Below are 251,349 nucleotides of genomic sequence, written 5' to 3'. Positions count from 1 at the left end.
GTGGCTCAAGTGGTAGAGCACCTGCCTAGCAAGTGTGAGGCCCTGAGTTCAAACCCCAGTGCCACCAAAAAATAAATAAATAAAAATAAAGATGCTCAACCTGTATAATGCAATGTTTTCTAGACCTATAGGCATTCATAGAAAGCCAGTGCCAGGAGCTCCTGCCTGTAATCCTAGATTCAAGGTCAACCTAAGCAAATAATTCAAGAGACCCCATCTCCAAAATAACCAGAGCAAAATGGTGTGGCTCAAGCTAGAGCACCTGCTTTGCAAACACAGAGCTCTGAGTTCAAACCCCAGTCCAACCAAAAATAAATAAATAAATAAATAAATAAAGGATTCAAAGGAGAAGGAAAGGGGAGTGTTCTGGGATATTTAGCTTAAAAAAGAGAAACCTTAGGGCACCCTACAGGTATCTCATGTGAAGCCTGAGGGAGCAGAGCAGGGCCCTGGATGGAACTGTCCAGCAGGCAGGTGCAGCTTTATAGGAAGAAGTGTCAACAGCAGAATTCCATCCTTTTCAACAAAGAATTGTGGAGCATGTCTAGGCAAGGTGCTGCATGTAGATGAATGAGACGTAGTGTCCACCCTCAGGAACTTACTGGCTAATAACAGGCTGGTGTGAAAATATAATGTGACACATTCTACATAACCATCTACCCCTACAGCTGCACCGTCCCCCATGGTCCCCACTGCAGAACCCTTGCTCTGAGTATAAAATGAATGCCAGGTGTTGAATACTTATATGAAAACGGAAAGTAACCTATCTTCATGACTTTCACATTGATTACATATATTGGGTTAAGTGAATTAATTTATTAAAATTAATTTAACCAACCTTTTTTTCATGGTGCTGAGGTGGAACTCAGGGCCATGTGCATGGTAGACAAGTCCTCTGCTACTGAGCTACAGCCCCAATTCTTTTTAAATCTAGGATGGGGTTCCACAGTGTTACCCAGGCTAATCTAGATCTCCTAAGCTAAAGTGATCCTACTGCCTCAGCCTCCGGAGTAGCTGGGACTACAGGCATTGCCACCTGACTGTTGACTTATTTTTCAATAGGTATTTTCAATGGTTCAAAAGTCAAAAATAACAGGAGATATACAGTGAAAAGTCTTCCTCATTCTGATCTCCTGTCATCCAGGTCTATTTTCTACACATAGATGATATTAATCTCTTTTCTATGTATTCTTTTAAAGACACTATTGTGCTTTAAAAAGCAAATATAAGGGGCGGGGAAGGGGGTAAGGGAGAGGGTGGGGGGAGGGAGAAGAAATGACCCAAACATTGTATGCACATATGAATAAAAAAATTAAGAATGCAAACATTAAAAAAGTAAATAAAAAGCAAATATAAGGCCAGTTGTGGTAGTTCACACCTGTAATACTGGCTACTCAGGAAGTCATAGATAGGAGGATTACAGTTCCAGGCCAGCCCAAGCTGGTTAGTTAGTGAGATCCCCATCTTAACAATATAAACCAGGGGTACTGATGGGCTTAATAATACCAGCTATGTGGGAGGCTGTAGGTAGGAGCATGGAGGTCCAAGACTGGCCCCGGGCAAAAAGCTCCAAACCCTACCTAAAAAATAACTAAAGCAAAAAAAGGGCTGGGGGCATGGTTCAAATGGCAGAGTGCTTATGTAATCAAAGTTGTGTATAACCTCCTGGGGGCCAGTGGCCCACACCTATAATCCTAAGCACTCAGGAGGATTATGGTTCAAATCCAGCCCAGGCAAATAGTTTGTAAAACCCTATCTTGAAAAATATGCAACACACACACACACACACAAAAAAAAAAAAAAGAAGGAAAAATACAGGGCTGGCAGAGTGGCTCAAGTGTGAGAGCACCTGCCTAGAAGGCCCTGATTTCAAAATCAGTACCACCAAAATTGAGCATAACTGTATGTGGCAGCACTGGCAGTTAAAGACGGACAAGCCCAAGCCTATAGCTCAGCAATTCCACTTCTAAGTATGTGAGCCAAAAAGACTCCCATGGAATCCACAGTAGAGTGCTTACCTAGCTTGTGTGAGGCCCTGGGTTTGATCCACAGCTCTGCCAACAATAAAATACACCCACATTTGTGCACAAGGAAGTATGTAGAAAAATGTTATAGCGGCATTGTTTGCAGTGCCAAAAAAAAAAAGGTAGCTCCCTGAGTGTCCATCCAAAGGGAATACCTAGATAGAGAGTGGAAACAGCTGCTGTCCTCTCTAATGCCAGACTTCCTTAAGCATCAACTGAACCCTCTATATCATAGCTCCTACAAAGCCAACTGCCACAGATCAGCAGGCAGGAAAGCATTAGACCTCATAAGACACTGGCTAGCTACCAAAGCCGCTGGCAAGAGTGTGCCCTCTACTGGAGGGGTGAAAAAAATCTCATCATTGCAAGCTCCATGCTGTGGCACCTGAAATTAGGATATCTGAAGTCCATCAAACTGGACTGGTGGAGTGGTGCAAGTGGTGGAGCACCTGCCTAGCAAGCACGAGGCCTTGAGTTCAAACTCCAGTGCTATCAAACAAAACCAGAAAAAAGATGCTTTTTTATGCTACATCCCCTAAAGCTGCTGCCCACTTCTTAGGTTCCCTCATAGCCATGCTGGAAAGAGCTATTTACTCTTGAGTCTACACAGCCTCCCCTCCCATTTCCTCCCACCCACTCTGCTTCTGTGCCCACCTTTCCTTTAAACCTACAGTTGCCACCTCTCTAGAAACCTCTGTCCTGGGCAGCAGGAAGCAGAGCACAGCATTCCTCCTTGAAACCTTCACTCTCCACACCCCTCTGTTTTCCTCCTACCTTATATACCCCATCTTTTCTATCTCTGCTGGGGTCGATACTGGGGCCTCTTTTCCTTTTTTTTTTTTTTTTTTTTTTTGTGGTACTGGGGCTTGAGCTCAGGGCCTACACATTGAGCCACTCCACCAGCCCTTTTTGTGTTAGGTATATTCGAGATAGGGTCTTGCAAACTTTGTCCAGGCCAGCTTCGAACCATGATCCTCCTGATCTCTGCCTCCTGAGTAGCTAGGATTACAGGTGTGAACCACCAGTGCTGGCTTCCTTTCTTTTTTTAGTGATACTGTTATTTGAACTCAGGACCTCATGCTTGCTAGTCAGGCACTCTACAACTTAAGCCATTCCACCAGCTCTGTCTTGTGTTGGGTATTTCAAGATAGGGTCTGGCTTCAAACTGCAATCTTCCTGATCTCTGCCTCCCTAGCAGCTAGGATTCAAGTGTGAGCCACCAGTGCCTGCCCATTTTCCTTTCTATTAACATTATCTTCCCTTAATCGACTGCCTCTAGGCAGATCCATGATTTTGTCTGTGTGTGTGCTGGGAATCAAAGCCAGGGCCTTGGCTGGTGGAGTGGCTCAAGTAGTAGAGCAACTGCCTAGCAAGTATGAGAAGTATGAGGCCTGCAGTTTAAAACCTAGTGCCTGAAAAGAAAAAAAGCCTGGTCTTTGCATGTGCTAAGCCTGGACTTTACCTAGCCTCTACTTCCTTGACTTTACATGCAAATCTATGCTCCCAAGTACACACTTCTATCCTTGACCAACTGTCCAATCACCTACCTGACAGTAAAGATGGGTAAACTCAAATTCACAACTCAACAGCACCACTCTTACCATATCCACATGGTTACCCATGGATGAACTTAGAACTTACTGTCCAGACAGACACTTCTAACAAAGCACAAAGAGATGCTACTAATTAGCTGAAGTTTCCCAGGCAAAATGGGACATGTGATTGGCCTGCATCCGTGTGGCATTTCCATCATAACATGTTCAAAGCGAAAACCTTCCATCTGCCTTGTAATCTGTCCCTCACTCAGCCAACCAGTCTCCTTTCTCCCTCCATTTGTCTCCAGTCTGTTCTCTTCCCAGCAGCTAGGTGAGCCTTCCAGAGCCTAACTCAGATCATGACATCCCACAATTAAAAGGCTTCCGCAGTGAAGGAATCATTGCCATCCACAATACAGACAAATTTCATAAACATGAGGTTGAGTGAAAGAAGCCAGACAGAGATTGGGCTGTAATATAACTCAGTCAGAGCATTTCCCTAGCCTGCACAGGACCTGGGTTCGATCCTCAGCACCAGAAAAAAAATTAGAGAGAAAAAGGGAGGGAGGAAGTGGGAACTGCTGATTTTTTTTATATAGAGAATTAAAAACCAGGAAAAACTCATTAATGTCACCAGAAGGCAGGAGAGTAAGATTTGTTTCTTGTTCTGGGGCTGGTTGCGCAGAAGCATTTGGTTCATGAAAACATTCTTAAGTTTGTGTATAACTATGATTGTATACTTTGCATATTATATTTTAACTAAAAAATTTAAAGCAAAACACCCTTCTGCAGCTTCCCTTTAGACTTGGAATAAAATCCAAACCCCAGCTCTAGCCTGCAAAGTCCTGTGTGATCTGGCCCAGTCCACCTGTCTAGTTTCATTTTTCTTTCATCTCTAGTCACTTCTAGTCAAGCTAGCCTTTCTGTTTCTGGAAAGATCCAAGCCTTTTTCTGCCTCAGGGCCTTTGCTCTGGCTTTTATCTCTTCCTAAACATTCTCACATTCTTTATAAATAGTCAGGTCCTTATATCATCCATCTCTCAGTTCAAATATCACAGCAGCAAATACATCCCATGGGCTGAGGGTGTGGCTCAGTGGTAGAGCACTTGCCTAGCATGCTTGAGGCCCTAAGTTCTATCTCCAAAACCACAAGAAATAAGTAAATAAATAAAAGACTCCCCACAGTTACATAGTATCACAAAAGCCTGAGAATTCCCTTTGTAACATTTGAGATCATTCTGTTTACTGTGTCTTGTTTCATTTTGGGTTTCTTTCTTAAGAGGAAGGAAGACAAGGAATGGTTCTGATTCAGGTGCTGTTCCTAATGCAGGACTGCATCACAGAACTATGTCTTGTGTTTTCATTTGTTGTCTACACCACTGCACCACCACACTGGGGCTTCAGGGTGACAGGAGTCTTGTCTGCTTGGTTGTTGCTGCATCCCCAGAGACTGGTGTGCCGCTGGGCACTTGGAAGTTGCTTAGTAAGGACCTGCAGGGTAAAGGATGCAGTTAAGGAGCCAGCCCAGCAGCTGGGAGAGACCAGAAGCAATGGCAGTGACTCAACAGAGTGATGACCAGGTCCAGACCTTGGCTCTGTGTGAGGAAATGAAGAGGCGAGCTCAAGAAATATTCAGGGGGTTGACTGGGTGAGAACCTTCCAGTGAATTCTTACTTCCCCCGAGTTGTCCCTAAAGCCCTTCATGATCTGTCCCCAGCAACTGCCTCCCTCCTCCTCTTCTCTACCCTGTCCAGCCCCACCCTCTCCCACTCATCTTGAACTTCCATGCCTGGTCCCAGCATTAGCCAGTCCTCTGCCAGGCCACTCTCCCCTACCAGGGTGCTCTCCCCAGAGACTTCCAAGGTACTACTTCCCACCTCCTTCATGCTCCTTCTTGAGTGTCACCTCCCTCCCAGGGAAGAGGTCCTGGGAGAGGACCTTCCCTCCCAGCCCTGTCCCCTCCCCTGCTTCACTTCTTAAGGATAGTTGCCCTCCAACAGACAACGCAGGTGTCACCCACCTCTCCACACTGCCCATTTATAAGCAGCATGGTTCCATGCTAATGCTCTCTAATCCCAAAGTACATTAGGGCTCCAGGTGACTGCAGTCATATGGACACCCTGAACTCACAGACAAGGGCACAGCAGAGAGGCACACTCACTCCAGATGGCCATGGCACTCCCACCCACGTAGATCTGTCCTGCCCCCAGCTCACTGGGCTCTTCAGAGGAAGCTGTCAGCCCTGGGCCAAGGCACCCCCCCAGCTGCATCCCCCAAATCCTCAGCTGTTAGCCTGCCCCCCGGCTGGCGGGCGCCAGCTCCTGGCAGAAGGGCTGGTGTGTAATTAGAAACTCCACAAGCTCCCTAATTGCCGGTTTTCGAACACTGGAGACTGGCGCTATTCTGAGCTGCCCTGTTGACGCCTGCCTGAGGCACCTAGAGAGGGACAGGCTGACAGCAGAGTCAGGCTGGGGTGGAGGTGGCCCTAGAGAGGGTTGGCATGTGGCCAGAGACCAAACGTGGCACACCAGTGCAGTCTGCTGCCTCCCTGCCTTCCCCTTTCTCCCATCCATTCCAAAAACAGTGACATCAGCCAGCCAGGCCCATTCATTCTTTATTCAGGTGGCATAAAAATCACTACAAAAACTTTACAAAAGAGCCTTAAGGAGCTAATAGGGCCCTCCCCGCCTCAGCCCCCTGAGCTACCAAGCAGAAAGAGGAAGTCAGGAGAGAGGAAGGAAGGGGATCCTGGCAGTGTTGGCATCTCCAAGGACCCAGCAGGGAAACTGGGGTGTAAGGGTGTCAGGGGTGGGCTAGAGGCTGAGGCCTTCAGCAAGTTGCATCCGAGTCAGGTTGTCAACCCACCCAGGGGAAATGACCCAGGCCCCATGAGGGGCAAAGGCTGCTCCCTAGTGTCTGATTCCAGGACAACACTGCCTCCAAAGCCATCACCAGGCTCCTCAGCCAGGGTGTTGAGAAAGGCAGTCTCTCCCTCCTGTGCCTACAAATGTGGAGTTGCCTGGGCTAATTAGGGCCTCACCTAGCCTACATCCTACCAAAACTGGACCCACAGCTGTTCTACCACTCCTGTCCCAAAAAGGAAACCATCTGAGCCCTTTTGGAAGAAATGAAGAGGGATCCCGCCCACGGTTCCCACACCTTCCCTCCTCCTGGCCCCACCCACCCCAGATTCCCCAGGAGGAGCTGAAAGAGAATAGCTCCTTTCTTCTCCAGACTGCCCCCCTGGGTCCCGCCCCACTCCCACAAAGCTGGATGGAAAGAGTCACATTAATCGAAAGGCTGGTCCAGGCGGGGACTCAGGATGCTGGTGGCCTGGGTCCTCACTTGGGGCTGCTAAACTGGGGGTAATCCTCGTCCAAGGGCGGAGCGAGTTTTAAGTCGGGGTCAAAGGCCTTGTCTCCATAGAGGAAGGCTTTCAGATTCTGGAGGAAGTCCTTGTCAGGAGAATCTTGCTGCTCCTGGAGCTGAGGTTGTGCGTTAGGGTTGGGGTTCCTCACGGTGCCCACAAAGAGGGGCAGGCCTGTGGTACCCTCCAGGATGAAGAAGAGGAAAGGGCGGTTCACACTGAAGGAGGAGAGCGACATGCGGGACATGGCTGTGCTGGTGGCTGCAGCTGCCTCCACGCCGGCCTCACTCAGCTCCAGGGTAGACTGGTGCTGTACACTGGACACCACCAGCCTCTCGTCAGAGATTCCACGCAGGTCTGGGCCCTGGAACAGCTCCTGCAGGCCTGCCCAGAGCAGCAGATGGCTTTTCAGAGCTGCCCTCTGCTCCCAGCTATCTAAATCTGTCTGGCCAGGGAATACCTTGAACCCACAGATTGCTGTTTAACAGCCATCTAACCTTCAAGCTCAAACATCACTTCCTCTAGGAAGTCTTCCCTGACACCAGCCCCAAAGTCTGGGATCAGACTTTGAACATGTACCACTTCAGTATTTTGAAGACACCCTCTGTCCTATCACTTACACTGGATTGTAAGTAATTCCCCATGTGCCCACCCCGTTAGACAGCATTTTGTATACAGTGGGCTGCCAGTGCCTAGTATAGTGCCTGGAATATAGAAGTTGCTTCATAGGGCTGATGAGTAAATTCATTTCTTTTTTTTCTTTCTTTTTTTTTTTTGGCAGCACTAGGGTTTGAACTCAGGGCCTTGTACTTGCTAGGCAAGTGCTCTACCACTTGAGCCATGCTGCCAGTCCTTTTGGCTTTAGTTTGTTTTTCAGAAAGGGTCTTGTGCTTTTGCCTGGGCTAATCTCAGACCACCATTCTCCTATTTATGCCTCCTGTGTATCTGGGATTATAGACATATACCACTACACCTGGTAAATGTATCTCTTTAACAGTGTGACACTCCAGCTTCTCCTCCCTCACCTTATAGGATAACCAGCAAGGCTCACATGCCACCCTGGGCTCTCTTCCCAGAATTTTTTGTAGTACTCAGTCTTGGGCAGCAGAGTAGGTCCCTATGCCCTGGGTTGCCCTGCTCACCCCAGGACAGAAGATCCAGAGGATCATATCATACCCTCTCCTCCAGGACTCAGACCTACTGCCAGCTGGAAGCCTTTCCTCATCCACCTGCCCAGCCCCACCTAGGGCTCTCCCATGCCCAACCTCCTTACCCAGCTGGCTGAGGGTGGCCACCAGGTCCAGCTGGTGTTTCAGATGCAGCTTTGGCAGCCGCACCTTGGTGGGCTTCTCCCGCAGCGAGGGCTGGTGCAGGGTGTCCCAGCTCAGGTTGGCCAGTACCTGGGACACGTTCCATTCAAAGTGTGTGGGCACCATGACCACAAAGCTCATGTTGTTCTTAAAGGGGAAATGAGCCACCTACAGATAAGGGAACGAGAGAACATGATGAAAGCACCCAAACCTAGCTGGGTCTGGACCAGCGTGTACCTCTGTATTTCTCAGACAGATGATCACCTGCTCCAAGGCAGCTTGACAAGTGTGCAAATGAGATAATGCTTTGAAATCTTCTAGCAGTGTTTGAACTCATAAACTGCGCTCAGTAAATGGTGGGTCTCTCTCTGTCTCTCTCCCTTTCTCTCTCTCTCTCTCTCTCTTCATCTGCTCCTGGGTAGCTGTGCAAATAGGCTAAGGAACCTTTGCCTCTCAGTTCTCCTTGTGTACAATGGGCAGGGTCTCTGGTTTTCAAACTGTGCTTGCGTTCTGTGGAGGAGTCACTGCAAAGGACAACGGTGGTACCCTCTCCACTCCCTTTCACCTTCACCTAATGACTTTGCCAGCTGTGCACAAATGCTAAAATTTGGAATTAAGATTTTTTTTTTTGAAACAAGGTCTTGCGATGTATCCCTGGTTGACCTGGAACTGGAGGTCCTCCTGCCTCAGCCTCCTAAGTGCTGGAATATGTCATGCTTGCTCTGCAAAACAAACCAACACTGCCATGTCAGCTGCAGCTCACTGGTCCACAGCTCAGTATCCCAGTCAAAGGGACCACATTAGGCTAGAAGCAAGGAAAGTCATACCTGAGGCAGCTTGGCACAGAACTCCGTCCAATCAGAATGTTCTGTGCAAGATGCTGAGAAATCCAACCCAATAGGATCCTCCCTTCTAAGAAGCACTGGGTGAGAACTCAGGTCAAATCTTCCAGGCTTTGGAATGCTGAGACCCTGAGTGGATTCTAAGGTGGTCCCTGTGCTGGCTCACAACACACAGGTTCTTGTAATAAACCCTCATTGCCAAAGGTTACCTGGGTCTCAGCTCAATGCCCAGTCTTCAAAGAATTCTCCCTGACCCAGTCATTAACAGATCACCTTTTTCTTTCTCTTTCATAGCACTTACTATCTGAAATGATCATGATACTGGATTCTTCCCCTCTTAAGAGCGGGGCACTGTCTCCCTTGTGCTCCACTAGAACCCCAGTGCCTAGAACAGTATCTGGCCCATAGCAAATGACTAATATATTTTCCTTGAATGAATGAGCCTCAAAAAGCCTGGGATCTCAGTCCCCCTGTGCAGGGGAACAGTGGAACCTTTCAGAACTGCCTGACCTGGGTCAGGACTGCAAGGAAGGTGGGACACCCCCTTCACTCCACAGCCTTCCCTCCCTTCCCACCTCCCAGCACCTAGGTCTGCTGGGCAGCCCAGGGTGACCTGTATCTCAGGCTGCTCCAGCAGGAACCAGCGCAGAGGGTACGAGTGTGCTTGCATCATGTCCACTGGCACTGTGAACTGCTCATCTAGGTGGAAGAAGTCTCTTTGGGTGAGGCTCGGGTCAAACTTGCTCTTCCAGAAACCTGTGGCCAGGCAGAGGCAGGGGCCATGAAGACTGGACCCACCTCTTGCCCATTCCACCCAGAACCCATTCAAGGAAGAAGTAGAGGTCAAGACCCTAGGCAGTACTGTACTACCTGGCACCCAGTTGGTCTGAAGTCTTTTCCTTATAGTATTTTTGAAATCTGGGGTCATAGTTTCACCACTCTCTGCAATGCTCCCAGGAAACTTCCCTGGGTCTTTGCAGCTCTAGTGTTCTCCCAAGGCACTCTGCTTTCAACAATCCAGTTCCTGGGCCCCCTCCCACCACACCAGGACAGCCCCCTGCCTAACAGCCTGGTCTGAGGAGGAAGAAGCACCCTCAGAAGGAAGCCTACCCAGCTCCTCTCAGCCGTCAGGGTAGGGTTGGCATGCTAAGGTGGGGGGCTTGAGAAGGAGAGCGCACCCTGAAAGTGGATGGCATTGAGGAGAAGTAACACCGTGTTATCAGGCAGCTCTGAAAGGAAATCTTCAATCTTCCCTTCCGTGGCCTCCTTCACCCATTGGTTGATGTTTGCCAGGTCTTCCTCCTGCCTTCCCATCAATTTCACAGGCTTCGCACCAAAGAGCTCTTCTGATTGTTCCAGGAAATCCTCTTTGATGGGAAATCCTGCACACAAAGGGCCACAAGCTGATCCCAGGGCTCCAGGCTCCACAGCCACCAATGCTCCCAATGGCTACCTGAGGTTAAGTCTGAGCCCTCCCCCTTGTCTACTGCAGGGCACTGCCTAGCTCCCTCCTTCGGCAGCTACCTTTCTGTAGGTACATTCTGGCAGCCAGTCGGAATGTCCCAGGGCTCAGGTTCTGGCAGAGGTGGCTCAGCAGATGGGGGAGACAGGGCCCGGAGTCTGCATGCAGCACCTGTTGCAAGCTCCGCAATGTTTGGTTCTGAGCACCTGGACAGGACCATGTGGTCTGAGGCCTAGGCCCAGGGTTCATTCCCACCCCCACTGCCCACTCCAACCTTCTCACATGTCCGTGGTGAGTATGCTCATGAAACCACATGTTCTCCTCCTACAGCCACTGAGTGACAGGACTCCTAATTCCACTTCCATCACTGTGGCTGACAGGCTGGGCAACCTCATCTCACTCAAGTTGCCTTCCCTCTCTGGACCTCAGTTTCCCACAATGGGATCAACTCTCATATTACTGTCGATATCAAACTCTTGCACAAAAACCACTAGGGAGATTAGTGAATAAGCACATTCTCAGGCCCAGGCCCTGGGAATCTGGTTCTTAGTGGCTGGTAAGGGCCCAGGAACCTGCATTTTTACCAAATGTCCATGTGACATTGAAGGAGGAGCCACCCACTAAAAACCTTTGCAGCAATAAGTTCCTACTGGCCTCCCAGTTCTGCTGGACAGGTGCTGCCACAGTACCTAGTGCCAGGTGAGACAGTGCCAGGGCCACACTCAGGGGTGACAGGATGAGATTGGGGCTGGTGGACGTTTGAGCCACCACAGAGAACAAGTCAGCAGTGAAAGCCATCATGGCCTGGGCCAGCCTGCGGGTCTCCTCCGGGGTTGGGGCACCCTTGCAGTCTCCCGGGGACCTTTTCAGGGCAGTCTGGCCATCAGGCTCCTACAGGGACAGATCAGGGGTCAGTGAGGTCAAGGTGTCAGCTCCAGGTTCTCTGTTGAGAAGGCAGCAGGGCCTTGTCCCAGACCCGAGAAAAGGGGAGAGTCACATGGGGGTCATTCCCACCCCTACCCTTCTGGACTCCAAACTGTCAGCCCCACAGCCATGCCACCAGTTTCCTGGCCCTGCCCACTCTTCCTTAGCCCCACCTGGTTATACCTGGTTGCCCAACTTGAGGAGGGACAGCAGGGGCAGCTTCTCCTGAGTCTGACTGCTATTTGGCTGTAGAAAGGAGAAAGCAGATGGAGAGTAACCCTTCCCATAGCTCCCCCACCCTGCCCAAGCCACAGGTGAGGAAAGATCCTTCAGTCCCTCCCTCCCACAGATACCCCTCACTCTCCAGTACCTGCTGGTCAAAGGACTCCATGGCATTCACAGGCGAGAACTGTTGAGAAAATGAGAATAGGAGGTAGAGGCACTTCAGAGCCAAGCCCTCCCTGGATTCCAGCACCTTCTTCCCCCTCAGCCCCTCTGACTTTCCTCCACCCCCCATCCCCAGCATCTTCTTCGACTTGACTGACCCTACCCCACCAAGTCCTCAGCCCAGCCTCACCACCAAGCAGGGGCCTTGCAGGCAGGACAAGCTGAACACCAAGAGCCCCTGGAGCAGCACCATGTTCCTGTGTCCTATATCAGGGACCAGAAGGCTCAGTTCCCACTTCACACTCCCACACCAGGCGGTGGAATCCTACCCACGTTCACTGACAGATCTGCAGAACCAGGGTACACATCCAGAACACATTTAGCAGGGTTTCTCAATCTGAAGGGTAGGACGTCCCCCTGACGTTTCCCCCCTTTGTAGTTTAGTTTCTGGTTTTTCACTTCTCATGCGCCAAGGATATCTTGGTCAATGGGGGTTGTTAGAGCCCTCATTCTTCCCAATGGGGGTTTGAATCTAGTCTGCGTCTCTTGCCAGAGGACCTTGGGTGCATCCCTTAACCCCTTTGAGCTTTGCCTCCTTATCTTATAAAACGGTCCTTATCTCCTCCCATGCAGATTGTGAGGACCAAAATAAAGATGGTCTTTGTAAATGCTGAGCACATGCCTGACACCTGGCACTCAGTGGATGGCAGTTGTCAGCCTAGCTCTGGGCATGCTCTTGTGGAAAGGGCTCCCAACCCAAAGCTCCCATCCAACCTGCTGTCCATCTGCCAACCTTTCTCACGCTGGTCAAGTCTTGCCCACGAGAGTGAACAGGCCTGTGAGGCCCTGAGGTCACAGCAAGAATAGTGGGACGTCCAACAGGCTACTGTGTTGACCAAGCAGCAGAGCCCAATGAATGACTCTGGTCAAGACACCTTTGGACTTACGGGAATCACAGGCCTCATCCCCGACTCTGCCCCTCACTCTGTCCCAGGCCTGTTCAGAGAAGCCAGACTGGTAGGTGGGGATGGGCAGATCCTGGTCTGGGGGAGGATAAATTAGCCTTGACCTTGACCTCAGAGAAGGCCTCACACTCTCCACCTGTACCTCACCCGTCTCAGTGCCACCCCTTCCAGAAGGCTGGAAGATCCTTCTATCACCCTCCTCCCCACCCCAACCCCCCCATAACTCACAAGGGCCCTTGGCCAGGCCTGACCTCCAACCTGGGCATTTGAATATTCCTGGCAAGAAAAGGCCTCCAGTTTTTTAAGTCCCAGAGGGACTTTTCTTGGAACCCCCACTTTGGCTCTTTACCACACCAGGAGGCTTAGAAACTACAGTCGTGAATAAATTCAGCCCAGACCCCTCAGTCAAGTGGGCACCTCCCCACCTCCTCTGCTGTGCAAGGAGCAGGCTGAACCACCCTCCATCCTACCTCTGCAGGCTCCTTGCCACCGCACAAGATGTTCCTCTGTTCCTCTTGCCCCACTTACGTGCTCCCCACGCTCTGCCCAGCTCCAGCCAGCCCAGCCTAGCCCTCCCCTCCCACCTGGACCTTTGCTCTTAACCAACCCCTGTTCAGCTTGCTTTCTCTACTGGTAAATATTGACCTGCACATCCGGTTAAACATTGATATGGGGGCCAGAAGCCCCTTTCCCACCAGGATGTGTAATCCTGAAACAGCTGTCCAAAGACCCCCTGGATTTGGGTCCTACCTGAGGCTGGAAAAGGGAGGTTCAGGACACAGTTGGGGAGGCTGTGTCTGGTCAGCCAGGAGGGCGGATCCAGGACACACAGGGACCTGACACTGTGTCAGTCCTAATATCCCCACAGGTGGGGATTATCCTTGGTCTGTCAGGCTCAGAGAGGCTACATGACCTGCCTGAGGACACAAAGCTGGCCCAGTCACATTCAGATTTCCACTTCCAATGTCTTTCTCCCCTCACAGCTGTTCAAGGGGAGGAGAGGGAAAGGCTTCTGGAGCCTATGCAGAGATCCCACCCCCAACCTTCCAAGCCCAAGATTCTGGTTGGTTGCCTTTGGCCTCCAAGGGCAGGGGGTGGAGAAAAGAGAGGTGCAGAGGGATAAACTTCTCCCTGCATCCTACCTTTTCAGGAGCAATGCTTGCTTACTGTCCCAAAAACTGGCCTGGGACTGCACAAACCAGCTCTGCTCCCTAGGGCCACCCAAAGAACAATGATCGGGCTGCTTGCCCACCCTCCTGCCCTGCTTCTCGCCTCCTCCTCACTGCCCTGGAAACTGCTGAGTCTCAACTTCCTCCATCATCAACCCAGGCATGATGGCACACACCTCAGCTGCTTGGGAGGCTGAGGCGGGAGAATTCCTTGAGTCCAGCCTGAGCTACATAGAGAGATCTTAGCTCAAAAAAAATAAATAAAATAAATAAGACAAACCTCACTCTGCTGCATGGCTCCTTCAAAGGATTTATTGATTATATTTACATCTATTGCAAATAGTGAGGAGACAGCAGGGACCAAACATCAGACCTCAGCTCTGCTCCAGGTGAGGACTCAAGAGATGCCTGAGTCTTCCTGTCCCTTGGGAGAGACCTGAGATTCAGAGCTTTTCTTCTGTCCCTTCTCTCAGGACCTTGGACTGCACACCCCCAGAGGTTTTGGGCTCAGGGGCTGCCTCCTCAGCTCAAGGCACAAACACTGTGGTTAGGGGCGGGCGGGCAAGGCATGGAGTACCTCCTGGCAGGCACCAGTTGGCCCAGTCCACCTTCTCTCCCCTGGTCCTTCCGTCTTTCTTCTCCTTTTGGTTCCATACTGGGCAGGGCCTGGCTGGGTAGGTGCTTAAAGACCAAGGTCTTTACGTCCTGGGTCATGACCAGCCTTCCTTAGCCCTTCTGTAGTCCAAGCACCATCAGTGCCCTGGACTGGGACAGCTTCCTGTCCTTGGGGGACAGGGCAGGGAGAGCCCAGCAGGGGTTGGAGAGGTTGGCTAGAGACTGGCTGGGCAAGGCCAGTCTGCCTTCCCCTCCTGAAGCTTCCTTGTCCCTGTGTGGATCCAGAGGGCAGAAGCGGGGAGAAATGGGGCTCGCAATGATTCCCCTGCTCTCCTTGCTTCCTACTGGCTAGTAGCTGCAGCTCCTCAAGGCATGAGTGAGAACCCCTCTGGCAGCCCTCATGGCTTTGGAGAGTCAGGGACTGGGACCCCCGTTGGAGGCCCTAGCTGGCAGGCCATGTGGGTACACAGGGACTAGGACCTGATACCTGCCTGGAGGGAGCTGCTAGGAAATCAAGGCAAGGAGCTTTACTCTCAGCTTTACTGTCAGCTTGCCCCCGTCCAGTCAGTTTCCACCTCAGCCTATGCTAGGAGGCGGATGACACCATTGTCTGAACCTAGCAGGAGGTGGCGTTTAGTGGGTAGTAAGGCCAGGCTGGTGAGTGTGCCACGAAAGTTCTCAGAACTGAGCTTCGTGGTGGCCTGGGAGGGGGGCTCCAGCAGGGAGCAGACACCAATCTTGTTGGCTACAGTGCCAGTGACCACCTCACTGCCGTACAGGTCGAAGGTATGGATGGGGTCAGATGCTGATTTGTAATGGTGTGTGGGCTTCTGCTCCAGCTCCTTCCAGACGGTCAGGGAGTGGTCAGAGGAGGAGCTGACCAGGATGCTGCCCTCTACTGCCTGCCGGTAGGGAGGGGGCAGGGAGAGAAGAGAGCCTTAGTGGAGACCAGGAACATCCTGTACATCCACAGAGCCCCAAAGTCTTCCCATTTTTGCACAGGGAAGACAGGCCATCCTAAGGGATGATAGGCTGCCACCCTGCCACATCATATTAACTATGATTACTATTAATATATGGTCACTAACCTAGTCATTGCTCTCATGAGAACTTATTCTGCGTAGGTATCCCCCTATGGGGTAGCTGCCACTACCATCCCTGTTTTACATAGGAAAAAACTGAGATTCAGAGATGCTAACTAATCATACCAAGGTCACGGACAGCCAGGATTAATACCCAAGCTGATCCCAGAGCCCTCCTGACACTTTCTTAGAATGTCAGAGTTTAGAGACACTTGGGACCCAGGGTCCCCTGGGGCCCTGGAGGAAGCCAGGGGCATTAGCAATGAATGTCCCCTGGCCTCCACCCAAGCTTGGGAAGAGAATCCCAGGTGCCTGGAGAAATCCTCCCACAAGTAGCCCATTCCTCCTCTCCTGGATCTGGCCGGGCGGCTCCCTGAGGCCTGTGGCTGAGAATGAGGTGTGGGGGGAGTGGGAACAGAATCCCCATGCCCAGGCAGGCTACTCCTGCTCCTGCCCCCATCAGGGCAGCCCAGCAGGAGGCATGGACTCTGCTCAGTGGTCTGGAGGCAGTAAACAGCCTCTCAGCTGAGCTTTATTTAACCTGAACTGGGTCACGGACAGGGCCCGACCCTGATCCTCCATGCAAGACAAATATGGACAAGGGTTACTCATTAGAACATCCCCACAGAACAGCAGTGCCAGCTCTGCCCCTGGTTCTCACCCCCCACCTGCCTCCTGCCAAGGCCCCTACGGTGCAGTTGGCTCCTGAGTTGGCCCAGGAAGGCTGCTCTCTCTGCCCATCAGTCCCTGGATAGGTGTTAGGGACACTAGTCCAAGCCTGTCATGTGTTCATCTCCTCTTCCCTCCCGCCTCCTTCCCCAGAGTCCTTAAGCAGATGTGAGGGGCTGGAGCTGGGCGGTGGGGTGGGAAAGGGGACTATCACCTTGATCTGCAGAATGTCCCCCTCATGGGCTGGCCAGCCTCGCAGAACTAGGCCCGTGCGAGTGTCCAGGAGCACCATGAAGCCCGAGGAGAAGCCAGCCACGACACTACGGCCACTAGGGCTGACTGCCAGGGAGCGAACAAGCCCAGGGTTCAGCCCACCACCCAGTCGGAACTCATGCTGCAAACAGAAGGAGACGGTCCTGAGGGGCCACCACCTATCCCATCCACCCTTCCTGAGGCCCTGCTCACCACCCAAACCCTCTTGGGCAGAAGGTCTGAGCCTCTAGCCCCATTCAGGGAAAGGAAAAGCCCAGAACCCCACCCTCTCACAGGCCATAGAGTTCTACACCCCCGAGTTGCTGCTATGGGTAGACCCATCACCAGAGAGACATTAACAAGTGCCCCAGGCTAGCGTCCTAGCTTTCTCTGTGTGAGTCACCTCCCTCCCAGGTCCCCAGAGACCCAGGCCAAGGATGGCAGGACTAGACACCCCCTGACCTGCAGGCCAGGCTTCCTACAGTCCACAAAGCGTAGGGTAGAGTCAGAGCTGGCCATGGTGATGCTGGTGTGGGGGGCAGGCATGACGGCCACTGCAGTCAGAGGCACTCGGCTGTCTGATGGCTCCACTGTGCGAAGGATCTTCCCTGGGAAAGAACGGCACAGTGCTTCTGGGGTCCCAGCAGCTGATGGAAGAGCCCTGGCCCCTTTGAGCTCCCTGACTTAGCCCAGACTTGCCTCCCATTCTCCAGGGATCCTCAGTAAAAACACCAAAGATGTTCTGGCCTACTTTTGTGGCAACACCAGACTCCCATCCCCAAAGCAATTTTCTGTCTTCACATGGCAACCCTGATACCACCTCCGTCTATCCAAAACTACTCCAATTCCCTTCTCTTCTCTAACAATGATGCTAAAAAGAGATTAGGCAATCATTTGCCAAATATATGCTGCATACTAACCATTAAATCAAACCCCCTAGGTACATTATTTTCTAAACCAGTTTTTCTTTCAAATTTTAAGCCCTAACTGTTCTTCCGTGTGGCCTCATTGGCTCTCCTGGCAAAGCACACCATTATACAATCATACACTGAGGCCCATTCCCAGCAGTCTGGCAGAGCATAAGTATAATAGAAACAGAAGTGGCCTCACCTGGGCCTGCTCACCTGTGAAGGGGTCCCAGATGTGCACAGCCCCGTCACAGCTCACCACATACTGAGGGGCCTCAAGCTGGCCCACATAGAAGACACTTTTCCGGTGCTGGGCATAGATGAGGCGGGGGACTGTCTCGTTGGTACCATCCCCATAGTTGTACAGTGGCCAAAGGCGCACAGTACGGTCCTTGCTACCACTCAGGAAGAAGTCTTCGCTGCTCAGGGGTGCCACACACTTGACAGCCCCTGAGTGGCCTGGGAAGCTCTGCAGGCGGATCTGATGGAAGTGGAAGTGAGCATCCTGCTGGCTCACACCAATCTCATACTGCCAGTACGCCAGCCAGTTCCCGCTCAGCCCGTGGGCACTCCGAGGAAGCTCCCGCTTCAGGGCATTGTCCTCACTCCTGCTGCCAAGGCCCCCACCACCCACCCCAGAGATGGGGCCCAGCGGCCCAGGGTTCTCAGACTGAGAGTCGCTGGGGATCTGGATGCGATTTCCAACCAGGACACTCCCAAAAGTCCCTGAGTGACCATCATCCTGGAGACAGCCCCCACCCTGGGGGTCCCACTCAGGGCCGGCACTGGGCATAGTGGGTTCCAGGCTAGCAGGATTGCGAGAGCTCAGGCTGATGCTTTCCAGATATAGCCCTGCCAGCTCCCCAACCAGTTCATGGTTGGGGATGATTTTCCGGATGATGTCACCTGGAAGGGAGTGGGAGAGGTCCGAAGATCAGGAAAGATGGCAGGTGGTTGCTACCACTCTGTGACTTAGGAACCATAGAAGACAGAGGAAGTACTGACTGGGCAACTCTGGGCAAGTAAGTCCTTGTCTCTGAGCCTCAGAGCCCAATAAAATTCCTTCAGCCAGTATATCCCCATGAGTGTTGTCTATGTGCTAACTCCATCCTAGGCATCAGAAATAAAATGGTGAACGAGATAGGCATCCCTGCCCTCCCAGAACTTGGAATCCAGTGGCGGGGAGAATAACAACACATCTAACCACAGGGCTGTCCATCCTATTCTGGGAGATAACCTGTAGAAATGCCCAGCATAGCTCCTGCCCTGTGGTAGGGGACAGGATGTGAAAATGGCAAGTTATTCATTCCTTTGCAGACATCTGGAGATCATCAGCAATCAACCTGACTCCCTTCTCTTCCCCAGAGACACTACGGGCTAGCTCCTGAGCCTCTTGCTGGCTAATGCTCAGTCACTGTTTACATGTCACTTTGGGACTTGGGGTCTGAAGCCTTTGATCTGACCCAAAAAAAACTGTACTTAAAACCCACCATAAGCCAGGCATGGTGATGCACCCCAGTACTCAGGAGGCTGAGGCAAGAGGACTGTGAGTTTGAAGACAGCTTAGGCTACATAGCAAGACCCTGTCTCAGCAAAGAAAAAGAAAAAAAGAAGAACTACTGCTAACACTGGGGTAGAGCATGGGGCCCACCCCAGGGAAGAGATGAAGCCACCAAGGCTATTCAAGGGATCATAACAGGGCAATACCCAGCAGGCAGGAGAAGGGTACGTAGATTGTGTATGCCATCTCCAGAGTGAACACCTTCTGCAGCTCTTCCAGCAGGGTAGGATCAACCGGCCGCCGCTGCCCATCAGAGAAAGTCGCTTCTGGCAATTGGCCCTCACCACAGCCCTCAGGATCCAGCTGCAGATCCTGAGGCACAAAGCCCAGAGAGTCAGTGAGTTCACAGTCCCAGCTCTGGCCACCCCAGCCCAGAAGCTCAGCCCACCTGCTGCCGCAGCTCATGCAGCTGAGAGAAAACTAGAAAGAAGGTAGCCACGGGCTCACTCAGATGCTGCTGGACCATCTCCTGCCCAATGCGCAGACAGATGAGGGCGATGAGGCTGATGGTCTTCACACACAGGACAGTCCGGGCCTGGGCCCCACTTGGGAACCTAGAAACAAAGCTTGTAGTGCCAGGCCCTACTCTGCAGGATCCCACCATGCTATTAAGAGCTTTAAATGAAAGGAACTCTAAGATCAGTTGCTCCAAACCAGATGAAGAACCTGAGGCCCAGGAAAATGGTGTGGGCACTTAGAATTAGAACTAGGATCAGAACCAGGACCTCCCCCCCATTTTTTTTTTTTTGTAGTGCTGTAGATCAAACTTGGTGCCTCATGCATGCTAGGTTAGTGCTCTGGCACCTTGCCGCAGAACCAGAACACCTAGCCCAATGTTATCTCCTTGCCCCTGAGCTGCCCAGCCCCTCCTTCCGGGGTGCCCTCAGCCAGGCAGCTTCCTCACAGGGACTGACAGGAGCCTACCCTGTGACGAGGGAAGTAAGGAAGCTGAGCACAGGTAGCAGGACCTCATGGCTGATCCGGGGCAGGATGTCCATGAGGGTGGTGTCTGAGAGGTACACAATGATCTTCTGAGTCAGTGTCACTGCGGCGAGCAGTCCTGCCTCCTTGCGGCTGTTCAGTCGGCTAGGACTTGAGTTGCTACCTGGGGCCACCTGGGACCAGAGAGTAGATGAGGGCCAAGCTGACCCACTGAATCACCTAATTCCCCAGAGATCTTAGGCCGCCTTTGGGTCCTCAGCCTCCCCACCCCGGGCCTGCCAAACCTGCGACTGACCAGGTAGCTGATGTAGGGCAGGTACTGGTAGGTGAGAACAGGCTCCCCATACAGGTGAGCAATGTGGAGGAGGCAGCTGAGAACAGGCCCCGACACTATGTCGCCCAGTACAGGCCTCTTCTGATAGATGTTACCAGCATTCAACGGGGGGCTCTCACCACTGCTGACCGTGAACTGCTGCCGAGTGGGCCCTGCCAAAGAAGGGCCAGCATCCTTAGGTAGTTAGCAGAGAGCAGGAGGGAGGTGAGCCTTCCAGGACTGTGGGAATCACTCATGCTCATTCTAGCCTGGGATCTGCCCCGGGCCCTACCTAAAGAAGGACAGAGTTTACAGCCTGTCCTACCCAGGAAGTGGTCTGAGGAGGGGGTAGAAGGATCCCATAGAGAGAGCTGAAGATGGGTGGAGGTCTGGGAGGCGACCCGGTCTCCAGCACTGACCACAGGCCTTACCAACATAACAAGACGTCAGCAGGCGCAGCAGGTTCCGGGCCACGTGGCGAGAGGCCACGGTGGGGCCAAGCTTGGCAGACAGCCAGCGGACCATCTTGCAGACTGTGTCTGTGGGGCAGGAGCAGGCCCTGAGCTCATCAGATAACAGTATTCCTCACCCTCCCACTCTACCACAGCACCACACCCCACTTAGCCAACTCTGGCTGCAGCTCTGCAAGTAAGCCTGGCCTAAGCCTGGTGGTTCCACACCAGTCCCCCTCCATTTAGCAGTGGGAGAGGTACGAGGCCAAGGCCCATGGAACTGGCTGCTTCAGGCTCCTCTCCTCATGCACAAGCTACAGGAAGGCCACTCTGTCAGTGAATCTATCCAAGCTTCTGAAAGAGGCCTGGTCTGACCCCTGGCTATCTCTAGCTTCTCTGCCCTCTGCTGTCTCAACCAAACCATGCTGGCCTTTTACTGCTTCTCTGATGGAACCATAAGCACTACAGAGCCTTGCACATGCTGTTCCTTCCACCTGAAATGCTCTTCCCACTTTATGCACCATCATTTTTGCCTACTTTGCACTCCTACTTGACCTCAACTGTTCTTATCTTCTTTAGATTTATGTTTTTTTGTGTCGCTGGGCCTTGTGCAAATGCTCTACCACTGAGCTACATCCCAAACCCTAAGTATCCCTACTCTCAAGGAAGCTTTCTCTGACCCCTGAAACTAAGCTCCATTTTCCATTCACTCGTAGTACTAACATATTATACTGCATCAGACTATCGACCACCACCTTTGCTGAATGTGGACTCCATGAAAGTAGCCTATGTCTGTGCTGCATGGATTTGGCTGGACCCACTGCTTGGCAACAGAGCATGAGTGCAGCAAATGCAGAGGGAAAAGTGGGGGAGTGACAGATTCACACTTATCAGACCTGAGAACTCACCAAGGAGGATCTTCTGTTCTTTGCCTTCAGACTGCTCCATCAGGGGCTCCTCCTCCTCCTCCTCTCTGTCTCCCCTGCCACCACTGGTCACAACTGTCTCCATGGACAGCACTGTGTCAGACAGAGTGAGCTCAGAGGCTCCAGTAACCTCGTCCTGCTCCCCCTCCTCCTCCTCCAACACCACACAGCCTTCCTCCTCCTCTTCTTCCTCCTCAGAGCCCTCACTTTGCTTCAAGTCTTGGCTGCTGTCACCTGACCTGAGGCTACTCTTATCCACAGGGGCAGCCCCGTCATCTGCAGCCCGCTCCTCGCCCAAGGAGGTCTCGCTGGTGCTGCTCTTGTCACTCAGCCGGCCCAGGCTCACAGCCTCAGCCTCCTGGGGTTGTGGAGACTCAGCCACATAGAGGCCGGCTTGGAAGTCCTCTGTCTCAGGGAGGTCAGCCTGGTCATGGAAACTGACGCCTGATTTGTAGTCTGGGAGCCCCAGGCCTGAGGAGGTGGCAGGCTCCCCATCCATCTGAATCTCTTCCCCAAAGGCACAGGAGCCAGGACCAGGCCCTGGGAGCTCGATTTCCTCATCTTCAGTGGCCTCAACCAGGCCCTTGCTCTCCTCCTGGGAGGCCTCCACACCAGCTAGCACCTGCAGGACATGGGGAAGTAGGTGGACCAGAAAGGCCTGCAAGCCAAGCCGCACCATCAGCTGAGCCACAAAGCAATCCGAGTACAGGTAGAAGCGGCCGTGCAACTGACAAGGGCTCTCATAGGCACCAATGAGAGGCTTCAGGAGGTACTTATTGGTATTTTTGGGGCCCAGTGCCTTGGCAACAGGTTCAAATAGGTACCAGGCTGTGTACACGGCTGTGTGCTCTTCAGACATGAGTGACAGCACGAAGGGCAATAGGATCTCCAGGCCCTCGGGAGTGATATCACTTAGTACTGAGCCCAGTTGCTGCCACAGAGAAAACACCAGCTCCCGTCCTTGGGCCTCATCCTCCACACGCCTTGCCTGGTACAGGAGGATGAACTTGTGCAGTGCCGGGAAGTACGGAGGGAAGGGAACCACAGAGTTGAAGGGGCTGAGGAGCTGGGCTGGGCAGGGCGGGGGTAACCCATGGGAGACAGGTCTGTACTCAAACAGTGGGTTCAGCTTGCCCCGCTTTGCAACCATGGGGCCTTTGGGTCCACTCAGCTGCAGAAGTGTGTCCAGTACAGGTTGCAAAGACACAGGGACCTCTTTGGCATGGCGTGTACAGAGCTCCTGAACAGCCTCAAAGCGTACCCACAAAGGTGCATCAGGTTGTAGCGTCCGAACCCTGGTGGCAAACACCATCTCAGCCAAAAGCACACCCAGTGCCTGCATGTCCCGATGGAAGAGGTCCTGCAGCTGCACATGTGGCTGGATCTGAGACTGCTCAGGCACCTCCAATGGGCCCCCTAGACCTTTGGCCAAGAAGTTGCCTGTTTTTTCCAGCTCCTCCAGGGCCTGCAAAGGACTGAAGCCCTCAGGAAGAAGGATCTTCCCCTCCTCACCCTCCCCAGGGTCTGCCCCAGTGGCTTTGTTCCTGCGGCTTGGTCGAGAGGCTGAGGCCACTGAAAAAGACAGGAGGCCTGCAGGAGCTTGACTGGAAGAAGAACCCAGCAGGTCACTTGCTTTCCCAGGAAGGGAGATGGAATCCAGAGCTTCTGTGGCCTGCTCTAAGTCTTCTTCCCCTGCCAAGGACCTGTCTCTAGTCCAGCCAGCCTCACATGGAGTAGCCTCTAAAACCAGCCTGCCCACCCCATTTGTAAGCTGTCCTGGGAAGTCCTCCCGGCCAGTGGTCTCCTGGATGGTCTGGACCAACAGCCGGGGGATGAGTGGAGGCTCAGGGGCAAGGGCAGAAGCCCCAGCGAGGCGTTGAGGGTGTGGCTGATCGAAGAGCTGCACTACACCATAGCTGGTCAGGTGGGTGTGAGCATCCACCAGGTGCAGACACACATTCTTCTCCTTCACAGCCTCCTTGCCCTGGAGTTTGTAGCCGAAGGTGAGGTCAATCCAGTGGTGCAGGTCCTGGGACACCTCTGGGCTCTCCAGCAGTGCTCGGTGGGCAGCCACAAACTCCTCGCTGGAGCTGCACCAGGCTGGCACATCCAGGTCAGGCATGTCAGGGTGGATAGAGCAAAAGATGGAGGGATCAGTGTAGAACTCAGGGATGCACTCATCAGGTGTCCAGGCCTGCATCCGCTCCATGCTGGCGGGATACTCATGGGGCTCCCACTGTGCTCGGACATGTCCACAGAGTACTGACCGGGGTGTGCGCCGAGCCTTGTATACATAGTATGTGATATCAGACAGCACATCTGAGATGTGATGAGGAACATGAGGTGGCTCCCCGCCACCTGCACCGCCTGCTACAAATGCCTGTCGCGTCATCTCATAAGTGAAATCCAGTTGCTTATCCCCCTTGTTGAGACGGAACTTGGATTTGCGCAGGTCTCGGAAGCGCCCATGGGGCGTGGTAAAGTCCACCACCCAGGGCAGCACTGGGTGATAGTTGGGATCCCCCTGCCGCCGACCTGCCAACCGATTCAGCTGCATGAGGTAGTGAAAGTTGCTGATGCGGCCATGGACCCAGTCTAGCACAAGGCCCCTAAGCTCTTCTTGGCAAGTGAGGCACCCAGGTCTCCCTGTCCCCTCCTTTTCAAACTTAATGACTGTCCCATCCCTAACTACAGGGGCCTCTTTGTTCTCATCTTCTGTGGGCAACTCATAAGCACTCAGGTCCAGCCGGAGCTCGCTGCAAAGCTTCTCATCCACAGCAATGTGGTGTAAAGACAGAGCCCCGCAGGCCAGCCCCTGACGGTGACAGGCATCCATGGCCCTCAGCACACGGAAGAGAATGAAAAGCACCTTGGCTTGGCTGTTGGTCAGCTTGGCAGGACTGAAGGTGACTACATCATGGAGGGAGAACTGCACATATGGGTGTACCACATACAGCATCTCCAATGACTCTAGCAAGGCCTCAGCCTGTAAGAGGCTGGGACAGGCAGGGCTGCCCCGAGGGGGACAGGGGCCATCTCTGGCATAAGATGGGCATTGGGTGGCTTGGCCCACTGGCAGGAAGGTGCAGCCATAGACCCTTTGCAGAGCCTGTCTTACTGAGTCCAGGGCAGGGGCAGCGCAGGGGGCAGGGCTATGACTATAGAGCTGCCCATAAGTATGATATGCATGGCGCCACAGGTTGCGATAATTCTGAGCAGCCACCTCCTGCATGAATCGAGTGAGAGTCTCAGGACTGCAGTACCCCTCCTCAAAGGGCAGGGCTCCGCCCAGCGGGTAGGACAATCTCCTCTTCCGCAGCCCGTGCACCTCCACACGTGTCCAGCCCGGGGGCAGCCTCTGTACAGAGCGTTGCAGGAGAGTCCTGACTTCCGCTTCCCCCAAGCCTTCTACCCGAGGGCAGGGTCCCAGCCGACGCTCGCGAAGACTGGCCAGCCAGCGCGCGGGCACTAAGGCCACCACGTGGGTGCCCCTCGGGGCAGGAGCCAGCTGCCGGGCATCGATGCTCAGGTCCCTCTCCACGCTCCGGAGCAGCTCCTCCATGTCGGCGCTTGGGGGTGAAGGCCAGCCCTCCGCCCGTCTGTCAAGAACGACTTCCCTCACTCTGCTCCCTTGGGCCATCTCCTCCTGGCCGCCTGGGGGCAGCGTGAGGCTGAGCGTGGCCACGGCCCTCTTCGCGATGGCTTCCGGGGTGCCAGGCCGGGCGGGATGGGATGGGCGAGGGTTAGGGACTGGGGTGCAGGTGGTTGGTGTGAGCCGGCGACAGAGGAGGGGAAGACCGGTGGCGCTCTTACCCCTCCGCAGACTCCTGTGCTCCCGGTGCGGCGGGGCGGGGGCTGCTGGGCGCCAGCGCTGTGCTCCACCGTGACGGGTCAGCTGATGCCAGTCATGTGATCACCCCGACACGGAAACAACAGCACGTGGCTCGACAGGACCGGGCGAGACCCCGCCTCCTGCCGGCGCCAGCGCCACCGCCACCGCCACCGTCACCGCCCTAGGGCCTTTGCTCCCTCCTTCCCGCGGCTCCGCCCCAGCCTGGTCCCTGCTTCGCTTGGTCTTGGGGTTGCAAGAGAAGGCAGCCGCCCGCCAACACGGCGATCCTGATGGGCCCAGAACCTTCCTCCCTTCCCTGCTTTCTCCTGAACGCGCTAGGACGTGGATCTGGAGAGGCTCTTCTCAGAGATGCCAGCCTTCACGTCAAGTGTCAGCACACACAGCGGCAGAGCTGGGCCTTTGAACATCAAATCCCTACCCTCCCGGCCTCCCCCACCCCCGCCCCATGCTCTCTTCAAACCAAGAAGCTTTTTGATTTTTCAAAGCATTTGCCCTCATAAAACTTTGGGAGATAGGGAGGACAGTTATTACAGTTATTATCCTCTATATTTTCCAGCCAAAGAAGCTTGAAGGGTAGAATGGGAACTCAGAAGCTGGTGCCCAGACTTCTTTCTGCCCTCGAGCCCTCCCTCCTAACAGCCTGCTTACAGCCGTGTTTTCTTTTTCTGTTTTAACACTGGGAGATCTGGGGAGATCTCCAGCCCTCTTAGAAGGAAACATTCTCCCAAAACTTCCTGTTTAAGATCTGCTTCTGTGTGCCACAGAGCCAGCCAGCATGTTCAGAGCTTTGCAGATGCCACTGTGGTGGGAGGTAGGGTGCAGCATGGGATAGGGAACAGAAACCAGAGACTTGGTGCTGAAGCCACAGCACTCCTTCAAGGAGTCTTAGTTCTGGCTCATGTGGACGACAGACAGGAAGTTGTCTGTAACAAAACCATTTTGTTTTTAGTCTCCTAAGAGTTTGGTGCAGTGGTGGGGGTTAATGCACCTCAGAAGAACAAAAAGCTTAATAAGAAAAGAGGAATAGAGGAATTGGAGATTTAGCTCAGTGGAAGAGCATTTGCCTGGCAAGTGCAAGGCCCTGAGTTCGGTCCCTAGCACTGAAAAAGAAGAAGAAGAAGAAGAAGAAGTAAAGAAAAGAGGAAGACTGTTGTCCTGGCCAGGCACAGGTGACTCACATCTGTAATCCCAGCTACTCAGGAGGCAGAGATCAGGAGGATAACAGTTCGAGGCCAGCCCAGGCAAAGGCAAATAGTTTGTGAGACCCTAACTCGAAAAAAACCTTCACAAAAAGGGCTGGCAGAGTGGCTCAAGGTGAAGGCCCTGAGTTCAAGCCCCAGTACCACACACACAAAAAAAGAAGACTCTTGTCCTTAGTTAGGCTTTTTAGGGGACTTGAGATTAGAGGAGAGCCCTGTGTCTGATTGCTGTACTTGGAAAATGAAATTGATCATGTTTTCCATTAGACCCTTTTTTTGTTGGTGGGACAGAGGCTTGAACTCAGAGCTTCGTGCTTGCAAAGCTGGTGCTCTACCACTTGAGCCATGTCTCCAATCCATTTTGCTCTGGTTATTTTGGAGATAGGGTCTTGAGAACTAGTTGCATGGGCTGGCCTTGAATCACTATGCTCCTGATCTAGCCTCAAAAATAGCTAGAATTACAGCTATTACACCAGCACCTGGGTTTGTTTGGTTTTTTGTACTAGGTTTGACCTCAAGGCCTACACCTTGAGCCATTTCACCACCCTTTTTTTTTTTGTGAAGGGTTTTTTCAAGATAGGGGTTCAAGAACTATTTTCCCCGGGCTGGCTTAAAACCGTGATCCTCCTGATCTCTGCCTCCTGAGTAGCTAGGATTTACAGGTGTGAGCAACGAGTGCCTGGCCCTGCTATTTTTTTTAATTTATTTTTAATTTTTTGTTTCTAAGGTACCAGGGATCAAACCCAGAAAATTACCCATTTTTTTGTTTTGTTTTCATTTTTGTTTTTTGAGTCATAGTGTCACTATGACTCAAAGTTTTGGCTGGCCAAAAACTTAAGATCCTTCTGCCTCTGCCTCCCCCAAGTGTTGACATTACAGGCATGCACCACCACACCTGGTTGAGAGAACCCATTTTGATGGTCAAGAGGTAGTACCAATAAAACTGGCCTAGACTGAGCAGGAACTTTTTCTTTCTGCAAGTCTGTGTATGCCATGCCCTCTTGTGGTGTTGACTTTATACTACAGTAGTGACCTTGAGTGTACAAAGTTTATGACTTTCTCTGCCTGGAATTGAAATGTCCTTGCAATGCTGGGACTTGGTGCACTGGGATTTCTGGGACATCACACCTTCCTTGATCTGAACCCTAGAGAAGTTTGTTTTGTTTTTGTGTAATGCTGGGAATCGAACCCAGGCCTGGTGTGTGCTACCTAGGCAAGTGCTCTATATTGCACTACATCCCTATCCCTGCACCTCCCAAAAGATTTTCAAACTTTAGGATGTACTTCTGATTCAGTAGGCTCATGGAATGAGACCAAGAATTTTTACCAAGCATCCTAGATAATTCTGTTGCAGTAATCTTCAGGGCATATCTTGAAAAACAGTTCTGGGGCAGAAGGTATAGCTCAGTGATAGAGGGTTGGCTTAGCATGGACAAGGCCCTGAGTTTCATCCCCTGTCATACTACCACTACTACTAATTCTCTGTAACAGTTTTACTCCCAAATTTCCCTCTTGCCGGGCACCAGTGCCTTACCCCTTATTTACTCAGGAGGCAGAGATCAGGAGGATCTTGGTTCCCAGCCAGCCCAGGCAAATAGTTCACAAGACCCTATCTCAAAAAACCAATCACAAAAGAAATAGGGTTGGTGGAGTGGCTTAAGTTGTAGACACTGAGTTTAAACCCCAGTACCACAAAAAAAAACAAACAAATCCCTCTCCCTCACCCCTGAGGTCTCCTACTGAATCTCAGCTGAAGCAACTTTAGGCTTCAGGAATCTGGGACCAAATCAGTCACTTCCTTTTGACAACCTCAATGTTGGGTTTCCAGTTCATATCTTGGGTAGTCAGGGAGGGAGGCTGCAGCTGCACTGGGAGCAGCCAGTCCATGCTGAGTGAGGTCAGTTCTTACAGATCTGAAGGAAGAAAAGTGAAGAAGCTAACTGTGAGTTAGTGTGCCAAGTACTGTGCTAAATATTTTCAAACAGTACTTTTAAATCCCACAGGAAACCATGAATTTATTATTCATCCTATTTTATAGATGAGGAAAGTCTCTTCCATAAGCTCACAGCTTATAAGAGCTGAAATTTGAATCTAAATTGAATATGTCTAACTCAGTGACTCTGAACTGGAATAGAATTTGGGCCCCCATAAAACAATTGTGGACACCTTTGGTTGTCATAACTGGGGGGGGTTGCTACTAGTATGTAAAGCAGAGAACAGGATGTTACTACAGTTTGTACTATGCACAGAGGAACCTCTCACACAAGAAATTATCTGGCTCAATATGTCAACAGTGCTGAGGTTGAGAAATTCCAGGCTCAAAACCTGTGCTTTTGACCTGGAGAGGGTAGAAGAAGGTTGGGGAACATTATAAAATAGAGAAGGGCCACTTCAAGGGCCTTGAGTGAGAAGGGAATGGGATTTCTTTGCTAAGGATAATGGGGTAGCTGGTTGAGACTTCTTTTTCTTCCAGGCTTGGCCAGAGCCCTGCTCAATTTCTCCCAACCTTGCCAAGTCAGTCCTGGGACTTCACACTAAGCTTGTCCTGGAGTGACCCTGACTCCCAGCTCAGGGTTGAGGCAACATATTTACCTGGGTTTTCCAGCAGAACTTTCCTGCAAAGCCCCTGGCTTCTGGGACCAGTGTGTTGTACCTGCAGTCCCTGGCAGAAAAACATTAGCACCCTTGGTGAGGGGGAGGGCGTACTGCTAAAAGTAAAAGATGGGGGAGCAAAGGGGACCAGGTAGCACTTGAGAACAGTTAGAATTGGAAGGGATGGGCAAAGCCAGGAGGATTCCCTCAGCAGGTTCCTGTCTGGAGAGAAATAGAGCAACTTGAGCAGGGAGTAGGGACAGCTGGCCTAGAAAACAGGGTTCTGACCCCACGGTTTGCTTTCCACACCTTTTCCTCTTCCCTAGACTTGGGCCTAAGTTTCCCTGTTCCATCCCCAATTCCCTCCGGGGGCACCCACACTGTTGGCAATAATGGTGCCAATACACACACCCAGCTGGTCACCATTCCAGACCTCCCCAATAAATGGCCTCCCCACTAAAGTAAAGAGGGCGGATCTGGTCTGACTGTGCTGACAGGAAATACTTCTGGTTCCATGCTCAGAACCTCTGAAGAACTAACAAGCAGATGGAGGAGAACCACAATTTTGGAGTGATGGGGAAAGATCACAAATTATGTTCCCCATATTTGGGGTTCCATTTCCTTCCTTCTCTTACCACCCATGGGGGGGGGAAGGATAAGGAGATGGAGGAGGGCAGACAAGGAGAAGGATGTGGTAACAGCTGATTTGTCCCCTGAGGTCACACTTTCCAACAATCAGCTGTTACTGGGGTGGAAGGCAGGAAGTCTCCTTAAAGGCACAGTGTTCTGAACACAGACTCAGAACTCTAGAGCTCCAAGCAACAGAAACAATCATCTCTTAGAGCCTGTAGGTAACACAGAAGGAACTATCTCACGCTCCAGATTCATCTCTCTGACACAGTTACCCTTACTCTCAATTTGGAGCTTATGGAACATTCATAAATCCCTGTCCCTAGTTCCTCTTTGGTGGTAGTGGTGGAGTGTACAAGGTGGAGTGGGTCTCAGGCTTGCCCCTTTAAATTAGGAATTCAGCAGCTTTTGCCAAGTCATTGGGTTCATTTCAGTTTTTACCCATCCCCCGCCCTCCAGACTTTGATTGGCCCCTGGGGATGAATCAGCCTCCTCATTGGTTTGCACCTTTGAAATCTCTTTCCTAAGTAGGCCTAAGTCTGTGAAGAGCTTTGAGGGCGGTACAGGATGGGAGTTTATCAAAGGATGGGATTTCTGGCCAGTTGACGGCCCATCCCCTAATTTCTGACCAGAAACCCTCCCTCTACTCTAACCTAAGGACTGTTTCTATGAACCTTGTTAGGAAGTTGCCCCTTGAGAGGCTCTGGGACTCTTACGCAACTGGGACAAGGCATTTACAAGACTTCTCTGGTTAGAAAAAGACTCCGGGGTAGATTAGGTCTCTCCAGTGAAAGCTGGGGCTGTGCGAGATGAGTAATTCTCCCTCCTCCAAAAGCCCTCCGGGGTTCGTTGCAATGAAACAGTCTCTGCTGCCCCCAGGGGCTGATTTCCATCTTCAGTTCTGCTTCGCCTGCTCCACCTTTTCTTAGAGAGCTACCGTCTCCTGCAAAGGCCAGCAAACCAGTTTTGAGGTCTGAAAGAAGCAGCCTCACGGCTCCAAAAAAGAGGGTCTGTAGCCCTTTAAGGACTTCCCCGGGATGGATTCAGAGATCAGTTTAAAAATGCCAACTCACAGAGCGTGCAGCATTCTGGGAACGAGAGTTGTCAGGCCGAGAACTACATTAACCAGTATGCGCAGCAAACACACACGCCTTTATTTCCTTCTGCTCTTTAGACTAGGGTTTGACGTAGCGCTCTTCTAAGCAAATCTCTTAGGTGGAGGGCTGGACCACACCTTATCATTTATTGGCTATTTTGTGAGTTAGTGGGCGTGACTTAGCGCAACTCCGCCAGGCAAAGGGGTCGTCTCCCTGTCAATCACAGCCAACATGTCCTGAGGGGCGGGATCAGGGAGAAGTGCTGGAGCCCCCGAGTGGGTGTGGTCACGTCGCCCAGCAGTGGGCGGTGATTGGCTCTGAGGGGTGCAATCGTAGCTTGTGCGTCACGACGCCGCCAGCTGATCGGAGACTGGAGCCGGTGTGTGCTGGGCGCTGGGAAGAGACAGCGCCGCCGGCCGTGGGGAGCGGACGCAGTGATTTGCTCCCCTATCTTCAGCAACCCCCACACCCAGCACCAGGTGGGTGTAATCTGGGGACCCGATCATACAGGGCGGGATTGTAGTAATGGAGTGATGGGGGAAAATAGGGTCCTGGAGGCCACACCCTGCCCTTCTGGGGGAGGGGAGAGGGGGCGGCGGGGGCAGGGGCGCTGGGGGAGAGGGGGGCCTGGACCGGTTGAAGTAGTGTGTCAGGAGATTTAAAGAAAGAGTCCGAAACAGGAGTCGTGATGGAAGGTCTGGCGGAGTAGGTGGGAGAAGATGAGGGGCCAGAGGGCCGGGGGCGGCTAACCCTGACGCCCTCTGGTCTGAGGATACGGGAGCCGACCCTTTAGCCTGGGGAGGATCTGTACTAGCGAATAGTGGGGAGATGCTTTGCCTCTACCGGCGCCTACTGGGTCGGGGCCAGTTCAGTTCCCTGGCAGGGAAGGGGTCGCTGGGCGGGCCGGCCCCTCCTCTAGTTGCCTCCCGGGGATGTTATGTAAGGGGGGAGGGGAAAGGAGTAGGGGGCGGCGGTGCGGGGGCCTTATGCAACCCAAAGGTTAGGGTTTCACCGCGGTTGGGCGGGGAGGTGGGGAGAAGCAGGCAGGAGGAGGGCCTGGAAACTCTAGTAGCCCCCCCCCCCGCCCCCAGCTTACTGGCCGTCTTGGACCGTGAGAAGGTCACCTTTGCACCTCCCCCCAGCCTGTCCGGTGGTGAGGCCCCTAACCCGCGCCTGGCCCTAAACCGCCTGGGAAGCCGGCTGGCTGGGTGGGGCGCCTGGGTTAGTCATCGCTGGGCTCCCTCTCTCCCCACCTCCCGGCCAACTCCTGGCCCCTCCCCATGGCCTCCGGCTGGGCTATCGCCCCCACCTCCCTCTGGCCCTAGTTCCAGCCTCCAACTCATTTGGCCTGTCATCCTGACTGTCAGACTAGGCTAGAAACTGTCATGGTGCCAGAGGGTTGATGGAGCAGCTGGTCAGAGGGTCAGTGCCCTGGGCCCACCCCGCCCTGCAGCCAAGGGCACCTGCTTGGCACAAACTCTCAGCAGCCTCTGAATCCTGTGGGCTGAACAGAGCCATGTCAGGCAGAGAGGGGTTGGACAGAGTTGGGACTGGTCACCTAGGAGAAGGAAGATACTACAAAGTTCATGCCTCCCAAGAGGCTTTCGGAATTTGAAAAAACTCACCCCCACCCTAATCTTTCTAACTTGAGTATAGAAATCTCAAGGCAAAATCGCCTTGGCCCCTCAATCTGGTATGGCCATGCCGTTGGACTGAGTGTCAGTGCTGACCCTTCCTCCCCTGCTCACAGCCCTCAAGCCTGCCACGCCCCCAGCCCCCTCCCTGGGCCATGCTGCAGGGCCCGGCTTTTCCTGCTGATTCATGCGTTGGAACTGTGGGGGCGGGGCTTGGAACTTGGAACAAAGTTCAGACATGGAGGGGCCGGCAGACAGCCTGGAATTCATACCAGATGTACCCGGAATGTGCAAGCGGAATGCCTGGCATCTGAGAGTCCTGAGGAAGCTGCCCAGCCACCCTGCCCATACCTCCCTCCCCTCCAGCATTCATTCGACTGTCCTCTCCCTCTCAGTCCCAGGAGCCTCTGCTGACCTTCTTCCAAACTCTATATCTCCTCCCTTCCGCACTCTTCCCCAGTCTAGCCCCCCCCACACACACCAAGCCCTCCTTCCAGCTGAATTCCCTGGGAACAAGTCAGCTGGATTGATCATTTAATTTACATTTCTGGACCTGAAGTAGTTTCTCACCTGGGACCTGGGTGACTGGTGGGGTATATTCAGGGTCCTAGGCCCTGTCCTCTGAATGCTAAAGGGGCTGAAGCCCTTGTCGGTTATTAGGGTTTTCTGTTGCCTCCTTGTCTGTAAAGAGCAAGGGAAGTACATTTAGAACTTCCTCTTGCTTCTCACTGAAGTTAAGAGTTCCTGCAGGCCAAGATAGAGCCAAGAACCCCTCAGTAAAACATTGAGAGTGTAATGGAACTGGGCATCCATGACCAGTGTGACACGGCCCAGCTCAGATCTTTCCTGTTTTTTTTTTTTTCCTCTTCTCTTTAGGAGCCTGTGCCTCCCACATCCTCACCTGGCTGAGCCGCAGTAGTTCTTCAGTGGCAAGCTTTATGTCCTGACCCAGCTAAAGCTGCCAGTTGAAGAACTGTTGCCCTCTGCCCCTGGCTTCGAGGATAAAGAGGAAGAAGAGAAAGAGGAGAAGGAGCTGCTTTCCCTATCATCTGGAAGGTGACAGCTGGGGCTAGAAAGGTCTGAACAACTGGGGTGACAATAGATTTTGGGAAGGGGAACCTTACTCATTTGAAGAACCCTTCACCCAGATTGACCTAGCAAGAGAGTACTTTTAGATTAGAGACACCGGCTGAACTGGGGAATAGGTGGCTCAAACTACCAAGATTAGTTGGTCTTTGTGTAGCAAAGGAAAGATATGGAGAGAAGGAAATTCTGTCTGCCCCTTTACCTATATTTCCTTCTTGACCTTCCTTCTTTATCTCCCATTCTCCCCTACTTTCCTTTCCAGGTGAGGTCCAAAGGTGAGTGTATTCTTCAAGAGAAAGGTGACACTGAAGCTGATCTGAGTAGTCATCCCTATGCCCTTTCCTTTCCCTCTATTTTTTAGACTTGTCTGGATTCTAGGTTTAGGGATCCTTAACTGCACAGGACCCTTATACCTGTTTCTCTACCTGTGAAATGAGAATCTCACAGGTGAATATGCAGGAGGGAATCCCAAGTCTACCTGTACTGACTCAGAGCCTGGCCTCTCTTTCCTTGTGATTAGGAACAAAACAGCTTTTCACATAAGTTGTCCCTCCCCGTCCCCAACTACAACCCCAGTGGCTGAGGTGTGGCAGTGGAGGGGGAGACTAGAATTAGACCAATGCAAAGGGCCAAAAGGAGCTCAATTCTACATTGGCTCAAGGCTTCCCCTGCCACCCAAAGTAGGACAGTAGCCCCTGGTGGGGTCCTAGCCGCCACTGTTATTTCTTCTCTCACTTTGTGTCCAGGATAGTGAGTGAGCCTCAGCTCAGGCCTGTGCAGGCAGAATATTGTTCCCCAGCAACCAGGGGAAAGGGGTTGTGGGATGTGACCCCTTTTTGGACACCAGGAAATATAAACCTTCCACCTCCAGCTCCTCATCCATTCTCATTCGGCTTGGGCTCAGATTCTGACATGGTTCAACTGTGGCCATCTCCCTAACAGAAGGTGGCCAAGTCCAGGGCCTGTTTGTTCTGTCTGATGGGAGATGTGTAGGGAGCTCTATCCTATTCTCCACTTATGAGAAAGTGAAAGACAGGGGAGAGTAGACCACTGAACCCAGGCCCTCTACAGCCTAAGCCAGGGATAGGACATGTGTGAGACTGTGGTAGAGTGGGGGTGAGTAGACTGAGTCTACTCAGAGGCTGTGACAAAGATCGCTCTATCCCCGGACACTGCCTCCATCCTTTCTTCCCCTCCTTGCTTCACTGGCCACAGTGTGTCTCCACAGTGCTGGGTATGTGGCTCTGCCATCTTCACCAACATGGGGCAGAGGTGAGGAAGGGCAGCCTGCAACACAGAGGCAGGCAGAAGACTATTGAAGTACCAGCCCTGGAGAGCACAGGACTCTATCTAGGGATCCAGAAGAGGAACCCATAAAGGCCTGGAACACCCCAGGAGGAAGGAGAACAGCCAGCCACCATCAAAGACAAGCTTCCAGCCATCTCCTCAGCATTTCTCTCCAGTTCTGCCTCCCTTGGAGATGTGGGAGTGAAGTGTCCTGCAGCCTCACTCTCCTCCCCCCTCCCCTACCCTGTAATTTTTATGTAAGCAGCCTCAGGAGGGTGAACCAGCTGTAAAAAGACATACACAGGAAGTTCATAAAAGAAATTCAAATGTATACAGCCATGAAAAATGTATTCCTCATTAGTAATTAAAGGAAGGCAAATATCAGTGGAAGCATTTTTCTGTTAGCATGCTATGACAGAAATAAATAATACCTAATATTGGTGAAAGTACACTCTCAGACATTTGCATGTGGGAATATAAATTAGCATAGCCTTCCTGGATGGAAATTTAGTAATATGTATCAAATACCCAAAAAGGTTCCATGTCCTTTGATCTAGTAATTCTATGTTTGGGAATTTATATTACGGTAATTATTAAGGATTTAGCTATAAAATGTTCATCTCAGGGTTGCAGTAGAGAAAAATGGAAAGCAACTGTTTGGGAATTCATTCTTTTCTGCTGTAATGAAGATTTGCAATAGGGAATTGCTTAAGTAAATTATTGTATCTCTGTCAAGTGGAGTACTGTACAACCATTAAAATCATGTAGAAGAATGTTTTACTGGAAAGAAAAATACTTTTGGAGTATTAAAGGGTTACAAAAAATAGTATGTATTTTGTGATTTTTTTTTAAACGGTCTCACGTAGCCTAGGATGGCCCTAAACTCACTATTTTCCTGCATCTGCCTCCCAACTGCTGGGATTACAGGCATTCACCAACATGCTGGGCTGTATTTTATGATCTTAATTTTGTTTTTAAACAAAATTTTTTTGGTGGTACAGGGGTTTGAACCTAGGGTCTCACACTTGCTACTCAGGTGCTCTACCACTTGAGCCATTACCTCAGCCCCACAAAACTTGTTTTTAAAGTTTGAGTGTATATGCCAGGTGCTGGTGGCTCACACTTGTTGTAATCCTAGCTACCAGGAGGATTAAGGATGTATCTTTGGATGGCAGAATAAAACAATTATAATTTTCCTCTTCGGTTTTTCTGTAATTTCCAAGTTTTGTACATTAATTGTGTACTGTTTTCATATATTAATGTAAAAGATCAATGCAATTATTTTAAACTTTGGAGAAGTGGGTGTAGAAGATGGAAGGAATGAACCAGCCCCTTGCTGAGAATGTTTTGTTGGAGCACCTATTGGTATATGAGCTTCCTCTCCCCCCTAACCCCCAGGTCCTGGGGATCAAACCCAATCCTCCTGCAAGCTAGGAGAACCTGAGCCACACTTTTAGCCTTGTGACTTTATTCTTTAGAAGTAGCTGGAATTAATCCTCTCTACATACAGAAAGCAGTGCTCTGATTTGCTGGCTGTCAGCCAGCTAAAGAGGTGTGGAGTAAGAAGGAAGGAAAACAGTAAAAATCTGTCACTATTCAGGGGAAGAGAGGTTAGGAAGATTTTCCTCCCAAGGCTGAAGGGATCTACAATATTAATAGTCCTGTAGCTGAAAACACCATGGTCTTTATCTCTTCTGAGTCTGCCCCAATTTTGGGGTGACCCTGTCTGACCTCTGCTTGCCCTCTGCAGGCACCAAGCCCTTAAGGGGGAATGCTTTCAAGATTTTAGTAGAGACTTCCCTTCCAAATAAGGATACTCTGAGGGAAAAAAAATAAATGAAAGGAGGGAGGGGTGGTGTCCCCAGTGGATTGCTTCTCGAAAATGGGGGCATTGTTTGGGAGGTATTCTGTTAGGGGCAGGACTCCTGGAATTACAGGTTTGCTAGGACATGCGGGTGGCTCCAAGGAAGTGAGGCATCGCCTCACCTACAACTGACACTGCTAAGTGAGGCAGTATGGTGACAATGTTTAGGCTGGTGGGGGTTGGTTGCGTTGGATTGTGAGGGTGACTGGGGAGGTGTGTGGGGAGGGGATGGCCAGTAGGTGAGAGATGAGGAAAGAGGTGAAAGTTGGTGGGGCGGGGTCGCCGGGGATGTCAGGTAAGATTAGGCTAGCGATCCATTTCTGGAACTTTGAGAGGTTCGGGATACGTGGAATTGGAGAAGACCCCTGTTGACATCCCGGAAGTGCCCCTGAGCTCGGTGGTACCGCTGGATGCCCAAGAGCCCCTAAACTGCTGTCCGCCGTTGGGCGGGACGCGATCGGTTGCCATGGCTCCATGGGCGGTGGCCCCGCGGCTGCTCCAATCACTGCCCAGCGGAGCCATGGGGGCGTGGACAAGCCGGGAAAGTTGTGGCGGAGTCCTTCCAAGCCCTGCGGGGAAGTCAGATCACTGACGCCGCGACCTTACAGGGTGCTCGGGGGCCATAGCGGCCCATCAGGACCTAGCTGGTCGGCCGGGCTCCTCATCCCCGGAGCCTCCTTAGCCACGTTTCTAAGGCTGTGGTTGCTACCCACTCAGGATCTACAGTTCAGCATCGCTGGAAGTGGTGAGCCATCTGTGTCTCGCTCTCGCTTTCACCGCTCTGGTGTAGGGTCTGGGGGGTTCAAAAGGCAATGGAGTTAACATGAGAGGGTGGAAGGCTGAGGTTAGAAGAAGACTCCACCAGCACCTTTGGAATTGATAGGAGACCTTCAAAGTCTGAGACTGGGGTGGGGATGTGGATGGGTGGGAGGGTGTACCCAGTGGGAGAATGGGTCGGAGTCTAGGAGAGACTGACCATAACTCCTTCCTCTCCCCCAGCTGTCGCTGTATCCTCAGATAGTGACCGATTCCTGGACGCTGTTCCTGGTGGCAGTGTCTGTGGGTGTCTGCAGGAAAGGTTGGACCACCGAAGGCAACCTTGGAATTGGAATTCCAGGACTTCTTTCCTCTTCTCTGCAGGGATCAAATGTTTTGGAGAGTTACTGCTGTAAAAAGTAAAGAACTGGGGAAAGGGAGGCTTAACATTCCTCTTTAGGCTGTGCTCTAGCTCAGAGGAAGGCTAACACCCCTCCCTCCTGCCCACAACTTACTTCCTACCCCATGCAGCCGACTTGCTGTGGAACCAGACCTTGGGCCAAGCATGGGACCTTCTCAGTCACCATTTGGTGGTGAGACTCCAAAGGACAAGGCCAGATAGGAAGGGAGGCAAGCCCAACATGGAGGTCCCAACCTCTCTTCAGCCTCTACCCTCTGACTTCCCACAATTTCTGTGACTGCAGCTGGTGGGACTGAGGTTTGAACTCAGGGCTTCACACTTGCAAAGCAGTTGCTTTACCACTTGAGCCTCACCTCCAGTCCATTTTAGTCTGTTATTTTGGAGATGGGGTCTTGAAAACTATTTCCCCAGGCTGGCCTTGAACCATGATCCTCCCGATCTCAGCTTCCCAAGTAGGGAATTACAGGTGTGAGCCACCAGCACCTGGCCCTATCCTCCCAATCTTGGGCTGAATTGTGGGGAGGGCTTCATTGCTGACCACAGCTGGGAGTCTGGACACTTCCCAAGGAGTTTGTATCCCTTACAAGTGTCCAGCTGATCATAGAAACATCGAATATGGTCCTTTCTGAAGAGGAGCATGGTATAGTATGTGGGATGAGGCTCAACACCCCAGGAATGGAAGTTGGGGGGTACTGTTCAGATGCTGTCACCCCAGGGTAAGATGGTCCCTGGGCAAAAGCTGCTCAGGCCCCAAAGATAAAGGTAAGAATAAAGATCAGGGTTTTTTTGTTTTGTTTTTGGTGGCACTGGGGTTTGAACTCAGGGCCTCATGCTTGCTATACAGGTACTTTTACTGCTTGAATCACTTTGCCAGCCTAAGTTTTTTGGGGTTTTTGGGGAAGAAGGTCACAAAATGCTTTAGGAGTTCCTTGTATAAGGAATAAGATACTGGAACATAATGGGTGCAGTTCATGGAAGGTCCTCTGACCTTGACCCTTTCTCCTAGGTAGTGAGCTACCTCAGCACTGCTGTTTTGTCTGGCTACTACTTGGGCTTCTCTATGGTGTTGGCTCCTGGGACTAAACTCTGCCTGCTTGCATGGGTGGAAGCTGCTGTTGCTTGCTCACCAAGCCCCCTCTCTGGCCTTTAGTGTAACTAATTGGGGCACCCTGGCCCTCTTCTGTTTGGTTCCTTTGTGATGGATGAATCTCTGGTTGCTCAGGCAGCACCACCAGGAGCCTCTTGCCCTGGTTGTCCTTGGTGGAATGGGGCTGGTCACTGTGGGTGCCATGAGCATCAAACTGGGTGTCCACATTCTAGCCAGTGATATCTTGCAGTCTCAGCCCCACCCACCCATCCTTGGGCACAATGAGACCAGGGGAACCAGGACATGTTGTGTTGATGAACTTGTCACCAGGGACAGTCCCATTCTTAACCTGAAAGACCACAAAGAAGAATTCCCTTCTGCCAGCCCTGGGGGCAATGAAGCTGGGACAAGCTGACAGTGGTCTTTGCTGCATGGTCCCCCAAGGGAGTAAGAGTTGAACTGTATTATTAGTATTTCAGGTCTTCTTCCAGCTAACTGTCCTCCCTTCCCCCTTTAAGATCCAAGAAGAAAGATTGATGTTGGTGACCAGTGGGGAAACTGGGTTATGTTCACTGAATTCCATCATCAGATAACCATCCTTTCCAGAATGGAGGGGGGGGACTTCAAAGAAGTATAGCTAGTGCTAACAGTAAAGGTGGTTGGAGGCATGAAGCTGGGAGAAACTTGCCAGTGGAAACAGAAACCATTTGCTTTAGCACAGGGACAGATGAGAGAAGATGAGGTCCTACTAGGATCAGAGCCATCTGGCATGGATGGGGTAGGGCCAGAGGGAAGAGAGACTTCACTTATGACCAAATTTTGGCAGTGGGAAGAGAGGGCACAAGAGACATTATCTGCTGCCAGTAGGGATGGGCATGACAGTTACCAAGTGACAGAAGAATCAAGGCCCTGGCAATTGCTGCTGATACATCTGGTTCTCAAAGCTGAACTATAGGTATTGAGTTTAGACTTAACAGTAGTCTACTGTGTCCAGCCTTTTAATTTTTTTTGTACTTTCTGAAATAATTCTTTTTTTTTTTACAGTACTGGGGCTTGAACTCAGGGCCTTCACCTTGAGCCAGCAACCCCACCAGCCCTATCTTTGTGAAGGGTTTTTTTTGAGATAGGGTCTCATGAACTACTTGCCGGGGCTGGCTTTAAACCGTGATCCTCCTGATCTCTGCCTCCTGAATAGCTAGGATTATAAGCATGAGCCATCAGCACCCGGCTTTCAAAGAAAATAATTCTTAAAGGAATGAGCATGAGGCTAGGCCTGTCCTCTTAGGACAGCATAGAAACCCAGAGTCATAGAAGGGACTCAAGCACTCAACATGGGTGCCCAGGATAGGGCTTTCCCGGGCCCAAGGTTTCTTTGAGGAATAGGGCAAGGTAGAGCAGGTAGAGGAGCTCCCACTTGGCTGAAGAGGGATGAAGGAAAAGAATTTTTTTTTTAGCGGTACTGGGGTTTGAATTCAGGGCTTTGTGCTTGCTTGAGCCACATCTCCAGCCCTGGGATGAAGGACAAGTTGACCTCTTCTGGGACTCATTCAAAAGTTCTCCTTTCTCCCTGCTGTTTCTGCTGCATTTTTCCTCCTGCACAAGACTCCTTCCTTCTTAGTAAGAACATTCAGGATATTTGGGGAAGTGTAGAGCAGATTAAGGTTGCTATTCTACTAATCAATGGACAGACAGAGATAACCTTTAATCATCTACAGAAAAGACACAGGAGCAGAGGTAAGAGACAGGAATATTAAGAAAAATACTGCTAAAAAGCTGAGGGAGAGAAAGTCGAAGATACACATAGATGGAAGGAGAATAGCAGGAAAGAGAGGATTAATTACATAGCAAAGGCAGAGACAAAGAGAGACTGAGGGCAAGGGAGAAAGCCTTTCCTTGGCAGATATATTGAGAAAGATTTACAGAGGCTGAAAGGAACCAAATCAGAATTGATAAAATGGTCATAAACAAGACAAGAGAAATGGGAATAAAAACAGTCAGAAATGGACCCCAACAGTAGAAGGCACAGCTAGCTAGTCTAGACAGGTGAACAGTAAGAGTGAGTGATAAGGAGGAACAGGCAGACCCAGGAGAGACAGAGGTGTCATGGCAGATGGAGAGATTAGCAGAGAGGAGAGAGGTAGAAACAGATGAGGGGGATTAGACAGGGGCGCTGAGAAGCAAAGGGGCAGAGGCAGAGGAGGGAGTCTATGGAAATATTCACTGACAGAGAAAAGAAGCATTAAATAAGTTGAATTAGAGACAGGCAGAAAGACAAAGAACAAACAGCTGCAGTGCAAAATACAAAGACAGAGGCTGACAGTAACTGATAGGCAGAGACTGGGGGGATGAGGACAAGTCAGAATCAGAAATGTTCATTGAGATAGAAGAATAAGCAAGGAGGGACTGACGAGGACAGTCACAGGGAGAAAAAAGGGGAAAGGGCAGAACAATCAAATATCTAAAGGAAGGAACAAAGAAAAGGAAAAATTCAAGATTAAGAGAGAGAAAAAAAGAATAAGAAAAATGAAATTGAGAGAGGGGGATTCTATGTGATTGCCATCACAGAGTGATAAAAATAGAGGCATATTCCTGGGTGCCAGTGGCTCAAGCCTATAATTGTAACTACTTGGGAGGCTAGGATCAGGAAGATCTTGATTAGAGGCCACCTGGGGCAAATAGTTCTTGAGACCACATGTCCAATATAACCAGAGTAAAATGATCTGAAGGTGCAACTCAAGTGATAGAGCACCTGCTTTGCAAGCGTGAAGCCCTAAGTTCAAATCCCAGTCCCATCAAAAACAAAAAACAAAAAAAGCAGTAGCACAAGGGGATGTGAAGACTAACAAGAAAATGTGATAGTTGGAAGAGGATGAACACAAGAAAATGAGAGCAGATGGTTTAAATATAGTAAGATGAAAAGTTGAGAGTCACACATATAGAAGTTAAAATAGTGAAAAAAAAATTTTGAGACAGGGTCTCCTTGTGTTCTCCAAGCTGACCTCAAATTCCTGTGCTCAAGCAATTCTCCAGCCACCCAAGTAGCTGGGACCACAGGTGGGCCCCATCACATCCAACCAAAGTAGAAAATTTGTCTGAGAGTTTGTCCTTAATAGAAGTATCTTCAGAGCTCAAGTTGCTATGATGACTGAATGCCTTGATTAACAAAAACACTGTCTTAAGGTTTCAAAGAAAAAGAAATATGAGAAATACATGTAAGGAATCTATTCCCTAAGAATGTGTTCAGGTTATTAATAATTTATCCCAATTCATATATTTCTTTTTGCTATTGTCATAAATTTATTGTTCAAGTGAATATTCTTTTTAGTAGTACTTACTACTATGTATGAGGGGTGCCCAAGAACTTGACCAAGAAAGAAATATGGCTGTTTTTATGGGGTACTTATACAAGAAGGGTGAGATAAGCCACCAGTGGGGGCAGGATTCAAGTGGACACCTGCAGAGTTTGGGGTCAATACACACATTTCTATCATTATGACCCAGTGAGACTTTGAGAAGTCAGGACTAGATTGTGATTACAACAAAGTAGGAGTAGAATCCACTAGCGTGTGGACCAGATAAAGATGGCGTGAATCAAAGAAGAATTGCTAGTTAGGACCTAAAGAATGGAACCCCAAAAATGCAGAGGTTAGGCAGGAGTATAGCACAGTGATGGAACAGGTGCTAGGCATGTGTGAGGCCCTGGGTTTGATCCACAGTACCAACAAAATTAAAAAAAAAATGCAGAGGTTGACAGATGCTACTTTGGTAGGAGTCTGGTCACTAGGGCAGTCCTTGTCAGACCTTTCATGGCTCAGACTGATTCTAGGCCTGCCAAGCTTCTTGCTGATGAATACACTTCCAGCAGAGGGGAGGAGCTTTCCTGGATAGGGAACATTGAGATTTTATGGTCTTGGAACACTATCCTTATTTTAAATTGATATTCAAATAATTGCACCAGTCTTTCGTGAGTATGATTGTTTTGAATCACTTTTCCTGACTTCAGTAGTATCCTGATTTGTAATATAATGCTAGATTGTAGAAGGTTCCTCTCAGCACTTATAAATTTTTTTTTTGGTGGTACTGTGGTTTGAACTCAGGGTCTCATGCTTGCTAGGCATGCTCTCTACTGCTTGAGTCATGCCCATAGTCCAGCACTCACTTTTTTTGACTTACAAAACCCCAAAGTGTCCTAAGATCCTCTACTATCAAAAAGCAAACCCAGTATATTCAGTAGCATGAACTTTGAGCAAGAAAGGAGATTCTGGCAGTTTAGAATGATTTTCATGGGGGTGGGGGTGTAGCTCAGAGGTGAAGTACATTAGCCTGTGCCAAGCCCTGGGTTCAATTCCCAGCACCCCTCTTAACAATTCTTTTTCAGTGCTAAGGTAGGAACCATAAGAATCTCTAAACCCAGTTAATCCTGATTTAACGATTTTTTTTTTTTTTGCAGTACTGGGATTTGAACTGAGAGTCTACACCTCAATCCACTTCACCAGCTCTTTTTTTTGTGATGAGGTTTGTTTTGAGATAGGGTCTTGCAAACTATTTGTCTGGGATGGCTTCGAACCTTGATCCTCCTGATCTCTGTCTCCTGAGTAGCTAGGATTATAGGTGTGAGCTACTGGCACCCAGCTAACAAAATTGTTTTAAAAAATCTCCATAACTGAATTGTCAAAATCTTTTTTTTCCTGTTTTTTTTTCTAGATAACATTTTTTAAATTGTTTATTCATTTATTCATATGTGTATACATTGTTTGGGCCATCTCTCCCCCTGCTCCCCTGTCAAAATCTTATCATATATAAAATCTGGATTTGTAAGGCTAAAAATTAGGAGTCCTCATTTTGTAAGAGACTCCCAAAAGGAAGTTACTTTTTAAAAATAAGCACCTAAAATAAATAAAATGGAACACCTATGTTGAGATCAAATGTACCTTTAGGATTAGGTAGTAGTTCTACCATTTGAGCAGCTCCACCAGTCCTTCCTTTAGTATTATTAACTAAGGTCATGGATTCCTGAATCTTTGTTGTGTTCTTACACATGGCGCTTTCTTATACATTATCCCATTTAATCCCACACAATAGAGATTCATCCATCAGTTTTATGTGAAAAAGAAAAAAGAGATTCAGAGAGGTTGAGTGATTCACATATTTTTTTCATTGTACCATTTGTGGCCAATCTCTCTGTCTCTGTCTCTGTCTCTCTCATATCACATGAGCCCTCTGGCTTTTTAAATTTATTTTATTTCTTCCTCCTCCTCCTCCTCTCCTCTCCTCTCCTCTTTGCAGTGCTGGGGATTGAACACAGGGCCTCCCACATGCTATGCACAGTGCTCTTATCACTGAGCTGCACTCCCAGTCCCAACATCCCTGTTTTGTCTGCCAGACACTGCATGGATTTTCCTTTGAAAACAACCTCTCTCTCACCACTCTTCACAATGAGCCTGTGACCCAGGCCTACTCAATCAGAAGACCATATCCTTTTTTGCTGAATTGAATTCATGATATATGGAGGGACTATGACTTTTGGCTAGGACTGTGGCTGTATGTGTACTGAACTTACTAAGCCAGTATGCAAGAGAGCTTGCTTTTCTGAGCATAAAGCCAATCCAGAAAAAGATGACTCAAAATATGGAGAGAGATTTCTGGCATCATTTAAGTATCTAGAGCAAGCTTAATTTTGATAAAATTGAGTAAGTAGGAGTAAATTCAGCTAGAGTGTGAATCAAAGAAGAAGGGTGCCGGGTGGAGGGTGGTTCATGCCTAATCCCAGCACATGGGAGGTGGACGAAGGAGGATCACAAATTTAAGGCTAACCTGGGCTACATAATGAGACCCTGTCTTGCTGGGTGCCGGTGACTCATGCCTATAATCCTAGCTACTCAGGAAGCAGAGATCAGGAGGATGGTGATTTGAAGCCAAACCAGGGAAATAGTTCATGAGACCCTATCTTGAAGAAACCCATCATAAAAAAGGGCTGGTGGAGTGGCTCAAGGTGTAAGCTTTGAGTTCAAACCCCAGCACCAGAGAGAGAAAAAGAAAGAGACCCTGTCTTGAAAAAGAAGATGAAGAAGGGCCAATTGGGACTCTGGAAAAGGAAACCTCAGTTCAGGGAAAACCCCTCAGATTTACTTAAGTGAGTATAAATGGAGTTTTCATTTGTAACAGTGAGTCCTGATTAATACGTCACCTTCAAGGTTATCCGGTTTCATCATTGCATTTTGTAGGTTATTGAAGCCTAGAGAAGTTAAGTGGCCTATTCTAGCACACCCAGGTAGTTTGTAACATGACCAGAATGAGAATCCAGGTCTTTGATTTGGTTTAGGTCTCCTTCTTATCTACTTCTTTGCCTCTTTGTTTATACAAAGGTTGAAGAGTAGAGAAACTTCAAGGTGGAAAGAGCCTACAGACAAGTAAAGATCAATTGGGTCAGATAAATTGCTTCTAAAGTGGTATTTATAAGCCAGGATGTTTCAATCTGAAAGTCAGACTTCTATTCGCCAGATATTGATTTAATCACTTTCAAGAATGAGGTAACTGTGCAGGGCAGATGTGAACATTGCTTAAGATGGCACTACAGAGCAGCACCTACCTACGATCTTGTGGAAGCCAAGATTTCACTAGCCACACTTTCTGCAGGATCTGGACACAGAAGTGACTCTCAGACTGAGGAAGCTCTTTCTGCAGAGGTAAGGGTGCAAGTCATGGGGGCATTAGGAGTAGAAGAATGGGAGGTCATTTGTGTAGTACAATGTGAGGGTCCCTGGAAAGGACTCTCTGCCTTCCACCACCAAAAGTGCAGACACTGGGATACTTCTGACCTTCCAGGGATAGTAAATAATTTCTTAGGGTTAAGTTTTGCCCTCTCACTCTGACTTGCTTGCCCATGCCCTTGAAAGAATGCCTTCATCTACTTGACCTTCACTGGTTAACATTGCTAATCTTGGGGGCTGAGAGACTTGTATGGTGGTTCTCCCTGCCCCAGATCCCAAATCAGGGCATTGGAAGAGGAGGACAGAGAAGCCCGCAGACCTGGAATGCCACAAATGCCCTGCCACCCAGCTATTTACCTGTTCCCCTTAGCACCTTGTCCAAACATCAGTTTTCCCAAGCTCCTGTTGTTCCTTCCCCAACCACAACTCTGCAGAATCCAAATGCTCCATCATAGCAATCAGGAGTGGGTTTTGGGGCTCTGGGGAGGTGGAGGAGAGAAACAGGGATACAGTCTAAGACAGCTGCAGCAGCATTTCCTTGATATATATTGAACCTTAAAAATTTATGTGAACTTTGCATTCTGTTTCAAAATCTACCTCTATCTGTTTTAGTATAAAATAGCATTTGAGCCGGATGCTGGTGGCTCACACCTGTAATCCTAGCTACTCAGGAGAATCAGGAGAATCACATTTTGAAGACAGCCCAGTCAAATAGTTCTTTGGGACCCTATCTTGAAAAACCCATCACAAAAATAGGGCTGGTGGAGTGCCTCAAGGTATAGGCCCTGAGTTCAAACCTCAGTACCACACACACACACACACACACACACAAAATAGCATTTGAAATAATTTAAAAGTTGCAATGTTGCTTGGCACCGGTAGCTCACGCATATAATCCTAGCTACTTAGAAGGCAGAGATCAGGAAGATTGCATTTCAAAGCCAGCCTGGGCAAATAGTTCTGCGAGACCCAAAAACCCTTTACAAAAAAGGACTGGCCAAGTGGCTGAAGGTGCAGGCCCTGAGTTCAAGCTCCAGTAATGTAAAAAAAAAAAAAAAAGTTGCAATGCTTGATTATATATATATATATATATATATATATTTTTTTTGCAAAATGTCAAGTGAAACTGTCAATGTCTAAGGAAGATAAGTCATTTTACTCTGTTGTCCTAAGTACCATAGGCACGGTTCACTTTTCCTTATTCTTTCTTCTTTCAACAAGTATTTAATGACCAATCCAATTCTTCTTCTTCTTCTTTTGTTTACTGTGCTGAGATTCAAACCCAGGGCCTTGCACATGCTAGGCAAGCACTCTACCACTGAGCTATATCCCAAGCCTCAACAAATATTTATAAAGGACATACTACGTCCTAAGCACATAGGATGAAGTGTAATAGTGAGTAAATAAGCCTTAAACCCTGGCCCCAGGGAGCCTACAATCAGGATTTCATTAAACTGGGAGACTGGGAAAGTGTGAGTCATCCAGGAGAGGGAGACCAGAGGTGATGGATGTAGAAACAGGTGATCCAAGGACTGGAAGCCTGAAAATGAACAGATGGGTGGTTGCATTCTAACATCCAACATACTGTCAGAACCTGACTCAGAATCTTTTTTTCCCAAACCTGTACTACTTTACAGCTTTCCCAGGATGGTTGTAGCACTGCCGTTGACTCATTGCCTAAGCCAGGAATATAGGAATCATTTTCCAGCTACCCACCTTCTACCCTATACACACGTGCAATTAATTAACAACCAAATTCAGAATAGCTTTTGCATCTGTCCATTCCTTCCCATCTCTGCTGTCCCATCCCGGTCTGAGTCACTATGAGCTCTAGCCTAGGTGACATAAAAATTGCCTCACAACTATTCTCTCCATGACAGCTAGTCTGTGGTTGTTAAAATGCAAATCTGATCACATCACTTCTTGTTTTATACCATCCAGTGGTTCCTTTTTCTTAAAACAAAGGTCTGAGTCATTTATGGCCTGTAGGGTTCCAGTGACCTCTCCTTGTCCACTCTTCAGACTCATGGTACTTTAAACTTCACCCTTTGTCTGACTTTCTTCAGTTTATTAAATATGCTATTCTTCTTTCAGGACCTCACATAGGCAGTGCTCAGTGCCTGGTAGGCCTTCATTCTCCTCCACTCCCATCTTTCTGGCTCCCTTCCTCCTACTCCTCTCTTTTTGTCTTACACATTTTTATTCTTCAGTGCTCATTTCTATCATCTCTTCCTCCAAAGAAACTTCCATAACTTTCTTCCCACAATTAGGCCAAATCACTCTGTACTTCTCACTGAAGCATGTATTACAAAATTAATTGAGCATTCATATGAGAATCTGAGGAAAGCCCTTAGTAAGAACTATGGAGAATGCTGGGTGTGGCAGTGCAAGCCTGAAATTTCAGTATTTGGGAGGCTGAGGCAAGCGGATTGAAAGTTCAAGTCCAGCTTGGGCTACATAGTGAGACTGTATAAGTTTATATATATATGTATATATACATAAATTTTGGGAGAGAAAGTTAATCTTTTTGGGGAGGAGGGTGGGTGGTGCTTGGGGTGGAACCCAGGGCCTCGCACAAGTGAGGCATGTCCCCAGCTCTTTTGTTTTGTTGGTGGGACTGGGGTTTGAATTCAGGGCTTCCTGCTTGCAAAGCAGGGACTCACAAAGCAGGCACCCTGCTTGAGCCACACCTCCAGTCCGTTTTGCTCTGGTTATTTTAAAGATGGAGGTCTCCTGAACTATTTGCCAGGGCTGGCCTCAATCCAATATTCCCCTGATCTCAGTCTCTCAAGTAGCTAGGATTACAGGCTCAAGCCACCCATGCCTGGCTGTGTTTCATTTTCTTGAAGCTCTTCCTTCCTTCCTTAGGCATCTATCAACCTCTTCAGCTGTTCCTTCTCTGGCTTTTCCCTTGCCACTTTCTGCCCCTGACTATGGGGAACTCAAGTCTTCCTCATCTCCTTTTCTCTTATTCTGTATTTTTGAACTGACTCTTTCTCATGGCTTTAGTGTCACTGCTAAATTCTGCCAGGCCTCTAAGTAAGAATTAATACCAATGCTCCACAAGTGATTCCACAAAATAGCAAGGGAAAGAACACTTCCAAACTATTCTATAAAGCCAGTATTACCCTGATACCAAAACCAGATAAGGACACAACAAAAGAGGAAAACTATAGACCAATTTTCCTAATGAACATAGACAAAAGCCCTCAGTAAAATACTTGCAAACTGAATCCAATAACACATTAAAAAGATTGTAAGTCATGACCAACTTGGTTTCATTCCAGAGAAGCAGGAGTTCAAAATAGGCAGTATTATTTTGGGGCTGATTCAGCCTCTTGCCTGAACCTCTGCACTGCCACTTCTGTTTTTGTTGCTGGAGAACACCTTTGCTGAATGATGCATGGTCACTTCCAAGTCCTGCTTTAAACATCTCAAGCAACGAGGAGACTGGTGAGACTGCCATGAATGGTCTATAACAATGGCAGCTAATATTTTCTGTTCAGATCTCTTCCTGGTTTGTTACTTTCTTACTCAACTGAGCTTCATCAGACTACTCAGAAACACTGAGCTTGAAGCAGTTAAGAAAATTAAACTGGACGCCAGTGGCTCACACCTATAATCCTAGCTGCTAGGATTACAGTAGTAAAGTACTTTCCTTGTAAGCACAAGGCCCAGAGTTAAACAAACAAACAAAAATAAATCCATACACGGTACCACCAAAAAAGAAAAGAAGGAAGGAAGAAAGGAAGGAAGGAAGGGAGGAAGGAAGGAGAGAGAGAGAAAGAAAGGAGGCAGAGATTAGGAGGATCGCGGTTTGAAGCCAGCCCAGGCAAGTAGTTTGTGAGGCCCTATCTCAAAAAAAAAAAAAAAAAATCACTAAAAAAGGCTGGTGGAGGGGGTCAAGATGTAGGCCCTAAGTTCAAACCCCAGTGCTGCAAAAAAAAAAAAAAAAGAAAACTTAAGATCCCAATTCTTCTTTCTTTTCTTTTCTTTGTTTCTTTCCTCTCTTTCTTTCTCTCTCCTTCCTTCCTTCTTTCTTTCTTTTTTCATGGTACCGTGTGTGAATTTATTTTTGATTGTTTATTTAACTCTGGGCCTTGTGCTTACAAGGAAAGTACTTTACCACTTGAGCCATGTCTCCAACCCTTTTTATTTCGGGTTATTTGTCACATAGGGTCTCATGCTTTTGCCAAGGCTGGCCTTGGGTTGAGATCCTCCTATCTATGCTTTCCATATAGCTGGGATGACATAAATGTACCACCATACCCAGCTTTTTTCTTGAGATGGGGCCTCCCTTTTAGCCCAGGTTGGCCTCAAACCTCAAACCTCCCCATCTCTGCTTCCTGGGAAGCTGTGATTACAGAAGCACTCAGCCTAGTATTTCTCAATACTTTTTTTTTTCCGGACCAGGGTTTTGAATTTGTGCTTGCTAGGCAGGCACTTTATCACTTGAGCCACCCATATTTTCAGTCCTTTTTCTTTTTGTTTTTGTTTTTTGGCAGTACTGAAGTTTGACATTTGCTAGGCAGGCGCTCTACTGCTTGAGCCACTCTACCAGCCCTGTTTTTGTTTTGGGTATTTTTGAGATAGAGTCTCATGAACTGTTTGCCTGGACTGGCCTCAAACTGCTATCCTCCTGATCTCTGCCTCCTGAGTAATTAGGATTACAACTGTTAGCCACTGGCGCTCAACTTCTTTTGGGTATTTCTTGAATAGTGTCTTGCATTTATATCAGGCTGGCCTGGACCACTAGCGTTCTATTTTTTTTTTTACCCCTCCCCCACTAGCGTTCTATTGATGCTTATTGAGGAGTCACTGGGATGACAGGAACGCACCTATGCCCAGCTGTTATTGGCTGCAGTGGGGTCTCTCCAACTTTTTGCCAGGGCTGGCCTCAAACTGTGATCCTCCAGATCTTTTTCTCCTGAGTATGTAGGACTACAGGCGTGAGCCACCAAACCCACCCACTTCTCAACTCTTTTTTGTTTTGTTTTGTTTGCTTTTTTAAAAAAGTATTATATTATTGTTGTTCTGGGGGTACATTGTGACATTTACAAAAGTTCATACTTAGTTAAGTTTGCCCCCTCTGTCATTCTCCTTTATAACCCTCCCCTGCAGTTCTCAATTCTTTAAGCCTTGGTGTCTTCACTTGTAAATCATTTCACTTACACAAATATTTTCCAGCTTCAAAAGAAAAAGGTTGAGCTGGGGTCAAGTGGATCACGCCTGTAATCCTAGATACTTGGGTGGCTGAGATCAGGAGGACTACTGTTCCATGCCAGCCCAGGCAAATAGATTGAGAGACCCCATCTCCAAAAATAACCAGAGCAAAATAGACTGGAGGTGTGGCTCAAGTGGTACAGAACCTGTTTTGCAAGTATGAAGCCCTGAGTTCAAACCCCACTCCAACCAAAAATCAAAAACCAAACCAAAACAAAACAAAAAAACCCTCCCAACTTTACTTGGAATTCAAGACCAGCTATAATTTGCCCCTAAATTTTCCATCCTATATCATTTATGCCTCTTACTATGAATGTAGATGATACAGCATCATGAACTCCAAAGACTTCCAGGATAAAATGTGAATTAGAAGCTTTCTCCATGTGACTCCGTGAATGGAAGGAGTCAGAGAAACAAAAGACAGACTATATTCCGAAGACAAAAAGACAGGAAAAGCATCGGGAGTCATGAAAGACGTGACAGGACAGCTGAAAAGCTTGGAGGAACAGACCAGCTATGCAGAGAAAAGTTGGAAACAATCCGAAGCTCCATCCTGGCTGTGGGGGGAGAGTGTGTGTGTGGGGGTAGGAGGTAGGGAGCCAATGCCACACAAGGTAAGTTGGTGAAACAGACTGGAAGCTTTAGTCATAGCATAAGCCCACAGTTCTTGCAGGCCTTAAATCCCATGTTGGGATTCTGCATGACAGTGACTTCTCTAGTGTGTCAGGCCAGCATTGGAGAAGAAATCCATTTTGTCACTACCTATATCTCAGAGGGTTAAAAACTGGTGCCATCTTAGGAGGGGCCCTATTGTGTGAGACTGAGCTACTCTGGTGACCGGAAAACAAGGAACAATTGCAAGTCAAGGATTCTGTGAACATCCTCCCACAGTGTCTGGGTGGGAGCTAGCCAAGAGAAGCAGTCATGGAGAGAGGGAGGGTTAGACATGAACCTACTGAGAAGGTTAGGCAGAGGGGAGCTAGGGCTATGAAGGGCATGGTAGTCAGTGGCACTGCCGTCTGTGGCGAGGAGCAAGCCCATCCCCTGTAATCACAGCAGACTAAGAGTTTCCAGTCTGTGGTTCAGCCTGTGTCCAGCTGATAATGTGGCCTCTGGCATTGTCTCCTTGCTGCCGGATGGGAATGAGAGCTCCAAGCCCAAGTCCAGCAGATTGCTCAGTTTTCCCACTTCCTTCCTCCTGCAGGGTGGCTTACGACCGGACAGGATCAGAAAGCTCTGAGATTGGCAGGCAGAGTGCTGGGTTCCCTTGGCTCTCATCTCATTCCACCAGTGAAAATCTCATACTCTGTTTGCGTCCTCCACTCACCAATACACTCAGGAGACACCCTAAGCTTGGATGTTTGCAGCCCCCAGGCACAAACTGGGGAGGCCTATGGAGCGAGTGGGAACCTTCCCAGCTCACAGACTGCAAAGCTCATTGGAGACAGCAGCAGTTCTGGACACACAAAAAAGGGAAGTTTAGGCACCAGTGGTTCATGTATGTAATCCTAGCTACTTGGGAGACAGAAATCAGGAGGACTGAGGTCTCAGACCAGCTGAGGCAAAAAGTTTGTAACACCATATCTCAACCAATACCTAAGTGCAGTGGTGTGCACCTGTTATCCCAAGCTATGCAGGAGGCTGTGATCAGGAGGATTGTGGTTCCAGGCTAGCCTGGGGCAAAAAAGTTTTCAACATCCTGTCTCAACAGAAAAAAGCTGGCTGTGAGTAGCATGCACCTGTCATCGCAGCAATGGCTGGAATCTTTGTTTTTATTGGTGGGATTGGGGTTTGAACTCAGGGCTTCACGCTTGAAAAGCAAGTGCTTTACAGCTTGACCCACATTTCCTGGTTGTTTTTGGAGATGGGGTCTCACAAACTATTTGCCCAGGCTGGCCTGAAATCAAGATCCTCCTGATCTCAGCCTCCCAAGAGCTAGGATTACATGTGTGAGCTACCAGTGCCTGGCTGACCCAGGAATCTTAAAACAGGAGAATCGAAGTCTAACCACTCCCCCTACCCCCGAGGAAAAAGCAAGACCCTATCACCAAAGTAAACAGAGCAAAAAGGATTGGAGACTTGACTGAAGCAGTAGAGTGCCTGCCTAGCAAGTGTGAAGCTCTGAGTTCAAATCTTAGTACCACCAAAATAAATAAATAAATAAAAGTACAAAAAAACCTCAGAACATGAACTCTGGTCCAGGATGGAAGTGCATACCTATAATGTCAACAGGGGCTGAGATAGCAGGATTCATGAGTTCCAGAGCTAAAAGCAGCATCCAGTCTCAAAAAACAAACAAAAACACACTCCCAAATTATTATTATTTTTTAATAATAATTAAAAAAAACCACTATGAACTCAGGAGAAGGTTGCTTAGACGGAGATTATTTTTGTGTTGGGGCCCTGAACCACAGAAGTGTCTTCTGTGAGCTTCAGTTCTTCATCTATATAATAATAATAGTGCATACCTCACTTAATTATTGTGCTAGTTAAATAAACTAAATAATTTAGTATTACAGAGAAGTTGGCAAAAAAGAAAGAAGAAGGAAAAAAAAAGAAAAAATTAGGAGAAGCTTGTCACATAGTTCATGTAATTATCCATGTGATCCAAGGCACTCAACCTTTTTGATCCTGGGTTTCTCAGCAGTAACATAATGATAACAACAATAGTATCTACCTTATAAGGTTATTTTGGGGTTTAAATGAGCACTGAGATTACAGGTCTGTACTATCATGCCTGGCTTGATTTCTTTATTAATTAACTTTTCAAAAGTTTAAACGCACTTTATTTTCAGACAATTTGCATGAAATATTCTTTTTTTTGTGGTACTGGGATTTGAACTCAGGGCCTCATGCTTGCTAGGCAGGCGATCTTACCACTTGAGCCACCAGCTCTTTTTGTGTGTGTGAGATAGGCTTTTTTGAGATAGGTTTCATAAACTATTTGCTGGGGCTGACTTCAAAACACGATCCTCCTGATTTCTGCCTCTTCGTAGCTAAGATTACAGGAGTGAGCCACTGAAGCCCTGCTGAAATGTGTTTTTTTTTTTCCTTAAAAAACAATGCCTCTACTTCAAATCAATCATAGTCGAAAGAACTGAAGACATGGACATCAGTGTCTCATGCCTGTAATCCTAGCTACTTGGGAGGCTGAAATCTGGAGGATTAAGGCTTGAGGCCAGCCTGGGCAAATAGTTCAGAGACCCTATCTCCAAACTAACCAGAGAAAAATGGACGAGAGGTGTGGTTCAAGCAGTAGAGAGACTGCTTTGCAAGTACAAAGCTCTGAGTTCAAACCCCAGTCACCACTGCCCCCCAACAAAAAAAGAAAAGAAAGAAATGAAAGGCTCAATATGACATCAGTCTCATTTGTCTTAAGTCCTGGTGTTGTGTGGATGACAAGCAGCAGCCAGTTATGGTGACAGGTGATAGAGCCAAAGTAATTGACAAATTTGTTAACATTTTTCCATTTCTAAACATTCCTTAAAGAAAATCATATGCGGGTTACACCATCCTCACAATAGTCCAGGAAGACATCTGGATTTATGTTTTCACTAATAAAAAACTGGTAGTTATTGAAATTCGCAAGGGTGTCCTTGCTTTGTTCTGCAGCCCCTATCCTAGAAGGTTTTACTCTTTCTGGTCTCTGTTCTTCAAGTCTGCCTTTGAGTAATTTCATGTAGTCCTTGATGTACTTTTTGTGAAACTGGTTTCCGGTAAGTAATGGTTCATGACAATATCAACACCAGTGATTACTGTGCTTTTTGTACCTTTGCCCTCCAGGCCTTCGGTGGAGACATTTTCACCAATGAACAAGTGAGTCATCAATGTTACCCTCTAGTCCTACTGACCATCTTGCCCTCACCTCCAGGCACAGCCTGTTCAGATCTCCAGGATCCTGTAAATGTGGGAGAACAGCTCATCCTGGCTGATGAGGTCCAGGGAGCTGGAGGGAGATGACTGTACTGCTCACTACCTTAGCAGGAGCCAGAAGATCCGGCAAGTGTGGTGCAGTAGGAGTGGCCGGATAAAAAGCTATTAATTTACTTTTTATGTTAAAATAATTTTTGCTCATGTGTGCAAATACAGCACAGAGAACATAAAGACAAGTATGTAGACCAATGGAATACAATTGAGAGTCTCAAAATACACATCTGGTCAGTTGATTTTTGATGAAACTACTGAGACAACCCAATAGGGAAAGAAGAGTCTTTTCAACAAATGGTGCTGAAGGCATGGAAATTTACATGAAAAGAATATTTGGATCCGTACCTCACATTATTCATAAAAATTAACTTAATGTGAATCTTACACATATAAGTAAGAGGTAGAACTATGAAAATCTTAAAATAAATCAGGAGTATGGCTGGGCATGTAGCTCAGACCGACAGTACTTGCCTAACACGTGCAAGGCTCTGGATTTGACCCCTAGCATCACCAAAACAAACAAAAAGAACAAGAAAACATACGAATATGTTTGTGACTTGAATAAGGCAATGATTTATAAAATTTGACACCAAAATCGTTGTGATAAAAAAGATCAACAAGCTTGGTGCTGGGCTCTTGCTTGTAATCCTAGCTACTCAGGAGGCAGAGATCAGGAGGATTGCGGTTCAAAGCCAGCCCGGGCAAAGAGTTCTTGAGACCCTATCTCGAAAAAACCCTTCACAAAAAAGGGCTGATGGAATGGCTCAAGGTGTAGGCCTTGAGTTCAAACCTAGTAACCCCCCCCCAAAAAAAATAAAGATCAACAAGTTGGACTTCATCTAAATTAAAAACTTTTGTGCTTTTTGGGCATGATGGTATACATCTGTAATCCCAGCACTTGGGAAGAGTATGAGGCAAGTCTGAACTACATAGTGAGACAATGTCCCCAACAAAACAAAACAAAACAAAACTACCTGCTCCCAAACATTCATGCTTTAAAGGACACCATCAAGAAAATGAAAGGAGCTGGTTGCAAGTGGTTCAAGCGGAAAGAGCGCCTGCCTAGCAAGAGAGAGGCCTTGAGTTCAAACCCCATGCTGCCAGAAAAAAAAAAATTAAAGTATATATAGAATGGGAAAACATTTCACAAATCATAACTAGTTGATACCTTGTATAGAATATGTGAAGAACTCCTACTATAGTAAGGGATAATCCAATTTTTAAAAATGAGATTCATGCTACAACAAGCATGAATCTCAAAATATTATACTAACTAAAAGAAGCCATTACAAAAGACCACTCAGTATTGTATGACAGCATATATATGCAATAATAAAAAGAAGAGAAACTTCAGAGACAAAAACTAGACAAGTAGTTCCCTAGGACAGAGGAAGAAAGAGACTGCTAATGGATACAAGGTTTCTTTTGGGATGATTAGAATGTTCTGGAACTAAGTAGTGGTAATAATGCAACTCAGTAAATATATTAAAATCCATAGATTTGTACCCTTTAAACAAGTGATCTTCATGGAATGTAAATTGTCTCAATTTACATTAATGCTGTTTAGAAAATCAGGCAGACATAATGTATACATGTATTCAGCCTTTACACGAATGTATCCAATTAATATGTGATATTTTTATACTTCTATCAATCAGTTTAAGAATGAATAACTTTAAAAAAAGTACCGGGAATACCTGTATACCCTTCACATACTTGAAAATTTCTTCCATAACCATAGTACAATCAAACCAGGAAACTGAAATTTAAACAATACTATTTTTTTGGGGGGGGCATCATCTGGGTTTGAATTCAGGGTCTCATGCTTGCTAGGCAAACACTCTACCACTTGAGACATTCATTAGGATTCCACTAGCGCTCAGAGCCATGCCTGGCACATAGTGAATCCTGTATAGGTGGTAAGGGCATCAGTCTTACTTCTCTTTCTCTCTTTTATTACCCCCTTTGCAGGTCTGAGGATTGAATCCAGACCTCCTCATGCTAGGTAAGTCCTCTACCACTTGTAGACCTCTTACTTGTAGGTCTACAGTTTTTTTTTAATACAGTGTGAAGTAGTGTAATAATTGCTAGCCGGACAGAGGAAAAGAAGAATGGAGGAGGAGAATGAATGACGTCCCCTCAAGGTATCTTTTCTTTTTTTAAGCTAACGGATTAACTCCTTCTTGTCTTCCAAGGCAGGTTTTTATTTTTAAATATATTTATTTAGCAGTGCTGGGGATCAAACCTAAGGCCTAACACATGCTAAGAAAACGTTCTACCACTGAGCTTAACTCTCAACCAGGTAGCCAAAGTTAATAGACCTGGTTGTGAACGCCCATCAAGCTGCATTACCAGAGCTTGCGTTTTTGTCTCCTTTCCTACTACCTTGTGAGTTCCATAGGTTGTCTTTTTTCCTGCTATACTCTCAATCCTTGGAATATAGTGGGCGCTCAACTGATAATTGAGTGAATCAATGTATGAACAAAGGACTAGTTAGAGCTAGTATTGCATACCAAATCTGCATTTATGAGACTAGACAAGACGATGTGCAATTCTGACATCTTATTAAAATTCTGATGGCTTTGTCTCTCCACGGGCAACTAGACAACCTTGCCTACTGGAGGCCTCCGAGGGAGCCTCGGAAACCCGGGAGGCGGGTCTTGAAGCTAGTCCGACCACAGCCCCTTGCGTTCAAATCCTTTCCGCTCACGGCTCCGCCTCTTCCTGCGCGGCGTGCAATTCTAATTGGTACTCTTGTTCATCCATTTAAGCACACAGGCGCCTATTGGACCAAATCCTGAACCCGGATTGCGCACTTCCTTGTGTAGGGAACGCGGAGCGGACGTAGGTTTGCCGCCATTGTACTGCAGGGAAAGCGGCTGTCTTGGAGGGGCTGTAGAGTGGGTAGAGGGCTTTCGAGGCCGGGTGCGGGAGGCACTGTGGGGCGGGGCTCAGCGTTCGGAGGGTTTGTGCCAGGTCGGGCTGGATGCACTCTTAGCGAGGTGGAACTGCAGGCCGGAGGTCTGCCTTTTGTGGGCCCGGGCCTTGCGGGTTAATTTTCCTCTGTCGCCGCTCCCTAGGTTCTCCGGGCATGGCCGGAGTGTTTCCTTACCGAGGGCCGGGAAACCCGGTGCCCGGCCCTCTAGCCCCGCTGCCGGACTACATGTCGGAGGAGAAACTGCAGGAGAAAGGTGAGAAAAGAGTGGGAGCGGCGCGTGAGGGCCCGGAGACTGCGCGGGTGTGCGCATGCGCGCAGGCGGGCCTCTCCCTTTTCCATTTTGGCCGGTCTTTAGGTGACAGCTCACTTGTTAGCCTCATTTCACCTTCCGTTTAGTCAAGTCATTTTAAGCCCCTGTTTGCATGCGCTGATTCAGTGAGGGGTATAATAGTGTTGGAGACAACTCCTTAAATTTCAGTGAAGGGGTTAGACGATAAAAACCGTAAACATCTAACGAAAATATCAGGTAGTGGTAAAGGCAATGAGGAAAAAAAAATAAAGATAATTGTCAAAGAGTGTTCCACTCTCGAGCTGCGTGACAGGAGCTTACCCTAGGACAAGAGGTGAGGATAATTAGGCTTTAAATTGGGGTGTCTCTGTAGCCCGAAAATGGCAGCAGTTGCAGGCCAAGCGCTATGCAGAAAAGCGGAAGTTTGGATTTGTGGATGCTCAGAAGGAAGACATGCCCCCAGAACATGTCAGGAAGATCATTCGAGACCATGGAGACATGACCAATAGGAAGTTTCGTCATGACAAAAGGGTCTATTTGGGGTAAGTAACATCCTGGAATAATTTCACTTGTTTTGCCTCTTTCCTTTCTTTCTGGCCCACTAGTTTCAGGAGTGTATAGATCCTTTATCATTTTGGACAGCCTATCTTGGTGATTATAAAAAGCAAGGAGAGAACCACTGGAGTTCTGTGATACTTTTCAGATATTCTGGTTATGCAGTTTATTGCTTTGGTTTGTCCTGTTGATGCTGTTAATGAGCATCTCTATTTTTTTTGAAGCCAAACTGGGGTATATGCACTCTGGTTGCATTTAACTTCTCGGTGATCAGAATTCTGAGGTTTAGAATACTTAACTTTTGAGGTCTCAGGCTGTGTGTGGGTGCCCTAAGATGCATGAGTAGAAGAACAAATTTCTTGGCAAATCTGTGTTCCATGTGATCACAAAAATAGTAGTCAATTAACCAACTGGTTTAAGGCAGCCATGGGAGTTTTGTTTTATTTCGAAATATACATGTGTATGTTACGGAGTGTTAATGGTGCATACCTATAATGCCAGCACCAAGTAGATTGCTAGTTTTGTTTTTGTTTTGGCAGGGGTTTGAACTCAGGGCCTCATGCTTGAGCCGGTCTACCACTTGAGCCACTCCACCAGCCCTTTTTGTGTTTTTTTTGTTGTTGTTGCAGTGTTAGGTATTGAACTCAGGGCCTTCACCTTGAGCCCCTCAACCAGCCTTATTTTTGTGAAGGATTTTTCAAGATAGGGTCTCGAGAACTATTTGCCCAGGCTGGCTTTGAACCATTGCCTCCTGATCTCTGCCTCCTGGATAGCTAGGATTATAGGTGTGAGCTACTGGTACCTGGCTGTGTTGGGTATTTTTGAGGTATGGTCTCTCAAACTGTTTGCCCAGGCTGACCTTGAACCACAAGGTGTCTTGCCCCTCCCCAAGTAGCTAGAATTATAGGCATGAGCCACTGGGGCCTGGCTAGGATTGCCAGTTTGAGGCCAGCCTGGGCTACATAGTGAGATCTTGTTTGAAAACAAAAAACAACCCAAAAACTGTTAGATACTAGGAGTATTGCAATGAACTGTCAGTAATGATACACGCTTTTCTGGAACATTCAGTCTAGTGGCATGATAAGACCTGAGACAAATGGTACAGAAAAGTATGTGAATATTTTACCATTATTTACAGGAAGGTGCAGAGGAAATAGAATGTTCGACAGCCTAAAAGCTGTCTTTGGAGGGACAGTGGTTGATTTAGTCCCACTTTTGTGGGATTTGAAGTTTCAGAGAAAAACTGGCACCAGGTGAAGGAGGAGATGGGACAGCAGGGCTTCTGGTTACAGAGGGCCAAGGTGGGAGTTTAGACTATAAGGCATGATTTTCTGTGGAATATAGTTCTGTAATAACATGTTTATTGGCATGGGACAAGTAGCAAAACACCCTGTCATTTCTAATAATCTTCTCTTCCTAATGTGGCAGTGCCCTAAAGTACATGCCACATGCTGTCCTTAAGCTCCTGGAGAATATGCCTATGCCTTGGGAGCAGATTCGGGATGTGCCTGTGCTGTACCACATCACTGGAGCCATTTCCTTCGTCAATGAGATTCCCTGGGTCATTGAACCAGTCTACATCTCCCAGTGGGGGTAAGAAGGGTTGCAATATGGTGTCTGATGGAGGTGGTGATAGTTGAGGGTCGATAGTTAGAAACTGTTATGTGATGTTCTTGCCTTCTAGGTCAATGTGGATTATGATGCGTCGAGAGAAAAGAGACAGGAGGCATTTCAAGAGGATGCGCTTCCCGCCTTTCGATGATGAGGAACCGCCCCTGGATTATGCTGATAACATCCTAGATGTTGAGCCACTGGAAGCCATTCAGCTAGAGCTGGACCCTGAGGAAGATGCTCCTGTATTGGACTGGTTCTATGACCACCAGCCATTGAGAGACAGCAGGAAGTGAGTATGGGTGGACTTTTGATAGTGCTGGAAATGAAGGAGTCCTGTATGGTTTGGCTGTCTGCCTACTTGATGTGGGACCTTCTTTTTTTTCCCTAGGTATGTTAATGGCTCCACTTACCAGCGCTGGCAGTTCACACTGCCTATGATGTCCACTCTCTACCGCCTGGCCAATCAGCTTCTGACAGACTTGGTGGATGACAACTACTTCTATCTGTTTGATCTGAAGGCCTTCTTTACCTCTAAGGCGCTCAATATGGCCATTCCTGGAGGACCCAAATTTGAACCTCTGGTTCGAGATATCAACCTACAGTAAGTTGGAGAGAGTGGAAATTTGGGTACCATGGATGGAGTAAAAACTAATATTAATTCTTTAAGATTCTAATGTATTTTCCAAAGTAGTCTGCTCATCCTTGATTTTATATTCTAGAGATGAAGACTGGAATGAATTCAATGATATTAATAAGATCATCATTCGACAGCCTATTCGCACTGAATACAAGATTGCTTTTCCTTACCTGTACAACAACCTTCCACACCACGTCCACCTCACCTGGTGAGACAGCTGGAACACAGCAGATGGAAAGGAAAAAGTGGGATTTCAGTTGGGCCAGGGCAGGAGAGCATCAGCTGACTTTTCCTTGCATTTTAGGTACCACACTCCTAATGTTGTGTTCATCAAAACTGAGGATCCTGATTTGCCAGCTTTCTACTTTGATCCTTTGATCAATCCAATCTCCCATAGGCACTCTGTCAAGGTAAGAGGAGATAAATGATGCTTTTTTTTTTTTTTTGTAGTTTTAAGAATCAAATCCAGGGCTTTGTGCATGGTTGGCAAGTGTTGTACCACTGAGCTACATCCCCAGCCACAGAGATGGAGGGACCCTTAACCTCAGCTCTTTCCAGAAAAATTTACTTTTTCTTCTTAATGTTATGCTCAGTGTATATGTTATATGTTGTATCTGTTATAACATATGCATGTTGTAATAATGCAGAGACATATGTTACTATTTTACACAGTTTCTATGGTCAGGAAGTGCTTAGCTGGGTAGTTCTGATTAAGCATCTCTCATGAGGTATCAGTAAGTATTTCAGTGGGTGCTGCAGTCATCTCAAGGGTTGACATGGCTGGAAGCATGGTTCAAGTGTTAAGAGCACCTGGCTTGCAATCGTGAAGCCCTAAGTTCAAATCCCAGTATTACCAAAACAAACAAACAGGTGCTGAAGATGTGCTTTCAGGTGGCTTAGTCTTGTGCCTGGCAAGTTAATGCTGGTTCTTGGCAGGTGGACTTGGTCTTTTGACGTGTGGACTCTTCCTATCGCACTCTTGTGCCTTCAAGCTGCTCAAGTGTTTTCATGTTATAGCAGTTGGCTTTTCCATCCAGTTGTTTATTTCTGGTTCACAAAAATTTGATATATTTGGTAGGGGATTTTCTCTGTTCGTTTACTCAGGAATTCAGCCTTCACTCTAACATGCATTTGAGTCAATCATTATAAACCACACTGGTAGCAGCATACCAACTCTGATTTGCCTTCATCTTACTTTGTTTGGTCATTTTGTATTACTATAATGATATTCCTGAGGCTGAGTAACTTTATAAAGAAAAGAGGTTTGCAGAGCTTGCTTTTGTGGAGGTGCAAAGGCAGACATGTGTTGCTGGCCTTCATGTTGACAGAGTTCAAGTTGGTGCAGAGCATCACATGGCAAGAGATAGTGTATATATGTGTGTCTTCCTAGAGAAATTCTCATTTTTTTGGGTAGTATTGGGGTTTGAACTCAGGGCCGCATGCTTGCTGGCCACGTGCTCTATCACTTGAGCCATTTCACTATCCTCCAATCCTTTTTAGTGTTGGGTATTTTCGAGATAGGGTCTTGCTAACTGTTTCCCCGGGCTGCCTTTGGAACTCAATCTTCCTGATCTCTGCCTCCCGGGTAGCTAGGATTCTAGGCATGAACCATTCAACGCGTGGCTTTATTCTGGTGTTTTGTGGGGTTTTTTGGCAATATTGGGGTTTGAACTCTGGCCTCACACCTGTGTTCTATCACTTGAGCCACTCTGTCTTTTTTGACAGTACTAGGATTGAACTCAGGGCCTCTTATTTGCTAGGAAAGCAATCTACCACTTGAGCCATGCCTCCACAGTTTATCAGATAGGGCTCATACTTTTGCCCAGACTGTCCTGAACTGTGATCCTCCTACCTACAGACTCCTTGGATGCTGAAATTACGGGCATGTACCACAACACTTGCCCACCCCCCCTTTAAGTCTTTATTGAGATATAATTAACATGCAATACAAGTCACTCAAAGTATATAATTCAGTGCTCTTTAGTTTATTTTCAGAGTTGTGCAACTGTCACCTAGCAATTTTAAGGCTTTCATCACACCAAAAAAGAAACCTTTAGTAGTTGCTCTCCATTTCCACTCAACTTCCTTTACTCTAGGCAATTACTAACCTACCTTTTGTCTTTATTGATTTGGTTATTCTGGACATTTTATATAAATATAGCCATACACTATATGGTATTTTATGACTTTCTTAAACTTAGCATAATGTTTTCAGTGTTTTTCTATATCCTGTTGTGTGTGTTTGTTTTTTTGTGATGCTGGAAGGGCTTATTCATGCTAGACAAGTGCTTTACCACTTAGTTACATCCCTATCCCTAATTGTGTTTTTATTTTTGCTTTGAGACAGTGTATCACTATATAGCCCAGGTTGGCCTTGAACTCACTGTGTAGCCCAGGCTGGCCATGAAGTCTCAATCCTCTTGCCTCAGCCTCCTGAGTGCTGGGATTACAGGTGTGATCCACCATACCTCACTTATCCATTATGTTCTTAATATAAGCGGATCTCCTTGCCCAAGCACAGTCTTTGGGGCTTAGGCAGGAACTGATTGCAGAGTTTACCTCCTATTTGGGGCTCCATTAGGAGGCTTTTGGTGGTGATCCAGTTAGGGCATGAGGAGAGATGCTTGCTTTCCTGGGTGGCCCTGGCTTGTTGTCTGCTCCCTTGGCCTCCTTTGCCCTGGCCCTTTAGGACTTCTCTTGTCAGGCAGCCCAGTTTCCATGGCAGATGTAACCACTGTGCTTGGCCCCAGAGAGTTTCCCTCTCATCTCAAGTCTGCGTTTAGTTCAGCGGGAGCTTAACTCTTCAGGGGATTCCTTTTTCAGAGCCAGGAACCATTGCCAGATGATGATGAGGAATTTGAGCTCCCAGAGTTCGTGGAGCCCTTCTTGAAGGACACACCCCTCTACACAGACAATACAGCCAATGGTATTGCCCTACTTTGGGCCCCACGGCCCTTCAACCTACGCTCTGGTCGTACCCGCCGGGCCCTGGACATACCCCTTGTTAAGAACTGGTAAGATTTTTACCTGGGGGGGGTGGCAGTGGATGTATAGGAGAAAAAGACTCCTCTAGGTTGGCATGCAGCCTTTTTCAGAGTATCTGGAGGGAGAGTCCCACAAAGCTCTGATGGGCATGTTTTCCCAGGTATCGGGAGCATTGTCCTGCTGGGCAGCCTGTGAAAGTGCGAGTCTCCTACCAGAAGTTGCTCAAGTACTATGTGTTGAATGCCCTGAAACATCGGCCTCCTAAAGCCCAAAAGAAGAGGTAAAGTTGCCAGAGGGGCCCCTGCTTCAACTTCCGTTCCAAAGATAATCAGAATGCTAACTTTCAATCTCTAACTTATTTCTACCCAGGTATCTGTTCCGCTCCTTCAAAGCTACCAAATTCTTTCAGTCTACAAAGCTGGACTGGGTGGAGGTGGGGCTGCAGGTTTGCCGCCAGGGCTACAACATGCTCAACCTTCTCATTCACCGTAAAAACCTCAACTACCTACACCTGGACTATAACTTCAACCTCAAGCCTGTCAAGACACTTACCACCAAGGTGCCTACATTGGATCTCAGGGTTCTCCTGGACCTAAGGATAGATGCTGTGGCATCCATCACATCCAGTTGTGACCATGGCTCATTAATGTTCTTTCTGTTTTTGGCATCTTCAGGAAAGAAAGAAATCTCGTTTTGGGAATGCTTTCCATCTGTGTCGGGAAGTACTGCGTTTAACTAAGTTGGTTGTGGACAGTCATGTGCAATACCGCTTGGGCAACGTGGATGCCTTCCAGGTGAGGCCAAGTGTCCCTGACCCCAACCCAGGATGGGGAGGCTGGGTGAAGCCTGCACTGACTGTGGAGCTGGCTCAGGCTCAGTGTCTAATGTGCAGTTGTGTTGCAGCTGGCAGATGGATTGCAGTATATATTTGCCCATGTGGGCCAGCTGACAGGCATGTATCGGTACAAATACAAGCTGATGCGGCAGATCCGTATGTGCAAGGACCTGAAGCATCTCATCTACTACCGCTTCAATACGGTGAGACTCAGTTTCTACCTTCTCAGATCCTTTTTCATTTTTTCAAGGACCTGTTTGGAAAGAGACTAACAGTATGTCATCATCGCTTTCACTTTGTGAATTTTAGCACTTGCCCCAAAAACCTACCGTTCAGTCTAAGTAGGGTTGAACCCAGGGCTTTGGGCATGCTAGGCAAGCTTTATCACTGACTTACATCCCTAGCCCTCTACCCAGTTTTCTGTTGTTCTGTAAATGAATTGCTAACTCGTGTTTTTGATTTCTGCTTGGGATTATAGGGCCCTGTAGGGAAGGGACCTGGCTGTGGCTTCTGGGCTGCTGGCTGGCGGGTCTGGCTGTTTTTTATGCGTGGCATTACTCCTTTGCTGGAGCGATGGCTGGGCAACCTCCTGGCCCGGCAGTTTGAAGGTGAGTGTGGTTTTCTTTTCCACCTTCTATCATTTTTGCTCTAATTAAGGTAGATAATGTGTGTTTCTTATCTGTCCACTGCCTTTGTTTGGTGTGTTCCCTGCCCTTGTATGGAAGGAACCCCTTTCCACTGAATTGCTTCTGATTTTTTTTTTTTTTGTGGTACTGGGACTTGAACTCAGGACCTTCACCTTGAGCCACTCCACCAGCCCTATTTTTGTGAAGGGTTTTTCAAGATAGGGTCACATGAACTATTTGCCTGGCTGGTTTCGAACCATGATCCTTCTGATCTCTGCCTCCTGAGTAGCTAGGATTATAGGTGTGAGCCACTGGCACCCGGCTGAATTTTTCAGTTGAGTCTAGTGTCTAGTATTCTGTTTCTTGAGCTTCTTTCCAGAATTTTGAGATTACCATCTATTTGCAGGGGTGAAGAATTCTCAGAGTGTAGTTGTCAATAATTGAGGTAGTTTGTCTTTTTGCCTGTTGTGGGCTATGGATATATTGATTTCATCATCTTGGGACATCCCTTCACTTCTAGGCCGACACTCAAAGGGGGTGGCAAAGACAGTAACAAAGCAACGAGTGGAGTCCCATTTTGACCTTGAACTTCGGGCAGCTGTGATGCATGATATTCTGGACATGATGCCTGAGGGCATCAAACAGAATAAGGCCCGGACAATTCTACAGCACCTCAGTGAAGCCTGGCGCTGCTGGAAGGCCAACATTCCCTGGAAGGTAGGCTTTTCCCCAACTCCTAGAAGGCATGTATCTTCCTGAGGTTAGGATTACCACACACCCATATCCTCAGAGGCTGTCTGGCTTCCATCACCTCTTATTGTGTGTTTTGTACTTTCAGGTCCCAGGACTTCCAACACCCATAGAGAACATGATACTTAGGTATGTGAAGGCCAAAGCTGATTGGTGGACTAACACTGCCCACTACAACCGAGAACGGATCCGCCGTGGAGCTACTGTAGACAAGACTGTTTGCAAAAAGAACCTGGGCCGCCTCACTCGGCTCTACCTGAAGGCAGAACAGGAGCGACAGCACAATTACCTGAAGGTTGGGAGGTGTAGGCTGGGCTGGGTTAGGGATTGGGTGAGAGGGTGGACTGCAAAGTTGGGACCGTGCCTTGTCCTGGCTTTGGAAATTAGTGGGAAACTAATTTCATATCCACCTTGCAGGATGGTCCTTACATCACAGCAGAGGAGGCAGTGGCAGTATATACCACCACTGTGCACTGGTTGGAAAGCCGTAGGTTCTCTCCTATCCCATTCCCCCCACTTTCCTACAAGCATGACACCAAGTTGCTCATCTTGGCCTTGGAGCGACTCAAGGAAGCTTATAGGTGAGGAGTGGGCTAGATGGGTTGCCTCTGGTGATTGGGTAGCAGGAAAGAAATGATGTCATTATTAGAGTCCAAAGAAAGGTTTATCTTCAGTCTGTTCTGGGTTTGGCATTCTCTTGGTTTTCTCATTCACCTTTTCCTCTTGCTTTGTCAGTGTGAAGTCTCGGTTAAACCAGTCTCAGAGGGAGGAGCTAGGTTTGATCGAGCAAGCCTATGACAACCCCCATGAGGCATTGTCTCGCATCAAGCGTCATCTCCTCACACAGAGAGCCTTTAAGGAAGTGAGTGAGATGCCCCCTAAGTTTTTTTCTTTTGGGCTATGCTATTCATTCTTGGCAACCAGGTGGCAAATTGCCTCAGGTGATTAGTGGATTGGTATGAGACAGCTTCCTTATCCCACAGGTGGGCATTGAATTTATGGACCTCTACAGCCACCTTGTACCAGTCTATGATGTGGAACCATTGGAGAAGATAACTGATGCCTATCTGGACCAGTACCTGTGGTATGAAGCTGACAAGCGTCGCCTTTTCCCGCCCTGGATCAAGCCTGCTGACACAGAACCGCCTCCACTACTTGTTTACAAGTGGTGCCAAGGTAAAACTTTTCTGGAATCACCCCCTAAAGATGGGAGTGTGAATTGAGTTCTACATCAAAATTCTCACCCAGTCCGCATGACTGGTTTATTCTTGTGTTGCATGCAACAGGGGAATAGTATTGATGTTAAATTGAGCAATGCTGACACTTGTAGCAATTCAGATGAATGAATGGGTTGTAGTAGGATTGGGTTATGGAATGTGTTTGATAGCTGCTGTGGCCACTAGACCTGAAAGAGAATTTCTGACCTGCTGGAGCCATCTTGCTTGTTCCTTAGGCATCAATAACCTGCAGGATGTGTGGGAGACCAGTGAGGGCGAGTGCAATGTCATGCTGGAATCACGCTTTGAGAAGATGTATGAAAAGATTGACTTGACCCTGTTAAATAGACTGCTGCGACTCATCGTGGATCACAACATAGCTGACTATATGACAGCTAAGAACAATGTTGTCATCAACTATAAGGTGTGTCATATGGCAAGGTATTGATGAATTATGTTAGGGAAGGGGTTGTAGTTAGGATTTACTGAAGGGAGAATGAGAGGTTGGACCCTGGAGAAGTCTGGGATGTGGCCATGGATTATTAAGAGTTGTGTTTCTTCTTTCTAGGACATGAACCATACAAATTCATATGGAATCATCAGAGGCCTGCAGTTTGCCTCGTTTATTGTGCAGTACTATGGCCTGGTGATGGATTTGCTTGTGTTAGGATTGCACCGGGCCAGTGAGATGGCTGGTCCCCCTCAGATGCCAAATGACTTCCTCAGTTTCCAGGACATAGCCACTGAGGCTGCCCACCCTATCCGACTTTTCTGTAGATACATTGATCGCATCCATATTTTTTTCAGGTGAGGGACTTGTCCTGCTTGTGAAAGCAGCTATTGTAATGTTGGGTAGGGGCTTTAAAGTGAAATGAAGTCTGGTTGGGGTGGAATCTCATTTGTGGGGGTGGAGTCTCATCTGTGGATCTGGAGTTCTCATAGGGTCCCAGTATATTTAAGCTTTAACAGTGTTTCTTACCTTGCTTTAGGTTCACAGCAGATGAGGCTCGGGACCTCATCCAGCGTTACTTGACAGAGCACCCTGACCCCAATAATGAAAACATAGTTGGATATAATAACAAGAAATGCTGGCCCCGTGATGCCCGCATGCGCCTCATGAAGCACGATGTCAACTTGTGAGTCTGAGTTGGGGCTGTGGGATCTGGAAGGACATGAGCCCAAGGGACACAAGAGAACATTTAGGAGGTTGTGTCCTGGGTGGGAGGAGTGTAGCCCTGTTGAGATATCATTGGGCTGGCCATTGAAATTCAAGAAGTGTCTTCCAGAGGGCTGATGTAGCTGTACTTTTTCTCTGTGCACAGGGGTCGAGCAGTGTTCTGGGACATCAAGAACCGTTTGCCCCGATCAGTGACTACAGTTCAGTGGGAGAATAGCTTTGTGTCAGTGTATAGTAAAGATAACCCCAACCTGCTGTTCAACATGTGTGGCTTTGAGTGCCGTATCCTGCCTAAATGCCGTACCAGCTATGAGGAGTTCACTCACAAGGATGGGGTCTGGAACCTACAGAATGAGGTACAGCCTGGAAAGGCATTAGGAGTAACATTACTACACCTGTACTTCCAGGGTAAATGGAGTGAGGAACATAGGCATATGTTTTTATTACCAGTCATTGAGCCTTTTTGGGTGGATAGGGCTTAGTGGTGGTCACAGTTCGTTCTTGCTTCTGTGGCATTACCAGAGACAAGTTAACCTGGACCTGTGGTTTAGGTAACTAAGGAGCGGACGGCTCAGTGTTTCCTGCGTGTGGATGATGAGTCAATGCAGCGTTTCCACAATCGTGTGCGTCAGATTCTGATGGCTTCTGGCTCCACTACCTTCACCAAGGTATGTAAGGGCATAAGCCCCAGCTTCCCTCACATCCTCTGCTCATCTCACATCCCCTTTAACCGTTCCCCTGGTTCATACTCTTTTCTTCCCAATTTTGCGTAGTGTACCTGTCTCCATGCCTTATGGAATAGCAACTTAGAGTGTCAGATCAAGTCACATTTACTTTCTGAGAATTCCTAGTAGGAATTCAAGCTTACATCTCTGGAATTGTGGTGTTTGTAAATTAAGGCAGAAGTAGACGAGTTCTTTAATTTCAGCAGAAAGCATCAGTTTTGCATTTTCTCAGAGGCTTGGTCAGATGGCTTATACTTTAACCAGCAGCATAAAATACCTGCTGAACAGCAGTTCTCAGTGTGTATTTTTCCTTCCAGTTTTTCCCAGAGGTGAAAGCAGCTGGTAAAAGAATCTGAATATTTGTTAACTGCATATACTTAGGTGTTTTAAAGGATTAGAAGATCACCTCATCCTGGTCTCCCTTAGAATAACTGTTTATAATATTTTTCTTTCATTCTGATCCTTTTATTTTTCTAAATGTATACAGCATATGCAGAATGCTTTATATATTTTAGTAAGGCTTCTGTTAAGGGTGAATTTTTTATTATCTTAATACTCCTTACTCAAAAATCTTTCATGAAACATAGTACAAGGAGTAAGTTTGTCTTTTATTTTAATTTAATTAATTAATTTATATATTTATTTAGTGGTACTGGGGTTTGAACTCAGGGCCTACACCTTGAACCATTCTACCAGACCTTTATTGTGATGGGTTTTTTTCAGATAGTCTCACAGATTATTTGCCCGGGCTGGCTTCAAACTGTGATCTTCCTGGTCTCTGCCTCCTGAGTAGTTAGGATTACAGGCGTGAACCACTGACACCTGGCGAGTTTGTGTTTTTGATTGATTCCCTTTCCCTCAAGGCTAGACAACAGGAATAATGTAACTCATGTTGGCATTTGTTCCGAGCTACTATGTTACAGGCATTGTGGATACACTAGATGCTAAATGTAAGAGTTTCTATCCTCTGAGCTCACTATCTGGTTGGAGAGAATGTGTCACCCCAACTTTTTACATGGTCAGAGAATTACAATACGACATGGTGTTTTAGAGCTGTTGTATTATTTAGGAATCCATGAGAATGTTAGTGTTAATAACGCTAGTCCAGTCTGAGTGAGGAGGAAGAAAGGCTTCTGAGAGAGAGCATGTGGTAAGTTAGGTGAAGGAAGGCGTTCAGATTTAGCCAGCGGTATGCAGATATAAGTAGCATGTTATGCATGGGACTATAAAAAGTTCAAGGTTTACTGGAATAAATTGCGGAGTTAAGTAAGTTAGGAAATGAGGCTGGATAAACGGGCAAGAGCCACATCATGGAAGCTATTGCGTGCTTTGTTAAGAATCCTTTTAGAGGGCTGCTGAAGTGCTTCAAGTGGTAGTGTGCCTACCTAGTAAGCTTGAGGCACTGAATTCAAAAGCCAGCACCCCCCGCCCCGAGCCCACCCCCCAAAAAAATCCTTCAGGGCTGAGGATGTACTTCAGGGGTAGAGTGCTTGCTCAGCATGTGTCAAGCCCTGGATTTGATCCCCAGCACTATGCAAAAAAAAAAAAAAAAAAGAAGTGGGGTGGGAAAGCAGAATGAGAAGGGGAAAAAGGAAGAGACAAAGAACCTTAAGTGAGGGAGTGATTTTGCTAGATTTCCATGGTAGGTGGTTCATTCTTGCAGTTGTGTAGAAGATAGGAGTTAGAAGGTCAGGGTGGGAGACCAGGTTTAAAGACTATTGTAGAAGTTCAGATAAAAATGATTGGAGTAAGCTGGGCACCGGTGGCTCACAGCTGTAATCCTAGCTACTCAGGAGGCAGAGATCAGGAAGATTGCAGTTCAGAGTCAGTCTGGGCAAATAGTTCTGTGAGAACCTATCTTGAAAAAAACTTTTACTAAAAGGGGCTGGTGGAGTGGCTCAAGGTGTAGGCCCTGAGTTCAAACCCCAGTACGGCAAAAAAACAAAAAAATGGAAGCAGTGAAAGTAGAGGCAATGAGAGGCGAACTTGACAAGGAATTCAGAGGTAAAATCACTAGAACTTTGTTTTTATGGGGTACCAGGGAAAAGAAAGAAGTAAAAAAATTACATTCAGTTTTTATCATGAATAACTACAAGGTGATAGTAACAAGAGTAGGCTGTTTGTTTTAAATGTGGTGCTGGGAATTGAACTTGGGCCTTTGGTTTGCTAGGCAAGCATTCTACCACTTGAGCTAACCCCAACCCTACAGGATGTCTTTTGTTGTTTGTGGTAGAGCCACACTATATTGCCCAGGCTGGTCTTGAACTATTAGACTGAAGGGATCCTTCCGCCTCAGCCCATGGAGTAGCTGGGACTATAAGCATATATTACTGTATGTAACATTTTTATTTTGTTTTGGGGGTGTTGTTTTGGTGCTGCAAATTAAGCCCAGGGCTTTGCACATGGTAGGCAAAGGCCTTACCATTGAGCCTTACCCCATCCCTAAAGAGTAGGTTTAAGAAGGGAAGGTAAATGAATTTAGGATATATGAAGTCTAAAGTTTGTGAGACCGTTCAGATGGAAATGTCCAGTTATTTATTTACATCAATTCCAGTATGTGTATAAACATGTATATTCTCCCAGGTAGCAGTCTGAAGTTGGGAGAAGTAGTTTAGGTTGGAAATGTAAATTGTTTTTGGCTTGTTTGTTTTTGGAAAGAGATAGAATGTTAGTTGTATATTCCCAGGTAGATACCAAGATTTTTAAAATAGTTTTTTTATTTATTCATTTTATTTATTTATTTACTTATTTATTTAGTGGTACTGAGGTTTGAGCTCAGGGCAGATGCTCTACTGCTTAAGCCACTCTACCAGCCCTGGGTTTTTTTTTTTTTTTTTTTTTTTTTTTTAATTTTTTTATTCATTTACTCACATGTGCATACATTATTTGAGCCATTCCTCCCCTCCTGCTCCTCACCCCCTCCTTCTCCCCCGACACCAGCCCTATTTTTTTTTTTTTTTTTTTTCAAGATAGGGTTTCTTGAACTATCTGCCTGGGCTGGCTTTGAACCATGATCCGCCTGATCTCTGCCTCCCTACTAGCTAGGATTATAGGCATGAGCCACTGGCATGCAGCTAGTTTTTATAATTGAGATGGTATAATAATCAACTTATCAGTATGCCAACAGGATATCATAAAGAGCCCAGAAAACACCCACATTAAAATCTAAACTGTATTTTTCAGAGGTAGCATAGAAATTCAGTGGGAGAAAGAATGGATTAATAAATGATACTGTAATAAACTTATTTGTTGGTACTGGGGTTTGAACTCAGGGCTTCCATTTGCTAGGCAGGCACTCTACCGCTTGAGACACACCTCCAGCCCTTTTTTCTCTGGTTATTTTGAGATAGAGTCTCACTTTTTGCCTGGCTGACCTGGTTCACTATCCTACCATTGCCAGGATTATAGGAGCTTGCCACCACACCCAGCTTTTTCTGTTGAGATGGGGGTCTTAAGAACATTTTGCCCAGTCTAGCCTGGAACTGCAATCCTGATCTCAGCCTCCTGCGTAACTAAGTTGATGGGTGTGCACCACTGCACCCAGCTATTGGTTGAGATGGGGTCTCACTGTCTGTTTTCCTTGGCTGACCTCAAATCTCCTGATCTCTGCCTCTTTAGCAGTTGGGACTATGGGCGTGAGCCACGGGTGCCCTGCTCAACTAGTTATTTACATAAGGTAAGAATGGACTTCTGCCTCCTGACTTATATTAAAAATTAAATTCCAGGTAAAGAAAATGCAAAGGAGAATGTCTTTTTGAACTCTTTGCAGAGCGAAGAGTATTCCAGTGATAAAGAAAGTCATTTCATTACAAAAACTGGGTAAATAATGTGAGGGGACATAACAATTATGGATAGTGGCACTGTTGACATTTTGAGTCAGATAATTGGGGAGCTCCTCTGTGCATTGTAGCATGTTTGGCAGTATCCCTAACCTCTACCTGCCAAGTGCCAGTAACATTCCCCATTTCCAAAAGTCAAAAATGTCTTCAGACATTGACATAATATTCCTGGGTGAAGGGAGCACATAGATGTAGGAGTCTGTTGGCATAAAGTTCAAAAGCTCAAGAATGAGTGAGATCACCAGGGAGAGTGTAGAGGAACAGAGTGACAAATTTCGAGCTGTGGAAACACAATGAAGCAGTATGAGCAGAACTGGAGTGTTCTAGGACATAGTAACCAAGGTTGTCAGGAACAAGTGTCCAGAACTGAAGTAGGTGCTTAACAGTGTAAGTTGCCTGAGCATTTCAGTTAGATAAGGACTGAAAAGTATCCATTGGAATTGGCAGTTAGGACGTCATTGGTGACCTTAGAGCTGTTTCAGAAATAGTGAGGATGGAAGCCAGATGGCAGTGGGTGAGGCTTTATGGAAGGTGAGTGAGACAGCAAGGACTGACTGACTGCCAGAGCTACAGCAAAATCATTAGATGCCACCTACAGGGAGCTATATGTCAAGGCAGGTATTTTTGAATGACTTGAGCATTTTAAATGAAGAAGTCAGCAGCAGTTTGAAGTACAAGGGAAAGATGCTAATTGATGGAATGGAGAAGCAGAGGAGTTAAGTAGGGTGGGACAAGCAGAGGAAAGCATCCTCTGAACCTGGTAGGAAGCAGTCTGGGTAGATGTGAGTATTGATGAGGTTTGAGGGAAGTTAAAGCAGGATTTTGAATTTTTCAGCTTTGCTTGGGCGAGAATGAGGGACTTGGATTGTGCAAAGTGGACTTGAAGACAGATGTGTGGGGTGAGCCACCAGTGCCCAGCCATAAATAAATTTTTAAATATTCTTTATACTATTCGTTTTTCCACCTTCTTGACTATAACTTTTGGCTGCTTGAGTTTTTTTGTTTATATTGACAGAAAGTTGAAATCTTTGGATAGTTAGGAAACTAAGATAACAGATTGTTTTGTGTCCTATCAAATAGTACAATGCATCATTGTTCATTTTAGCAACTGAGGAGGGTAGGAGTAGAAGTATGTAGAAAGTGTCAAGTATATAGAAAAACATCTAAAATTGGAGAAGAGGGAAACATGAGTATGAATTTATGACAAGCAGCAGTTTTTTTTGTTTGGTTGGTTTTTGGTGGTACCAGGGTTTGAACTCAGGACCTGGTGCTTGCTAGGCAAGTGCTTTACCACTTGAGCCATGCCCTTACCCCTTTTTTGCTTTAATGATTTTTCAGATAAGGTCCTGCTTTGTTTATCATAAATAGTTCACTGCTAATTATGTTCTCATTAAGTATGTGGAAATTCTTTGATATTTTACTTTTACCTTAGTTTTGGGTTTTTTTTTTTTTTTTTTTTTTTTTTTTTGATGCTGATGGTACTGGGGTTTAACTTAGGTCTTTCACACTTGCAAAGCAGGCGCTCTGTCACACAACCCCAGTCCATTTTGCTCTGGTTATTTTGAACATGGGGTCTTGCAAACTGTTTGCCCAGGCTGGCTTCAAACTGCTGTCCTTCTTCCTGATCTCAGCCTTTCAAGTAGCTAGGATTGCAGTGTGAGCCCATTTTTTATTTATTCATTTATTTTTTCCTGTTCTGGGGTTGAACTCAGAGCCTTCATCTTAAGCCACTCCATCAGCCCTATTTTTGTGAAGGGTTTTTCGAGATAGGGTCTTGTGGAACTATTTGCCTGGGCTGTCTTCGAACACCGATCCTCCTGATTGCTGCCTCCTGAATAGCTAGGATTACCAGCGTGAGCCACCGGCGCCTGGCCCATAATTTTTAAATACCCATTTTTCTGAAAATTGTGTTATTCAGGTGGTAGTTAATTGTGTCTACACTTTAAAAAGTTTTAAGTATGTATGCATTATAAGAAATTACAGTAGTACCATTTTGATTATTCTGAATGTTTTTAGATTTTGAAACAAATCTTGACCTAAGTGAATTTAAAAATAAAAAGTAATATTGGACTTCTTGGGAAATCATGCTTCCTCACCTTTAGGAATAAGGCATTGGTAACTGCAATAAAGCCGGAGTGTTCTGAGATACAAATTATGTAGCTGATAAATTCAAGAAAGGCTAGGCACAGTGGCTCATATCTGTAATCCCAACTACTTGACTGAAAGTTGGGAGGATAGACTTCGAAGCCAGCCTGGACAAAAGTCCTCCATCTCAATAAGGAAGCCAGGAGTGATGTGGCACATCTGTTAATCCCAGCTGTGCAGGAGACATAAATAAGAGAATTGAGTTCCATGCCAGCCCAGGCAAAAATGCAAAATCCTGTTTAAAAAAAAAAACTAAAAACATGGTCCAAGTGGTAGAGCTCTTGCCTAGCAAGAAGACCCTAAGTTCACACCCTACTAGCGAGCCAGGTGCCAGTGGCTCATGCCTGTATTCCTAGGTATGCAGGAGGCAGATGAGGAGGATTGAGGTTCAAAGCCAGCCTGGGCAAATAGTTCTGCGAGACCTTATCTCGAAAAAACCCTTCACAAAAAGGGCTGGTGGAGTGGCTCAAGGTGTAGGCCCTGAGTTCAAACCCCAGTACTGGAAAAAAAAAAAAGAGAGAGACCCTGGTACTGCAAAAAAAAAAAAAACCAAGTACAGTGAGAGAATTAAATAAGCCTAGTGTGAGTTGTTCTACTTGCTTATACCCCTCCCCCCGCGGCCCCCCCCCCCCCAGATCTAGCCAATTCTGGCCCTCCTTTAATTAGGTCTGCTGCCTCAGTTATCTCATCCTGGGGACATGCTAGATGCTTCCTCTGCCTTTGGTGATTGAGTCTAGTTGTAGTCATTTCTGCTTGTCTGAATACTATTTGCTTAAGGCAAATTTCTATTAGGATTCCTGCCAGTGTAATCTTTCACTTTAGTAATTGTTCAGAAGACATACTGCATTCTTTAGAGTCTTGATTATATCATTTAGTATTTTGTGGTTTGCTGTCTTTATTAATTTTTTTTTAAAGAATTACCTTTGACTTCATTGATTTTCATGGTTTTTCTTTTCTGCCATTGATTTCTACTCTTAAAATATCCTTCCTATTGATTTTTGCTTTTAAAATAGCCTTTTTGCTTACTTTGGGTTTAATTTGCTCTTAGCATTCTGACTTAAGGTAAAAGTTTGGATGATCAATTTTTGACCTTTTTTGGTTTGGTTTCTTTTTGAGGGGAGAGGAAATGCATGGGGATGGGGTTTGATTTTTTTTTTTTTTTTTTTTTGTAGCCCAGACTGGCCTGGAACTTGAGGTCCTCCTGCCTCAGCCTCCTAAGTGCTGGAATTGGTCTTCCCCACCTTCACGCCCAGTTTTGGGGATTGAACTCAAGCCTCTGTTGCTTGCTAAGCAAGCACTCTTACTACTTGAGCCACAACCCCATCCCTTTTTCTTATAGCTTGTTTTTCAGATAGGATCTTATGCTTTTCTCCAGCTGGCCTTGAACCATCTATTCTCACTCCTCTAAAAAGATTGTTTTAAATGTCCCATTTAGTTTTCTGGTTATTTATACTGGAAAAATAGTTTCTGTGGCCCCATTAGCTAGGCAGGTACTCTACCACTTGAGTCTTGCCTCCAGTTCATTGTTTGTTTCTTGTTTTAAAACTCAGAGCCTCCAGCCTTGTTTTGGTTTTTTTGAGATAGGGTTTTACTATGTAGCTTAAGCTAGCCTTGAACATTCAATCCTCCTGAATCAGATGAGCAAGTGCTGTGATTATAGGTGTTAACCACTACACTTAGCTCCCCATTAGTCTTCTTTTTTCTTTTTTTTTTTCAATATGGAATGCTTGGGCTAGAGGCATGGCTCAGGTGATGGAGTGCCTGCCTAGCAAGCATGAAGCCTTTCTCAAGAGCCAAAAGAAAAAGAAAAGGCAGGAAGCCCTGAGTTCAAGTACCAGCAAAGAAAATAAAGTATAAAGTATGGAATGCTTCACACATTTGTGTGTAGCAATGTTTAGAACAGTTTTATGGTGTTTATATTACCTTCTTTTTTTTAAATCAAAAATGTAGTCATATACCATAAATTTCTTACAATTTTAAACTGAAAATTAGATAATTTATAATCATAAATTGCAACCGTCATCACTGTCTACTTTTGTAACATTTCATCAACCCAAAAAGAAATTCTCATTCTCATTAGTAGTTGTCTGATGCCATTGCCCCGCCTGCCCCTGCCCCCAGTCTCTGACAACTATTAATCTACTTTCTGTCTTTATGGAAAATAGTTATCTATTTGCCTGTTCTAGAAAGTAGTTCTTTTTGTCTTTTTTTTTTTTTAAGGCAGTCGCTTTACCACTTGAGCCACTCTACCAGTCATATTATAGTACGTATCAATACTTAAGTTTTTTTGTAGGTTTGTAACATTCCACTGTATAGATATTACACTTTTTTTTTTTTTGGTGGTACTGGGGTTTGAACTCAGGGCCTACAGCTTGAACCACTCCACCAGCCCTTTTTTTGTGAAGGATTTTTTCAGGATAGGGTCTCACGGAACTGTTTGCCCAAGCTCTTTGAACCTTGATCCTCCTGATCTCTGCCTCCTGCATAGCTAGGACTACAGGCGTGAGCCTGCCACTGGCGCCTTGCTGGTATACCACATTTTGTTTGTCCATTTATAAGTTGATGAACATTTGGGTTTTTTTTCACTTTTTGTCTATTATGAATAATGTTGCTGTTGTTAATAAATACTTGTACAGGTTTTGGGATTTTGTTTTTCTTTAGTTTGCTTATTTTGCCTTTTTAAGACAGAGTCTCAATTGTGGAATCCAGGCTGGCCTTAAACTTGCTATGTATTCCAGACCAGCCTTAAACTTGAGATCCTACTGCCTTTGTCTCCCAAGTTTTGGGATTACTAAAGGTGTCTGCCATCATGCCTGGTTTGTACAGGATTTTGTGTGGACATAATGCTTCTATTTATTAAGTAACCATATGGTAACTACTTTTGTTGAACTTCCAGGCTGTTTTTCAGAGTGACTATGCCATTTTACATTTCGACCAGCACTATATGAGGATTCCATTTTCTTCTGTCCTTACTAATACTCGTCACCTCTCTTTTGATTATATCTCTCAACTCTTTCTTGGGTATTGGGGATGTATAACTATGTAGAAATTCACAGCCCACCCACTCCCCGACCCCCACTCCCCATCCCTAGCTCATCTTGAATTTACTCTTTCCTACTAACTTTAGATTGTGAATAAGTGGAATACAGCTCTCATTGGCCTTATGACATACTTCCGTGAAGCTGTGGTGAACACCCAGGAACTCCTAGACTTACTGGTAAAGTGTGAGAATAAGATCCAGACACGTATCAAGATTGGACTCAACTCCAAGATGCCAAGTCGCTTCCCTCCTGTTGTATTCTACACCCCTAAGGAGTTGGGTGGACTTGGCATGTTGTCAATGGGCCATGTGCTCATCCCCCAGTCTGATCTCAGGTAAGCCTCTTTTGAAAAATGTCTAGCACTAGATTCTGTTGCTTAGACTGAAAGAAAAAGGTTTTCTTTACTTTTAGTCTTACTTTCATCTCACCTTGGTTGCCCAAAATAGGTGGTCCAAGCAGACAGATGTAGGTATCACACACTTTCGTTCAGGAATGAGCCATGAAGAAGACCAGTTGATTCCTAATTTATACCGCTACATACAGCCATGGGAGAGTGAGTTCATTGATTCTCAGCGTGTCTGGGCTGAGTATGCACTCAAGAGACAAGAGGCCATTGCTCAGAACAGGTGGGCATCCAGAAGGGCATACCAATCCAGGGACATGTGGCACTATGAGTCTTGTGTGGAGGTTGTGGGCAGAATATGCCATGTTCTTAAGGAGGTAAGAAGGCAAGTTTTACTCCTGATCCTGGTTATCATTGGCCAGGAAGGAATAGTGGTATCTTTTCATGAAAACATATTTTTACTTTAATCTTATTTTCTTGGGCAGACGGCTGACTTTAGAAGATCTAGAAGACTCATGGGATCGTGGCATTCCTCGAATCAATACCCTTTTCCAGAAGGATCGGCATACTTTGGCTTATGATAAGGGCTGGCGTGTTCGGACAGATTTTAAGCAGTACCAGGTATATGGAGGGGAGTAGTAAAGAGATTTTTCTCTGAATCAAGAGAACTTATGGCCATTCCAAGAACTTGGGATAGTAGCCACTCAGAAAGTTTGACCATACCTGACTTACCATCTAGGTTTTGAAGCAGAACCCTTTCTGGTGGACACACCAGCGGCATGATGGGAAGCTGTGGAACCTAAACAACTACCGTACAGACATGATCCAGGCCCTGGGTGGTGTAGAAGGCATTCTGGAACATACACTTTTCAAGGGCACTTACTTTCCTACCTGGGAAGGTCTTTTCTGGTAAGGATTCTCTTGTCCTTTTGCCAGTCACAACCCTTTGAGCTTTTGTGGTTTGCTGTGATGTTTCCCAGACAGCTACTCCTAGCAGGTCAGTAGTACTCTGGGAGATGGCAGGACATTGCCTTACTTGTTTCTTCTGCTCTCAGGGAGAAGGCCAGTGGCTTTGAGGAATCTATGAAGTGGAAGAAATTAACTAATGCTCAGCGATCAGGATTAAACCAGATTCCCAATCGTAGATTCACCCTTTGGTGGTCCCCAACCATCAATCGAGCCAATGTGAGTGTGATTCTTAGACATGGAAGGTGAAACTTAAAGATAAGTAGTTTCTTAAAAAGGCAGCAATCACTATAAATAAATAAATAAACAAACAAATAAATAAGCTGGTTCCACTGCCTTAATTATGTCCTGAGAACCCAAGTCCCTTGATCTCTAACGTCACATTCTCTCTTTCATGGCAGGTGTATGTAGGCTTTCAGGTGCAGCTGGACCTGACAGGTATCTTCATGCATGGCAAGATCCCCACGCTGAAGATCTCTCTCATCCAGATATTCCGAGCTCACTTGTGGCAGAAGATCCATGAGAGCATCGTTATGGATTTGTGTCAGGTAAGCTAAAATTGAGAGATGAGAATGTCACAAAAAGTCAGGTCAGCTAGCTCTTTTGAGTTTGGGGAAATCTACCCCGTAACCTCTGAGGATGCTATTCCTATTCCTGATCTCTCAAATTTTATAAGCTCTCATCTTAAGTGGGTTTCTATAATAAATTAAAATCTTTCCATTTTCACCTTTAGGTATTTGATCAGGAACTGGATGCACTGGAAATTGAGACAGTACAAAAGGAAACAATTCATCCCCGAAAGTCCTATAAGATGAACTCTTCCTGTGCAGATATACTACTTTTTGCCTCCTATAAGTGGAATGTCTCCAGGCCTTCATTGTTGGCAGATTCCAAGTAAGTGTTTTTATAACTTACTTCTAAGCATATAGGAACCTTAGTATTAATTGTTCTTTTAGCAGGACTAAGTAAGAAGTTGTCCCCACCTGCTTTTGTGGAGGGTTTTAACTCTGCTTTGGGGTGTGTGTATTTGTGTGTGTGAGTGTTTATAATGGCTCACCCAGACTGCCCTTGAACTTTTGATCCTCCTGCCTCAGCCTTGGAAGTGCTCGGATTATAGGTATGCCAACACACCCATATCTCTGCCTGACTTTCTTTCAAACTTGGAGCCAGTGCTACCTCTGTAACCTATCAATGCCTTCAGTCAGATCTGCTGATTCTCTGAATGTCTTAACTAATCTAGAATAGGCAGAGGGGATGGTTTTGGGATTTAGGTGTAATGAATGGGAATTCTTGTGGTTCAGGGAACATTTTATGCCTGTGACTTTCTGGAAAGCTGACTTCTCTCCACCTTTAGGGATGTGATGGACAGCACCACCACTCAGAAATATTGGATTGACATCCAGTTACGCTGGGGAGACTATGATTCCCATGATATTGAGCGCTATGCCCGGGCTAAGTTCCTGGACTACACCACGGACAACATGAGTATCTACCCTTCACCCACAGGTGTGCTCATTGCCATTGACCTGGCATATAACCTGCACAGGTGAGTTAGGGCTCAGAAGCATGTAATTTCCATTAGCAGTACTAGGGTTTCAACTCAGGGCCTTACACTTACTAGGCAGGTGCACTCTACCACTTGAGCCACTCACCAGCCCTGTTTTGCATTGCCTTTTTTCAAGATATGGTATCGAGAACTATTTGCCTCAGGCACAATTCAAACCATGATCCTCCTTATCTCTCCCTCCTAAGTAACTAGGATTACAGGCATGAGCCACCAGCACCCAGTTTAGCCCTGTATTTTAATGTAGATGTGTTTTGAAGTTTGCCCAGATGAGATGAGGAAAAGAGTCATATGTGTGTTAAATTATTGTGTCAGGCTTCCTTTGTAGTGTTGTTTGTAGTTGTTGGGGCGTCAGCCTGGGCTTAATTTTTCTTGCCCCTCCAATCTCACAGTGCCTATGGAAACTGGTTCCCAGGCAGTAAGCCTCTCATACAGCAGGCCATGGCCAAGATCATGAAGGCAAATCCTGCCTTATATGTGTTACGTGAACGGATCCGCAAGGGGCTGCAGCTCTATTCTTCTGAGCCCACTGAGCCTTATCTGTCCTCTCAGAACTATGGTGAACTTTTCTCCAACCAGATTATCTGGTTTGTGGATGACACTAACGTCTACAGAGTGACTATCCACAAAGTGAGTATTCAAAGCAATTTAGGTATGTGCCTATGGGAGGATAAGTATGTGGGATGAAGGCAAGATGGTTGTGTCTAGGCCATGCTAACTAATATAATCATTCTTTAGACTTTTGAGGGGAATTTGACAACCAAGCCCATCAATGGGGCCATCTTCATCTTCAACCCACGCACAGGACAACTATTCCTCAAAATAATCCACACATCAGTGTGGGCTGGACAGAAGCGTTTGGGTCAGGTAAGCAGCTTAAAGGATAGTGAGGCCATTGAACTTTGCTGCCTCTTATTCTCAGTGTGGTATCAGTGATAGAGTGAGAAAATGCCTACTGTTTCTCTCTGTTGAAAGACAATTTCTTATTTGAACTTAACCCTGAATTACTTAACTTGGGAAATATTTTCCTTTAAGAGGTCCAATAGTGTGTGAGGGCCTTCATTACCTTCTAGCTAATCTTTCTGCTTCCTGAATCTCTCCTCTCTAACCTGTCTTGAATAAGAACTACTGATTTCTAAAGGGAATAAATAATTCTTTGCCTTCCTTTGATGCTTGGTTGGCTATACCTGTCCGGCCATAGATTTTCTTTCTATATATAGCATGTTTCCTCTTAAAGTCAGTCCAAGATCCTACTAGTCCTACTAGCCCTGATGACTCATATTCATTTCTGTGGCTTTGTCTCTCTTTTTATTTTTTTTATTTTTATTTTTTGGTAGTACTGGGGTTTGAAATTCAGGGGCCTCATGCTTACTAGGTAGGTGCTTTACTACTTGAGCCATTCTGACAGTCCTTTTTTTGGGGGGGGTGACGGGATGCTGAGATTTGAATTTAGGGCAGGTGCTTCCTCTTGGTGAGTGCAACCTGCTCTTTTTTACCCCACTTCTGTAAGCTCATTTCTAATTCCATGTACATTTGTTAACTGGAATTTTTTTTTTTTAATTTTGTTGTGCTGGGGGTACATTGTGGCATTTAAAATTCTTACAACATATAGTTGAATTCACCCCTCCATCATTCTCCTTCCCCACCCCCCACCCCCAATTCCTGGAATAGTTTCAACCAGTCTCATCTTTCCATTTAATCTGGAATTCATAAAAAGCGCCAGGTGCTGTATGCCTGTAATCCTAGCTACTCTGGAAGCAGAGATTAGGAGGACTTTGGTTTGAAGCCAGCCCGGGCAGATAGTTCATGACAACCTATCTTGAAAATACCAAACACAAAAGGGGCGGTGGAGTGGCTCAAGGTGTAGGCCCTGAGTTCAAGCACTGGTATCGCCAAAAAAAAGCAAAAGCATGCTGGGAGCTACTGGCTCACACCTGTAATCCTAGCTACTCAGGAGGCACAGATCAGGAGGATCACAGTTCACAGCCAGCCCGGGCAAATAGTTCTCAAGAGTCTATCTTGAAAAACCCTTCACCAAAAAAAAAAAAAAGTAAAATCTTTCATCAGATAACCTAAGATAGTGAAGTCAAGTGCTTTGTCCTTTGAACAGCTCTTGGACTATGTGTCTTGCTGGATAAACAGACATGCCATGAATTTAGGACAGATCACCTTTGCCCTAGAAAGTGCCCTGTGGTAAATACAGTTACCTCAAACTGCTCTAAGGCCCAGCCTTACGGGCTAACTCCAGGGGCATGAACAGCTCATAGGGGGCCACCAATGGAGCTGGCCAGGCACTGGCTTTCCCATGTTAAACAGGAAGACCTGACCCAGACAACTCCTTCGCACCACCTTCCACCCAGCATTTGTCAGCTGCCTGGGCAGTCACAGAGCCTATGGTAGTGCCAGGGGGGTGGCGGGGGAATCAGGCCTTATTTACCGAAGGACCCTAGAAACGGAGGTCCAGGGCTGAGCAGAATAGCCCCAGATTGTGGCCCTCCCCACAACTCTTGCCCTCATATGTAGGCATAGGACTGGTAAGAAGTGTCCAGTGTTCACCCTGCACAGCCTAGTAGCCTTTATTTCTTTTGTTCCTGAACTCCTGTAATCTCAGGTACTACTGTGATTATCTTGTATAGATAGAAAAACACCTTTGGACAAGGCTGTTTGGCACTTTCTACCTTTGAAGTACCTTATTCAACACCAGTTCATTAGAAGCATAATTTATCTTGAGACAAGGATCTTTTGTTCTAGTTAATCTAGGAGGATAGACTCAATTTCTTTTTCTCTTGGTTTTTAGTTGGCCAAGTGGAAGACAGCTGAGGAAGTGGCTGCCTTGATCCGATCTTTGCCTGTGGAGGAGCAGCCCAAGCAGATCATTGTCACCAGGAAGGGCATGCTGGATCCATTGGAGGCAAGAGGGTAGATGAGGTAGAAGGAAGGAGGTCTTGAGATGACCTGGATTTGTTTCTAATCTTGGCCTTATCTTGTCTCAGGTACACTTACTAGACTTCCCCAACATTGTGATCAAAGGATCGGAGCTCCAGCTCCCTTTCCAAGCTTGTCTCAAGGTGGAAAAGTTTGGGGATCTCATCCTTAAAGCCACTGAGCCCCAGATGGTTCTCTTCAACCTCTATGATGACTGGCTGAAGACTATCTCATCTTACACGGTAGGTGTTAAGCCACCTCAGGAAGAGGAAGAGGGTTCCTCTAAGAGGAGTGGGTTTGGGGTCAGAAGATTGTGTGCCTTAGGTTTCCCCACAGCCAATTAATGAGGCCATTTCCAAATTTTTGACTTACAAATGGGACAGGAATTCTTGGGTTTGAGACCTTAGAGTTTGAAATTGATTCCTGGGTTTCTTGAAAGGATAGGGTAGAGAAAGGGGGCGATTCTCAAGCAGCTGACTTTTCTCCACTCTTACAAATTCCTTCCCAGGCTTTCTCCCGTCTCATCCTGATTCTGCGGGCTCTGCATGTGAACAATGACCGGGCAAAGGTGATCCTGAAGCCAGATAAAACTACTATTACAGAACCCCACCACATCTGGCCCACCCTGACTGATGAGGAGTGGATCAAAGTGGAAGTGCAACTCAAGGATCTTATCTTGGCTGACTACGGGAAGAAAAACAAGTGAGCAGTGGGTATGGGGAGACAGATGGGAGTTCCAAAAGGGGCCATGTGGGTTCTGGAGTTTTGAAACATTTAGGCTTTGAAGTTTCTCAAGATACTGTCTTAGAGATGCCTATGGAAAGACAGGCAGCATCTTCAGATAGTACAGGCAGTGTCTAGTCTGACTTGCTCGTTGTAATTTAGGAGGCACTATTGCTGTTTTCAGTAGGGCATTTTTTTTTTCTTTTTGTTTATTTGTTTTGATGGAACTCATTTGGGTTTGAACTCAGGGCTTTGCACTTGCAAAGGAGGCACTCTACCACTCGAGCCACACCTTCAGTCCATTTTACTCTGGTTATTTTGGAAATGGTCTCACGAACTGTTTGCCCAAGCTGGCCTTGAATGGCCTTGAACCTCAATTCTCCTGATCTCAACCTCCCAAGTAGCTAGGATTACAAGTGTAAGCCACCAGCACCTCTTAGCAGGGCATTTCGTATTATAGGAAGCTTAAATGTCTAAGACCCCAAGTACCACTGCTGTGAGCACTTTCCTTTTATCCTCTTCCTCCCTGCCCTTGTGGCAATAAAAAGTATCCATAAATCTCCCAAGTACTTGCTAAAGGTGACTAACACCACATCAAACCAAGAACAAGTGTGTTACAGGATTTGAGGTTTCCTTTTCTTTTTTTTTTTCAGTACTAGGATTTGAACTCAGCCTTGCTAGCCATGTGCTCTATCACTTGCCATGCCCCTGGCCCAGTTTGTGTTTTGAGACAGGGTCTCACTGTGTAACCCACACTGGCCTCAAACACAGTCCTGCCTCAGCCTCCCAAGTGCTGGAATTATTGTTGTACACCATCTTGCCTGGCTTGGGATTTCCATTTCCGAGAACTGTGCTGTGCCAGAGTACTGTTTGTGAAGGAAAAGTGGGAGTTTGGGTGCCGAATAACTAAAAGGTACACAGAGTGCCTTGCTGCTTGGGATGGGATGAATCTTAGAAGTATCACTTGAAGATTATTTGGGTGAAAAATATGGGCTGCCCTGTCCACAAAGTTATACCCTTGCCATTAAGGTAAATGGGACTAAGGGGAGGGATCTTGTATAACTCACATTGTTCCCACAGTGTGAATGTGGCATCGCTGACACAGTCAGAAATTAGAGACATTATCCTGGGTATGGAGATCTCAGCACCATCACAGCAGCGGCAGCAGATAGCCGAGATTGAGAAGCAGACCAAGGAACAGTCACAACTGACTGCAACACAGACTCGCACTGTCAACAAGCATGGTGATGAGATCATCACTTCCACCACCAGCAACTATGAAACCCAGACTTTCTCATCTAAGACTGAATGGAGGGTCAGGTACTGTGAAGAGCAAGAGGGTAGAGATAGCAAGCTTGTTGACACCACTGGAGGTATTTGGACTGAAAGGTGTTGACATTCCTTACCTGTTCTCTAGGGCCATCTCTGCTGCCAACCTGCATTTACGGACCAATCACATTTATGTTTCATCTGATGACATCAAAGAGACTGGTTATACCTATATCCTTCCAAAGAATGTGCTTAAGAAGTTCATCTGTATATCTGACCTTCGTGCCCAAGTGAGTAAGTGTGCTCGACTGGCCATAGTGTGTTGCCCATATATTATGTGATCCAAAACCCATCTGAGGTGCTGGTTTCAAGATTCATGGATGAGTAATTATAAAAAAAAAAAAAAACAGCCAAAACAGTAAGGAGGGTTTTGGTTCCCATGAGACAGGAAATCATTTATGAGGCAGTGACAATTAAGAGAATGTATTATTGGCTTAGAATTTATTGGGAGAGAATAGCATACAGCCAGAAATACATTTATATTTACATAATGTGCTATGTCAAAATTGTGAGGTTAAATATACTTGATGGTCCCTGCTTCTTACCACTTACAAAAATAAAATCTAGGTTATCTCTCTATCCCCTTCTCTCTCTTTCTCTGTTGTTTCTGGATGTCATATATGAGCTCCTCTGCTGTGCTATGTCCTCCCTGTCTAAACTGAAACATCTGAAACCATGAGCCAAAGTAAATCCTTTGAAGCGTTAATTAATTAATAAAAAAAAGTCAAATAAAAATATGAATGTAAAATACGAAACTGGTAGGATACTAGAAGAAAATTTCCTGAAACATGTCTAAACACAAAACCATGATCAAAATTAAATAATTGGCTGGGCTCTGGTGACTTACTCCTGTAATCCTCGCTACTGAAGAGGCAGAGATCAGGAAGATCCAGTTTTGAAGTCAGCCCAGGCAAATAGTTCAAGGGACCCTGTCTTGACAATACCCAACACAAAACAGCTGGAGGAATGGCTCAAGTGGTAGAGTGCCTGCCTTGCAAGCATAATACCTGGGTTTAAACTCCACTACTGCCATAAATAAATTGATAAATAGATAAATAAATTTATAACAAAGAATGCTGCAGAAGACAAACTAAAACTGAAAATAAGAAGGAAGTATTTTCATTGCTCTAATAAATAATGGATTAATGTGTAAAAGAGAAAATTCTCAGAGGTTGATTTTTGGCCCAGGCTGGACTCCAATAATCCTCCTGCCTCAGCCTCTGAGTACTGGGACTCTACAGGCTTATGCTACACAACCCCCAAACCCCTACCCCCACTCCTGGCAGAATTTGATTTTTAAAAGATAACTGTAGATGAAGGAGCAAAGAATAAGAAAAGGTAGTTTAGGAATCTAGGGATATAGCTCAGTGGTAGAACATGTGTTTTTTTTTTATCATGCATGAGGCCTGAGGTTCAATCCCCAGCACCAAAAAAAACAGAGATAAAAGGTAAAGAAATTGCAAGTGGCAAATATGAAAAGATGTTCAGCTTTACTAGTAATCACATATTACTAGTTAAAAAACACTGCTGGCAGATTGGCTCAAGTGGTAGAGTGCCTTTGTAACAAGCATGAGGCCCTGAGTTCAAGCCCCAGTGATACCAAAAAAAAAAAAAAAGCAACCCCATTTTGTGGCTATCAGATTGGCATATTTGAAGATTGCTAATATCCTGTGTGAATGACTTTATAGCAAATAGTTTCTTTGTTGATAGCAATGTAAAACTTAAAATACCATTCTGGGGGTATGGCTTGGTGGTAGAATGCTTGCATAGCATTCATGAGGCTTGGGTTTGATGCCCACACTGCAAAAAAAAATTTTTTTTTCAATTAAAATACCACATAATGCTAGTTTTTCAGTTACGATATTCAGGGCTGATGGAGTGCCTAGCAGGCGCAAAGCCCTGAGTTCAAACCCAAGTACCACCAAAAAACAAGCAAGATAGGGTATTCAGTCTGTCAGAATTCATTAAGCTTATATGTATACTTGTGTGCTCATTTGTTTATAGCTAGATAATTATCAACTGGGGAGCTTGTGGACCCCACTCAGGAGATTCTGATGGGAGCAGTCTGAGATGAGGTCCATGTGTAAGATTTTGAACAAGCACCCAGGTGGTTTTGGTTCAGGGGTTGCTGACTGTATTTTGAGAAACCTCATTCTTGGGGGTGGGAAGGAAACGGAAGCTGATACTCCAGACTCTGGGTTAGTACTAAGAATAGTTATGTTTCTTGACCCCCTCATCTCTAGATTGCAGGATACCTGTATGGCGTGAGCCCGCCAGATAACCCCCAGGTGAAGGAGATCCGCTGTATCGTGATGGTGCCACAGTGGGGGACTCACCAGACTGTGCACCTGCCTAGCCAGCTGCCACAGCATGAGTACCTCAAGGTGAGTAGTAGTGATGGAGCTTGGAAGTGTCAGAACTTGAGGTCTTACCTCCTACCATCGGTAGCAAGAAAGCAGACATGTTACTGTTACGAAAGATTTCTGTCTGCAGATGAGTTGAACAGCTCTTTACTCCTTGCCTATAGGAAATGGAACCCTTAGGTTGGATCCACACTCAGCCCAATGAATCTCCCCAGCTATCACCCCAGGATGTCACCACCCATGCCAAGATTATGGCTGATAATCCATCTTGGGATGGTGAGAAGACCATTATCATCACCTGCAGGTGGGTTTGGACTCCCTTGGGAAGAAGTATGGTGGCAAGCAGCGTAGGCCAGGGCCGGAATGGCCTGAATTCTCACCTTGTCTTCATCCCTTCCCTAGCTTTACACCAGGCTCCTGCACACTGACAGCCTACAAGTTGACCCCTAGTGGCTATGAATGGGGCCGCCAGAACACAGACAAAGGCAACAACCCCAAAGGTTACCTACCCTCACACTATGAGAGGGTCCAGATGCTGCTATCTGACCGCTTCCTTGGCTTCTTTATGGTCCCTGCCCAGTCCTCGTGGAACTACAACTTTATGGGTAAGTGGACTGCGTGTTTGTGTGTGAGGGCAGCACAGCAAGTGTGGATGGGGGGTAAGAGATAAAGTGAGGCCATCACCTTTAGCACTTGGGTCCTGACTCTACCTTGGAAATGGCTCAGAGGCTCAGGCTGGGTGAGGCAAGTAGACCTTTGTTAACATTGGATGTTTTCCTCTCCCCTAAGGTGTCCGGCATGATCCCAACATGAAGTATGAGCTGCAGCTGGCAAACCCCAAAGAGTTCTACCATGAGGTGCACAGACCTTCCCACTTCCTCAATTTTGCACTCCTGCAGGAGGGTGAGGTCTACTCTGCAGATCGGGAGGACCTCTATGCTTAGTTGTTTCTTACCAATTCCTTCTTCAGACTCCCCAAAGGAGCCTCTTAGCCCCATCCCATAAACAAGCTGGTGACATTCAGCAGCTTGGCCCCTTTTCCCTCTGTTTTGTGCTTGTGTTGTTAATACCTTGTAATCCTGAACAAAATATAATAAATTTTGTATAAATAGAATGGTTGAGGGTTGTTTTTTTTTTTTCCCCGAGTTCAAATTCTGGGTGTAGATAAGGCAGGGGGCTGGCCTGGAGCAGTTGTTCAGCAGTGTGCTGGGGTCAGCCTGAAAGAGGGTATAAGACCCCTTGGTTAAATAGGGCTTGATATCCCCTGGACCCAGGGAACTGAGGTAGGTTTGGCTTTCATACTCACTCTTTTGCCTTCACACATTTGCTGGTTTGTTGCAAAATAGTTGCAAATCTCCACCCACTGTCAACATCAGTTAAGGAGTAATGTGTCTAGGAGCTCTGGCTGTATTGCCCAGCCTAGTGCTCCTCCCACCCTTTAGGGTTTTTTTTGTTTTTTTGTGCGGTACTGGGGTTTGAACTCAGGGCCTTCACCTTGAGCCACTCTGACAGCCCTTTTTTGTGATGGGTATTTCCTAGATAGGGTCTCAGGTACTATTTGCCGGGGCTGGCTTTGAACTGAGATCCTCCTGATCTCTGCCTCCTGAGTAGCTAGGATTACACCAGCACCCAGCAGTTTTGTTTCTTTGGGGTTTTTGGTTTTGTTTTTTTGAGACAGGGCCTCTTTAGCCCAACCTGGCCTTGGGCTTGAAATCCTGCCGCAGGCTCATGAGTGCTGGGATTGCATTGCAGATATGTACCACCATGCTGCCAGCCTATCCCCTTTTTAAAAAGCTTTTTGTGTCATTCCTGGGGGTGGGGGGCAAGCACATGAGACCCTGGCTCTGTAAAGACCGCCCAGCAGACTGCTCATTGGCCTTGAATCTCTCACCTCTTGCTTGGAGAGCTTGGCAGCCAAGTCCAGCCCTTAACTCCAGACACGGGGGTGGAGCCTGGATTGAGGGCTTGCCTAAAGTGGCCACTTACAGCCCTGGGCCTCAGCTCTTGGGTGCCTGCCTGGAAATTGACTGTCCCTTTCCTTGTGACCTTGGGGTTGAAAGGGACAGAGCCTAGGGGGCCTAGGGTATTGTCCCCCTTTCCAGGACCTTTTCCCGTAATCGCTTCTCCCTGTCACTTCTACTCCTCCCCTTAGGGCCCTAAACTTCCTGGGCCGGAACTGTTTGGCCTGCCACAATTCCTGGTGAGGGTGCCTTAGGTTATCAAGGGGGCAAAAATGGAGCCCAGAAGAGCGGCTCCTGGGCCACCCGGCTGGGGACCTCGAGTGGCCGCGGGGTCGGGGACGGACGCGGAGCTCGTGTACCATCTAGCGGGGGCGCTGGGCACTGAGCTGCAAGAGCTGACCCGCCGTTTCGGGACGGAGGCGGCGGTCGGGCTGGTGCCGCTCGTGGTGCGGGCGCTGGAGCTCCTGGAAAAGGCCGCCGTAGGGCCCGCCCCGGACTCGGTGAGTCACTGCCCCCTCCGCTCACGCCCCGTGGGACCGACAGGCCCTAACCCTGAGTCTCCCCAGCTGCAGGTGTCGGCGCTGCAGGCCGAACTGGAGCTGCGGCGGCTGAGGGAGGAGAACGAACACCTTCGCAGGGAGCTGCGCTCGGGGCCTCGGGGTGAGTGCAGGCCCCGCCAGGACCAGGGCGGGCTGAGGGCCCCCAGTAACCCGGGGACCAATGCTAAGATCACCCCTTCCTCAGAGGAGCGCGCGCTGCTGCGGCAGCTCAAGGAGGTGACTGACCGACAGCGGGACGAGCTCCGGGCGCACAGTCGCGACTTGCTGCAGCGCAGCCAGGAGACAGAGGCGGTCAGTGAGGGCAGTGGGCGGCGGGCGCTGGACAGGGCTTCCGGGGGCCTCGGCGCTCCGCCCACAGCTCTCCTCTCGCCCCGCCCCCAGTTGCAGGAGCAGCTGCAGCGCCTTCTACTGGTGAATGCCGAGCTACGGCACAAGTTGGCCGTAGTGCAGGCCCAGCTGCGGGTGGCGCAGGACCGCGAGAGGGAACGCGAGCTACCGCGGGAAGGCGCCCTCCAGTCGGCTGAAGAGCAGAGGCAGGAGCCCGAACGGACGACCCCGGAGGACCCAGTGAGTACTAGACGAGAGCAGGGACCCATCCCTGAATTCACAGCGTTGGCACTCGGTGGGCACTGGACAGGATGTGCCGTGCTGTATAGCGGGTCCTCTGGAAAGCACTTAGAGCGGTGCTCTGTCATCTACTGTCCATCCACTGTAGCCCCTTTGTCCGTCCGTGTCCACCCCCAGCCCCGGCCGCTTTCTTCTTAGACACTCCCCCTAGCGTTCCCGTGATGGCGCTGGAGTTTAGCACAGGCAACCCTCTGACCATGCCTGACCTTCCACAGATGGATGCCCCACAGCAGCCAGGGAGCCCCCTGCAGGCAGGGCAGGGCAGCTTCAGCCGAGAGGAAGTTGAACAGATCCTTCAGGAGCGGAATGAGCTCAAGGCCAACGTGTTTCTGCTTAAGGAAGAGTTGGCCTACTTCGAGCGGTGAGAGACTGGGAAGCCAGGAGGCCTCCGCTCACGCCTGGTTCTGGTTCTCAGGTCATCCCACCTTACTCTTTGGCTTACTGATGTATCAGCAGTGACATTTGCTATACCCTGCCTGGGCACCTGGGAGGACATGAATTCCATAGCCCCTCCCCTCCTGGAACTTGGTCCAAACTGGAGGGAGCGGCCCAAAGGGTCACAGTAGCAGCAAGCAGGAAGTGTTAGTAGGAAGGGGGCCACCTAAGGAAAGGTCAGAGATGTTAGCAGTGCAGTGCATTCAGGTGTTTCGAGGAGGAACAAGGAGCACAGGTACTTGAGTGAGACCTATGGCTGGTATCCCCACTGTCTTCTTCCTGCTCCTGCCCCTCTACTGCAGGGAGCTGCTCACAGACCACAGGGTCCCTGGGCTTCTGATTGAAGCCATGAAGGTGGCTGTCAGGAAACAGCGGAAGAAGATCAAGGCCAAGATGTTAGGAACACCAGAGGAAGCAGACAGCAGGTAAGCTCTCCATGCCATTGAGCTAGCCCTCCTTCCCTCCCAGTTCTGTTAAAGCCTAGCCACCTCCTGTGTCTGCCCACCTAGCCTGGCCACCCCTTGAGCCCACTTAGTCTAGTCACTTCTTGGACTTGCTACCCTGGCTAGGTTATCCCTAAGCCCATCATCCAGCCTGCCACTCTTCTCTCTGAATTCCACTACCCTGCCAGCTGCACATCCTGCTAAAGAAATCTGCTAACACCACTTATCCACATTCAGTTTTCAGTCTCCTGCCTTGGTTGGGTCTGTTAGTGGAATGAGGCTGTGGCTGCAGCCTTGTCAGGAGCCTGTTATCTTCCATTCTATGAAGTGAAAGCCTCAAGATGTGCTGGATCTCCCCAGTATTTCCTTTTCTTCATCCCTGGGGACAAGGCAGTCACACTGTCCTCCCTGATGCTCCTGAGGGTGGTGCAGAAGGCTCAAGATGATTTGGACTCCTGTTGTCCCGCAGAGCCTTGATACATGGGCCTCACACCTCTTCTCTCTCTGTCTCAGTGATGAGGATGGCTCATGGCCTCTGCTCTCCAACAATAAGGGAGATGAACCCCCAGCCCCTGAGTCCAGAATACAGAGTTCGTATGTTGGGGGTGGAGGAAGGGCAGGAGGGGGTGAGGGGGGGGTCCTGCCTTCTCTCTGTCTCCTTTCTCGCTCTACTGCCTCTCAGCTTGCTGTCCTGGACTCTAACAGGCTTCTTTGCATGAAGCAGGTGGGAGCTCTGACATGGATTCCGCTTCTTTTCCCTGAGTCCCTTCAGCTCCCTATGACCTCATGCCGCCCTTTCTTTCCTCTGTATCCTCTTTCTCGACACTGCCTGCCCTCAGCCCATCTCCTTGACTTCTATGGCTTCCTGGCTCGAAGTACCTCTTAGCTTTCCCTCCTCCAGCTTTGGCTTGTGGTATCAGGGTGAAACAGAGGCCCCTGAAGCTAAGACCAGCAGCACTGCCTCCAGCCAGCTGGGAAGAGAAGAGGAAGCCTCCCAAGAGCCTTCACTGGAATCTGTGGGCAGCTCTCCAGCCTCCACCTCCTGACTGGGCCTTCTCTCTGCTCATGATGAACATGTTGATCTGAGGGCCTCCGCTGCCCCAGAGGCCTGACTTTTGGGATCTGACTTTGGGGTGAATGTGTGACCTCAAATGAAGACAAGGCTCCCCCCTTCATAGCCCTCCCCAGGGCTCTTCTCCAGTCTGGCAGGATGGGAATGTCAGCCAGCCTCCCCTTCCTCTGACATGTCTGCACCATACTTGAGGGCCAGATGTACAGGTGCTTTGTCTCTGACTTCCAGTTTCACCATCTGTGAAACAGAGGACTGACTGCCTACCTTCCAGGGCTTTGTGCACATGGCCTGAGCTAATGTAATAAAGTAACTGTCCATAATTCCCAGAAACTGCTCCATGTCTGTGTGTCTGTCAGTGGTCTGTGCCACCTTCCAGCCTGCAGAGGCAGCCTGAGCTTTCCTCACAAGGTTTCCTTGACTGCTCACCCAGTGGGGTAGCTTCTCCTGGCTCTGGCCCCTTGCTTTGAGAATGTGGCCTAATGGAAAGCCATGGTTCTCACACTCAACTCACCCCTTCGCCTGTGGCCAGTATCTGGGGACCTGTGACTTCATTGTAAGCCCCATAAACTCACTCAGACTTCACTGTCAGCCTTCCTTTCCCTTTCATTTTTGTGTCTCTGACCTTCCTAGTGCTTCCCGCCCACCCTTTCAGGGAGGTGCCTCATGGCAGCCCGCCCCTCTGGTTTCCTCAGGAAGAGCCTTGGGAGGAAGCAGGGAGGGGGTTGGGAGCTGTGGGGGCTGATGAACCCAGGCCCTCCCACTGCACTGGACGCCATGGGGCTGGGGCTGCTGCTCCCAGTTCTGCTGTTCTGGACTCGGGGGACCGAGGGATCCATGCTGAACCCCAATGGGCAGCATGTCTGCACCAGCAGCAGGTGGGTCCTGTGGGAGTCTGATGCGGATGATGGTTGAATTAGTGTTGCGGCATTTGGGAAGAGATCATGGGCCTGAAGGGAGGGATTTGAGGGGCAGCCTGGCAGGTAGTGGATAGTTAGTGCAGATGATGGGAAGGCCAGAGAATGGCAGGACTGGGAACATGATCTACCCCTTTCTACGCCCAACAGCCCCTCTGATGAGCTCCAGTGCTGCCCAGGCTGGAGGCAGAAAGATCAAGAATGCACCATCCGTGAGTAGTCACGACGGACCCCCAGCCAAGGAGAAGTGAGAACAGAGCCCAGTGAAGACCCTTCCTTCCTACCCTATTCCCTCTTTTCCCTTCTTGAACCCTAGAACCAGGGTTCATACTATGACACACATCCTCAGCCCTAACAGGGTGGTTGTTTTATTGTTGTTTGGTTTGTTTTTGTGGGACTGGGTTTTGAACTCAGGTACTCTACCACACCTCCAGTCCATTTCGATCTGGTTATTTTGGAGATGAGGTCTCACAAACTATTTGCCCAGGCTGGCGACTAGCCTCTCAAGTAGCTAAGATTACAGGTGTGAGCCACTGGCTCCTGGCAAAAGGGTGGTTTTTGAGGGAGCAAAGACCCAGGGGTGGGTGAGGGGGCAGAGGTGTCTCCTGGTCATGGGTGCCCTAGTTATTCCAACCTGAATTGGGTGTTTTTCAGCCATCTGTGAGGGACTGGACACCTGCCGGAAAGATGAAGTATGTGTGAAGCCAGGCCTCTGTCGATGCAAACCTGGATTCTTTGGGGCCCACTGCAGCTCCCGTGAGTCAACTTGGGGACAAAGTTGCTGGGCAGAACTGAGCACAGGGCAGTGGTGGCAGAGCAAGTAGAAATGTAACCTTAAAACAGCAGGGCCAGAACCCCCAGCTTCACTGAGGAAATTGAAGCTTAGAAACTAGAAGCTGTTCCCTCCTGGGAAATGCCCTGAGTGACCTGTTTTCACCCAGACCCACAAAACCCTGCTCACTGGGCATCTTCACCTACCTTTTCAACTTCTCAGTAAAGGTGCCTGTGAGTCCAACTAACTTCAGAATGGATTCATTCTCAATCTCCCCCTTCCCACATACCTTATACATGGTGGAGGGTGGAAGGAGGTCCAGATCTGGACTGTTTGATCTCTCTGGCAGGAAAAGGGGGATGGGAAGGGGTTGGTGGCACATAGCCAGTGGGCAGTCAACAGGAATCCCTGGGTTGGAAGAGGACATGGGGAGATATACCAGTGTGAAGCATCCACCTGAGTTCTAGATATGTATCAAACAGCCAGTTCACCTCCAAAGGGCAGGAGGAGGCTCATCAGTGAGGGAAGAGGGGACATGAATTAAATCCCATCCTCTTCTCTGTGACCCTGGGCACACCCCCTTCCCACTCAGGATCTCTAAGTGTGTTCTGGAATGTGAAGTGGAAGGCTGGGCCAAGGCTAAGGGTTTTTGTGATTCAGAGTCTGGAGCAGGAAATGAGCTGTGCCCCAGGAGGACAGGCTGCCAGATTTTCCAAGGGACTGTCCCTGACTCTTGGAGGGTGGACCCAACACCCCTCTTCCTTGAGGAAGGGGCAGAGTGAGGATCAGTACCCGGCCCTGAGCCTGCTTCCGTCCCTCTACCTCCACTCCCGCAGGCTGCCCCGGCCAGTACTGGGGTCCTGACTGCCGTGAGACCTGCCCCTGTCACCCGCATGGACAGTGCGAGCCAGCCACCGGTGTGTGCCAATGCCAAGCTGACCGCTGGGGCCCTCTCTGTGAGTTCTTGTGCACCTGCGGCCCCCACGGGCGTTGTGAACCCGCTAAGGGCACATGTCTCTGTGACCCAGGCTGGTGGTCATCCACGTGTCGCCGCTCATGCCAGTGCAAGCCAGGAACAAGCTGTGACCCAGACACGGGCGCCTGCCTGTGCCCTTCAGGCTGGTGGGGCCGCCGCTGCAGCTTCCGCTGCTCCTGCCACACCTCGCCTTGCGTGCAGGACTCCGGTCGCTGCATATGCCTGGAGGGCTGGTGGGGCCCTGAGTGCAAGCGGCGGTGTGAGTGCATACGAGGCCACTGCAATGTCGCTTCTGGCCAGTGCGCCTGCCCACCTGGCTTCCAAGGTGTGCACTGTGAGCTGCCCTGCAATCCGGGCCGCTATGGGGCACAGTGCAGCGAAAGGTGAGCTAGCCACTGGGGAGAATAAAGGGGGATTTGGGTAGGGGAAGAGGTGAAGCAGAAGTAGAGGAGTGGCAGGCAGAGATGGGTATGCAGCAAGAAGAGTGGGATCCCAGTGCTATCCCCAAAGCGTGTACAAGGCAGGTATGAAAGAAGGAAAAAACCCTTCAATGTCCCCTAGGTCCACCCCTGCCCACTCCTTTCATCAAATTACTGTTAAAAAGTATAAGTACAGCCCAGTGTGATAGTGCAGGACTGTAATCCCAGTACTTGGGAGGCTGAGCAGGAGGATCGTGTGTTCTAGGTCAGTCCAGGCTACATAGCAAGAACCTGTCTCAGGAAATAAACAAACAAACAAATAAATAAAAAACTTGTATTAGCAAGCCATACTTAGAAAAAGAAAGAATCCTGGGACAATAGAATGTCAAGGTTCCTTTAGGACTTAGTGTCTTTCAAACATTGACCAGCTCTACAATGAGAAATTACCTCTCTCCTAACACATGCACATGTAACACACATTTGATGTAACGGAAATAAAAGCTGAACCACAAAGCACAGTTAACCTTTACTATGCACTTTACTAATACACTGAAATGTTTTTTGTTTTTTTCTAAACACTGGTCAGGATCAGCTGCCTTGATTTTCATAAACTCCTCCCCTACCTTAGCCCCCTAATGGAGCTGACCCCAGATAATTAATTATCTGGAGACAGAAACTTCAAGTTACTGGTAGCATCAATGGGGAACTAAGGTAAACTTGAAATTATAATGGTAAAAGCAGAGTTTATATTTTACGTATTTTTTAAGAGTTGGAGTCTTGCTATTTTGCCCAGGCTGGCTTCAAACTCCTGGACTCAAGTGATCCTTCTGCCTCAGGCTACTAAGTAACTTCTAATACAGGCGGTCTTATTTTATGCACGTTCACATTACAGGGTAGAAGATAAACCACTGATCTGTCCTTAGGCATGCCATGCTGTAGGAAGGAGAACAGAGAAAAAGGGAGAGGTGGGCAGGAGGAAAGTGGAGGGTGGGTTGGTAACATCAAAGCCCTGGAGCTAAGCTGGTAGGTCCTGGTGACCCTGGGACCAAGGAAGGATTAGTCACAGAGCAGGAGGTCAAAGAGAGATGGAACCCTGCCAGAGCCCTCAGATTATCTGTCCAACCTCTTCATTATACACAGAGAAACTAAGACTGGTACTTGCCTGAGTGAACCAACTGGGACCTGGAAGCTCTCCAGTGCCCCTGAAGTCCTGAGTGGGCATCGTGAAGGTTGGAGGGGGTGGCACTCCATCTGTCCCCAGTGTTCTCATGAATCCCTTCTTTTGCCAGTTGTGGCCATTGCAAGCCGAATACAATGTGCTCTCCAGTCACAGGCAGCTGTGAGTCCTGCAAGCCAGGCTGGAATGGAACACTGTGCAAGCAGCGATGCTCACCTGGTACCTTTGGCGAGAGTTGCAGCCAGCAGTGCCCCCGCTGCCGGCTTGGGGAGCCATGCCAGACAGAAACCGGGCACTGTCAGAGCTGTGACCCTGGTTGGCTGGGGCCCAGGTGAGGGGGTACCCTGCTCAGGGAGGATACCCTTTCTCCCTTTCCCCTAGGATCTTTACTTCTGCTGCTTCCTCTGGGAAAGCCACCCTCTCCCAACACACACACACACACACACACACGCACGCACGCACGCACGCACACACAACTCTGCAGCTGCCTCCTGGAGAGACTGATGGAGAAAGATGGGTTTTAAGGGGATCCTGTGCAAGATGCTCTTCTAGCTCTCCCACCATCCAGGCTTCCTGCCCTCTTCTCAAACCTTCAGGGCTATGTTGTCTGTCACCTATCAGCTTTGGCTCCTGGCTCCAGACCGTTTGCCTCTGAGCTGCACTAGGAGGAGTGTCATTGTGTCCTTGAGTCCAGCAATGTGGGGAAGATTGTAGGGCTCCCACTGTCTTCCCAGTCCCTGAGTCTAGCCTTCCCCAGGTGTGAAGACCCCTGCCCAACTGGCACCTTTGGGGAGGGCTGCGGCTCTACCTGCCCCACCTGTCTTCAGGGAACTTGTGATGCTGTGACAGGGGAGTGTGTCTGCAATGCTGGCTACTGGGGGACCAGGTGAGAACTGGGCCGTGGGGAGATGAGAGTACAGGGGCTGAGGTAAAGCCTATGTGTAAGGTCTCCTAACTTCTCTTGCTGAACCTCTCAAACTCTGACACCTGTCCACCATCCTCATAACTAAGAAGTTACTCCCACTGTGCGGTTGCATTCAGGACAATCAGCTAATTCCTAATCTAAAAGGACTAAAAAAAATCAATAAATAGGAGTTTTAAACAGGAAAAAAAAAGAATCTTAAAAGGGAAAAATGAAGAAGAAAAACTAACTACATGGGGACTATACTTAGGGGCAAGCTCCAGACCCCTTTGTCATATCCTTGGCTCTTAGGGCAGAAAGTCGGGTTTCCCATCCAGAGGACAGCATGCAGTGTCAAGTGGAAGAGACCTCACTTTACAGAGAAGGGGAACATGGCTCAAGAGTTAGGGGTAGGGCTGGGCTGGCTCAGACCTCCAGACTGAGAAAATCTTCCTGGATCCATTACATCTTGCTTATTTCACATTAGTGCTGAGTGGGTAGAGGGATAGGTCTACACTGGCCAGCAAATAGCCTGACAGCTTCTGGGCTGAGGGGTTCTCCCAAACACTGCCAGGGGTACTTAGAATGTAACTCAGAAGTCAGAGGAATCTGCTCTGATATTCAGGGACTTCTACCTGGCAGGGGGTGCCCAGGACTGTGCCCAGAAATCTACCTTGCCCTGATCCCTGCCCACCTCTGGTTCCTCCCACTCAGCCTGCTCTTCCTTGTTACCCCTAGCTGCAACAGTTCCTGCCCTCCTGGCTTCCATGGAAACAATTGTTCTCTGCCCTGCCGATGTGCCGAGGGACTCTGCCACCCGGTCTCTGGGTCTTGCCAACTGGGTAAGGTACAGGGGGCACTCAGACTGTGATAACTGTGGGTCCCAGGAGCCCTACTTGCTGGGGAGGCTTGGCCCACTTCATGCCTGAAATCTGTACGGATGCTCTGGGTCCCCCCGAGGATGTGACAGAGCCTCTGCCCCTGAGAAACCAGGTGGAGTCAGGAAATGAGTAGGCAGGGCTGGACTCTGGTATGGCATGAAAATTGGGACAAAAGATTGCGGAATGAGTCCTGGACATCAGAAGGGGACAGACCAGCAGAGAAGCCAGCTGGGGAAGGGGCACCTACAGTAAAAGATTCTGGGCCATGGAGGAGGCAACTCAGAGCTAAAGAGACGTAATATGTGTTAGACCCCAAGGCTTGAATATTTGACCATCTCTCACTCCCACAGGCCCTCATGGCAAGAGTGCCCTCATTGCAGGCATCCTTGTGCCTCTGCTGCTGCTCCTCCTGGGCATCGCCTGCTGTGTCTACTGCCGCTGGACCACTCGGTTGGACCCCAAGGACAGGTGAACGTTGGCTGGTGCCATCTGGTTTCTTTTCAGGAATGAAGAAGGGCTGGTCTTGCACATACTTAAATTGGAGGTAGTAGAGGTAGTTGGCAGTGGCCAAGGCCTGGAGATACCAAGTCAGCCACCTGCCTTCCCTGGAAGCTTTTGACCAGAAGTATCTGAATGACATGGGCATAAGTAGGGGGCACTAGGCACCATGTTGTCCAAATGCAAACCTGCAGCAGGAGGCTTGGCAGAGACTTGTGAGGAGGATGAGGAACACAGAAGCAGAGGCCCAACTCTGGGCAAGCAGGGGAATAGACCAGACCTCACTCGCCCCACAGAAAAGTCTGTGCAGGGTTGGTGGGGTGGCTTAAGTGGTAGAGTGCCTGCCTAACAAGTCTGAGGCCCTGAGTTCAAACCCCAGTACCACCAAAAAAAAAAATTCCTTCCTGTAGCTGAGCACTGGTGGCTCACACTTGTAATCCTAGCTACTCAGGAGGCAGAGATCAGGAGGATCACAGTTTGAAGCCAACTCAGACAAATAGTTTGAGAGACCCTATCTCTCGAAAAACCCTTCACAAAAAAGAGCTGGTGGAGTGCCCAAGGAGTTCAAACCCCAGTATGGCCAAAAAAAAAACAAACCAAAAACCAGTACCTCAAAAACAAAAGCAAAAATGTCTGTGCAGGGGTCTGGCAGAGAATGTGGCTTTCCAAGAAGATTGGGCTGGTAGGGCTGCTCAGGGGATGCTGCTCACATTGCTTTGTTCTTTACAAAACCTCTTTGTACCCCTTGCTCCTTTGAGACTCACAAGAGCACAGAGTTTTAGGACAGGAAATGTGGGTGCTGGAGGATTTTTGTCCTCAATACACAGAGGACACTGAGGCCCCAGATGACCCAGCTAGGGTCATCTATCTGTTCTCTTTGTCCGGGGCTCTTGTAGTTTCCATGCTATTTGTTCAGCGTGTCCTCCTCTGTGTAGTCAGGCATTCACAGATGAGCAAATCCTATTGCCTGTGCCCTGTGGCGGAAGGAGGAAGAAGCCCCTCACAGGAAGATAAGGACATGTACAAAGGCTGTCAGAGGGCAAAATAGAGTCATCAGTTCCAGCTTGGGGGTGGAGGAGAGTGGGAACAAGGGCAGGCTTCCTGGGGCTCAGCTAGGATGACAATCACAGAGTTGCATCTTGGGAAACTGCTGCCAGGTTCCTGGTATTGTATGGGTCCTGAAGAAATTTCTGATAGATAGAACTGTTTTCCCCATTTTACAGATGAGGACACTGAGGCCCAAGGAGGAGAAGACTGAAACAAAGTTGTTACCCAGGTCTATCTGACTCTAGAGACACACTGTCTTCTGTAATTCAGATCTTGGGCTCAATACTTTGGATTTTCTTCTTTCATCAATATGGAGTCATTAAGCTGGGTATGGTGGTGCATACCTGTAATCCTAGCACTTAGGAGGCTGAGACAGAAGGATCACAAGTTTAAGGAGAGCCTGAGACCCTGTCTCAAAAAAACAGAAAACCAAACCAAACAAAAAACCAAAGTCAATGAAGTAGATGTAGTCACCCTGTCACCCTGCTAGGGTGACCTGGATTACCTTGAGTCTTCTGCACTGACCACCCTCTCTACTCCACCCGCTCAGGCCAACAAGAGATGACCCTGCCTTGTCCAGGATGAAGCAGCAGGTCTGGGGAGCACTGAGCAGCCTGGGCTCTGCGCTGTCCTGTGGCTCTCTCAGCAACTACAGGCTTCCCTGGGTGACAGGTAAGTGGGCACGAGGGGTCAGGGGCTGGGATGGTACAGGCCTTCCCATGAGGCTATGTACCTGACCTGGAGCCCCTACAGTCTCTCACCATGACCCGGAGGTCCCCTTCAACCACAGTTTCATTGAGCCGCCCTCTGCCGCCTGGGCCTCTGATGATTCCTTCTCTTCTGATCCTGAGTCTGGAGCAGAGGACGAGGGTCACACCTACTTCGTGCCACCCCAAGAAGGTAGCTCCCCAAAAAGTCCACTCAGTCTCTCTCTGAGCAGCCCTGCCACAAACTCTTCTGTATTCCTTCAGCTAACATGTATCTGGCACCTATTCTGTGCCACTAAGTCTCCCAGACTCTCGGGACACAGTAAAGAACAACACAGATCCCTGACCTTGCCACGCTTGTAGTATGGTAGGCAGTAATCAGATAAGTCATCAGGTAGTAGAGGACAGAGTGACACATACTTTGATGGAGGGGGAGACAAGGAGGGACTCATAATCTAGTCATGTGAAGGGTAATTGGGTTCAGGGAATATGTCTGTGTTTGTGATGGTTGGATTGAGTCTAGCAGAATCTGTAGGAGTTAGCCAAAGGAAAATGAGGCAATGGGAACAGTGTTTTCAGTGAAGGGAACAGCATCTGCAAGGCCCAGAGGGGAGGCCCAGAGTGGCACTACAAGTTTCAGCTTGGCAAAGGCTCGAAGCCAGAGGGGTGGAGAGAAAAGAGCAAAGAGGAGTAATAGTTGTTGATTTTTCTCCTCCTCCTTCCTTGCCCCATTTTGAGACTTGCAGGAAGATGCTGGGCTACAGGTAGGCTGCATTGAGGTGGCCAGCCCAGCTGCAGCCATGCTCTTCTATCTCCTCTGCCAGGGATGGTCCTCATGACCCAAGCAGAGTCACCAGAGGTCAGCCTGGCTGGAGGCTCCTTCTCTCCCCCTGAGGATGCCTCCACACCATTCCCTATCCCACGCACGTCCAGCCTGGCACGGGCCAAGCGGCCATCGGTCTCCTTTGCTGAAGGCACCAAGTTTGCACCACAGAGCTGTCGAAGTTCAGGGGAGCTCTCCAGTCCAATTCGAAAGCCCAAGAGGCTCTCCAAGGGGGCCCAGCCACGGCATGAGGGCCAGGAGCCTGAGGACTCCGCAGGCCCAGAGCAAGCAAAAATGGAGGGGGCGTCTCCTACTGCTGCCAACCCTGGAGATGCTAGCTGCCACCAAGTCCCTCCTTGTGGCCAGAAAGCAGCTGAGCGTGTGGAAATCATCAATGGCAGTGTCCAGGAGAACCCTGGCGCTGTAGCCACAATCTACATGTTGGCAGGGAAGCCCCAGAAATCTGAGGGTCCTGGCCGGTCTGTTTTCCACCGTTTTGGTAACTTCCAGAAAGGCCTGGCAGAACCAGGCAGGAAGAGTGCCTTCCCTAAGCCTTTACTCCGAGCCCTGGGTCAGAACAAGGGCAATCTGAGTCCTGGCTTAGCCTCCAATGACAAGTTCATGGAGGTCATGGGAGTTAGGCCAGGGGAAATGTCCAGGGGTCTGGGGGATGGTATTGAGGGCACAGGGAGGATCCAGGAGCAGATCTCTGGGAACAGTCCCCCAGAACAGGAGCTCCAGAAGCAAGCTGAAGAGGAGGGGCAGGAAGAGCCCCTGTATGAGAATGTCGTGCTCATGTCCGGGCCGCCACAGCACTGAGGACCTTGAATTTGTGGGGAAACCTATGGATGGGGTGCAGAGGGGATGGTGAGAGCACCAGAACTGTCCATGGGCCAGATTGTACTTTGTGCTGGAAAATGATCCTGGGGCCAGAAAAGACATACCAGAGCCTCTGCTCTGGAAGAGGCTAGGGTTAGAGGCCAGCTGGCTGCGGGCCCTGGCAGTACCCCCAGAGCCTGTCTGGAAGGCCTGGGCAGAGACCCTGCAGGACGGTGCCAGGAAGAGGAGGGAAGAGATGTCTGCAGGGACTTTTTGTCTGCTGCCCTGGATCCTGCCCCAAAGAACTGTGTCTTTCCTTCATTTGCAAAATATTTTCCTGACATGGGAAACAACCTAAATGTTTAAGCGAATATTTCCCATGATCTGTTGCAATACCGCCACTAAAAATCATGTCGTGCAAAACATTTAATCATGAGAGAATGCTCATGCTAGGCTGAGTGTGTAAAAACTTGCAGAGCTGGAGGTGTGGCTCAAGTGCCAGAGCAAGCTCAGGCCCTGAGATCAAACCCCAGAACCGACAAAAATGAACAAACAAAAAAAGTAAGTTACAAATTAGGGAACAGTACAGTGCCATTCTTTTCTTAGTTATCATTTTCTTTTTTTCTAGTGCTGGGCATTGAACCCGGGGCTTCAGGATGCTAAGCAAGCGCTCTACTTCTGAGCTACACCACCAACTCCCCTTCCATTGTTTTCTTTTTAAAAACTTTATTTCTTTTAATCTCAGGATACACATTTGGAATTCTCCCTTTTTGTGTATGTCTAGTGACTGTTTTATGAATTGTTTTTAAAAAGGATGTGCATAAAAAAGATTCAAAGGAAAAGCATCCAATTGTGTTTTTCTCTGGGAAATGAGATTATGGGTGATATTTATTTTCTTCTTCTTCTTTTTTTTTTTTTTTTGGCAGCATTGGGGTTTGAACTCTGTCTCACACCTGCTAGGCAGGTGCTCTTATCGCTTGAGTCACTCTGCCAGCACTCTTGAACTTTTGTTAGAATTTGGAAATTTTCTACAGTAAGCATTTTTTAGTTTTTTTCACTAGATTGAATTGTTAAAGAAAAATGGTGAAAGGCAACTTGGTTCTTTGTTAAAAATGTAGAAATGCTACTTGGACATAGTGGTGTACCTTTAGTCCCAGCTATTCTGGAGGCTGAAGTGGGAGGATCATTCGAGCCCACAAGTTTGAGACCAGCATGGACTACACAGTGAGAGCTACAGATGTGAAGGGGAAAAGAATCGGAAGACTTCCCTGTTCAATAGCAAAGTACATGCCAGGCGCCAGTGGCTCACGCCTGTAATCCTAGCTTTTCAGGAGGCAGAGATCAGGAGGATCGCAGTTTGAAGCCAACCCAGGCAAATAGTTCTGCGAGACCCCATCTCAAAAAAAAAAAAAATAAACCCATCACAAGAAAGGGCTGGCAGAGTGGCTCAAGGTATAGGCTGTGAGTTCAGACTCCAGTATTGCAAAATAAATAACCAGAGCAAATGGACTAGAGGTGTGGCTCAAGCTGTAGAGTGCCTGCTTTTGCAAATGCAAAGCCCTGAGTTTAAAACCCCAGTACTGCAAAAAAAAAAAAAAAAAAAAAGAGCTGGGTGCCAGTGACTCATACCTATAATCCTAACTACTTGGGAGGCTGAGGTCAGGAGGATCGAGGTTTGAGGTCAGTTTGGGTAAAAAGTTTCAGAGACCTTATCTCAACCAATGGCTGAGCGAGATAGTACATGCCTGTCATCCCAAATATGGCAGGAAGCATAAATAGAGGGATTGTGGTGCAGGCCAGTCTGGGCAAAAACAAGTGTAACCAGAGCAAAAAAGGCTGGAGGTATGGCTTAAGTGGTACAGTGCCTGCCTAGCAAACACAATGCCCTGAGTTCAAAATACAGTACCACCAAAAACATTAAGAATGCTAACATTACAAACACATATAAAATGAAACAGACACATATAAAATGAAACAGTGACAGCTGGGGCCAGCTGAAGCATGACTTTTCTCTGAGTGCCTTTTGGTCTTGTTTGAATTCTTGGCTCACATATTGTGCTACACAGTCAGAAAAGAAGGGTGGGGGGGCTTCCCCTTTTATCCCAGTGCTGAGACCTCAATAACACTTGAAGCCCTTCCTTTCAGATTTTTTTTATACACATGTAAATATAGGTTTTAAAAACAAAAGATCAGGGTGGGAGGTAAAGGAGTAAGGGAGAGTAACAGAAGGGGTTGAACAGATCAAAGTAAAGCACATCCACAGTGGGCATGCACTGAGACGCCCCTTTGAACATCAACTTAAATATTAATAACGAATATAATGACTGTAAAATAGGTACAGTGGGGGGGTATGAGTGGGAGGTTGGAGGGTGAAGGAAGGAGATTAAGTAGATGGTATATGGTTGATGGACTTCATATACCTATATGAAACAGAACTAAGAAAACTCTAATTGCTTTAAGGGGGCAGGGAGGAGGTTGAGGAGGAGAGACGATGGAGGCAATGTAACAAATGTATAATATGTCTAATTGGAATTGTCACTATGAATCCCCCCATATAACAAAAATATCCTAAAAATCAATTTTAAAAAGATCATATTGAACATACTATTATGCAACTCGCTTTTTTTTTTTTTTTGTGCTGGGGATGGAACCCCGAGCCTCACACAAGCTGAGCCCATGCTCTACACTGAGTTACACCCATAGCTCTACAAAACTTTTTTATTTAGCAGTATAGCCTTGATATTTTTAGATGTCAGTAAATATAAACTTCCTCTTTTCATAAAAAATGATGACATGAAATTCTATTATGAGAAATAACCCAGGTTTATTTAAGCCATATTCCCTGCCCACGGACAGTTGTTTCTAATTACTTTGATGCAATAAATAATGATGCAGTGTACAACTAACTTTGTCCATATTTCTTTTTGTCCTTGGGCAAGTTTTTTTTTTTAAACTGGGGCTTGAAGTTAGGACCTACACCTTGAACCACTCCACCAGCCCTGTTTTTGTGTGATGGGTTTTTTTGAGATAGGGTCTCACAAACTATTTGCCCAGACTGGCTCTGAACTGTGATCCTCCTGATCTCTGCCTCCTGGGCAGCTAGAATTACCGGCTCAAGCCACAGGCACCGGGCCTGTATAAGTTTTTGATAGCATACATTCCTGGGAGTGAGTTGTTGAGGTATAGGGTAACAATATTAGCCACTTCTGTTCTTATTCCAAATTGTCCTCTCAAAAAGTTACATGGCTTTGTATTCTCACAAGTTATGGAGGTATCTATTTCCTCACACTCAATCTACAGGTTAAAAAAATCATCTCATTATTTTAGCACAAAAAGAATAAAGTAGTACACATTAAACCTTTTGAAAGTTACAATGCTTGTACAAATTTTTAAAAATTTTTTTGAAGACAAGTTCTCCTATGTATCCTAGGCTGGCCTCAAATTCAAAGTCCTCCTGCATCAGCCTCCTGAGTGCTAAGATTACAGGTGTGCAACACTACCACCAAATATTTCTGGTGCTGTGGTTTGAACCGAGGGTCTCATGTTTGCTAGGCAGGTGCTCTACTAGTTGAGCCATGCAACAAGCTTCCCTTCCATATTTTAACTCATCAATACCACACACACACACATACACACATCTAATTAATTTCTATGATTATTCTAGCATTAAGGTTCTTTTTAGATCTTTAACAGGTAAATGTGTTATCTGGTTATAGCCACTTCTTTTTTGGGGTTTTTTTTTTTTGGCAGTACTGGGATTTGAACTCAGGGCCCTCATGCTGGCTAGACAGGCAGGCACTCTACCACTTGAGCCACTCAGCCAGCTCTGTTTTGTGTTGGGTTTTTTTCAAAATAGGGTCTCTCAAACTATTTGCCCAGACTGGCTTCCAGCCACAATCCTCCTGATCTCTGCCTCCTTAGTAGCTAGGATTACAGTTGTGAGTCACCAGCACCTGGCTTATAGTCACTTTTCTTTTGAGGTATTCATCTTTTTCTGATTGATTTGTAAGTGCCTTTTTATATTCCAAGGATATTAGATCTTCACTTAATTTGTGGCTCAGGCCACAATTTTTTTTTTTTTTTTGGTACTGGGGCTTTGCGCTTGCTAGGCAGGTACTCTACTAACCACTTGACTCACACCCCCAGCTAAAATCAATGAAATAATCATCTATATTTTCTTCTTGCACTTTATTGGTTTTATTTTATTTTTTGCAGTACTGAGAATTATCCCATGTCCTCATACATGCTAGGCAAGCACTCTACCACTGAGTCACATTGCCAGCTGTTTTATGATCTGACCACAAGGCTGCTGTTGGGACCTTAGGTCTACTGACAAAAAATAAAAGAGTTGTTCAGATACTGGCTTCAAGTTACAGTGCTTTTTGTTTTGTGACTTTGGAAAAGTCATTTAAAGCCCAGGTTTTTCATCTGGAAAATGGGGATAATGCCTGTCTCCCAGGGTGGTTTGTGGGGATTAAGTGACACAAAGGATTGTAAAGCATCTAGTAAATGTTTAACTATCAATAAAGGGTAATTATCAGTGTTACTACCATCATCCTCCAGCTTTGGATTTTGGGTCCTAGCACCTGCTACTTTTCTTTCCTTTTTACTTGGTCACATTTTCATTCTACCTATTCCGCACCTTGTGCTTGCTTCAGTTAAGGGCTGGTTATATAAAGTTAAGTAAGACACATTCCTGCTCCCAAAGAACTTATAGTTAATGGGAAAATGGGGATACATACAGATGAATAGATAATTATAAAACAAGGCCATCAATGGACAAAGACAGCAAAGGGATTCTGGAGAGTGGCAAGGGAAGGGCTTCCTGGAAGAAGTGCTGTCCAAGACCAGGCTATGTTGAGGGTCAGAACTGGAAGAACAGTAGAGCAGGAGCCATAGGTAATTCCATGTGATTGGAGAATTTAGAACCAGGCAGGTCAGACAGCTTCTAGAGGGAGGAAAAGATTGGTGGGTCAGTTTGGGGAACTTGAACTTTATTTTGCAGCACAAATAGTATAGTATTTCTGAAGGATTCACCAAGATCAGATTTTTATTTCCCGTAAGTCACTGGGATGGGGTGAGGGTTAGATCTGAGAAGCTGAGACCAGGCCGATGAACAGTGGTTCTATGGTAGGGACAAGAATGAACAGATTAGATAAACAGGAGAGGCGGCTGTGATGTGGTGGGGTTGGGGTGTAGCAGGTATCTGTTGAAAGGATGGTTCACAGTACCTAACTTCAGTAGATAATGGTACTGTTGTCTGAGGGAGAACGGGGCAGAGTTTTGAGGGAGAACACATTACTTTAGAGAGGTAAGGGTCTGCAGAGGGTCCTCAAGCATGTGACTCAGGGAAGCCGGGTGAGGGGCTGGAGATTTCTCAGGTGGCAGCTGAAACCTTGAGTGGGTGAGATCCTGCAGGGTGGGTAACTAGCCCAGGACCCCAAACCTACTCTTCTCCCCATATGGGAAAGGGAGCCCTTGCAGGGTGGCCAGCGGCGGGTTTACGGCAGCAGGGGGCGCACTGGTACTAGGGGAAGTGGAGCAGGAGGCTTTTGGGACTCTCGTGGCTCTGGGGTAAACCAGCTCCCGTGGTACACGGAATCTGGGGGAGACCGAAGCTTAGGCTATTGCCTTTGATCAGGGAGACGCAGCCAGGCAGCTGAACCTTCAGAACCGGGGCTCCATCCCCCTGCCTTGGCAGTTGTTCGGGGCAGGTCCAGCCGATTACACAGGGAGGCTGGAGCCCCCGGGACCTTTCCAGACCTGTTGGGCTCTCCGAGGCCAGACATGCTAGCCGCTTGCCGTTACTCACAGCAACGCCTTGCAGAGAGAACCCTTACCTGAAAGAGAGGCTCGGGAACAGGGAATGAGGGCGGGGAGCACCAAGATGACCGGTCTAGGTACGGTCCCTGAGGAGAGCAGGGATGGGGGACTACCGTCTGAACAAAGCAGCAAAAGACGTAGACTTAATACGGGACAGAGACAAAGCCCCACCTCCTGCTTGCAAGACTTGTCAAGGGACACCTACGAGGACAGGCAGGTGACACTTAGGAGAGGGTTAGGGGCCAATGAATCAGGAGAGCGGGGAAGATGTACACTACGCTTGGACAGGGGTCCGGGGATCTGAGACCCGCAGAATGCGCCTGGATAGGGACCATCAGGGGCGGGAGAACGAGGAACAGGCACAAAGCAGCGCTGCGTGGGGAGGAGGCGATGGGGGGCTTCCAAAGTTGAACCCGTGCGAAGCGAGAGCATCTGGGCGCGGTGCCTAGGACATGGGAGAATTGCGGACTATGTAGCGGGCCAGAGAAGAACAGAGAACCGAGCTGGGCGTAGCGCGGGACTTCCACGCAGCTGGGGAAGTTTGGGGGACGCAGGAACACCGAGCCTGGGACCCACCTTAGGGTCAAGACTCCGGGCAGGGTCAGGAGACAATATATGGCAAGGCCCCCGGAGGTTCCCGGTCCGGCACTGACTCCAGTTTGAGGCGGCAAAGCCGAGACACTGCCCGCAGCTGCCCCCAGCCCCCCCATCTCTCTTGTTTGTCTCCAAGTCCGGCCGGAACCGGCTTCTACTTGCCGGGGGGCGGGTGGGTGGCTGCTGATTGGTCAACGTCTGTTTCCAGCCCCCACTCAGCCAATCAGCGGGCAGCAGTGTTTTTCATTTTAGGGTCGGAATAAAAGGGCTGGAATAAAAGAGGACAGAAAAAGCGTCGGGCGGGCCCGATACACTTCGGAGTTGGGTGAGCTGGATCCCCGGGATGGGGGCCTCGGGCGGGGGTCCGGGGGGAAGGAAGAAGCTACACAAGAAGTGGCCTAGAAAATAGGTGAATATGAGAGGAAAAAGACTGGACAGGGTTAGGAGCCGCCAAGGAAGAGATGGTGAATAGAGGAGGGAGCTGAAGGATGGAGGGACTGGGGGTCTGCTCCCATGGAAACGGCTGATTGCCGAGGTAACAGCCCGGGACCCGGGGTCTCGCGGCTAGCTCGCGCCGCCGGTTTGAACCGGCTTCGCCTCTCCCATGCGGGGTTCGCGTGGCCGCAGCGCCTAGCGACCTAGACAGTGGCCAATGGCGCGGCAGTTCCTGTGCCATGAGGCCAATGAGCGCGCCGTGGGCGGGCCATTCCGGGGCTCGGTGCGCTGATCTTGTGGTTGAAGGAACCAGGTCTTGGAAAGGGTCTTGAGTGCGGGCGGGACGGAGCCTGTTAGGGTCCCTGGGAGTGGTAGCTATCATGTGTGCCCTTGCGCAGGTGATCATACCTCAAGCTGCCTCCGCTTCCGGCCCCCAAGCTAGCTATGTCAATCCTTCTTGCGGCCAGGACTAGTTCCACGTCCTTGAACATGCGTTAGACCCTTCCCGCTTCCATGCCTCGGTTTACCTCGGAGTGAGCTGAGCGAGAAGTCTTCCTGCCTGGTCAGGGTGGCTCCAGTACAGCCGAGGGCAGCGGTACGAGTCTGCAGCGGATATAGGGGTGGCCCAGGTCCCGAGCAGGGCAGGGTCTTGCTTCCTGCGCTGCGCGCACCTACAGCGCGCACCTGCAGCCGGGGTCGCGGAGGGGATGACAAGCTCTGTGCCCTGCGGCAGCGGCCGGGGGGGGCGGTTGCGGGATGGGTTGGGCTGGGCCGGCGCTGACGCCGAGGTCTATGCGCAGGTGGCTGCAGAGCCGGAGCAGGAGCCAGGCCGCCGCACAGCATCGCACCATGGCGCCCACCCTGGCCACTGCCCATCGGCGCCGCTGGTGGATGGCCTGCACCGCTGTGTTGGAAAACCTCCTCTTCTCGGCAGTCCTCCTGGGCTGGGGCTCGCTGCTCATCATGCTCAAGTCGGAGGGTTTTTACTCCTACTTGTGTACTGAGCCAGGTGAGTTGGGCGCCTGGGACTGGGACAGGTTCCTGGGAGGGGTGGGTGGTGATGAAGACCTAGCCAGCAATGCTCCCTCTCTGCGCAGCGCCTCTTTGGTATCCAAATGCCCTTTTGATCGTCGCCAAACTGCTGGTTTACATATCGTTATCATCGTCCCTGTTTTGTAGGTGAAGAAACTGAGGCTCTGAGTAATCTGATTTGCCAAGCTGGGGCCTGTGGTAGATTCAGAACTCCCACATCCAGCAGTTTTTCTATCAGTTTGGAACAGCTGGACTCCTGTCTGCCCAGTGCCTGCAGCATTGCTTTCTTGCAGTAAACATGCTGCTCCCTGATTGTAAGAAAGAGGAACTCTTGATTCAGGGTCTAGGGTGCAGCAGGAAAGAGGAAGTGGCTTTCCCTCCACCCCAGGGAGGTTTCATCTACAGTCTAGATGTTTTTCAGTTAGGCCATTATGAAATCTCCTAAGGGCTTGCTAGATATAATTTCTTGTCTGTTTTTACTGCTTTATGTTTCTCCAAAGGCCATTTCCTCCTATGACTGTGAGAAATCTTAGTGGATTTCCACCCCCATGGGGAGGAAGAGGAAGGGGGGCAGTTATGGAAATGATGCTAGGTTTGCTCCCTTCTCTTTGACCCACCATTAGTGTTGCAGGAGGCAGGCTGAGGATGCTGTGTACATGAAATCTGCCCCACCCCACCTTCCCACTTGGATTGCTGCAGGTCAGTAGGATCAGCCTACCCACAGGGCCAAAGCAGTTCCCAACCTCTACCCTCCTCCCTAGGCAACCTTATAGGACAGGCTTCCCTTTACCTCCTCCCTAGTCCCAGCAGTGGCTGCATAATAGGTGTCTCCCCAAGTGCCTGACCCCTTTGATGGAGAAATCCCACATGTGACCGTTGGGTCACCACCAGTGTGCCTTTTATTTCTAAAGTTCTTACTTAGCAGAAAGAGAAGGCTTTGGATCAGTTCTCGATGCCTGTAACCCAGAGTGGAATCCTTCCTGTTTCTCTTCTCTGATCTGCCTAGAGAATTCCAGAGTTATCCCAGTGTCTAGGGAGATAGCAGCAGAGGTTAAGGGTGGGAGAAAGGGAGGGAATTCGGAGGCTGCCTGGGAGAGGGCAGAAAGTATATCATTTATAACCAACCTTTAGCCTTTAGCCACTCAAAAATATTTCCTAATAGCCTAAGGGTTCTTGGCAGGCCTTTCCCCACATCAGCAAGAAATCTTGGGAGATGGGAGAGTCAGACCTTGTTCCCTGAACTAGCTTTCTGTTTTGCCCAAGAGCTGTTAGGAGATTAATGACTCTTCTGGAAGGAACAGGTTGGAGTGGTTGGCTCAGTCTCTTTCAGGGTACACAGAGAGTTTAAAACAACAACAACAAAATCATCATCCCTGGTCCTTGGACAGAGCTTTTAGTATCTCATCCCGGCCAGAGAATTGTTGTGGTCAGTTTTTTCTTGACTCACAGTGATGTTAGGAAGGTCAGAGTCTAGGTTTGTTTTTCTTTTTTTGTAATACATTGTTCACTTCTATAATTTATTGTATGGTATTGACAGCATGGAGCTGGTCACTACATTAATGGAACCTTGACTTCTTCCTTCCTTTGAATGGGAGGAGTCCAGAGATTGTGCCAACACAGCGCTGAGTTGGTATGTAAGCCCTTGAAAGACTTGACAGTTTACTCCTACAAACCAAAGTGAAGGTGAAGGGTCAGGATTGTAGGTTGAACATCAACTTCTTATCCCGTGCCTTTGCTCCTGCTTCTGATTTTGGTTTTTCTGATTATCTGGCAAACTTGCTGACCCAGCATCCTTGGCGGGAAAGCTTGCTGATTCCACACAGCTTATCTCTCTGGCCTCCCTGCTCCTTGCTTCTTGGAGTCTATCTAACCTGTTGTCTTTCAGAGCCAGAAGCTTCTGTGTCTACTTGACTGGCAGTTCCGGGCAAAGTTAGGGTCAAGGTTTGCACTTAGGCCTAATGTCAGATTTGGTGGATGGCTGAAGTGCAGAGAAGCAATTAGGTCATTTATTGAATTTATTCAATCAAACTTTTGAAGAGTTGATCAATTTACAGCTGGTTGAGATGCACATTTCTTAGCTTTTGGTTGCTGTTAGGACTGATGCTTGAGTTTCTTTTCTATCTTTCTTTCTTTCTTTTTTTTTTTTTGTGGTACTGGGCTTTAACTCAGGGCCTTCACCTTGAGCCACTCAACCACCCCTGTTTTTGTGAAGGTTTTTCAAGATAGGGTCTCCAGAACTATTTGCCTAGGTTGGCTTCAAACCTCGATCCTGATCCTCCTGATCTCTGCCTCCTGAGTAGCTAGGATTACAGGCGTGAGCCACTGGCGCCCGGCTTGAGTTGTTTTTCTAAAGGAAATTTGCCTGAACCTGTTGAAAAGTTCTCAGAACTCCTTGTCAGGACTTGAGCCAGAATCTAGCTACAGACACTGTGTTAGGTTCCAGCTTAAGGTGAGAGAAGAAAAGAAATAGTTCCTTTCTCTCTTGTCCCTCAGCTTGTTTTGCCTTGCTCACCAGACAGTAAGGAGAGGGGATGGTCTGGAGCTGGGCAGCTGGGTTCTGGCATTTCATAAGCCTTGCATGCTATCCATCCACTGTTGGCAGCTGGATACTTCCCAGGTCCCCTGATGTGGACAAGAGACCCAGTTGGGGAAGAATGGGGCTTTCCTAGGACTCTGTCCTTTTGGCCTCTAGACATGGCTGCTGTGGCCACCCACACTTGATCTCTCATTGTACATAGACCCCGTGAAGCCCAGTGTGCCCGGCGAGACCAACAGTGGAGATGTAGTTGGGATTGGGTGAGAGGCCTCTCTGAGGTTTAGGCAGAGGCCTGGATTGGTGAGTCAGGAGAAGAGGGCGGGGGGCTGAGAGCCCTGGAGCAGGCTATACCCTGGAGGAGATGAGAGAAAGACCTGGCCCAGCAGGAGATGACTGAGGAGGTGGGAAGGGGCCAGGACATGCAGGACCTAGGGGGACACTTGGAAAGACTGAATTTTATTCTCAAGATAGGCAGGAAGGAAGCCATGGAGACAGAGGCCCAACATCCAGTTCACCTTTCACAGGGTCTGATGAACTATTGAGGGCTTGTCACGTGCTGGGTGTGGGGTGAGGGCTATAAGGTAGAAGTCACAGCCTAACCGTGAGCATGAAGGCAGACACCAGTTTTGTGCTCTTGGCCACTGCAGTCACTCTGCCTGTGGTGATGGGGTGCACACCCTGAGAGCAGGACATTGGCTTCTGAGTCCCTGAGAGGGCAGAGAGCCTGCTGTCCCCTAGGGGAGGACAGAATTCCCTGCTTGTGGGTAGAATTCCTTGTTGCTTCAAGGTCCTCCCTTTTTATGGGCTTCTTTCATGCCCACGAGTCGATGGTTGACAACTTTCAACCTTTCACTTTTATTGCTATGAATATGAATATGAATATTGTTTGTTTGTTTGAGGCAGGGTCTCAATATGTAGCCCAGGCTGTTCTCCAATTCCCAGTCCTCCTCCCTTAGCCTCTCAAGTCCTGGGATTATAAGCATGTACCACCATGCTCAGCTTGTTTGTACTTTTCCTCCAGTTTGTTTATTCATTTATTTGTTTATTTTTGCAGAGTTAGGGATCAAACCCAGGGCCTCACACATGGCAGACACACTGAGCTACACCTGCAGTCCATCCCCAGTTTATTTTGAATTAAAAACCAATTCCATCGAAATGAGTAAGAGAGCTAAAAGCTGATGCTCACAGCCTTAGAAAAGAGCTTGTGCCTTTGGCTGTCCCCACCAGCCCTACCTTCTTCCTTCTCATTTCATGACCTAATTTCCCTCCCCCACATCCGCCTGCCTCCTCTGGCCTTTTAGTGTAGCTTGAAGGTCCTGCCCAACTTGGGCTGGCTTTCAGGGCCTTTTGGGAGGGCCAGGAAGCAATCCCATTCTCATTAGGCAATATTAAGGGACTCCTGGTGTTACCCAAGCACTGTGTGACATCTTCCCAGCCCATTCCTTCATTGAGGCAGCCTGCCCCTAACCTGCTTGGACTGCGTCAGTATAGCCAATGATAAAGAGCAGGAGCTTTGGGCTCTGATAGCAGTATTGGGGCTTGAACTCAGGGCCTACACCTTGAGCCACCAGCCCTTTTTTGTGAAAGGTTTTTTCCAGATAGGGTTTTGGGAACTATTTGCCCAGGTCAGCTTTGAACTGTGATCCTCCTGATCCCTGCCTCCTGAGTAGCTAGGATTATAGGCCTGAGCCACCAGTGCCTGGCCTCCTATACCTTTTGCAAGTGACTTATCTGCTCTAAATCTCCCCATACTGTCATGTGGGAGATGGGGTCAGAGTAGAAGGGCACTACATGACTGAGGGATTGAATCCCACTGGGCACAGTGGTCACACTCTGCAAAGAAGAGGCTCCTGCTGCTGGGACCGACATGAGGGGCTCAGACTCTGACTGTCCTGCCTCTTGTTTGCTCTGGCTCAGCCGACCTCTCACCCACATCTCCCCCGCTGGACTGAGATGTTGCTTCCTGTTGCCGGATAGAATAAGGATTGGAGATCCTGGGGCAGGTACCCTCAGCAGCACCCCCAGGGGTCCACCCTCTGGAGCGGAAGGGCTTAGAAAGCAGCCAGTCAGAGAAGGGGCTGCCCAGGAATTTAGAGGCGTCACCAGCCATATACACCTTGGTGCTCTCAGCATCTCCAAGAGCTATTCTGGAGGCTCCCCACTCTTTGTTTGCCTTGGATGAGGGAGACCCCTTGGATGCGTGAGAGTTCAAGGAGAGCCTGAGTGGGGTCACACCACCCTCTTTCCTCCCCTGCTTCCTCTGTAAAGATCTTGTTTGTCAGTCTTCTGAGCAAGGCCCAACAGTACAGGGCATTGTTCTTTCTTCCCTGGCCCTGGCCCTGGCAGCCTTACTCCTGTTTTCAGCACACTCTTGCCACACCAATTCCTTGCCTGTCCTCTTGGTTTGCCCTCCATGGCTGGGCTAGGCTGGGCCACTCTGGCTGCCTTCTGTAGAGGCATCTGTTTAATGAACAGGTACAGGTGTGACCCCAAGCAGGCTGGGCTAGGTGAGAGCTGAACTTTAGGCCAGGAGCGGGGGGCACCCTAGGGCTTGGCACTTTCTGGGTGCTTATGTGTTTGTCTCCATCCTGGCCCACCAGGGCCCAGTGGGAGCAGAGGGAGAGAGGCAGTGGAGGTGTGACGGAGTTTGGGCATCTGCTAGCACTGAGATTTTCTGTGTGGACTGTTTACTGCTAACAAGGGTTCTGGATTCACCAAAGGTTTAATTCCCTCCAGCATTGGTTCACTTTTTTGTTGTTTTTTTGGAAGGACTGGAGTTTGAACTCAGGGTCTTGTGCTTACTAGGCCAGCACTTTACTACTTGAGCCATGCCTCAAGTCCTTAATTCCCTCCAGGAGTGAGAGACTCTCACATTGCTCCCTGGGAAGACAAGTGAGGCCACCCAGCCCCTCCAATCCCCAGATTCATCTGTTGCTGAACATCACGGGCTGGACGCAGGCGGGAAGAGTGCCAGGTGGCCCCATTGGCAGTGATTTCTTTAAGGACAGAAGGCTAGTAGCCCAAAGTGTAGATTCCTGTCTCCGTGTGTAGTGGTTCCAGGATAAAAGACGGAAGGACAAACACCCTCAGTGCTACCCCAGCCCCTCTATTCAGAGGCCTCCTGTCTAGTTAAGGGGTGACCAGATCTCCACACAATTTTGGACATTTCCACTCCTATGCCCACTTCTAGCATATCAAGGAGGCTGCCTTGGGTACATGCCTTGGGATTTTTTTTTCCTTTGGTGCTAGGGATGGAACCCAGGGCCTCATGCATGCTAGGCAAGTACTGTACCACTGAGCTACATTCCTAGTCAAGGCCTTGGAATTTTATGTTCAGTCTCTTGATGAGAAAAATCAGGGATCCAGCTGCGATTCCTCTCTGAGAGTCCTGAGGGGTAACCCCTCCTTATATGCGCACACATGCCACTCCATGTCCCTGGGTGTAGTAACTGGCTCCAGATCCTGCATGGCCACAATCAGTTCTCACCAGGCTGGCCATTCGTGGTCCTGTGGTGCCCTCCCTCCACCATCTACTTTTTTTTTTTTTAAGTGGTACTGGGGTTCCAACTCAGGGCCCCATGCTTGCTAGGCAGACACTCTACCACTTGAGCCACTCTGTCAGCCCTTTTTTTGTCTGGTATTTTTGAGATAGGGTCCAGAGAACTATTTTCCTGGGCTGGTCTTGATCTGCTATCCTTCTGATCTCTGTTCCTGAGTAGTTTGGATTACAGGAGTGAGCCACCAGCGACACCTGGCTCACCATCCTCTCTCATCACACCTGTGCTCGTTGGTTCATATCTGCACATTAACCTGGAAATGGTCATTGCTGGGTAGAAGCCCTGTCCCCCCCACTGCAGATCCAGTTCCTGTTGCTGCTGCTGGCAGGGCTGACACCTGAAACCAGTGCCCACCTGTGAAGTAGCTCTGCCCTTCCAAGAGCTGCCCAACAGCCAGTGGCTCAGGCCTGCTGCCAGGGCAACACCAGGACCATTCTGACCTGCATCCTAGTGGGCTCAGAGGACACTTTTGGAAAAGTGAGAGAAAGTGACAGGGGCGGCTTATTAGGTTTCATTTCTGTGGTTTCAGCAGTTAACCTTGTGGCTATAATCTCCCTAAATCCCCTCTATCTGCACCTTGGTTCTGCACATCCTTTTTCCTTTCCTCTGTCTTGATCCTTTTGGCCGTTGTGATCCGGTTCCATTGTTTTCACTCATTCAGTAAACAGCTACTGGGGCCAGAGCCTGCTGGAGTGCAGGGACAGGAGGTAACCAGAGCACAGTCCCTGCCCTCAGGGCTCAGAAGCCCAGTGAGACTGAATACATATTCATGCTACCACATGCACGTACTGTGCTGTTCTCCCTGCACTTGGGCCAGCTCTGCTCCTGATCAGTTGAATCATTACTCAAATCCTGAGCCAATAATAGAAATAATAATAACTTTAGCTGGGTGCCAGTGGCTCACATCTGTAATTCTGGATACTCAGGAGATAGAGATCAGGAGGAACGTGGTTCAAAGCCAGCCTAGTACAAATAGTTCAAGAGACCCTATCTTGAAAATACCCAACACACACACAAAAAAAAGGGCTGGTGGAATGGCTCAAGTGGTAGAGTACCTGCCTAGCAAGCATGAGGCCCTGAGTTCAAACCCCAGTACCACAAGAAAAAAAAAAAAAGCCAGGCACTGGTGGCTCATGCCTGTAATCCTAGCTACTCAGGAGGCAGAGATCAGGAGGATAGTTGTTCAAAGCCAGCCTGGGCAAATAGTTTGTACGACCCTATCTCAAAATACCCTATCACAAAAAATTGGGCTGGTGGAGTGGCTCAAGGTGAAGGCCCTGAGTTCAAGCCCCAGTACTGCAAAAAATAATAATAACTTTTAGCTATTATTTACTGAGCCTTTTCTATGTGTGAGTTTTAGAGGATTATCCCTTTTTTTTGGAGGTACTGGGGATTGAACCCAGGGCCTCATGCATGCTAGGCAATTGCTCTGCCACTTGAGCCACAACCTCAGCCTAGAATAATGTCTGGATTTTCTCACCGCTCTTTCCAAAAAATTAGAGGTATATTGCTATTGATCTGTTATGTCCACTTTCAGATAAGGAAACTGAGAGCAAGATCAAGTCACTCCTCCAAGGTTGTACAAATAGGAAGTAAGGGAACCAAATTTAGAATTCAGAGGTCAGGTTCTGGCACTTCAATCTCAACATTCCCCCAGCAGGGCTGGCAGGTCAGAGGCTGGCCTATGACATGAATAAGCCCGACTACTCTCTTCTCAGTGGTTTGGGGCAGCCCTGAGAGGCCTGGGCAAGCCTTTGCCGACCTCAGCTTTCTAGCCTTGGCGCCTGAGGCCTGTAGTGAGGAGGCAGGCAGTTACCTGAGGAATATATTTCCTTGGCTTTTGCATCTAGTCAGTCAGCTCTGTCTCCACAGGGTTAGTCAGCATCTCTTAACTAGCAGTCCTACTCCCAGCTTGTCCCCATCCTCCCACCCTTAGCTACAGCAGCATATTTTCCTCCCTTTTGTTGTTTTCGTGCTGGTTGGACTTTGGAGGGGGCCCTTAAAGGCTGAAATTACAACACAAGTGCAGCTAACACACCAGGCTCAGCACCCAGCAGGGTCTGGGTGTGGTTACAGAAGACAGTGATACAATGACCCCAGGGAGAAAAAGAAGAAAGGTGTATCTCAGAGCTGGGCGTGGTGGCACACACATCTGTAATCCCAGCTATTCTGGAGGCGGAGATGGGGAGGATCATGATTGGAGGCCAGCCTGGGCAAAAAGTTACTGAGACTCCATCTCAATTAACAAGCCAGGCACGGAGGTTTGTAGTTATAATGCCAGTTTTATCAGAAGTGTTGGTGGGAGGATTGTGGTCTTAGGCTGGCCCAAGGCAAAAAGTGCAAGACTTTATCTGAGAAATAACTAAAGCAGAAAAGGACTCAGGAGTATGGCTCAAGTTGTAGTGTACCTGCCTGCCAAGTGCAAGGCCCTGAGTTCATACCCCAGTACCATCAAAAACAAAACAAAACAAAACAAACCCTTTCCAAAAGGGTTCTAAGATACAGTAAGTTTGGTGGTTATGCTATAAAAATACCAGGGGGAAAAGATGACATATGGCCTGTTCTGTGTTGGAGAAGTCAACTAAACTTCCTAACAGAGGAGGCAAGAAGGCCCATTCAGTCTCCGCAGAGGAGAACCAGGGCACTGTAGCGAGACTAGCACTATGACTACGGGGTGTGTCCATGGACAGAGCTGCTGAGAGGGTTCTAGAAAGTCTGGGGCCCACAGCCAAGGCAGTCTTGAGGTCTGCTGTTACAGGGTATAGGAGATTCAAGAATGGGAACTCTAACCTGGGGCTCTTAGGAACTTCAAGGAACACATGAAGCACTGAAATTGTGGACAAAACTTTGTGCTTTCTAGCTTTCTTTAGGATTCCCTGAGTCCATGATTCCTACAAAAGTTGAGAACCCTTACGTTAATTGCTTCACCGTGCTTGGGCCAAATGGACATCCAAGCCTGCTGTGGTCACCGGAGCCTTCAAGAGGCTCAGAGGCAGCTCTGGCATTCCCACTGGGGTGACTGATGCGCACCTGCCCCTCTGATCTTTGGGAATCCCTTCCATGTTCCTTTCCTCTACACACACAGAGAATGTCACCAATGGCACGGTGGGGGGCACCACAGAGCCGGAGCACGAAGAGGTGAGCTGGATGAATGGGTGGCTCAGCTGCAAGGCCCAGGATGAGATTCTAAATTTGGCCTTCACTGTGGGCTCCTTCCTGCTCAGTGCCATCACCCTGCCCCTGGGCATCGTCATGGACAAGTATGGTCCGAGGAAGCTCAGGCTGCTGGGCAGGTCAGTGCGGGTTCCCTGGGGGAAAGGGATAGGTGGGTGGAGTCCCCGGGCTACGTTCTCTGCTGTAGGGGATCCTAGAATGTGCTAGCAGGTACACTGTGGAATCCTGGAATGGGCTAGCAGGTGCATTGTTGGGCTCCCTAAATGACTTGGTTTTCTACTCTACCTGGTACCGAATCAGTAGGTACTGTGTGCCAGTACTGCTTAAAGCAAGCCTGGGACCAGGCCTGCCTAGGAGATCTGGAGTTGCTTGTCTTGAAGAACACTGGTTTCCAAACTCTTTTTTTTTTTTTTTCCACAAGGAAAAAAAGATTTTGAACATATACCTGCAATATAAGCACAGTATATGTTATAAATGGTATACACATATATCATTCATTCTTCCTTCCTTCCTTCATGCTTTCTTTTTGTGGTGCTGGAACAGGGCCTTATGCATGTTAGGCAAGCATTCTACCACTAAGCTATACCAGAATCCACGTATGCCATTCTTAATATTTTCTGTGCTTTATGGTACATATACAAACATACAAGGACTGGAAGGTGTTATTCAGTAGTAGAGGACTTGCCCAGCATGAGCAAGGCCCTGGGTTTGATACTCACCACTGCAAAAAGTAAAAAGTAAGAGCTAACTAAAATTAATCAGTTAATTAAAATGAATGCAATTTGGAAAATTGTAAAATGAGGCTGAGTATGTAGCTCAGTGGTAGAGAGCTTGCCTAGCATGTACAAGGCCTTGGGTTTGATTCTAGCACTGCAAAAAAAAAAATTATAAAATGGAAATTCAAATAGATCAACACCCTCTGGACCATGTTGTGCAGCCCCTGGGGTGTGTGTCCCTGGTCTGTAAAGCTCTACTCTGTCAGACTTGGGACCAGCTCACCATCTACTGACTCCCTTAGGTCAAGGTCCTTCCAAGCCATTTCCAATAGAGGATGATCACCTCCATGGCAGTGGTTCGCTGTGGGTAAGACCTGTGACCATGACTGGGTGATCAGTGCTGTTCTCTCCTTGGAGCTAAAGAGACCTTGCTATTCTGGGCAGAGCCAAGTGGAGGTATTCGGGCACAGCCTGTCATCTCCGCTGCCTGGTGGGCTCTGTCCACCCCTGGCTGAGTGGGCCCAGGAACCTGAGGAATGAGCCTTGGTCCTCTCCACTCTGAGGGTGGGAGGGGCAGCACAGTGTGGTATTCACAGGACCTGGTTGAAGCCCTACCTTAGCCTCTTACTAGCTAGGAGACCTTGGAAAGCTCTTTTTTTTTTTTTTTCAGTGCTGAGATTGAACCCAGGGCCTTGCACATGCTAGGCAAGCTCTTTACCACTGAGCTATATTCCCACCCCCCAAGAACTTAAGTTTTTTGGTTTTTAAAATTTTTTTTTTCTTTTTCCTTTGATACTAGAGATTGAACTTAGGACCTCAAGCTTGCTAGGCAAGCTTTCTACCACTTGAGCCATGCCCAAGTATTGTTTGTTTTTATAAATGAGATTTATTTTCCTCATCAATAAATTGGGGCAAATTATTCTCCTTAAGAGTATTTATTTGTTTTGGTGTTGGAGATCAAACCCAAGGCCTTGTTAATGCTAAGTAAGCATTCTGCCACTGAAGTGGGCCCCTAGCCTCTAGAATGGCTAAATGAGGTCATGATTCTTTTTTCTTTTTTTGGTGGTACTGGGGAGGTAGTGATTGTTAATGTTCTGAAATGACACATAGTAAATACCTCCACATGATAACAATACATAATAATAGCAGTGATACACAGAGAAACAATGTACTATTATTTCTGCTTGGTTTCAGTGCTTGCTTTGCTGTCTCCTGCTTGCTGATTGCCTATGGAGCAAGTAACCCAAACTGTGAGTATGCCTTTCCTCTACCCTTTAGTCGGGACTAGGAGACTGTCCAGAGGAGCTTCCTAGCCTACCTGCTCTTACATGTTGTACCAGACCTGGTACTCTCTGCTCAAGATAGAAGGGACTTATCTCAAAGGGGTGACTTACCTCAAATGGGTGGCAAGTAAGAGAGTAATCACCCCAAGAAGAAGGCTAAAAGGAGCTCTCAGGGTGCATAAAGCCCTCTTCTCATCACCAAGCCAATCCAGTCCCTGGTGGCCTTATTGATGCCACCCTGAGAGATGAACTCGAAGAACCAGGACACTTGTAGGACATGACCCTCTGTGCAGAAATCGTGAACTGAGCCTTCTTAAGGCCAACACAAGCCAGCACTTGAAGGATGGCCTAGAACCCACCTTGTCTCTATCCCTGCTCAGAGCTGTTGATTCAGGGATTTTCAGAACAAATGCCAATGACTGAGAGCATGGCTGAAGTGGCAGAGTGCCTGCCTAGCAAGTGCAAGGCCCTGGGGAGGGGGGGACCTAAAATAGGACCTCTGCATCTTGCCAAAATCTCAGCCAGGTTCATCTACTAACTTTCAGGAACTTAAGTTTGTAGTGTCAGTGTCAGTGAAGCAGCCTTTTTGGGCCTCTTTCTTGCAGCTAGGTCAATGGAGAAAGAAGTGTGGGCATGTGCCTTTTGCAAGAGCTCAAGCTCTGTGAGGTAGGCAGAAAGAGGAGGGTGAAGAAGAGGCCGCTCCAGCTCCCCAGGTGTCAGGCACTAACTCCAGATGGCTTCTCCTCCATTTGTTCTGTGTCTATGGGGAGCCTGCTCCATGCCGGGCATTGGGCCAAGCATTGGGCCAAGCCCTGGCCTCCCCAAAGCTCAGCTGTGGTTCCCTGCTTATGACTCTGTTTTCCTACAGCTCTCTCTGTGCTCATCTTCATTGCTCTGGCTCTGAATGGCTTTGGTGGGATGTGCATGACCTTCACCTCACTAACGGTAAGTATTGATTTTTTAAGAGCGTTCTCTAGATTAGTAATCTGCTTGTGAACTTGAGGCAGCTTTTGTTGTTTTCCACTTCCTTGCCTTCCATTTGCTCACATTGCCTGATGTCCCAAGCAGTGCAGGGACTGTGGGTGCAAGGCCGTCATGGCCTCCCAAGCTGGGAGGTCCAGCAGGCAGCAGTACATGGCTCACAGGGTGACTCGCTCTCTGCTTTCTGCCCTTGACTTTGGTGCTGAGGAAGCAGCTCACTAGCCATGCACTTAGGGAAGACAGGAGCAGGGAGAAAAGGGCTGTTGTTCTTCCTTCCCACTTTTTCCTCTTATTTTCCATGCTGTTGTTCCCAGGGTCTCTGGAAGCTCTGACTAACAGTGCAACCAATAAGCAAATCTCCCTGGGAATTTCTCCAGTCCCCACCTTTGCCTTTACCCAGAACTGAATGGAAAAATCCAGAGAAGCACCTGTGGCTCTCTTCTTGATATTCTCAAAGCCAGGGCACAGTAGTCCATCTGGAGAGGGAGATGTTTCTGCACAGTGCTGAGTGTCCCCTTCTGGGAGCATAGGGTCTACAAAATGGGCTTCTTTTTGAGATGAGGGGGCAGAAGGAAGGTGCAGGTTGAAAGAAATCAAAGAAGGGACAAAAGTCTTTTCCAGAGGGCCTGATTGGGCCAGTGTGCCATTCAGAGATGCTCTTCTGAGACACTCTGTCCAACAGAGAAATCTCGCCTGCCTCAGTTTACCTGTGAAAGAGGTTTTAGGATACCATATCTACCATTACTGTTTGCAGTGCACTCTGGTTTCTGATCTTCCTTTATGCTTGTGAGTCAGGAGCCACACTGTTGAGAGATCCTTGCTTTGCTGTAAGGGAGCTCTGGGGACTCTGGTCCTTTAGTAAGGAGTTGTCATCTCCATGAACTGCCTATAGGCCATGAAGGCTGTATCCAACGCCTTCTCTGTTGCCCCTTCCTGCATTTGCCTTGCTGGAAGTGCCTGGGCCTAGGTCTGTGGACATGGAAAGTTCACTGCAGTCCATGTTAGGTTAGAAAAGCCAGTGCAGGCAGTGTGTGTGACATGCTCTGGGTAAAGGTGTTCGTGGGCGTGTGTGACATACATCCATTTAGGGACTCGGTGGTTTTGCCTCTGCTTGTTACCAGGGAGAGTTACTTTGTACTCTTTGGGACTTATTTATTTATATATATTTTTTGTTTTTGTCTACAGACAGGGTCTCATTTTGTAACCCAGGCTGGCCCCGAACTTTCTGTGTGGCCCAGGCTGGCCTGGAACTTTTTTTTTGTCTTTTCTTTTTTGGTGCTGGGATCGAACCCAAGGACTCACGTGTGCTATGGCCTGGAACTCTTGAATGCTGGAATTATAGGTGCCTACTACTCTCAGCTTATTTTATTTTTTTAACCAGGTAGTTTTTTGTTTTTTTTTTTTGTGGCACTGGGGTTTGAACTCAGGGCTTCACGCTTGCAGTGCAGGTGCACTTGAGCCACTCCTCCAGCCCCTTTTGCTCTGGTTGTTTTGGAAATGGGGGTCCTGTGAACTGTTTGCTCAGGCTGGCCTTGAACTTTGATCCTCCTGATTTCAGCCTCCCAAGTAGATAGAATTACAGGTGTGAGAACTAGACACTCCCCTCTCCACCCTCCTTTTAAACACACAAATTCCCAAAAGAAAACAAATGTTGAAACTGTGGGAAGTATGTTCACACTTCAAAAATACACAGATTCCATTAAGTTGTGTAAATTGTGAAACGGGAGTCGATTCTGTTTGTTCTTGGACAGTGTGAAAACCACCAACCCTTTCATCAAGATGAAATATAAAAACTTGGCGCTGCTCCCATTATTTTAGTCATGCTGGGCCTCTGTTATGGCAGGTCTGAATTTCAGGGATAGAACAACAAGACGGTTGTGGGACTTGAGTTTAAGCTTCAAAATGCAGCTCATAATAAAACTCAAGATAAATGGGGGCAGGCAGCGGCAGAAAACTTCCCCAATGTACATGAGACCCTGACTTAGAGTGCCAGCACTGAAAAAAAAAAAAAAAAAAGATAAATAAATAGATTAAAAAGTACCATGCCATGGGTCCCCTTTAAGAAAGCCTTTAAGCTGAAAGTGGGGCTGTATAACCTGTAATCCCAGCACTTGGGAGGCAGATACAGGATGATCTTGAGTTCAAGGCCTGACTGGGCTATATAGTAAAAGAAAAACCAAGGACTGGGGATGTGGCTCAGTGATAGAGCACTTGCCTAGCATGCATAAGGCCCTGGGTTCAATCCCTAGCACCACCAAAATAAATAAATAGCTTTTAAAATAAACTCAAGCTTTTGTTCAAGAAGCTTTTATGAGAAACTAATAAGTCCATAAATACTGTTTTTTTTTTTTTTTCTTCTTGTTTTTTGTATTTATAAAGTAAGAGGCTGGCAGAGTGACTCAAATGGTAGATCACCTGCCTAGCAAGCATGAAGCCTTAAGTCTGTCTTCACCAGTTTGGAATATATTTCTTCAGTATTGCTTTAAATCCGTATATTCCAATGTTACTCGTTTTTAAAAAGCCAGCCTCAGTGACTCACACCAGTAATCCTACCTACTTGGGAGACAGAGATTGGGGGAATTGCCATGCCTGCCAGCCTGGGCAGAAAGTTTAAGAGACCTCATCTCAACCAATAAAAAGCTGGTGGCTCTCACCTGTTATCCAAGCTATGCTGGAAGCATAAATAGGAGGATGTCACTTTAGGTTGGCTGGGGCATAAACTGAAGATACTATATGAAAAATAACTAAAGGAGAAAGGGCTGGGGGCATAGCCCAAGTGGTAGAGTACCTGCCTTGCAAACACAGGCCCTTAGTTCAAATCCCCAGTACTGCCAAAAAAAAGAACTGTTAGAATTCACTTTGGCACCTAGTGAGTCTTTTACATTTTTCCTGTTGTACTTAGAGATCTGCATTCTTATTGTACTCTAAAGATCTCTCCCATTATTAAACAGTTCCATATTGTTCTGTAATATAGATGTAACACAATTTATTCTACCAGTCTTCTACTAATGGATTTTTGGATTGGTTTCCAGTTTTTCCAATTAATTTATGAATGCCGCCAAAGTGAACATCCCTGTACATGTATTTCTGTAAAATGAATTCCTGGAAGTAGAATTGCTGTGCCACAGGATTACCATGTTTTAAAATTTAATATAGGCTGTCAAATTCTCTTCTAAAAAGGTTACACACCCATACAATCATAGCAGCAAAAGTGCCTTTTTCCCCATTCCCCTCTAAGCCCAGCTCACTCATCATTAAAATATTGGGTAGGCAGTCTGACCTGGTAAAAAATGATGTACCAAGATTTTAAATGTTTTCTTTCATTATGAGCAAGCCAGACATCTTTTCACCTCTTTATTGTATGTCTTCTGTGAATTGCTTCTCTGTACCATTCGTCCTCTTTTCTACAGAGTTCCTTTATTTATTTATTTATTTAAATGTTCTGTAAGAGCTCTTTCTGAGTGAGTGGGGATCTTACTGGAGGGCTTTTAGGCCTCTATGTGGTCTGTGAATAGGTTTCAGCAAAGCTGCTCGCTCCTTGAAATTATTTGCAAGCCCGTGGTGTGTATGTGCTACTGTGACTGTGGGAGTGTCCCTTGCTTTCCTTGTCTTCTGAAGATGGGTCTGGGTGAGGCTGAAGCCACTGTGTAGGATGTTTCTGTGAGCTCCTGGCTCTCCCCCCACAGACAGGTAGGTAGGAAGCTGCCCGGGCTACATAGTGAGAAGCATTTGATTACCAGGGATCTGAATAATGGAGAACATAGCTTGGCCTCTAAGGCTTCCATTCTTGGGTCTAGAGCATGGGTCATCAAACTGCCACCCCTAGGCCTAATCTAGACCTCTGCCTGTTTTTGTCAACACGGTTTTGTCCTCGTGCCTGTTTGAGCTTGTATTGTCTATGGCTGCTTTCATGCCACAGTAGCAGTCAGGCAGTCGTGACAGAGACCATATGGCCAATAAATCCTGAAATATTTACTGTCTAGCTCTTCATGGAAAAGGTTTTCCAGCCTTTGATAGAGGTTCAAAGAAGCTGCTAAATCACTTTTCCCCATCCATGGGTGGGGGCTGACACCCCTCTTAGCCCCCTACATTCTCTAGCTGCAAAGGCCAACTCTCTAAACAATTTTGAGGTCATTCCCCCACATGGCGGGATCTCCTTGGATATCCCCTATCCCACAAGGCTTGATCTCGTGAGAACAGACCCTGGAAGTAGAATAGGAAGCAGGTCAGCGAGGACAAGCTGAAGCTATTGGGCAATGTTCTCGGCTGGCTGGGGCCTCTGCTGAGCAGAGCTGATTTCCTTCTGACACAGCCCAGGCCTTTAAAAAGGGGAACTGTCAGGAGCAGCTCCCAGAGACAAGCTAGCAGCACAGTGCCACTTTCTGTCTGTGTCTCCCACCCATGTTCTCATTCGGGGGACAAAGAAGTCTTTACGGTTGCCTTTAGGAACTTCCTAAACAAAATCTGCTTTTGGACAAAATCAAAAACTGTTTTTGAGCCAGGGATAATTTCTCCTTGATAACCTGGGAATGTGAGGGAATATGTTGCCATGGAAACCCTAATTTGAGGACTTCTTGAATCCCAAGGGGGTTTTGTGTGACATGGCTTATCGTCTAAGTAAAGACAAAAGGGGCTGTGGGGTGTTACTCCATTGGTGGAGAGGGGGCCCCAAGTTGGCAAAATACCTTTCTTTATACTGCAGGAGATGGCCTATAGCCTGTCTCCCCCAGAGCCCGGGAGGTCTGACTCTGGGTCATTCTTTCTTCTAGAGTGGAACTCAGAGGGCTGTCCCACAGCCAGCGCTGGCCCTCTCAGGTCCCTGCAGCATGAGGCCTGGGCCAGCGTGTGGCCTCCTGGGGGGGAAGGCGCCAGGCCAGTCCAGGGGACCTCACTCCCTGTGGTGGGGCGTCTGGGCCTCCCCCTGGACAGCTGGTCAGCACACTCTGGTCTGTTTGCTCACTGCCTTGCGTTTGTGCAGCCCTTTAACTCGCTTCATCAGCTGGAGCACAAACACCGGCCGGCTGCTGAGATGGCGTCTTTGGGCCGCCACTCCACAGTCCAGGGCCTGAGTTGCTTGGAGATGGGAGCAGATGGAGCCAAAATTGTGAACATCTCTTTTCCACTTCATTACCCTGACCCCTGTCGGTGTGGGTGGGATGGGGAGTTCTGAGCTGAAGCCCTCACAGAAAGGGGGTTACAAAATGTTGCTAGGCTCCTTCAGGAAAAATTTTGCTGTGGCTTTTCCCATTTGATTCATTGAAGTCTGACTTTAAACCTAAGTAATAAATAATCCCATGGGAGCTGGACTGGAGTTGGAAGAAAACAGGATAAACATTCATCTTCAGATACCTGAGGGAAGCTGGGTGCCAGTGGCTCAGGCCTGTAATCCTAGCTACTCAGGAGGCAGAGATCAGGAGGATCATGGTTTGAAGCCAGCCCAGGTAAATAGTTCCCAAGACCCTATCTCAAAAAAAAACCACCACAAAAAGGGCTGGTGGAGTGGCTCAAGGTGAAGGCCCTGAGTTCAAACCCCAGTACCACCAAAAAAAAAAAAAAAAAAAAAGATATCTGAGGGGAAGAGCAAGGAAACAAGTGTCTCCAGTGAAGGGACAGGAGGTTAGCACTCTGCTCAGAGAAAGGCCCCATGGTGCTTCCCACCCCTTCTGGAGAACCCAGGTGCCAAGCGGGCAGGACTCTCTTTTTTTTATTCATTTATTCAATGTGCATACATTGTTTGGGTCATTTCTCCCCCCTGCCCCCTCCCCCGTGCAGGACTCTCTTGGTGCCTGGAACCTGTTGGGCCTCTGATCCATGCCTTGGGAACCTAAAGCAGTCAACTGATCACCATTGGCTTGGGGCAAATTTGCCCATCACAGGTTTCACCTCATCAGTTTGCTCCAGCATGTGACATGGGCAGGGGTGGATAGAAAGTGCTGTAGGGACATCATCACGGCTGGATCTGGCAGGTGGGGAGGGAGGTAGCTGAGGGAAGGCAGTCCCCCCTCCCCACCCCTTCAGCAATGAAGCGGAAAGGTGACCACAAGGACCTTCTCCCAGGCAGTGTGTGCTGAGAAGCACTTGCTTGTTTGGATTAGGGAACAGGCCAGCTGTGCTGAGTCCGCTTGTCTAGACCGGTACCTGGATCCTAGCCTATACAGGTTGTACGGAACACTGGGTGTGTACACCAGTCACCTGAGGACAGAGCTTACCTCTACAAGGGGCCTGAGGGCCAGAATGCCAGCTCCCACCCACTGCTTGGCACCCAAGCCTCCCCATGGCAGGTGTGGCATCTCCCTAAAGGCCAGAGTATGCCCCAGGGCTGATATACTTCAGAGACCATGGATTTGCAAAATTAGTGCCAGGGACATTACCTAGTGACCCTCTGTCCCTGCCTGCCACCAGCCACAGCCTGCTTTGTGGGCTCCTGGAGAGAGGGGCATATACCTTTGGGCATCTTAGGGTCCTCCACGGAAGACAGTCTAAACTCTCTGTCCTGGGGCCTTGGCCTCTGGGGACTCTTGTCCAGAAGCCGTGCTCTGTGGCCAGTATGCCAGGGGAGGGGCTGCCTGCAGCTGCTGTTTTCCCCTCTGGGAAGGTCACACAGCCAGGCCTGTTTATGGTGCAGCCGAGGGGCTGAGAATGAGTCATCACAGGCTTCCCCAGTTGAGGGAGGCTTGAGTGGAGGCCCCACAGCCCAGGCCAGAGAGGGAGGGGTAGGTTTACGGAGCAGAGCAGAGGCAGCAGGGTGATTAGGAGAACCCAGGAGCCAGGAGAGGGGCCTGTGCTCCCCAACTGTGAGTGTGGTAGTGAGTCAGGAAGCAGCCTGTGCCGAGTGTTTCCCCTGGCATCTGCCCTTGCAGCACGGCTCCAGCTTCCTACTTGGCAGCAGACCTGGTTCTTCCCCTTCACCAGCCCTCCAGGCTGTACTGGGGCACTCTGCTCAGCACTACTGCTGAGCAGCCAGGAGAGCAGTGGAGGCTGGGCGGAGGCAGGAGGAGAGGGTGATGAGGAGGGATAGCCAGACCAGGGAGGGAGGAGACCCAGACCTGAAGGAAAACAAGGGTGAGCCCACAGGCAAATGCACATCACTCTGTGGTGTGGCCCTGGACCACAGGGAGGTCAGCCAAAGAAAGCCGAGGGTAGGAGAGGGCAGAGGTGAATGGGTCTAAAAGGAGCAGCAGAAGAGATGTAAGAAATCTCCTGGGTGGGAATCAGACAGGATGCTTAATAAGGAATGTGGAAGAGGTGTGAGGAAAGAGAACTTCCTGGGAGCCTAAACTGAAGTATATATCACACCCGGCCATTGAAGCTCCCAGGAGGTAGCGTAGCCTAGTGGCTATGCCCACAAGCATAATGCTTGAATCCTATTGAATCCTAAATCCGATCTGTACCACTTAGGGGAGTCCCTTGACTCTTAAGTTTTGTACCCATTAAATGAGGGTGACAAGTGATATTTATACAGTTGCTTTGAGGGTTCTAATGATGATACAGAGTTAAATATTAACAATAGTTGCTATTAATATATGCATTACTACTTAATAATCTCATCAAGCAGCTCCTGGCACAGCCAGTGAGGAAACTCTCACAGTCAGAACAGCTTTGGGAGGAAGAGGGGAGGCCAGCCTAAAAGAGAAAATGCAAATTAGTATTACCACTTAGAAAAGTAATTCATGGGCTAGCGGTGTGACTCAAGCAGTAGAGCACACGTGTTTGATAAGCATGAAGCCAAGTTCAAGCCCCAGTACCACCAAAAAAAAAAGAAAAGAAAAGTAATTTGTGTTCACAGGAAAACCCTGTCTTTTTCTGCACTCCTTACTCTTTTTTTTTTGCGGTACTAGGGCTTGAACTCAGGGCCTTCACCTTGAGCCACTCCACCAGCCATTTTTTTGTGATGTTTTTTTTCCAGATAGGGAAAAGCCGGGCTGGCTTTCAACTGTGATCCTCCTGATCTCTGCCTCCTGAGTAGCTAGGATTACAGGTGTGAGCCACCGGTCCCCGGCTGCACTTCTTATTCTTTCGTGACCACAACATTGACTATTTTCTTCGGGTTTCATTGGTCAAGGTCAACCTTAAAGTCCTTTTCAGAACGATTTCATCTGATAGAAATGCTAAGTAGCTCCTACGTACTTTTGACTACCTATTTAAAAACTTCTAGCCAGGTACTGTGACTCATGCCTGTAATCCTAGCTACTCAAAAGGTGGAGATTGGGAGGATCATGATTCAAGACCAACCTGGGCAAAAGTTAGCATGAGCTCCCATCTCAGATAAAAAGCTGGGCATGGCGTCACATGCCTGTCATCCCAGTTACATGGGAGGCATAAGTAGGAGGATTGTCTAATCTGGGCAAAAACACAAGACCCTATCTGAAAAATAACTAAAGCAAAAAGGGCTAGGAACCAGGTGCTGATGGCTCACACCTGTAATCCTAGCTACTCAGGAGGCAGAGTACTCACTCCTGAGTACAATCAGGTTTCGAACCTGATTGGTTCGAAACCAATCTAAGCCAATAGTTCTTGAGACCCTATCTCAAAAAAAACCTTCACAAAAAAGGGCTGGTGAGTAGCTCAAGGTGTAAGCCCTGCGTTCAAGCCCCTGTATTGCAAAAAAGGGGTGGGCTAGGGGCATGGCTTAAGTGGTAGAGCATCTGCCTACCTAACTCGAGGCCCTGAGTTCAAATCCCAGTACTGCCAAAAAACAAATACATAAATGAAAGGAAAATAAAGCAAAAAATCCAAGAACTTCTAGCAGGGTGTAATGGTACATGCCTATAATCTCAATCCTGGGGAGATGGAGGCAGGAGGATGGCAAGTTTGAGGTCAGCCTGGGATATGTAGTGAGTTCCAGGCCAGCCTGGGGTACATAGTGAGACCCTGTCTCAAAAAACAACCTTTCTCACTGGTTTTGGTCAAAAAACATCATGAACTAAGAGGAAGTTAAATTACAAAGTGGGTAAATATACTTGGGGTACGTGGACAGCCTTGAATGTTTTTAATATATAAAGAGCCTTTATAGCTGAGGGCCGTGGCACCTGCTTGTAGTTCCAGCTACCTGGGAGGCTGAGGAAGGAGGATTGCTTGAGCCCAGGAGTTCAAGGTTTGCCTGGGCAACATACTAAGTCCTTGCCTTTAAAAAAAAAAGTTTTCACAAAATCAATATAAAAAGATTAATGAAAGAGGAATATATATTTTTAAAGTTGTTCAAAGTGATTAGAAGACAAATAAACACTTTTTTCAATTTATGGGATTTTTTGGTGGTACTGGGATTTGAACTCAGGGCCTCACTCTTGGTAGGCAGGTGCTCTACCACTTGAGCCACTCTACCAACCATATATTTTTTATATGATAAAAATTGAGAAGGACTGAGGCTTAACATGATGATTGCATAACTTATAGGCGATACAGATAAAGGTATAATAGGTAGTTGTCTCAGTTATGTTGGAGAATAGTAGATGGTATTAGAAAATGTTTATATGAAGTAAAAACAAAAAAGTGGCCTACGCCTGTACTCCCAGTGACTTGGGAGGCCAAGGCAGGAGGATCATGAGTTTGAGGTCAGCCTGGGCTACATAGTGAGATCCCCATCTCAAAAAAAAAGAGAAAAAGCTTATAAAACAATATGTTCCATATGATTCCAGTTGTGTTAAACTTTTATATTTATTTAAAGGAAAATTATTTATTTAAAGATATGGAAATGGTAATGTGACTATGTAAGAGTAACATTTTACTTTTCTCTCTTTTTTTTTTTTTTTTTTTTTTTTTTTGGTAGTACTGGGGTTTGAACTCAGGGCCTCACACTTGCTAGGCAGGTGCTCTTACCACTTGAGTCACTCCACCAGCCCTTTTTTGTGATGATTTTTTTTCAAGACAGGGTCTTGTAAACTGTTTGCCTGGGGCTGGCCTTGAACCTTTATCATCCTGATCTCTACCTCTTGGGTAGCTAGGATTACAGATACCAGTGCCTGACTACTTTACTTTTTATGTATACATTGTTCCAAATGTTTTACAGTAGACATACATTGTTTTGTTGTTTTTTGAGACAGAGTCTTGCCATGTAGCCCACACTGGCTTTGAACTCCAGATCCTCCTGCCTAAACCTCTGAAGCATATACTACTTTTCCAATCGGAAAAAGAAATTGTAATTTCAAATATAAGATTGTAGATGTTGGCCTGAGGCTCTGCACTATCCTAGGAATGGTTCTGCTGGCCAAACCACCATGTTGAAGAGAAGAATTCTCTTGGTATTGATCAGAATGTTCTAGGCAGGGAAACGCTGGTTAGCAGGAGGGACAGCTGGAAAGATGCTGTCCTTGTCCAGGCCTTGGACTAGGGTCTCAGCCACAGACAGGTGGAAAATCAGCCTCTTCTCCCAGGTTCCTGTTCTCTGTCCTGGGCCTAGAGCCAGGAGGAGACTCCTGAAGATCAGGCAGGCTACCTGCTTGCCTTAAGCCCTGTTGTGTTGGCTGCCAGCTTGGGTGAGGCTTAAGGCAATCTTGAGACTAAGAAGGTAGAAAGAAAAGGTCTGACAGCCAGGTGCTGTTGGTTTACGCCTGTAATCCTAGCTACTCAGGAGGGAGAGACCAGGAGGATTTCGTTTCAAGGCCTGCCTGGGCAAATAGTCCTGGAGACCCTATCTTGAAAAAAATCCATCACAAAAAAAGGGCTAGTGGAGTGGCTCAAGGTGAAGGCCCTGAGTTCAAGCCTCAGTATTGCAAAAAAAAAGGAAAAAAGGAAAGGACTAAGCAGGCACCATGGCTCATGCTTCTTATCCTAGCTACTCAGGAGCTGGATCGTGGTTCAAAACTATACCAGGCAAATCGTTTGCGAGACCCCATCTTGAAAATACTCAACACAAAAAAGGGCTGGTGGAATGGCTCAGTGAGACACTGGGTTAAAAAAACGTTGGATACAAAACCATAACCCACCCTTCCTGAGATAGAAGATTTGTTACTTAAAAGAATACATTTCTGGCTGGCAGAATGGCTCAAGTGGTGAAAGCACCTGCCTAGCAAACTCAAAGCCCTGAGTTCAAACCCCAGTGCTACAAAAAAATAATAGCTATGTGCATATAGGTTCACTCTAGAACAAGACTGTTTAACCTGCCTGGATCCTGCATCCAGGAAGCTGGACTCTTGGCCTCCATCTGCTCTTCTGGTTGGGTTCTAAGCCTCCTTTGATCCCTTGATCCCCTCCTTTCTTCATCAGTCCTGGCTGGACTGGAATCCCAGGCGGGAGCAGTTCCCTCCTTCTGCATAGGAGAACCCAGTCTTTGGATTTTCCCTGGGGTGGATGTGACCCCAGGGATGCCTCCTCTACAAAACTTCTTTGTTGGCATAACCAGCGTGGAGCTGCCGAAATATGTGAGCTGTAGACCAGAACCTGTTCATGAATCATAAGTAGCAGTTACTCAAGAGGCAGGAGCACCTTTGTGCTCACAGGGGTGGGTCTGGGCACTCACGAATGTACTATGTTTCCTGTGCCCCTGTCCTGTACCCATCTTACACCCTTCTTGAGAAGGACCCACTCTACAGGGGAAGACTTTTTGTGTACCTGAAATTCTTTGGAGATCTTGGCTGACGACCCCAGCCTCACACCATGAAGTGGCTTAGTTGTACCTACAGTATAATTAATTCATTTCTTCTTATTCCTGATAGCCCCCAAAATCTTAAGTTTCTTACTCTTTTTTTTTTTTTTTTTGGTGGTACTGGGGCCTCACACTTGATAGGCAGGCTTTTTACCTCTTGAGCCACTCCACCAGCCCTTTTCTTGTGATGGATTTTTTCGAGATAGGGTCTCGAAAACTATTTGCTTGAAGATGACTTGAACCGAGATCCTCCTGATCTCTGCCTCCTGAGTGGCTAGGATTACAGATGTGAGCTGCTGGCGCCTTGCTCTTTTCATTTTCTTGATGGTGAGCTTGGGAATTTTTAAAATTTTGATAATATGCATTGCTTATTGACAATTGTGGGTAAAACAGAAGTGATAGCTAAGTTCCAACTACCTCTGTTCAGCAGCAATGAGCTGCTTGCAGTAGGCATGGTTGTTTCGTTTTTGAGATAGAATTTCTCTTGTGTAGGCTAGGCTGACCTTGAACTCTCAATCCTGCCTCAGCCTCCTATGTGCTGGGATTGTAGGTGTGCACCACCACACTTAGCTGTAGCCATGTTTGATAAACCAAAAATGATTTAAGACAAATGGGGAAGGGGAGCATAGCTTAAGGTCCATATATGCAGCTTGAATTCAATACACTAGGTTGGCATAGTTTTCATAGTGTCCCCAACACCAGGGACACTGTAGGTGTACATGCAGTGCAGTCTCTTCTGGAGTTGGAAAAGTGTGGCTGGCTGGTTGGACGTGTTCATCTCCACATCTGTTGAAATTCATGCGTCTGTGATAGTATCTTAACCACACCTGGATTTCTGCAGTCACTGGAGGGTTCATCCTGGAAGTCATTTTAGATGAGCCCCCTCTTGCTTTGCTCCCAGGGCAAGTTGCTGTGTGACACTGAGAGTGGCCATGTTGGAAATGGAGCCTGAGTCTTTCTAAACTTGACCTTCTCAGGTACCAATTGATCACTAGGAGAGGAGAGAATTCTCTCCTTGCCCTTGGAAATTCAGAAGCAGGAGCTGAGCGCAGTGACTCATGCCTGTAATCCTACCTACTCAGGATGTGGGGATCAGGAGAATTGAGAATTGAGGCCAACCCTGGCAAGCAGTTTGTGAGACCCCATCTCAGCCAGTAAAAAACTGTGTGTGGCATGACTTTCATCCCAGCTACATGGGAAATGAAAATAGGAAGATTACAGTCCAGGTCAGCCTGGGCAAAAAAGCTAGACCCTATTCAAAAGTAATTAAAGCGAAAGGGGCCAGCACTGTGGCTCAAGTGGTAGACTAAACGACTGCCTATCAAGTGTAAGGCCGGAAGTTCAAACACCAGTGCACCCAGAACAAAAAGAGAGAAATTGAAAAGCGGAAACCCTTGTCAGCCACGAGGGAATTATAGAATTCTGATTGGCACCTTCCAGAAACCTACTCTCAAAACCGAAGGCAGCTTTTGCTGACATCTGGTCCTTCTGGTACTCTGATATTTTTATTTATAAAATGACACTCTTATCCCCAAATAGATTCTTATTTTTAACGGGCTTTCTTGCTTTGAGAAGTGCCTAAGGCTTTGCGTCTCAGTGTAAACCTGCAAAGACAAGGCCCCTGGCCTATGCCAGGGAGTGGGGGTGGGGTGGGGTAATCCCAGGCAGAAAGTGAAATAATCATCTCTTCACATCTAGAGAAAGCTTGCAATTAGCAGTAATTACCCTGGACTCCTACCCTGTGGATTACCCAGGAGGGAGAGCAGGTGAGACTTGAGGTCTGACAGTGCCTTGCTTCTCTGCTCCCTCTCCCTAAACCTTTCCTCCTCTGTCCCCTTAGCTGCCCAACATGTTTGGTGACCTTCGGTCCACGTTTATTGCCTTGATGATTGGATCTTACGCCTCCTCGGCAGTCACCTTCCCAGGAATCAAGGTGAGAATGTGGCCAGCGGTTTTCCAGCACGTTTGCTTTGTCCTGATCTCTGCTCAGAGGCCTCCCCAAGGCTGCTGTAACCCTCTCTGATGAGAGAAGGAATTGTGGGCACTAGGGACAGCCCCTCTCCACCCCTCCCACCTGAGCAGGAAGCACCTGTCACCGCAGGGCCCATGTCGCTGTAGTGTGTGACCACAGGCCAGGGTAGGAAAAGGAGGGTGAGTGAACTCACCTCCGGTCCTGAGTGCTCCCAGCCTGTTGTTGGGCTGTTGCTCCCCGTTAGCCAAAGTGCTGCTCTTGGCTAAGTTGGTTCAGCTGTTTCCCCCCTAGGCTGGATTCTGAGCCTGTGGAAGTCACACTGGGTCAGGATGAAGCACACGCTTCACCGTCCACCAGGCCCATCCAAGTCCTGCTGTCCTGTCAGGGTTTCAGCAGGGGCTTCTTCCTCCCAGACACCAGCACCAAGTTGTAGCTACACTGTGTGCGGGGTGGGGGTGGGCAGTGGGCTGTGGTAAGGAGAGGGAGTCATGGGTGTAGGCTGGGCACCTGGGAATCCAGGTGGCAGGGGCTAGGAACCTGGCTGGCCATCCTGTGAACTTTCTCTTGCTCCTGAATGGTGGAGGAGCCTTCAAGTTCCTCCTCTTCTTAGTAGCTAAGTGCTGGCCTCCTCCCTGGGGAGCTGGGCAGCTGTGTGCCAGTACTTTGGGAACTCCCATATAGGTGCTGGAAAGAAATGGTACTAATGACAGTAGCCACTAGCAGGCTCAGCAACCTGCCTGCTTGCCAGGCCAGATACCCAGCCCTTACTCTGCCAGTATCACATTCACCTAGTCCCACTGTGAGGACGGTACCCAGCCCTTACTCTGCCAGGATCACATTCACCTAGTCCCACTGTGAGGACGTGTGCCAGGGTCAAGCAGAGGGAGACATTTCACAGAGGGAGATGTTCGTGTCTGCATTCCTTGAGTATTTTGGGGCACTTACCATGTGTACTCTGCAAGGTACTGGAGAAACACCAGTGGATGAGGCTAGCAGATTCCTGTCCTCAGGGAGGTAGACTGACAATACACAGGTGAATGAATCAAGAAGCAGAATCATCTCAGCCAGCACTGTTCATTGTGAGCTGATGAGACAGATATAACAGTAACAGGGTGGCCAGCAAAGGCCTCTCCAAGACAATGTGGTCCATATTGGGTGCACAGGAGGTTAATGACATTCTGCCCACTTTGGCTTTCCCTCTTCCCACCACTATCCCTTTGTGCTTGTCAGCTCATCTATGACTCTGGTGCCTCCTTCATCGTCATCCTTGTGGTCTGGGCCGGATGCTCTGGGCTGGTTTTCCTCAACTGCTTCTTTAACTGGCCCCTGGAGCCCTTCCCAGGGCCAGAGGACATGGACTATTCGTAAGTAGGCGTGCTCTCTGCCCCACCCTCATGCCAGCCAGGGTCCTGGAAAGCACCAACAAACACCCTCCTGTTGCCTCCAGGGTGAAGATCAAGTTCAGCTGGCTGGGCTTTGACCACAAGATCACAGGGAAGCAGTTCTACAAGCAGGTGACCACAGTGGGGCGCCGCCTGAGTGTGGGCAGCTCCATGAGGAGTGCCAAGGAGCAAGCTGCATTGCAGGAGGGTCACAAGCTGTGCCTGTCAACCGTCGACCTGGAGGTGAAGTGCCAGCCAGATGCTACAGGTACCTGGCTCGTGGTCCTCACCGTCCAGATCCACCTGAGATGTCTACAGGGGCAACTGCATCCACACCCTGGGCAACTTGGAGTAGCTGCCAGTTCAGATCTGGAAGCAACAGCCCAGGCCCCCTCGATTGGGGCTGCACTGAGGCTCTGCGGGTATCGTCTCACTGAATTCCCAGTTCATTCCAAAGGGGCAGTGGCACTGCTTGCCCTGAATTACAGGTGAACACCCTAAGGTTTCAGAGAGTTAGGGGACTTGTCCAATCCAGCATCAGCACCACGAACCTCGCTGGGGCCCTTCCCAGTTCCCCTCATCTCCAGCACATCAGGCTTCCTTCCTCTACGAGCCCCCCACCAACAACCCCCCCGACCCCCCACGTCCTGGATGGTATGTGGGCTGTGTCCCAACCCTGAGTCCCACATCTTCTCCCCACAGCAGCCCCCTCCTTCATGCACAGTGTGTTCAGCCCCATCCTGCTTCTCAGCCTGGTCACCATGTGCGTCACGCAGCTGCGGCTCATCTTCTACATGGGGGCTATGAACAGCATCCTTGAGTTCCTGGTTAGCGGTGACCAGAATGCAGGTAGGTGTCCCCTGGAGCTGGGTGCATAATGTCAGGAGAGGCACCTCAAGTGCCAGTGTGGACGAGTGCTAGGTGTTAGGTGGAGCTGGATCAGTGGGGCCCTGTTGGCTTACCAGAGCTGTTTCGTCCCCGCCAGCCTGACTGTTCTTTCATGTCCCCATCCGGGGTTTCCCGGATCAGGAGGGAGGAGAGGACTGAAATAGCTCCATGTGCTTAGGGTGTGGGGTTTATGTTTCCAGGGCAGGCAGGGAAGGCCAGGGTAGGCAGGGAAGGCCAGGGTATGTGTGTGTAAGCGAAAACACTGCAGAGCAGAGGCCTGCACCTGGAGGCTGCTGAAGACAGTAAATTCAGTCCCACGCCCAGCCCTGTAGACCACAGATACGGCATCTGGAGACCCTGGGGGCCCAGGGGGAGGGTGGGTGTGTTGGCTGGAGACTGGGAAATGGTGGCGGCAGAGGCTTCCAGGAGGAGCGCGCAATCCAGTTGAGGCTTGTTAACGCCGGTAAACAGAACTGATAACCCACGTGGAAAAACAGCAGTGCAGCTCTTCAGTGGAGGGAGGCTTTGCTTCTCCAGAGAAAGTCAGTACTTCCCCAGGGCTTGAGCTGAGTCAGCTTTAGTCATCTCCGAGCAAGTGGGACAAACACAGTCGGCACATCCTCTTTGCTGGCAAGCTCACTGGCGTGCAACTTTCTTTTGTTGGTTTACTTGTTTTTACCAAGGGGAAGATGCCATAGGCCTTGTAAAAATAGCAAATACCTGTTTTTAACGGGTAAGAAGTCCTGCTTTTCACAAAAGGAAAGCAGGGAAGCAGATAACACTGGTTCCGAAGCAAAATGGAGAAATGCTGAGTGTCGTGTGCAAAAATTTGAAAAGCACATGAGTAAAGGCCCTCAGGAGCTTCCAGGGGAACGGAACCTATTGAGTCAGCCCTGTTTAGCCCAGTGATGTTCCCCTCATTTCCATCCTAGAACCCTTTAAGTCTTCCTGCCTTCCTTCCCCTCCCTCTCTTTCCACTCCTTCTGCTTTCTTCCTTTCTTGGTCTCTCTGTGTTGCCCATGCTAGTCTCAAACTCCTGAGTTCAAGCAGTTCTGCATAAACCTCTAAAGTAGCTGAGACTACAGATGTCCACCACTACACCTGGTGGAACCTTTTTAAAATGTAACACTCGTTAAAAATCCAGATAGCCCCCTGAGGAAAAGCTGATCCCTGGCCTCTCTCGCAAGGCAACCTCTGATCTTTTTTTTTTTTTTTTTTTTGAGTACTGATATTTGAACTCCATGGCTACGCCTCTTCAGCCATTCCACCAGCCCTTTTTTTGTGTGTTGGGTTTTTTCGAGATAGAGTCTCAAACTATTTGCCCAGGCTGGCTTTGAACCACAATCCTCCTGATCTCTGCCTCTTGAGTAGCTAGAATTACAGGCATGAGCCACCGGCAACCTGGTCTTTTACTCAAGTAAAAATCTTTTCCTGCCTGGGGAATTTTTTCCAACTATTTCCTACAGTCAAAAAGTCACTTTTGAGCTGGGCACCAGTGGCTTGGTTTTCCCCATCCTGTTCCTCTGGCACCCAACATCTGCAGCCCTCGCTCTGCTCAGAGGGGCTGTTGGTGGGTCAGGGAGTGGGTGGGGTAGAAAGATAACTTTGACTGTGAGAGACTTGTGATATCAGATGGCTTGGCTTGGTGCTCAGGGTAGATTCTTTCACCTCACTCTCTGGGTGCAGCAGGAGGTAACTGTGATGGATCGATAATTCCCACAGGGTCACGTGGTAGTGGGGACTCAGAGTCTGCCAGGCCTTCTGTACACAGCATGCCACTTCCCCTATCACGGTGCTGGCCAGCGCCACAGGCCTGACTCACCAGCCTGCCCGTGATTAGGAAACAGGAGACAGGAGAAATCAGCGGGCACCTGAGCTGAGCCCGTTCTCATAACTGTCCTGGGAGCCTGTGACAGACTCAGCCTCCCCGAGCACTCTGAGGAGGGTCTCACGGGAAGTGGGATATGTGCTGCAGTCTGAGCTAGCCTGCCTCCTGTCCCCGCCTGCCTGTAATGACTTGCAATTTCTGCTACTAACCTGTCTCCTGTCTGCTTTTCTGCCCTTGCTTTCTCAATGCAGTGATGGCCACAGGTAAGCAGGGTGGTTGTCAGGGAACCTTGTAACACCCCTCCTAGCCAGTCAACACCTCTCACCTTGAATTCCAAATATCCCTCTTGGTCAAACTAGTAGGGGATAAGGGTGGGCCAAATAACTGCAGCTGTTTCCTTGAATACACCCCCCACACACACACACAATATAATTTTAAGTATCTTTGAAGATGGAAGCTCTTACATCAGAGTCCCTGTGAGTCGTGCCTTCCTGGTATATTTCTAGAGGCAGAAAACCAATGGCCAGTCATACACAAAACCTCAGTGAGGGGCATTGGTAATTTTGTGGTTCCCAAGTCATAGTGACTTCCTGGAACTTCTGGTGGGGGGGGTCATTGTGACATACTGGATTTCATTAGCTATTTCTGGGAAACAAGCAGAGAATTTGGAGCAGAAAATTGGGTGACCTGCCTCTTGATCCAGCTTTGATTTCAGAGGTTAAGGTCTCTGGGCTCCCCTCAAGATCCCAGAAAGGCTTTCAAGTATCAGCCCCTTCAGACTGTGTCTGGCCTGTCCCCCAGGATTGTGTGCAGGAGTCCCCATGATGCTCTGTCTTCCTCCCCAGTCGCCCTCTACACCTCCATCTTTGGCGTGCTCCAACTACTCTGCCTGCTGACAGCCCCTGTCATCGGCTACATCATGGATTGGCGGCTGAAGGAGTGCGAAGATGCCTCTGCGGAGCCTGAGGAGAAAGACGCCACCCAGTGCGTAGGCAGGGCCATAGCCCAGTCCCTGGAAAAAGACGACTGAGTTGCATGTTAGGCAAGGCTAGGGTGGGCAGATTCGATTTTCCAGGCAGTAGGAAGGGCAAGAAAGGAGTGCTCTCAGTACTCTTGCAAACTCTTGACGTCGCTCACTGGCTTGTCCAAGCCCAGCTTGACCCGCACTCAGTCTTCCACTTCCTTATGGAAATTCTTTGATGCACTGAAGTTTGGAGGCAACAGAGGAAAGACCAGGGCCCCAGAATGGCCCCCAGTCCTTGGCATGCCAGCACCATGAGACTGTCTTAAAGCTACTTGCCTCCAGGGTTTATTCCACTCAGTTCAAGTAGTAAGCTGCTGTAACCAGATGTGTTAATAGGTTTGTTGATGATTGTGAGGCTCAACTAAGGTGCTGGAGCCCTGCTTTATGGAAGGGTTGGGCTCTAAGATCAGAGGATGAGTTAAACGTGGTCTTCTGTGACTCCACCTTAATATAATAAGCTGTTATTTATTGTATCAGGCCCAGCGCCAGGCACTTAACACACAATGCCTCAGTTCAGCCTCACAACACAAGAAGGAGGTGTGAATTAGTGTTGTACCCATTTTACAGATGAGGGGACTGAAGCTCGGTATTTGAGTTGTCTCCCTGAGGTCACAGGTCACATAGTTAGGAAGCGGTGGGCCTAGGACTCCCTGCATATCACCAAGCACTTGGCATTCTTTCTTGGATATCCCTGGGGTGTCGGTGTGGGAGGTGAGAATAGAATCGGTAGTAGTTAATCCACAAGAAAATAATTACAGCGAATGCTCTGTTACCTAGGTCAGGCTCTATAGCCAAGAGGTAATGTGTGCCCATCTCTGTCCGTCACCCTCTCCTGCCCCCCAGGAGGAAATCCATTTACTCTTTGGCTTATTACCTGGCATGTTACCAGCTTCCTGCAAGATTTGGGTGAACTCAGAGCTAATGGTGAAGTGAGGCTTTGCTGCATCCTAGCCCAAGGAACGTTCTCCTGCTTCCCTCCCCATCATCTGAGCTCAGTCTTCATTAAGCAATACGGTGTGTTGAGAACTGTTCCAGGTTTAAGACCCTCCACTGAGTTGCACATTCAGTGTTCAAATGAGATGGCCTTAAGGAGTGTCCCTAGAGCTGCTCTAGCCCAGACACAGCCCCTAGCTGTGCTGTGGTTGCTTGGAAGTCTTGCATCAGTTCACGTGTTGAGATGCCTGAGGCCTAACTTCTTGAGCTAGCCCACCTTCCTCCAGGGAGCCCCCCAGCTCCTCTGTGTACTCTGCTTCCACAGAGGCGAGAAGAAGAAGAAGAAGCGGGACCGGCAGATCCAGAAGGTTACCAATGCCATGCGGGCCTTTGCCTTTACAAACCTGCTGCTTGTGGGCTTTGGGGTGACCTGTCTCATTCCCAATCTGCCTCTACAGGTAGGTATGGGGAGAGGGAGAGGCCACATGAGGGATGGGACAATGAGAAGGAACATTGTTTAGAGACTAAAAAGTATGTGATATATCACAAAAAACATCAATAAAGCAAATATGACTTTTTATTCACTCAGTTTAATGGCCAGCTGCCATTATTGACAGAACTGCCACCTGCCAGGCTCTGTGCTCGATGGGAGGGTGAATGGGGAAGAAGACTTGGGCCATCTTTCACAAACTCTCTCTGTGAAAGCATATTGTTCTTTTTGGTCTTTTGGGCACCTTGCATACCATGAGTACTGCCACTGTCAATTTCTTGGAACCATGTGGGGTTGTAGCACAGTTACTTGTTTTGCATTAGCTCCAGCAGCTGGAGTCTGATGTCCAAAGCAAAGAAGTCTTGCCAAACTGGCATCTTCCCTGGCATGAGTGCCCATAGGGCCCCTGCCCTGGAGAGTGGAGAACACGATCATGACTTGGCATCTGGGTTCAAACGATTAATTTCTTTGCACAAAATTTCTTTACCTTTTGGTGAGACAGGGTCTCCCTATGTAGTCCAGACTTGCCTTGAACTCATGATCCTCTTGCCTCAGACTCCTGATTACAGCCATGGACCACCATGCCTGGCTTTGCACAGATTGCTGATGTTTTTGAAACCTGATTTGTTAAGGTTGTGAACAAGGTAGACTTTGTCACCTGCCTGGCCCCACCCTTTGGTCTGTGAAAGAATTCTAATGGTAGATTTTGGCCCAGTCCCCAAGTTAACACACTTGAAGGGAGGTAAGTGATTGCAGTCCTTCCTGATGGGCGTAGCCCAAGTCCAGATTGTATGGAGGAAGCAAGAGGCCCTTCCTGTTTACGAGGGGCCAGGTGTTGGGCTACATTGTGCACACAGGTGTGTGCATCCACAGGTACTATCGTGTACATGCCAACTCTGGGTGTACAGACCAGAGTAAGCTGTGGGCAACTTGCACCAGTTTCAGGTGCAAGTTTTGTTGCCCCAGGCATCCTCCCTGGCATCCCTTACTGCTCTGCTGTAAGACTGGCAGACCCTTGCCCTAACCATCCTGTCTGATCAAGAGGCAGTGCTCGTGGAGGACTGTCTGCTTTTTGTTCTACTGCATTCTCATTGAAGGACAAGTTGTGAAAAGGGAGCAAGGATTTTGAAGTGTCTGCATGTGCATGTGTGTGACATACAGGCACAGCCCTCTTCAACACTGCCAATGGCAGCCCCTTCCCTCACCACTACCCACATTCCTGGAAGCTGCTAAGCAAGATGGCAGGGCTGTGTATAAAAGACACAAAGGACAAACACAGGGTCCTGGTGGCAAAGCGGATGCTCTGACGCCTCTCAGGGATCATTAACTAACAATGGCTTCTCAGAGCTTGCTAAGCCTGGCAGCGGTAGCCTTCCCAGGGAAATACCCAACCCTCTTCTCCACCAGAAGTCTGCAGTAGAGCTTTGCTAAGGAGAGGAAACCAGCCGCCTGCCAGTAGGGCCTGAGTAACCAGGCAGAGAAACTTCTGGGCAAGTCCTCAAGGGAACGAAGACAGGAGATCAAGGTCAGGGTTAGCAATCTCCTACTCAGTGCTGTGCTCTGGGTGGGCCTTGGGGACTGGAGAGAAAGATCCCTGACCTGTGTAGCATTAGCAGATGTCCATGGTACAAATACCGTGTCATGACTGACTTCAGGCTCCCAATATGATGTCATTGGAAGGAGGTGGAAAGAATAACCCACCATCATGAGCTGGTTTCCACCCTGCACACACAGTAGACATAAGACAGAGCACAGACCATAGGAAAACATAGTAAAAGGATTAGGAAGTGACAAAGTTAAGTAGTCATTACCTTCATTTTAACAATCTATTTAATTATAAGTTCATACAAGTTAATTTTTAATACTGTGTTTAACAACTGGCCTCATAATTCCTGAAAATTCAGTAGTCAGCTCTGGAGAGCTGGCAGCAGACAACTCCAGGTTGCTTCCACTCCTGTGACCCTGGGAACTGGAGGTGGGGACAAAGGAGGGCCCTGGGGTCTCCTGCTCACATTCTGCTCTCCCTCCCTCAGATCTTCTCCTTCATCCTGCACACGATCGTGCGAGGATTCATCCACTCTGCTGTGGGGGGCTTGTATGCTGCTGTGTAAGTCCCTGAAGTTGGGGTAGTCTGGTGGGTGAGGGGAATGCATGATCTGTGGAGGCTGCTGTGGGACTGAAACCCTGGACTGGGCCAGCCTGTCCCAGCATCAGACAACAGGTACCAGGATTTCTACTGGCTGTGTCGGGGAAGGCCACACCTGGCAGCAGGTGGATCATGGGCAAACAGTTGAGTGCCCATGAGCCTTGGTATTTAATATGAAGCCAGTCCCTCAGGTGGGGTCAGTGCCCCTGTACCAGTCATTAGGGCCCCAGGGGCCACTGCTCAGCTGAGTTCTGGGGCCGCCCCTGGCTGCTTATTGGGACAAGGCTGGGTTCTGGCTGCCTGAAGCTAAATATTGAAGTTCACATGGTCTTCAGCATGGGCAGTGACTGAGCCCAGGATGTGCCAGGCTGTCCTTTCCCAGGGCCTTAAAGGGTCCACTGCTGACCACAGCCTTCTTGGCCCCTGGTTGAAATGAAACAGCATCTTTTTCCAAGAGACTGCCCAGCTGTTCCTCCTCCTTTGACCCAGGGCTGCTTGGCCCCAAAACTGGAACTCAAACACCATTATCCACTGTCTCTGACCTTGAGGCCAGCTCATTCCTTGATGGAAGCCCCTTCCGTCTCTGGGGTAGCAAAGCCTGATGTTCATTGAAACCTAACCCAGAACTCCCTCTTCCAGCAACAGCATCCCACGGGGGTCATTCCAGGTCTGCTTGTCCCCCGCCTTCCCCCCCCCAGGCCTGGAGGAAGTTGTGGCTGCCCTGGCAGGGTGTGAGGGAGTCGGGCAAGAGCTGTGATGCTGAGTTTCCATGATTACACAATGCTCTTTGGAGGAGGGTACAGCAGAGCCCAGCCCAGCCTCCAACCTGCTCCCCGGGCACGTTTCCCAAGCCACAGACTCCTGCTGGCACCACACTTTCCACTCAACTCCGCCAGACACCCACAGGCCCAGCGCACATCTGGAGGGGGGGGACCCTTCCCAGAGTTTGGGGCTTGGGCTGGTCCAAAACAGCAACTATAGAGCCGCTCAGCAGAAAGTAACTCTGAGCCAGCACCCAACTGTCCTGAGGCTGTTCCTGCCTCAGGCAGGCACCCAAAGCACTGCTCTGGGATTCCAGCACACTTCAGCTGGGCCATGGTAGGTTGGGAAGCCTAGGAATGGCACAGACTGTGACAGGTCTTGATTGCCCCAACAGGTACCCGTCTACACAGTTTGGCAGCCTCACAGGACTGCAGTCTCTGATCAGCGCACTCTTTGCCCTCCTACAACAGCCTCTGTTTCTGGCCATGATGGGTCCCCTCCAAGGAGACCCTCTGTGGGTAAGAAGGGTCAGGGGACAGTGATCGTGGGCATCTCTCCACTCTGCTGTCTGGGAGCTGGGAGGCCTCACTTGGGCTGGAGTCCCAAGCGTGGGCCATTTGGGAACTTTGGTTAGAACAAAGACAGGGTCCCTTTGTGAATGGTGGCCAGGCAGGAGGAGAAACAACCTCTTTGAACCTGATTTGAGGTAAATAGAAGAGATTTCCTATAAATCCTGCCAAGGACTAGGATTCGATTCTTTTTTTTTTTTTTACTTTTGGTGGTATTGGGGTTTGAATTCAGGGCCTCATGCTTGCTAGGCAGGCCTTGAGCCACTCTGCCAGTCCTGTTTTGTGTTGGGTTTTTTTGAGATAGGGTCTCACAAACTGTTTGCCCAGGCTGGCTTTGAAGATGATCCATCTGATTTCTGCCTCCTGAGTAGCTAGGATTACGGGCGTGAGCCACTGGCACCTGGCTTCAAGAGCCAGGATTCTTAACAGGTTCCATGGGTTGTCCCAATCTCAGCTTAGGCCCTGAGGGCTGCTGCTGAGTGGCCTGTGGAGAACCAGGAAATTTAGATGCTGGAATGTGGAGTGATGAGCCTTGGGACCTGTTGGACCTTCCTGGTTCATTTTTCATTGTCTTCTCCCGTGACCACCCCCTCTCCCAAACCTGAATGTGCAGGAGCGTGCTGAGCTGGGCCCTGCTGACCACAGCCCCTGCCCCCTGTCATGGCCTCTTCTTCCTGCCTCTCCAGGTGAACGTGGGACTGCTGATCATGAGCATGCTAGGGTTTTGCCTGCCCCTCTACCTGATCTGCTACCGGCGCCAGCTGGAGAGGCAGCTGCAGCAGAAGAGGGAAGATGACAAGCTGTTCCTCAAGATCAATGGCTCATCCAACCAGGAGGCTTTTGTCTAGTGCCACCACCTCACAGCTGTGGCCTCCTGCTCATGCTTCAGTGACTGACCGAGACACTCCTCCCCACCCCAGAGGACCCCACCCCCCAGGATCATCTCCTTCGCCACAATGGAGTCCTCATCCTTCACAGGGCCCTGGTCCTGCTTTGGAGCTCCATGGAGGAAAGACAGGAGAGAACCCAGGACGGGCGATTTTCCTCTGCTGGAAGCATGGCTGCCCTGGCCTTGCTCTAACCCCCAAGGGACGCTGGGCCTTAGGTCTCCCGTGTTGCCTGCAGGAGGAGCCCAGGGCACACTCAGCAGGCAGGCTCTCTTTCTCAAGGGTCTGGATTCTGACTCTCGCCAAGGCAGAGGTGCCTGCTGTCCACGCCCTGCCACATGCCCCTCGGCTGCATGTCCATCAAGCACGCCTGCCCGAGGACAAAGGCCTGCACTGACTGCATCCCCTTGCCTGGCCCCTCACCTCCTCCCCTGGCCAGTCTGAGGCTGCCTGAGGAAGGAAGGACCCGCTTCCTGTTGTTGGTGCTAACCCCTTTGTAATCGCAGCCCCCTGTGGCCTGTCTGTGGCCAGTCCTCTCATTGGTGGCCTACAGAGAATCATCCCCCACCACCACCACGCCCCGGCTCACAGCCTGGGGAGAGGTTGAAGGGCAGGATGGGAAGACAAAGACTCAGGAGTCATGGACAAGGCTGATCGGTCATAGCTCACCTCCCTTTGTGGATGAGTGGAGCACATTGCCACTGCCACTCTGGGTTCAGTCTGCGACCTGAAGGGAATTAAAGGGGCGCCACCAAGTTACCCCACTATACACAACTGTTTTTGTGGGGCAGAAATAAGGCTGTGGTTGACAGACATGGAGCAGAGAAGTGGGTTGGTGAGGGACAGAGGTGTGTGTTCCTGTGGGGTGTGTGTGTATATGTTGGTGTGTGTGAGATGATGGTGGGCTCTAGAGTCTGCTCTTACCCCACTAACTAGACCAAGAGCCAGCCTGGTCTGCATAGGCCCAGAACCTGAGAGTCAGCCTTGCACATAGCCAGAAGCTTGTCCAGGGCCGTGAGGCCACAGCACCCCCTGCTGGTAGACTCATCAGGGCTCTGGAGCTGTTCACATGGGAGAGGCCAGACCTACCTGGCTTACCAACCCTCCCACCTTGACAGTCTCCAGAAATGTGTCTGAGACTTATCAGAGTGCCAAAAGGGGTAGGTTGATTTTTTTTTAGGCATATAGTTGTTTTCTCAAGTTTTATGGGACTTCTTTTTATAAAGCAATAAATCCACTTTCCTCCTGGTAAGGGATGACCTAGCATCAGCTGACTGCTGTATGTGCCTGTTTTGAGCTTGAGAGGAAAAGGCAGGACAGGATGTTCTACCATTGACCTCCCAAGCTGTACCTGGCTGCTCACCATTTCCTTGGGTGACTTGTCTGGGGAGCAACAGGGGGCCAGAAAAGACCTTACAGCCCCACCTAGACAAATTCAGCTTCACAGAAGTGTTGTCTGCTCCCTTCTGTCCGTCTCAGCCAAACTGGCTAATCTTGATCCCTTCTCATTGTCTACACAGATGTCCTGTCGCTGTCCCACAACCTCTAGGGTTCCTCCTGAGCACAGGACATGGGATGACCCCAGAAGAACCATGGGCTCAGAGAACAACATCAGTATGTGGCTGGGGGATAGAGAAGAGAAAGGGACAGACCCAGGCCAAGTTGAAGCTCCACAGTAACAATGAACCACCAGATCTCGGCTCTGGTCTGCTCAAATGTTAAAAATCACAACCGCAAAAAACTGGGGATATAGCTCAGTGGTAGAGCACACGTTTAGCATGTGCAAGACCCCGAAAAGAACTGTCTTCACATTTTCAGAACACTGGCCTGTGATGGTTTAATGTTTAGTCTGGTTTTAAAATAGTCTATATGGGAAATGCTGAGTTAAAGTCAAGCAGATTTCTTCACAGCAAGCACAGCACTTTGCCACACTGTAAGCATCATGGTTGTCCAAGAAGGGATGTGGCACTGGGTGTTGTGGTGTACCTTTGTCTGTAATCCCAGCACTGAGGTAGGGGGGCTGAGGCAGAAGGATAGGGAGTTTGAGGCCAGCCTGAGCTACATAGAGAGACCCTATCTCAAAAACAAACCAAAAAGAAGGGATGTGGCATGCTGCTAAGGCCTGGCTGTAACCACTTGAATTATCTCCCCCCTGTGACCTGATGACCACCTGCTGCTGAGGCTCCTGGGGTCTTAAAATTGTGGACTCCAGATCTTTTTCTGCCTTGGTTCTGTTGCCACCAGGGTTTGGTACTGGTGGAGAGGAAGGCAGTTTGGAGAAATGCTGACTGGCAAGGTCTCTTGTAAGCTAGGAACATTGAGGTTAGACAGATACGGCTTGTGCTGTCCTCTGCAGCACCTAGGCCCAGCAGCCTTTAGGGTGTGGCAGTTTAAGGGAAAATGCTGGCATTGGGAAAGTAGAAATGGGGGTGAAAAACAGGCCATAGCCAACAGTGCGGGAGGATTAGAGGCTCGAACATGGGAGTGGCAAACCAGAGGCCAGTCATAATTACCCTGACTTTGAAGTGTTGATAAGTTACATGTTTTCCTGTTATCATTGAATCATAGTAACAATCTAGAGTGAAATAGATGCTATGTTATCATCTCCATTTTACAGTTGGAAACACTGAGGCTCAGAGAGGTGGAGTAGCTTGCCCAAGATTAGAACCAGGACTCAAATGTAAATCTTATGTCATCAGAGCGGCCAAAGCCCTGTAGACTAGGACATCGCACTCAGACCTGCAGCTCCAGAGGCTGCCAGGCCATTAGTCGGGTGGCAACAGCCTGAGGAGGGGGAACAAGTTCAAGTATGGTCTCCATTTCTTGGATCCAAGGTTTCCTCAGGAGTAGACTGAGTTCTACTTGGTAGAATCATTTGAGTCCTGAAGGTTGATGGGTTACCTGGGAGTGCAATGCCTGGTCACCCCAGTCTCAAAATGGAGTGCCTTAAGATGAGGATGGGACCACAGGGTGGTCACAGGCAGGGTGCCAAGTGGCCATGCCTTCCATTCTTTCCCCTTGTCCTCCAGGGTTGGGAGTGAGGGAGAGGAAGGCACGGAAATGATGTCCAGCCTTGTGATTTCAGAGTGAGGCCAAGGACAAGACCAGCCTCAGGGACAGTGCTGGGACCCCCTCTGTAGTCTCTCTAGACCTTGGTCTGGGCATTCTTTGTGTATGACTTCCTCCAAGCCTTCTAGACTTCTATCTGCAGTTCCCCCTGCTGGGCCTGTGCACAGAGCCCCGTCCACCATGGTAAAGGCCAAAGACAAGGTGCAGGCCTTAGGGTCTCTGTTTCACTCCACGTCCCTTTCCCTCCTGTGCCAATATCGCCCTGGTCAAAAGAACAACAAACCCTTATCATGGCCCAGGCAGTCTGAGGGCATCGTATTGCCCTAGGCCCCAAAGACACCGAAAAAGGAAGGATAGCCAGTGTTGGAGTCATACAGGCAGGACTCTCCCAGATGGTAGCACAAATACTAAGTGGAGTTTTGGGGGTGTTTTTTGTTTTGAGACAGTTTTGCTATGTCACTGAGGCTGGTTTGGAACTTTCCATCCTCCTGGCTAAGTGGAGGTTTTGATATACTTCTTGGTTGTACAGATTTTAGCAGATACACATTCTGATAGATGTCGAGCAGGGACATCTAGAAGCAACCTGTGGTGAGGCGCTCCTTCAGATAACTCAGTTCTGCCTTTTCAACAGAGCTGGGCTTCAGGGGCCATTTCCATAGCAGTGTCTGCCCCCCTATACACACACACAATGGTTTCTTATGGGGTCTTTGGACAGCAAGGCGCCTTACCGTGCCTATTACCAGGGGCCCAACTTCAGAGTGGTAGCCCATTTTCCTCAAATATAGACCATGGGCTTAGGAGGGTAGAGCCCAGGACCGCCCAAAGCAAGAGATTGCTTTTCAGGCAGCAGCCCTTCCCTGGGATGGAGGGTCAGGGTAAGCAGGGGTGAACAAAGCTTCCCGAGTGTCACAAAGGTTCTGCATCCTTCATGAGGTCAGCCCGTCACAACTCTGGCCTCTCCCTGCCAGCATGGAGCCACCACCTGTGTTCCTTGGTCCCTAAAGTTAGTTATTCTCACTGTCCTGGGCAGATCCAAGACTGAACCAGGGACACTAGCAGCTCCCTGACCTTGACCCTTTTCAATACTGAAAAGATAGAGAAGAGCAGAGGTTAAGAACCTTAGGCAAGTCTTGAACCTCAGTTCCTGTCTATAAAATGGAGTCAACAGTGCCCTCCAAGAACAGCTAAGTGTACCGTGTCTGCATGGTAGTACACCTGGCAGTTTGTAGATATTCAACCACAGAAGGCATTATGAACTGGGAAGAGAGTGGACGGGCTGGAGGCATGGCTCAAGTGGCAGAGCGCCTGCCCAAAGAGTGTGAAGCCCTGAGTTCAAACTCCAGTATTGCAAAAAAAAAAAAAAAAAAGGCAGACAGCAAGTTTCTACCCTTACCTATATGATAGGACACTTACTTAAAATGACTCTGACCATGACTGGTGGCCATGGTAAGAATGGTAAGGTCTGTCCCTGCTGACCCCACTCCCCTTAGAGAGCTCCTGTCTCAGCAAAGCCTTAAGAAGTCATTCACTGACCACTTTTCTTTTATATCTTCCCCATTTTGGCAAGAGACTTGGCCAAAAGGTGTCGCCAGATCATCTCTAGATGGTGGGCAGGTTTATATTGAGTGGGGTGACTCCTGTCCCAGTTATGGGGCCAGCACCTCCACACCATCTCTTTGGACAACTGCTTGGCTGGGTTTCTTAACTCTGTGTGTGTGTGTGTGTGTGTGTGTGATGTGTCCTGGATGTGTTGGGGTGTGTACATATTTAGAGCAATGTGTAGGAACTTGCCCATGTGCTGCACCACCTGGATGAAGAAGGAATGGACCTAGCCTCGCTGCATCCCTTTCCGTTTCTAGAAGGAGCATATGGGCAAGCCAGATCCAGGGTCCAGGGTCCAGCCCAGGCTTCAGAGTGGTGCCTGAGGGTGAATCTGTTCCCTGTGTTAACTAGGGTGACACAGTGTCACTGCCAACTCAGCAGTTGACCCTGGCTCCTCCCTGCCCCTTTGCAGTTCCTAGCACCTGGCATACTCCTTGGCACATGGTAAGCACTCAATAAACATATGCTAAGAATGACTAAGAACTGCTTCCTCTGTGTTTCCTGTCTCTCTCCCTGGATCACATATCTCTTACCCAAACTCCCTGTCACCTTGTCTGATATGTGCTCCCTGACTCCACCCCTCCTTTGGCTGCATTAACTCCTTTGGCCTTCTGCACTGCCCTTTGAAGCAGGTGGACAGGACAGAGGAAGGAGCCTCCTGGTGGAAAGCCCAGGGCTGCTGCTGAATCCGGGTTTCAAAGGGAGCACTTCTTTGCGCTTCCTCCTACAGGCTTCCCATCAAGCTAGCCACAGCAGGGAGACAGATTAAGTCTGGGGAGTTCCCCTCTGAAACAGTGGGGGAATGAGGAAGTAGGTGGGTGAGTGGTCTGCTTGTTGTCTGAGGCCTGGTCCCTGATCCTGCTGGCATGGAGAGGGCTTAAGGCCCAGGGAGAGGTGGCATGAGGTGGGACTGTCCACTCAGGAAGAAGGGAGAAGCAGGGGTCCCTGCAGCCAGGGCACAGAGATGCCAGACAAATATCCCTGGTGGCTGCTCCTTGTCAGGACTACAAACTCAGAAGCTGAGCTCTGCTGACATCTCTTTGTTGTTCCCTTTCATTTCTCCACTTGTGATGGAGACGGCTCAAAAGATATTTCTCCAGGATAAGGACAGCTACTGCATAAGTTCTGTGGTCAGACAGGGACAACTAGACCTTGACCTCTATATCAGGGAGGCAAGAAGACTTGTGGGGACATGGAGACCACAGCTCCCATCTAGGGGGACAGCCCAGACATAGCTCCAGCTATTTGCTACCATGTAGAGATGAGCCCCGTGTTGCTAGATCTGATTTTTTTCCCCAAGAGAAGCTAGAAGCTGAGTTTTACATAAAATATCCTCCCTTTAAAATGTTGGCTCAAAAGAATTTTTAAGAAAAATATCACAGCTGCTCGAATCATTTTTAACCCTATGTAAGTCAAACACTGTCTGAGGTAGGGAGAGGGGAGAGGATGAAGTGGTTGGTATCCTCTGCCCAGCAGGTGGTCCCCCACCTGCATTAGGTTGCCTGTGGGGGCTGGAGCCCCTTGCTTTTTACTTTTGTCTCCCCTAGCCTGGTTCACAATGAATGCTATCAGAGAGAGCATATGGCTTAAACACTCTAGCTCCTGAGTGGAACACAGTCCCTATTTAGGGACAGGCAATTGTCAGGGAAGCTCAGACCAAGCCAGCTTGTCCTCACAGGCCCAAGTCTCTGCCTGAAGCCTGGCCTACTCCTGTACCCAGAAGAATGAGGGGTACCACTACACCCAGCTTTTTCTCTTCCTTCCTTCCTTCCTTCTTACCTTCCTTCCTTCTTCTCTTCTTCCCTCTCTCTCTCCCTCCTTCCTTCCTTCCTTCCTTCCTTTTCTCACCCTCAGCTGGCTCTGTTCTTTTGCCTGGTATCTGTCTCCCCACCAGAACAAATGTTCCTTGAAAGTTGGCATGTGCCCTGCCTTGGTCACTGCTATACCTCCTGGCATGGAAGAATTACTCAGTAAATATTGTGGGAATGAAATTTTAAAAAGCAATAGGTGCCAGGTACCAGTGTCTCACACCTGTAATCCTAGCTACTCAGGAGGCAGAGAGCAGGAGGATCGTAGTTTGAAGGCAGCCCAGGCAAATAGTTCACAAAACCTTATATCAAAAAAACCCTTCACAAAAAAAGGGGTTGGTGGAGTGACTCAAGGTGTAGGCCCTGAGTTCAAACCCCAATACAGCAAAATTTTTTTAAAAAGATAGGCAAACAGAAATAAATGGAAAAGAGGCTGAGAGCTGGGCAGGAGGATCAGTGACTTTGAAGGCAGTTAGCAAGACCCTATCTCAAAAACAAAAAGGAAGCTGGATGCTGGTGGCTCATGGCTGTAATCCTAGCTACTTAGGAGGCAGAGATCAGGAGGATCAAGGTTTGAAGCCAGCCCCAGGCAAATAGTTTGCAAGACCCTATCTTGAAAATATTCAACAGAAAAAAGGGCTGGTGGAATGGCTCAACTAGTAGGAATGCCTACCTAGCAAGCGGGAGGCCCTGAGTTCAAATGTCAGTGCTGTCAAAAAAAAAGGGGGGGGGCATGGCTCAAGTGGTAGAGCACCTACCTAGCATACTGAAGGGTCTGAGTTCAAACCCCAGTACCAAAAATGAGAGACAGAGAGAGAGAGAGAGAGAGAGAAACAGAGATGAGTCTGGGAAAGAAGCATGCGCTCACCAGCCAGGAAGAGACAACAGAAGATGGAAACAGTGAAACACAGTCTCCCCAAGATACAAAGAGATGGGTTACAGGTTTACAGGAGTGGGCCACAATGGAGGTGGCAACAAGGGCTAACCAGGGGAGACCGCAGGGGACTGGAACCACGAGACCCACAGACACAAAGATGAAGATGTGCAGACTCTTGGGGTGTGGGGGAGAGACAGGCAGAAAGGAGACAGCTGCAAACAGAAGATGAAAGAAACACAGGCTGAAGGTACAGTTTCCAGAGCAGAGTGCCAAAGAGACTGACACAAAGGGAGGGCCCAAAGAAAAGAAATAGTAAGAGAGTTAAAGGAACTGAAAAATGCTGAGAGACCAAGAGGAAAGACAAGAGTGACATGAAGAGAGATATGTGGAGTGGAAAGAGAGGGGAGACACACAGAAAAGATACAAAAGCTTCAGAGAGGAGAGGGAAAGAGAGAGGGGAGCTGCTGGAGAGAGCAAGAGAAGACAGAAAGATACAGGTGGAGCAACACAGGCAGAAAGAGGGCGTGACACTCCAGAATGTCTCCCTCTCTCCCCCCCTCCCTTTCTCTATTCTCTCTCTCTCTCTTTGTTTCTCTCTCTCTGTCCTCTGCAAGCCTGGAGCATGCAGAAGTAGCTGGGAGTGGCAGTGGTACCAGCCTCCTTCTGCACCTCGGCTCCTCTCATGAGTCTCAGTAAGCCCATGAGGCAGGCACTTGTATCATCGTCCCCATGTTACAAATGAAGATGCTGAGGCACAGAGAGGTTAATTCATGTGCACAGGGTCACACAGGTAGGAAGTGTTAGGTCTGGGACTCCAAGGAAACAGGCACCAGAGGGTCTGTTCCCAGGAGGGGGTGGTTGCTGCTGACTCATATGAGGCACAGTTGTAGAATATAGCCTTTTCATTTGAAGGGTAACCTTACACAAAGGTGAAGCAAACTTGCTAAAGAAAAAGACATGTAAGAAAAGAAAGGAACACAGGCTGTGGCGGTGCACACCTATAATTCCAGCACCTGTATCCCTCCAGGCTCAGCCAGGAGGATGGTGAGTTCGAGGCCAGCCTGGGTTACACAGTGAGACCCCCCCATCTCAAAAAACAAAAACAAACAAACAAAAAGGCTGGTGGAGTGGCTCGAGTGGTAGATCGCCTGCTTAACAAGCATGAGGCCCTGAATTCAAACCCCAGTAACTGCAGAAAAACAAACAAACAAACAAAAACAAAGGCTGAGCGAGGTGGCTCACACGTACAGTCCTAGCTACTCAGGAGTCAGAGATAAGGAGGCAAAAAGTTCTCAAGACCACATCTCAACCAATAGAAGCTGGGTTTGGTGGTACACACCTGTCATACCAGCTACACAGGAAACATCAATAGGAGGAGCTCAGTCCGGGCATAAACAGGAGATCCCATATGAAAAATAACTGAAGTTAAAAAAGGACTGGGGGTATGCCTCAAGAGGTAGAGCACTTTGTTGGGCACTGGTGGCTCACGCCTGTAATCCTAGCTACTCAGGAGGCAGAGATCAGGAGGATCATGGTTCAGAGTCAGCCATGGCAAATAGTTCGCAAGACCCTGTCTTGAAAAAACCCTTGTACTAAGAACAAAAATAAATAAATAAAAGGAAATTAGATATTTCTTTGAGGTTTTTGATGTTTTTTTGTGCTACTGGGGCTTAAACGCAAGGCCTGCACTTTGAGTCACTCCATTGGACCTTTTTTGTGATGGGTTTTTTTCAAGATAGGTTCTCACAAACTATTTTCCTAGGCATGGCTTTGAACTGCGATCCACCTGATTTCTGCCTCGTGAGTAGCTAGGATTACAGTGTGAGTCACTGGCACCTGGGTAATGGTAGAGCTCTTGTCTACATTTGAGAGGCTCTGGTTTCAATCCCTACTACTAGAAAAAAAAAGGAAGAAAAATTATTAGTAAGCCTGTTAAGTATAATAATGGCACTGTGGATTTATAAGAAAATTTCTGTATTTCTAGAAGGGAGGTAGAAACATGGAAGGCTTTAAAATGCTTCAGGAAAGAAAAGACAGGAAGAAAGAGTGGCAAACCCTCTGTAACAGTTGAAACTGAGGGGCTGGTAGAACAGATCAAGTAGTAGAGACATGAGATGCAAACCCCAGCACCACCAAAAAACCAAAAAAGCTGAAACTGGGCAATGAATTGGAGTGGGGGGCGGGGCAGGGAATCCTTGAGGCCCTCAAATGGCTCCCTGGGCCCTGAAACTGAGGGACAGTCTTTTGCTTGACACTCAAGGCCTCACATCCAGTCCATCTGTGGGCCACCTCATTTTTCACTCAGACTGAAACCAGCATGCACTGCTCTGTCCTCTCACCCCCAATTCCACCTGTGTTGCATGGAATCCTGATCTGCATTCTCACTTCCTAGCCTCATCTGGCTCAAGTCTCCCATATAACCACAGGCTTCCCATAACTCCCGGAACCTTCTCCAAATCCTCAAGCTTGTAACCATTGTTACAAGCTAGTGACTGTCCTCTGCAGGTGCAAGTTCTCTCTGTGAGCTCCTGGAGGGAGGAGTATGTTTCTCAGCCTTCCGATGGTTGTTTGACTTTTTATTTCCCCCAGTGCCCAATCTCACCTTGTCTCAACTCTTATTAGCTAAAGGAGCCAGCTTAGAAGGACTCCCTGTCATCTTTTAGGCCTCAGTCAAAACACTGCTTCCTTCATGGGTCTTCCCTGACCTCCAACTAATGCCACCCACCAAGGCAACCACCTAGTTCAGCTTTGTTGTCACATCTGTCACTACTGAAAGCCATATCTGTATTTGTTTATATTCTCTTCGGCAAGTGAAAGACCTTGTTTTGCTTGTTCACCCTCTGTATCCTGAGTGCCTAGAAAAAGACCTAGGGCAGGGCCAGTTGCTCAATCAATAGTTATTGAGTGAATGAGTAAATGTAGTTTCCTCAACTAGACTGCAAGTTCCCAGGGGGCAGGATCTGGTTACTTCCTGGAGAGAGCCAGCATACTCACAGAGGCATTTGTTAAAAAGAAAGAACTGTGGAGGAGAAAAAGCCCTATGCTGGAAGGTCAGGGGACCAGGGTCTAAGCCACTTAATCTTGGACTTCAGGTCCTCAAGCTTCCCTTCTTGGCCTCCTTTCTTGGCCTTCCAAGGAGTTTTTTTGTGTTTTGGTTTTTTTTTCTAAATCAATTTCTGTTGTTTAATAGACTTGGAAAATCCTTGCTCCCACTCCAGGATTTGATGAATGAGTGGCCAACACATGCAACCCTCAGGGCAATTCGAGCACCCAGTCATTGCTGGACAGCGACAGCAGTATGGCCACTGGCTCTACGTTGCCTTCCCAAGCCCTATGTTAGGCAGCCCATTTACCATCTCACCTGAATGGAGAGTTCCCTGCACTCAGTGAGTCTCAAGATAGAGTCATTATGTTGGGTGCCGGTGGCTCAAGCCTATAATCCTAGCTACTGAGGAGGCAGAAATCAAGAGGAACAAGGTTTGAAACCAGCCTGGGCAAATAGTTCCAGAGTCTCTATCTTGAAAAAACCCTTCATTAAAAAAAGGGCTGGTGGAGTCGTTCAAGGTGTAGGCCCTGAGTTCAAATCCTAGTACTGAAAAAAAAAAAAAGAGATGGAGTCATTATTTCTCCTGTGCCAAGCTGCCTTCTTGTGTTCTTATTGAAGGCAGTCTATCTCACCTTCCTACCTTCCACACCCCACCCTGCATGACCCCATCCTGCTTCCCAGGCCAGAAATCTTCCTGGTTTTCCCACCTCCATCCTCTCCTCTTGTCACCCTCTCAGCAAATAAGCAAACAAGTCCTGCTCTTTTTACTTCTGGAAGTTTCCAGCAGGCTCCTAACTGGTGTCCCTGCATGGCTTCTGGCCCACTCCATTCCCAGCCCCTAATTTGGCAGTACTGAGGTTTGAACTCAGGGCCTCTTGCTAGGCAGGAGCTCTACCACCTAAGCCAAGCACTTAATCCTTTTTTGCTTTAGTTATTTTTCAGATAGGGTCTCATGCTTTTACCGGGAGTCTGCCTTGGCCCATCATTGTCCTACCTATATCCCCTACATAGTTGGGATTACAGATGTGTGCCACAAAACCTGTCATTTTTTTTTTACATAATCTTTTCCTGGATCTCAACCCACCCACCAGTGAAGCCCAAGCATCGGGGTGCATCTGTTCTTGCTGCAAAGAAGTGTTCACAACTAACATCTTGCTGGACCCTAGATGCCATGGCCTCTGTCCCTTAGCCTTCAGAGTGAGCCTTCACATAACAAAACTGCTCATGCCCTTTTGTGGCTTATCATCACCTGCTAGGAACCTAGCCCTCCCAAGCTCCTTGGCTTCCAAACTTGATGCTCCAGTCACCTCTTTCAGTTCCCCAAACACACCATGCTCTGCCCTTGTCTGCAGCCTTTGCATTCACTCTGCCTGCTACACTCTTCCCCTCCTCAGCCCCTGCAGATTTCAGCTTAGAATCTCTTCCTCCAGGATGCCTTCTCTGAATACCCTTCATACTTAATTAGGTGCCCACCAAACCCAAATGTTAACACTCAAAGCCCTTTTCATTCTAATTGCCTGGTTCTGTCACCTCCAGCTACCACCTACCCACTCTCCATTTGACCTTGGGATTCCTAAACGCTAGATGATATCTGCCTTGTTCACTCTCTCAAGGAAAGCACAGGCACTCAGGAAATCTTTATTGGGTAAATGACATGATTCTAAGACTGCTGGGTTAAAATTTCAGCTCCAACATATAGGGGCCGTGGACTTGGGAAAGTCTGACTCCTGCCTCTTTCTGCTCACCTGTAAATGGGGACTGTGACGGTATCTTTCTGGTAGAGTTCTCAAGTACTTAGAAGAGAACTTATCATACATTTAGCTGCCATTATTAATACTACTATGTTATTATATTATTATTATTATTATTATTATTATACCGTGCTGGGGCCCCCAGGCCTAACTAAGTGCATGCTAGGCAAGCTCTCTGCCACTGAACTACATTCCCAGCCCCCAATTTTATTTATTTTTTTGACACAACCTTTCCTCTTTTCCTGGGTGTCACCCCATCCACCGGAAAAGCCCAGACATTGGGGTGTATCCGCTCCTGTTGAAGAGCATTCACACCGAACACCCCGCCAGCTCCTAGACGCCTGCTCTGCTTGCTAAGCGGGTCTTGCGCCCTCATAGGGCCCACCTCGATTGCCTAAGTCAACGCCGCAGCCCTTTTAAGGATGGGAGGGACGGGCCCGGGAAGGCCCCGCCTCTGCGCTGAGGTCAGCGCGTACCGCTGCGTGTGACGCTCTGGTTGCCGCAGAGACGCCCCGCCCCCGCGCGGCGCTGCGGAACCGGAGCTCCGGGCGGAGTCGACAGCGGCGCGGGAGGCGGCGAGGCCGGGGTGGCAGGAGCCCGCGAGGCGACCGGAGCAAGAGCCGCGGGGACGGAGCAGACCACGACGAAGGCGCACAGGCAGCCAGGCCGGGCCTGGCCACTGGGAGAGCGGCCGCCGGGAAGCGGGCGGGAGGCCGGGCGGGCAGCGGGCAGCCGCCGTGCCGCGAAGCGACATGGTGCTGCTCAAGGAGTAGTGAGTGTCCGGTCCGCCGTGCGGAAGCGAGGAGGAAGGGAGGGTCGGGCATGACGACCAGCGAGATTGATGGCCCTGTGGAGGGGATGGAGAGCGCCCGATGAGCTGTTGGGCGGTCCAGCAGGGACGGAGTGGACATTGGGGGCCGGACAGGGCCTAAGATGCGGCCACAGAGAGTCAGCCTGCAGCTGAGGTGGGGCTCTAGGGGTAGTTAGGAACGAATAGGCCTGCGGAGAAGCCGAGGCACCGGTGAGGGCTGGACGGGGCCTGAGGTGGGGTTAAAGGGACAGTGAGAGATAGACGGGGCATGAGGAGCCGAGGGAATCAAGGGCACTGGATGACATGTGGGGTGATCCTACAGTGGGGGGAGAGAGATGAGGGGCCAGCCAGAACTGCAGGAGGGGCTGAGAGGACCAGCGAGAGATGGAGGTGTTGTCCCATGAATTCAGGAACAGTGGAATAAGAGCGGGCAGGGCCTGTGAGCTGGCCGGTGATGGGGAGGGGTTTGAGGACTGAGCAATACTAAGGGGCAGGAAGGATCAGATAAGACAGCTCCTGGAATGGAGTTGAGATGATGGCAAGGAGTGCTGAGGCGGAACCTGAAGCATGGACAGTGCCTTCTCAGGCAGCAGAGGCAAGATTGCAGTAATTAGACACGAAAAAATGACTAGGGAGACAGGGCTAGACTTGAGTGACAGGGGAGCGAGGTAGAGCTTAGGGGGCTGAGTTGGGGGACTGGAGCTGGAGTGACATGGTACCCAAGTGGTAGGTACAGAAGAGGAGGCATTTGGAAAAAGCTTGGAATGACTGCTTAGGACTGGGGACAATTGAGTGAGGAGTCCAGAAAATATTGGGCAGGGTCTGAAGCGATTTGAGGAAGTTGTGATGGAGAGGGCCAGGAAGTTACCAGAGTAGAGAACAGCCTAGAAAGACAGTATGTTTGTGAATTAGTACAACAAGTTATTGGAGGTGGTGGGGACCAAGACTGGGGCGGCATGTCTCCAGGGAGTTCTCAGTTTTGGTGCAAAGAGATGAGGAGATGGCTTTGAGAAATTGAGGAGGTTTCAAGTCATTAATTGAGAGACAGTCAAGGGCAAAGGAGTTCTTAAGTAATGCCTTGGAGGTGAGAAACTGGTGATTTTAGGCAGGAGTTGCAGGAAGATGGGTGTACTCCTGAAATCCAGGGGATTGAATGACAGCTGGAGATGTTTGGATGCTAAATCTTTCAGATACAAGGTAACCCATTTCTGAAGCTCATGGTTCCAAGAAACATCACAGGACTTTTTCCCTAGTAAAGTGAGCGAGATTGAACATGTGCCTACAAAATTTACAGTGAAAATGTAAATTTTCATTACAGTGCTTCCCTGGAGGAAGGGCAAGTGGGCAACATTGGGCCAGATGCCCTGAAAGTCCAGAAGTGGGAAATGTGCAAGTAGAGAGAACTCTTAGTAGCCAAGCAGGCAGAGGGAGGAGTCTTTTCATTTTGTCATGAAAGTACTTTGCCCATCCCCAACTAGCCTGCTCCTTGGAATTGTTTAGTACATTTGGAACATAGTGTGAAGTCTGGATAGCGGAGGTGTCATTCCAGCTTGACACCTTATGTGAAGAGCATTGTGTAGAGGCCCCTTCACCTCCTTTGACATCTAGTCTGATGTTAATCCAGCCCGAGCTCAGAGCTTTACTTGGTGAAGAGGAAGACCCCTAGGATGCCAAGGTTCTCCAAGGAGAACATGGTGCACTTTGCATTTTAATCTTTAGTGTCCAAGCTAATAGGCTTTTCCCATTTTTCAGGTCTTTTTTTTTTTTTTTTTTTTTCCTATTCCCAGATGAATCCTAGAATCTGTAGAAATCTGTAGTTTTGAAAAGAAGGTCATGCAGGGGAAGGAAGGGCCTTCAGAAGAAGTCTGAGTTTGGAAAGGAGGTCCACCTTTCCCATTCTTTGTTCTCCTCCCCTTGATGCCTGTCAGGGTGTAGAGCCTGCCTGGCATCTGTGTTTCCTTCCTGCCCAACTTGTGCCCTGTGTATGCATCGCTGGGCTGGGGACAGGACAAGGCAGGAGGGGGGCATCCGAGACACTTGGCTGTGGCTGCAGTGCTGCAGCTCTGGGAAGGGTGCAAGTGAAGGTCACACTATAGTGAGCATGGCTCCAGTCTCAGCCCAGTTGTGCCCTCTCCTTTGGAATTGTACCCTATTGCCTCTGAAGTGGTTTTGTTCCCAAGGAGCATGAGAGAAACGTCTGGGTGTGCTGCTGTAATGGAAGCAGCTTCAGAGCATCTTGTGAGGAATTGGCTGATACCTAGTCTTTTTTGGTGGGAGGAGGGGGAGGGGAGGAAAGCTTGATCTGAAGATTGTCCTGTTGATTTTTCTGAGACTTCCTGTAACAGGATTCTCCTTAATTTGATTTCTCCAAATTCTTAGATGTAATTTTTGCTGGTTCTTGAAGATGAAAGGCACATTGTTTTCTAGGAAGTTTCTTCTGAGGGTGCAGAAATTCTGGCCTCCAAGTTGGGAATATTTTTCTGCACTGTTGACTTTCTCTAATGGGAGGACAGTGTTTGTGGCGGTATCTAATAAAGTGGAGGATTTATATTATTTGAGTCGTTCTAGAGGAAGGGAGTCATCAGTAGGCTGTAAAGACTTGGAGCCCATTTTGTTTTTCCTGCTGCTTTTCTGCGCTTGATGCCTGCTTCTTACTGTGATGTTTTCCTTAGACCCCTCTCTGTGCTTCTTGCTTCCTGGGGGCCCTTTGTGGTACTAGAAAATAGTGATTTATTTAGCAGCCTGGAGCAAGGAGCCATGCTCAAACGTACCGCTTAGCAAGGAGGACATGCTCATGCTTCACCACGCAAGCACACAGGACGCAGAAGGGCCCAGCAGGTTCCAGCAAGGCTCTGGGGACTGAGAATTTAATCTTGGGAACTGGCGTAACTTTTCAGAGTGCAACCAAGGCCTTTCCCCTCAGCTCTAACCTCACAGCATTGAACTGGGGAGCCAAACATTGGTCTGTGTTACAAATGTAAGCCATCTGGAGAAGGCTACCAGCCCTTTGCTTCACTCACCCTGCTGACCCCCGTGGGGACTTAACTGGTCATGCCTTCTCTGTCTGGTTACCAGTGGTACCTCCAACACCTGGTGGTCATTGAAATGGACAAGAAAAGAATGTGATCAGTTGTGGTGCCTTTGGACAGCTTCTGGAGGTCGGCATAAGTTGGGAGTCCATTCTTGGAGCTTCGTGGTAGTAGCTTGTATTGTAATATCCTGCCTCAGAGTAGAAATAGTTGGTACATGCTCTTTTTTTTTTTCCTGAGGCAGTGTCCCATTATATAGTCCAGGTCCAGGCTGGCCTTGAACTCATGATCCTCCTACCCTAGCCTCCCAAGTGCTGGGATTACAGATATTCATCACCATACCTGGTTGGTGCATGCTCTTCAGGTGATTAACCCTCCAGGGAACTTGGCCACTTCCTGGCCTTTCACCTTGAAGACTGATGTTGGGAGGTTGGGTCCATAGAGATGCATGTCCCCAGGAACTGATTCTTTGCTTCTGAGTCCTTATCATGGTGGCTCCTTCTGTGTTAATGTCTCTGTTTTACTAGATGCATTAGCATGTCTTGTTGGGGAAGAAATGGGTGAGGGAGCATGTGAAGAAGACAGCTCCAAATGTGAGTCAGCAGCCTGGGCAAGTTGCTGCTAAGGGGTTCAGGCTTACTCTGAATCACAGGATTCTGAAGGGGATTCCACAAGGGCACAGAGGATCCTAGCCTTGAAGTACTCAGAGGGCCATTCCCTGCTGGGTTTTTGTTAGTGAGTATAGAGTCACATGGAACAAACTTTGAATATCGTCCTAAGATGACACTTTTAAGGGCAAGTGGGCAGGTTTTGGAGCCTGAAGTTGATATTCTTTTCCCTTTCTTGTAGTCGAGTCATCTTGCCTGTGTCTGTAGATGAGGTAAGTCCTTTTTCTTTTTCATCCATGGTTGTAAATAAGTGCTTGTGATGATTGGCTCAATTGGGCTGGGAGTGGCCACACTGCTGGTGTAGTTTTCCTATTTGTTCTAATGTACAGATAACCAGTGTTCAATGTACATTTTCCTGGTGCTGCCTTCAATAGAAGGAGCAACTGTGTGTGTCCTGCCCCAAGCTGTTGGCATGCTGGATGGTTTTGAATAGAGATTAAACCAGCCCTTTACGTGTTAGGACTGTGCCTGTTTGGGGACATATTATTGATGGAATGATATGTGCATTTCTGGGACCTCCCTGACTTGGTTGGGAAGTGTGCAGTAGGGCAGGAAATCTGAAGCCCTCACTAGCCTTGCTAGGTACTGCTGGAAATACCCCCCCCCCGCCCCCCGCACACTATTTTTTTTTTTTTGAAACAGGATTTCACTATGTAGCCTAGGCTGGCTTTAAACTTGTAATCTTTCTGCCTTCACCTCCCAAGTGCTAGGATTGTAGGGGTGCGCCACTTTGCCTGGCACAGAAACTTCCATTTACAGAGGGCAGGGAATGACAAATGGGCTTGGCTTGCCCTCTGTCCTTTTATGGTTCTTGGGTCTGATGTCTCTGTGTGTGTGGAACTGGCAGCAGCATTTGTCACAAGAAGGTTCATAGGCTGTGCTGACTCAGAGCTGGTCTCTTGGACAGTAGAAAACTGTCACAGAACCTTCCTTGGCCCACCCTTTCTCTGAACTTCCTCTCTCCTCTCCTGCGCAGCCTTGTTCTTTGCTTACTGTTGAATCCACAGGCCCCACCCCAGTTTCAGTGAAACTCGAGTTTGGGTGGTTTGTTGGCCATGTGTCATGTCAGTGTTACTGACCCACCCACTGCATTGTGCCCTCAGTCATGGCACCAACTCTCTTTCCTGCAGGGCCACTGAGAAGCTGGAAATCTCTGAAGCACTCCCATCCACACTAGGTGACTAGCTTGATAACTTTCCCCTGTTCCAAATAGGAACTGGACCTTTGAGAAGTGAAATCAGGCCACAGAGCCCACACACTCTTTAGATGAGACAAATAGTCAAGCTTCTTAGCCCCAAGAGGGGTGGACATGCATTGGCTCCTTACAGAATTGTCTCTAGTGGTGGACTGAATGTCTGATAAAAGATGTAGAAACCTGGGAGGACAGAGGTGAACTTGAACATGATCTGGGGGATCTAAGTACAGAAAAGGGAAATGAAACTAAGACCAAGGAAATGAAACTAAGCTGGTCATGGTACTATGTGCCTATAGTCCCAGCTACTTGAGAGGTTGAGGTAAGAGAATGGCTTGAAGTCCAGAGTTTGAGGCTAGCCTGGGCAGCACAGTAAGACTCCATCTGAGAGAGAGAGACAGAGAGAGAGAGAGGGAGGGAGGGAGGGAGAGAGAGGGAGAGAGAGAAGAGAGAGAAGAGAGAGAAACCTGGGGAAAAGAGGTGATGACTAGATACTTGCTGTGATACCTGAAGCTACTTGAGATGTACTTGGGTCCTGGGAACCAGGTGCTTGGGCTGACAGCTGTTAACTTTGGGGAAGGGGTTAACTCACCTCCTTTGGGAGCCTTGCTGTCATTATTAAAAATAGTAGATGATGAGAGTACCTGCCTAGCAAGTGCAAAGTCCTGAGTTCAAACCACAAAAAAAAAGTGATTATTTTTCAACCAAGAAGGCCAAGCAGAAATGCCCAGCATGTATCCCTTTCCCTGAAACTAGGGATGTGGTCCAGTGACTTTCTCTCTGCTTAAGGAACATCCCAACCTTCTTCTCCCACCTCTGCCAGGAATATATTGCCCATTGTGTTGGGATTTGCTCATTGGGATGTTTCAGGCAGAATGAGTCTTTACACAAGGAGGTTTTTTTTTTTCTTCAGTACTTGGTGCTTGAACTTGGCCTTCATCTTGAGCCACTCCACCACCCCTATTTTTGTGAAGGGTTTTTTGAGATAGGGTCTTGTGAACTACTTGCCTGGGATAGCTTTGAACCGCGATCCTCCTGATCTTTGCCTCCTGAGTAGTTAGGATTATAGGTGTGAGTCACTGGCGCCCAGCGACACAGGGAGGTTTTTAAATAGAGGGTGGAGTGTCTTGAGAGTGTGAAGATGAGGGCCAGAGCTGCCCAGAAGCACCTTTCAGCTGCTGTGCAGTAAGGCAGGAGGGGCCAGATCCCAAACCTTTCATGGTAGGGCCAAGAGTGGAAGGAGAGGGAAATTCCCACCTTGAGAGATCCACACCTGGCAGTTTTTAGCTTATTGATGATATTTTTGCAGCCTTGAAGAACTGCCAGGGCCGGGTGGGGTAAGCAAGAACCTAGGCTAAGCAAAAGCTTAGGAAGTGAGTGCTGGTCAGGATTCATCTGTTTGTATGGCAATAGCCTGTTCTCAGCAAGAAACCTCTGGTATGACTGAAGCTGCTACTTGATGGCTTGAACCTTGATTCCAGAAGATCAGAAAATTCTTTTGTTTTTCCTTTGGTGATACTGGGGCTTGAACTCAGAAATTCATGCTTGCTAGGCAGTCACTCTACCACTTTAGCCACTCTGCCAGCCCTCAGAAAATTCTTGAATGGGGAGGCCAAAGAAGAAATAAGTAATGATCAACCCTTTCAGAGTCTTTGTCAATAACCCCATTGTGACTCACCATTCCCATGGGAACAGCCCAGCATCTTATGACTGTTAGATTGACTTCCTATATTGGAGCCCATGACTTGAGGTCTTTGTAGCTTCTGATTTGGGGAGAAAAGAGAAAAAGAAGGTCATATCTTTATAATCATCTTGATGGCCTGAGTCAGTATTTTGGGGCAAATTAGCTTCTGGCTGGCCAGAGCCTTTGGCTTACCACTGCCCTGGGTTTCTAGGCATTCTGCAGCAGAGTAAGAAGTCCTGGCTGTCTGACCTGGGTGTGTCCACCAGTGGTTCCTGGCTTAGGCTGGCCCACCTTCCATTGTGGGTAGGGCAGAGATTCATGACACCTGACCTGACAGGGCCATGTAGGTGGAACCAAGAGCTGTACTGTTTTTCATTACTTGTTTCATGTCAGCATTTCTGGCCCACTCACTGCATCTTCCTGGGCTCCCACTCCTGGATTGCCAAAGTAGTGGAGCCACTGTTTTTCTTAGCTGAACATCTTAGTCTATGGGACAAGGGAACAAATCTCAAGGACAGGGGAACATTGTCCTAGGCCTGACAAGGCTGGAATCCTGGTCTCCTTAGGGTTACTTATCTGATTTAATGGTCTGGCCCCTACCCCTACTGCCACCCAATCTGAGTCTGGCAGCTTTCCCAGGGTGCAGAGCAACTATGCCAAAGGGAACACTGAGTGTCCCTCCCTTGAAACTTGTGCAGGTCAGTTTTACTTATCCCTTTGGATTAACAAAACGGCCTTCACTTGTCTCGTTGGGATTAAAGGATCAGAATATCAAGAGAGATTAAAAGAGGGAAGATGCCAGCCAACAGACTGATCCTCTTAGAGCCTGCCCTCCGATTCCTACAGCTGAAAAGGAAACCCAGTAAGGACATCAGTCTTTGTCTGCCTGGGAGCCCCCTCCCCAAGGAGCACTACTAGCTGGCTGCCCAGTCCCCTCTACCAGCTCCCCAGCCTGCTCTTTCATATGGCTGAGTCAGTGATCCAGTGTCCTTATAACTGTTCTCTGAAACTGAGTTTCTGCTCCTTAGGAAGGCTTGGCTCAGCCAAACCCTGACCCACTTGTTAGGGGTTTCAAGTATGCCTTAGCCAGGTGGTGCAACTGAAAAGGCATTGGGTCAGTCTGGGGTTCCATAGGGTCATCGAGGCAGCAGTGATGTTGCTAAGGATTAAGGTCAAGGCTATCACCCAGATGTTCCTCTTTATGGGATTAACTGAGCCTTGATCACTTGCCTGAGCATTTCCTTGGCATTTTATTCTGGGTTTTTGCTTCGAAAATTAGTGCTCTTTCAGCTTCGTGGTGAGCAGTGAATTGTCCTGGTCTACTGCTTCTCCGAGACTTTGCCCAAAAATTTCCCTGCAGTGCTTAGGGAGCTGCCGTGAGCAGCCCTGGAAGCTGCTCTGTGTCTTGCTATTGCAGGCAGTGGTGCCAGGGTGCAGTCTCTCTCTCTGTTTTACTCTCAGAGGAGAAAAATCCTAGTCTTTCACCCCAGGAAAGGTGAGTAGAGGGTAAAGGAAAGCTTAATCTCCATCCCCCAAAATGTTGGGTAATTAAGCATTTTCTATGCTTTTCCTCATGCTACCTAAGGCATATGCCTGGTTAGCACTAGCAGGGATGGGGAAGATATGTCCTTTGGTATAGATGTAACTTCCTGCTCTGTTGCTGTTCACTCTCTCTTTACCATATTTTTTTTCCCTCCAGACAGCTTCCCTCAGAAAGAAGGGGGAAATGGGCCAGGCCTGGGCACTTCCCAGGTCATTGGCCTTAGCATCAGGTTGTCCTGAGGGGGTCAGAAGAGGCCAGCGATCTTGACTGTTGATTTGATAGGGTGACATATGACCCAAATAAAGGAAAACCAGGCTTTTGCCATCTAGTAACTGCCAACACAAGGCGGGTACCTAATCAGCAGACTGGGGAAGGAATCTGTCCTATCCAATATGGGAAGCAGAAGCACTTACTTCAGCCCCACTAGGAATCTGGAAAGCCTAGGAAGTCTGGTTGCCTAGAAGACTCTTCTTTGAGCTCTTTTCAGAGTGAGGAGGGGCCCATCACTGGAGAAAAAGCAAGTAGGTAAGCCAGTTTTATAGCAGAGGTTGTGGATTTCACAGAGCCCTGAGCAGCTATCTTTGATAAGAAGTCATGTCTGAGGATCTGTTTAAATGAATGGGATAAAGAGATTTCTAGCAACCAACCTAGATCCTGTTTGGGAGTCTTAATACCAGAAGTGGGTCCAGGCCAAAGCTACCTTGGACTCTATAATCTGTTTTCTGGAGGGTGCTGTGAGAATTAAGTATATTTTCTGGCCTCTTTTTTTTTTTTTCCTGGTACTGGGGTTTGAACTCAGGCCTACACCTTGATCCACTCCACCAGCCCCCCACTCCCTTTTTTTCTGTGATGGGTTTTTTCAAGATAGGGTCTTGCGAACTATTTACCTGAGCTTGCTTCAAACCACAGTCCTCCTGATCTCTGCCTCCTGAGTGGCTGGGATTATAGGTGTGAGCTGGCTTCTCTGGCTTCTTTAAACCTGATGGGTGATGTGAAAATGGAAAGGGTGAAATTAGATACATCTGGTTGGCTAAAGAGAGGCATAGGGCAGTATTTTCAGTTGCTTTGGGTAGATTGGGCAAGGCCCAGAGTAGAATTCTAGGATGAGATCCTGGATCAGAGGATCCCAGGGTGATGGACAGTCACCCTGGATAGTCACTGGCATCTCTACCATATGTAACCCTAGAGAATGATGTCTGTCTTTCTGTTCCTTTAGTATCAGGTGGGGCAGCTGTATTCTGTGGCTGAGGCCAGTAAAAATGAAACAGGTGGTGGTGAAGGTGTGGAGGTCCTGGTGAATGAACCATATGAGAAGGATGGTGAGAAAGGCCAGTACACACACAAGATCTACCACCTACAGAGGTATGTGTCCACGGCTGTGGGGCGGAACACATGGCTGGTTTGGAGGTGGTGGTGCTGGTTAATTGGTGTTTCCAGGTTAATAGCTGGTTGCTCAAGTTGCTTTAACTGTGAGAGTGGGTATGGGTGGTACTTCTTTGTTCATTTTAAAGATTTTTGTTATTTATTTTTTGGCAGTATTGGAGTTTGAACTCAGGGCCTTGTGCTTACTAAGCAAGTGCTCTATCACTTGAGCCACGACCCCTAGCCCTTAAAAAGGGGCTTTAGTTAAAACTAAAGCAAAAGTTTTAGTTTTATTTTCAGGTAGTGTCTTACAAACTTTGCTTGGGCTGGCCTCAAACTGCGATCCTGCCAATCTCTACCTACCAAGTAACTGTGATTATAGGCATGGGCCACCACTCCTGGAAGATTTTTTTGTTATTTAAAAAATAATAAAAGTAGTACTTGCCCCACCAGGCTCCCAGTCCCTGGAGGTGATAGTCTTTGGCTTTTTGTGGGCCCTTCCATTGTGTCTGGTGTAGAAATACGTATGCAGTGTTTGTGTATATGAGTGTTCATTTCCTTTATTGTTACTTTATACAGATGAGATCATCCTGTACATACTGTTGTTTGGTCTTTTGTTACATATCATATCATAGCTGCTTTTCACTGTTAGCATATCTGCCTCATTCTTTTAAAACACATGTAATGTTCATAGTATCATGTTGTATGCATGTGTTACAAACTATGTAGCCAATATTTGCTCTCTCTCTTTCTCTCTCTTTCTTTCTCTGTCTCTGTCTGTCTCTCTTTTCTTGGTACTGGGAATTGAACGCAGGGCTTCGTGTATGCTCTCCAGGTGCTGTACCTCTTGAACCATACTCCCTGCCCTTTTGTTTTTATTTTGTTTCTGAGATAGGGTCTCACTATCTTTGCCTAGGCTGGCCTCAAACTCTTGATCCTTCTGCCGCTGCCTCTTAAGTAGCTGAGATTAAAGACATGCACATCTTTTGATATACTTGTATGTGTAAATCTATAGCATATGTTCCTAATAGTGTAATTACTAGGTCAGGTAGTATTTTAAATTCTGATATTGTAAAATCACCTGCCAAAGAAATTGTCATATCTGTCTTTTGATCAAAGGCATAAGTATTTTTAAATGACTCAAATTGATTCGTTTACTATAATCCATAGCAAACCACATAAATTTGCTGAATCCCTAACCAAAATACTAACATTTCAGTAAACTAGGAACCAACCCAAAGGGCCTTGAAAGCAATCATAAATGTACACCAGCTTGAATGGAAGTCAAATCAAGCTGTTTTAGAAACTATGCAGAACCGAGAAAAAATAACCTGATTGTGTTTTCAATTGTGGTAAAGTATACATAACATAAAATTCGTTATTTTAACCATTTTGAACTGTCCAGTTCAGTGACATTAAATACATTCACATTGCTTTGGACCTTATACCTGTATCTTAATTCCTAGTCCTTAACTAGAACTGAACCCAGGTTCATTTTCATTTGGTAAAATCCTTGATTTGCTGTAGTCTGCTGCTCTGGTGATGAAAAATTAAGACCCCAGAGTTATCTAGGATTTTGCAGGGTTGGGACAGGAGGAGAACAACTCTGTGAAGTGAGAGAATCTCATTGGGATTCCATGGCCTGGTCACTGCACTCTGTCCTCCATGTCTCCTCTCCCTCCTCCATCCTTACATCCCTAGTCTGAGTTGACTGCCAACCAGTCTTTACCAGGGATATAGCAGTTAATTAATATAAGGTTCTGAAAAAATCAAAACAAAACAAAAACAACAGATAAGGCTCTCAAGATATGCCTTCCCTATACTGTATTATTATTATTTTTAATGACACAGTGTGCTGAGATGTGAGGCACTTTACCAATTGAACCATATATATACCTTTTTTTGTTGTTGTTTATTTGTTTGGTGGCAGTTCTGGGGTTTGAGCTCAGGGCCTCATGCTTGCTAGGCAGGTGCTCTACCACTTGAGCCACTCCACCAGCTCCTAAAATCTTGATGTCTTGGGACCTCCAGTACAGCAATCCTTCTTAAATCTTCCCACCTTCCCAACTGGAGGGTGCATTTTTTTTTTTTTAATGGGACTGGGGTTTGAACTCAGGGCTTTGTACTTGCAAAGCAGGTGCTCTCAAACCAGGCACTCTATTGCTTAAGCCATACCTCCAGTTCATTTCGCTGTGGTTATTTTGGAGATGGGGTCTCAAAAAATATTTGCCTGGGCTGGCCTTGAACTACAATCCTGATCTCAGCCTCCCAAGTAGGTAGGATTACAGGCATGAGCTACGAGCACCCAGCTCTGGTATTTGTGTATTTTAAAGAGGACTTTGAAATGGTATTTTAGGCAGAAAGAGCCAGTTGGTGCCTCAAGATACAGTTGGTCCAGCCAAAGTGGCCAAATGTAGATGTTGAGCTGCTACCACTATTATTTCCTTACCACCAAAATACCTAATTGCAACAACAGCCAACAGTGACCTCCATCACCATCTGCCCTTATGAGGACAAAAGCCTTCCTAGCAAATCAAGGTCTGTTGACTCCACCTCCTTAGCATTTCTAACATGTCTGTTTATTTCCATCATCCCCGGCCTGGTTTACTATAGCAGCTCCCAACTGGTCTTCCTGCCTTCTAGCTCTTCACACTTCCAGTGTTCCCAGCCAGAAAGCCATAGATGGCTTCCCTTTGCCCTTGTGATGAAGTCCTGACATGACTGATAAAATTTACAAGATCTTTTCTGACCAGCCCTGAGTTCTCTTGCATTTCTCCAATGTCATACCTTGCACCAACTCCTCTCTCCTTCTCCCTGCTTCTCCTGCCTCATTCTTATCCTTTTGCCTAGTTTAGTCCTGTACACTTCCTGCTCCATGTGTTTGCGTCATTACAACTTTACTGAGAAGCCAGCCTGGAGTTCTGGGACTTCCCCACCATGTTCTCACAGTGCTCTGCCCCCACAGCCCTGGGCTCACCCTATCATGTTGTGTAACCCGAAGTGAAAATTGAATAGAAGAAAACATTAGACGGTCATGGTGGTGAACACCTGTATTCTCAGCACCCAGGAGGCTGAGGCAGGAGGATTAATTTTAAGTTCAAGGCCAGCCTGGGCTAGGTAGCAAGGCAAGACATTGTCAAAAAACAACAACAACAAAAAACAGGTATCGGTGGCTCGTGTATAATCTTAGCTACTCAGGAGGCAGAGATCAGGAGGATCAAGGTTGGAAGCCAGCCCAAACAAATATTCTGTGAAACTCTATCTTGAAAAAACCCATCACAAAAAAGGGCTGGTTAGAGTGGCTCAAGGTATAGGTCCTAAGTTCAAACCCCAGCACCACACCAAAAAAAGAAAGAAAGAAAGAAAGAAAGGAAAGAAAAGACAAGAGAAAAGAAGAAAATACTTGTTCTGGGAGGCAGATAGCTCTAAGGCCCTCCTGTCTTCTTGGAATTGAAGAAAATAGACTAGATCATCTTGGACCCCATATTCCAAGTTAGTCAAGATAGTAACCCTGGCCCATAAACCTAGATTGGTAAGTGTTGTACTATGTACTTACAGTACATAGTAGGAAGTATCTCCTTTGTATTTTTTTTTTTCTTGCTTGCTTAAATTTCTTTGTTTCAATGGTGTTATTCTTGTCAGGAAAAATACATGATGAACAATAAACAGATTAGTTTGGAGTTGAGAAAGCTGAGGGGTAAAAACAAAAGCCAAGGCAGCATTTGGAGAAGCACATTTAAAATAATTGCACTTGACATATACATGTAAAATGGTAAAATATCTTTTTACTTGAAAGGAAGCTTCCCTCCATAATGTTTACAGGGGTGTCCTGAATTTAATGAGGTTCCACATAAGAATTCTGATAATTCAGGGTAAGCCAGTTTACTCTGACCCATAGTTTCTGGCCTACCCACCATGAAAGTCAATGGCATCAGCCAACATAGGATCCACTGGGTCAGGTGAAAGTTTCCAAGAACTATTTTTTTTTTTTAGCATAAATGCTGATGTCAGTCAAAAGTTGTCTGCAGTCGAAGTTTGGCTGAAGATAGAAGTATCACTGAAGGAATTGCAGAGGATGAGGGAATGGACCCTAAGAGATTTGTGAATGTATTCAGCAAATTTCTGAGCCAGAAAGCCTCCCAGAGAAGCCTCAAACAGATGAATTGACTGTAGTAGAAAACAAGAACACTGGCCAGCATGGTGGTGCACATCTGTAATCCCATTACTCAGGAGGTTGAGGCAGGAGGATTATGAGTTCAAGACCAGCCTGGGCTGTGCACAAAAATCTCTTTGTATCATATTCTTGCACTGTGTAGTACAATGCCCTGTGCCCAGTGAGCTCTGGAAAACCGTAATGAGAATGTAATGGCTGGTAAGCCACAGCAGGTAGTCCAGGGTCTCATACACTATCTTATTCCTGGTGGGTAGTAAGGCAAATTTTGGTTAGTAGCCAATCAAGTTGGATTGTCAGGTTCTGGCAGGTGGTAGCTTCTCATACAAGTAACCTGCTTATCTCATGGAAACTTGTCAACTCCCCATTGAAGAAGCTGGAGCTGTGGCCCGAGGAATATGATATAAAAGCCAATTGTCTCTTTTCATCACCTCTTTTTTTCAATATAGTAAAGTACCCACGTTTGTTCGAATGCTGGCCCCAGAGGGAGCCCTGAATATACATGAAAAAGCATGGAATGCCTACCCTTATTGCAGAACCGGTGAGTGCAGACTTAACTAGAAGCTAGAGTTTGGGCCCCAAGGTGGACAAGGAGTGGTTAAGTGGGTCCAGGGGGGTGTGTGGCGGGGTTCTTCTGGACTTTCTGTCCCATCTTCATTTTCCAAATTAAACTAGTAAAGGGATGACATGGGGGATCCTTCAAGCTTGGGACAAGTGTCAGTGTGATCCAGCATAACTCAGGCAGAACTACCAAATGGTCACAGCCTGAGACAGCATAGAACCAACCTCTCTTGTTTGGGGATAGTATCATACTTATCATAATTTTGATTGCTTTTATGGTTTATTAACATTCTGGGCTCAAGTGGTAGAGTGCTTGTCTAGTATTCATGAAGCCCTGGGTTCTATCCAAAACACCACCAAAAAAAAAAATAAATAATAATCACACACTGTCAACATTTTAGTGTTTTTTTTTTTCCCCCAGTACTGGGGTTTGAACTTGAGCCACTCCACCAACCCTTTTTTGTGATGGGTTTTTTCAAGATAGGGTCTTGCTAACTATTTGCCCAGGCTGGCTTTGAACCATGATTCTCCTGATCTTTGCTTCCTGAGTAGGTAGGATTACAGGTATAAGCTACTGGCACCTGGCTGTAGTCCTTTTTAATAGATTGTGTGTGTGTGTGTGTGTGTGTGTGTGTGTGTGTGTGTCACACTCATATACATATATAATATCTCCATACACATTTTCTAGACATATTTTAGAGCATATGATTATAGTTTTTTTTTTGGTGGGACTGGGTTTTGAACTCAGGGCTTCATGCTACAAAGCAAGCACCCTACTGCTTGAGCCAGACCCCCAGTCCATTTTGCTGTGGTTATTTTGGAGATGGGGGGGTCTCATTAACTATTTGACCAGCTTGGCCTCGAACCACAATCCTCTTTATCTCAGCCTCCCAAGTAGCTAGGATCACAGGCATGAGCCACCAGCACCTGCTTAATTATAGTTTTTAAAGCACTATTTTTTCTTCAGTAAGTGGAGAACATTTTCCATGTAACTAGGTAGTCAGTTATTTTTTTAAGTCTATAATGACTGCATAGTATTGAATCATGTGAATGTATAGTTGGTCAACAATACCCATGAGTTCTGCATTCATGTATTCTACAAACTGCAGATCACAAATATTTGGGAAAAATACATCACATTTGTGTTGGGTGTGTAGCTTAGTGGTAGAGCACTTGATAACATGTATGAGGCCCTGGATTCAATCTCCAGCATGGGGGGGAAATTGCATCTGTACTGCACATATGTAGACGTATAGACTTTTTTTTTCCTTGTCATTATTCCCTGAACAATAGAGTATAATAACTACTTACATAGCACTGACATTATATTAGGTATTATAACTTATTTAGGGGATTTAACACACAGCTGTACATAGATTCTATACAAATACTATTCCCTTTTGTTTTTATTTTATTTTTTTTGTGTGTGTGATACTGGGGTTTTAGCTCAGGGCCTACACCTTGAGCCACTCCACCAGCTCCTTTTTTCGTGATGGGTTTTTTTGAGATAGGGTCTCATGAACTATTGAAGCTGGGCTGGCTTCAAACTGTGATCCTCCTGATCTCTGCCTCTTTACAGGCGTGAGCCACTGGTGCCTAGCTTACTATGCCATTTTATATAAGGGACTTGAGCATCAACAGATTTTGTATCCTTGTTGGGGAAGGTCTTAGAACCAATCCCTGATGGAAACTGAGGGACAACCTGTATCATGATCTTTTTAAATCACTTTCTTACACTGAAATTTCTGGTTTTAATGTGATATATTTATGTTTGACTCAAAAAGTGGTTGACATTCAAGCCTTGGTACCACCAAAAAAAGAAAAAAAAGAAAAAGAGAGGCAGTCATAGGAGGATAGGGCCTGTAGAGTGAGCTCCTCTGCCCTAGAGAAAAGCCAGACCTAGACACTAGACAAAGTTAGCAAAGGAGTCCCAAATGAAATATGCCTAGACTTTAATGACGAAGGATTTAGAAACAGTTATTCCCCACAGTATCTCATATACACATGGAGTATGCATTATGCATGGCAGATTCTTCAACTGGAGGCCTGGGGGTGGGGTTATCACTGCAAGAGTGACATCAATGAATTGATGGCTTATTCTGAACCAGCATGTTCCATGGTTGAGGGTAGAGGTGAACTTATCTCCTTAAATTTTTTTTTTTTGTGGTACTGAGGCTTGAACTCAGGGCCTTCACCTTGAGCCACTCCACCAGCCCTATTTTTGTGATGGGTTTTTTCGAGATAGGGTCTCTTGAACTGTTTGCCTGGGCTGCTTTGAACCATGATCCTCCTGACCTCTGCCTCCTGAACAGCTAGGATTATAGGTGTGAGCCACTGGTTCCTGGCTTAACTCCTTAATCTTGTCTACTGTCCTCTCTAGAGTTTCTGGAAAGGAAAGGAAAGATGTGAACCACTACAGAGAACTTTCTTTTCTAGTCTAGACATTCTGAGATTCCTTTTGAGTTGTTTACACTCAGTTTCCCAAGATTCCAAGGTCTCGAGGGACACGTAGGAGATCTCTTGGGCCCAAACTGACACTGATTCATATTCCAGAGACGTCTTAGAGGTCCCTTGGAACTTGTCTCCATGGTGGGTGACCTTCCTGCTAACATTCATTTGTTGGCACAGTCTAGCTCTGGGGTCCTCCTTCCAGCCTCTGCTTACCTATATTGCTTCACTTGCTTTATTTATTGGAACCTGGCACTCCCTAGATTGTATCTGACGAAGATGTAATCCTTATATGACCCAAGTGATCCTTATTCTTGTGGACTTTGGGAATGACTAAAGTCATTGCTGCCTGTACTCCTCCATGACCCTACACAGGTTCAGGGACCTTATATCAGGAGATAGAGTCTTTGGTGCGGCTTGAGGTATGTCATAATTACAGTTTTACTGCTGTAGCTATAAATGCAGTCTCCACTATTCCTTAAGTATGGGACAGGAAGCTGTTAAATTCTTGGAAATGAGGCATGCACACATGTTTTTTAGAAGTCAGTATGCTAATCCCATCGCTCAGGATGCTTAGGCAGGTGGCTCTTCAGTTCCAGACCAGCCTGGACTACATAGTAAGACCCTGTCTTACCTCTCCTCTGCCAAAACAAAAACCAACCAAACAAAAAAATAGTATGGCAGGGTGTGTCTGGTCTAGGGCAAAAGGTGACTTTTCTTGATGGCTAAGAAAGTTGCTTTGCGATTTTTAGCCAGCTTGCGAGGGATGAGGCAAATAGATAGCATGGACTTCTCCATGCCTGGGGCAGTTTCTGGGTACATAGCTCTTGCCAACTGAGAGATGCTGCTGTTCTTTGTGTAACTTTTGGGAGAATGTACTACAGCTGGCATTTTTCTACACAGCACATGTTAGTTTACATATTGATCCTTGATAAAAGAAAGAAAAATATAATTTCTAAACTCTCCATGTAGAGTAGAGGCAGTGAATGGGGAGGAAAAGCTGCTTTCTTCAGTGGTGCTGACCTCACAGTCTGAATCTACCTGCATACAGAATGAGGATGTTGAATGAAACCTGTTCAGCTAGATATCTGCTGTTTTAAAATAAGAGAAGAAACAGGAAAGGAAAGCTGCTGTCCAGTTTCCTCTTGGGGGTCAGTTAGGAGAGATTATTGGTTCTAATGTCTTAGCTTGGCCTAAGTAGATCAAAGTTTGAGGCAAGGTGGATAAAGGAGTATGGTGTCAAATCCCCCATGCTTTTTGGGTAGCCCTAATCTTATTCTAAGAGGAATGAAAACATTGGGAATACCCTACTCATTATCAATTCTTTCTATTCTCTTTATTTCTGTCCCTCTCCACCTGAAGCTGATGAGTTGAGACATGAGGGAGATGGTTTCCTGGAAATGGTCTGTGGCTGAACATGGGTAGAGTAAGAGAACCATGCCTGATTCTTCTTCCATCCATCCTTCTAACCTTAACCCTCGGATGGATGCAGTATCACTAAGTCATGCTTTTAAATCACCTTATTAGTTTTTCTTGGAGGCCCTGTTTGCCCATGGACCCAGGGTTTCAGTTTGCTGTGAATGCAGAGAAGTTTGGAGGGGAAGGAGGTTGGAGAGGTCTAGAGAGATTGTTTAGTCACCCAGATTGGCATTAAAGGCCATGGAAGGTTGTTGCCCTCATGAGTTCAGAAACCCAATTTTTCAGAATTAAGTGGATGTGTTCCTCAGTGTCTCACAAATACCAATGAATAAAAATCTCAAACACCAATCTCTGACATATTGAAATACAAAATTATAAATGAAACCAGATTTTCCCTTCGCTAATCAGGGCATTCTTTCCTTGTGAATTCTTCTACATGGAAAACCAAATTATAATTAAAATACCAATCAGTAGTGAAAAATGTCCACTTGGTTAAGTGACCCAATTGTGTATGGATTAGCACATTCTGTCCCTATAGAGGCCAAACTAGGAGAGGGTTTCTTAGAGAACATGGATTTAGAATACAATGCTTAGTTGTAGAAGCTTAATAGCTAGTGTCATCAAACCAGGCTAGCTTGACTCTCCACTCTAGGGTGCAGCTGTGTTCCCACAACAGTGTGACAAGATTTCAGCAAAATTGGCCTCTTTGAACTTCTCTCTGATGCATATTTACCCATCATTTTCTTTTTCCTAAAAGGAAGTCCCCAAACATTGTATGCACATATGAATAAAAGAACTAAAAATAAATAAATAAATAAAAGGAAGTTCTCTAGCTGCTAATGGGGTGATTAGTTCAGTATATGCCTTTTAGTTAAAATCTTTTTTTTTTTTTTTTTTTTGTGAGACTGTTTTGAACTGAGGACTTTACTCTAGCAAAGCAGCTGCGCTACCACTTGAGCCCACACCTCCAATCCATTTTGCTCTGGTTATTTTGGAGTTCTCAGGCACTATAATCTTTCAAATCTCAGCCTCCCATGTAGATAGAATTGCAGGTGTGAGCCACTGGTGCCTGACTTTTTTAGTTAAAATCTTAATCTAGTGTTTCATTCTAAGCATTTTTTTCATTGGTTTGGGGGGGGAATTAATATTAGTCTTTTGGGTTGTTTCTGTACATGGTGGCTTATATCTCTTACATCTTAGCTTTTCCTCACTTTAGTTTCACAGGTAGCCTTGGTTTCACTTTCAGAGTGATGAAGTTTGTTGGCCCTGTGTACTCTCCAAACAGTAGTGTGGTATCCCTCAGAAATTGAGATAGCTCCTAGATGAACAGAATCAACCAGGCTGCTGTCAGGAGGAGAGCTACTCTGTTCTCCGGTGACATGAGAGCTGCAGTCATTTTCTCTGATAAATAATTGAACCGTGCTTTCCGAGGGGGTCACATTACAATGAGCAGGAGTACAGAGCATGAAAGATTTGGTTACAGTAAAAGGAAGGATGCCACAGGCAGATAGACAATACCTGGCTCAGAGCATCTTGCTGTGTCCCAGGAGGTAGAGGTGGAGGTAGGGGGCACTCAGGTGCTCTGACAGTAGAGTGATGGGCCACAGGGCCTCAGCTGATCAGAGACAGTCCCCTTCCTTGTCCTGCTAGAAAAAAATCCCAAGAATCCTGTATTGGCATCACTTTAAATAAATCCCAGATTTTGTCTTTAGGGACTTTCATGAGTAAAATTCATTGAAGTAAAAAACACTGAAGATGGAGCCTGGAAATGACTATAGAATAAGCTATGGAAAGTGGAAAACTATTTACTATTCTTGGTCCCTGGGGGTAGGGGACAGATATTTATTTGTCCTCATTAACCTTTTTCTCTCTTCTTTCCATGTCCTTCCTTTGGAGCAGTTATTACAGTAAGTATTTTCAGGGGGTTTGAATTACAGATGATTTATAAGAAAAAGAGAAATGAAAACATAACCATACTAGATGCCTTGGATACTTTTTTCCCCCTTGTGCTACATTTGGGGTTATTGAGCCTCAAGCTTTTCAATCCTAATGAGGAACTTGCTAATTGGCATGGTAACTCCCCGCTTTAACTGCATTGGCTTGTGGCTTTGTCAGGTGTGTCCTGGCTCTGGGATTTATGGGTACAGAATGAATTGAGGCTCTCCCCCATTTTCCTCAGGTCATGCCTACTCAGCATAGAAGTTTCAGTTTCGTTGACCTGATTGTGCTGTCCCTTCCCACTTGTGCATCTGTTGACCCCAGTGAGTGCTGACCCTTGCCAAAATTGCCAAGATTTCTTTTCCATGACCATCCCCTTTGTCATTGCCCTTCCATACCACCCTTCAGTATACTGATTCAATGCCTTGTCCTTTCTGGGAAACTAATTCCCACTGAGGGGATAAGAGGTTGCATTCCTCCTTTGAGTAGGTCCAATTTTTTTTTAAGGCACTAAGTGGGGGGGCATTAATTAGCATGAAAGGGGCTGACTGAGGGGAAGTCTCCCTGTGCTCTTTCCACACCACTGATTACCCATTAGTATCCTGTGCATAAAATGGTATGGAAGAGTGCTTAAATACGTGGATTCTAAAGTCAGACAAACCTGTTTTTTGGCCTAGCTCTGTGATGATCTCTGTGGACCTTTTGAACTTCAGTTTCTTCATCTGTAAAATAAAGGGTCATTGTACAGACCTCACAGGCTGGATGAGGATTCAATTGGGATAATACAGGTGTCATTGTGGGCTCTCAGTCAAGTTAGCTGCTAGCAGGCTGTCTGTTATCCCCAGTGATGGGAGATGTCTACTTTCCAGCCACGAGCCAGAGAATAAGGTATTTTTTTTCCTCTTCCAGAATGAGTACATGAAAGAAGACTTTCTGATTAAAATTGAAACCTGGCACAAACCTGATCTTGGCACCCAAGAGAATGTAAGTAGTACTTCCCAAGAGCCCTATAGGGTTCCAGGCCTCAGGGTTGGATCTTAAGGCTCTGCCCTGTAGCTTCATCCCTGCCCTAGGGCCCTGTCTGTGGTCCTCTTTTGCCTGGCCAGGAAAGCAATGGCCTCCTCCTTGCTGTCCTACCAGGATGGGATTGTCCTGCCTCTGATTTGAAAAATGTGATCTCCAAGATTCCTTACTGGACCTTCCTGTGGTACTGAGATTGATCTAAAATTCAGTTCTTGGCACAGAGGAACAGTATTTTTTAAAACATCAAAATTGCAGCTTCTGTAGAACACAATTTTCAGTAAAAGTACACCTATCCTTTACTCAGCAATTCCATACCTAGGAATTTATTAGACAGTTGTTTTCTTACATTTGTGAAATGACTTATGTGAGAAGATTCATTGCAGTATTCTTTGTATAGCCAAAGATTAAACATAACATAGGAAGGAGCCAGGCGCCAGTGGCTCACTGCTATAATCCTAGCTACTTGGAAGGTTGAGATTGGGAGGATTATGGTTGGAGGCCAGTCTGGGCAAATAGTTCGTGAGACTCCATCTCCAAAATAACCAGAGAAAAATGGTCTGGAAGTATGGTTCAAGCAGTAGAGTGTGTGCTTTGCAAGCATGAAGCCCTGAGTTCAAACCTCAGTCCACAAAAAAAAAAGTAAGGGGCTAGGAGTATGGTTCAAGTGTCACAGTGTCCGTCAAGCAAGTGCGAGGCCCTGAGTTCAAGCTCCAGTACCACCAAAAACCAAATAAATAAATAAATAACATTTTAAAAAATCCCAGCAACATAAGAGCCCATCAGTAGAACACCATTAAATGAATTGTACAGCCAAAGAATGAAAAAATGAAAAAGAATTAAACAGCTAAATAGTGGTATAGCCAAATAGTGGTATACCTTGTAGTTTAAAAAAGCCAATAGTAACAATCCTCACTATATTGTTCAGAATGAAAAAAGCAAGATATAAAGCAGTGTGTATTCGTGCTACTGTTTGTATTGAAAGGAAAAATCTATGCACATTTCCATGTGGATAGACTCTAGCAGCAGTGTCTGTTAGTAGAGGGAGGCTAAGGGACAAGCAAGAGGAAGTTGTACTTTGAATTTGTGTCACATGTACATGTACCACCTGGTCAAAAAAGCATCATGTGACTCAGCAGGCACCACATCCAGGAGTGTTTATTCTTTTCCAGGGGGGACAATGGAAACAAAATAGGAGTTCTGGGGAGCACTGAGGGTGTTTTAAACCTACAAAAGTGGAACTTAACCTGAAAAGTCAGAGCATTTCCTTCTCAAGTTTATGCCTACTTAAAATCCAAGTCTCCCATTCCTTTGGGTAATTTTGTGCAGGTTGAGCATCCCTTACCTTCAGTGTTTTGGACCAGAAGTATTTCAGATTTCAGATTTAGAATATTCACATATGAATATATGGAAATAATGAAATAACTAGGGGTTGGTCCCAAGTTTAAACATAAAATTCATTTATGTTTGATACAGACCTTCTACACATAGCATGAAGGTAATTTTATATAGTATTTTTAGCACAATTCCATTTTGAAGTGGACAGTATGGAATTTTCCATTTTGGTATTATCGCAGTGGTGAAGAACAAATCCTGGGCCTTGTGCATGTTAGGTAAGCGCTGTCCTACTTAGCTACATCCCCACCCTCTAATTCTTTCCTGGTAGGAATATCACAACTATAGCTATGGAAGAGCTGTTCCTAGTGTCCATTCTGAGCAGAGTGCTTTAGAACTGACAAAAACTGCACATGTACAAGTGGTCTTCCTTCTTCCTGCAGGTGCATAAACTGGAGCCTGAGACTTGGAAACATGTGGAAGCCATATATATAGACATTGCAGATCGAAGCCAAGTTCTTAGTAAGGTAGGAACTGCTTAAAGATGTGGGATGCAGAAATGATGTTTTGTTTGTTTGGTTATTTTGGTTTTTTTGAAATAGGGTCCTGCTAAGTTGCCTGAGCTGGTCCTGAATTTATAATCTTCCTGCTTTAGCCTCTTGAGTAGCTAGGATTACAGGAATACACCAGCATTCCTGCCTGTGTATTTTATTTTAATTTTATTTATTGGTGGGAATGGGATTAAACTCAGGGCTTCGTGCTTGCAAAGCAGCCACACGTCTAATCCATTTTACTCTGGTTATTTTGGAGATGGGGGTCTCACAAACTACTTTCCTGGGTCCTCAAACCATGATCCTCCTGATCTCAACCTCCTAGGTAGCTAGGATTACAGGTTTGAGCCACCCACACCAGGTTTTATTTATTTTTATTTACTATTTTTGGTAGTGCTGGAGTATGAACTCAGGGCCTTGCACTTGCTAGGTAAGTGCTCTACCACTTAAACCACATCTAGCCTTTTTTTTGCTTTAGTTATTTTTTGGATAGGATCTTTTATTTTTGCCAAGTCTGGCTTCGAACTATAATCCTCCCATGCCTGCCTCCCTTATTTTATTTTAAAAAAGTTTTTTTTTTATGATACCAGTGTTTGAACTCAGGGCCTCACACTTGCTAAGGCAGGCATTCTACCATTTGAGCCACTTCACCAGCCCCGTTTTGTTTTTCTATCTTTTAAAATTTCCTTTTGGTGGGACTAGATTTCATACCTGCAAAGAAGGCACTCTACCACTTGAGTCATGCCTCCAGTCCATTTTGCTCTGGTTATTTTGGAGATGGGCTGGCCTCGAACTGTGATTCTCCATCTCAGTCTCCAGAGTAGCTAGGGTTATAGGCATCAGCCAATGGCATCCAGTGCCTTGTTTTATTTTTGAAATTAGTATTGGGCGGGGTGGGGGGGGAAAGAAACGATCCAAGCAATGTATGCACATGTGAATAAATGAATAAAAAAAAATAAAGTTAGTATTAAGATTTCCCTTGTCTAAGGGCCAGGCATGGAGATGCATGCCTCTAATTCCAGCTACTTGGAAGGTAGAGATTGGAAGGATTGTGGTTTGGCCAGCCCAGGCAAAAAAGTTTAGTGAGATCCCATCTCAACCAGTAAGCTGTGTGGTGGTGGGAGGCACAGGTAGGATTGTGGTCCCATCCAACCCCAGGCAAAAATGTGAGACCCTATCCAAAAAATAATTAAAGCAAAAAGTGCTGGATATATGGCTCAGGTGGTCGAGTGCCTGCCTAGCATGTGTTGAGGCTGTGAGTTCAAACCCTAGTACCTCAAAAAAAAAAAAAGTTTCCTCTTCTTGAGTTGAGGATGCCATAGGAAAACAGTGGCTCACATTTGTGTATCCCTTTGGTTTCTGCAGGTTAATATTGAACAATATAGGTGCTATGGATAGGGTGTTTTGCCTTGCTGAAATGATGCTTAGTCTAAAAAATTAGAGCACTAGATTTCAACCCAGTAATTAAAAAATATGTATTGCCTGCCTGTTGTGCTTAGAATAAGCAGTTCCTTCTGGGAACTGCTCAGAGTTCCCAGAAGGGTATATGAAAAGACAGGGCCCTGCTCTAAGAAGTTGGTGGTGGCTTTTCTGAGTAGTGAACATTGCAGCAGATGCCTGACAGCCACTGCTAGACCATAGCTTGATGACAGAGGGTCCACGTCTGTCTAGCTTCTTTATTGTTGTGCTCCTAGGAAGTGTTTTTTGAGAGAATTAAAGGGTTAGATTTCCCCTTATCATTACTTTCCTTTTTTTTTGAGGTGGGATCTCACTATGTTACCCAGGCTGGTCTTGAATTTGTGGGTTCAAGTAATCTTCCTGCCTTGGTCTCCCCCAAGTACCTGGGACTATAGGCTCCCACCATTGCACGTGGCTCACTGTTATTTTGACAGAGGCCTTGTCAAAATCAGAAGACAGAAATTTAACTCTGCCCACCCATAGGGAATAAGTATCCTAGGGGTCTGATACAAAGTGAATTCAGTCACTCTGTGTGCTTAAGATACTTTGAATTTTGCATTTCCAAAAAGATACGAGCTAGGTGTGATGGCACATACCTGTAATCCTAGCACGTGGGAGGCTGAGGCAGGATTGGAGTTTAAGGCCAGCCAAAAAGATATGAAAGCATCTTTTGCTTCCTTGCCTAATATCCTTGCCCTCACCCTTAAAAGGCTGATGAATTTTTTTAAAAAACTTTTTATTGAGCTGAGTGTGGTGGTACAAGCCTATAATTCCAACACTCTGGAGATGGAGGCAGGAGGATCAAGAGTTGGAGGCCAGCCTGGGCTATATTGTTACAAGACCCTGTTTCAAAAAAAAATACCAAAAACTTTTTACTGAAGTATAAATGGGTAGAAAATGAATTTTCTCAAACTGAAAATACCCATGTATTTCTCAGCAGAGTATTAGCAAAAAGTATGGTTGGATATATTATCATCTTTGGTTGTGTGAGTGGAGGGACGCAGTGGTGTGGAAGTTATAGATATAGATATAGATATAGATATATGTATTTTTTGGATGGGACTGAAATTTGAACTCAGGATTTCATGATTGCAAAGCAGGAACTGTACTGCTTGAGCCACACCTCCAGTCCATTTCGCTGTGGTTATTTGGGAGGTGAAATCTCATGAACTGTTTGGGCTGGCCTTGAACTGTGATTCTCAAGTAGCTAGGATTATGAGTGTGAGCAACTGCTCAGCTAAGAGAAGATATTTTTAAACACACATAAATAGTCATAATTTTGGAAAATACTTTGCGTGTGTGTGATTTACCTTTATTTTTCTTAAGTAGATGCAATAATGAGCACACATTAGTTAATGTAGAGGGACAGCTAAAAATTAAACTGTTATGATGAATTAACACAGATTGATTGCATTGTAAATCAGTGAAGTTGAGGAGGGAGAGAAGGGAAAGAATTGATCAGTAGGAACTAAGTTTTAGTTAGATAGAAGTAAGAAGTTCTGGTTTGCTATTGTACCATAGGGTATATAGAGAATGATAATGTATTGTATATTTCAAAAAGCTAGAAGAAAAAAAGATTGAATGTTTTGGCCATAAAGAAATGATACATGTTTGAGGAGGCAGATAATTTTTAACCTGATTTAAACATTACACTATATATCTATATATAGATATATAGATAGATATAGTAGATGGTATCCATAAATTTGTACAATTTTTGTTTTTATGTATTAGTTAAAATTAATTTAAATTTAAAAATAAATACTAATAATGCATAAAAGGATAGGTTCTAGATACTGAACATTTTCAAATTTTTTTTTTTTTTTGGCAGTACTGGGGTTTGAACTCGGGGCCTCATGCTTGCTAGGCAGGTGCTCTACCACTTGAGCCACTCTGCCAGCCCTCTGATAATGATTTTATTAAGACAAGCCAGATGGAGATTGGACTGTAAGATTTTAAGAATGACAGCCAGTCTTTCTGAGCTCTGGCTGTAGTTTTGGTTTTTTTTTTTTTTTTTTTTTTGGTGGCATTGGGGTTTGAACTCAAGGCCTCATGCTTGCTAGGCAGGTGATCTTACTGCTTGAGCCACTCCACCAGCCCTCTGGCTATACTTCAGAACACCTGTAGAGATTTAAAAAAAATCTGCGCTGCCTTCACCTGCAGACATTCTTAGTCACTGGGTTTAAAGTAGGGTGACCCAGAAATCTGTATTTAAGAAGTCTTCCCTAGCAATTTGGATGCTCACCCTGGGTAAAAATCTGTCTTAGACACTGGAAATATGTGCCTGCTCAGACAGTCTAGTGACACTTTCATAGCGGTAAAACTGAAAACAAACCCTGGCAGAGAAATTGCATAGAACTCTCCTCTGAGGCAAATGTAAACAGTTCTACATCTTGTTTCCAACATCTTCCCATGTTTGCAGTATGCCAGCAGCATCAAGAACTGTTATGAAAAAAAAAAAAAAAAAGAAAAACTGGTATGAGGATGCTCTAATGAAAAATCTGTTCTTACTCCTTCTGTCTCCCCTCTCTTTCATTTCCTTTTCCTTTTCTCCTCCAACTCCAATTCCACAACTCTCAGGATTACAAGGCAGAGGAAGACCCAGCAAAATTTAAATCTATCAAAACAGGCCGAGGACCATTAGGCCCCAACTGGAAGGTGCAGTTCATACCCTTACCACCAGGAGGTCGGGCACTGTGTGGGTGGGCCTTTCCCCAAGGAGAGGGAATGGCTGGGGCTAGACTAAGGGACTGCCTGAGCTTTTTCCTCTTAGTTACTAGCCTGCCTCCGGGTATGTTTCTAATGCAGCAAGAACTTGTAAACCAGAAAGACTGCCCATATATGTGTGCATACAAACTGGTTACTGTCAAGTTCAAGTGGTGGGGCCTGCAGAACAAAGTGGAAAACTTTATACATAAGGTAAGTGAGCACGGTGAGGCTTTTGGGGATGCTGGGGAGGCATGGTCATAGGACCATGTGACATGTATCCTAGTGTAATAAGCATTAGAATATTTCAGAGTTTGGTTTCCCAGACCCCCATTTTCCTTGCTGTCTATCTAGGGTCATTACATGTAAGTGGGAAGGAAACCTAGGCAAAAGAAGGAAACAGGAACGGACTTGCTGTGATTGAATTACAGATAAAATATAGTCTCCCTTTTCTGAAAGCCAAAAGGCAAGAGGCACTGTGAAACAAATTCTCTAGTGCCCTGAATTACTCAACTGGACACACCTAAGGAGTTTTACAGCCTTTTAATTCTTTGAGATACTCTTGGTGCACATTTTATAACTGCTGGCCAGTTATAAGCTGGTGTTAGCCACCAGAGACAAGAGGATATTTGGCAGTTGCTTTGGGACCTTGACTTCACTAGGAGCTCACTAGCTGCCTATCTTGGTAATATTTTGGGCAGAGGGCCTTGATGTTAACTAGGCACATATTCTTTCTTGAGAGCTTCCTTCTATTTGAATCCTTACCTAATTAGACATGTGAAGGCAAAGGTTACTGACCTGTGACTGATACCAATTAGCCAGCCAGAAATCACTCCTCCCCGCTTCATCTATGAAGTATGAATATTAGAGATTATGGGGAGGAGGGTATAACAGTGGCTTCTACCTTCCGGATTCTAACTTGGTTCCCTCCTTTTTTTATAGCAAGAGAAGCGTCTGTTTACAAACTTTCACAGGCAGCTGTTCTGTTGGCTCGATAAGTGGGTTGACCTGACAATGGATGATATTCGAAGGATGGAAGAAGAGACAAAGAGACAGCTGGATGAGGTGAGCAGGCTCTCAGGACTCTGAGGCTCTTTGTTACATCAACACATAAATATTAAGGAGGTTTGTGCTGGGACATGTTACTGAGGGCATCTCCTTATAGTTCTAGGAACATATGTTGTCACGTTGTGCTGTGGGCTAGGTATACTGCCAGGCAGTATGAAAAGTATAAGGAAGAGAACAGCCTGTGCTCTTGAATTTGCAGTCTAGCTGAGGCCTTGGCACATGCACAGAGACAAATATGGCAGTCTGTGCTGCATGCCAAGTGAGTAATACAGCACTGCAGTGAGTCTTCAGAGCCAGGTGGGGGATTGTGCTGGACTGTGGAGTTGGAGGTGACCCTGGGAGGCAGGCTGGGCTGATCCACAGATACTATGCACATAACCCACAGAGGAACAGCCACAGAACACACAGAAATTGATTGCTCTGAATGGTTGTTTCAAGATATTTTTAGAGTGTGGAGCTTTGGGGGTTTTATGTTTTTGTTTCCTTGGCCTTGGCATAAATCCCTGAAGGGATCTGCTTCTTTGGAGCCTGAAGACCCAGCACTCCTGCTTATTAAGGGAGGCTTCCCCCATAGGTCCACTCAGAGGAGATGGACTGTGAATAACCATGAAGACTGTCTGTGTACAGGCACTGTTCTAGGAGCTTTTATATACACTGTCTTGGGTAGTTGTCATAGCACCTGTGAGGAAGCACCCTCAACTGAGGAATGGGAGGCTCTGAGAACTCAATTGTGCCAGGGCCTGCAAGTGATAGAGTCAACCTAACAGCCTAGCACTGTCTGGCCCACTGCCACTGCTCTTGAGTCACTCACCTTACCTCCTACCTCTACGTGCCCTCAGGAGCCCTCTTACCCTTTAGGGGCTAAAAATAAGGCAGTTAGTTCTGTTTCTTAAGAACCACCATCCATTTCTCCCTCCTTGCTCCAGGTTGGGGTTGTCTTAGACTCTGAGTGTCCTACACAGGCCTTGCTTTACAGTAGCTCTGTTGCAGGGCCTCAGGAGAGGGCCAGGTTTGAGGTGCTTCTGGTGACCATGCCACACAAATGCTCTGCATTTTGCAGTGCTGGTCTAGGCTGGAACTTGAGCCCCAAAGTCCTTCCTTCCTCTGGAGCCCCACAGGGAACTGTTTTTACCATCCAGGATGACACTTTTCCTGGGCTGACTCACTGGTAAGTGGTGTGCTGAGTTAGTTCCTATTGAAGGCAGATGTTTTGGTTATTCATTCAGCTACATTTGGCAGTCAAGTGGCAGGATTTTGAACATAGTCCTTGGTTCTTTTGCTAAGGATCCTCAGGAAGTGGTACACTTGAACGTTCAGGGCTCTGGCGATTCTGTCTAAGAGAGAGGCTAGAGTCTTTTGGTCATCCTTGTCTTGTTACCAAATGGACCAATATAGAGACTTTCACTGGGGTTTGGCAGAGAGCTTCAATGATCTTCTGTCTGACAAAGTCAGGAGTACACTGGGTTTCATGAAAGTATTTGCTGTTTTCCTTATGCTCTTGTGAAGAATTAAAATTCTTAGAGCTCTTAGCATGGGTGGGGTCCTGGGTTCAATCCCTAGCACCAAAAAAAGAAGTAAGGCTCAAATTCTTGGTGCTGGAAGAACTCTCCAGAAGGTCTACTGGATCTGCCTACCTCAGATCCAAAACTTGGGAGTCAGGCGGGGTGCAGCTCAAGTAGTAGAATCTACCTGGCAAGCAGGAGGATCTGCATTCAAACTACCCCCAAAAAACTGAGAATTAGGGAGTTAGTTTTTTTAATGTCCCCCCCTCCCCTTTAAATGTTTTCCCATTTCATGGAGGATCGTGCCAAAAGCTTATATGACCACTATCCTCCAGGACAGCTACCAATGTAGGAACCTCTTTGGAAAAACAATTTTAAAATTAATTTGCACTGAAGAGAAAGCAAAACTAAATCCATGTTATTTGGTTTTAACCTCTTTAGCAATTCTGCAAAATCTTTGTGTGCTAACTATGCCCCTGGCTTGCTTGGTTTTTTTCTCTAAAAATACAGTTGTTGGAGCTGGGCACGGGTAGCTCACGCCTCAAAGTGTAGGCCCTGAGTTCAAACCCCAGTACCACAAAAAAAAAAAAATATATATATATATATATATATATATTTATTTATTTATTTAATAAATAAATAAATATATTTATTTATTTATTTATATAAATAAATAAATATATATATTTATTTATTTATTAATTACATTGACTCAAGAGTAAAAAATGATTTAGGATTGCCAGGCGCCAGTGGCTCACACCTGTAATCCTAGCTGCTCAGGAGACAGAGATCAGGGGATCAAGGTTTGAAGCCAGCCCAGGAAAATAGTTCCTCGGTACCCTAACTAGAAAAAAACCCTTCACAGAAAAGGGCTGGTGGAGCGGCTCTAAGTGTAGGCCTTGAGTTCAAGCCCCAGTCCCACATAAAAAAAAAAAAGATATAGGATTATGATTATCACACTCAAGCAGTTTATATATATATATATATACAGTTGTTAGCTAGGGGATATAGCTTGGTGGTAGAGCACTTGCTTAGCATGTGTGAAGCTCTGGTTCCATCCCTAGCACCACACAGAAAAAAATTTATATATACCTATATACATTTATATATACATATATATTTTTAATCAGTTTTATTTTTATAATTTTACAATTCAGATAGTACCCAAGGCTTATGGAGAAGAAGCTGTCTTCTTTGGCTACCCCCAGAGGCAGCACCTTGCAATTCGCACAGTTTCTTTAGTTAGTTACCTCCATATTTCCAAATCATATGCTTATACTCGTTAACTCTTAATTTCTCAACTTTAAATATTGACTGTTGGCTTCCTCCCATGGGGGATTTTACTCTATTGCCCTACTCACCATACGTACTTCCTTTCATCCTTCAGTATCACAGGTTTTGGTTAAGTTGTTTTTCATTGTTTATGACTGTGACTTTGTCATTCTTTTTCCTAACTGAGCTCTGTAGTTTGCTTGTTCCTTTTTTTTTTTTCCAGTGGTGCTAGGGTTTGATCTCAGGACTTTGTGGTTGCAAAGCAGGCCCTCTATGGCTTGAGCCACACCTCCAGTCCATTTTGCTCTGGTTACCTTGGAGATGGAGTCTTACAAACTATTTCCCCGGGCTGGCCTTGAACCATAATCCTCCTGATCTCAGACTCCCAAGTAGCTGGGATTACAGATGTGATAGTTTTTGTTTTTTTGAGGTTTCTCTTTACTCCCTGAATACTGTTTCCACTGTACTCTTTTGTTCAAATCATGTGTGATTCTGTTTCTTATTAGGGGCTTTCCTCAAATCAATGCATGGGCTTCATTGTAGAGTACAAGTAGTTAAAACAGGGAGTCTCAGTCTTTTTGGAGGGGCTGCTCTTTTTGCCTCACAAGTCTCTTGCTTGGGGAGCCAACATTTCGAGAGCCAAACTGAGGAGGGATCCTGGCAGGCTCATGCCATCTGTTGGCTTTAACTTAATCCCCTCATACTCTGCACCATGGCCACTTTGTACCTAGCTGAGCCTGAGGTCCCAAGTCCAGGCTTCTCTCAGTGTCGCCACAGAGTGAACCTACTGGCTTTTGCTATGGCAGGAAGGCAGGGAAGGGTGGTGGGATGACTTGGAGAGCAATGGAAGAGACCATCAGGTTCTAACCATTCTCTACTCAGACTTTCAAAGAAGTCACTTGTTTTCAACTCCACTGAGTACTCCCACCTGAAGAGGTACCTGGTGCCTCTAGTTCCTGAGCCTTTGGAGAATCCACAGCAGAATCTGTTCCTTCTTAGCGCCTCATCTTTATAGGCACTCTGTGAATTATTTAAAACTCACCCATCCTTTTTTCATTTTCCAGAAAATTATCATCTCTCATCTGCTGTGTCACCTCTGCTCTTGTTGTCTTCATGGTTTTGTATCTTTTTTTTGATATACTAGAGTTTGAACTCAGGGTCTCACACTTGCTAGGCAAGTGCTCTACCACTTGAGCCACTCACCAGCCCTATGACTGTCAGTCTTTAAACCAATACATAATAGTCTAGTGTAGGTAGATTTTTTATGAGTTTTTAACAAACTGATTCTTTGTTTTCCTGTTGCAAATCTAGTCCCTGCGGGGAATGTACCCATCCTTTTTGGGTGAGGTCAACGAATTAAGAAACAAGGGATCAAAAGATTAGTTCTTTGCCCTAAAAAGAAAAATGTCATGGGTTGGAGGCATGCCTCAAGTGGTAGATGGTAGAGTGTCTGCCTGTATAGCAAGCACAAGGCCCTGAGTTCAACCCCCAGTTCCGTCAAAAAAGAAAAATGTCAGGAACTATTTACCCATAGATCAGTCTCATTCTCACCTTCCTTCCCTTCTCTTCTTTCTTGCTCCTTCCTCCCTTTCTTCTGTCTCCCCCATGCCCTTGCTCTCTTAGGATGTTCATAGTCCCAAAAGTGGAAGGAGGTTCCTTAAAGATCATTTAGTCCAATTATATGTCCAGTGCTTGAGTTCTCTCTGCACTTTCCCCACTAGCCTGTCCTTGATTACACCCTATAATGGGGGATTTACTATCTCCTAAATATAGCAGTAATAAAAATACTTTTCTCTGTAATATAATCTAACTCTTATTGAGATCTTATTGTATGCCTGCCATGTATAGTAAGAATTTTATATGTATTATGTTATCAAATGCTCATGACAACCTTTTTTTTTTTTTTTTTTTTTTTTTGCAGTACTTGAGTTTGAACTCAGGGCCTCACACTTTCTAGGCAGGTGCTCTATCACTTGACCCACTCCACTAGCCCTCAAGACAACCTTTAACTATAGGCACTAGTTCCATTTTATAGCTAGAGAAAGTGAGACTCAGAGAAGTCAATTACCTCCTGGGCCTTTGGCCATTAATTCTGTAGACAAAACTGGTAAGAGATAACTCATTTTTAAAAACTTGTTTTCTGAGTCTTTGTTCCCATTTCCTGTGTGGGGAACAGGAAATGCTTCTCTCTCTCTTTTCTCCCCACTGTTCCTCTCCTAATAAACTTTATGGTTACTTTTACTAAAATAAATAAATAAAAACTTGTTTTCCTATTTATTAGACTTTCTAGAATATTGGTTAAAAATTAGCAAAGATACTGTGTCCATGAGTAAGATTCTGCAGCATTTTCTTGTTTTAATTTTAGAAGTACTAGAGTTTGAACTCAGGGCTTCACACTTGCTAGGCAAGCACTCTACCTTGAGCTATTTTGCCAGCCCCTTTTTGCATTGGGTATTTTCAAGATAGGATCTTGTGAACTATTTGTCCAGGCTGGCCTTGAACTTCGATCCTCTAATCCCTGCCTCCTAAGTAGCTAGGATTATAGGCATGAGCCACCAATACCCGGCTCTTGTCACCTGACTCTTGATACAGAAGGCCCTTGCTCCATCCTACGGCTTTCTGACTGCTGGGTCCCCATCAGTTTTAATTTAAATCTTAAACTCTGGACAGGTTACCCAGATACTGCACTAGTCTTCCTCAGTAGTGAAGTGTCTGGCAGGACACCACACCCCAGTTTAGGATCACAGTGGATATAGGTTCTGAGGGTTAGGTTGATAAGGAGAAACCCCTTGGTACCAAGCTTACCTGCTGGACCAACAGAAATAGCAACCAAAGATTCCTATGGTACCTGCAGAGGCAGGATTAGAGCTTTTGAGACTTATGAGCCCCTGCATGTGGGGGTGACACTTCCCTCCCAGAGTCTTAATTTCCTCTTACTATGGTGATTGACTCCAGGGCCGATCACATGGAACATTGCCAGCGTCCCAGAATAAAGTGTTGTTTTATTTTTAAATATAGTTTTTCAATATTGTCATGATATATAAGCATTGTACATTTTTTAAAATATACTGAAGCCAGGCATGGTGGCATACACCTGTAATCCCAGCGCTGAGAATACTGAGGCAAGAGGATCACAAGTTTGAGGCCAATCTAGGCTACTCAGGGAGTTCTAGACCTACAGCATAAGATCTTCTTTCATTAGAAACAAACAAACAAACAAAACCTAAAGATAACTACTACTATAAACATTATTATACATTTTCTAAGTCTTTCTACACATTTTCACTTAGTTATGATTGTATTGCATCTATTGAGTGGTTATCTTACTTTTTTTCCCTGAACATTATAGTGATGTGTTTCCCGTTAAAACAAAACAAAAAAACCATCTTTGTGGGGGGGGAGGTGCTAGGGATTGAACCCAGGATGCAACATTCTAAGCCTGTGTTGTACCACTAAGCCACACTCCAGCCCAAAACTGTCTTTACATAACATGCTTATAATTTTAAAATATGTTGTTTTGTATTCTGTCATTATCCTATGTTGGATTTTCCTTAATGTTTTTTTCTAGGTTCTCACTGTGATAAAAATCTTTGTACACTCAGTGTTTTTTTTGGGTGGAACTAGGGCGTGAACTCAGGGCTTCACACTTGCAAAGCAGGTACTCTACCACTTAAGCCACATCTCCAGTCCATTTTGCTTTTTTTTTTTGGTGGGTTGTGGGGAGCTCTGGGGTTTAGCTCAGGGTCTCATTCTTGCTAGGCAGGCACTTTTAACGCTTGAGCCAGCCCTTTTTTGTGTTGGGTTTTTTTTCAAGATAGTGTCTTCAAACGATTTGCTAGGGGCTGGCTTTGAACTGTGATCCTCCTGATCTCTGCCTCCTGAGTAGCTAGGATTACAGGAATAAGCCACTGGTACCTGCTTGCTATAGTTGTTTTACAGATGGGGGTCTCTCAAACTATTTGTCTGGGCTGGCCTTGAACTGTAATCCTTCCCATTTTAACCTCCCAACTAGCTAGGATTATAGGTGTGAGCCACCAGTGCCTGGCTTGGTTTGAGACTACGTTTCAGTGCCTTAAACTGATTATTTTTACAAATTTTATTTTCTTTATTGAACTTCTTATTTTGAGATAACAATAAGATTCATGTGCAGTTACAAGAAATGATGCAGAAAGATTTGTTTACCTTTTACCTAATTTATACCAATGGTAACATCTTGCAAACTATATTATGATATCATAAACTGGATATTGAAACTGATACTTGCACTATTATTTTTTTCAAATCAAAGGAATATTTCATATTTAATGATAAATGGGTATAGAATGCCTGGATAGCAAGTGCCAAGCCCTGAGTTCAAACCCCAGTTCTTAAAAAAATTTTTTTTCAAAAGATACAGAAAAATATTAAAAATAGAAGTCCAAATAAAATAACAGATGAATATATAAACAAAAGTCCTATTCAGCTGGGCACCAGTGGCTTAATCCTATAATTCAGGAGGCAGCGATCTGGAGGATCACAGGTCGTTGAAGCCAGCCCCAGGCAAATAGTTGAGGAGATCCTATCTCAAAAAAAAAAAAAAGGTCTGGCAGAGTGGCTCAAGCAGTAAGAGCACCTGCCTAGCAAGTGTGAGGTCCTGAGTTCAAACCCCAGTGCCACAAAAAAAAAACAAAAACGCATTCATCCAATATCCAGCCTTACTCATTAGTGGCAACCACTATTAAAACAAAATACACCTATAATCCTAGCACTATGTAGCCCAAGTGGGTTACATAGTGAGACCCGTCTCAATAAAAAAAAAAGCAAGTGCAAGGCCAAGTTCAAACCCCAGTACCACCAAAACAAAGTAAGATTAGAGTTTCTTTCATGTTCTTCAACAATATATAAAGTCTACATTCACTGGATCTGAAGAACATCACAAATATCAGATAAATCTCTCATGTCATATAGTCCGCAGAAAACAGGAAATGCCTTAGGACATTTCACTATAAGAATGAAACAAATTATTTTACTGGCATTCTCTGGGAAGGACCTCCTCTCTGACAGCTGGTGAAGCTGTCACATTCATTGATAGGAAGTTACATCTCACTAAAAGCAGTGAAAAACAGGACTTGTCTTTGGATTAGTAAATTACTAAGTGGTCTTGGGTGGTGGGACCAGTGACAGACCTATAAATGGTATGGCTTCAGCTATATGTATGCAGATTTCTATCCTTCCAAATTTTTGCTTTGTGTACAAAAAATGTTCCACCCTATCTATTACCAGAATTAAGAAAGTGGGATATATCTGTGGTAGCGTTCCATCAGCGGCAAGAGCTTTCAGTTTTCCCTGCTTTTTCTGTTCCAGATGAGACAAAAGGACCCGGTGAAAGGAATGACAGCAGATGACTAAAGCCACCCTTCCCCCTTCTGCACTGTATGTACTGAATCTCTTTTGCATTGTGCATGTCATAGAAGCTAAAATCAGCTTTCTTCTCAAAGCAGCTCACTATGGAATCAGAAAACCCACTTCATTCCTCATCCTTCTCTCTAGTAATGATGACTGCCATGTTAGAGAGTTCTTGGGTTTCCATGGAAAGAGATTATGGCTATTAGGACATTTCAGGAGCATGTTTTATAAAGAATCACCCAAATAGACATGGACAGGTGGTAAGAAGAGAGGGTGGAGTATGGTGGAAGCAAAGTTCATGGTAACAATCACTTTTCCCCTCTTGCAACGTGAGCCATCTTGCAACATGAAGCTGGCATGTTGGGGCACTTCCTGTACTCCTCGTGCAAGAGCCAGGAGCTCTTCCCTGCCCTTCCCTTGGAAGACTCACTGGCAAGACAGCTTTTCTTAGCATTCATTGTTAGGTCTGGTGCTCATTTCTTTCTTTATACCCCCTGATGTCATACTAAGTAGCTGTCCTCAGCAGAGGTAGGATCTTTGAGATACTTGGAGAGTGTTTCTGCTCACGTCATAGGACCAGGACAGGATATCCCTTGTTTCACATTGTCACTCTTCTCCAAGGCCTTTCCTTCTATTAGTTCCCAATGCTAGTTCCCTAGTGCCTGCTGTAGTGAACTCATGTTATTCCAGCAGCTCAGAGTATTCTTGATAATGGAATGAAAAACCTGGCTTGGCCCTACTCCCAATTTGGCTTTTAGAGAAAATTATTTGATCAAATAAAAAACTGTCTGTCCTCTCGTACCAAGAGGCTAAGGAGACCTATGGTCTCACCAGCAGTGATACCTCTGTGTGCTCTGGCTACCCCATGTTCTTAAAGCAGCTTCTGGAGCTAGAAGGGTAAGATTAAGTGGATCCCAGCTTCCCAATCATTGCTGAGGCTTTAGCACCATCTCCCCACCAAGCCCCTGTCCATCAACTGGCATCCTTCCTCCTTTTGAAAATTCCCCACTCAAGATGATTTACAGTGTGCTTTTGTTTTCCTCTGTTGCTTCCTTAATAATTGTATTTCTCTTCTAGTTTTGCAAGACAGTGGTCAACAGGAAGGCCCAGCAGCTCCACCCTCTTGAGTGACAGGCCATCTTCGGACGCAGCCTCTCTGTGCCCATTCTTCAGGCAACTTTCAATCCTTTACTGTAGCTAATTCTAGATGCCCTTTAATATTGTGAACAAACAGACCGTCTGATATTACAAAGACCATGTGCGGGAGCCTGCTCCTCTGAGATATGTGGTGTGTAGGTTGCTGTATTTACAGCTCCTCTCTCTCTCTCTCTCCATTGTGTTCTGACCCATTTCTATGTGTACCCCCCAACCTTTATTTCCAAGTGACATTTTTAGTCTTTTCAAAATAGCTGCCTTTTGTGATGTGGTGATTTAAGTTAATTTGTTTTCAACCTTGGGACAAACTGAGGTATTTTGCTTCCTGGACAGATCTTTGCAATTTTGAGTGCTCACTTGGGGAGAGAGGATGAGTTGGAAATACAGTTTTTCCCCCCACTTCCACACAACAGGAATGTAGCTTCTTAACTCTGACTTCTATTCCTAGTATTCCTGTTGGTAAGAGTGGTCTAAGCACCAGGAGGATAATTAAGGCCCAGTCAGTCTTTGTTTAAGGAAATCGAGCAAATAATATATATTTGCCCAGTCATTGCATATCTGGTCACTATTCCTAGAAAGAACTGTGACTTCTTGGCCCTCCTGTTGCCCACTCCGTTTGAATCTCTCTAATCTATAAAACACCCTGGTAACCTCTCCACCTGCAGGGAGGGGGGAATTGTCAAGTATGGTCCTCAGAATTGAGTTTGCCCCATAGATACAAATCTATCCAACCCCTGAGGAGCTCTGTATGTCCACACTCCTCTTCCTTTTTGGGCTGGTGCTGCCACTCAGCAATAATCCTCTTTTCTCTATGCTTTCATACATCCCTGTCCTCTGTCTTTGATGCTGATTAGGATGTAAGAGTCCTCATCTTTTCATGCTGTAAAAAATTAGCATGCAAAAAGCTTTTTTTCCCCAGCAGAACACGTACCCTCTTGTCTCCAATCACTGGAAAGGAATTTGTGGATCATGAACTCAGCTCGTCCTGCCCTCATGCTGAGTTCTGTCCTGGACAATCAAAAGCAAAGTGATGGTAGTATAGAACTCTACCAAAGTAAGCTGGTGAAGAAGTACAAGCTCCAGGGGTATAAAAGCTGCCAAGTGCTTCACGGTTCCTACAGCTCAGCAGAACCTGAGTACGCCTTCCTGGTGGGAGAATCTGAAATAGCTGTGTTGACACCTGACATTTCCCAAACCTTATGAAGTTAGTTGGTTTGAGTATGCAGTGATCAAAGCCCATGCTATAGCCTGGGTGCCTCTGCTAATGAGAGGGACCAAATATCTGTTAGGGGAGCAAGAAATGGGATGGGATAATTTATCCTTAGGTTGCTATCAGTTTGTTTGCCTTACTCATTTATAAGTGCAATAAGGGAGTGTTTCACAGGATTACACCTGTGACAACCTGACTGGATGCTTTCCTGTGGTTCTCAATGGGGCAAGGATGGACAGATTTGGGCCTCTCGGCATGGTTAGCTCTGACCTTCATTGAGGTCCCTTTGGGATCAGATGTTCTGTTACAGACACCTTCCTCTCTACTAGTCTCCTTATCTTGGTGGTGGGGGGGGGTCTTTATTGATGGACTTGGGGCATTTTGGTCGGTAATTAATATCTCAACTGCTGGTAGTATGTATTGGACTGGGAAAGTTGGAGAAGTATTCCTACTGGAGAAATATGTAATTGTTTTTCTACAAGCTCTGTATTACCCATTAATTATATTTGTGCTTAAAGATTTTCCTTCTTCATTCATCAAGTAGGTGAAGTCCAGATGTGAGTTACCTTGGGAGAAACTGATACTCAGACAGTTGTTTGTGTGGTGTGAGGGTCAGCAGATGTTCATCTTCCTTCAGCTCTTCTTTGAGATCCACACATATCATGTCAGCTTTATTGGGGGCTCACTCTTTATCTGCCTGTTCTCTGGCTCCTCCTGCCTCCACCTATTGCCCACATTTGAAAGCATCTAAATGAGGTGAGCTAGAATTTTCTGAGATCTGGGGCTCCTCCCCATGTAAACATAAAGGAGGGATGTCCCTGGTCTATGCCATCCCCATGGATGGTGTTGCTGCTGGGCAACAGTGTTGGCTTCTTTTAAGTACCCCCTTCCCTCCTTACCCACTCCAAACTGACTAGCACTCAGAGGGGTCTGTGATCAAAGGCTCAGCTTCCCTGAGGGTATGTCATGCCCTTTTAGACCAGCTGCTTCCATTAGATTCCCAGGGACTTAGTCCCAACTGAAAGCAGCAGTGCCTCTGCATCAGGGCTGCTGGGCTCTGGCCTTCTCATGAAGAGAGGTCAGGGACAGGGTCAGTATTGTGGACACATATATATCTTCCCAAGTTCAACTTTTACAGCCCCTACTGGGACTCCCTGACTTATTTTGGTTGGCTCCTAGTGCTACTTCTTTTACAAACTACACTTTGTAGAACTGATTAGATTACCTTGTTTATTTAATGTGAGTTTGTGCCTTTTGTCTCAATCTTCCAATACAGGTATATTGGGAAAAAGCAGTCTAATAAAATCCTAGACAGAGTTTTTGGAGTCCAGCTTATTGATGATGTCCTTCTGTCCATTTTACAACTTAGATATCCTCAAATTCCCCAATTTTACCAAGGCAAGATTAGGAAAAGGTGCAATGGTGTCTCTGAAACTTTTTGCAAGTGAATTTTCACAAATTAAAATATTCCCTTTGTATAACAGAGGGGGTGAACTTGTTCAAAGTACACTGTACACATATATGAAATTATAACAATGAAACCCCCTTGTACTATTAATGTATGCTAATAAAAATAGTAAAAAAACAAAATGAAGCCGGAAAAATATTCCTTTTGTCAATTTATTTATGCAACATTACACATATGAATGTAATTTAGCCATTTTCTACCAGTAGTATTTCATTTTTGCTTTTGTCTCCTTCCTCTTCACATCTCCCCTACCAAGCAAGACATTTATTCAAAGTAGGAGGGTCAAAGTAGCTCGGATCACGCCTGTAATCCTAGCTTCTCAGGAGGCAGAGATCAGTAGGATCACGGTTCCAAGCCAGCCCAGGCAAATAGTTTGTGAGACCCTATCCCAAAAATACCCAACATAAAAAAGGGCTGGTGGAGTGGCTCAAGAGGTAGAGCACCTGCCTAGCAAGTGAGGCCCTGAGTTCAAACCCCAGTACCACCAAAAAAAAAAAAAAATGTTTGCAGTGGTGGGTTTGTTTTTTGTTTTTCCCGGACAGGGTCTCATGTTGTCCAGGCTGGCCTGGAACCCCCGAGCTTACGGGGCTTACGGGAGACACCTGCCTCAGCCTCCGAGTAACTCGGACTATATAGGTCCACCCCACCGTGCCACACTAAAGGAGTCTTTAACCTAGCTTCTGGGTATGTGAACCTCATGAAGTTTATTTGTAAAATTGCGTGCATTTCAAAAGAATCTCATGCGTGGCTTTCAAAAGAATCTCATGCATTACAGCTCCACCCCGCAAAAAGATTAGGAACCAAAAACTTGAAGTCATAGTGAATCTTTGGCAAAGTAAAACATCTTCATTTCAGGCTTAGTCTTAAATACAAACCAAACAGAAGCAGTGGCTTATTTTTCGTTTATCTATGACTAATTTTCCAAGAGTCCTAGAACACCCCACCTCCCAAAAAAAGTCCCAAGTGTAATAGGTAAAACGAGTTCGAAAGGCGAAAGCCACTTGAAAGGGAGAGAAAATAACTGAGAATCCAGGCGCTCCATCACAAACGTGAGGGTGCAGTGGATAAGGAAATTACCTGTAGTTGGGGGAAGACCGGGTCACGGGCTGGACAGGGGCTACGCAGTGTGTCCCCACCCCCGTCTGCCTCCTGGGTCAATGGGCGGAGGTAGGCGGGAGGGAAGACAGCGCTCTCAGAACTGTCCCCAGGGTGATTGAGACAGCGCGCGGAAGCTCGCGCTGGCGTGACGACTTCCGCCGGAAGTCTACATCCCCGCGCCGTCCTCGCGCAGGGCCGGCGGAGCGTCCGGGGCTCCCCGCCTCCAGCACGCCGGCCCAGGCGGTGCGGTTCGGAGTTCTGAAGACAGGGAGGACACGCCTCTTACATTCTCGGGTCCCAGAGCCTTGTCCAATCTGTCGCCGACCGTTTCGCGCCTGTTGGAGAGTCCCACCCCTTCTTCCGGACCGCACCACTCAGAGCCCTGGACGTAGGAAGATCCGCCTCTTACGGAAGCCGAGGCGGGCTGTCAGAATCCGGAAGAAAAACAAGCCAGAGAGAGCCTGGCGTTGGAGACCTGCGCCCGAGGGGCTGCACCGGCTCAGGCAAGGAGACGTGGGCCTGCCGGGCCGTCAGGTGGGGTCGATGGCATCTGAGAACCAGTGGAAGCCGAACGGAACCAAACGCAATACACTCAGGTGAGGAGGACGCCTACAGCAGGCCGGTCGGCTCCTGGCGGATCGCTGCCTCCAACCCAACCTAGAATGAGGGCCTAGGGACAGAACGACACCAGAAGGGAAAGTGCAAGGCCTCATGCATACTTGCCCCTGGTTTGCAGACTCTCCCAGGTTCTGCCTGGCCAGCGTCCAGTGGAGTGCGTTGGTCTTGAGCCCCGCACCTTCTCTAAACTTAGGTCACCCGGAGCAGGTTTTCCAATTGGTTTCTGGAGAAGACAGTTGTGTTGGGCTATTAAAGACATAAGGCAGTCACCCCTTAACGCTAGAATAGAAACCTTGTCCTACATTTGATCAGCACACACACACAATGGGATCTGCTTGATCCTGTTATGACCTCCGGAAATCCGAAATCAGATTTAGGTTAAGATCCTTTAGTGAAGTGAAGCCTGGTCTCATGCCTGCTCTTTCACGAGGTACAACGCTAATCACCAATTTAGTGTAAGTCACGATGCGTGGATTTGCTGCTAATCGTTGAACCTGAAGAGTGGGGACAAGAAATCCCAACTTGTTTTCCATCCGCTTAGAGCAAGTGCCTGGGAAAACAAGGAGTCTTAATCCTTTGTTGGACAGCAGGGGGAGATCTTAAGCAAATGGAATCATATAATCTCCCAGGGTTCCTGAGAGGCTTTTGTATTTTGTTTATGTTCGTAGGGAGGGGCAGGATGTTGCTTTAAACTAGCCAAGAATTTCTTCAAGTCATGTTTTTTAGGACATGGACCTCTAAGAAAAGGGTCTGGTGTAGAAGAGATGTTTTAGAATAATCTGATATCTCCCCTTTAACCCACCTTGCCATTATGGATCTTCAGCTACTGTAGGTGCTTCGCACCTCCTCATCGTGTTCCTGAAACTCAACGGAGGCTTGTTGGCTGTTCTTCCTCCATGCAGGATTTGTAGCTCCTGATTGCTCTGTACTCAGCATGGTCTTGGATTCCTTGAAGTGTTACTTTATTCATTTAAGGAATCTACAAGTCTCTTGCTTTCTGAACTGCTCATGGAATATAGTGTTATTGAGAGCTGCTGAATCCCTGGGACTTGTGTGGAACTGAGAGAGAGAATGTTATTCCGCTGGTGACTTTTCCCAGTAGAGAGTAGACTCTTGAGAGGGCCATGGAGAAACCTGTTACTTAGAAGCTTCTCCTTAGGCTCCCTGAAGGGTTTGGCAGAATTTATTGTGCTCCAGGGATCTGCTATATAGGAGTGAAGAAGGGAATGTGATGGTGTTATCTCTGTTATTTTTGAAATTTCCCTGTCCTTATAATTCTGAGACCTCTCTGAAGGTGCAATCTAGTTTTTTCCTGGAGGACTTAGGAACTGTAAGGTTGAGAAGTGGGGATAAGAAGTTGCGGAGTGATTCATAGACTGCTGCTGAGATATGGATAGCTGGAGAAGCTGATGGGTTAATAAATTCCTTGCTATTCAGCCCATCATCTCTTCCTCTGCCTACCCCGGATTCCCTTTGGCAGCTCTGCTGGTGTCAGAAGCACCAAGTGCTTCCAGGTGTGGGCAGCTACGGGCCTGCATGAAGGAGCCAATCGAAGGTAGAGATTCCTGCTTCAGGGGACAAAAGTGAAGATGAAGGACTTAGAGTTCATTGCTTCCTTTTCTACCACCAGATACAGATATATCCCACTGTCACAGAAGTGTCAGCCGTTAGCAGGCTTAGACCCTGTCCTTTATCTGGACAAGGTCTTAGCCTCCTTTTTCCATGACTTCTCTTTGCATCCCTCCCACAGCATACATGTTGTAACATGGAATGTGGCCTCAGCAGCTCCCCCTCTAGATCTGAGTGACCTACTTCACCTCAATAACCCGAACCAAAATAAGGACATATATGTCATTGGGTAGGTATCTATAGGGCCCCTTTATCTCTTCCCTGCGGAGAATGCTGTGACCTGTCCTCCTTTGTTTGGGAGTCTAAAGATGAGGAACACTTATCCTCATTGGGGCCAGTCTCATGTCTCTTGTCTTGGGTTGGTAATGGGAATGGGTTGGAGATCAACAGCCGGATAGCCAGGGGAGGGAGAAACTGTGGACATCAGAACCCAGGGCTTGAAATTCTGATGAGTACAGTATTGAATGTATGTGGCAGGGGCACATTCTCTGGCACATTCAAGCCAGGGGATGATTCTCTGACTTGGGATGGTCAGTTTGCAGGAAATGAACTCTGGAATTATACGCCTCCTTTCTGACACTGCCTTTGAAGACCCATGGAGCAGTTTCTTCATGGATGTGCTTTCCCCTCTGAGCTTTATCAAGGTAACTTAAAGTTCATGGGCAATGGAGAAATGTACATCATCATCTTCACTAACCCTCATTTGTTTGGTCTGATGCATTATCCTTACTCCCATTCAGCCTTTCATGCTGTTTCCCATTTATAAAAAGGCTTAAACCTTCTGGGCTCTGGTGACTCACACCTATAATCCTAGGATTATAGGATCCTAGGAGGCTGAGATTGGGAAGATGACAGTTTGAGACCAACCTTGACAAATAGTTCCCAAGACCCCATCAACAAAATAACCAGAGCAAAATGGACTGGAGGAGTGATTCAAGTGATAGAGTACCTTTTGCCAGTGTGAAGCTCTTATGTTCAAACCCAGTCCCACCAAAAAAAAAAGTTTCAACCTCACTGCACCTGGCTTCTTGGGGCTCCTGCCTGCCTTGCGCTATTTCAGGGTATCTATACCTGAGCTAGAACCCCAGGCGTTAGTTTCACACCTAGATTTTGTTGCCTTGAGAGAACACCTAGAGGGGGTACAACAGATCTTAATACCTTGATGCCTACCCTGCCTCACCCTCTAGACTACTCACTGCTCAGCCTGTATGTAGTAATTGCTACCATTTATGAGGTACTTACTTGGTGTTAACCATTATAAATTATATATATATATTTATATATTATAAATTATATATATATATTTAGAGAGAGAGAGAGATCTTTATAATTTAAACATTTTACATCTTTATAATTTAATTTTTTTCACTCTTGTAATGGGGATATTTTATATATAAAACTGAGGCTCAGAAGTCATATGGGCTGGACAGGCTTAGAGCACAGGTCTGTAATCTCAGCACTAAGGAGGCAGAGGCAGGAGGATCAAGAGTTTGAGGCAGGGGGCTGGTGGAGTGGCTCAAGTGGCTCAAGAGGCACAAGAGCCTGAGTTCAAACCCCTATACAGGAAGGGAAAAAAAAAAAGATATGAGATTTTTCCGGGCGCTGGTGGCTCACACCTGTAATCCTAGTTATTCAGGAGTCAGAGATGAGGAGAATGAAGGTTCAAAGCCAGCCCAGGCAAATAGTTCAAGAGACCCTATCTTGAAAAACCCTGTCACAAAAAATTGGGCTGGTGGAGTGGCTCAAAGTGAAGGCCCTGAGTTCAAGCCCTAGTACCACAAAAAAAAAAAAAAGTTTGAGGCCAGACAGGGCTACATAATGAGACCCTGTCTTTAAAAAAAAAAAATGGCAGAGGCTGGAGGAGTGGTTCAAGTGAGAAAGTACCTGCCTAGCAAGTGTGAGGCCCTCTGTTCAAGCCTCAGTACTGCCAAAAAAAACCAAAATGGTGGGGAGGTCAGTAAGGAGGAAAGGAGCAATGGAAATATAATGGAGGAGGTAAAAATGTTCAAGGAATTACCATAATGAAATCCTCTCATTAATGTATGATAATTTAAAAAAAAGAGCGGGGACTGGCGGAGTGGTTCAAGTGGTAGAGTGCCTGCCTAGTTAAGCATGAGGTCCTGAGTTCAACCCCGAGTACAACCACAAAAAAAAAAAAAAAAAAAGAGCTGGGCATAGTGGCTCACACCTGCAATGCCAGCTACTAAGGAGCTGGAGATCAGAATCATTGCCTGAGGCCAGCTTAATCAAAAAGTTAGCATGACCCCATTTCAACTACTAGCTGAGTGTGGTGGCACACACCTATCATTTCAACTATGTGGGAAGCATAAATAGAATTGTGGTCCAGGCTGGCCTGGGCAAAAGCGGGACCCTGACCCAAAAATACCTAAAGCAAAAAGGGTGGGGGTGTGGCTCAAGTGGTAGAGCACCTGCCTACCTAGTGCAAGACCCTGAATTCACCCCCAATACCACCAAAAAAGAAAGGAAAAAGAAAATCACATAGGCTATCTGGGATCTGAATCCAGATCTTTCAGCCTTCATAACTGATGTTCTAAACTGCTATATTTTGCTGCTACACTAAAAAGCTGTAAGGTTGACAGGTGTTCCATGGCTAACTTGCTGATACCAGAGGGTGTCCTTTGATTAAAGAAGCATAGAGGTTAATAGAGGGAAATAAGTATGGTGGGAAAAGGTTCTTAGTCTGAGGGACTGGTATACTTTGGGGAATCTTTAGACCATAGACAAATCTGCAGGAAGGCTCTAGGTTGCTGGATAATCTCCTTATTTCTTCCCTGCAACATGAGGAACAAACATGCTCCCATTCAAAGCAGCTAGTTCAGAGCTTCTTGGAAATACTAGGATTCTGTCTGTACCCTTCCCTGGGTGACTGTTCTCAGAATTATTCTGTCACGCAGGGCTAGGACATGGCTTAGCAGTAGGGCACTGCCTAGCATTTCAGAAGACCTGAGTTCCATCCCTAGCACCACCAGCAGGAGCTGTGTGTCCTTTTGAGGAAAAGGAGGAATACAACAAAGTTTAGTCCTCCTGTTGAGGTCAGAATGTGCCCGCTCCTTAACCCTTGTTTCCCTCCAAATCAAATGCATAGGCTCTTCTGGCAGACTTTTAGCTAGATCCTCACAGGGCAGAACCACTTTTCTCTCACCACCCACTTCTTTCCCAAGACTGCAGGCCTCCTTGCACCTTGGCTAACTGGCAAGAGATTGGTAGGATGGAGTGGAGCCAAGGAAATTAGCTCAGCTCGTGGCAGGGATACAACCCATTCCACCCATGTGGCCTCCTAAGGTTGGGAGGCCAGCCTGAGGGCTCAGCATCCAAAACAGATCCCCTTCCTTCCCCCAGGCAAGAAGCAAGGTTGTCAGGCAGCACTGTTTAAGGCTTGTTCTTTGGGCGGGAATTTGTTAGCTATCTGTCAAGAAACCTGGGGCTGACCCCCTTTGCTGCTTCAGAGTGTCTAGCTCCTAAGTCCCTCTTCCTTCATTTCTTTCAACTGGAATTCCCCTAAAAGTCTACTTTTCCCCACAACCTCACCCTTTCTCCCAGTGTTACCCTGTCCTGCCCCTACCCCATCCACTCTGCCCCCTACTTCCTGCTGCTTCTTCACAAAATGGGGTCCAGTGGCCTAAACCTGCTCTGTTTGTTAAGATTAAGCTTGAATCTAGATCCTTTTTTGGTTCACAAACATGATGATTGGGTGGTCACGCCTCTGCATGACATGTGCCGCCCTCAAACCTTGTTATGACGTAGGCACATTACCCTTCTGACATTAAATAAATAAATAAATAAATAAATGCTTGAATCTATTCTGAATCTTTGTCAGTTCCCTGCGGTCCTGACCTTGGGAATCAGTCCTTATGAAGGAGTCTAGCTCTGCTCCCAGTTCTATTGTCATATGCTTGTTAACTGGGAATGGAAGGTGGGACTGAGGACACATTTGTAGCATCCTCAGGTTCCAGTGCCTCCCTTGCTTAGTCCTGAGTTTGGGGTTCCCCCTGCTGTGATTCCTCTACTCTGCTGGAGCTCCTGGCCTGCAGGATCAAGTTTCATAATTCCTGGAAGGCCCCAGTACATGCTCCCCACCCGGGGATTTCCTTCTTGGCCTCTGCACCTCATGCTCCGGAAACAGCTACTTGGGTGGTGGGTGTAGAAAGCCTGAACCTGAGAAGGAGGGTCACTGGCTGCAGCCCATTCCCACCCCACCCCCTGTAACCACAGATGGCAGGCATTTTGGCAATCCTGAATAGTCCTGCTGGTTCCTTGGCATCCCTGATTCTCAGCTTCACATTTGCAAAAACGGGACAGTGATTCCTTACGGGGTTGGGGAAATGCTTAGATGAGATACAAAGCCCTTTGGCGGATGTTAGTTACTTTTCCCAGCCTGCGAACCAGTGTCCTCCGTACTCTGCCATTCCCTATGTATTGCCTTCCTGGATATCCAACTGTACATAATTTATAGGTTTTTGGTTTGGGGATTTTTTGTTTGTTTTGGTGGTACTGTGGATTGAACTCAGGGCCTCTCGCTTTCAAGGCAGGGCACTCTCCCATGTGAGCCATGCTCACAGCTGTTTGTTTTTTGAAACAGAGTCTTGCTATGTACAATCCTCCTTCAGCCTTCCTAGTGCTGTGATTACAAGCCTGCATTACCACACATGGCTTTATAGTTATTTCTTGGTAACCTTTTCTTAGTGTCTTTTCACTCAGCTAGAACACATGCAGGAAAGTGTACAGAAAGTAAATATTCACTTTGGTAGATTTTTACATACATACTCATACCCATGTTGTCATTGGCCAAGTCAAGATTCAGAATATTTCCTGCACCCTAAAAGCTTGTCTCATGTTCCTTCCTTGCATTTCCTTTTTTGTTTTTGTTTTTTTTCTGCCTGCATTTACTTTTAAGAATCCTTGTGCTGGGCACTGATGACTCATGACTGTAATCCTAACTACTTGGGAAGCTGATGTTGGGAGGATCTAGTTAGAGGCCAACCCAGGCAAATGTTCTTGAGACCTCTATCTCCAAAAATAACCAGAGTAGCCAGGCACCGGTGGCTCATGCGTATAATCCTAGCTATTCAGGAGACAGAGATCAGGAGGATCAAGGTTCAAAGCCAGCCCCAGACAAATAGTTTGTGAGACCCTATCTGGAAAAAACCCATCACAAAAAAGGGCTGGTGGAGTGGCTTAAGGTGAAGGCACTGAGTTCAAACCTCAGTACTGCAAATAAATAAATAAATAATCAGAGCAAAATGGACTGGAGGTGTGACTCAAGCGGTAGAGCTCCTGCTTTGCAACCACGAAGCCCTGAGTTCAAACGCTGGTATCACCACAAAAAAAAAAAAAAATCTGAGCCAAAAAATGGTAACTATCAGATAAATCCTCTTAAATACTATGTCTATGGCATAATGTTATATCTACTTTATCCATGAGAGAATAGGCTGAGAGACCTGTGAACACCCCAGAAGATCTCAACAGCATCAGTTGGAGAAGCGCCTAGCAGGTGTTGGGCTGGAACTGAAGAATCAGTGCTCTTCTGATGGCAGAGCATCCTGGCAGACTCATCCTCTCTCTCCCCCAGCCCCAGGCCCAATAGCAGAAACTGAAACTTTAGTTCCCAGAATGTTTGGCAGCTGAGGGAAAGAAAGGAAAAGAGTAAAACTCTAAGACTCAAACTGGGATACCATAGACCCTTGGGCAGGGCATTGCATGTGGTTCAGTACTTGCTAGAGCTCCTAACCTTAGGCCTGGCAGGGATGCACTTGCCATATGTAGTTTAATGAATGACCTTTGCCCTCACTCTGCTGCAGATCTCCCATGTCCGCATGCAGGGGCTCCTCTTACTGGTCTTTGCCAAGTATCAGCATCTGCCCTTCATCCAGATCCTCTCTACAAAATCCACTCCTACTGGCCTCTACGGGTACTGGGTAAGGACTGAGCTGTTGTCTGAGGCATGAGTTGGGAAGGGCTGGAAGATTTAGAGCTGGGTAAAAGAAAGGAAGTGAAATGAATCCTGATAGCCTGTCCAGTCCTGTGCCCTGCATACTCCTCCTGCCTCAGAGGAGGCTGGCTGGGTATCCCTGAAACTCCGTATTTGGTGGATTGGGCTCTGTGCATGGAGATATTACCATGGGAAGTTGGGTGTTTATCCCTAGGAGATCTTAGAGAAGGTAAGATTGTCTCCCCTCAGGCCTAGGATTGGGAAAGGGGTGTGTCCAACCCATAGTAGCTTCCCACCCTTCTGCCCACCTGTCCTACCAGGGGAATAAAGGGGGAGTCAACATCTGCCTGAAACTTTATGGCTACTATGTCAGCATCATCAATTGTCACCTGCCTCCCCATGTATCCAACAATGATCAGCGATTGGAGCACTTTGACCGGATCCTGGAGATGCAGAATTTTAAGCGATATGATATCCCCAACATCCTGGACCATGAGTGAGCCTGGAACTGCAAGCTGTCACCCCTGCCCTCTCCCCGACACCAGCTCAGGCTAGCATTGTCTGCCCAATCTGTTTCCCAATCAGTCAGTCAGTAATACTCCATCTTCCACTCTCTCCTGACCCCTCCCCAAATGTACCAGTCTATTGTCCTGCCCGGCTTTACCTGCTGGGATAAAAACCTACCTGACCTAGAAATCCTGAATACTTCTAAACATCTTAGGTCAAGAACCTTGTGGTCCCGAGGTCACTAGAAAGACTCGTTCTTGGCTTGCCTTCGTGGCCAGTGGAGGGGACAGAAGGGAGGGCTAGAGCCTGCTCCACATTTGCCATATGTCCATTTGGGCTGGTCCCTTTGTCTTGAGTGATTATGTAGGAGCCATGAGAACAGTCCTCCTGGACCCATGCATGTCCTTGTCTTCACCTGGTCCTCTCCTAGCCTGTGGCTTCTCACCTGCCCCCTCGAGCTTTCTACTCCCCTGCAGCCCTTAGATTGAGCACGCAAGTGCAACCTGTTGCTCCCTGCTTTGCTGACCTCATCACAAACCCTGAGGCTGCCCTCCTTTCTTTCTAAAGCCTCATTCTCTGGTTTGGAGACATGAATTTTCGGATTGAGGATTTTGGGTTGCACTTTGTTCGAGAATCGATAACCAATCAGCACTACAGTGACCTGTGGGAGAAGGATCAGGTATCAAATGAGAGAGGGTCCCCATGGGAATCTGAGCCCTCTGTAAAGATCTGTGTGAAAAGTACAGAGAGCAGTGCTCACATTCCCTAGAGACTCTTCTCTTTCCTGGATGGGATGGGAGTGGGGAGGTGATGGACAGGGAGGGGAGTGTAGCAGGTTTTCCCCTGGGGGGCAGGGTAACCACCCTGTTAGTGCCTGAGCTTCACCTGGAGAAGCCACTGGTGTGCTCTAGAACAGGGAGCCAGAAGGGCTTTGGATGCCATGGCCCCACACTAAGCATCAGCTCACTTGTATACCTGTTCTCTTTCCCATCTCCAGCCTTGTTTACCTCCTAGAAGATGAGATGCCACCCCTTTGGGGGACCCTAGCTTACCCAGGATTCCCTCTGACACAAGTCTACTAGTGATCCCCAGAGAGCTGGAATTCAAAGTTTGCTCCTGGAAGTCCAAGGACTAGGAAATGGCAGAAAGCCACATTACTTAAGCCTGTGGGATCACATTTCCTCTTGGGGTGGAGGTGGGTTGCTGAGGCAGCCATTGGGGCAGTGAGAAAACAGAGTGTGGTGCTGGGTCATTGGGTCAGAACTGTGGGGAGATAGGGGGACTGTGTCTTTATCTACAGCTCAGCATTGCCAAGAAACATGACTCACTGCTCCGGGAGTTCCAGGAGGGCCCCCTGAACTTCCCACCCACCTACAAGTTCGATAGGAATTCCAACAACTATGACACCAGGTGAGGAGAAAATGGGCACCCAGGAGGTGGGATTATGCCAGCCCTAGTGGCAGTGGGAGCTGTCTCAGAATAGAAGTGTTAGGAAAGCAGGAATAGATCTAGCAATCACCTCTTAGGAGTGGCTCCTATTAACCCCCACACGAGGTGCTGACTACAGGAGCTGTCCCAGATTGCCTCAGAGAGCAAGAGGGGAAGCTAGTGCTAGCTGGGAGAGGGGGAGCAGTGAGAGCTGGAGGAGAGGGAGAAGGCAGCCCTCACTTAGGAGGGAAGTACTTCAGCGTTCTGGGAATCCTTGTCCCCATTTCCCAGGGCCTTCTGGTCCCTAGATGGGGCAGAAAGCTTGATACAGCCAGTTACTGGCATTATAAGTACCCCTGTCCCAACCTGTAAATGGGTTAGATACTTAAGTGAGGAGATGAGAGACAGTGGAGAACTTCATGGGTAATGATACAGAGACAGTGCTTACAGTGCTGCCCCTTATCAGCTATATGACATTGGACAAGGTGTTTAAGTCTTGGTGATGTCATCCATGAAATGGGAGTGATAGCATGCACACCTCCAGGGATTGAGGGTTGGATGAGACCTTGCATAAGCTTAGCTCAGTATCTGGGACCCTGTAAGCATGGGTAATAACTGTGACTGTAATTTTTAACTTGTGTAGTTTTACTGAAAACATTTCTAAGACACTGAGAAGGGGCCAGGTAACCACCAAAACTTGCTTAAATGGATGAACAAAAGCATGTCTGGCAATAGGTCCCTGACCCAGTTTAGGGTCCAGAACCTAATCTCTAAAGAAAGAACCCTTTTCCATATTATGGGCCTGTTTGTTTCTCCTGAAGTAGCTTCTTCTTTCTTCCTGACAAGATTGTCTTAGGAGGGAGATAGGTGGTGCCTGCAGGGCAGCCCAGGTCCCTGGGAGTTAAGGGTTGAACAGGTATCTCACAGCAGGCTCGGGCAAAAGGTACAATACAGGTTTGGTTCTGGAAGTGGTTTTGTAGAGCTACATGTTCCTACCAAGAAAAGGGGGAGAAGGCAAAACATTTCAGTGTGGAACAAGATGGAGTGGGGCCATGGCTAGCATAGTCTACACTAGAAGAGACAGTGAACTCTGGAGACAGAGCAGCCTGGGCAACAGAGCAAGCAGGAAAGAAGGTAAGAGGGCAAGCTCTGGCTGGATGGTGGGCTACAGCTGTAGAGAAACTGCAAGTCTAAGTAGCCATTAGAAATGAGAGACAACATGGAGACTATGAGGCCTCAGTGGAACTGGCTGGGGTCTTGGAGGCTGGAATATCTATCACTGGAACTCAAGACCTCACTCATGATCTAGAGATGGAAGTCAGCAGTAGATAGCTAGCCTAGCATGTGCAAGACCCTGGGTTCAATCTTCAGCACTGTTTAAAAAAAAAAAACAACTGGGTTCTGGTGGCTCACATATTCTAACTACTTGGGAGGATCATGGTTTGAGGCCAGCACGAGCAGATAGTTCCCATCTCCAAAATAATCAGAGGAAAATGGACTGAAGGTGTGGCTCAAGCCGTAGAGCACCTGCTTTGCAGGGACAAAAAAAAAAGTTCAAAGAAGGAGGGGCAGGATCAGGATAGAAACACTTGCTAAGGAGGCAGATACTTACTCCCACATAATAACTCATTATGATCAACATTGCTGAGCACTTACCATGTACTAGGCATTGTACAAAAGGCTTTGCCTACATCATTTCATTTGGTTATTTTGGGGGGTGGGGGGGCTCTGTCACTTGAGCCACTCCACCAGTCCTGTTTTTGAGATAGGGTCTCTCGAACTATTTGCCTGGACTGGCATCATACTGCAATCTTCCTGATCTCTGCCTTCTGAGTTGCTAGGATTATAGGCATGAGCCGCTGGCACTCATCTTGATTCTTAACATATTCTCATTAGGTAGACATTGTTGGTATTCACTTTGTACAAATAAGGAAACTGAATTTCAGGGAATTCTAAGCCAGGAAGTAACAGACCTAGGGATGAAGTGAGAATTTGAACTCATGTCTTTCTGACTCCACATCCATAAGCTTTCAGTACTCCTCCCCTTGCCTGGAGCTCAGGAGATGAAGGACTATCTGGATAGGATCAATGGACAGCAGACCTGAAATATTCCTGGCTGGAGCCAGGGTCCAAAAGTAGCTATCAGTTCGTGTGTTGTACAGAGCTGAGCCTACTTGGGAAACGGAGACATCCCAGTAGTCAAACTTACCCATCCTTGAAAGCCAGTCCAGATATAATCTCTCCTAGGAAGGCTTCTTTGTGCTCTTGAGTTTCTCTCCTGCCCTATGCTGCCACCAAGCCTTGCACACACTGTATTTCGGTGGTGCTTTAAGATGCAGTGTGCCTTTGTTGCTGTACCGTCAATACCTGGAGAGCAGAGACTAGATCTGATTTACAACCATCCCTTGTATGAAGACAGTGCCTGTCATATATTTGAATTGGGACCCTGAGAGGACAAAAGGAAAATACATGGTATTTAAGCCAGACTAGCAAAGGGACCCACCCATGGCAAGGAGACACAAATAAACACTATCAGTCTGGCCCAGAGTTAGCCAGTAGATTTCCAGAACTCTGCAGAAGTGCCAAAGTAGGCTGGCAGCTGAAGCCAGGAAGGGTCAGTCAGACTTGTTAAGAAGAGTTTTGTTTTAGTTTTTGTTTTGTTTTTGCAGTACTGGGGCTCAAACCTGGGACCTCACATGTGCAAGGCAAGTGCTCTACCACTAAGCTACAGTCTAGCCCCAAAGAGAGTAGGTTGAAGGAGGCAGTAGGGTCAGCAGAAAGAAGAGGGGAAGGTATTTCAATCAGTCAGCAGCACAGATGAGCAGCACCTTGAGAGGGGCCTGATCCAGGCAAGACCCTGGCCTGTCTAGCTTTACAAAGTGACTGTGGGTAATTTGTGTGCAGGACGGAATGCAGGTTTGATCAGCCATCAGTGTCCCCGAGCCAAGATGTAATGTGAAACAAGGTCAGTTCCATTACAGGGGAGGGTGAAAGGGCTGAGGCAGGGCGGGAAATCCTGTTAGAGTCAGGGATTGTACTAGGTTTTTGTTACAGTCACCGTTATGAATGCAGACAGACTCGCCTTAGTCAATGAGCAGAGGATATTATGAGCAAAATTAGTCAAGACATAATTATGTTGCATAAATATTAAGTGGACAGTAAGTGCCTGACAGGGAAGGTAGCAATAGCCCCAGATCAGTGAGATTCTTAAAAGCTCCTCTATAGGGAGCTGAAGGGAAAAGTGCTTTCATACCCAGAAACTTAGCACATTGCTACTCTGGGGTTAGTAGACTGGCTCTACTTATTAAAATAAGACTTAAGAGCATCTTGCAGAGGTCTTGGTTTTAACTGTTTGAGAGTAAAGGCATGTTTGTTTATCTCAGTAACAGTTCTACTCAGTCAAACCATTTGGCCAAAAAGCCTTAGTAATGCCTGGCTGTGGTGATGTATACTGCAGGACAGTTCTCACTGCTGTGAACAGATTCAGTGAGACTTATGGGAGAGACTGAAGCATGGTGGAAGGCACACAAACTCTGTAGTTAGCAGACCTGGGCAAACCTCCTGCTTCTGCCTGGACAGGGTAGCATCTCTCAGCTTTGTTGTTCTGCCATCAAAGGAGAAAAATGTGAATTGTGAGAGGATGGTTGGAAAAATCAGAATAGTCCATGAGATATCTATCATAGTGCCTATTACACAAAAGTACCCAGTTTTTAGTTATTATTTTTAATACTAATGAGAAATGCAGAACTGAGAGAATATATGCAATATTTGCACTTACTTATCTTTTTTTTTTGTGGTTTAGTGTGTTTGCTAGGTATTGTTGGGTATTTTCTTTTTGTGCAGTGCTGGGGTTTGAACTCAGGGCCTTCACCTTGAGCCACTCCACCAGCTCTTTTTTATGATTTTTTTTTTTTTTTTGAGATAGGGTCTCATGAACTATTTGCCCTGGCTGGCTTTGAACCACGATCCTGAGTAGCTAGGATTACAGGTGTGAGCCACTGATGCCCAGCTTGCCATTTTGTTTCTTGTCTTGTTTGTCAGACATTCTCCTCAAGGAACAGGGGGTGTTGCTCAGTGGTAGAATACTTACCTACCATGCATGAGGTGCTGGGTTCAATCCCCAGCACTGAAAAAAAATAAAGAAATCTTTCAATCTTATGTATCATTTTCCTGCCATGTAATAAGTCTTGGTGGAAAAAATGAATAATGCAGGTGGTCCTCAGTGTTGAGCCTAGACCAAGCCCTGTAAAGGGAAAAGAGGGATAGGCTGGGAGGTACTGAGGAGGAGGGAGACAGGCTGTGCTCAGGACTCAGAGGATCCTAACATGACAGCAGATCTGGGCTCTTTTTTGCTTTGTAGGTGGTACTGGGGTTTGAACTGAGGTCCTCATGCATGCTAAATAGGCACTCTACCACTTGAGCCACAACCCCAGCACCTTTTGCTTTTAGTTATTTTTAGAATAGGTCTTACTTTTTTTTTTTTCTTTGCCCAGGCTGGCCTGGCTACAATCCTCCTATTTGCACTTCCTGTGTAGCTGGGATGATAGGCCCACACCACCACGCCCAACTTACTGGTTGAGATGGTAGGTCTCACTAACTTTTTGCCCAGGCTGGCCTCAAATCTCTGATCCTCCTGATAATCCACCTCCCGAGTAGTTGGGTTTAAAGCATGAGCCACTACACCTGGTCAGGTCTGGGCTCTTAACCCATCACAGGAAGTTGAGGTAGGGGGTGGTGCTTTGAAAGGGAAGGTGCATTAGTATAGTTTTTAGCCAAGGGTTAGGCATTGCTAGTTACCTAAAGTCTTAGGTGATCAGAGACTCAGTGTCTAGTCTGGGATAGGAAGGCCACCTTCCAATGTTTGAACACTTCTCAGAAGAGTGAAAGTGTGGAAACAGCCCAAGGAGCTAGCAAACATAAGGATTTAGCCAGAGTTACAGCTTTTTGACCACTCCCTCGACACACATTAATTCCTTTAATCCTACTATTGGTCTTTGAAGTAACCACTGTTATCACCCCATTTTCTAGTTGAAGAAACTGAGGTATAGAGAGGTAAAGTCACTTGCCCAAGAGCACTTAGCTCTGAATTACCAGGACAGAACCTTCCCCCAGCTGGTCTTTAGAGTCAGATCACCATGATGCCATCCTCATTCTCTGGAAGACTATACTGCTGCTAAAGTGACAACAGGGTGTTGGATATGTTTACTTAAAATAGTAATTGAGCCAGGTGCCAGTGGCTCACGCCTGTAATCCTAGCTACTTGGGAGGCTGAGATCAGGAGGATTGCAGTTAAAGTTCAGCCTGGGCAAATAGTTCTTGAGACACCATCTCCAAAATAACCAGAAGAAAATGAACTGGAGGTGTGGCTGAAACAGTAGAGCTCCTGTTTTGCAAGTGCAAAGCTCTGAGTTCAAACCCTAGTCCTACCAAAAAATACATATATATGTGTATATATATATATATATATATATATATATATATATATATATATATATATATGTTTAATGGATTGTGTATATTAAGATTGGGTATCATTTTTGCGGAGAGAAATTGAGCATGTGGTTTTGCAGTTGGGCAGCTAATAGGTGCCTTTGTGCCAGTGTCTAACAATGCTAAGGATACACAGGAGGCTTCAACAGCCATTCACTATCCACACACTAACTGATGTGCTGACTGGGAAATAAAATACAGTGTAGTTGTATAAATACTGGTATTAAAAGCTTTGAAAGAAGAAAGATGAGGTCAAAAGTAGCAATATAGGAATTGGGCCTCTCCCTGGTAAAGAAGGGTATTCCAGGCAGCAGAAACTATAGACACAAAAATCTAGAGGCTTGAGAGAGTCGTCAAGTTTAGGGTAAGTCTGGGGAAGTGGTTGGAAATAAGTTAAGTCTGGGTAGTTCAAATTCCTGAACCCTTTAAAGTCCTATTTAGGGACTCTGGAGTCAGTGAAGAACTCCTTAAAGGTTTTAGAGAATCATTGGATCAGCATTTCTACTTTGGAGTTCATTTAGGAAAAGGGATCCTCCACCAAAGAAGAGGAACCCAGAAACAGCAGCACCCCCGCTTCCCCCATCACACCATCCTGGCACTCAGGGTCTGCCACCAGCTGTGTTTGGAGGTTAGGGCATAGCTGCTTGGCAGGGCTGGGCTGGAGTCAGAGACTTTCCTGCCTCTGAGTGACTTCAGATATCTAGCAGAGGAGGACACTTTGTCTCTAGGGGCCAGATGGCCTCCTGCTTCACAGGGAAGCTGGTAAGGGAAGGGAAGAGCAGGTGGGAGGTCCCATAGTTGACCATTACCGAGTATGTGCTAGATACTCTGTTCTTTAACTCATTGAGTCATCTTAAGAGCTGTGAGGTAACAACGATTACTATCTCCAGTTTGCAAATGAGGAAGCTAAAGCTTAAGAGGGTTAGCTTGGAGGTTAAAAGCATGTGCTCTGTGGTCATGCTGCCACCTGACCTGGCTCCATCACTCAGTAGCTGTATGACTGGGAAAGTTAATCCCCTTCTAAGACTCAACTTCTCCATCTCTGAAGGGTGAATGATAACCATTCCCCAAATGCTTCACTTCCCTTCCCTTTAATATGGTCATACCTTTTGTAACAGGAAAGCCAAATTCAAGCTCAGATCTGTATAACTCAGATTCTTTGATCTTCTGCTGCTTTTGTTGAGGAAAAAAACCTTTGAAATGGAATGTTTCTGAGTCACATTTTGAGTCATAAAAACATGGGTTAGGCAGAGAGTCTTTGGCTAAGTCTGACAAATGCCAGCACCCACTGATTCTGCTGGGCACCCTCTTGCCTGCTGCCATGCTCACCCCAGCTCTGGTCCAGAGGTCTTTGGCTGCTGGTGGACGCTGGAGTTAGGGGCTCCAGCAGGCTCATGGGGGCACATTCCTGCTCTCATGCCAACTCTTTCTTCTCTTCCCATTCCTTTTCCCTAATGCCAGTGAGAAAAAACGCAAGCCTGCATGGACTGACCGCATCCTGTGGAGATTGAAGAGACAGCCCAAGGCTAAGCCCCTCAACCCCAATTTGCCAGCCCCCTACTTCTCCCTGTCTCTGAAGAGCTACATTAGCCACATGATGTATGACATCAGTGACCATAAGCCTGTCACTGGCACCTTTGACTTGGAGGTGAACTTCTGGGCTGCCCGACACTTGGCAGAGAAACAGCTGTGTTGGGCTGGATTCTAATGTCAGCCAATCCCCTAGGGGATACCTATATGGGAACATGATTGCCTTTCCTCCCAGGTCAGGTATCTCAACTCTTCTTAGGAGCTGTTGATGGCTCTTTCTGTCAAAAATGTGCTTAGGCCCTTTGTGACTAGGTTTCCATTTCCTCTCGGTACTGTCCCTTGGGGCCAATGAGTTCCATTAGGCTTATTACCTACTGTGTGAAGTAGAACTTCTTTTTACTTGTCCTAAACCTATCGGGATCAGATGGCAGAGGGATCTCCCTCCATCCTTGTATCTTGCCATCTAATGATCAAGGTAGTGACCTCCTTCAAGCTGCTGGCTGCTCCTCCAGCCTTCACATTTTCATTCTGGTTTCTCTGTTCTTACACAATTGTGCCCTTCCACATTTTTATAGATGTTCTTGCTAGAGCATTCCCCCCACAAAATTGAATTTGGGGCTTTGGGTCTGAAACCTTGGAGGCCAGAAAACAGCTGCCTGTTTTAAGCAACTTCCTTTTTCCCCTCCACCCTCAGCCACTTCATTGGGCTCCATGTGTTGTCCACCAGGCTCTCAGCCCCATTCTCCCTGGCAAACCTTTGCCCCTTGCTTTTTCCTGCTGGCCAGCCAAGGTATATGGGGTAGTCTAGTGGAGTTCTGTGTCCACGCCTCTGGGTGCCCCTCCTTCCCCCACTGCACTAGAGGACACAGGGAGGAACAGTTGCTTTAGAGGAGGGAATAGTGATACAATATTTCATTCACTTCCCACCCCTGTATGTAGTTCAACCCACTGATGTCTGTTCCGCTCGTCACCATGTTGCCTGAGAGCCTGTGGACCATGGAGAACGACATGTTGATCAGCTACTCCTCCACCCCAGACTTCCTCAGTAGCCCCTGGGACTGGATTGGACTCTACAAGGTCGGTCCAAGGCAGAGAGCCCATCAGCCACAGACCTGGTTTATCCTCCCTGAGAGCTCAGAGGAACTGGGCAGACACTGAAGAGCTCACCTTTGTCTACCCTAAGGGTCCTTGCCTACCTCGGACCTGGAAGGGAAGGGAAAGGGAGGCATAGTATGGTGGTCAGCCCCATCAATGAGACCATCCTCTCCTTCGGATTTTCTGATTCCTCCCAAACTAATGACTGCCTGATCCCCTCTCCCATAGGTGGGGATGCGCCACATTAATGACTACGTGTCCTATGTCTGGGTTGGGGACAACCAGATCTCCTTCAGCGACAACCTGAAACAGGTACATCTCCAGTGGTCAGGCTTTCCTAGACATTCCTGTCTTCTGGAAAGAAGAGTGCTGGATAACTTGTCATTGAGCTGGGAAGAGCCCAGGACCCTAGAGCTGACCACGTTTCTGTCATTCCTTTCCTACAGGTATACATCAGTATCAACAATATTCCTGAGACTGAAGATCAGTTTCTCCTCTGTTACTATAGCAACAATCTGAATTCTGTAGTGGGGATAAGCAAACCTTTTAAGGTAAGGGATGATGGTGGGGGAATGGGAAGGGTATTGTGGAGGACTTGAGCCCATCCTTGATTCCCCAAGGCCACAGCCCAGGAGCCAACCCATACCTGTGGAGCTGTGTACATTGGGCAGTGGGAGTGTTGACAAGGTGTGGAGGAAGACCCGTGTTCCCCCTTCTGCCACCTGTTTTATCCCTGCAGATCCCGCTTCGCTTTTTTTTGGATAACTCACTGAATGAGGCTAAACCACAGATCTGAGATGGAAGTGAGAGAATCCAGGGCAGAGGCTAGAGTTGGCAGCCAGCTCTGCCTTACCACTGCCAGGAGCACAAGGGCCCAGCCTGGCCTGGCCCTGCCCCTGCAGAAGCAGCCAAGTATCCTTCACCTCCCAGGGGGAGCTCAACCAGATTCCTTTGCTCTCTCCAGGCCAGATCTCTGAAATTAGCACTTAAATACAGGTTTTTGTTGCTGAGATGTGAGTGAAACCAGCTACTTTGTTACAGTGAAGGCTTGGGGACATCACATACAAAGAGGACTGTCCAGCCTGCATCTCATTTCTTGATTCCCCCAACACTCCCAGTCCCGCCCAAGCAGCCCTGTCAGGCGCATGCCCCATCTGGCATAGGCTTGCATTCTTATCACGCCATCATGGGCCTCAGGCTGCCTGGGAGGGGGAGATTTCACATTTATACAGGCTCTGTAGATGGGGTGGCACAAGCAACACTGAGTTCCAGAAGTCTAGGCATCTCATAGTTTGTCCCATGAGAGATGAACAGAGTCTCGGATCCCTGCTTTCAACAGAAGCAGTATGGCTAAATGGATGGAACAGAGTTTCCTTCTGCCAGCACACCCTCCCCCTACCCTCTGCATGGGATCTGACCCAGAAGTTCCAGGGGCTGAGCAGAGAGAACTGTATGGACCCAGATTTACTTGTGCAGGTGGGCAGGATTTACCTGCCCTTTTATCAAGGGTTGCCATCTGGTAGAGGAAGCCACAGACTTCCAGGGTGATCCTTGTAGAATAAGCTCATCTGCCCCCACCCTTGTCATGAGTCATTGGCAGGAAACTGCTCCTGTTTCTGGATTCCTCTGGGACCTAGAAGTAGGGACAGGCAAAAGGGAGGTTTAGGGAAGAGGATCATGACTTCAGGGCCAACTTGGGCTACATAGTGGGACCCTACCGCAAAATAAGCCCCCACCAAGAAAAATATTTTGGAGGACCTGGCCCTGAGGGTCTCAGAGCATTCTCCAGGCGCCATGTGGAAATAGCCTATCCCCACTCTTGCCAGTTGCCATCTTTCAGTGGTGACTCAACAGTCCTTCTCCCAGGAGAAGACACCTAAGGGAGCCTGCTCTGTGACTGTCACATACATCCTATGCTCTGAGACTAAGAGTCATTGCAGTTGTTTTATGTTCTATATTCCACCCTGGGAGCCTTGTATATTAAAAATTGTCCTCCTCCCCAAGAAAAAATGTCCCCCTTCTATCAAGCCATGGCTGTCTGTGTTTCTTGTCTGTTACATTAGGGGATAATTAGAAATCTGGCTTTTACACTGTGTGTGACTCTTTGATGGGGAGAGGGGACCAGATACACAGGAATGGGGCCTGAAGACCTGGGTTTGAATCAGTGGTCCTTCCTACCCTGGTTTGCCTACATAGGCGTCTCAGTTCTCTGTAAAATACAAATGGTGAACCTTGCCAGGTGCAATAGCTCATGCGTGTAATCCAACTACTTGAGAAGTGGAGATGGGAGGATTACAGTTAAGGCTGGCCCAGGAATAAACACAAGACCATATTCGAAAAATAACTAAAGCAAAAAGTATTGGGGTATGGCTGAAGTGGTCAGGCACCTGCCTAGCCAGCACAAGATTTGTCGGTTCAAACACCAATACTATATATATATATATATATATATATATACCTCTTCATGAGATTGCCAGAAGCCAGGCACATGCCTATAATCCTAGTTACTTGGCTAGCTACTTGGGAAGCTGAGATCAGGAGGATCAAAGTTTGAGGCCAGCCCAGGCAAATAGTTTGGTAATCCCCATCTCCAAAATAACCAGAGCAAAATGGACTGGAAGTGTGGCTCAAGTAGTAGGAGCATGAGTTCAAAGCCCAATCCCACAAAAAAAAAAAAAAAAAAAGACTGCCAGAGAACAATTGCCAAAAACCTAGAACACTACCCACCCCATTCTGATTCATGAAGCCCTGGAGCTGGCTCTAGGACCTCCTGACTCCAGGAGTCCCCTTGTTTCTCTTCCACATACTCATCTTTCCCCTTCCTACAATTAGTACTTCACACACTCCAGCCCTGGCCTTGGTTGCAGGCCCCATCCTGCGCTGGGAGGGGTGAGTCCAGCAGTGATTGAGAGGCGGAAAAGGGAAGGGGATTGCTCTCCCTCCTCTTGGCCCCAGTCAGGATATGGCCGCTCTGGGCCCACCCTTGACCTGCTGAGTGGAAACAGGAAATATGTGAGACTTAGTGTGTACTAGGTCTCTGTGCCTGGCTCCACCACTGATAAGGGCCATTGTGTGACCACTGGGATGAGCTTGCTCTGGATAGATGTGCTTCCCAGAGGAAGGAAGTTTTACAGGCCTTTCCTGGGAGGGGGAAGCTGCAGGGAAGGAAGGGGTGCTCAGCGGAAGGTCTCTGCTATGGGCCATCAGTGTCAGCTTAGGCCCACAGGACAGCCACTCCTCCTATGCCAGCCTCTCCCTCTGGAAAAGTCTGTTTTCCCCTCCACTTCCCCATTCTCACTTCCTGTAAGGAATGGCTGGAGACTAGAGAGCTCAATCCCAGGCCAGGAAAGTGTCAGCTGTGATTTAGCAACAATAAAGATCGAAAAACAGGAACACTGGGGTGGGGTGGGGGGATCTGGGGGTACAGTTGAAAAGTAAGAAGTAAAGGGTTAGAGTGCACACCCAAAGAACCCAGAAATTAACCTCTCAAATGTTTGAGACTTCAGAAGGGTAGGACAAAGGCCTCCCCTCCTAACAGCACCTACCCATCATGGGCAGGCCTGGCATCTAAAACAAGGGGTAGTGCAGCAGTGGTACACACTTGCAATCCCAGAACTTGGGAGGCTGAGGCAGGAGAATTACTTGAGCCCAGAAATTCAAAACCATCATGGCATCATAGTTTAAAAAAAAAAAGGGGGGGGGGGACCCAGGAGACAGGTCTCACCTACTGCTCTGGAAGGCAGTCAAGTTGCAGAGACATGTAAGAGGGGCAGAGCCAACCTCTTGGCTTAGGGCAGGATGTGCTCTCTGGTTAGGGGAGTGGTCACTGGGTTCTCCCGCTGATACCAGAGTAGGCAGCAACAGTGGCTGAACCAAGGAACTACAGGGAGAACAGGAAAGGCCTCCTACCCTTTGACCTGGAGCCCAGGATCCCCCATGGGTGGCTGCATCAGCTCCTCTGGTTACCTGGGACAACAGGCATTTCCTCCATCCTTCAGCCCCTCCTCTTCCTGCCCCAACCCTCCAGCCAAGAGGCCTCCCAATCAGACCTGGAAGGCTCCAGCTGTGTCCTGAGGAGCTGGACCAGCCACATCCCCTGGGGCTGTAGTTAAAGCAAAACCAAGTGGCCGTCCCACAGAGATTCCGGGCTCCAGAGCGGCCAGAGCCAGTAGGCAGCCACGCAGCTTTTGCTCTAAGGCCAGAGTACTCAGCAGGCTGGCTTTCCACAGGGTGGAATGGCACTGCAAGTGGAGCTGATACCCACCGGGGAGATCATCCGCGTGGTTCATCCTTACAGACCATGCAAACTTGTAAGCCGGGATGCTGTGGGTTGGGAGGAAGGGTGGCAGTGTCTCCCCAGGGCCCGACAGCCCTTTCTGAAGCATATCCCTCAGGAAGGAGAGGATCAGTTAAGGATGGGTTCTGATCCTTGGTGATTGCAGAAACCTACTGGTCAAGTAGTAAGTGGACGGAAGGAGTAAAAAAGATTTTTCCAAGAGCGAATCTGGGTTTGAATCCCTCCTCCAGCTCCCTGAACCTTAATGGGCTGGGCTGTGAACTGAGAATAACAAGAAGGTGACAGGGCTGCTCTGAGGTAGGAGGACTAGTGCATTTGAAGTTCCAGACGCATGATACAATTAATACGTCCCCTTTCCCGCCAGGCCAGAGGAACTGGGACTGCCCGACTCAGAGCAAGGACCTTGGGCGGGGGAAGTGGGTAAAGGCATGGAGGTATTTAGAAATGGGGAAGAACTGCACGGGCTTAGCACTCTAGGGAAGGTCTGGTTTGCTCTAGGGATGCAAAGGGGCCATAGCGTGAGCAGGGAGAGCCCACCCACCCCACACTGCAAAGTGGGCCGGGTCTTCCACGGAGAAGGTTGTGCGCGCGCACGATGTGACTGTGAGGAGTGCGGAACCAACCTCGGCGGGCACGGGCCAGGGACCGGGCGAGGGCCGGAGGGGCGGGGCCGGAGGGCGCGCGCGCGCGCCTGAGACTGGGCCCTGCCCGGGATGACGACAGGCGGCGGCCCGGCCCCTGGCGGGCCCTGGGCGGGGAAGAGCGTGCCGGGGCCGCGGACTCCAGAGACGGCCACACCGCCCAGCCCGGCCCCCGCCCGCACACCCAAAGAGCCGAGCCGGTGCGTACGCGGGGCAGGGCGTGGGACAGGAAGCGGCCGCATGGCCTGGGGAGGCTCCGAACTGGGCCCGGAGATACGGTGGGTGGGAAAGGCGGGGATCTCTGGCCAGCTATCGCTGAGAGGATCCGCTTGGCCTGGCGGATGCTGGGTCTCAGAACCCGGAGGCGCTGGAATTCAGCCTGGTGGGGACTTACAGCACTGGCGGGTTACATTAGGGCGGAGAAGAGTGGCTGGTGTCGCAGGACCCAGGCACCCAGGGCGCCCTGCGGGCCCCTCCCGCAACCCTTACTGCTTCTGGATTCCGGAGAAGCCACCCGAGCCCCGCCCCTTCCCGTTCTCCACCCTCGGGGCCCAGCCGCGCCAGTGGCCCCTGTGTGCCTTGGCACGAGTAAGTGTGTCGGGTCGGGTGCTCAGATGAATGAAAGAATGAATGGCTCGCCCACCGCTTTATTCCGCCTTCCCCCTCAGCTTACACTACTGTGCTCTGAAATTCATTCATTCATGCAGGCGCCCACGAGGTGGTTATTAATCCCCGAACTGGGTGCCTACCTCAATGGTCGCCTGGGACGGGAGCTGTCTCCTGGGAGAGACTGACAAGGAAACAGTCGATTAGTACCTGATGCGATAAGAAGCTGTGTGTTGGCGGAAGTCAGGATAGGGTTCTGGAAGAGGTGATACCTGAGCTGAGTTGTCAGGGATGACCAAGAGTCCCCGAGGTGGGGAGGCAAAGTGTGCTGGACCAAGGAAGCTGTAGGTGCAAAGGCCCAGAAGCTGAGAGCCACATGTGTCTAGTGACTGGTGTCAGGGGTGCAAGCATCTCCTCCTGGTTGTGTGTAGTGGTAGAGGAGGCTTGGGGAAAGAAGGGACTGGAGAGGGCCATGCACAGGAATGCAAGGAGCATTAAGGTAAACTCAGGACAGGGGGCCTCCAGAAGTACATATGCAAAGACATCACGAAGCAGTGATTGTGGGTCTGTGTGTCATAAACCATCACTCCATTCATAGGAGATGTAAATTGTCAGATTTGCATTTGTAAATGCCACAGGTTACTATGGGAAAGTGGATTGGTGGGAGCAAGGCAGGGAAGCAAGCTAGGAGGCTGGTATCTTGGTCCAGGAGAGGCTCAGTGGTGGAGAAGCAAGAATGAGGGTTTAGCAGGTGGTGACTGCTTAGTGTGAGGAGTGGAAGGACGAGGGCAGGCCATTTAGTGCCAGATCATGATAACCAGCTGAAGGTGCCACCTTTTCTCTCCATGAAGGGCATTAAGCGAAGAGAGTAGGTTAGGGGCAAGGTGTTCTGTTTACTTTTGCTAAACCCCCAGGGAGAGTTCTTTGGCAGGCCAAAGTTCTGGAAAGTTCAGGCCATGGTTCTGGAACTAGAGTATACAGCCCTTGATTAGGCCCTGTGATGAAGCAATCAGGGTAGAGCCACTATGTTCTCCACCTTCTCCTCCCCATTCTTCCTCACCATCAGCTTCCCTAAAGCCTAGAACAGCCTGGACCCAGCCCTAAGATTTGTTTGATAAGTCTCAATTGTGCCAAGTGTGGTTCACACCTATAATCTCAGCACTCAGGAGTGGAGGGCAGGAGGATAGTGAGTTTGAGACCACCTTGAGCTACCTAAGAGACCCTGTCTCAAAACAAAACAATAGCCTGGCACCAGTGGCTCAGATCTGTAATCCTAATTACTGGGGAGGCTGAGATCAGGAAGATTTTGGTTCCAGGCCAGCCCAGGCAAATAGTTTGAGAGACCATCTCCAAAATAACCAGAGCAAAATGGACTTGGAGACGTCTCCTTTGCAGGCAGAAAGCCCCAAATTCAAACCCCAGTACCGCCAAAAAAAAAAAAAAAAGTAAGAGCACTTGCTCCATGCCCAGCATTGAGCTGCCAGTGAGACAGGCTGTGGTTGTCCTTCCCCTGCTCTAAGGCCTCAGTTTGGGAGTCCTTAGAGCAGACCCCCCAGATCTGCATGGCCCTGGACTGGGGGAACATTTGAAGGAGGCTGCCCACTGCTCTCCACTCCCAGAAGTCAGGCATGGAGGTGGTGTAGAGACAGCTGGCCCACACTGGCTAAAGGACACTGGCTGACCCAGGTCTGCCAATGGCCCCCATCCCCTGTGGTTCCAGTAAACTCCTCCCCGTAGGAGGACCCAGAGGGGTGCCTTTGAGAAATAAGTCACTTAGGAGCCATAGTTGCACCCCAGCCTGCAGCCAGTCATGTTCCCTAGTTGCCACTCTTAAGTCCTACACATCAATAGTCACACAACACCGACAGGGCCTTGTCCTGGATCACTGAGGAAGGTCACAACCTGCTAGGGTAGTCCTATTAACCTTCCAGAGGGGTCAGGGCAGCCCTGCAGTAGCGTTAGAATTCTCAGGTTTCCATACATCATTTTTTACAAGTCACTTCACCTACTCAGTCTCAGTTTTCCCGTGTAAAACGGAGTAATAATAAAGATCCCATATCTTGGCAGGGGACACTGAAGGGAGTAATATAAAAAAGCGCCAAGAACGCAGGAAGTGCTTAGCGCTGCAGCCTTGGTCGTGGTGTCTTCACACCCTCGATTCCCCACTTCCTTACCCCTTCTTGGGACTCACGCTTCGGTCCAGCGAGATGGACTGGCCAGTGGGGGTTGTCGGAGTGTGTGTGGGGGTCTGTGGCTCAAGCAGCAACGGTGACGCCCCCTTTTTTCGCCGCCGGGCGGTGGCTGCGGGGGCGCCAGCGGCATCTTGGGAATGCGGTTCTTCGGCTCGGGACTGGGGGAAGCCCGCCCGACCCCTCCCCACACGGATTCCCCTCATTCCAGCCGCTTGACGCGGCGGGGCGGGGCGGAGCGGGCACTGCGGCCGCGAAGCCCCGCCTCGCTCTCCAGCTCCTCCCCTCCGTCCCCGCCGCCCCGCGAGGAGAGCGAGCAGAGATTCTGGTGGCTCTCTCGACCCTTTTCCCCTCGGCTGGTTTTCCAAAACACTCCCACTTCTGGGTGGGCTGCAGGCTGGATCCTCTTCCCGCTGCCTTCTGGATTTTAAACAAGGGGGCACCGCTTCCTATCCCAGCATCCAGTCCTTTCGCCCCCTCCAAAGGGTCCCATGTCCCAGCTGGTGACCCCACGCAGAGTCCCCCGGGCCGCGGGGCTCAGGCCGGGCTGTTGTTCTTGAATTAATGAGCCTTCCCCGCGAGGCTGCAGCCCACACCTGCCGCAGCCTCACCCTCTCTCTCCCCAAGGGAGCCCGGGTCCTAGGGTGGGGCGCGCTGGGGCTTTGTGTCCTGGTTGTGCTTTTCCTCCCGTGGAAAGTCAGTGACCCCCTTTTGTGCCTCAGGTTCTTTATCTGCCAGGGAAGGGACAGTTAAAGCACTTGAGAACTCTGTAACTGACAGGCACGCCTGAGGGGCTTTCCCCACTAGATTAAGGGTGATGTGTCTGTCAAGCAAGTGTGGCGGAGAGAAGGAAGGGCTGAAGAGGGTCGTGGTGTTGATCCTGGTAAATGCCTTAGCCCTTTACCTCAGCAACCCTTCTGGCAAGTATTCGCTTCATTTCAAGGATGAAGGACAGGCTCTGAGTTGATCTGCTCACATACATAGTGCTAGGAAGAAAAAGCCAAGCCTCTCTCAAGCATTAGCCATCACCATCCTACCAGCCCTGGGATCTGAGCTACAGTCCGCACCGCTAGGCCAAAAAAAGCTGGTGCCTGCAGAGAGCCCAGCGAGGGTGAGGCTGCTGGGGGCGAGGTGGGGGCGAGGTTGGGGAGAGAGCGGGTGATCTGGGAGTGGAGGGATCCAGAGGAAAGGAGGAATGCAGAGAGAGGAGGAGCCCCTGGGAGACAGAGGCCCGAGTGGGATGTTCAGGCTGAAGAAGGGTATTGGTCGGATGCGGGTTTCCCAAGTGGGAAACTGAGGTCTCCATAGGAGCCAGGCAGGACACACTGCGCGAAGCAAGAGCACCCCTATGGCCATCCTGTCCCTAGGGTGTGTGCTCCTTGCGGATGAAGGGGCCCAAAGAGATTTCTTCCAGGGCCTAGTAGCCCAAATTTGTAATCCAGTTTTTGGGAGGCTGAAGCAGGAGGATCAGGAGTTCAAGACCAGACTGGGTCACATAGTGAGAAAATTGAAAAAAAAAAAATTATTGGCGTTTAAAGACTCGGTCGGCCCCCACAGAGTGTATACGGGGGTGGACAGTGTCCCTAACCGAGGCTCCGCCCGCCCAGGCGCGCCGGCCGGCCGTATTTGGACATTTCATTCTATTTTTAACTTTCCCGGGACTCGAGGTTGGTGTTGGGGGGAGGGAACTCCTGTTTCCTCTGGGACCCAAGGGCCTCAACCCTAGTCCCGCCGGGCCTGGCCGCGTAGTGTAGACACTAGCCCGGAAGTGAGTTCCGGGCCCGTGTAGACGCGGCGGCCGGGCGGGTTCCGGGCCCCACCCTGGAACTAACGTCGTCCCTCCTGGAAAACCTGACTCAGGCGGAGCACCGGCCCGACGGGGAGCCCCGCCCCCTCCCGCCGCCCCCGCCCCCCTCCGCCCCCTCTCCCGCCGCCCCAGCGCTCCTCTGCCCCAGCTCGGAGGTCTGCCCCGTAACCCCCACCCTGCCCCTGCCAGCTGGAGACGGACCCCGGAGGCCGGGCCGGAGCGGGGCGGACGAGGACCCAGTCCCGCGCTCCCCGGCCCGCGAGGGGGCGGTGCGGGGGGCGGGCCGACCCCTCCCTCGCTGACGCCGCCGCTGCTGCCGCCGAGCCCCGGACGGAGAGCGCGGGCAACGGAGCGGGGCGCCGGGCCGGCCCGGCAGGATGCGCTACCGGGCGTCGGTGAGCGGGGGTGGCGGGGGTCTCGGGCGTCCCTCCCTGACTCACGGCGCCGCCTTGGCCCCGCCAGGAAGCGGGCGCGGCCCAGGAATTTCGGGTGGAAAAACGTCTGGGAAAGTTGCAGGGGGAGGAGGCCAAGTTGGAGTTGGGCCCGGGGCGCTCGGACCCGGGGCCAGACGAGTAGCTCCTGTGGACAGCTGAGAGACCCCCTCACTCCTGGACGAAGGGGAGGGACTGCGGCCGTGTTTGGTAGCAGCTTGGTGCGGGATTGGAGTGTAGTGGTTGAGAGACAAGTCTGAGAGAGGGAGGCCCCAGGCCCTGAGGGGTGTCCCCCGCCAGAGATCTGGAGATCTGGGCCATCTGTGGTAAGAGGAAACCTGGTGACCTCTCTGGTCACCCACCTCCCTCCTCTTCTCTGACCCTTGGTGTCACTTTCCTAGCGCCTACAGACCCTCTTTGAAGAGGAATCTCAACTCTGGGTGTGGGCCTGTATGCCCCCCACCCTCCAGTGGCAGCTGGGCTTTCCCTGGTAAAATCCCCACCTCCTGAGTCCTAGTGCTGAGGAGGTGCCCAGCAGCTGGAGGGGAGGGAGTGGCCCCAGCCATGGGAAGGAAGGAGAGCCACCCCCTTCTGGAGTGGGTGTCAAGTCCAGCTGGGGCAGGAGACAACCTCCCCCACCCAACCCCCACCCCCACCCCCTGGGAAAACCCTCCCCTGCCCTGGGGAGCTCTTGCTTGGCCCTTAAACAACACTGTATCCCTGGAGATTTGGGAGGTGGGAACTGGAGAAGTGGCCTCACCTGTCTGTAAAATTCACTCTGAGCCATTTGTCCTCCAAAGCACCTGTCACACCTGGCCCCAGAGCTAAGAGACCTGAGGTCACCTGGTCTAACTCAACTCCTCCTCCCTGAGGAGGAAGCAACCCCAAGAAAGGAGGGGATTTGTCCAAGGTCAACATAGCATACTTTCTGCCATTCCAAGGAGTTCCTTCTCAAGACCCACCTTTCTCCACACAAAACCAGCGCCTCCCTGTGTTCCATGGCCTTGTTCCCAAATCCACTGGTCCTGGGTGCTGCTGTGAGTTGTGTGTAGGTCCCATGTGCCCCATGTAGCCTCTGCTCTGTGTGCCAGCATCCTGTGACCCTGGCCCTCTATACCTAACTTGTTCTGTGTCCACCTGCCCCTGCCTTCCACATCCTGCAGGCGTGGCCAGAGACGTGGCCTTACCTTACCTGCTGGCTCTGACCCTCTCCTGTGGCCATTCCTCATAGGCCCTGGGCAGTGACGGGGTGCGGGTGACCATGGAGAGCGCCCTGACTGCCCGTGACCGGGTGGGGGTGCAGGATTTCGTGCTGCTGGAAAACTTCACCAGTGAGGCCGCCTTCATCGAGAATCTGCGGCGGCGCTTCCGGGAGAACCTCATTTATGTAAGACCAAGCGGGGCACAGAAGCATGGCTGAGGGGAAAGGAAGCACCAGGAATGCCTAGGACAAACTTCTGACCTGCCTTCCCCTGACCTCCAGACGTACATCGGCCCTGTCCTGGTCTCTGTCAACCCCTACCGGGACCTACAGATTTACAGCCGACAGCATATGGAGCGCTACCGTGGTGTCAGCTTCTACGAAGTGCCTCCCCACCTGTGAGTGATTCCCCTCAGCTCCATGCAAGATGACCACACCCAACTGTCACTCTAAGATGCTCCCTGACCTCCTCCTCCGGTGAATCTCTGTTCACAACTGTGAGGAATCCCATGATTGCTCACCCTAGAGTTACCCTAGTCCTTACTAGACATGAATCTCTGAACTCCACCCAAGCAGAACCCCTAGCCCCACCCTACCACACACTCATGACTTATTCCTTCAACTCTATTTGGGCATAACCCCCCTCCAACCTTAGTAACCCTTTGGCCCCCACCTAGAAGGGCTTCCCAGCCCTACCTATGAGGGACCCAGCTTCCACATGGATGACTCCCCCCACCCCCATCTTCCACTGCACAGGATCTCCCTTGGTCCACACCCTTGAGGGACCCCAGCCCATCCTCCAGAGTATGCCCTACTCCCACTCAAAGGAACTCTAGTCAGATACAGGCATCGTCTGCCATCCTATCTGTGGGACTTTACCACCTGCAGTGGGGTCAGGCACCCCATGAATTCCCTGACAAGCTTCTGTCCCAGGTTTGCAGTAGCTGACACTGCATACCGAGCACTGCGCACAGAACGCCGAGACCAGGCAGTGATGATCTCTGGGGAGAGTGGGGCAGGCAAGACAGAGGCCACCAAGAGACTGCTGCAGTTCTATGCAGAGACCTGCCCAGCACCAGAGCGGGGTGGTGCTGTGCGGGACCGGCTGCTGCAGAGTAACCCTGTGCTGGAGGTGAGGTGCAGCAGCCTCTGAGGGGATGGGAGGGGAGGGCAGGGAGAGAATGCCAGGATCCCTCATACCCCCATCCACCCCTAGGCCTTTGGCAATGCCAAGACTCTCCGGAATGATAACTCCAGCCGATTTGGGAAGTACATGGATGTGCAGTTTGATTTCAAGGTACCTGTGGGTGGCTGGGACAGAGGGAGGGGTTTTCCATTTAGTGGGTTCAATATTTGCTTTGCAACTACTATGTGTCAGGTATTGTTCCAGGTGCTGTGGTACAGCAGTGAAACCAAACAGACAAAAATCCTGCCTCCTGGGGCAATAGATAATAAACAGAAAGAGAACAATTTAGGCATGGCAGAAAATAAAATGAGGTAAAGATGAGGGGCAATTGCAATTATTATTTATTTGCTTATTTATTTATTTTTTTGAGATAGAGTCTCGATATGTAGTGTAGGCTGGTCTCAAATTCACAGTCCTTCTGCCCAACCTTCTGAGTAGCTGGAATTACAGGCGTGAAACACCATGCCTGACTGCAATTTTAAATAAGGCAGATAGAGTAGGCCTCACTTCTCAGAGTGGCATTTCAGTAAAGGCTTGATGCGACAGATACATAGGGGAGAGAGCCAGGCATCGGGAATGACCAGGGCAAAGGCCTTGTGGTGGGAGGGTGCTTGGTGTTCAAGGACAAGGAGGCCAGAGTGGCTGGAGAACAGAGCAAGGGGCCAGGGAATGGGTGGGGTGGGGGTGCCAGATGGTGCAGGCCCTTCTGGGTTTTTGCAAGAACTTTTTTTGTTGGTACTAGGGATCAAACCCAGGGCCTCCCACATGATAAACACACAGTCTGTGACTGAACTGCACCCTCAGCTCTGCAAGAACTTTTTAAATATAAGTAGATGGAGGTTATTGGAGAGTTTTGAATAGAAGTGTGTCATGATCTAACTTTCCTATTGAAAAGGTCACTCTGGCTATTTGTTGGAAGTGATGGCAGGGGAACCAAGCCAAGCAGGGAAACCGGTTTGGAGGCTGATGTAATAATATAGGTGACATATTACAGTGGCTCAGATCAGTGTGGTGGCAGTGGAGGTGGCAAGCAATGGCATGAATTCTGGATGTTTTGAAGGTTAAGGTAGGAGGATTGGATGTCTGACTGGATGTAACAAGTAGAAGAAAAAGAGGCTTCAAGGAGAAGCCGGGTATGGTAGTATACATCCATAATCCCAGCACTCAGCAGGTAGAGGCAGGTGGATCTCAAGTTCAAGGCTAGCCTGGGCTTCACAGTGAGATCCTGTCAAAAAAAAAAAAAAAAAAAGGAGGGAGAAAAGAAGGAAGGAGGGAAGAAAAAGAGACTTCTAGGACTGAAAACTTCTTATCCTGAATAACTAGCAGGATGAATATACTGACCATGATGGGGAGAGCTAATTTGAGGATGGGAAAGTCGGGAGCTCAGTGTTAGGCCTATTAAGTTTGAGATGCCTTTCAGGTCCAAGTGAAGCTGTGAAGTAGATGGAATTGAATCTCCCTACTTCTTAGATGAAGAAACTGAGGCCAAAGGTGGTGATATGCTTGAGCCCACACAGCTAGTGGCAGAGCTGGAATTAGAACACAGGTCCGCAGGAGAGAAAGGAGAAAATGGGTTCTATTTCCCAATTCTACTGACCACAGGGTGCCCCTGTGGGTGGCCACATCCTCAGTTACCTTCTGGAGAAGTCCCGAGTGGTGCACCAGAATCATGGGGAGCGGAACTTCCATGTCTTCTACCAGCTGCTGGAAGGGGGCGAGGAGGAGACGCTGCGCAGGCTGGGCTTGGAACGGAACCCCCAGAGCTACCTGTACCTGGTGAAGGTGAATGGCTGGCAGGCAGAGCAAGAGCCACCCCAGGACAAAGTGCCAGGGTTGGCAACCCAGCTATGTCTTTTCTTCAGGGCCAGTGTGCCAAGGTCTCTTCCATCAATGACAAGAGTGACTGGAAGGTTGTCAGGAAGGCACTGACAGTCATTGACTTCACTGAGGATGAAGTGGAGGTGACGGTTCTTCTGGGGACCTTCCTCTTACCCCTTCACCTCCCAATGCTTTGCCACCTTTTTGCTGCTCCATCTGATCATCTAGTTGCCCTCATGGGGTTCCCTGCTCCCCCACCTCCATGCTCACCTGCCTGCTCCCTCAGGACCTGCTGAGCATCGTGGCCAGCGTCCTGCATTTGGGCAACATCCACTTTGCTGCTGATGAGGAGAGCAATGCCCAGGTCACCACCGAGAACCAGCTCAAGTATCTGACTAGGGTGAGTTGTTGAGCAGAGGGCAAGGAGAGGGACAGTTGGGGCAAGAAGGCATTGCACCTTCACTATGGCCACCATCTCCATCCCCACTCAGCTCCTTGGTGTGGAAGGCTCTACCTTGCGGGAAGCCCTGACACATAGGAAGATCATTGCCAAAGGAGAAGAGGTAAGGCCTAGCCTTTGCCAGAGGAGAGGGAGGTGCAGGTGGTCCAAGGTAGCCCCTTCCCATCATCCCCTTCCCCTCACCTGCTCATTGACCTTCTCAGTACTGCTGGAGGAACAGTGCTGCTGAGGACACACAGGGAGAAGGTAACAGAGTCAGGCTGGACCAAGCCTCTTACCTTCAGGAATGAGGCCTCTTCCTATCCACCTTCCCTCTGATGTGGCTACTCCATCCTCTCCTGGTGTCCCCATACTGCAAACACACACTAACCATCAGGCACACTGGAGCTAGGAGGGCAGGCTGATGAGAGCTTCCTGTCCTCTGCCTGAGTCTGAAGAGGAGATGGGATGGAAGGGGGTCTGTGGCATTTATTATGTCTCACCCTGCCTAACAGCTCCTTAGCCCACTGAACCTGGAACAGGCCGCATATGCACGGGACGCTCTTGCCAAGGCTGTGTACAGTCGCACTTTCACCTGGCTAGTCAGGAAGATCAATAGGTCACTGGCTTCCAAGGTGAGTGCTCTGTCCATGCCGCTTACAAGGCAGATAGAGAGGGTAATCATGGAGGCTGGGGCCCAGAGCTGCGGTGGCAGACATCGGGACCCATGCTTTTGATTGAATGACTGGTCCTAGGATGCTGAGAGCCCCAGCTGGAGAAGCACCACAGTTCTTGGACTCCTGGACATTTATGGCTTTGAAGTGTTCCAGCATAACAGGTCAGCACCTCCCTTAGCCCTTGCTGGCATCTCCTTATGCCTCCCCTATCCTGTCCCCCTCCCCTGTCTCCTGCCTGTCATTCCTACCCTATACTTCCACCAGCCAGCTTGGGTCTGCTCTGCATCTCTTACCCCAGCTACTCTGGGGCCTGGTCCTGACCTTCTCCCACCCCGGCCATGCCTCTTGGCACTACTGTCGGTTCTGTTTCCCCTCAGCTTCGAGCAGTTCTGCATCAACTACTGCAATGAGAAGCTTCAGCAGCTCTTCATCGAGCTGACACTAAAGTCGGAACAGGAGGAGTATGAGGCAGAAGGCATTGCGGTCTGTGCGAGCCTGGGTGCCTTGGCACTGTGGGAAGTGGGGGATGGGCTTCCAGGAGAGGGTGTGGACCCCATGATGATGTCCTTCTTCCCCTTCCCGGCAGTGGGAGCCCGTCCAGTATTTCGACAATAAGATCATCTGTGACCTTGTGGAGGAGAAGTTCAAGGGTGTCATCTCCATCCTGGTGGGTCTCCTGCTCCTCCGGGCCTCATGTTGGGGGTCAGCTGGGAAGCCATCCTCCTCTTTTCTTTCCAGGCTAGGCCAGGCATGGGTCTGGTGAGGTTCTGACCCAGTCTAGAAGCTCCAGACTGCCTATGCTTTGTCCTTTTCTCCTGGATTTGTGTCCTGGAAGTGTCTGTGCTCTCCAGCCCCTCCCCAGTATACCTCTTACCTTGTGCCCTGTCCCTCAGGATGAGGAGTGTCTGCGTCCTGGGGAGGCCACTGACCTGACCTTCCTAGAGAAGCTAGAGGACACTGTCAAGCTTCATCCTCACTTCCTGACGTGAGTTGGGCTGCTGGGGCAAGGACTCACTTGGCGCAAAGCCTGTGGAAGGCTGGGGTCCGTCTTCAGTGGTAAATATCAGCCATAGGGTAGGGAGTTGGGTTGTTCAATGCTCGAGTACTTGCCTAGCATGCACAAGGCCCCAGTTGGATCCTACCACCAAAACCAAAACAAGCAAACATAAAAACCCCACCAGCCACAAGGAGATCACCAGGGAAAGTGCCAAGTTAGGGACAGTTGCACGAAGCCACCACCTCTGGAACATGGCTTCCTCCTTATTCTTTTTTGAGAACAAAACTTTCTAAGATTTCTTTTTTTAAGGTTTTTTATTTGAAAATTGCTTTTTATTTAAGGAATCTCCCTGAAGTGGGGAGGGGTAGAAACAGAAACAAGTACCTCTGTCCCAGAGAGTCCTGCATAGTTCTTTTGTTTGTTTGTTTGGTGGAACTGGGGTTTGAACTCAGGGCTTCATGTTTGTAAAGCAGGCACTCTACTGCTTGAGCCACACCTCCAGTCATTTTGCTTTGGTTATATTTTGGAGATGTGGTCTTCGAACTGTTTGCCTGGGCTGGCCTCGAATTGTGTATGATCCTTTCGATCTCAACCTCCTAAGTAGTTAGGATTACAAATGTGAGCTACCGGCACCTGGCTGAGTCCTGCATACTTTGTACACATTGTCCTCTAACCACAGGGACCCTTTAAAGAGGTGTCTGGTGTTTTCTCCATTTTACTGATACTAGGAGAAGTGAAGCCATTTGCCCAAGGTTATCTAGATTGTAGAGCTGGGACTCAGGCCCAGGGCTGTCGAATGCCAAAGCACTGAGCATTGTTTGCTTAATATTATATTAAAAGCTTGTTTCTGATTTTAAAAATAATAACATTGCTCATTAGAGAAAAGTTGGAATGTGTGCAAAAGCCTCTGTGACCCTGTCACCCAGAGGTCATAATTGTTAACAATTCCAGGCATTTCCTTCCTGCCTTTTTCTATACATTTTTTTTCCATAGTTGAGTACTTTATTGTGTATAAGGCTCAGGGAAATGCTATATCCTGAGTATTTTCCTGCATCATCAAATAGAAAAATTTCCTCAAAGTTCTTCCTCACGGCTTTAACCCATGACTCTCACCCAGCCTCAGGGGGCCCCTGGCCAGCCTCCAGGGTTGTTTTTGTTTTTGTGGAACTGGGGATCAAACCCAGGGCCTCATGTATACTAGGCAAATATTTTATCTCTGAGCTACACCCCAGTCCCGGCCTTAGCCTCCAGGTTTCTGCTGGAAAAACAAGGCTACCTCTGACATCTTTGTGCCTTAAATCTTTATGTGTATTTCTAGTTAGTTGCTTAGAATAGTTTTTAAAAGTAGAAAATGGGCTAAAGGGTATAAACATGCTCAAGATTTAAGTAATCTCTTGGGGCAAATTCCATTCTGAAAATGCAGTGGACAGCTCACCACCCTCTGAGCAGAGTCATGCAGCAGCCAGAGGTAATGAAAATTGCGCTCTGCCCAGAGGGCCTGGCAGTCTGAGGCCAAAGTTCCACTCCTCAGTCCTGGTGCTGTGTGACCCTGGGCAAGGCTCTCAACCTTCCTGAGCCTCAGTGATCTCTGTGCAGTGGGGGGTTGATGGCCTTGCCCTTCTGCCATATGGCACATGGATTGGTGGGATAGCCCAGGAGTTTCGCTGCTCCTTATCAGATGGCTCTTTACTTTTTTTCTTTCTTTCTTTTTCTTTTTTTTGGTGGTACTGGGGTTCGAACTACTAGATGGCTCTTGAGATCTCTTCAACAAGCAGGGGCATGCCTCAGATCAACAATCTATAGCTTCCTGTCCTTGTCACCTCCAGGCACAAGCTGGCTGACCAGCGGACCAGGAAATCTCTGGGCCGTGGGGAGTTCCGCCTTCTGCACTATGCCGGGGAGGTGACCTACAGTGTAACTGGTGAGGATCCTGAGGCTAGTCCCTGTGGGGCGGGGAGGGAGGCTCGCTCTCACTTCACATCTGCTCTCCCCTCCCAGGGTTTCTGGATAAAAACAATGACCTTCTCTTCCGGAACCTGAAGGAGGTGAGGAAGGGAAAGGGACTGTTGGGGGCAGATAGTCCCCAGCTCTTATATTCACCTCTACCCAGGAATCTGCCCCTTCTGTCCCTTTTGTCCCTTCTGTCCCTTCTGTCCCTTGCTCCACTCTGATCCCCTGCTCTGCCTCACAGACCATGTGCAGCTCGAAGAATCCCATTATGAGCCAGTGCTTTGACCGGAGCGAGCTCAGTGACAAGAAGCGGCCAGAAACGGTTCGGAGGCTCTGAGGCCAAGGGGCTGTGTGTGTACCTGAGCATGGATGAGTGCTTGGGAGTTGGCAGTGTGCATGTGGGCGCATTTGTTGATGCCTCTGTGCACATCCATTGTGTCTGGAGGAGGCTACTCACAGGAGCATCTTTGCTTATGTCCAAGTGTGTACATGTGTACGTGCCTGTCTCTAGGTCTGTGTGAGTATCCTAGTACCTACATCTGTCTATGAGTGCTTCTGTATGTCTACCTACTGAGTAGACAAAAGTTTAACAAAAGTTAAATAGGGGCTCTCACCACAATGGGGGGATGGGGCTCTCTATGGAAGCTTAGTCAAGGGAGCAGACAGCTGTTTGAGGGTGTGGAGAAGACTCCCCGGAAGAGGACCCATTTGAGATAAGTTGAGAATGAGTAAGTGGTTGTTGTCAGATAGACCTGTGGGAGGGAAATGTAGGCAGCAAGAGAGCTCAACACATACATAGGCCAAAAAAGGCCAGGAGGTTGGCAAAAGAGTGACATCATGACATAGAGGTGCTAGGAAACACAGGTGTAGCCAGTGGTGCCAAATGCAGGGCATAGGTGTGACTGTTGGGCTGAGCAAGAGGGAATCAGCATGGCCCCAGGTCAGGAGGGAGGTAGAAGCCAGAGTGCTGCAAGGCTGAGATATGCTGCCAGGGAGGGCACAGAGGCATTGTGTGTGTCCCCAACCCCACCTTTGCTTCTGTCTGCCCTGCCCTCTCCCTGAGCACCCTCCCATGGTTCTTCAAACACCCCCCCACACACACACACACACAATCTCCCTCATCCAGCCACTGGATGTTACTCCTTCCCCTCGGCCCCTTCTCTGTAATATTACTGCACGTCAGTCCTTGTTACTGTTCCCCTAAGTTAGCCAGCCTTCTGGCTGATTTCCCCTCTGCCCTTACTGATCCACCTTCCACATAGCTGCTGTAGAGAATTCCAAAATGCAAGCCGGGCACTGGTGGCTCATGCCTGTAATCCTAGCTACTCAGGAAGTGGAGATCAGGAGGATCACAATTCAAACCCAGCCAGGGCAAATAGTTCATGAAACCCCCTCTCAAAAAAACAATCACAAAAAAGGGCTGGTGGAGTGGTTCAAGTTGTAGGCCCTGGGCTCAAGCCCCAGTATCACAAAAAAAAAAAAAAAATGCAGATCTCTTTGTCACTCTCTCATTCCAAGTTCTTATTGGCTCGCTGTCTCTCCCAGATAAAATTTATGTATAGAAATATCACAATGAAAACCCTATGTACAATTGATACACACTTTAAAAAAAACTAAGATAACCAAAAAAACAAAATCTAATCCTCCCCTTCTCGCTGTGTGTCTCTATGATACTGCCTCTGCCTGCCTGTCTAACCCCACTGTTTACTCCCCACTTGGATCCTTGTACACTTTTAGCTCCCTGTGTTAGATCTTTGCTCAGCCTGTACTGCTTTTCTCTCCTCCCTTACTGCCATCTCCTCCTTATCCTTTCAATCTCCCTTTAAAGTCATTTTCAGATCTTTCCTGATGCCCTTTACCCCCACAGACCAGTTAGTTGTCTCTTCTTGGTGCTCGCGGATCCCCCAGGCATACGACCACAAAAGATTGCTAATCTTTGCTAAGGAATCTGCTTCTCCAATAAGCCTGAGATCCTTGAAGGTCCTGCAGAGCAGTGTACAAAGATAATGGTTGAATGCATGGGTCTGGGGCCCTCTATTTAGAATGTAGCCTGAGAGGATGAGATTGCCAGGAGAGCTGAGCAGGATTTTTTGGCTGGAGCTTTGTTCCTAAACTGAGGTATCTTGCTCAGTCAGAGGGATGTTGGGTAGTCTGGCCCCTTCCTCTATTGTGAGGGAAAGGTGGGAGGAAGTAAGAACCAAGCAGAGAGATGGGGTCAGTGCAGGGGGGTACATTCAGGTGTCAGAAGCCTTTGTCCAGCTCTAACCAACCTTTCCTGCCCTCTTGGCTCACCAGGTGGCCACCCAGTTCAAGATGAGCCTTCTGCAGCTAGTGGAGATCCTGAAGTCTAAGGAGCCCGCCTACATCCGCTGCATCAAGCCTAATGATGCCAAACAGCCTGGTAGGTCCCCTCCTGTCTTGTGAGACTGCAGGGCTGGGCCTCCACTACAGTGGTGACGGGTGGCCTGTCAGTGAGAGCCTAACCACCCTGTTACCCTTCTTCAGGCCGTTTTGATGAGGTGTTGATCCGGCACCAGGTGAAGTACCTGGGGCTGATGGAGAACCTGCGTGTGCGTAGAGCTGGCTTCGCCTATCGTCGAAAATACGAGGCTTTCCTGCAGAGGTGGGGTGGGGCCAGATCACCCAGGGAAGGGACAGGACATTGGGAAACTCCGGAGTCCCATGAGGGAAGATGGGTATTCACCACCTCATTTTAGAGACTTGAGCTGTGTGGGACCTAGCCGGGGACCCCTTCATGCTGCAGGCCTAATGTCAATCTTGGAAGAGTACACCAGGCACCCCCCAAGCCCTGATCTCCTGGAGCCCCTGGGTCTATGAGGAGCACATCTACCAGAGATAGCACAAGGTTGGGGGAGGAGGTGCAATTCTTGAGGAGATCAGAGAGGCTGGAGCAGTTTTGTAGTTATTCAGAGTGACAGGCCTAGGAAATGAATCAGGGTTTGAATTCTGTCTATCCCTCGATGTATCCCTTGGCTTTAGGCAGATGAGAATACCTCAGTTTCCTTATCTTTAGAACAGGGACTCCCAGGCCTCTGTGAGCTGTGAACAAATCGGTGGGAGTACCAAGCAGGTGCCCAGGGAAAGTTGATGGGGTCTCCCAGAGGGAGAGCATTTGCTATGGTGTAGCCAGGTACATTCTTGCTTCTCCTATCCCCAGGTACAAGTCACTGTGCCCAGAGACGTGGCCCACATGGGCAGGACGGCCCCAGGATGGGGTGGCTGTGCTGGTCAGACACCTTGGCTACAAGCCTGAAGAGTACAAGATGGGCAGGTGAGTGGTACCTATGCCTGATATCTGGGGGACATAGAGCATGGCAACCAGAGGCTGATCACTGCCACCCTCCCAGGACCAAGATCTTCATCCGCTTCCCCAAGACCCTGTTTGCCACAGAGGATGCCTTGGAGGTCCGGCGGCAGAGCCTGGGTGAGAGAGAGGCCCACTCTTCCTATCCTAGGGGGTCCTTTCTCAGGAACAGGGAAGAAGTCACTGCATTTGGGGTCCTTTTCCAGGAAGTCCTCCCACCCACATTCAGCTGGGCCTTCCCAACTTTAGTGCAGCACCTGCCTGCCAACTGGACTGGCCTCTGGCTACTGACTGGAGCCTGTTCCCACATTCATCTGCTCCTTCATTTACACAACTCATGCGTCCTCTCACAATAGCTTGTTCAGCCACTTCCTTATTCATGTCACTGACCTCTCCAGGCCCCCAGCTGGTGGCCCTGAGCTTTAGCCAATTGACTTTGTTTCCCAACCACAGCCACAAAGATCCAGGCTGCCTGGAGAGGCTTTCACTGGCGGCAGAAATTTCTTCGGGTGAAGCAATCAGGTTTGGGGGCCCAGGGGTTTTTGGAGGGATGGGGTATGGGGTTATATCGGGCCACTGTGGTGAGGAGATAGAATTCAGCTACCTGTGGTCTTCACAGCCATTTGTATTCAGTCATGGTGGCGTGGAACACTGGGTCGGAGGAAGGCAGCCAAGAGGAAGCAGGCAGCACAGACCATCCGACGGTGAGTGTTGGGATACCGTGAGGGGGCTGCCGAGGAAGGTGTGTATGGGGGTCCATTGCCAGGCTTCTTACCCCAGCCCTCTCTGGCATGCTTTCCATAGGCTCATCCATGGCTTCATTCTGCGCCATGCACCCCGTTGCCCTGAGAATGCCTTCTTCCTGGATCATGTGCGCACCTCATTTTTGCTTAATCTGCGGCGGCAGCTGCCCCAGAATGTCCTGGACACCTCCTGGCCCACGCCCCCACCTGCCCTGCGAGAGGTCTGTGGGTCTTCCCTGCTGAGTTAGGGTCCATCAAAGCGCTCTTTACAGGGGCCTGATTATCATGTGGCCAGGGAACAGTGAGGGAGGACTCATTAGGGAGAAGTAGAGTTGGGCCATGAAAAATTAGTTCCCTGGAGAAACAGGGATTTAAAATTTTCTTTAATTTTAAAAATGAATTCTCTGGAGAGAAACCATCAGGACCAGACTGAAGGGGTAATACGTATACAAAGGCCAGTGGTAGGCATACATTGCATGTCTTCAGAGGGAAGGAGGCCAGGCTGGGTAGGTCCTTTGAACTCACTCTTCCCTACAGGCCTCAGAGCTTCTACGGGAGTTGTGCATGAAGAACATGGTGTGGAAGTACTGCCGGAGCATCAGCCCTGAGTGGAAGCAGCAGGTGTGGGGAGCAGGAGGCAGCAAGGACTAGGCAGTGGGGTCTGGGAGCAGCAGGCATCACAACGAAGAGTACTGGGATGGGGAATCATTTTATCCCAATCTACCCTGCAATCTCAAATGGATCCCAGGTCCTTATTGGGCCTCATGTAGGAAGTAGAGGCAAGAGTAGATTTTGGATGGCAAATAAGGTTGGTCTGTGGGCAAACTCCATTTGTTTGTTAGAGACTACACAGAGATCCATGTTAAGAAGGCTGCAGCTTTACTCTGGTCAATTGGTAATGTGGTTACAGAGACAGACATTGGTGGTAGATGATGTGCCTTATAATTTGCCAGCAGAATTTGCCAACAGAGTATTGGATGATGATGATGATGAAGAACCCACCCAGCTCAGATAATCTTAGTATCTTTGAATATTAGCAATCAGCTACCTATAAGATCCCAAGCCAGAATTGAATCTTGGGGGCTTCAGGTTCTGATAGGGAATCATTCCCAAAGACAGGGCTGGAACATGACAGTGCTGTCATGACCCTTCTGAGGAGCTTTCAGCCTTGGTTGATCAGGGCAAAGGGTAAGGGAAGGGAAAGGCCGATAGGATGATTGGTGGCAGGGCTCAGCCTCCTGGTGTTGGGACCAAAAAGCAGAAGAGGGAGGGACTGGGCCTGTCTCCTTTCATGGTCCCAATCCCTTATGGCACCCACAGACACACACTTCCCTTGTCTCCTCAGCTGCAGCAAAAGGCTGTGGCTAGTGAGATCTTTAAGGGCAAGAAGGATAATTACCCCCAGAGCGTCCCCAGACTTTTCATCAGCACGCGGCTTGGTGAGTCCCTGATTTTCCAGCTCTCAAACATTCCGTCTACATCCTGTTCCCCTCTTAACCTTGTCTGACTTCTTTTCCCTAATCTGGATTGCAGGCACAGACGAGATCAGCCCCAAAGTGCTGCAGGCACTAGGCTCTGAGCCCATCCAGGTAAGACCCCAGCTACAGCCCCTAGTCCAGCTCAGTCCTGCCCAAGGGTGGATCAGGGCACAGGCAGACAATAAGGAGATGACTCCTGGAAACCCTCAGCCTGCCCCACACTCTGCCCTGTGTCTCCAGTATGCCGTGCCAGTGGTGAAATATGACCGCAAAGGCTATAAGCCTCGTTCCCGGCAGCTACTGCTTACACCGAATGCCGTGGTCATTGTGGAGGACGCTAAAGTCAAGCAGAGGATTGATTACGCCAACCTGACAGGTCAGCCAGAGTCCGGACTTCTAGAGAGGACCCCTGCTGTGACCCTTGATCCCTGACCTCTGCCCTTCTCCCTCAGGAATCTCTGTCAGCAGCCTGAGTGACAGCCTGTTTGTGCTTCATGTGCAGCGTGAGGACAATAAGCAGAAGGTGCCCCTTTAAGGCTGAGGAGGTGGAGGGAGTCCTCTGGCTCTGAGCTGGGCTTGACCTCTCCTTCCACCTGGCCCCCCAGGGAGATGTGGTGCTGCAGAGTGACCACGTGATTGAGACACTGACCAAGACTGCCCTCAGCGCCGATCGAGTGAACAATATCAACATCAACCAGGGCAGGTGAGACAGGTGGTGAGTGGGCTATCTGTACCTGGGCACAGGGCAGGGCCCCACCGTAGGGGGTCTGTCTCTGTGAAAAAGTCCTCATGTGCTTCCTTCCCTCCAGCATTACATTTGCAGGGGGTCCTGGCAGGGATGGCATCATCGACTTTACACCTGGCTCAGAGCTGCTTATAACCAAAGCCAAGAATGGGCACCTGGCTGTGGTAAGTGGGGCCTGCTTCCCTGGGGAGAGTCCAAGAGCTATGGTAGAGCCTCCAATTGCCAAGCCTTCCTGGATAGTACTTGGCAGAGCCTGGGCACCTCATTCACATCCTTAATCCAAAAGGCACCATACTACCCTCTTCATCCAGTTGCCCACTCACAGGGGCCAGAGAAGGGCTGATTGAGTTCCCATGATGCAGAGGGTCATAAAGATGGCAGCATGGGGATGTGGGGAAAATCTGGAGGGATAGGCAGGATGCTAGATGGGAGGAAAAGCTCACTCTGACCAGGGCAGCAGTTAATCCTATGAGAGTAGGACCAAAGTCTCCAAGACCAATGCCTCTAGGAACAGACTAGCACCCCCACATCCCCCTCAACCCCCCCACTACTGCCTTCCTTTAATCCAGACCTACAGATACCCAGAGCACCTGCTGCCTGCTTCCCAGTCACCACTTGGGTTTCTCCCCCTGCCCCACAGGTGGCCCCACGGCTGAATTCTCGGTGATAAAGGCACCCACTGGCCCCCTCCTGACTCCCAATGCTTTGCTTATCCCCTCCACCTCTCCCAGTTACCAAAGACTCGAGCTTCTAAACAGGGACCCAGGGACACCTCAAAGCCCACCTGCAAACTCTTGCCTCCTGCTTACTCCTCTCTTGAGTGGACTGCAGGGGCCAGGGAGCTACCCCAGGAGTGGGCCAGGCTGAGCCACAGCAATAGGAAAGCGGGGCCAGAGCAAGTCACACCAGCCCCACTGCTGATGCCAAATATATGAGGGAAGGGAATTTTTGCTGAGGTTTTCTCTGAGATTTTTTGATGCTTTATAGGAAACTATTTTTTAAAAAAAGCCATTTTCCTACCCAAGACACACTGGATGTGTTTTCCTTGACACAAACAGGACAAGGAATGTAGCCAAGACGTTGGGTGGGCTGGGCGGTGGGGCCATCTTCCCTGGCCAGGCCGCCTCTCCTTTTTCCCTTGACACCTTGTCTGTCCTGCCCACTTGCACCTTTTGCAGCCCACTCTGACCTCCACCTGGGGGCTGAGACCACTCCTGCCCATCCCTACCTTCCTGCCTTAAGAATGTCCTTTTATGGACTGGGGGTATAGCCCAGTGGTAAAAACTGTGCTTAGCATGTGTGAGCCCCTGGTTTCAATCCCCAGCATCAAAAGAAAAAAAAAAAATGTCCTTTTAATATTATTGTCCCAGTCTGAGGGCATCCCAGAGTGGGAAAAGAAGTCTTAGACATAGAATTTAGAAAACTCAGAGAAATTGTCTAGTCCAGCCCTCTGGGGTTACAGAGCTGAAGACGGAGGCCCAGGAAAGGGAAAGGGTCTTGCCCAGGGTCATACAGCAGGTTGGGACAAAGTTGGGCATGAAGCCCTGACCTTAGCACACCTCACTGCCTCTCCCATGGTCAAGGAGCCCCATAAAACATAGGTTATGTCTTAAGTGTGCACCTGGCTCCCTGACCAGCAATCCCCCTTGGGGGCCAGCAGGTAGGAGGACCTCTTCTGCCTAAGTCCATGCCTTAGGACAACCACCTCCTTACACACACTTTGAACCTAGTTCAAGGGTATATAGGGCTTTGACTAGTTCCTGGCCCCTCTGTGGCCTGGGAATGTGGGGAATGGGCTGGCCTTGGAGGAGCTGCAGGGGCATCACCTCTTTCTGCTGCTTCCCCTCTACCCCAGAGAGCCTGGGGGCCACCCAGCTGCCCCTGTGCCCTTTGGTGGTCTCAGCCCACCGCTAGCACTTCTGCAATCCAGAGAAACACTAAATAAAGCAATATGTGTTTGCCAACATGGTCTCCTTGTGAATATTTGGAAAGGAAGAGGGCACTAAAAGGCAACCAGGGGCCTTATACTGCAGATTTTGTCTTGTTCCCAGAAAGGGACAGGCTCCCTCCCTCAGGGCAAGAGTGAGAGTGACCAGTGACTGCACTCTGGGTGTCCTCTTCCATTGACTGTTCACCCAAGGCTGCTCAGCATGACCCAGTGCTCTGGGTTGGAGGCAGATAAGCATCATGCACCGTGCTTGCCCACACGGCCTTCGTTTCTGCTGGAATGCAGCCCAGCGTGGGCAGTGCAGGTACTAAGAACACATTGATAAGAGATCAGCTCAGGTGGGGCGATAGATAGAGAACGTGGCATTTGAGGTGGATTTCAAAGGATTGTCTTCTAGTTCCAGTTCTGTTGCAGGTAACAAGCCAAATCTAAACTGGCTTGGTGGCAATTTTACATTCCTGAAGAGACCCACTTCTGGGTGCTCAAATGACATGGTCAGGAACATGTTTGGGTCCAGCTCTAGGCTCAGAATCCTCCAAGATGGCTTTCAAGTTCTCCCCTCCTGGTGAGGTGGCAGCAACAACAGCCAGCAGCTTTTATTCTATGAGCTTAGCATCAGAGGCAAAAAGAGAAAGTGCCTCTTTTCCCCAATAATTTGAAAGTCTCAGAACCCATTCTCAATGGACCAACTTGAATGATGTGCTCTGCCTTGATCTAGTCGTTGTTAGGAAAAGAGCATATTAATTTACTAGTCCTGGGTTACTAGTCTGGCTCTGCAGCCAGAAGTGATTGCACACCAACTACAAGGACCCAGAGTGGGAGGCAGATGACTTCCCCCAAAGAAAATCAGAGCATTGCCTCCAGAAGGAAGGGAGTGCTACAAGCTGCAGTCGCAGTCACAGTCACAGAGCTGTCAGCAGACCACTGAGAGGCTTCCCAAGGGGGGAAGAGCTAGGGTGGGATCAGGCTATACCTGGAGAATTCAGATTCCTCACTAGGGCAGAAATTCTTAATGCCGTACTATACAATGTATGACTATTGGGGGCTTGATGCCACCCTGTGAGCCCAAATGTAGATTTGCTACCTCTCCAGAAATTAATTTACAGAAGCTGGGTGTATCGGCAAATGCCTGCAATTTCAGCATTCGGGAGGATGATGCAGGAGAATCTCCAGTTTGAGGCCAGCCAGGGCTATTAGAGAGAACTTGCCTCCAAAACCAAAATTAATTTAAGGAAAAATGGAAGCACAATATATTATCAGTCAAAACAGTGGCTTCAAGAAACTGGTAAGATAAGCATTGAATTAGGTGCAATTACAGTTTTACAACTAACAACACTCCTTTCTCTAGCAGATTGGAACAAATATGTCACTGACAACCTAGAGGTCAACCAAGGTGACGTGTGTGTGTGTGTGTGTGTGTGTGTGTGTGTGTGTGTGTGTGTTTATTTGAACTTGGGGCTTTGTGATTGCAAAGCAGGTGTTCTACTGTTTGAGCCACACCTCCAGTCCATTTTGCTCTGGTTACTTTAGAGATGGGGTCTTGCAGACTACTTGCCCCGGCTGGCCTTGAACCACAATTCTCCCAATCTCAGCCTCCCAAGTACATAGATTACAGGTGTGAGCCACCAGCACTCTATTTCTTTTTCTTTTTTAGAGACAGAGCCCAGGCTGGCCTCAAACTTGTGTTCCTCCTGCCTCAGCCTCCCTAGTGCTAGGATTACAGGCATACACCACCAAACCTGGCTTGACTAGCTTCTTCTTTTTTTTTTTTTTTTTTTGTGGTACTGGAGTTTGAACTCGGGGCCTATACCTTGAGCCACTCTGCCAGCCCTTTTTTTGTGATAGATTTTTTTGAGATAGGGATTTTCAGACTATTTGCCTGGGTTGGCTTCAAACTGTGATCCTTCTGATATCTGTCTCCTGAGTAGTTAGGATTACAGGTGTGAGCCACTGGCATCTGGCTTGACTATCTTCTTGAGAACCAACAAAGAATGGTTTGCATTCCCCAGCTCACAACCTGAGTCCAGTGCCCTCCAGGGGATTATCTGCCAATTGTAGGAAGCTTATTCCAGTTCTGGACAAAAGCTTCCACCACACTCTTCATTTTTCCATTCAACTAAAATTTACTGCAAACCCAGTATATGCCAAACTAGGCTAGGCACTGGGGATAGAGCAGGAACAACAAAAAAAGACCCAAATCCTTGCTGTCATGGGGCTTACACTCTACAAGTGTAGAGAGACAACACATAAATATGTAATATGTTAGAAGGAGATTATTGCTAGGGGAATCAATCAATAAAGAGCAAAGAAATAGGGAGGGAGTGTTGAGTGTGTGGTTGGTGATTTCAATGGGCTGGATAGGGAAGGCCTCACTGAAGATGCAACATTACGACAGAGGCCTGAAGGAGGAATGAGGAGAGGAAGTGTCAGCTGGATATCTGGATCAAGAGTGGTCCAAGCAGAGGGCACAGCAGGCACAAAGTCCTTGAGGACTGAGGCTTATTAGAGAGAAACTAAGTTCAGTGGAGTTAGGAAGGGTGAGCAGGGGGAAGACAGACACAATTGCCTCTCACTTCCTTCACATGTCTTCCAGTTTCTCAGCTTCAAGAGGACAGGGACAAGGAAATTGACACCACCTTCTTGATTCCATGCCCCAAAAGACATTTGTGTAATTTCCCCAAAAGGGAGACAATGGGATGGTTATGCTGCAGCAAGGCAAATGACCCATCTCAACAGTCCTACAGCCATGTCACTACTGGGAACATGTCACTAACCTTTCTGGGAAAGTCCAGCCTCCTGTCTGAGTGTTAGCCTGTCTGCCCTGCAAACCCTCCTTGGCATTCTCTTATGTGCTCCCCAGAGCTTTCCCCTAGTGTGTGCCTCAAGTGGTCCTTAGCTGGGTGCACCTTTAATCCCAGCACTCAAGAAGCTTAGGCAGGAGGATCATTGGAGCTCGAGAGTTTAGAGCCAAACTGAACAACTTTCAAGAGACCCCATCTCTTAAAAAAGATAAAAAAAAAAAAGGTGAAAGGAGGCTGTTAGTGGTGCCTTATGCCTGTGATTGTAGCTACTTGAGAATGGGAGATTAGGAGGACCATGGTTTGAGGCCACAGGGGAGGGAGAGAGGGGGAGCAGTTAGTGAGACTCCATCTCAACTTTTTTCTTTGGTGGTACTGGGCTTTGAACTCAGGGCATCGCACTTGCTAGGCAGGCACTCTACTACTTGAGCCACTCTGCCACATGAGACCCCATTTGATCAATAAGCCTAGTGTACTGGTGTGCATCTGTCATCTATCATCCCAGTTACACTGGAGGCTGTAGGCAGGAGGATCTTGGTCTGAGGCCAACCCTGGTCAAAAACTCAAGACACTGGATGAAAAATAGCTAACATGGAAAATGGGCTGAGAGGGTTACTCAAGTACTAGAGTGCTTGCATAGCAATCACTGGGCTCTGAGTTCAAAACTCAGTACTGTGCTAGGCACTGGTGATGCATGTCTGTAATTCTAGCTATTCAGGAGATAGAGATCAGGAGGATCTTGGTTTGAAGTCAGCCTGGGCAAATAGTTTGAGAGACCCTATTTTGAAAATACTCAACACAAAACAGGGCTGGCAAAATGGCTCAAGTGGTAGAGTGCCTGCCTAATAAGCATGAGGCACTGAGTTCAAACCCCAGTACTGTATACACACCCACACACACACAAAAAAAAAAAAAGTGAAGAGGAGCAGGTATGATGGTTCATGCCTATAATCTCAGTGGAGGGCAGTCTGGCTACATAGTTAGACCCTGTCTAAAAAAAGGTGTATGTGTAGCAAGGCTGGGGATATAATTCAGTTGTGTTACACCTTCCTAGCATGTGAGAGACCTTGGGTTCGATCCCCAGCACCGAAAAAATAAAATAACAAGAGAGGTCCTTGTCATTGTAAAATTGAGGGCTACCCATGTGGGGTGAGGCAGCACTTTTTCATAGTCCAGAAATGTCAACAGATACCTGGGGATTTTCCTTTTTCCTTGCTTTTCCATTTTGGCGCTGGGGATCAAACCCAGGGCCTCTGACATGCTAAACATACGCTATGCCTTTGAGCTATATCCCCAGCCCTCTCTGTCTCCTTTCTCTCTTTTCCCATTTGTGCATG

At 48.0% G+C, this 251,349-nt stretch overlaps 10 protein-coding genes, 2 long non-coding RNA genes, 1 other non-coding gene and 1 pseudogene across 35 annotated transcripts; 10 read left to right on the top strand and 4 right to left on the bottom strand.

The window, feature by feature from the left end:
* Positions 1–6,155: 6,155 nt before the first annotated feature.
* On the bottom strand, positions 6,156–13,710 carry Serpinf2 (serpin family F member 2). 4 transcript variants are annotated; one of them, XM_074046574.1, is made up of 10 exons: positions 13,567–13,710; positions 12,042–12,198; positions 11,835–11,873; positions 11,648–11,710; positions 11,230–11,431; positions 10,603–10,746; positions 10,257–10,460; positions 9,692–9,834; positions 8,200–8,404; positions 6,156–7,310 (listed from the first exon to the last, which is right to left on the bottom strand). In XM_074046574.1, the coding sequence occupies exons 2-10, from the start codon at positions 12,102–12,104 to the stop codon at positions 6,901–6,903; spliced, it is 1,473 nt and encodes a 490-aa protein (XP_073902675.1). In that variant the 5' UTR covers positions 12,105–12,198; positions 13,567–13,710; the 3' UTR covers positions 6,156–6,900. The 4 variants fall into 4 exon arrangements, with proteins under 4 accessions (XP_073902675.1, XP_073902674.1, XP_073902677.1 ...); XM_074046573.1 differs by lacking the exon at positions 13,567–13,710 and adding an exon at positions 13,287–13,425; XM_074046576.1 differs by lacking the exon at positions 13,567–13,710 and adding an exon at positions 13,287–13,377 and having other exon boundaries at positions 12,042–12,115.
* A 559-nt stretch (positions 13,711–14,269) lies between these two features.
* On the bottom strand, positions 14,270–25,955 carry Wdr81 (WD repeat domain 81). Of its 4 annotated transcripts, XM_020169127.2 has the most exons (10): positions 21,688–25,952; positions 20,759–20,866; positions 20,310–20,500; positions 19,997–20,187; positions 19,461–19,626; positions 19,219–19,384; positions 17,728–18,417; positions 17,066–17,211; positions 16,566–16,745; positions 14,271–15,502 (listed from the first exon to the last, which is right to left on the bottom strand). In XM_020169127.2, the coding sequence occupies exons 1-10, from the start codon at positions 25,343–25,345 to the stop codon at positions 15,182–15,184; spliced, it is 5,817 nt and encodes a 1,938-aa protein (XP_020024716.1). In that variant the 5' UTR covers positions 25,346–25,952; the 3' UTR covers positions 14,271–15,181. The 4 variants fall into 4 exon arrangements, 2 of the variants coding, with proteins under 2 accessions (XP_073902673.1, XP_020024716.1); XM_074046572.1 differs by lacking the exon at positions 16,566–16,745 and having other exon boundaries at positions 14,270–15,502; positions 21,688–25,954; XR_012438712.1 differs by lacking the exon at positions 16,566–16,745 and having other exon boundaries at positions 15,370–15,502; positions 17,714–18,417; positions 21,688–25,955.
* Positions 25,956–31,415: 5,460 nt separating this feature from the next.
* On the top strand, positions 31,416–35,909 carry LOC141413804 (uncharacterized). Its single transcript, XR_012438711.1, has 2 exons — positions 31,416–31,555; positions 33,587–35,909. It is a non-coding gene; the product is annotated as an uncharacterized lncRNA (long non-coding RNA).
* Positions 35,910–37,421: 1,512 nt separating this feature from the next.
* Tlcd2 (TLC domain containing 2) lies at positions 37,422–40,307 on the top strand. Its single transcript, XM_074044754.1, is given in 5 exon segments — positions 37,422–37,692; positions 37,947–38,006; positions 38,235–38,296; positions 39,131–39,189; positions 39,191–40,307. Coding segments are annotated over 5 exon segments (888 nt in total). The 3' UTR covers positions 39,627–40,307.
* A 14,292-nt stretch (positions 40,308–54,599) lies between these two features.
* LOC109690030 (translationally-controlled tumor protein-like) lies at positions 54,600–58,164 on the bottom strand (annotated as a pseudogene).
* Positions 57,870–89,771, top strand: Prpf8 (pre-mRNA processing factor 8). Of its 2 annotated transcripts, none has more exons than XM_020169132.2 (43): positions 57,870–57,915; positions 58,152–58,262; positions 58,672–58,840; positions 60,282–60,446; positions 60,538–60,756; positions 60,856–61,068; positions 61,187–61,312; positions 61,409–61,514; positions 63,928–64,118; positions 64,250–64,369; positions 64,459–64,648; positions 64,764–64,883; positions 64,993–65,127; positions 65,403–65,532; positions 66,071–66,267; positions 66,389–66,595; positions 66,718–66,881; positions 67,036–67,162; positions 67,284–67,476; positions 67,754–67,941; positions 68,086–68,324; positions 68,507–68,653; positions 68,840–69,050; positions 69,246–69,362; positions 78,531–78,778; positions 78,891–79,070; positions 79,273–79,408; positions 79,527–79,696; positions 79,843–79,972; positions 80,155–80,301; positions 80,487–80,647; positions 81,108–81,299; positions 81,710–81,947; positions 82,056–82,184; positions 84,115–84,228; positions 84,311–84,484; positions 84,751–84,944; positions 86,046–86,285; positions 86,383–86,524; positions 88,538–88,678; positions 88,822–88,961; positions 89,060–89,262; positions 89,447–89,771. In XM_020169132.2, the coding sequence occupies exons 2-43, from the start codon at positions 58,163–58,165 to the stop codon at positions 89,599–89,601; spliced, it is 7,008 nt and encodes a 2,335-aa protein (XP_020024721.1). In that variant the 5' UTR covers positions 57,870–57,915; positions 58,152–58,162; the 3' UTR covers positions 89,602–89,771. The 2 variants fall into 2 exon arrangements, with proteins under 2 accessions (XP_020024721.1, XP_020024719.1); XM_020169130.2 differs by having other exon boundaries at positions 57,894–57,971.
* Positions 89,772–90,582: 811 nt separating this feature from the next.
* Rilp (Rab interacting lysosomal protein) lies at positions 90,583–94,095 on the top strand. Of its 7 annotated transcripts, none has more exons than XM_020169134.2 (8): positions 90,583–91,118; positions 91,191–91,278; positions 91,363–91,469; positions 91,560–91,745; positions 92,021–92,166; positions 92,543–92,665; positions 93,197–93,273; positions 93,585–94,095. In XM_020169134.2, exons 1-8 carry the CDS (start codon positions 90,891–90,893, stop codon positions 93,767–93,769), a joined length of 1,140 nt encoding a protein of 379 aa, XP_020024723.1. In that variant the 5' UTR covers positions 90,583–90,890; the 3' UTR covers positions 93,770–94,095. The 7 variants fall into 7 exon arrangements, with proteins under 7 accessions (XP_020024723.1, XP_020024726.1, XP_073902671.1 ...); XM_074046570.1 differs by having other exon boundaries at positions 90,589–91,118; positions 91,185–91,278; positions 93,197–93,277; positions 93,604–94,094; XM_020169133.2 differs by having other exon boundaries at positions 90,590–91,118; positions 91,185–91,278; positions 93,585–94,094.
* Positions 94,096–94,274: 179 nt separating this feature from the next.
* Scarf1 (scavenger receptor class F member 1) lies at positions 94,275–105,309 on the top strand. Of its 2 annotated transcripts, XM_074046563.1 has the most exons (11): positions 94,275–94,630; positions 94,820–94,881; positions 95,324–95,425; positions 96,278–96,800; positions 98,126–98,344; positions 98,771–98,899; positions 99,653–99,756; positions 100,146–100,263; positions 101,891–102,012; positions 102,094–102,240; positions 102,872–105,309. In XM_074046563.1, exons 1-11 carry the CDS (start codon positions 94,419–94,421, stop codon positions 103,687–103,689), a joined length of 2,556 nt encoding a protein of 851 aa, XP_073902664.1. In that variant the 5' UTR covers positions 94,275–94,418; the 3' UTR covers positions 103,690–105,309. The 2 variants fall into 2 exon arrangements, with proteins under 2 accessions (XP_073902664.1, XP_073902666.1); XM_074046565.1 differs by lacking the exon at positions 98,771–98,899.
* A 6,081-nt stretch (positions 105,310–111,390) lies between these two features.
* On the top strand, positions 111,391–149,548 carry Slc43a2 (solute carrier family 43 member 2). Of its 4 annotated transcripts, none has more exons than XM_074046567.1 (14): positions 111,391–111,550; positions 120,752–120,959; positions 122,751–122,806; positions 123,708–123,784; positions 137,242–137,334; positions 138,604–138,737; positions 138,821–139,023; positions 139,461–139,604; positions 141,723–141,734; positions 142,317–142,455; positions 143,754–143,886; positions 145,952–146,025; positions 147,221–147,344; positions 148,082–149,548. In XM_074046567.1, exons 1-14 carry the CDS (start codon positions 111,391–111,393, stop codon positions 148,241–148,243), a joined length of 1,719 nt encoding a protein of 572 aa, XP_073902668.1. In that variant the 3' UTR covers positions 148,244–149,548. The 4 variants fall into 4 exon arrangements, with proteins under 4 accessions (XP_073902668.1, XP_073902667.1, XP_073902669.1 ...); XM_074046566.1 differs by having other exon boundaries at positions 139,458–139,604; XM_074046568.1 differs by lacking the exon at positions 141,723–141,734 and having other exon boundaries at positions 139,458–139,604.
* Positions 137,474–139,853, bottom strand: LOC141413803 (uncharacterized). The gene is made up of 3 exons (XR_012438710.1): positions 139,718–139,853; positions 138,319–138,457; positions 137,474–137,678 (listed from the first exon to the last, which is right to left on the bottom strand). It is a non-coding gene; the product is annotated as an uncharacterized lncRNA (long non-coding RNA).
* Positions 148,636–201,517, top strand: Pitpna (phosphatidylinositol transfer protein alpha). Its single transcript, XM_020157910.2, is given in 14 exon segments — positions 148,636–148,764; positions 160,905–161,017; positions 161,019–161,207; positions 165,125–165,155; positions 170,579–170,724; positions 175,345–175,436; positions 181,223–181,230; positions 182,171–182,245; positions 184,060–184,143; positions 188,206–188,283; positions 188,434–188,544; positions 189,274–189,396; positions 197,517–197,585; positions 198,636–201,517. Coding segments are annotated over 13 exon segments (1,224 nt in total). The 3' UTR covers positions 197,562–197,585; positions 198,636–201,517.
* Positions 201,518–202,651: 1,134 nt separating this feature from the next.
* On the top strand, positions 202,652–222,824 carry Inpp5k (inositol polyphosphate-5-phosphatase K). Of its 3 annotated transcripts, none has more exons than XM_074046562.1 (13): positions 202,652–203,085; positions 204,858–204,965; positions 205,272–205,380; positions 210,556–210,672; positions 211,106–211,182; positions 211,761–211,872; positions 212,494–212,603; positions 217,115–217,204; positions 219,573–219,759; positions 220,581–220,718; positions 220,965–221,048; positions 221,183–221,287; positions 221,476–222,824. In XM_074046562.1, the coding sequence occupies exons 1-13, from the start codon at positions 203,033–203,035 to the stop codon at positions 221,530–221,532; spliced, it is 1,347 nt and encodes a 448-aa protein (XP_073902663.1). In that variant the 5' UTR covers positions 202,652–203,032; the 3' UTR covers positions 221,533–222,824. The 3 variants fall into 3 exon arrangements, with proteins under 3 accessions (XP_073902663.1, XP_073902662.1, XP_020013504.1); XM_074046561.1 differs by having other exon boundaries at positions 202,653–203,085; positions 211,007–211,182; XM_020157915.2 differs by lacking the exon at positions 217,115–217,204 and having other exon boundaries at positions 202,655–203,085; positions 211,007–211,182.
* On the top strand, positions 208,417–208,520 carry LOC141414549 (small nucleolar RNA U13). The gene has a single exon (XR_012439564.1). It is a non-coding gene; the product is annotated as a small nucleolar RNA U13 (small nucleolar RNA).
* A 1,940-nt stretch (positions 222,825–224,764) lies between the features above and the next one.
* Positions 224,765–247,230, top strand: Myo1c (myosin IC). Of its 4 annotated transcripts, none has more exons than XM_020157918.2 (32): positions 224,765–225,046; positions 231,939–232,094; positions 232,191–232,306; positions 232,842–233,040; positions 233,125–233,205; positions 234,697–234,876; positions 234,957–235,055; positions 235,199–235,312; positions 235,404–235,475; positions 235,867–235,986; positions 236,107–236,189; positions 236,406–236,511; positions 236,615–236,695; positions 236,922–237,013; positions 238,852–238,946; positions 239,024–239,070; positions 239,217–239,297; positions 241,271–241,376; positions 241,481–241,598; positions 242,154–242,267; positions 242,344–242,420; positions 242,754–242,822; positions 242,920–243,004; positions 243,105–243,264; positions 243,581–243,664; positions 244,389–244,482; positions 244,577–244,632; positions 244,762–244,897; positions 244,974–245,044; positions 245,127–245,224; positions 245,331–245,430; positions 245,907–247,230. In XM_020157918.2, the coding sequence occupies exons 1-32, from the start codon at positions 224,972–224,974 to the stop codon at positions 245,931–245,933; spliced, it is 3,192 nt and encodes a 1,063-aa protein (XP_020013507.2). In that variant the 5' UTR covers positions 224,765–224,971; the 3' UTR covers positions 245,934–247,230. The 4 variants fall into 4 exon arrangements, with proteins under 4 accessions (XP_020013507.2, XP_020013511.2, XP_020013510.2 ...); XM_020157922.2 differs by lacking the exon at positions 224,765–225,046 and adding an exon at positions 225,747–225,874; XM_020157921.2 differs by lacking the exon at positions 224,765–225,046 and adding an exon at positions 230,415–230,671.
* Positions 247,231–251,349: the final 4,119 nt, after the last annotated feature.

The sequence above is a fragment of the Castor canadensis genome, chromosome 11, assembly GCF_047511655.1.
Source record: "Castor canadensis chromosome 11, mCasCan1.hap1v2, whole genome shotgun sequence".
NCBI lineage: Eukaryota > Metazoa > Chordata > Mammalia > Rodentia > Castoridae > Castor > Castor canadensis.
This window is presented reverse-complemented; position numbering and strand designations above follow the sequence as displayed.

Bases quoted from the DNA above. Each gene is read 5' to 3' on its own strand.
- Scarf1 (XM_074046563.1), top strand. From the start codon at position 94,419: ATGGCAGCCCGCCCCTCTGGTTTCCTCAGGAAGAGCCTTGGGAGGAAG. The intron at 98,900-99,652 runs GTGAGAACTGGG...TGTTACCCCTAG, and splicing joins GCTGGCTACTGGGGGACCAG to CTGCAACAGTTCCTGCCCTC. The intron at 102,013-102,093 runs GTAAGTGGGCAC...GAGCCCCTACAG, and splicing joins CAGGCTTCCCTGGGTGACAG to TCTCTCACCATGACCCGGAG.
- Wdr81 (XM_020169127.2), bottom strand. From the start codon at position 25,345: ATGGCCCAAGGGAGCAGAGTGAGGGAAGTCGTTCTTGACAGACGGGCG. The intron at 20,867-21,687 runs GTGAGTTCTCAG...CCTGCCCCACAG, and splicing joins AGAACAGAAGATCCTCCTTG to ACACAGTCTGCAAGATGGTC. The intron at 16,746-17,065 runs GTCAGGGGGTGT...TTCTGTTTGCAG, and splicing joins GTAGGAAGCCTGGCCTGCAG to CATGAGTTCCGACTGGGTGG.
- Rilp (XM_020169133.2), top strand. From the start codon at position 90,891: ATGGAGCCCAGAAGAGCGGCTCCTGGGCCACCCGGCTGGGGACCTCGA. The intron at 92,167-92,542 runs GTGAGAGACTGG...CCTCTACTGCAG, and splicing joins GAGTTGGCCTACTTCGAGCG to GGAGCTGCTCACAGACCACA. The intron at 92,666-93,196 runs GTAAGCTCTCCA...TCTCTGTCTCAG, and splicing joins CCAGAGGAAGCAGACAGCAG to TGATGAGGATGGCTCATGGC.
- Inpp5k (XM_074046561.1), top strand. From the start codon at position 203,033: ATGGCATCTGAGAACCAGTGGAAGCCGAACGGAACCAAACGCAATACA. The intron at 203,086-204,857 runs GTGAGGAGGACG...TCCCTCCCACAG, and splicing joins ACCAAACGCAATACACTCAG to CATACATGTTGTAACATGGA. The intron at 220,719-220,964 runs GTCGGTCCAAGG...CCTCTCCCATAG, and splicing joins ACTGGATTGGACTCTACAAG to GTGGGGATGCGCCACATTAA.
- Slc43a2 (XM_074046566.1), top strand. From the start codon at position 111,391: ATGGCGCCCACCCTGGCCACTGCCCATCGGCGCCGCTGGTGGATGGCC. The intron at 146,026-147,220 runs GTAAGTCCCTGA...TTGCCCCAACAG, and splicing joins GGGGGCTTGTATGCTGCTGT to GTACCCGTCTACACAGTTTG. The intron at 147,345-148,081 runs GTAAGAAGGGTC...CTGCCTCTCCAG, and splicing joins TCCAAGGAGACCCTCTGTGG to GTGAACGTGGGACTGCTGAT.
- Myo1c (XM_020157918.2), top strand. From the start codon at position 224,972: ATGGCACTGCAAGTGGAGCTGATACCCACCGGGGAGATCATCCGCGTG. The intron at 242,421-242,753 runs GTGAGAGAGAGG...TCCCAACCACAG, and splicing joins GGTCCGGCGGCAGAGCCTGG to CCACAAAGATCCAGGCTGCC. The intron at 244,483-244,576 runs GTGAGTCCCTGA...TCTGGATTGCAG, and splicing joins TTTCATCAGCACGCGGCTTG to GCACAGACGAGATCAGCCCC.
- Serpinf2 (XM_074046574.1), bottom strand. From the start codon at position 12,104: ATGGTGCTGCTCCAGGGGCTCTTGGTGTTCAGCTTGTCCTGCCTGCAA. The intron at 11,874-12,041 runs GTGAGGCTGGGC...TTTTCTCAACAG, and splicing joins TGCAAGGCCCCTGCTTGGTG to TTCTCGCCTGTGAATGCCAT. The intron at 11,432-11,647 runs GTATAACCAGGT...CTGTCCCTGTAG, and splicing joins TCCTCAAGTTGGGCAACCAG to GAGCCTGATGGCCAGACTGC.
- Prpf8 (XM_020169132.2), top strand. From the start codon at position 58,163: ATGGCCGGAGTGTTTCCTTACCGAGGGCCGGGAAACCCGGTGCCCGGC. The intron at 67,477-67,753 runs GTAAAACTTTTC...CTTGTTCCTTAG, and splicing joins TGTTTACAAGTGGTGCCAAG to GCATCAATAACCTGCAGGAT. The intron at 84,485-84,750 runs GTAGGTGTTAAG...ATTCCTTCCCAG, and splicing joins AGACTATCTCATCTTACACG to GCTTTCTCCCGTCTCATCCT.